Source organism: Thalassophryne amazonica, chromosome 6 (genome assembly GCF_902500255.1).
Source record: "Thalassophryne amazonica chromosome 6, fThaAma1.1, whole genome shotgun sequence".
Lineage (NCBI taxonomy): Eukaryota > Metazoa > Chordata > Actinopteri > Batrachoidiformes > Batrachoididae > Thalassophryne > Thalassophryne amazonica.
Genome location: NC_047108.1, coordinates 66,504,319 through 66,725,658, shown reverse-complemented (window position 1 = coordinate 66,725,658; position 221,340 = coordinate 66,504,319). Strand labels below are relative to the sequence as shown.

The 221,340-nt window shown below is 41.3% G+C and overlaps 1 protein-coding gene across 1 annotated transcript; it reads right to left on the bottom strand.

Moving 5' to 3' along the window:
* Positions 1-17,605: 17,605 nt before the first annotated feature.
* On the bottom strand, positions 17,606-218,868 carry huwe1 (HECT, UBA and WWE domain containing E3 ubiquitin protein ligase 1). Its single transcript, XM_034172372.1, is given in 88 exon segments — positions 17,606-18,473; positions 18,575-18,765; positions 23,905-24,086; positions 27,503-27,620; positions 27,769-27,874; positions 28,060-28,347; positions 28,436-28,576; positions 28,657-28,774; positions 28,865-29,110; positions 29,220-29,369; positions 32,199-32,301; positions 32,667-32,926; positions 33,386-33,588; positions 33,749-33,881; positions 36,066-36,222; positions 44,178-44,269; positions 44,371-45,094; positions 45,180-45,831; positions 52,137-52,531; positions 52,665-52,775; positions 52,778-52,899; positions 52,960-53,084; positions 53,946-54,156; positions 54,352-54,726; positions 59,816-59,858; positions 59,950-60,110; positions 62,115-62,204; positions 62,361-62,539; positions 62,646-62,874; positions 63,258-63,417; positions 63,999-64,126; positions 65,717-65,815; positions 66,017-66,092; positions 66,240-66,379; positions 66,466-66,638; positions 66,739-66,921; positions 67,115-67,326; positions 67,410-67,633; positions 75,962-76,028; positions 76,121-76,269; positions 76,375-76,542; positions 77,566-77,761; positions 77,903-78,454; positions 83,049-83,225; positions 83,660-83,741; positions 83,860-83,987; positions 84,098-84,253; positions 101,670-101,679; positions 106,865-107,121; positions 107,225-107,320; positions 107,416-107,529; positions 112,043-112,280; positions 112,282-112,370; positions 112,372-112,392; positions 126,340-126,577; positions 131,400-131,522; positions 131,629-131,649; positions 131,651-131,700; positions 131,702-131,843; positions 134,574-134,751; positions 134,865-134,977; positions 135,049-135,182; positions 136,393-136,638; positions 140,583-140,759; positions 140,854-140,911; positions 141,054-141,256; positions 142,567-142,658; positions 143,718-143,895; positions 146,817-146,923; positions 157,738-157,818; positions 158,090-158,191; positions 158,374-158,481; positions 166,093-166,198; positions 166,312-166,452; positions 185,172-185,299; positions 185,386-185,536; positions 192,405-192,505; positions 196,775-196,943; positions 197,026-197,076; positions 197,189-197,266; positions 200,817-200,879; positions 200,983-201,135; positions 201,270-201,476; positions 201,885-201,983; positions 209,923-209,991; positions 210,158-210,207; positions 217,788-217,870; positions 218,694-218,868. Coding segments are annotated over 85 exon segments (13,746 nt in total). The 5' UTR covers positions 209,968-209,991; positions 210,158-210,207; positions 217,788-217,870; positions 218,694-218,868; the 3' UTR covers positions 17,606-18,370.
* Between the last annotated feature and the right edge of the window lie 2,472 nt (positions 218,869-221,340).

Sequence of the window (221,340 nt, the reverse complement as noted above, 5' to 3'; positions counted from 1 at the left end):
ACCCTGGATAGTCACGGTTTGGAGGATTTAAGAAAATTGGCCAGATTTCTAGAAATGAGAGCTGCTCCATCCAAAGTGGGATGGATGCCGTCTCTCCTAACAAGACCAGGTTTTCCCCAGAAGCTTTGCCAATTATCTATGAAGCCCACCTCATTTTTTGGACACCACTCAGACAGCCAGCAATTCAAGGAGAACATGCGGCTAAACATGTCACTCCCGGTCTGATTGGGGAGAGGCCCAGAGAAAACTACAGAGTCCGACATTGTTTTTGCAAAGTTACACACCGATTTAATGTTAATTTTAGTGACCTCCGATTGGCGTAACCGGGTGTCATTACTGCCGACGTGAATTACAATCTTACCAAATTTACGCTTAGCCTTAGCCAGCAGTTTCAAATTTACTTCAATGTCGCCTGCTCTGGCCCCCGGAAGACAATTGACTATGGTTGCTGGTGTCGCTAACTTCACATTTCGCAAAACAGAGTCGCCAATAACCAGAGTTTGATCCTCGGCGGGTGTGTCGTCGAGTGGGGAAAAACGGTTAGAGATGTGAACGGGTTGGCGGTGTACACGGGGCTTCTGTTTAGGGCTACGCTTCCTCCTCACAGTCACCCAGTCAGCCTGCTTTCCCGGCTGCTCGGGATCTGCCAGGGGGTAACTAACGGCGGCTAAGCTACCTTGGTCCGCACCGACTACAGGGGCCTGGCTAGCTGTAGAATTTTCCACGGTGCGGAGCCGAGTCTCCAATTCGCCCAGCCTGGCCTCCAAAGCTACGAATAAGCTACACTTATTACAAGTACCGTTACTGCTAAAGGAGGCCGAGGAATAACTAAACATTTCACACCCAGAGCAGAAAAGTGCGGGAGAGACAGGAGAAGCCGCCATGCTAAATCGGCTAAGAGCTAGTAGCTACGCTAAGCTAGCGGATTCCTAAAAACACACAAAGTGAATAATGTGTAAATAATTTAGAGGTGATTCAGCAGAAGGAGTGCTTTAGTTAAGGCATGTAAAGATTACACTGGGAAACAAATCGGTCATAGTTCAGTCATAGTTCCAGCATCTCTGCAGCAATCCACCAATCAGGCCTGTATGGTAGAGTGGCCAGATGGAAGCCTCTCCTTCGTGAAAGGCACACAGCAGCCTGTCTGGAGTTTGACAAAAGCACCTGAAGGACTCTCAGATCATGAGAAACAAAATTCTCTGATCTGATGAGACAAAGATTAAAATCTTTGGCGTGAATGTCCGGCATCATGTTTGGAGGAAATCAGGCACCATCCCTACAGTGAAGCGTGGTGGTGGCAGCATCATGCTGTGGGGATGTTTTTCAGTGGCAGACTTAACTGGGAGACTAGTCAGGATTGAGGGAAAGATGAATGCAGCAATGTACAGAGACATCCTGGAAGAAAACCTGTTCCAGAGTGCTCTTGACCTCAGAATGAGGCAACGGTTCATCTTTCAGCAGGACAATGACCCTAAGCACACAGCCAAGATATCAAAGGAGTGACTTCAGGACAACTCTGTGAATGTCCTTGAGTGGCCCAGCCAGAGCCCAGACCTGAATCCGATTGAACATCTCTGGAGAGATCTGAAAATAACTGTGCATTGACGCTCCCCATTCAACCTGATGGAGCTTGTACTGCAAAGAGGAATGAGCAGAACTGCCCAAAGATAGGTGCACCAAGCTCGTGGCATCATATTCAAGAAGACTTGAGGTTGTAATTGCTGCCAAAGGTGCAGCAACAAAGTATTGAGCAAAGGGTGTGAATACTTTTGAGGGAAAAAATGAATTTACTCCATTTTGGAATAAGGCTGTAAAATAAAATGTGGAAAAGGTGAAGTGCTGTGAATACTTTCTGGATGCACTGTATGTAACAGATTTCTGTGTAGGCTCTCAGTTGTCCAGGTGGTTTCCATAGTAGAGAAGCTTGAATCTTCGCCTGGACTGGGTTGCTTAACACGAGGACGTTTCGCTTCAAATCGCAGAAGCTTCCTCAGCTAAAATTCTTGCTCTAGTGGTCTGACTTCTGTCTTGACTCTTGTCGAGAAGAAGTTTCACTATGTATGTAACAGTTAAAAGTAAAAATAATAATTATAACTTACTAATTTAGTCCACTCAGCACATCCTTTGGGATCAGATCTTGTAATTCCGTTGGAATTACATGACGTAAGGCAGATCGTAAATGCAATGGGCGGTACCTTGTTTGCACTTGTACTGGGCAAATTTGCTTTTTCCACTTTTGAAGCCCATGTATGCAGTTGTGACAACCAACCACTGAACAATAAGGACCACTTTGTTTACAAACATGGTTAACAGTGAAATATGATTGTGTTATTTGACACAGTCACGGTGCATTTGTGTCGATAATGCCGACTTGGTTTATTGCAGAAAATAAAATCCATTGCTAGCTTCCATCTTGGACAAAACTTCCAACTGGCATCAGGCATTTTATCTCCATGAAACGTGTTGAAAATCTGGTAAGCTGAAAAACAATCTAATTGTCTATATATTTTATTCTGAAACACATTTTTTCATATAATAGCAAATGTTTAGTGTGGAGATTTAAGGCGATGTATACACCATGGATCCAGAAAGTATTCACAGCGCGCTTTACTTATTCCACATTTTATTATGTTACAGCCTCATTCCAAAATGGATGAAATTCATTTTTTCCCCTCAACGTTCTACACACAATACCCCATAATGACAATGTGAAAGTTTTGTTTTGTTTAGATTTTTGCAAATTTATTAATAAAAAAAAACTAAGAATTCCTTTGACTTCATTCTTGATTTGTGCTCTGACATGCACCGTCATCTGTGGGACCTTATAAGTAGGCAGTTGTGTGTCTTTCCAAATCATGTACAATCAATTGAATTTACCCCAGGTGGACTCCAATTAAGCTGTAGAAACATCTCAAGGATGATCAGTGGAAACAGGATGCACCTGAGCATCCTGTTTCCACTGATCATCCACTGAGCTTCATGGCAAAGGCTGTGAATACTTGTGTACACGTGATTTCAAATATCAATTTTTTTAAAAAAAGAATCTTTTTTTAATGTTGTCATTATTGGGTGTTGTGAGTAGGATTTTGAGGGGAAAAATGAATTTCCAAAATGATTTTGGAATAACGCTGTAACTAGAGCTGGGCAGCGTTTAAAAATTTTAATCACATGATTTCCATGATTAATCCTGATTCATTGCATTGTTAGACACAAAATCCAAAAATGAATTCAAAAGTAGTGTATAGCACAATTTTATTTTAAATGTTCTGTCATATGAAAGAAAGTGCCATAACATTAGTTCTGCAAACACTTAACAACAGCATTTTGTTTATGCAGTTGCAGTTAAATAAAAATAAATAATGGTTACCCAGTGATGTCCAGTAGTTCCCAGTGAGAGCAACAGCAGGTGCACACTGTAAAGTTGTGGCTTTGCACGTTGTAAAGTTGTGGCTTTGCAGTCCTCTCCTTTATGGTGCGTTGCAAGGGAATTTCATATGTGCCGTCATTTGCTGCGATTCTCAGAATGTCTCTCAGCCCAACGTCCTCCACAACACTAATCGGCCTGCAGTCTGTAGCAATCCATTTCACTGTCGCATTTGTGAGCTTCTCTTTTCTTTGTTTATCAATAGTTCTTCCACACGCTGCATCTAACGTGCTGCAGTGTGTTTCATTGAATGATTTGCTGGTATCAGTTGTGTGTGCTGCATTTAGGTGATGTTTAAGACTCGAAGTACTCTGCTGATAAGAAAATACAGCGTTGCAGTGGCTACAAATAACTTGGTTCTGTCGACTACGCCATTTGGAAGCACTTTAAAATGGCCATGTAAAAATTACGTGCCATTCTCCATGTTTGTTGGTTTATCAGCCAATTCTTTTCTTTTCCGGTGTTAGGGACTCGTCACACCTAGGGATGGGTATTGATAAGATTTTATCGATATTGATGCCATTATCAATTCCGCTTATCGATCCGATTCCTTATCGATACCCCTTGTGAATTTTCTGTGTACTAAAAGTAGGCTTTACAGGTTTTCTATGTCAACAACATTTTAAATTGGTCACTAGGTCCTTGATCTCTGGACATAAATAAAAAATAAAATCTGTAGTTTTTGTCAAAAGCATTTCCTTTCAGACATTTTGGCATGAATGTCTCTCCATACCTCTGAGCTGAGCTCAGCCAGCTGCTGCACATCAGCGCAGGACGTCTCGTTTTGAGAGAAAAAAACATTTTGATTGATTACAGTTTGTTTGTATTACAATGTTTGGAAGGAGGTGTCATTTGATTTAAGCGGCGTTTCGCTTTAAATTTATTAATTCCGACTGGACTCTATCATTCTAACTTGACTTGGCAGCCGCACAGCGTGTGGAGCTGTGTGAACACAACGGAGGAGTGACTCACAATTGACATATTCAGGGATGAAAGTGTTAAAAAAAAAAAAAAAAAAAAAAGTTGAAGCACAAAATTACCCCCAACACCACCCGCACGGAAATATTTGAATTCCAGAAGCTCTGAAGAGCAATCTGGAGCTATTCCAGACAATAAACTGCAGTAAGTGCAGCATCTATTTTGGTGAGAAAAAACCCAACTTTCCTTATTCAGATTCATTCCAGTAGTATTCTGCTCTTACTAGGATGCAGCAGTTTTCTAGCTTGGCAGATAGTTCTGGAGGAAATCACTGAAGAAATTAACAAATTAAAAATATGGTTTGACTGAAACAAACTGTCATTAAACTTAAATAAAACAGGAATGAAGTGGAGGTGTAAGAGTCATTAGGTGTTCACAGGAAACACATTTATTTCTATATGTATTTATTTATTTTCATTGTTGCTGGTGATGGTTTTATCTTTTCTGTTGTGTTTTGTTTCATTAGGTTCTTTTTTTCTCTTTCTCTAAAGATGTATTGTAACATTCCATCCATCCATCCATTTTCTTCCGCTCTCCCCCTCTAGCTGCCACCTTATGGTGGGGGAGTTTGCGTACCCGGATGATCCTAGGAGCTATGTTGTCGGGGGCTTTGTGCTCCCTGTAGGGTCTCCCAAGGCAAACAGGTTCTAGGTGACGGGTCAGACTAAGGGCAGTTCAGAACCTCCATGACCAGTAAAAAATCAAGGACCGAGACGTCGCCCGGTATGGTGGAGCAGGCGCCCCTCCCTGGAGCCAGGCCTGGGGTTGGGGCTCGCGCGTGAGCGCCTGGTGGTCAGACCTTAACCCATGGGGCCCGGCCGGGCTCAGCCCGAAAGAGTGACATGGGCCCGCCCTCCTGTGGGTTCACCACCTGCAGAGGGGGCCATGGGGGTCGGGTGCAGAGAGGATTGGGTAGTGGTCGAGGGCGGGTGGCCTGGCTGCCCGGTCCATGGTCACAGCCCCTGGCTGTTGGGACGTGGAATGTCACCTCGCTGGGGGGGAAGGAGCCTGAGCTTGTGCAGGAGGTTGAGAGATACCGACTAGAGATAGTTGGGCGCACCTCCACGCACAGCTTGGGCTCTGGTACCCAACTCCTGGAGAGGGGCTGGACGCTTCATTTTTCTGGCGTTGCCCACAGGGAGAGGCGGAGAGCTGGGGTCTCCGCCTCATCTATCAACTGTTTCAGAAGACCATAACAGGTCGGTTTAACATAAAAATATTAAATATTACTCCAACATATGCTCTTCGGGGTTTTAGCGGGGGAAAAATTAGGATAAAGCGAAATAAAACAATGAATCCACGAATCGTAGATTGAAGCACTGCTTCAATCTGCGAATCACTGCTTCGATTGGTTCAAGGTTCAAAGCAAAGCCGCGCTGCAGAAAAAAATCGTTAAGCAAAAAGCTTACTGATGTCGGTGGATCGAATCATTTCTTAACGATACCCGAAAGGAACCAGTTCTCGATACCCATCCCTAGTCACATCGGTTCCTGTGAGCACAGCAGCCAGCAACAGACTTGCAAAACAAAAGCCTGTGAGCAACAGACTCTTACAAAAAAAACAAAAAAAAACACACAACTGCGTTAAGGCGCGATAAAAAATGGTTGGCAGCAATAACATGTTAATTTGCCCAGCTCTAGCTGTAAGATAAAAAATGTGGAAAAAGTGAAGCGTTGTGAACACTTTCCGGATGCTCCGTATGGACCCCTTGCAGTCACGTGACCTGGGCACTTCCTGGTCACTCCGCATGGTCATGTTGCTGGTCACATGTAGTGCTTCCAGGATTATTTACATGAGAAACAACGTACATACTGCAAAGTGTGGGACAAGCTTAGAGATAAACTCATATCTGAACCTGATAGCGGAGTAAGTGAACATACCAGGCATCTGTCTGGTGCTGAATTACACCGGTACAAGGAGAAAATTGCCATTTTGCGTGCTTGTGACCCGTACACAGCGCCGGGCATGTTGCTTTCTTTGTTGAGTGCACCTGGAGCAACACTGCCAGTCTTGATTTCAGCGACATCATGGTGTAACTCATGGAGAATCCTTCACCGTACACCTTACAAACAATGAAAACCTACAAGAGAATGGACAGCTACAAGTTCTTCAGAGCAGGCTTGGTGAATGATGCAAAAAATCTGGAACCTTCCAAGAAGCTCCATCTTATCACCATACGTACACTCAGGCTCAGCATGCTATGGATTTAATAAGTTTAGGATTGAAACTGATGTTCCCTCACAATGCAAGTGGTACACCTCAACCAAATATCCCTAAGAAACTTTTCATTAGACAATGTCAAACTCATTCCAGCTGTACTCAAGAATCCTAAGAGACTCAGTACCAAAGACAACATCTTAGGTTACTGGTTAACCAGGTTTCCCAACCAAACAGCAAAGCAGGACACACCAGGACCTGAAAAACTTGGATCTTCATTCTCCTGCAAAGGTATGCATCAGTATCACCAAACACCTCTGTCCAGTGGCATCATGTGTCCATAAGCTCTTCCCATGCATCTCCATTTCAAAAGCTGAGGTTCCAAAAACATGAAAGTCAGTGCAGAGAGAAATTAATCTTTCTACAAGTTTGACAATTTCACCACATGCAGACACACCGCTGATAGCCAAGTATATGCTATCCATTGAAAGCGTGGATCTTTGTCTTGATCAATGAAAATAGCAAACTCAGACATGATTCCTCACTCGCATGTGGGACCGGAGTCATTTCTGTAATTAAAAGTCCAACCATTTATTTTTTTCACACTGTGCTCAGACTCGGACCCGCAGCCTGACGTGCACCTGTTAAATCAGACACAGCAAAATGCTGTGATTTGACACTTTTCTGCTTTTAATCTTTCGTCTGCCGTCATATTATAATAGTTTTTCTAATAGTTTACAAATGGATCAGAAAAGTCTGCACATTTACAGCACAAAGTCGGCAAAAGATGAAATTGTTCATCTTACTGTAGCGGGATGAAAGTCCCGGGTCCCAATTGAAAAGACGTTCCCGCTAGCTTGGCTAACGGGGAGTTCCCCTTTGGCTGACCTGGTAGAGGAACGATCTTTTGGTGCGAGCCGCGTGGGTTCGATCCCCCACCGTCGTCCCGGCCATGAAGGTCCTGCTGCTTCATTACCTTTGATTTGGAGGTGATGATGGCAGAAAGAAAAGCTTTTTGAGGGTCAGATTAGTCCAGAATAAAGCATAATCCAGAGAAAGAGAACTTTAAAACTGTCGCGCACATCGGCATCATGACAAGGAGTTACAGAGCTGCAGCTGCATAAATCAGGCTTTAAATTAATTAAATAAATCATCATAAATTGTAAATTTATGTAAATTTGATAGATTAATTACTTTTATATTTATTTTGATAATACCTGTACCTGGATGTGTTGCTGTATGTGGTTAAATGATTTTTTTTTAAATGCTGAAAACAAAAGGTTCAGCGCAGTTGGGCCCAAAATGGCGCCATGTTCTGAGTTGACTCCACTCTCTTAATTAAGGCACTCTAGACTTCACAGCCCCACCCAACACCCAGCCCATGCAAATATCAAACAGTGCAAAAGCCACAACAGTTCCTGGAATTCAGAGACACTGTACTCACAGTGCCTGTGTACAGACTGCTTATGATATCCAGCAACAAACCAGAGATCCTGCATATTTTCAGATGTCCAACATGGCAGCCTGAACATTTGAATCAAACATTTTACAAGAAACCAGGCTGCAAGTGAATGTCTTTTGGTGTTATTTTCCAACCCAACCTCACGCCAGTTCATGATGGCATCATGAAAAGTGATTTATCTATTAGTTTGTGATACCGTGATGAAATGTGTTACAATTCTGTGATAATGTCACAAAATTTGGGGTGACACAGGAGCTCTTAAAAATAGTGACTGAAACTTGACGCGTTTCATGGAGGTATCACAAAAAAAAAAAATAAATAAAAAAAATATGAGCCTGGGCTGCTATTTTCAGTCTTTTGGAGGGATGCACCATTTAGTCGTTTCATACTTCAGCCTTTTCTGGAGTTGTACTTTTGTTTTCATACACTCGTCTGATCTTTCCTTCTGTGATCGTTTTTCCCCTCTTTTGTGGTACAATGTTTGGGTTTCTCCATGTTTGTGGGCATGCACTCCATCTCATCGTTGGATTGCTTTCCACACCTCCCTTGTGTTTTCTCAGCACTTTAGGAATTCTCAGTTTTCAGTCTGTGTCAGTTTGTCTGCTGTTTGTTCCTGCTTTTTTTTTCTGAATGTTCATCGACCCTCTGTTGCTATTTTTGCAGTCGCTCACATTCATCCTCCTACTGTAATATGCAACCTTTTGTGTTGTTTTAATTTTGGCTTCAAATCCACCATTACATCTAATAATATACCCTATTTTATTTTAATGATAAGATAAAAGTATGCAAGGATGTCCATCTGTCAAAGGTAAAACAAAAACCCTTTAGAGAAATTTTCCAGACAGTTGGAGCAATAAGGATGCAGACAATCTTTACAATCCTAACAGGGTTAAGCAGCTGCACAATACTGCATATTTTCTAATATGATGGCACTGAATAAAAAGCAGCAATGTGCTTCCTCTTAAATGCCACAAGATGCCCACTGCTGTGCCACCGAAGGTAGATATGGCACTTTGCAGGTGATATTTGGTAAACAGACATTAACCACAGATACCCGGAAGCACAGAGAAAATAGACTTTGACCTTTACAATAGACAGACTGTCATTTCAGGTTTATGTCTGTGCCTAAAGGCCCACATATACTCACCTGAGACACACTTTCCCCCGGCAGACTCCTCTGTCTAAAGGACACAGATATACACACAGTAAGTCAAATACTCAAATGGCATTGTGAAACCAAAACATTGGTCATGTGGTGATCAGCACCTCTGCTCAGAATAAACAGTCTGCTCTCCCTTTCAGGCAGAGACGTCATCCTAATCACGAGCTGATGACACAAGACCACATAACACACTCTCCAACATGTCACACTGCCGCCAGAGCTGAGGTCTTCTGTCCACCTTGATTTGTCAACTTGCTCTATTTGCTTCATGTTAGAAGCAGGACGTACAGTGCATCTGGAAAGTATTCATTTTTCCCCCTCAAAATTCTACTCACAACACCCCATAATGACAACATGGAACAAAAATAAAACAAGTATTCATACCTTTTGCTAAGTACTTTGTTGATGGACCTTTGGGAGCAATTACAGCCTCAAGTCTTCTTGAATATGATGCCACAAGCTTGGGGCACCTACAGTTGTATGCAAAATCGTGAGGATAACGTAATGTCATGATGATGAAACTCAGCAAAATTAAATGATTTGTTAACCAGCTTGTAAATGCTTGAATGTACGTTATTAACATGACGATTATCTATCATTCTCTCTCTCTCTCTCTCTCTATATATATAAGCGTGCGTGAGTTGTAAGTACATAATACAATTGTAAATATTTTAAAAGTACATGCATGACAAGGAAGTGAAAATTATTTCCATTGTGGCCCATTTGAAAATCAAATGACAAAATAGAAGTAATAATATAAAAATAATATTGATAATAAAGATAATATTAAAAGTGTGTATATGATAAGATCCTAAACAATTTATAAATACATTAACACAGTAAATTAACATAAAACATTATTTAATTAACTGGGGAAAAGGGTTCAGTTCTTTTAAACCAATATAACTAGTGTATTGCCCATGGATCCCCACGGGCAATACACTAGTTATATTGATTAGCTTAGTGTTATATTTACTCTCCATGCTGGTAATTATGCACAAGTGGCGAGTGCGAGAAGCACTGGTACATGCTGGAATCCAAAGCAAGAGCAGAGATTGCAGCAAACAAGTTCTTCTCAAACAAGTGAGTTCAGGCTTTGGCTGCTGACGTCACTTACTTTGATGTTAATAATTGTATGAATTTTATAGAGTTTAGAATAAAATAGAATGCCCATTATTGTCATTATACAAAATGTACAACGACATTGGAGAGAGCTTCTCCTTTGTCAGTGCAAACAGATAGGTATAACATCCTATAGGACAGTGCAATGAAAATCTATGTACAAATATAAGAATATATATCAATATAAATACATATATGTATTTTAATGTTGTGATGACCATCACAGGCATTACATAAATACATTGGGTGGGAAATGTAAGCTCATTTATGATGAAGTCAACCACAAACATTATCTCTGCACCATCAAGCTGATAGCATTTTATTGAATCACTGTCATTCTACAACCCCTGGCAAAAATGATGGAATCACCGGCCTCGGAGGATGTTCATTCAGTTGTTTAATTTTGTAGAAAAAAAAGCAGATCACAGACATGACACAAAACTAAAGTCATTTCAAATGGCAACTTTCTGGCTTTAAGAAACACTATAAGAAATCAAGAAAAAAAATTGTGGCAGTCAGTAACGGTTACTTTTTTAGACCAAGCAGAGGGAAAAAAAATATGGACTCACTCAATTCTGAGGAATAAATTATGGAATCACCCTGTAAATTTTCATCCCAAAAAAATAACACCTGCATCAAATCAGATCTGCTCCTTAGTCTGCATCTAAAAAAGAGTGATCACACCTTGGAGAGCTGTTGCACCAAGTGGACTGACATGAATCATGGCTCCAACACGAGAGATGTCAATTGAAACAAAGGAGAGGCTTATCAAACTCTTAAAAGAGGATAAATCATCACGCAATGTTGCAAAAGATGTTGGTTGTTCACAGTCAGCTGTGTCTAAACTCTGGACCAAATACAAACAACATGGGAAGGTTGTTAAAGGCAAACATACTGGTAGACCAAGGAAGACATCAAAGCGTCAAGACAGAAAACTTAAAGCAGTATGTCTCAAAAATCGAAAATGCACAACAAAACAAATGAGGAACGAATGGGAGGAAACTGGAGTCAACGTCTGTGACCGAACTGTAAGAAACCACCTAAAGGAAATGGGATTTACATACAGAAAAGCTAAACGAAAGCCATCATTAACACCTAAACAGAAGAAAATAAGGTTACAATGGGCTAAGGAAAAGCACTGTGGATGACTGGATGAAAGTCATATTCAGTGATGAATCTCAAATCTGCATTGGGCAAGGTGATGATGCTGGAACTTTTGTTTGGTGCCTTTCCAATGAGATTTATAAAGATGACTGCCTGAAGAGAACATGTAATGGGGCTGCATGTCAGGTAAAGGCACTGGGGAGATGGCTGTCATTACATCATCAATAAATGCACAAGTTTATGTTGATATTTTGGACACTTTTCTTATCCCATCAATTGAAAGGATGTTTGGGGATGATGAAATCATTTTTCAAGATGATAATGCATCTTGCCATAGAGCAAAAACTGTGAAAACATTCCTTGCAAAAAGACACATAGGGTCAATGTCATGGCCTGCAAATAGTCTGGATCTTAATCCAATTGAAAATCTTTGGTGGAAGTTGAAAAAAATGGTCCATGACAAGGCTCCAACCTGCAAAGCTGATCTGGCAACAGCAATCAGAGAAAGTTGGAGCCAGATTGAAGAAGAATACTGTTTGTCACTCATTAAGTCCATGCCTCAGAGACTGCAAGCTGTTATAAAAGCCAGAGATGGTGCAACAAAATACTAGTGATGTGTTGGAGCATTCTTTTGTTTTTCATGATTCCATAATTTTTTCCTCAGAATTGAGTGATTCCATGTTTTTCCATCTGCTTGGTCTAAAAAAGTAACCGTTACTGACTGCCACAATTTTTATTCCTGATTTCTTACAGTGTTTCTTAAAGCCAGAAAGTTGCCATTTGAAATGACTTTAGTTTTGTGTCATGTCTGTGATCTGCTTTTTTTCTACAAAATTAAACAACAGAATGAACATCCTCCGAGGCCGGTGATTCCATCATTTTTGCCAGGACTTGTACATATGGAGAATATCTCTCCTCCCTCGGTGTCTTTTCTGCCATCGTCTGCTTAAGACACACTTAGCTTTCCTAAAAGTCCTCCACCCTACTCTTAACAGGTGCTTTGTGACCAACTGTCATCTTACCAAATTCTAAGAAATGTCTAAGAATTTGAGGAATTCTAAGATCTTTCTTAGAATAACATCACTGGGAGCAACTTTTAGCCTTAGGCTGCTTCGCGGATATGGGTCCTGACATTCACGGTAAAGTTCAATCTTTGTCTCATCAGACCAGAGAATTTTGTTTCTTATGGTCTTCAGGTGCCTTTTGGCAAACTCCAGGTGGGCTGCCATGTGCCTTTTACTAAGGAGTGGCTTTCATCTGGCCAGTTTACCATACAGGTGTGATTGGAGAATTTCTGCAGATGGTTGTCCTTCTGGAAGGTTCTCTCTCCACAGAGGAATGCTGGAGCTCTGACAGAATGCCCATTGGGTTCTTGGTCACCTCCATGACAAAGGCCCTTCTCCCACAATTGCTCAATTTAGACGTGCACCCAGCTCAAGGAAGAGTCCTGGTGGATCCAAACCTTTCATTTACAGATGATGGAGGCCACTGTGCTCATCATTGGGACCTTCAAAGCAGCAGAAATGTTTCTGTACGGTCCCCAGATTTGTACCTTTAGACAATTCTGTCTCAGAGGTCTACAGACAATTCCTTTGACTTCACGCTTGGTTTGTGCTCTGACATCCACTGTCCACTGTGGGACCTTATATGTAGACAGGTGTATGTATGCCTTTCCAAATCATATCCAATCAACTGAATTTACCCCAGTTGGACACCAATTAAGCTGTAGAAACATCTCAAGGATGCTCAGTGTAAACAGGATGCACCTGAGCTCAATTTTGAGCCTTGCAGCAAAGGCTGTGAATAGTTGTGCACATATGTGAATTATTTTGTTTTAAATAAATTTGCAACAATCTAAAAAAAAAAAAAAAAAATTCACATCATTATGAGGTATTGTGTGTAAAATGTTGAGGGAAAAAAAAAACTGAATTTCATCCATTTTGGAAGAAGGCTGTAACAAAAAATGTGGAAAAAAAAAAACTGAAGCAATGAATACTTTCTTGATGCACTGTACATGGGCAGCAACATGTTTCATTTCGGTATACCTTGTCTGAAAAGTACATGTGAATTTGCTGCCACCTCCTCACTTTGATTTTTTTTTTTAGCACAGAAGACTTTAATCAATAATAATATGCACATATATGCATAAGTGACTTTAACAAATTCAATGTTTCACAAACAAGAAGGCTTGCAGTAACATTTTCTGTTATCATCTGAACAAGAAGTATAGGAGAAACTACAGCACATTTATTATTGTCAATGCTACTTTTTTTTTTATAATAGAGCAGAAATCAGACAGGAAGGATCAGCTACAACCTCATGTTTTTGTTTAATTTTTTCTATCTTGTTCTATTTATAATTGATAATACTGTGAATGTTATTGTGGCTGTTTGATATTGTATTTCCCGAAATAAAGTTATAGGGGAAAAAAGTTGTTAAGAGTCACTGATGCCATTCAAGGGTGATTCTTAGACTACGGGCACTTATGTCCTTTGATCATATTGTATGAAAAACAGGAAAAAAAGGGGAAATTTCACACTTTTATAGTTATATTTACAATGAAAGTGTGTTAAGAAATTTGTTCGAGTAGTCTATGATGACTTTTTCACCTTTTTTTCCAGCATCATTATATGCAAATATTGCCATTTTGTGCTTGTCCCACACCCAGACTTTTGATCTTCAATGATAAAAATGAATGGTAAAGAAACGTTTTTTCTAATGTTTTAAAATATCTCAATAAAATATCAGTAAAATAATCAAAACATAATTGGGGTATTCAATGTCATACAACTGTTGTGATTTTTTTAAACAAAATGTAATTTCCACCACAACACTAATGTCCATTTAAACAGTTTGTATGAAAGATTGTTTGGGTAGTTTCTATGGAGATAAACAGTGACATCAGAGCACATGTATATAGCGCCAAATCACAACAAACAGTTGTCCCAAGGCGCTTTATATTGTAAGGCAATGGTGTGGTGGAAATTACATTTACAAGGCCAATAGTGCCCGTAGTTAAAGAATCACCCACAAACATAAAAACAGTAAAATAATTTAAACTAAAATGCGTCTGAAAAAAATGTCTTTAGTTGCTGTCTAAAAGCATCTACAGAATCCAGTGAGTAAAGGGAACAGGGAAGCTCATTCCAGAGGCGAGGTGCCACAGCTTTAAAGGATCTGTCCCCTCGAGTTTTGAAACAAGTACGGGGAACCATCAGCAGGTTCTGATTGGAAGACCTCAAGCTCCTGCTGGAAACATAAGGCTGGATCAGGTCCTTTATGTATTCCACTGCATGCCCATGTAGAGCTCTCCTCAGCCAATTAGAAACATTAAACCAATTACTCTAATGAACTGATTTAGTGACTTTGCCCATTTGAGCTTCTCTCTAAATGAAGGCTTTTATCATTTTGTTCTGAGGGCTACATTATTGTGATTTATTCCAGAGATGCTGAAGACAGCAGGTAAAATGTATTAGCCTGAAAGCTTTCTGGCTCATAGTCATTAATGGAATCCAACGGCCTTCAGTTCCTCCAAAGCTACACTATCGCTGAACAGGGGAAACTTATTGATACACTTTACTACTGTCGAGCTGAACTTTCCATTTTGAATGCAGACTACGAGTCAGAATATGTGGCTCCTGTTTTTTTATTCCTGCCAGTGGTTATATCGGCCAACTTGATTATATTTTTACCTACATTTGACACGATTACTCACAACGTAATGCAGATTTAAAAATGTGAAGATTGATCCCATGATGGAATGTATACCTAAGTTTTAGATTTGATCCATAAAAAAAAAAAGGAGGGGTGGTGGGGACATCAAAGTACAATGAAACACCAACACATCATCTGAGAACATGCACCAGACTAAGGAACTGCCTGTGGTCCTATGCAGATATTCATTTGTAGCGGCATGGTGGCTTAGTGGTTAACACCGTTGCCTCACAGCAAGGAGGACCTGGGATTGCTTCCCGTCTGAAAAAAAGAAAAAAAAAAAAACCCAAAGTTTTATTTGTGTAGTACAAAGAACAGCACATTTTATTGGAGGTATACATTCATGAAAATGGCTGGGAAAAGCTCATGTTGCTGGACAGATGCATTTGTTCTTTCAGCATCTCCCATTTTTGCAGATTTGATGTGGATCTGCATGTTGATTTGGCACAGGTTTAATGCCAGATGGCCTCCCTGACGGCTCCACATTCAATAGAGTGGGTGCTGGTGGTCTGGAACCAGGAAGGTTTCCGTTTGGAAAGTGCACCAACCACTTACTTGGCCACAGTACCGCCCTGCTGGACAGATGTATTTGGTGACAAGTTATCTTTGCAGGAATGAGAGACTTGGACACTAGTGATTTAAGGCAATAACTGGATGTCTTTGGTACCATTTGTTTCCCTGTGTACCGCTGGAATGACTGACACACAAGGAGATACTCGGGGAAGACTCCGATGAGGAGTGTCATTTGAGTTGTGAGGAAACGCCTACTATATTTTCAAAATGTGGTGCATGCTGCCGTCTGTTTTCCAGCAACCAGGTGCCGGAGTGTTGCGGATCCCAGCAAGTGGAAAAGGCTGACGCATAACCTGGCTGTGGCAGACAGATGGCTACTTTGCAGGACCTGGTGTGGTTCTGTGATGTAGTGATTTGCAGCAACAGTGCATGCTCCCAGACTAGACCTTAGGCACCAAATGCTCTCTTGGCCCGCCCGACATTTCTAAATACTTACAGACTAAAGTCATTCCAAAGAAACCATTTGAACTGTTGAACCAGTAACCCCAGTCTTGAGGCAGCAGTAGTAAATGTGTAACAGTGACTGCTTTGGAATGCATGGTTGAAATTGTGGTTGTAATGCTCACCACCCAGAAGAAAACTTACTGCCAACAGCTCATTTGGTGGCATCACTGATGGCCGTTTCCAACAGCTGCACAAAAAATTGCAACTGAAATTTCGGAGAAAACCAAAAGCCTCTAATGCATAACTATAGTTTTTCGATAAAATATTCAGTAAAAGCTGCTGCCAGGAAAATCCCTGCCTAAATTAATTTTCTTTAAATTGCAAAACAAAATGGTCACACTAACAGATGTTTACATTGTGTGTAAATCAAGCATAGCAAACAAAATTGCATACACAAGGGAAATGGGGGGGTGCAAGTGCCTGGCTGGTTAATGTACTGTAACGTCTGAACTTACTGGGGTGTCTGAAATCCCTGCATGGCAACGCTGTAATTTAATTTATTATGCCTCAGCACACAAATCACAAATAAGTCACTCCTATTCTGCGAACGTGTGGGGGTCAAAGAAACAGTAAAGGGACACTGGCAGGGGTGGGCGAGGATTTGTCAGAGGTTCTCAAGTGGAACAAATTCCACATGCAGGAGCAGGTAAAAGGAGCAGGAGAGAGGGGAGGCCAGAGGAAGAGGTAGCAACATGTGCCACAGCCACACAGGCACCAAAATCCAGAGATTAAACAAAACTATTCCTTACAGGCAGTTTAGCTTGAAATGCTTATTCACCAAGACATTATTCAATATATGTCATTAAAAATCCCTTAAATTGAAGTGTCAGGATACAGTGAGTGGCATTTTTGTTTTTAAAGTCCATGTCTCATTTTTATAATGCAGCACTTGATTCACAGGAGAAACAGAGCAGACTTTTTTCCTCAGTTTAAGTTCAGAAATTGGTTAGTAGAAGTAGTTGAAAAGTAGTAATTCATGATATACTACATGAACATGAGCACATGAAAGTCGTGTTAATAGAAGCCGCTCTGCCCTGTAACACGCAGAAAATCTCCTGCCACAAAGATATGGATGAAAACACCAGACCAAACAATTAGTGCTGAAGACTATTTGAAGCTGCAGTGCATGCTGGGTACAGCTGCAATGAGCTCCTCTGCTGCCCCCCCCCAACCAGTTTTAAGCCTGAGGCCTGTCAGTGCATGAAAAAGGCACAGTAGGACACCCTCAGTCTAATCAGAGACAACACTCAAGGTATCTTCTTGTCAGGGACCGTTTGAACGTGCTACAGCTGAGAAATGTGCGACTGATCACTTGAAAGAGAATAATCATAAATGATTATATCATCATATAAATCTGAATATATTCATAAATGTCCATTAATGACTGGGGTCTTTTTGATCATTCGTTTTGGATGACTTCACTGCAAGTGATTGTTAATAACGCTGGTAAAAGAGACAATGCACGCAATTTTATGCATTTATTCATGTAGTTATTCCACTTTGATTCAAAGGCTCAAGGCTGGTTCAGCGATTTAATAGCCAAAAATACTCTAGATTTTTTTTTTTTTGTTAAATCTCCTTCAAATTCTCTCTTCATTTTTGTACCATTCTTCCTTAAAAATGCCACAAAACCTTGAAAAGTGCATTTTTTGTGAATATCTCAAACTTCTCAAGTTGTTCATACCCCCCCCTCCCCCCAATAAAAACGCTTCCCATCATCAAGGCTTGAGGTCACAAATTCGCAACAAGAAACCACCAACATTTTTCCCCAAAGGTTTTATAACCATCCTATTCAAACATTCTTTTTTTTCTTTTTACACAACCAGAGAACAAAAAAAGATTAAACATAAACTCCCAAAACCTTTTGTACAGAGAAATCAAATTAAATGAAGATAATGTCTCATATTAGTCCATGTTTTTAATCCTCTGAATCCACACTTGCATTTGTCATGAAATTGAGAAACAAGACACAGGTGTGTCAGTGTGAGGCTCTCTGTGGTAAGCAGTGTCTATCAGTTCATTTCACTTGCTGGTTTGAGCTGTTTAATATGGAAAAGAAACCAGTAAGTCTAGGCCATTCAACAAGTAATCCAGTAATGTCAATGTATGTATGTATGTATGTATGTATGTATGTATGTATGTGGTTATGTGGTTGTGTGTGTGTGTGCGCGCGTGCACGCATCAAGTGGAGGCAAATTTAAACCAAGAGAACGCATGAAGAAATCTTAGTTTAAGCCAGTCCAAAGCCCTCTGAGCATTCCTGAATGGCCAGCAGCAGCATGTGTCTCAGCTTTTCATAGCTCTCGTAGGCTGGCAGGTCCAGCTGGTTAAAGCTGAAAGTGGAGTGAAAGAAAGAGAAAAAGAGAGAGAGCATTAACAGGTTTTCACCATCCCATATTCTCCTGTATGTCTGGTATGCTTGCTGCATGTTTACCAAGTGTGAGCAGATGGCAGACGGTCTGTTGAGCGGTCATCACGGTGGATCTGGAACTTCTGGATGCCGTTCATGCCCTCCAGAGCAGCAAAGCCCTGAAGAGGCACTTTGGATGTGCCAGTAACAAACTGCAGGAACTTGGCCCGGTCTGCCTGATCAAAAGAGCGCAATGCTCTCCAGAACCACTGGATCTAAAATTATGGTTAAATGTTAGATCGGGTTTGAGGAGGACAAGCTTTCATTTGCTGCATCTCAGTCTGGATAAGACCTCAATACCATACCAGTCTGCACCCTCATCTGGTTTAGAAATGATTTCATGCTTTTACAGCAACTTGACTGTCAATTCTACCATGTGCTGTTATTGGGAGATGAAAAATAAAGGGTGCGTTTTGATGATGGGAGAAAACGGGAGTGCCCATTGGGTTACACAGAGAAAACATTCCACACAGAAAGGATCTGTTCCCATATCCATGAAGCAGCCTAAGGCTAAAATTAGCTCCTAAATATGTTATTCTAAGAAAAATCTCATTTCTTAGAATCTTTCCTTGGCAAGACAAAAGTTGTTCACAAAGCACCTTAGGCCTTAAGAGAGCTCCTAAGGTGCCAAACTGTTAAGAGTAGAGAGGAGGACTTTTAAGAAACCTAACTGTCTTAAGCAGAGAAGATGGTGGAAAAGACAGAGGAAGGAGAGCTATTCCCTGTATGCTGAATGACAGTGATTAGTAACACGCTACTGGCTTGATTGTGTTAATGTATATATAAATTGTTTAGGTTCTTGTTACCATATACACACACTATTATTTTTATTATTATGATCAGTATTATTAATATTATTTTATTTTTATTATTACTTCTGTTTTGTCATTTGATTTTTAAATGGACCACAATGGAAATAAGCATTTTCACTTTCATGTCATGCATGTATTTTTAATTGTAAAATGAATTAATAGAATTTACAATTATATTATGTACTTACACTGAACTTACTAAAACTCATGCACGCACACTTTTAATATATATGTAACTGGCATGTATGTTCAAACATTTTCAAGCTGTGTACGAATTCATTTAATTTTGCTTATTTTCATCATCATGACAAATTATTTTCACAATTACACGTCTTCTTAATACAGTTCAGGTTATAAGAATGGTTGATTTCACTGTCCATTCATAACTAGGCGCGTAGAGCGCGCATTTGTGTTCTTTAATTTCTCCTTCCCTTTTTGTGACAACCAATCACAGCTCTTAGAGGACTGTGTCATACCTAGCAACGGTGTCCACCAAGCCGGTGTCCACTCCTTGCTCAGAGTTGCTCTCAGACACCTTCTGGCTCACTCTTAGGCCAAGATTCCTTGCCAGGAATTTTTAGGCTGCGTTAGGAGTTCTCTGAGAGGGCATCGAGTTGCTTAATAAATACGAGCCCTGGGCCCATATCCATTTCAAAATAAGCAAATATGTGCACAAAAACAATCAAGTTTATCAGTTTGAACATTAAATATCTTGTCTTTGTGGTGTATTCAATTAAATATAGGTTGACGAGGATTTGCAAATCTTTGTATTCTGTTTTTATTTACATTTTACACAACGTCCCAACTTCACCGGAATTGGGGTTGTAGAATAACATCACTAGGAGCTTTTTTTTTGTTTTGTTTTTTTAAGCCTTAGGATGCTTTGTGGATACCGGTCCTGGGCTTTAGTAGAACAGAATCCACTGTACTACCTATAAACAGCATATATAACAAATGTCACAAGCAATTTTTTTTTCAGTTTTCAAATGTGAAAAATGGATGTCATGGTTAGCAGCCAGAATATGAGTAACAGCACAAAAATAATTTAATGGTGCACCAAACAAATGACATTTCATCAATATCAAATGAAATACATTTCATACAGCTAAAATACATTTTAAGCAGAGCCTGGCTGCACAAACAACTCAAAACCGAGTTGCTTTTAGCAATCATTTGCTAAAAGCAAATGACTGCTAAAAGCTTGTTCTGCTCCTCAGCTGCACTGTATCTTGTATTGCTGGGAAAAAAAAGAGAAAAATTAAGCTTTACCTTCAGTGTTTGTTTTTTTGTTTTAGAGCTTGTAAGACACGGAGCTGGGTGCAAGGCTAAATAAAGAGATGCTGCTGTCATCACAATAACCCAGTGCTATAAATATATATGTATGCATATGTGTGGACAGAGAACACAGAGCAAGGTTCAGTTTGTCACCACTGCTCTTAAAAACAAAACAAATACACACACATATACATATCCATAACTGGCGTATTTCTGCATCTGACAGAAAAACCACAGAGACACTGTGGTATTATGTAAGCGTGTCACAATACATGTATTAACAGTACGGTACACGTGACCGTTCGGGTCACAAAACTGTACACAAAATACATGGTACGACTCTGCACAGTATAACTGTACATGTGCATATTTGTTTCCATAAGTCACCAACATTTTATCTCATATCCATAGACTGTGCGTCACTAGTTTCATGTTCTGTGTAGGAGGCACGATCTGCTGTCTGTGTGTGAGGCGAACAGAGGGAAACAGTGAGCCAGCCACGCAGTAGAAGCAGGCGACTGGATTGTTCCAATCAGAAATTTGGGAAGCATAAATGGAAATGGTTAATTTACCTTTTCTTCCGAATTATGAAACTAAAAGTGAAAGCGTACAAATACGCATTTGTGTTGAATCAATATTCCCAGATGAGATCAGACCTACTAAAATTGTAAGAGCTTATTTCAGAATTCAGGCACCCACTCATGAAACTGACAGTCTAGATTTGTAAATAAAGGGCCGTAACTCTGGTAAATTGGGCCCAACTCGAGCGCTATGATAATATGCCTATTACCAACCTATAACAAGGACTTGTACTTCACAAATTTCCTCCTAAAACTGTGAGATTGGTTGATTTCAGAACGCTTATACCCTTTTTGGGAGGGAGGGAGAGACAGACGGACACTGCCAAGACATAATCCCCCTTCAGGTCTTCGGTACTCCTAGTATAATGTTATTTGGCTGTCAGACTGGAGGCTGTACTGCCAGGTTTTAGAGGACAAATGTCAGAGCCAAAACAAAAATGATTTTCTTTACTCCATGGGCTTATAGTGTAATTGTTAGTGGAACAAATCAAATCAAATCCATTTTATTTATATAGCGCCAAATCACAACAAACAGTTGCTTCAAGGCGCTTTATATTGTAAGGCAAAAGCCATACAATAATTACAGAAAAACCCCAACGGTCAAAAGGACCCCCTATAAGCAAGCACTTGGCGACAGTGGGAAGGAAAAACTCCCTTTTAACAGGAAGAAACCTCCAGCACAACCAGGCTCAGGGAGGGGCAGCCTTCTGATAGGACTGGTTGGGGCTGAGGGGAGAGAATCAGGAAAAAGACATGCTGTGGAAGAGCGCAGAGATCAATCACTAATGATTAAATGCAGAGTGGTGCATAAGAGCAAAAAGAGGTGAATAAAAAGAAACAGTGCATCATGGGAACCCCCCAGCAGTCTAAGTCTATAGCAGCATAACTAAGGGATGGTTCAGGGTCACCTGAACCAGCCCTAACTATAAGCTTTAGCAAAAAGGAAAGTTTTAAGCTTAATCTTAAAAGTAGAGAGGGTGTCTGTCTCCCTGATCCGAATTGGAAGCTGGTTCCACAGGAGAGGAGCCTGAAAGCTGAAGGATGTGCCTCCCATTCTACTCTTACAAACCCTAGGAACTACAAGTAAGCCTGCAGTCAGAGCAAAGCGCTCTATTGGGGTGATATGGTACTATGAGGTCAATAAGATAAGATGGGACCTGATTATTCAAAACCTTATAAGTAAGAAGAATTTTAAATTCTATTCTGGAATTAACAGGGAGCCAATGAAGAGAAGCCGATATGGGTGAAATATGCTCTCTCCTTCTAGTCCCTGTCAGTACTCTAGCTGCAGCATTTTGAATTAGCTGAAGGCTTTTCAGGGAACTTTTAGGACAACCTGATAATAATGAATTACAATATTCCAGCCTAGAAGAAATAAATGCATGAATTAGCTTTTCAGCATCACTCAGACAAGACCTTTATAATTTTAGAGATATTGCGCAAATGCAAAAAAGCAGTCCTACATATTTGCTTAATATGCGCATTGAATGACATATCCTGATCAAAAATGACTCCAAGATTTCTCACAGTATTACTGGAGGTCAGGGTAATGCCATCCAGAGTAAGGATCTGGTTAGAACACCATGTTTCTAAGATTTGTGGGGCCAAGTACAATAACTTCAGTTTTATCTGAATTTAAAAGCAGGAAATTAGAGGTCATCCATGTCTTTATGTCTGAAAGACATTCCTGCAGTTTAACTAATTGGTGTGTGTCCTCTGGCTTCATGGATAGATAAAGCTGGGTATCATCTGCGTAACAATGAAAATTTAAGCAATGCCGTCTAATAATACTGCCTAAGGGAAGTATGTATAAAGTGAATAAAATCGGTCCTAGCACAGAACCTTGTGGAACTCCATAATTAACCTTAGCCCGTGAAGAAGACTCCCCATTTACATGAACAAATTGTAATCTATTCGATAAATATGATTCAAACCACTGCAGCGCAGTGCCTTTAATACCTATGCATGCTCTAATCTCTGTAATAAAATTTTATGGTCAACAGTATCAAAAGCTGCACTGAGGTCTAACAGGACGAGCACAGAGATGAGTCCACTGTCTGAGGCCATAAGAAGATCATTTGTAACCTTCACTAATGCTGTTTCTGTACTATGATGAATTCTGAAACCTGACTGAAACTCTTCAAATAGACCATTCCTCTGCAGATGATCAGTTAGCTGTTTTACAACTACCCTTTCAAGAATTTTTGAGAGAAAAGGAAGGCTGGAGATTGGCCTATAATTAGCTAAGATAGCTGGGTCAAGTGATGGCTTTTAAAGTAATGGTTTAATTACTGCCACCTTAAAAGCCTGTGGTACATAGCCAACTAATAAAGATAGATTGATCATATTTAAGATCGAAGCATTAATTAATGGTAGGGCTTCCTTGAGCAGCCTGGTAGGAATGGGGTCTAATAGACATGTTGATGGTTTGGAGGAAGTGACTACTGAAAATAACTCGGAACAATCGCAGAGAAAAAGTCTAATCAAATACCAGCATTACTGAAAGCAGCCAAACAAAGATATGTCTTTGGGATGGTTATGAATAATTTATGAATAATGAAAATGAATAATAATAAGTGGATATGAAGTAAAACCTGCAAAAACAGTCCTCATGACATAATTCACCATGGCTAATGGTTTAAAATCAGATAACCGCCACACGATGCCTGCACATTGTTACTCATACCTGGATAGAGCTGGACTGATATTTGTGATATTCAGTGTTGGCCTTCAGGTCATCAATATCAATAGTGGGCAGACCAGAGATTAGCAGCTCCAGCTCCTGTTCAGTGAAGATAGAGATCAGCCTCTTGGGGATGATCTCATAGAATCCCTCGAGGAAGGCTGCAAGCTGTTTACGGATGGCACCTAGAAAACCAGTAACAGCATTCAGAACAAGGATATAATATTCTTTCACACCTTTAATATTTTGTTAATTATTCTGATAGTAATTATTATTCATTAAGCACGGGAAAAGTCAGACAAATGAACAAAATATATGACCAGGAGTTCAAGAATGCTGCTGGTAATGAAGTAGACAGACCACTGGCTGCATACTGATCAGCTCAATGTTTAATACAGTGCTGCCACCAAGTGTTTCTGATGCATAGTGTCTCACTGATAACTGTCATTTTCACCAACATTGTGAACATGCACAAGAACAACAACAAAATAAACCAAACAGACACAAAGAAGGTGGGGATACATATTTTTCCAAGTTTACATCCTCTACTGTATTCTGTTGCACTATGATGGCATATCAGGTCTGGGAGCATGCACTAGTATCTCTTGCGTCCTGGAAGGCAACCACCCAGGCAGACAGACATTCCATCTCACATCATGAACGTAACTAACTATCTGCCACAACCAAATAGAACGTGGTGTCCCCTTGGCTTTTTCCCTGTTAGTGGGGTCCTCAACACTACGGCACTTTCATGCTGGAACATGCCCAGAGAAATGCAACACAGGGCCAAAATGGCACAACTGACATTCTCTCATAATGCAAGTCATACCCATCATCTCAGCCTCCCAAAGTAACCTTTCATCTGACAAATTTGTTGCATCAGTACCCAAGGATCCTCCACTTAGTTCTGTCCTTGCATCACTGGTTAGACTCGGTCTCTTAACCATACATTAAAACAAGAAGCAAAGGAAACCTGATGACTTGGACATTTGTTCTCCTGCAAAGATAAGCATCACCAGGCATCTCTGTCTAGCAACCTCATGACTGCAGAAGCTCTTCCCAGGTATCTACTGATCTAAAACGAAAAGGATCTAGAGACATGAATGTCACTTGAGATAAGTCATTGTTTCTACAAATTCAACATTTTGGGCTACTCAGCATTTTGCTTTGTTGGGCTGAAGCCCAGGCAATGAAATTTTACATACGTGGAAATATGACAGAAATCAACAAAAAGCTGTCGTTGACAGATCTGCCATTTTTGTTGCTGCAGGCAATAACTGAAATGCATAAACCTGCTGATGAAGGTTACAACTAAATTTTCATAACAAAATGGTCAAATTTCTTGACTAATTGGAAAAATACAGTGGGGCAAAAAAGTATTTAGTCAGTCCCTGATTGTGCAAGTGTTCCTACTTAGAAAGATAAGAGGTCTGTAATTTTCATCATAGGTACACTTCAACTAAGACAAAATGAGAAAAAAAAAAAATCCAGGAAATCAAATTGTAGGATTTTTGAAGAATGCATTTGTAAATTATGGTGGAAAATAAGTATTTGGTCAATAACAAAAGTTCAACTCAATACTTTGTAACAATCTTTGTTGGCAATGACAGAGGTCAAACGTTTCCTGTAAGTCTTCACCAGGTTTGCACACACTGTAGCTGGTATTTTGGCCCATTTCTCCATGCAGATCTCCTCTAGAGCAGTGATGTTTTGGGGCTGTCGCTGGGCAAAACGGACTTTCAACTCCATCAACAAATTTTCTACGGGGTTGAGGTCTGGAGACTGGCTTGGCCACTCCAGGATCTTGAAATGCTTTTTACGGAGCCACTCCTTCGTTGCCCGAGCGGTGTGCTTGGGATCATTGTCATGCTGGAAGACCCAGCCATATTGCATCTTTAATGCTCTCACTGATGGAAGGAGGTTTTGGCTTAAAATCTCACAATACATGGCCACGTTCATTCTTCCTTCAACACGGATCAATCGTCCTGTCCCCTTTGCAGAAAAACAGCCCCAAAGCATGATGTTTCCACCCCTATTCTTCACAGTAGGTATGGTGTTCTTGGGATGCAACTCAGCATTCTTCTTAGTCCAAACACGAGTTGGACTTCCAAATTGAGTTTTTACCAAAATGTTCTATTTTGGTTTCATCTGACCACATGATATTCTCCCAATCCTCTTCCGGATCATCCATCTGCTCTCTGGCAAACATGTACTGGCTTAAACCAGGGGACACGTCTGGCACTGCAGGATTTGAGTCCCTCCCTGCGTAGTGTGTAGCCTTTGTTACTTTGGTCCCAGCTCTCTGCAGCTCATTCATCAGGTCCCTCCGTGCAGTTCTGGGATTTTTATTCAAGGTTCTCATGATCATTTTGACCCCACAGGATGAGATCTTGCGTAGAGCCCCAGATCACGGAAGATTATCAATGGTCTTGTATGTCTTCCATTTTCTTACAATTGCTCCCACAGTTGATTTATTCACACCAACCTGCTTGACTATTGTAGATTCACTCTTTCCAGCCTGGTGCACATCTACAGTTTTCTTCCTGGTGTCCTTCAGCAGCTCTTTGGTCTTGGCCATGGTTGAGTTTGGAGTATGATTGTTTGAGTCTGCGGACAGGTGTCTTTTATGCAGATAAGTTCAAACAGATGCCATTAATACAGGTAACAGGTGGAGGACAGAAGAGCTTCTTAAAGGAGACGTTACAGGTCTGTGAGAGCCAGAAATCTTGCTTGTTTGTGGGTGACCAAATACTTATTTTCCTCCATAATTTACAAATAAATTCTTTAAAAACCCTACAATGATTTCCTGGATGTTTTTTCTCATTTTGTCTCTCATAATTGAAGTGTATCTATGTTGAAAATTACAGACCTCTCTCATCTTTCTAAGTAGGAGAACTTGCACATTCAGGGGCTGACTAAATACTTTTTTACCCCACTGTATATGTAATTATACATTTTTAGTATTAATACTAGACAAGCAGCGGTAGTCACCAGATCTCTGCTTAAGAAATAAAACATAAACAAGCTCATTTCAAGTGCCATGCATCTTCAACCACGCCAGCTCCTACTTTGTGACATGCATATAATATTTTTATTCTCTGCAGAAGCCCAGACAAAATCCCAAATTTGACAGTGCTCAGCAAGTAGCAGACATCTCTATAGGATGTTAAAATTGATCAAATGCAAGAAAAGTGTACTTTTCTGGGTACAACATATAGTGCTTCACTCTTCAGAGCCAGATGCAACATAAGCGAGTCATGTTTTTCAAGACATGCATCATGTATCATGACTCACTGTAAGACACATGGGGACAGTGAAATGCATTATTGGAAATGTGCTTTGAATATTTTTTTAAACACTCAGGCAGTAGAAAAGTTTGTAAATTTTCACTTCAGACAATGGTGGTTGACCTGAGCGAGGGGAGCAACATTGCAGCAGTGATTTCTTTCATCAAACCTTTGCCATAATGAGAACATCTTTAGAACTTGTCTATGTTGCATCCAGCCCGAAAGCAGTAAGTGCCAATACTTCACATTCCAGCCTAAAAGGGAGAAGTATGTATAAGTTGCATGCAGTCTTAATGGGTAAACCATAATCTTACCAGTCATCTTCATCTGGCAGACCAAGTGTACATATTCTTTTTTGTTTTCCTCTGTGACCAGGATATTGGCTCCATTTGGCTTGAGGTCTCTCACTTCACACACACCAAATTCCTGGACCTTAACACACATTGTAACAGACTTAAGTAATGCTTTAAATCAAGTCATAAGCATTTAAGCCCCAGTGCCTCAAATTCAACTGTAATCAGACAGACAGTGAAAAGATCACACGGCCACCTGATAAACACATTAAACTGCAAAGACAAACCTCTGTGCTGAATGTCAGCTCATAGCCTAGTGTAGACACATCATTCTCCAACAAATAGACCAAGCCCTGGAAGAATGGGTAGTCTTCACTCTCCATATCTGTATACCTGGGAACATTCACATGTTGAAAACTTTTTTTTAAGACACTCATGTTTCTTTTCTAGCACTGATGATCTGTACAAATGATCATCAAAATCTGGAATCTGAACTAACAGCATGACCGCTTTTATCATCAATAAATGGTCTTGGAAAATTTACATTAGTTGGCAGTAAGTGGCTATCACTTTTGTACCTCACACTCTTGCCCAAAATGTGCTTGTAGAAGCTGCGGGTGAAGTAGCACTCCAATAACCGATTATCATAGACTGCCTTGGCCACCACACGTCCCACAAACTTGAAGTAACTAAGGTGGTTGGGGTTGCAGTGGGATGAGGGGTTAATGGTATAGGTGACACGGTCCCCAGGAGATGTGCGGAAAAGGGCGTACATTGGATTGAACATCTCGCGAGAGATGATCATGTACCATTCCCTCAGGAGTCCTCCAGCATCCTGACCCTCCTCCCCTTCAAACACAATGTACCTATAAGGGGAAGAGAGTGGAGTTGCTCAAGTTCTGGGTTTTTGAATGCACAAAACACCTCTTTCCATAGATGGCACTGGAGTCTTACAGTCTGTTCTTCATGTCCTCTGGGCTCTTGCGATGCAGCTCTCTGTAAGAGTCCTCAAATACATGGTCTCGTCTTACATGCACTGCCATGTCTTCCTTCCTCAATCCCTCATCCAACCGCTCAAGCTCTTGTCGGAAGTATCTATAAAGAAGTCCAGATAGACCAAAGGTTCAGCCATTCAAAAAGTTACTAATCATTGATCAAGACAAATGGCTTCTTACTTCCTCTTAACATCAAAGTCCAGAATGCGGATGTAGTCAACCAGCACTGCAAAAGGCCCATCAGCCAAGTGAGTGGTGGACTGGCGAAGGATCTGGTTAAGCACTGTCCGATGAGTTTCTACAAAAAGAGATAAAAACAGCCTTTGTAAGTGCTTAATGACACATGCCAAGTTTTGACAACAGCCTTAAACAAATCTTTCGGACTCACCGGCAAAACGGAGAAACTTCTGAGTGTCTGGTGGTAGATTTGAAGAAATGTGCATAGAAGAAGGCTCTCTAGAGAAGAATGGGTCTAGGGAAGAGGGTGTAGCAGGTGTAAGGGGTGCCGGTGATAGTGGTGGTGGCTCATCTTTAATATGAGAAAGCTGGCTTTCTCTGGTATCCCTCACTGGTGGTTTGCTCTCTCGCTCCGTGGCATGAACCAGGAAGAAAGCCTCCACTGCAGGCTGAAGAACTGGAGTGACAAAGCATATACTAAATGTTACATCTCTCAACTACGCACCTTCAACATACAGCAAACACAAATGCTATAACGCATTAAAAATGCTTTTGCTGATACCCACCCAATACGGCATGCTGATCATGGGACTCTTCCAGCTCTTTCAGGCACTCTCCAAGCATATCCCATAGTTCATCCAACAGCAGCTGCTCACTGAGCAGTGGAAGGTCTGGAAGTCTCTCCTCAGCTTCTGATTGGCCATTTCCTTCCTCATCTAATGAATATATAAATTGTTTCAACTGCAACCTCCATAGTAAAACAGCTTAAGAATCATATTCCAGTCTAACAGTTTTCAAACTCCGTCCTGTGACGCAGACCGAAAGGTCCGCCCCTAAAAATTGGTCTGCCCTCCCTCCACTGTGCATGCGCCATTTCGAAGCTCAGCAGCTTGTGTGAGACAGAGTCTCTTCACCCAAAGCCATCAAATGGATTAATGGGATTATTAACATCAGATGACAAGGTAAAACCTCTTAAATAATTTCTAAAGTCAGTTTTAAGCAGAAATAAGGCTGTTTTGAGCAGAAACGAGGCAATACTCTGTGACGCTTTGAAATGACCGATGCACAGCGAACGCATCAGCTAACAGCTCATGTAGCTGTGGCGCTCTGATTGCTTCCCCGTCTTTTATGATGAAATAATGCTAAATTTATGTGGAAATGATAGTTGTACAAAAGCTTTAGATATTTCTCGCTGAGATATATGACTGGAGTGCATTTTTAAACTGAAACGAGGTGATAATCGGTGAACCGCGGCTAATGACGCATACGCAGTGAAGGTAGGGTGGACCGATTTTTAGGGGGGACCGTTCGGTCTGTGACACCAGGGCTGTGAAATGAAAATTGTAAAATCCGAGGAAAATTCGCAGGGGGTCTGGGGGGCGCAGCTCCAGGAGCCGGGGTCTAGGGCCCTGTGGGGCCCCAGAAACCAATTAAATTTTCATCTACTAATACATTTTCAACATCTCCTGGAAGAACAAATCTCAAATTAGTGCATATTTAAATGATCCTACATTCAACCTTTCATTTGAACCATCAATGATCATGTTGAAATAACAGAATACGACATGGAAGTAGGACCTAGAAAGATTTTCCTTTTAATTGTAAACCAAATTATGCATCAACTCAATAATTAAACTACATGAAATTCATGAAGACTGAAAAGACTGTTAAACCATTTCAAAAACCACAGCTAAAGATTGTAGAATATTTTAAAAATCAGGGTAAAATATCAGTAACATACCTTATAGTAAAAAAGCCACATTCTTGCGTAAATTCCTGTAAATCCACTCAAAGCCAGTGTCTTTGTTCCCATGAAAAAGTCTACATTAATAAAAACTAATTTACATTGTTCTGTAAATTCATGTAGCCTAAATTCATTCAAAGCCACAATGTCTTTTTTTAATGAAAGAAAGTCTAGAATAATGAAAGAAAAAAGGCACAATCTTTTCTGAAATCCTGTTTGAACAGCACAATGTTTATTTTCCAGAGAGAAAAAAATTCTTACCAGTTCGCTTTTCCCGTTTATCTTTCAGGTGTGTTCATGAAGCCAGCAACCATTCCACGGATTCTTGTCCTTATCACACGTTTTCAAACCGTCTTTCTCGCCATCTTCGCTCTATCTGATGTGGCTCCGTGACATAGACATGCTGCAAAATTCTTCTTTTAAAAACTTGAAAGTTCTAAAAGTGTGCGATGTCCACATGCTACATTTAGCTAAGCTTCGCACAGGAGCCACACAGTGTCACCGCAGCAACCAACCAGTCCTGCTTTACGACAACTGTCGTAACAGCCAGGCTTTGAGTGGTATTTTTCCTCCGCGAATCTCCGCGGATCCGAGGAAACTGATATGTATCTCTAACACACAGATCAGTGTCCGCGGACTAAAAACTCAGTAACGATCACAATTAAAGAGTACAACACTAACACCCCCCCACCCCACCCCCCCATGATGAAATCTGCGGAGTTGTCACAGCCCTGTGACACTGGCATGATTCAACAAATATCAAATACATGATCTGTAATACAATCACTAGTTTACACTTGCATTTTAAATTTATTTTAGACTAACCTATGTCTATTTTCTTAAACTTTTTCTACCTCTGGCAGATTGATATTACTGATCCTTTTTTAAGCTCAAGAAAAAAAAAAAAAAAAACTTCAAAACTCCAAAAATTCCAGAGGCTAAAGTCTTCAAACTTCACTGTCAAAAACAGGTGTGTACTCTTTCCTTTTGTCCCACAGACTATATGGGTGTATTCTACAAAATGTAGACAGGCTCACACAGTAAACAAAGGTCCAGATATGGACATTCACCACGAAGCCTGTCACAATAACAAATTTTGCTGGACGATGATTGCCTCAGAAGATACCCTGATAAATGATGCTTTATCAACAATTTAAGCCACTGATGTAATGATACTATCACATAAAAATGCAAGTACATTCTTTCAAAGAACAATGAACTTTTAATTCAAGAATATGCAACATTGGAATTCAAATGTATAAAACAATAAAAAAAATCCTAAATCAGTGATTTATATTTCAAAAGTGTAGTATGGGCTAATGGCCGCTTAGTGCCTGAATAAATGGACTATTTTATCTATATGATTGGTCCTTGAATGGGAAAATGCAAAAGTGGAATAAAATACAATAAATAACTAAATATTTGTCATGTTTTTTAAATCTATTGTTGGAGCCATAACTTGAGCCAGATCCACAGTTGGCCCTGCGAACTGTGAACCATTTTTAAGCCTTGGAGATGCCTATTGATAGTCCTCCAAGCCCACGAGTGACTTCTACCACCATCTCCAGGCTGAAATGCCGTGCATTAAAGATAGGGGATTCTCTCACCCGCAAAGTTAGATTACAGATGCCAGCTGACGTTAAACATATTCCTGGAACCAGAGCACCCAACATTGCCTCTCACCTTAGGGTGCTGACGTTGTACAAGGATAGACAGGCAAATGAACACAACAAAATGATCATCAGTTGACCTTAATTACTCTTAGCAGGTTACAAGTGCTGCATGTCTGTATTAATCATACCCAAAGCAGCAGCATCCTGCTCTTGAGGGGACGGCTGGTCGACATCCATTGGAGAGTCATCTCTTTGGGCTGCTTGGGATTCGGACATTGACTGCACTTCAGACTATAGACGAGGATCCAGGGGAGAACAAGTGCGCGCACACACAGATTGACAGGGACATAAGAAATCAGTGGAGAAAAAGCTCATTACTAATTTCCCCCTGCCTCCCCTTCCAAAATTAACCATTTTAATCAACATTACAATGCTGCTAAGATTGCTTTGTTAGCCTAGCAGCTATGCCCATTAAGCAATACAGCTACCTCATGCTCATCATCCACCATCTGACCATTCACATTTTACATATTTGAGGCGTAACACCAGTGTGTGTGTGTGTGTATATATATATAAAATTTGCATTGATACTTAGAAATACACAATTCTCAACCCTATTCAACTATGAGTAATATGTGAAAAGGATTGCAACTCACGCTGACTGTTGCTGCAGCAGCAGCAGCAACAGAAGCAGCTGTACTAGCAAGTGGAGCAGCACCAGTCGGGGCATGAGGCACAACTGCAGAGGATACTGTAGCTGTGGAGATGGCAGCAGAGGAAGAATTTGCTGGGGGACCCTGTTGGAGCCGACGTGCACGCTGACCCTCTCTCACCATCTGGATGATGGCGTCAGCCTCAGCTTCCAGCTGACGTACCGCAGCTTGGATATTACTGGCTGACCCTAGACTGGTGGATCCTGGACAGAGAAGAATGCATTATTTCTCAATCTATAATCAGGATGCATTTGCATTAGATGCTCATGTGGCACTGTGTCCATTTTGGATGTGCCAACACAGTACAGGGTTAGTAAAAAAACAGAAGGGAAAGTTGTGTTTACCCAGTGATGATGTATTAACTCTCCAAAATTAACACATTTGCAAATGAACAGTTTAATGGTCAGGTTACTGCACTAATATCTGAGATATTATTCCCAGCATTAAGTATACAAAAATAAATAAAAATAAAATTTACAACAAAACTTGCACACTTCCACAATGTCCTGTGCATGTTACTCTTCAATGTCTGTATCACAAGAGAGTACAGCACTTTATCCTTAAAGAGGTTTACTGGAACACAAACAACCTGGGTGTTTATGTGCAATGGTTAGCATGTTCATTTTCCCAGCATTTTAAATATCCCACACATGTATTCCTACCCAATCGTCCTGTCTGTTTGGCTTTCTTGTTGGCACGCCGCGTGTCCTCACGCAGCTGAATAATAACCTGTAGTACTCGCAAGAAAAATTTCTGCGTTGACGTCTTGGAAGTTAAGGAGCTCATACAGGGAAGCTGCAGTTCCCGTCCCCCAAGTGTGCGCTTTTGGGCTGCCACAATCACGACACTCTCTGATCCATCAAACCTTTGCCCAAACAAACAAAAATTAATTAAGGCTACAAGAAAAATTCATAACAAACTCAACCTGTACACAAAAACTGATGTTTCATTATTATTACACCAAACTTTGTGCCATCTCGCTAAACTGCACAAAATCAAACATCCTAATGTAGTCCAAAAATCACCTGCTGGTCATCTTGCCCTTGAGTCTGGCAGAGATGGAGGAATCCTCAGGAGGTGCATCAGGGGAATGAGAATCAGCTTGTGCACGTCTCTGCTGCTCCAGGTTATACTCTCGAAGTTCAGCTAGTAGCGTCCCTGAGAAAATGTTAGTTTCAGTATGAGTGTATGGGGCAACAAAAAACCAAGAGTCATCAGGATATGACATATACCCCTGGTCTCTACACATCAGTGATACATAGTGTATTCACCCAGGTACACCCTTATGCTAAATATGAATGAAATTGGTCAACTGGTACTTGAGATATCTTGATAATTATGGCAATGACAATATCTTGAATATCTCGCTGTGACCTTGAAATTAATCCCAAGGTCACCGTAATCAACTGGGGTCAGGGAACACCCAAGTACACCCTTTTAAATATGAATGAAATTGGTCAACCGTGTCTTGAGATACCGCGCTAATAATGGCGGCAATGATAATATCTTGAATATCTCGATGTGAGCATGAAACTGACACCAAGGTCAGCATAATTGACTAGCATCACGGGATCACCATAGTACACACTTATGCTAAATATGAACGACACTGGTCAACTCGTTCTTGAGATATACAGTGAGGAAAATAAGTATTTGAACACCCTGCGATTTTGCAAGTTCTCCCACTTAGAAATCATGGAGGGGTCTGAAATTTTCATCTTAGGTGCATGTCCCCTGTGAGAAACAATCTAAAAAAAAAAAAAATCCAGAAATCACAATGTATGATTTTTTAAATTTATTTGTATGTTACTGCTGCAAATAAGTATTTGAACCCCTACCAACCAGCAAGAATTCTGGCTCACACAGACCTGTTAATTTTTCTTTAAGAAGCCCTTTTATTCTGCACTCTTTACCTGTATTAATTGCACCTGTTTGAACTTGTTACCTGTATAGAAGACACCTGTTCACACACTCAATCACACTCCAACCTGTCCATCATAGCCAAGACCAAAGAGCTGTCTAAGGACACCAGGGACAAAACTGTAGACCTGCACAAGGCTGGGATGGACTACAGGACAACAGGCAAGCAGCTTGGTAGAAGACAAACAACTTATGATTATTTATTAGAAAGTGGAAGAAACACAAGATGACTGTCTCGGTCTGGGATCCATGCAAGATCTCACTTTGTGGGGTAAGGATGATTCTGAGAAATGCTCAGAACTACACAGGAGGACCTGGTCAATGACCTGAAGAGAGCTGGGACCACAGTCACAAAGATTACACATTAGTAACACATGATGCTATCATGGTTTAAAATCCTGCAGGGCAGCAAGATCCCCCGCTCAAGCCAGCACATGTCCAGGCCTGTCTGAAGTTCACCAGTGACCATCTGAATGATCCAGAGGAGGCACGGGAGAAGGTCATGTGTTCAGATGAGACCAGAATAGAGCTTTTTGGAATCAACTCCACTTACTATGTTTAGAGGATGAGAACAACCCCAAGAAAACCATCCCAACCGTGAAGCATTGGGGTGGAAATATCATACTCTGGGGGTGCTCTTCTGCAAAGGGGACAGGATGACTGCACCGTATTGAAGGGAGGATGGATGGGGTCATGTATAGCGAGATTCTGGCAAACAACCTCCGTCCCTCAGTAAGAGCATTGAAGATGGGTCATGGCTGGGTCTTCCAGCATGACGATGACCTCAAACACACAGCCAGGGCAACTAAGGAGGGGCTCCAAAAGAAGCATTTCAAGGTCCTGGAGTGGCCTGGCCAGTCTCCAGACCTGAACCCAATAGAAAATCTTTGGAGGGAGCTGAAACTCCAAACATGAAAGATCTAGAGAAGATCTGTATGGAGAAGTGGGCCAAAATGCCTGCTGCAGTGTGTGTAAACCTGGTGAAAAACTACAGGAAACGTTTGACCTCTGTAATTGCAAACAAAGGCTACAGTACCAAATATTAACATTGATTTTCACAGGTGCTGAAATACTTATTTGCAGCAGTAACATACAAATAAATTATATATATATATATATATATATATATATATAAAAATCATACATTGTGATTTCCAGATTATTTTTTTTTTTAGATTATCTCTGTCTCAAGATGAAAATTTCAGACCCCTCCATGATTTCTACGTGGGAGAACTTGCAAAATCGCAGGGTGTTCAAATACTTATTTTCCTCACTGTAGCACTAAAAGTGAAAATGGAGAGATGGAAATGCTGATTGCTATATCCCCCCATATTTCAGACCGGGAGATATATAAAAAAAAAAACAACATCACCATGAACAAAAATCTATTCACTTCCAAAGAGATATGAAATTTGTACAAACCAATCTGTTTACACAGAGTGTATCCGAGGTGTCGAGCTCCGCTGAGCAGCAGTCTGAGCACAGTGTCTCTGGTGGCACTGTCTCCTCGAGACAGCTGCAGCAGAATATTGGCTGCATCTTCCAATCCTTCTTCTGAACATGAATGAGATGTCAGCACCTGTAACCAAAGTGTGAAAAGGTATAAACGTTTGAACTCGCAAGTGACTGAAAACAGCTGATCATAGTAAAACTTAAGGGCCTGTCGCACCTTAACAATTTAGCCAGCATATGCTGATTTATGAAAAATTTGGTGAATATGCTGGCTAACTCAAGTTACACAGTTGTCACATCATGACAATTTAGCCAGTATACAACCCCTGGCAATAATTATGGAATCACCGGCCTCGGAGGATGGTCATTCAGTTGTTTAATTTTGTAGAAAAAAGCATATCACCGACATGACACAAAACTAAAGTCATTTCAAATGGCAACTTTCTGGCTTTAAGAAACACTATAAGAAATCAGGAAAAAAAATTGTGTCAGTCGGTTACTTTTTTAGACCAAGCAGAGGGGAAAAAAATATGGAATCACTCAATTCTGAGGAATAAATTATGGAATCACCCTGTAAATTTCCATCCCCAAAACTAACACCTGCATCAAATCAGCTCTGCTCGTTAGTCTGCATCTAAAAAGGAGTGATCACACCTTGGAGAGCTGTTGCACCAAGTGGACTGACATGAATCATGGCTCCAACACGAGAGATGTCAATTGAAACAAAGGAGAGGATTATCAAACTCTTAAAAGAGGGTAAATCATCACGCAATGTTGCAAAAGATGTTGGTTGTTCACTGTCAGCTGTGTCTAAACTCTGGACCAAATACAAACAACATTGGAAGGTTGTTAAAGGCAAACATACTGGTAGACCAAGAAAGACATCAAAGCGTCAGACAGAAACTTAAAGCAATATGTCTCAAAAATCGAAAATGCACAACAAAACAAATGAGGAACGAATGAGAGGAAACTGGAAGTCAACGTCTGTGACCGAACTGTAAGAAACCGCCTAAAGGAAATGGGATTTACATACAGAAAAGCTACACGAAGCCATCATTAAACACCTAAACATAAAAAACAAGGTTACAATGGGCTAATCGTGGACTGTGGATGACTGGATGAAAGTCATATTCAGTGATGAATCTCGAATCTTGCATTGGGCAAGGTCATGATGCTGGAACTTTGTTTGGTGCCGTTCCAATGAGATTTATAAAGATGACTGACTGAAGGAGAAACATGTAAATTTCCACAGTCGATGATATGGGGCTGCCTGTCAGGTAAAGGCACTGGGGGAGATGGCTGTCACTTACATTATCAATAATGCACAAGTTTACGTTGATATTTTGGACACTTTTCTTATCCCATCAATTGAAAGGATGTTTGGGGATGATGAAATCATTTTTCAAGATGATAATGCATCTTGCCATAGAGCAAAAACTGAAAACATTCCTTGCAAAAAGACACATAGGGTCAATGTCATGGCCTGCAAATAGTCCGGATCGTAATCCAATTGAAAATCTTTGGTGGAAGTTGAAGAAAATGTCCATGACAAGGCTCCAACCTGCAAGCTCATCTGGCAACAGCAATCAGAGAAAGTTGGAGCCAGATTGATGAAGATTACTGTTTGTCACTCATTAAGGCCATGCCTCAGAGACTGCAAGCTGTTATAAAAGCCAAGGTGGTGCAACAAAATACTAGTGAGTGTTGGAGCGGTCTTTGTTTTTCATGATTCCATAATTTTTTCCTCAGAATTGAGTGATTCCATATTTTTTTTCCTCTGCTTGGTCTAAAAAGTAACCATTACTGACTGCACAATTTTCTTCCTGATTTCTTAGGGTTTTCTAAAGCCAGAAAGTTGCCATTTGAAATGACTTTAGTTTTGTGTCATGTCTGTGATCTGCTTTTTTTTTCTACAAAATTAAACAACTGAATGAACATCCTCCAAGGCCGGTGATTCCATAATTTTTGCCAGGGGTTGTATGCCAACAATCCCCGTATCCACTGAGGGACCCGGTTGGTACAGCACTATAAGGTACGGGTCGGAAAGGTTAAGTCTGGCTTGGCTTGCGTCTCCGCCAGCAGAGGTTTTTTGTCTGGGAGGTGGAGCATGTAGCTGTTGACATGCACATCAAGAAGACCACGTACACACCGCGCAGCTGCGCCTCTCCAAACGGAGGCCAAAACAGAGAAATTTAACTTTTTATTTATTTTTGGTCTTTGTGATGCGATTCATTTTCATCACGTGCAGAATGCTGAGGAGTCGGCTGATGTCTGTGTTAAATACTGACGTGAATGAATGAGGTGCTGTGACTCTTTCAGCTTTTAAAATAACTTAATTTTCTTGTGGCACAAAGCATTGGCATCCTCTAGTTCAGGATAAAATGCATGGTGAGCAGACAAGCCATAGAGGGACATCTTTTAAAACACTACGTTTCTTCAGCCACGACTAGGAATGAAAAGATTTTCAGATGTCGTTTTCCAAAATCAGGACACTTTAAGTGGATAAGTTTGTCATCAGGCTGTGATGATGAATCCGACTAAAGTGATATAACAGGTAAAATTAAGATTTTATATTTACTCCGTCTGTGAATGATTTTAATATGTGAAACAGTTGTTGGGCCAATCATTGGACATATTAAAGGATTATTAACAGAGAAGTGAGATTAATAATTTATTATATATATAAACATGCAAACTCACGGTATCGCCTGAATATGAAAACTGCTGACGGTTTTGGGCTCAGTCAGACCTGTTCACTTCACCTCCATGAAGAACTTGCTAACAGATAGTGAGATTAGCTGGTAAGCTTTCAATCTGTTTTTTTTCCAATGCTGTTAACACATTAATCGTGTTTTCAGCTTTCTGGTTTGTAATGAATGTGATATGCAATCCGGACCAATTGTCATGGTAACGGTCTGACATGGGAAAATAGACCAGAAATCAACCAATCAGAGCACGCGTAGCCATATAATAACTCAACTTATGAGTAACTCACAGGAGACACGTGTCAACAAGTGCAAAACCTATGGCCCACATATGCGGGACGTATAAGACATACATCAAAAATATTGTGCAGGCCAAAAATTGACAAACTCACCATACGATGAGGTATATCCGCGTGCTTCAACGTGCTCTAAACTTATACAAAACTTACCCATAACTTATTAGATGTACGCCAGTGTATTCTGAATATTTTTCATACGTCTGCATACGCTGGTTAAATTGTCAAGGTGTGACAGGGTGTTTAAATGTTTGGACTACAAATTATATTCTTCTAATTTTCATACATTTACAAGGGACTGACATTCTACAATGATTCATTCATTCATTTCTGGCCGCTTATCGGAGTCCAGATCATGGTGGCAGTAGAGCAAGCAGCTCAGCCTTCCCCATCCTCATCCAAATTTAACAATGATGCGATTAAAACAATAAATAACCTTTTGTGGATGCAACAAAGGGCAACACCAACAGATGCTCCCAAGACATGATTTGACTATGCGATGTACTTCAATGGACATACAATTTCACAAATAAGTATTAAAGAATTACACTCTTGCCGAATTACACCTTTGACCATTTAAGTAATGTTAGCTACAGTAGTGTTCAGAATAATAGTAGTGCTATGTGACTAAAAAGATTAATCCAGGTTGAGTATATTTCCTATTGTTACATGCGAAACAAGGTACCAGTAGATTCAGTAGATTCTCACAAATCCAACAAGACCAAGCATTCATGATATGCACACTCTTAAGGCTATGAAATTGGGCTATTAGTAAAAAAAAAAGTAGAAAAGGGGGTGTTCACAATAAGTTGTGTGGCATTCAGTCAGTGAGTTCATCAATTTTGTGGAACAAACAGGTGTGAATCAGGTGTCCCTATTTAAGGATGAAGCCAGCACCTGTTGAACATGCTTTTCTCTTTGAAAGCCTGAGGAAAATGGGACGTTCGAGACATTGTTCAGAAGAACAGAGTAGTTTGATTAAAAAGTTGATAGGAGAGGGGAAAACTTATACGCAGGTGCAAAAAATTATAGGCTGTTCATCTACAATGATCTCCAATGCTTTACAATGGACAAAAAAAAAAACAGACGCATGGAAGAAAGCGGAAAACAACCATCAAAATGGATAGAATAATAACTAGAATGGCAAAAGCTCACCCATTGATCAGCTCCAGCATGATCAAAGACAGTCTGGAATTACCTGTAAGTGCTGTGACAGTTAGAAGACGCCTGTGTGAAGCTAATTTATTCTCAAGAATCTCACGCAAAGTCCCTCTGTTAAATAAAAGATGTGCAGAAGAGGTTACAATTTGCCAAAGAACACATCAACTGGCCTAAAGAGAAATGGAGAAATATTTTGTGGACTGATGAGAGTAAAATTGTTCTTTTTGGGTCCAAGGGCCGCAGACAGTTTGTGAGACAACCCCAAACTCTGAATTCAAGCCACAGTTCACAGTGAAGACAATGACGCATGGTGGTGCAAGCATCATGATATGGGCATGTTTCTCCTACTATGGTGTTGGGCCTATACAACCCCTGGCAAAAATTATGGAATCACCGGCCTCGGAGGACGTTCATTCAGTTGTTTAATTTTGTAGAAAAAAAAGCAGATCACAGACATGACACAAAACTAAAGTCATTTCAAATGGCAACTTTCTGGCTTTAAGAAACACTATAAGAAATCAAGAAAAAAAGATTGTGGCAGTCATTAACGGTTACTTTTTTAGACCAAGCAGAGGAAAAAAAATATGGAATCACTCAATTCTGAGGAAAAAATTATGGAATCACCCTGTAAATTTTCATCCCTCAAACTAACACCTGCATCATATCAGATCTGCTTGTTAGTCTGCATCTAAAAAGGAGTGAACACACCTTGGAGAGCTGTTGCACCAAGTGGACTGACATGAATCATGGCTCCAACACGAGAGATGTCAATTGAAACAAAGGAGAGGATTATCAAACTCTTAAAAGAGAGTAAATCATCACGCAATGTTGCAAAAGATGTTGGTTGTTCACAGTCAGCTGTGTCTAAACTCTGGACCAAATACAAACAACATGGGAAGGTTGTTAAAGGCAAACATACTGGTAGACCAAGGAAGACATCAAAGCATCAAGACAGAAAACTTAAAGCAATATGTCTCAAAAATCGAAAAATGTACAACAAAACAAATGAGGAACGAATGGGAGGAAACTGGAGTCAACGTCTGTGACCGAACTGTAAGAAACCGCCTAAAGGAAATGGGATTTACATACAGAAAAGCTAAATGAATCTCGAATCTGCATTGGGCAAGGTGATGATGCTGGAACTTTTGTTTGGTGCCTTTCCAATGAGATTTATAAAGATGACTGCCTGAAGAGAACATGTAAATTTCCACAGTCATTGATGATATGGGGCTGCATGTCAGGTAAAGGCACTGGGGAGATGGCTGTCATTACATCATCAATAAATGCACAAGTTTATGTTGATATTTTGGACAATTGAAAGGATGTTTGGGGATGATGAAATCATTTTTCAAGATGATAATGCATCTTGCCATAGAGCAAAAACTGCAAAAACATTCCTTGCAAAAAGACACATAGGGTCAATGACATGGCATAGGGTCAATGTCAATGAGCAGATCTGATTTGATGCAGGTGTTAATTTGGGGGATGAAAATTTACAGGGTGATTCCATAATTTTTTCCTCAGAATTGAGTGATTCCATATTTTTTTCCTCTGCTTGGTCTAAAAAAGTAAGTTACTGACTGCCACAATCTTTTTTTTTTTGTTTCTTATAGTGTTTCTTAAAGCCAGAAAGTTGCCATTTGAAATGACTTTAGTTTTGTGTCATGTCTGTGATCTGCTTTTTTTTCTACAAAATTAAACAACTGAATGAACATCCTCTGAGGCCGGTGATTCCATAATTTTTGCCAGGGGTTGTATATCGCATACCAGGTATCATGGATCAGTTTGGATATGTCAAAATACATGAAGGCCATGTTGCCTTAAGCCCCGTTTACACATAGACGGTAAGGACGTCCCGGAAGAGTTTTTGGCTCCTCCGGGCCATCTTAGGGATCAAACGCTGTTGTTAACGCCGGCACTAGGGGGCAGGGCTTAGTTCCGGCTTCACCGGAAATCGTCGAAAAATTATTCAACATGTCGACTAATTCCGGAAGCGCTCCCGGAGAATTCGTGTGATGACAGACAACGCGAACAACAGCGTTTGATCCTTTTTAATCGCCGTCTCATCCTGTCCCTTCCTGTAGTGCCGCAGTTTACACCGCCGTTATTCAGCGGCCGGCGTTGTATCCCTAATCAACGGCGTAGAAAATGTAGATAGAGCCCACATCGGCGTACACAACAGCATTTTAACAGGAGACAGAGGCAGACAAAACGGCGGCGCTAGCGGACAGTACGCCGTTCTAAACGACCCCTCCGGTTAAAACGGCGTTCCAAACGGCCAATAGGCGGTGGTCAGTATAAAATGCTAGCGCGCCGCATGCAGGCCTCTCACTCACGGCCAGCTCCAGATATTTTTGCAGAGAAGCCTCAGTATGCCTCCTAAAGAAAATTGGCAGCGGCAAGGACCTTAAAGGAGGAGGAAATCAAGAGGTCTGGTTCAGAAGCAGAGGGGGAGGCCTGTGGTGGAGACGGAGCAACACGTTGAGGAGGGGGAAAGGAAGGAGAAGAAAAGGCTGAGGATGATCTCCCTCCCCCTGCAGTGACAGAGGCATGTATTCCTGCTGCTTCAGCCTATTATACTCTGGGGGCGGTGCCTATATGCAAATGATCCTGGAGTAACGCAGGATTTGCCTGGATAAAAACCTGGGTATTAACCAGCGGTACACAGGGCATTATCGGCGGCAGCAGAACACCGCCATTCTCACGCCTCTGTCTTAACCTGCGATTGTAAAGGATAGAACTGGGTATTAACCCCTGTTGCCTGACGTGCCGGATGCTACGGCGTCAAAACGGCGCTTTATTCGGCTGATTTAGCGGCGTTTATCGCCTATTTGCGGATAGTACGCGGTCAAAACGCCGACGAAATGCTCCACCCCTTTCCACCGCGAAAACAGCCGGAACTATCGCGAACTTCAGTCTACGTACTACCCGCCGACAAAACCGTCTATGTGTAAACGGGGCTTTATGCTGAAGAAGACATGCCCTTGAAATGGGTGTTTCAACAAGACAATGACCCCAAGCACACTAGTAAATGAGCAAAATCTTGGTTCCAAACCAACAAAATTAATGCCTCGCAGATGTGAAGAAATCATGAAAAACTGTGGTTATACAACTAAATACTAGTTTAGTGATTCACAGGATTGCTAAAAAAGCAGTTTGAACATAACAGTTTTGAGTTTGTAGCGTCAACAGCAGATGCTACTATTATTGTGAACACCCCCTTTTCTACTTTTTTTTTTTTTTTTTTTTTACTAATAGCCCAATTTCATAGCCTTAAGAGTGTGCATATCATGAATGCTTGGTCTTGTTGGATTTGTGAGAATCTACTGAATCTACTGGTACTTTGTTTCCCATGTAACAATAAGAAATATACTCAAAACCTGGATTAATCTTTTTAGTCACATAGCACTACTACCATTCTGAACACTACTGTATCTTTAGTGCTGCCACTCCCCTAGTGACAAGTTCTTCACTGTACAGCTTATGCTGCTTTGCTGGTGAAATGCTGTTAGTGGGAAGCACATTTAGAAGTGACTCATCAGCAGCTGCTTTACACATTTTTATCTTCTATAACTATGGAAAAAAAAAACAAGCAAATTTGTTCACAGTAGCTCTCATTTTGCTCCAGTTATGTTTCAAGTTTGAAAATGCACTTTGTGTACTTCAGCCCCAGCACCACCTCCCCTTGCATGGTCCTTAATTCCTATGTTGCTCTGGGTGTGCAGCTGAGCACCATGCATAGCAGCATGCTGACTGATGCTGGTGTGCGTGAATGGGAGGCGTCAATGCAAAGTGTTATGAACGCCTGCATTAGATGAATAAGTGCTATAGAAATGTGGTCCATAGATTATTTAATAGGCCTCTACAATCATCTAGGAAACTCTGCACTCCAGAAATAAGAAAATAGCACTGCACCATACCTCCACAGAGAGCTGAAGCTGTTTTTCTGTGAGTCCAGTAGATGCCATCTTGTGATCACTTTCTGTGCTGCTAGGAGTACTTCTTTGTTTTCCTGTTGGGTAGACCACCCCCATAAACTTCTAGCACTTCGGCTTATATAAATCACATGATAAACTAAAATTAGTGCCACTTTGTTTATGCATAATGAACAACCTGTGGTTGTGGTTCCAGTGGATGTAGATAAAGTAGTTGCTGTGGGTAAAGAGGTTGTTGTGGAAGATGTCTGAGATGCTGCCAGACTTGTCGCAGAGGATGTACCCTGGACTGGTGGCCCCACAGACGATCCTGGGCCTGGTGCAATGAGCTGGGTTGTGCCTAGTGATACTGAGCCCTGGGATTGAACGGGGCCTGTGGCTCCTAAACTGGATGCAGTGCCTGGATTGACAGGCTGTGGAGTAGGGTGTCCAGCAGGCACTTCAGTGGCCTTGTTGTCAGGCAGGGCAATTGATATGAGAGAGAGCAAGCGCAGTAACTTTTCTGTAAGTAAAGAGCTCCGCCGGATTACAGGATGGGACAACATGTTCATTAGCTGGCCTAGAGGGGAAGTTTCTAAACTGAACTGGGCCCCCTCAGCCTCTGCACTGCCCCCGAGGGGCACCGTTTTCATAGAAGCTTTGCCTTTGCGGCTGACATTCATGTTGTCCAGCTTGACAAGCAAGTCCCAAAAGTCAGTGGAGATTCCCAGTGACTGGGGAGTAGCTGCAGAAGGGCACAAGTTTTGGCTGCTGGATGTATTGGGGTTGAAATTACTTTGTGGTTGGGACCTGGAGGCTGTACCTCCTCCTCCGGAAGAAGCTGAACACAGACGAGAGTCCAGGTCAGAAGAAGAAGCTGACAGATCTTTACAGCGCTGTTGGGTGAAGTGGCTGGGAAACACCTGCAGTGGTCCACAAGAAAATAAAATATACTTCAATCACAAACATAATTGCAACTTAAACAACATGGACGATAAGAGGTCTTACCTTAGCTAGTTGGATGAGTGTGTCCAATACGTGTCGACAGACAACCGGTGCAGCTTGCGGGTGGATATGGACAGTTGACCCCCCACCTCCGGTGCATGTGACACCTGCTGTAGCTCCACTGGACATTCCTCCTAATGAGCCTGTTGCTCCGCCACCTGAGTGCCGATCAGCATGCTTCCTACCTGATGCTCGCTGGATCTGGAAAATGTTTGTTCGGCAGCCTAAAGCTGCATCCATTGAAACAGAGAGCCAGGAAAGTTGATTAGAGCTGCGTGACTCCACTCTATTCAGTAGCTCCAGGGATGAGGATGAAACACAAGATGAGGATGATGAGGACAGAGAGGAGCCTGCTGTGCCTTTTCCTGCACAGCCTCCCTGGCTGCTCCTTTTGCCACGCGAGTCTTCCAAGCGTGCACTCTCTGTACACACCTCGCTCTCACTGCTGCGTTGGAGGATGGATAACAGGCTACGAATGACCCACCCCCGGGTCTGAGAGTGGTAGCAGAGGTTTCTGAGTACACGGTGCAGGCGACTGGTGTTGAGTTTTGGTTCATCTACAAAAAGCAACACAAGTAGGCAGGACAAGGCCTCGTGATCCAGCAGTAATCGACCACGCAGCCGCAGCAAGGAGTCCACACTGGAACTGGATGGTCTAAGAAAACAATTACAGTTGGTTATATGTTTTTATATATATATATATATATATATATATATATATATATATATATATATATATATATATATATACACACACACACACACACACACACCTTGCAGGATTCACAATACAAAAGTCACAATCTCAATTCATACCTGTATGCAAAACTCATTTCTTAATGACACTGATTTATTTTCATTCATGGTATCAGCAGTAGCAAAACAAGCACTTCAAATCTGCCCTTTAACCAATGACAATGTGCGTTAGACCACATGATGTAGAGCAATAGAAAAGCAAAGTAAATTTAATTAAAGGAAGCAAGACTGCAGTGAAAGTGCTTATTAAAACTAGCTCAATCTGAATTTCAACCATGTAGATACCTCTGCTTTGTACTTTTTTTTTGGTGTACCCTCAGTGGGATATTGTCACAGTTACACAGTTATACAGTACAGCTTCATGGTGGAGTGGCACATGAAAGGATTTTCTTATTAAGAAAATATGAAAATTCAGAGCCAGTTTGCCAGAAGGCACATGGAAACCTTGAGCATACATCTGATTTGTTTCCTTGTATGGAAATCCTTTTGTGTGCTTTTCTGCCATGAAGATGCAACAGCTGGTGAAACAACAAAAGTTACACTGTGCACAGTTACCACAAACAGACACAATTGCCTATAAGTCCGTCAGAGTTATCTGGGTGTCTTCCCTCATGAGTCTCCTCCTTGCACTGTAACTTTGCTTTTGAGAACTACTTACGACAGATTTACCATCAACTACCATACTGTCTGTATACCTTAATGACTGATGTAAATTAAGTCTAAGACATATTCAGTGACTTGGAAATGTTCCTCCGTGGTCAGCTGTATTTTAGAGCATGGTGATAAGAGTGTTCTCAAAGGTGAATGAATGATTTATTGTCATTACAAGTGTAACGAAATTATCTTTTCACCCATTTACCTCAGAATTACAGCAATTAATTCACAATTACTGGTTGAATGTAATAATGGCACACATCAGAATTAAAAGAACCGCACATATACATTTGATTTGTTTACATACGCTAAACTTTGAAGCAGTCCGTCATCCAAATTGAGGCAAAGTGAGTGTGGGCCGCAGCAGAGATCTGCACAGCCAAACCTTTTTTCTTTTTTTTTTCTGGGGGGGTGCTGTGGCTATGGCTATTTTTAGTTTGACCACTTTATGGCAATTTGTGCCCATTTACAGTTGTGCTGTATAAGTACATGATTGTTTTAGCACTGTTGTCGTGCGTTACCTGTGCTGCTCCACAGCCTGTCTAGTGGATTTTTATTTTGTTTTAGCACTGTTGTCGTGCGTTGCCTGTGCTGCTCCACAGCCTGTCCAGTGGATTTTTATTTTTATTTTTTAGCACTGTTGTCGTGCGTTACCTGTGCTGCTCCACAGCCTGTCTAGTGGATTTTTTATTTTATTTTAGCACTGTTGTCGTGCGTTACCTGTGCTGCTCCACAGCCTGTCTAGTGGATTTTTATTTTATTTTAGCACTGTTGTCGTGCGTTGCCTGTGCTGCTCCACAGCCTGTCTAGTGGATTTTTATTTTGTTTTAGCACTGTTGTCGTGCGTTGCCTGTGCTGCTCCACAGCCTGTCCAGTGGATTTTTATTTTTATTTTATTTTTAGCACTGTTGTTGTGCGTACCTGTGCTGCTCCACAGCCTGTCTAGTGGATTTTTATTTTATTTTAGCACTGTTGTCGTGCGTTACCTGTGCTGCTCCACAGCCTGTCTAGTGTCGGATTCCCTGTTTGGGAATCCGCTAGCTTAGCGTAGCTACTAGCTCTTAGCCGTTTTAGCATGGCGGCTTCTCCTGTCTCTCCCGTACTTTTCTGCTCTGGGTGTGAAATGTTTAGTTATTCCTCGGCCTCTTTTAGCAGTAACGGTACATGTAATAAGTGCAGCTTATTCGTAGCTTTGGAGGCCAGGCTGGGCGAATTGGAGGCTCGGCTCCGCACCGTGGAAAATTCTCCAGCTAGCCAGGCCCTGTAGTCGGTGCGGACCAAGGTAGCTTAGCCGCCGTTAGTTCCCCCCTGGCAGACCCCGTGCAGTCGGGAAGGCAGGCTGACTGGGTGACTGTGAGGAGGAAGCGTAGCCCTAAACAGAAGCCCCGTGTACACCGTCAACCCGTTCACATCTCTAACCGTTTTTCCCCACTCGACGATACACTCGCCGAGGATCAAACTCTGGTTATTGGCGACTCTGTTTTGAGAAATGTGAAGTTAGCGACACCAGCAACCATTGTCAATTGTCTTCCGGGGGCCAGAGCAGGCGACATCGAAGGACATTTGAAATTGCTGGCTAAGGCTAAGCGTAAATTTGGTAAGATTGTAATTCACGTCGGCAGTAATGACACTCGGTTACGCCAATCGGAGGTCACTAAAATTAACATTGAATCGGTGTGTAACTTTGCAAAAACAATGTCGGACTCTGTTGTTTTCTCTGGGCCCCTCCCCAATCAGACCGGGAGTGACATGTTTAGCCGCATGTTCTCCTTGAATTGCTGGCTGTCTGAGTGGTGTCCAAAAAATGAGGTGGGCTTCATTGATAATTGGCAAAGCTTCTGGGGAAAACCTGGTCTTGTTAGGAGAGACGGCATCCATCCCACTTTAGAGGGAGCAGCTCTCATTTCTAGAAATCTGGCCAATTTTTTGGGATCCTCCAAACTGTGACTGTCTAGCGTTGGGACCAGGAGGCAGAGCTGTGGTCTTATACACCTCTCTGCAGCTTCTCTCCCCCTGCCATCCCCCTATTACCCCATCCCCGTAGAGACGGTGCCTGCTCCCAGACCACCAATAACTAGCAAAAATCTATTTAAGCATAAAAATTCAAAAAGAAAAAATAATATAGCACCTTCAATTGCACCACAGACTAAAACAGTTAAATGTGGTCTATTAAACATTAGGTCTCTTTCTTCTAAGTCCCTGTTGGTAAATTATATAATAATTGATCAACGTATTGATTTATTCTGCCTAACAGAAACTTGGTTACAGCAGGATGAATATGTTAGTTTAAATGAGTCAACACCCCCGAGTCACACTAACTGTCAGAATGCTCGTAGCACGGGCCGGGGCGGAGGATTAGCAGCAATCTTCCATTCCAGCTTATTAATTAATCAAAAACCTAGACAGAGCTTTAATTCATTTGAAAGCTTGTCTCTTAGTCTTGTCCATCCAAATTGGAAGTCCCAAAAACCAGTTTTATTTGTTATTATCTATCGTCCACCTGGTCGTTACTGTGAGTTTCTCTGTGAATTTTCAGACCTTTTGTCTGACTTAGTGCTTAGCTCAGATAAGATAATTATAGTGGGCGATTTTAACATCCACACAGATGCTGAGAATGACAGCCTCAACACTGCATTTAATCTATTATTAGACTCTATCGGCTTTGCTCAAAAAGTAAATGAGTCCACCCACCACTTTAATCATATTTTAGATCTTGTTCTGACTTATGGTATGGAAATAGAAGACTTAACAGTATTCCCTGAAAACTCCCTTTTGTCTGATCATTTTTAAATAACATTTACATTTACCCTGATGGACTACCCTGCAGTGGGGAATAAGTTTCATTACACTAGAAGTCTTTCAGAAAGCGCTGTAACTAGGTTTAAGGATATGATTCCTTCTTTATGTTCTCTAATGTCATATACCAACACAGAGCAGAGTAGCTACCTAAACTCTGTAAGGGAGTTAGAGTATCTTGTCAATAGTTTTACATCCTCATTGAAGACAACTTTGGATGCTGTAGCTCCTCTGAAAAAGAGAGCTTTAAATCAGAAGTGTCTGACTCCGTGGTATAACTCACAAACTCGTAGCTTAAAGCAGATAACCCGTAAGTTGGAGAGGAAATGGCGTCTCACTAATTTAGAAGATCTTCACTTAGCCTGGAAAAAGAGTTTGTTGCTCTATAAGAAAGCCCTTCGTGAAGCTAGGACATCTTTCTACTCATCACTAATTGAAGAAAATAAGAACAACCCCAGGTTTCTTTTCAGCACTGTAGCCAGGCTGACAAAGAGTCAGAGCTCTATTGAGCTGAGTATTCCATTAACTTTAACTAGTAATGACTTCATGACTTTCTTTGCTAACAAAATTTTGACTATTAGAGAAAAAATTACTCATAACCATCCCAAAGATGTATCGTTATCTTTGGCTGCTTTCAGTGATGCCGGTATTTGGTTAGACTCTTTCTCTCCGATTGTTCTGTCTGAGTTATTTTCATTAGTTACTTCATCCAAACCATCAACATGCTTATTAGACCCCATTCCTGCCAGGCTGCTCAAGGAAGTCCTACCATTATTTAATGCTTCAATCTTAAATATGATCAATCTATCTTGTTAGTTGGTTATGTACCACAGGCCTTTAAGGTGGCAGTAATTAAACCATTACTTAAAAAGCCATCACTTGACCCAGCTATCTTAGCTAATTATAGGCCAATCTCCAACCTTCCTTTTCTCTCAACGATTCTTGAGAGGGTAGTTGTAAAACAGCTAATGATCACCTGCAGAGGAATGGTCTATTTGAAGAGTTTCAGTCAGGTTTTAGAATTCATCATAGTACAGAAACAGCATTAGTGAAGGTTACAAATGATCTTCTTATGGCTTCGGACAGTGGACTTATCTCTGTGCTTGTTCTGTTGGACCTCAGTGCTGCTTTGATACTGTTGACCATAAAATTTTATTACAGAGATTAGAGCATGTCATAGGTATTAAAGGCATTGCGCTGCGGTGGTTTGAATCATATTTGTCTAATAGATTACAGTTTGTTCATGTAAATGGGGAATCTTCTTCACAGACTAAAGTTAATTATGGAGTTCCACAAGGTTCTGTGCTAGGACCAATTTTATTCACTTTATACATGCTTCCCTTGGGCAGTATTATTAGACGGTATTGCTTAAATTTTCATTGTTACGCAGATGATACCCAGCTTTATCTATCCATGAAGCCAGAGGATACGCACCAATTAGCTAAACTGCAGGATTGTCTTACAGACATAAAGACATGGATGACCTCTAACTTCCTGCTTTTAAACTCAGATAAAACTGAAGTTATTGTACTTGGCCCCACAAATCTTAGAAGCATGGTGTCTAACCAGATCGTTACTCTGGATGGCATTTCCCTGATCTCTAGTAATACTGTGAGAAATCTTGGAGTTATTTTTGATCAGGATATGTCATTCAAAGCGCATATTAAACAAATATGTAGGACTGCCTTTTTGCATTTACGCAATATCTCTAAAATCAGAAAGGTCTTGTCTCAGAGTGATGCTGAAAAACTACTTCATGCATTTGTTTCCTCTAGGCTGGACTATTGTAATTCATTATTATCAGGTTGTCCTAAAAGTTCCCTAAAAAGCCTTCAGTTGGTTCAGAATGCTGCAGCTAGAGTACTGACGGGGACTAGCAGGAGAGAGCATATCTCACCCGTGTTGGCCTCCCTTCATTGGCTTCCTGTTAATGCTAGAATAGAATTTAAAATTCTTCTTCTTACTTATAAGGTTTTGAATAATCAGGTCCCATCTTATCTTAGGGACCTCATAGTACCATATTACCCCATTAGAGCGCTTCGCTCTCAGACTGCGGGCTTACTTGTAGTTCCTAGGGTTTGTAAGAGTAGAATGGGAGGCAGAGCCTTCAGCTTTCAGGCTCCTCTCCTGTGGAACCAGCTCCCAATTCAGATCAGGGAGACAGATACCCTCTCTACTTTAAGATTAGGCTTAAAACTTTCCTTTTCGCTAAGGCTTATAGTTAGGGCTGGATCGGGTGACCCTGGACCATCCTTGGTTATGTTGCTTTAGACGTAGACTGTGTTTCATAATTATTGTATGGCCTTGCCTTGCAATGTGGAGCGCCTTGGGGCAACTGTTTGTTGTGATTTGGCGCTATACAAGAAAAAAGTTGATTGATTGATTGTAAAAAACATTTTACAACATCTAATGTGCACCTTCAGAACAGACTGATTCATACCAAAAGCAAAACACTGGCAGAAATTTAAAAATGCGTAAATACGCAACAAAGTGTAATTCTCACATTCCTGAGGTTTTTTTTTTTTTTTGGTCAACCTTATTAACTCGCAGTCCAATTTTGTGGACCCCGACTCTCATGAGTTAATGAGGCTCACCTGTAATAACATTGTGAAACAATATAATAGACATAAATGAGTTGTTGTAAGTTAAATTTCAGACTACATGTTAAAAGGTCAGCCTTCCAAAACAGTACACACACACACATACACACACACTTTGCTGTTTTCAAAAACATACTGCTTTGTCTCCTCTCACCTGTTATGGTTTGTGCCTCCTCCCATTTGAAATGGGCCTCCCCTCTGCACAGCCAGGCGGGTGTACTGCACACCCCGATTGCTCCCGATCCGACTTGTGAAGGCTGGCGAGCGCAAGATGGCTGATAGGGCAGAAGATGAACTATGGCCAAACAGCCTCTCATGCATCAGCTGTCTCTGGCGTGCCTCTTGCTCCCTACGCAAAGCAGCTGCTTCAGCAGCAATATCAGGGGGCATGACAGCCAACACACTGTCCTCCATGTCCTCCAGGACACTACGCCGAAGCTCCGATGGCAATGTCTGTATGAAGGTGACTGGATCCAATGGAGTGTCTCCCTGAGGAGGCTGCTGGGATAATTCCCTACGCTGCTGTTCGGCACGCTGCTGGGCAAGAACCTAAGACACAAGGTGATATGTTGAGCTTATTTATGATTTAATTAGAAAAACAAGTTGCACTCTCTCCTCTCACATTTTGAATGATTAGAAGCCACCATCCTGTTTGCTATTATCCTTGATTTCATTTTCTCACCTCTTCCTGAATGGCAGGTGGTAAGGCTGCTAAAAACTCAGGGCTGACCTCAGTAACCCCTGGTCCTCCCATCACAGGTGCCGTAGAGGCAGGTAGGGTGGTGGCAGCAGGGGTCTGGAGGGTGGTCGGATGCCGAGCTGATTTTGCAGCACCTCTCGCCGGATATCTTCAGGGAGAGCAGCCAGGAAAGAGGGATCTACACCCTCTGGCAGACTGATGCCTGCCAAAACACCGCCTGATAAGATTAAATTTCTTGTATAATTACAACACAAAAAAATAATGGCATTAAATTTACCTGCAAGTGGGTCTTCTTCCTCATTGCTGGTGGAAGGAAGGGGTTCTTCTTGGATGACCTGAGACTGGCTGTCAGCACTATCACTCCTTGGCATTGTTTCTCCAGGGGACGAGATAGAAGTGGAGCTAACAAATAAATGCACAGTCCATTAAGTTTTTTCTGTCACTCAACAAAAAAACAAATAAAAAAAATTCTAAGGATGTCAAACATTTGTTGAACCATGCAGTGATTTTCTTCTGGCATCTATTGGATGGGAAGAGCAAATGCAGCAGCTCTTTAAAACTCATTACAGAGTACGGATAAAAAAAATAAAATAATCAGCTTCATTTTGCCAGAAGGCACATGGAAGTCTAGATTTGACCTGTTTTCTTGTAGTTTCATGGTGGAGTGGAACATCTCAGTTCCACTCCACCATGAAACTGGTGCAATACACAAAAGTTGTACTCTCCCCAGTTTCTCCAGTCACCGCCACCAAAGCTTATAACTCCTTCAGAGAAGAGACGGGCGTCATGTATCACTAGTCTCCTTCTTGCACAGTGAGTATTTGAGAACAGCATATCCCATGACCTGTCTAAAGAAAAGTGGCTGTTAAAGTGATGATTTGTGTAAACCATAATTCTCATTTAGTTTGTCAAATTATTTGTGGGCTCTGAAAATAGAGGGACTGGTGCTCTGGCAAGAAATATTTTGAGAGGTTAACACTATTTTTCGGTTAGATTACTGTGTACAATGGACATGCTAAATGGCTCCTCACCAACAATAAGAAACTACAACATGTTTCTCCAGTTGAAAAGTGCACCAGTAACAAAGAAAAAAGAAAATCCAGTGTTTTTGGTCAACACACCAGACGGTAACACATCAGTTACCAAGGGCGCTACTGGTCTCTGTAAATGTTCATTTTCAAAATACACTTTCTAAAGGATATTTGAAATAAGCAAAAATGTCAATTGAACAAATGGTCAGAGAAGAGACTTAATGTGACTCACCCGGTCTCTCCGTCTGTCTGCCTGTCAGTCAACCCATTCTCCCCACTGCCGGACAGTTCCTGAGATATGTGCACAGCCTGAGTAGGGTTTGAAGCAGCTTCTTCTTGTGTTGCAGAGGCAGGGCTGCTGGTATCCATTGGTGAACCCTCCAGTTGTGACACACCCACTACTGCAGGCTCTGAGATCTCACAATGTCTGGACCTTAGTGATGCTGATCAAAACATAGGGGAAAGGGGTTTTAAACTATTAATACACCACAGGAAAATTGTTTGGTAGTATGATGTGTTTTGCACACAGTTCAGAAAACTGTATAAGCTATAAGCTATGAAAACTGTAAACATCACTAATAATACAAACGTGTCCTTACTGTTTGCCAATCTGTATAGTGTTTTCAAAATTAGTCTACCTTCCCTGCCTTCATCCAATGCTCCTCCTCCAACACCACCACCTCCTCCGACTCTCTCACCAATTGTGGGTGCCGGGGACATTTCCATCTGAGATGCTTCAGCTTCACTGTTTGGCCTGTCAGTTGATGCCAAAGACGGAAGGCCTGCTCCTGCCAGAGCAGCCAGTGAGCTGGCATGTGACTCAGCAAGTAGCAGGTCAGCAATTGGCTGGTGGACCTGCTGACTGATTGCAGTCTCTAGGGAGACTAGAACTTGTTCATGAGGACCGGGGGTGGTTGGAGTAACCTCTCCTGATGGTGGAGCAGTGAGGAAGCCTTCCGATATCCTGGGTGGGTCCAGACACGAAACTGTACCACCCTGAGTCTGCTCACCTTCTGTAACAAACACAGAAGTGACACATAAAAATAAAGTACACAGCATCTGTATGATTGTCATTTATTGTATTTAGTTATTTTGTAGTTTTTCAGTTTGCACAAATGGACCACAAAATACAGGAAGAGCAATATATTAAATATATTACTGCTGTTCGAAATGGCTTGTAATGATAGTTTGACACAAAAGACAATTTGTTTCTAAATAGTTGTTGAACTATTAGCATGTTTAAAAAAAAACAAAACAAATTGCTCGTCTCCAACACACACGAATATATACATACACATTCATAAGTTCTTTCAGCTTCTCCCTTGCTCACTTGGGGGTCACCACAGCAGAGCAAATACGGATCAGCATGTTGATTTGACATGTTTTAAGTCAGGTGCCCTTCCTGATGCAACACTGCATTAGGTGGAGAATGGAGCAGGGTGGCCTTGAACCGGGAAACTTCCACTCTGGAAGCAAGCGCACTAATCGCTTGGCTACCACGGGGAGGAGGGCCAGTCCACGCAAGCACTGAACAATGTAGAAGCCAGAACACACCACTTATAACTGCCAGCATAAACTTGGAAACATTCAGAGATTCTGCCCCCGCAGTTAGTACAGTAGGATAAGGGGTTTTGTCTACTATAATGTTGACCTTGGTTTGCATCCAGGTCATGCTACCAGAAGAGACTTCATCTGCACTGTCCCAGTCCACTCAACTGTAAATGGGCACCATTCTTGGCTAGGTTAGTAACCTGCATAGGACTGGCATGCCACCAGAGGACAGTGTTGACTTTCAAGCTACAGATGTAGGGTATAAAGGACACACAACAACAGGCCTCAGGGCTTATGTAGGACTACTTCATCTGCCCCTGTTCCACATAGTACTCCCAGAACCTGTGTGTATAAGTTGTCAATAATGTTTAGCAAATTCTTTGGGCTCCTGCAAAGTTGCAGGATGCCCCGGAGATCAGGCACAGTCAGTCTAATCACATGCTATCTGGAAAAACTCAAAGGCTGTAATAAAAAGCACTGCTGGTACACACACTTGCATTCAATGGGTAATTGCAAAGCTTGGATGAGGTTGATTTCTTGGCTGTGAATCCAGACTATTCCACACACTGAGCATCAAGTAACTGGAAATGAATCCTGTTAATAGTCCTTGCAAGCACCTTTCTTGCAATAGAGAGCAATGCAAGACCCTTGCAACTACTGCAATCCAAATGACCATGCATTCCTTTACAGAGTGGGGCAATAAATTCCGTCTTACAGTCCACAGGGATGATCCCAGTCTCCCACATTGAAAGAGATTGTTCGCAATGCCAGGAGAACATCTCCACCTACTTAGAGAAGCTCTGCTTAAACACTGCCGATCAATTCAACTCAATTCAATTAATTTCATTTATTTAATGCCAAATCACAACAAAGCTGCCTCAAGGTGCTTTACACGAACGACTAAAGTCTAACCTTACCAAGCCCTAGAACAAGCACACAGGTGACAGTGGTAAGGAAGAACTCCCTCAGATGATGTTGAGGCATAAACCTCAAGCAGATCAGACTCAAGAGGGGTGACCCAGTCCTTAGGCCATTCTAACAGATCCCTCAACTTTGCAAGCTGACCAAGAGTTGATTGTTCACAGTTGGAGAATGAGCCACAAGAAACATGTCATCATCAATATGCAGCTGCTGAAACTAGCTGGCCAAACAAGACAGGACATCAAAAGCACCTGTCCAAACTAGGCTCCAGTGTAGGACTGGAGCAACAAAGTGATCTAATCTTTCAGTAAACAGGCCAAGAGTTACTTGACCACAGATGGTCAGTCACCTGGTCACAAATTCCTCTGACAAATGTCTCCTTGTCTCTTATCAGGGTCATCACAGCCTGCTTTCTCAGCTCCCAATACAGGCTTGATTGTCCTTCAAGCTGTATACTACAAGTCCTCTGGATGATATTCAGAGTGGCATCTGATATAAAATACCTCCTATAAAACTTGGCATTGCCAAGACAATCACCAACAGCTTTTAACATTTGGCCATGTAAGAAATCCTACATTCCTTTTGGTTCAGCAACTGCCTTTACACCCCCTAGCCAGATGGCATGTAAACACCAGCAAAATATTGTAATTTTGAAGTCTTGCCAGATTTACAGGTATAGGGCCACCCAAATTGCACTAACAAAATTCAGTTTCTACTGAAATCCAAGCAATCTAAAGCCAGTTTATTTGAAATGTTACAAAATTACAGCTCATTTTAATAATAATAAAAAATTTCATTTACACTTTATCTTTTATTAATAAAAAATCTCAAAGTGCCACAGGAAGAATAAATAAATAAATCCAATGATAAACAAGAGATTAAAAACAGAAAATCTTAAGAAAAAAAAAAAGCCATCAGAATAGAATAAAACCAAAATAAAATGGAATAAAAAAAAAAGACTAAGACGCAACAGACTGAAATTATTGAGACGTGATATGACTTGAGGCTTTTTTAAAAAGCTTCAACAGTTTGTGGAGCCCTCAGATGGTCTGGGAAGGAGTTCCAAATATGAGGGGCAGGTGAACAGAAGGCCCTGTGAATGGGAGGATGTGTGAGGCAGCCAGTGAGCCCCACATACCTTCTTTAAAGTATGTGGGGACATTGCCATGGATGCACTGGTGGGTGATGAGAGCATTTTAATGAAGAGAACATATTTATCTGGGGGGAATTCCAAAATGAGTATTTTATTTTAAGCGCCGTCTGCAGGAGTAGGAGTAACAAAGTAAAGCTTATTTATATAGCACCTTTCAAGATAAAAGTGATTCACATAAAGAAATTAAAAACAGTAGAAACATAAAACAGATCAAACTAGGTAAAAGGAAGCCTATACAAAGGATGTGTGCACGTATGCATGAGATTTTGAAAAGACCGAATGTTACCTCTGAACTTGGATTATGTGTATGCACGTAGCCTGCACACAGACATCCATAAGATCACTTGTAAATAACTTCAGAGGTGTTATCAGGTTACAAAAGCTGTGTTTTTAGATTCAGAAGTGTTTATTTCTCACTAGCTTTCACATAATATGAGAAAGATATTAGATTTACACAGAAACGCCAATTTTAGAGCATTTTCTACCATGTTGGATTAGGAGCCAGACAGAGACCAGCCAGTAGACATCACTGCAACTCTCTAGTCTGATGGGCTGTCACTGTGTGCTTCCCAGTATTCCTTGTATAAGTCCGGGGAAGCTCCCGTGTTATCTATGATGTCACTGTCAGACGGTGTGGGTAACGATGATTTCTGCCATAAGTAGTTCAAAACAGTCTTCTTTTGAGAATTTACCCTTCTGGGGAATTTTTATTTTTTTCCAATTTTGACCATATTGGCAACTTCATATTATGCATTCCCTATTTAAAGGGTAATATACAAATAATGAATGTTTATGAGTTGGTACGAATGTTCCATGAGGTGAAAGCTGGAACATACTATTCAATGAGACAAAGCCAAGTTGAATGGTATGTTCCAGCTTTCACCAAATTAAATATTCGTTATATTGAAAGAATGTAAAAACATTTGTTTTATATAATGGCTAAATATATCCTTGTCATTTGATATTTTATTAGTATATAAACAACAAAAGGTAATTACATTTTGGTGTTCCACTGCTACTAAAGTCCTACATGAACTTTAAATAGGAGTCCAAATTGTGATGTGTAGTCCAGTGGTGCTGTGTACTAACTTCGTACCCCCCCAAAAAACTTTGTGTAGTTCCTCAGTCCAGCAAAAAAAATCACATCAGCTTTTCATCCAAACAGCTCTTCATGCCTCCAGACGGCTTACAGCGGAGTGGATTTGTGTGTGTGTGTGTTAGAAGAAGTAGCACCACCAATTAGCTTCTTCAAATCATCGTCTGTCAGCAAAACAATCTCCGCATGTTTGGCTAAACACTGGCCGCATCGTGTAGGTACCAAATATATGGAACCAAATTTGCACGCTAAATGCAAAGCAACATAAATGGGATGAATAATCCATGTCACGTGACATACAAAGCACCAATCAAATGACAAGGATCCACTCAGCCGTTATAAAATAAATTATATAGGTGCCAACGAAAATTATTTTTATGCATTAAATCTTAAAAAGCTTAGTGGCCCTATATCTTTAATCTTGGGCACAAACAGATGGCAGTCTACGAGACTTGAACTGAATCCCCAAGAATGTCAGAGCAGGTTTGTGGTCAGAATTCACAAACTGGGCCCTTATAGAAGCTCTGCAGTCGTACAAAAATGTTTTCCAACAAGAACACGGTCAATCTCCTTAACAATACCTTCAATATTAGAATACCACATGAAGCAGTATGGTACATGTAGCCCCTGATTTTGTAAAAATTAAGAAACAGAGCTATTTTTTTGCCAGTTACCAGATGCACGAAGACCAATGCAGTTGTTGTAGCCAACCCAGTAAGTGTCCATGGTTGCACTGCTTAAAAACTACACAAAACCAAACAAACAAAAACCCCCACCCAAAACAAGTTCCAAATAATGGGAGTTGAAAGATTCATGTTGGACTACACATAAACCGTACTGGAGGAGCAAGCTGACTTTCAATCTCTAAAGTTAAGCAGGAATGTTGTTATGGATCTATAATGAGGAAGGCAGTAAGTTGTATGGTTATCTCCTAGATGGGGCGCACACTACTGATCCCCCCCAAAAACGACACAACTTACTACCTCACCACAGTACAGCCAAATGCAGCAGAATGCAGATATTGAAGCCACACAAATAAAAAAAAATCATAGCACGTTGGGTGCAGTGTAAGTAAGAAACAATGTTACTAACCTACATTTTGAATTTGCTTTTCATGCAACCATTTCAAGAGTCAGTACAGATCTCCACTGACCCAGGTGATGATGAGCAGGTGCTTTTGCGTTACCATAAGAAAGACAGTAGACTGTATAGTTATCTCCCAGATCTGGTGTGATCCTAAAACTATACAAACTACTACCTCATCCTAGAGTACGCACTGCTGGCTGATTGCTTCTGGGTGCCCATCACCAAAATGTTTCCCTTCTTGAGAAGTTAGAACAATATTCCAATAGCTGAGAACACACACAAATCAATACATTACCTGCAGTGCTCTCTGTGCCATTGACTGTCCCCAACACTGAACCCTATTAAAAAGAAAAATGTTTTAGTTGACAGTAGAATGCGAAACTTTCAATATGACATTTTCTATATTATATAGCTGGAATATTATCAGACCTGTAGGCTCTGTTCACTGGCCTCCTCTGCCCCAGAAGCCTTCCTTTCATTCTGCTTTGACTCCTCCTCCTCAGCCAACTGCCGCCTTCGCTTCTCCCTACGTTCTTCAAGTTCCTCATCTCGCAGACTTTCCAAGTGCTGCAGAATTGGCACCTTCACCACTATTACCAGGCACCCATTAAAATAAGAGGGAACAAAAAGCAGAGATTAGCATTCTGATTTGGTTGCTAAAGGCTTAAAGATGTATTGAGCAAATGTACCCAATTTAGTTATTTACTGGAAATCAGTAAGACCAGTGAGGATGGTGAAGGCATATTCACTATCAAAGTAAATTATCTCAGGGATCTCCCAAGCTTACACCATGTTGCATATGTAAAATGAATGGATGATGTGGTAGCAGTTTGCCTGTGAATTGCCACAGTGATGTGTTGTAATATATATTATATAAACTATAATATAATATACACACACACATTCAGTTGTATGCAAACGTTTGGACACCCCTGATAATTTTCATGATTTTCCTTTACAAATTATTGGTTGTCTGGATCAGAAATTTCAGATAAACATATCATATAGCAGATGAACACTGATATTTGAGAAGTAAAATGAAGTTTCTAGTATTTACAGAAAGTATGCAATAATTATTTAAAATTGGGCAGCTGCATAAATGTGGGCACCCTTGTCATTTTATTGATTTGAATACATTTAGCACTAATTATTGGAACACAAAATTGGTTTGGTAAGCTCACTGACCCTTAACCTCCTTACACAGGTGAATCCTATCATGAGAAAAGGGTATTTAAGGTGGCCATTTGCAAATGACTCTCCTCTTTGCATCTCTTCTAATGGCAACATGGGATCCTCTAAACACCTCACAAATTACCTGAAAACAAAGATTGTTCAAATCATGGTTTAGGGGAAGGACACAAAAAGCTATCTCAGAGATTTCAGCTGTCAGTTTCCACTGTGAGGAACATAGTGAGGAAATGGAAGACTGCAGTCACAGTACTAGTTAAACCATGAGGTGGCAGGCCAAGAAAAATCTCAGATAAGCTGAAGCGAAAGATGGTGAGAACAGTCATAGTCAACCCACAGACCTGCTGCAAAGACCTACAACATGATCTTGCTTCAGATAGTGTCTGTGCATCATTCAACTATATAGCACACTTTGCACAAAGAGATGCTGTAATGCAGAGGAAGCCTTTTCTGCGTACACGCCACAAACAAAGTCACTTGAGGTATACTAAAGCACATTTGGACAAGCCCGCTTCATTTTGGAATAAGGTGCTGTGGACTGATGAAACTAGATATTATAGCTTTGTCAGTCTGTACCTATGCTCGATAATCAGCTAAACTCAGCAGCCTACAAGGAGCTTTGATTGCTTTTCAAACTGAAGCTTCAGCTCTGAAAGGTATTTCCAAAAATCAAAGATGTGCTTCACGACAAATTATGTGATGTGTGACGTTCACAAAAGTACACAAAAATACATAGATGAAAATAGCTGAAAATTAGATTTAGAACACAAAGACCTTATGTTAATGAGACCCAGACTAAGGACCTCAGTGGAGTTGATAGGACAGTTTGGATTTGGGGATGGTTCCAGAGTAGCATATATAAGATGCCTGGAAGTAGGTTTAGGTTTGAGACATTCCACGCGCGTTGTAGGTAGCAGACACAAAATATCTGATATTGCTGGAACAGCCAATGGGCCATCCACAATTTCAATGTTATCCATTGTAGTAATGGGTATTAAGTTTCCAAAGCATATCCCTCTATGATTTTCATGGGCAGGTCTATAGAAACAGGTCACAGTCTCAACTTGATGAATTTCCCTCTCTGGCACATAAACTGCACTAACACCATAGTGGATTTACTGCACTAATTACCCCGCTAAGCCAATGGATACCACACCCACATTGTCAAACGCCTTGCAGGGACTCTAATCACCTGCTCCGTGGCCTGCTGTAAAATCCCAAGGTTAGCCTCCACAGTTTTCAAAGAATGGTGAACTGTCTCTAGTGAAACAATGGCACAAACTATACATAGCATTTTAACTGCTGCTCAAATCCATTGATTCATTATCTAAATCATGTGCATCAGTATCTCACAGGTACTTTTTTAAAGTTCAAAGATATGCAACCTCTGTTTTGCACCAAATTACCTGCTACACAGTCATGCATACTCTCAGCATCCAGTACTTTACACTCATCTGTCCATCTAGTTAAGGCAGTCGGAATACTGGAGAGGGTGCCTGGCAGTACAGAAAAAAAAAAAAAAAAAGGGGGGGGGGACCAGTTAGTAATTCAAGCTCATACTAATTATATATATATATATATATATATATATATATTTTTTTTTTTTTTTAACAATTGTCCAGTATATTAATGTTAACAAATGTGATTCTCACCTGCTTGCCCTCCAGTGTTACTCTGTTCATGAAAAAAGTCATCCAACAACTCATCATCAGATCGAGCTATAATGTGCACATCTTCATTTCCAACCAATAGGCGAGCTCGACCACGAGATTGGAGAGGCAGTGAGCTGGACAGCTGTAAAATGTCTGCTGCAGCACTGGGCCCCAGCAATCTGAAGAAGAGAGCACACAAGAGCAACATGCATGCCAATAAGATTTATTATAACAGAGTTGTGAGAACAGATGTTTTTAAAGACCCTCCAAGAGGCATGCTTTCACCTCTGCAGTATGAGTGGAGGATTGGGCTGGCGGTTGCCAGGGTAATGGACATGAATGGTGTGTCCACTGTTAGCAGTGAGTTGCCGTAGAGTGCGCTGGCTACGACCCATGCCTTGTGCCAGACGGCTACTAGTGCCTACCACTCCCAAAGTCAGGGAGCCATGGTCAGCATGGCGGACCATCAGTGGGTGGGAGCTAGGGATGTTGCCTGGCGATGGAGGAATGTCAGCTGATGAAAGAATAGAAAAGAGCAGACAGCTATTAATGGAATAATTCAGGTACAGCACAACCTCAAATTTTAAGATTTTGAATCCAATCCTCTTTTCAGGTGTGTGAGTTGCTTTATTTCCATCATTTATCCATGTTGAAAAAGCTCTTCCTGTAATTTTTATAACAGAGGAAACTGACGTATGTACTTTAAATTTTGGCACATTTTGATTAGGATTTTTACAACATTCAAATGTCAGAATTTTGTAATTTATTGCTCTGCACTCAAACCAACTTTCTGCTCAAAAGAAAGCTTTGCTTCTATGTGTGAAAGTGGAAGAAAATGTTGGAACAAATCTGTACTTAAAAATAATTTGGATCTTTAACAACACTGAGGTTGCTCACCATTGTTGGAGAACATGTTGTCAAACTCTATGATGAGGTCATCATCCCTGTCAAATCTTTCAAAGCGAATGTGGGGTGCAGCATTGATGTCAGGAAAGTCCTCATCCAACTCCATCTCTGAGCCTTCATCATCATCATCTTCATCTCCTTCTTCATCATCCTGCAAAGATATTAAGCCAGGCCTTGGTTAGCAGTACTAGTGGGCACAGCTCTTCACAACCACATTTGAGACCCAGAAAACATAGGGAGTAGTTCTCCATCTTTTGCATTCAAAGAAACCAACATTTCTCAACATAGCACCCAGTAAGCCAAAATTTCACACAAGAAATGTTGGTTTCTAAGAATGCAAAAGATGGATCTGGGTTAGACACAAAACCTTTCAATCGCTCTTTGCAGAAATACTCAGTAAAAATGTGGAAAAACAGTATGTTGGATGCTTTTAGTCTTCTGTTCTGCTGTAAAACTGGGGTGCTGCTGGAAACTATTTGAACTGTGAATCTCAAATGGCTCCAGTCGGCAAATGCCAAGGCTATGGAGTGTGTCAGGGGTTCAGTTAATGGTAATGGTGAACTACATTTATATCACACTTTCATGCTCAAAGTACTTGACAATGATGCCTCCACAGTTACACACTGATGCCTGGGTGCCACCATCCAAGGCACACAACTGCCCACTGGGAGCAATCCTACACCAATGATGCTTCAAGATTTTATTTGTTTATTTTTTTTAAATTGTCCAAACCTGGTCCTCCTCCTCCTCCTCTTCTTCCTCCTCCTCTTCATCTTGACTGTCCTCGTCATCATTGCTACCACTTGAATCTTCCTCTTGTGTGTGCTCCTCATCCTCTGGCTCAAGGATATTCATGGAGTCTGATGGCAGAGAGAAACCTACAATCCCTTACAAAAACAGTGTAATACCACAATGAAAAGCACTTAGAATGGCTTAGCTTTTGTTGGGGGAAGTTTTTTGTAAAACTTATGTAAAGTAATAAAGGATATGGTTATTACTGGAAATTACAGGATTTCAAATTCAAAGTGCAAAGTTATAAACAGTAACTGCAGCAAAGATAAATATGAGGTGCTCTTCAAATTACAGATTGATGAAATTTATATTTCAGGAACATATAATACAACCCTAGCCCTAACCTCATTTGCTGGAATCCAGCCGCATATAAAAGAGCACCCCCGAAATCTTTAAAAATATAACAACGCTAAAATACCCTCACCCGTTTGAGCATGTACCTTTTAACAGGAGGGTGTGCGTGTGCGCTTTTGAAAAGACCGGAAGTTACCTTTGACCATGTGATGTGTGTGTACGCTGTCTGTGAGATGTCTTGTAAATCACTCCAGAGGTTATCAGGTTACAAAAACAGTGTTTTCAGTTTTAGAAGTTTTTATTTCTCCCTAGCTTTTACACAATATATAAGAAACACGTTAGATTTACACAGAAATGTAGATGTTTCAGAGCTGATTCCACCACGTTGGATTAGTAGCCAGAGAGAGAGACCAGCTAGTGACATCATGGTGCCTCTCTACTCTGATAGGCTCCCCCCCCCCCCCCCAAAAAAAATCAGTTTTGCATGATTCATACCATAATAGGAAAGAGAATATGACCTTTTGAACCCTTAAAATAGGCCAAGGTTAGCCATCTTTGAACTTGTCCAATGTCTGTGTCCCACGAATGTTACCTGTGAATTTGAAGACCCTGGCAGTAATATGACTGGACTTATGCTGAGCACAGACAGATGGACAGACAGACAGACAGACGAATGGATGGACATAAAACATCCGCAATACCTGATGGTCATTTTGATAGCCTCTGGTAAAAAAAAAAAAGGTTCAATTTCATCATGCAGGAGATGAAATTGCATCATTCTGCATAGTCGTGAAATCTTGGACATTTTGAATATTAATGTTCAAAATGTCCAAGATTTTTTCCCCCATATTTCAACAAATGTATGAATGCTGAAGCAAAGAGCACAATGTTGGAATGCGTGAATAAACTCATCAGATCTTAGTAAAAATGCAAGACACGCATGTCTCCTACATTTTCTTTTGCAGGACTGCATATATTGAATATCTGATAGGGGTGGGACAAGCTTCACAATAAAAATCATCTGAGTGTCAATGGACTCTAGGCTGCACACAGTAAAGGAGCTTTATGACTTTCAATGCCATGGATCAATGCAGGTGGATCGAAAGACTTGAAAATTGCTTTGGTATCTCTGGTCAAGTACTTTTGTGGTTGAGGTTATACTTGTCAAGGAGACTACATTATGTTTATTATAACAACACTATTCTGAATTATCTACAGTTAACTATGGGGTTGCTATAGGGGTGTTTTAATTGTAAAGCACTTTGTTTTCTAAGGCACTTCATAAATAATTTGATTCATTGTATTCTGTGCATCACCTCTGCCTAGTACACCATGAAAAGTAAACTTCTGAAGTGCTGTCTTACCTTCTCGATTGGCCTGAAGAGTGGATGCCTGGCTAATATTGGATGGAGCCTCATCCATCAACACATCCTCTTGTGATTCATCCTCACCACTGCGCCCCACTGGTTGCAAGGACAAAGATTCAACAAAGTACAGGTGAACCCCGTTAACTGGCGTATGCACAACTCGTGTTTAGTCTTTACTCACGGTCAATTTGTGGACCCCAATTTGTGCGAGTTACTGTGGTTTAAATGTATTGACTTTCTGTTACCGTTTACCATCTACGGTTATTGTCCTCAAAGAAACCAAATGTTGTGGTTTACCTATGATGGTGCTGTTAACAGTGCCAGCATCTCTCTCCAGCAACTCATCAATCAGGTCCACCAACTCATTCTCCACCTGCAAAAACAGAAAAATTCAGACCAATGCAAAACTCGTAGTTTTCACTTACAGAAATATAAAGATCTTAGGATAATAATGTAGGTAATTTCTATGAGAATATGATGAGATTCAGTTCGAGTATTCTGAGTAATTAACATCAATCACCTGCATTGCCTGTGTGCTGAGAACCTCTGGTTGACCAGCAATGACCACTGTGTCTCCTTCTGTCTCTCCATCCATCAGGTCGCCGTCTGTACCCTGCACCCTGTGGTTCCCCTCAACTGGCTCTGCCTCACCAGACTCCCCTGGAAAAGACAACCCACATCAGCAACGAACATTCAGAAACACTCGATCTAGAGTGCTTCAGTGAAGATCTGCCTCATTTATTCACCTTGGTCCTGTGTGCTACTGTTGCTGTCCCGAGCAGCTCCCACTGTATCATGTTCAGTCTTGTTCTTGCTAGAACCTCCTTTGCCCCCAAACAGACTACTAGGCTGATTAACAATGCGGGACAGAGTCTCCAGAGGCTTCAATGCAGCATTCACTGTGTTGGCCATGTTGGGACTAAATCATATGTGATAAAAAGAAGAATGTTGGGTCATATGAGGTGTTATTATACTAGTACAAACATGTCAAAGTAAATTATTATGGTTTAAACATGTACCTGGACAAATCCAAACTGTGAGGCACACGGGCCAAATCATTGACAAGACCTTTCTTGAGAAAGAGCCTTATGATGTTATTCATGCCATTGTGCTGTGTCTTGGCTGCAGCTGTGCTATAAAAACTGGAGGTGGAGGGACATGATTCCATGATGGTGCTGATGATACACATCACTGCCTGGAGCCTGTGAGGCAAAGATAATGGATAGAGAGTGAGAATAAGAGTATGATGTGCATAGATATAATAGAAGTGCATTAACTATTGAGGATGTAGGATTAATACAAAGTTCTGCGCAAGAGTTAAAGTTTAAACATGCACAACTGCAGCACATTGGCATACTCATTCTTTAGCATGTCGTGTCTGCCCCAACTGCTTACCTGGCATGCTTTTCTGCACCTTCTGCCATTGCAAGTGCTCGGCTAAGAGCAGCTTTCACCTCATTGACCAAGGCCACCTGGGCATCAGTACCTGTACCAGCAGCTGCTAGGCTGGCCAGAAAGAGCCGTGCCAGAGCTGGGGTGTCCTTGTCCTCTGAATTCTGGGTATGCGGCAGCAAATGGTCAAGCACAAAGGCTAGAACACTGCAATCCTGCAAAGATTCAAAACAGGTGACAACATGTCAGTTTAAGAAGATAGAGTTGAAAAAAGCTTGTATTTTGTTGTACTACCCACCTCCTTAATAAGCTCTGACTGTCCAGCAGTGTAACAATAGGAAGCAATTAATGTGGCGATGCCCACATAAGAGCGGACCAGTTCAGCCAGCAGTCTTAGGATGGTGGAGGTAGGCATTAGAGGCTTGCTGGCCTTTGCCTTCGCTGCTTTACTCTCCTCAGAGCTAGCACCCTTCTCTCCTTCCTGATCATTCTTTTCCTCCCTCATCTCTTCTGGTGTGGAAGCTAAAGAATTTAGGATTGGGGTGGTGGTGAAGAAGGAGAAGTGGATACAGATTATAAGACATACAATGTAGATCAGATGTTTACACACATCACGGACATGACAGCATAGCAATATTGCTGTTTCAGTCATTTTGCTTTGCTATTCTTTTTTGGGGGGAAAGAATGACTGTACAATATGCATCTTCCATAAGACATTACATTACAAGTTTTTATTTTAAGTTTACTGGAACTATATCAAGCTGAACTGTATCAAGCTCAAGATCACAAAATGATACAACCATATTTGTTGCTTGCATTTATTATGTAATTGTGGAAGTGAATCTCTAATTAAATAAACTGGTCATCCTTCATGCATGCATGCTCTTTACACATATGATGCATAAGAGTCCAGTTATCTCTTCAAACACTTTGGATCACATTTGAAAGATTTTCCTTGCGCACATGCTCAGATGGTGTGCAAATCTACCCAGCAAGTTAGAAGGAGTTGCTCTTATGAGGTCAATAACATATGTTGGCTTAATTAAACACAAAAGTCCAATTATTATTATTTCTGTTGACACTGAACTGGAATTATTTTCCTTTTTACACATCTTCATATGGTATGGTACCACTGTGTGACATTTGGTTGAAATCTAATAAAACATTTAGGTGAAGTTGCATTTGTAAATCTCACGGATAGGGAGATGAACAGATGTGATTCCTAGATATCTCACCCACGTTTTTGTCAAGGGGATGTAATAAATATATACACACTCACTGGGATTATTAATTCAATGGTGCTGAAAATGTCTCAAATTGCCAAGGCCTCTTAACTTCCAATTATTGATCATGATTGCCTGCAGCTGGGAGCTTCTCTACACTCACTGAATTGACCAACACACTACAGCAGGAACCTCCAAGGAGCTCAGGGCTGATACGAGAAACTAGAATGCTTTAACTGAGAGAGTGGCGACATGACGAGTGGCCGGGGGAGGTACTGTCACTTGACTCATGGTGCCATCTTGGGTTCAAAATAGCGTTCGCTGTTAATCTTTCTGCATGGAAATCCAGCTATTTTATTTATTTATTCGTTGAAAATGATGGGTTGTGTGTTTGGATGCACAAATAGACACAATAAGAGCTTCAAGATGTACAGATTCCCTTCAGATCCGAACAGAAGAAAAATAAAGTCAGCCGTGTGGGAAGGAAGCCGACATCATTGTCAAAGCTTTGAGAGGTAAATTTATTGTTCAGTCCCCTGTACAGTAAAAGTAGTAAAAGTCACCTAAACCGTCATCGTATAATGCAGATATTCGCAGTCACCAGAAAAAAAAAAGTCCCAAAGTTTATGTATTGTTTTCCATGTAAGAAACACTGTATATAGCGGATTTTGTACAACGGATTTTTCACTCACATCGGATAAAATGTCCTGTCTGATTGCAATGTATTTCCATTAAAACCCCTCGCATGTAGGAGTCATTTCCATGATTAAAAGCCCAACCGTTAATTTTTTTCCACACTGTGCTCAGACTCTGACCCGCAGCTTGACGTGCACCTGATAAATCAGACACACCAAAAGGCTGTGATTTGACACTTTTCTGCTTTCACGTCTTCGTCTGACACATTTCAATAGTTTTTGCAATGCGTACGCTGATTACAATGGATCACAAAAGTCCACACATTTACAGCAAGTTTACAAGCCGGTAAAAGAGGAAATTGTACAGTTTTTTTTTTTTTGAAGTGGAGGTGATGATTGTAGAAAGAAAAAAAGCTTGAGAGTTAAATTAGTCCATAATAAAGCATAATCCAGCTACGGAGAATGTTAAAACTATCACGTAGGTCATTGCATGACAGAGCATACCAGAGTTGCAAAAGCATAAATCAGGGTTTAAATTAATTAAATCATCATAAATTTTAAATTTATGTAAATTTGATAGCTTAATTATTTTTCTATTATTTTGATGGCACCTGTACCTGGATGTGTTGCTGTATGTGGTTAAGTGATCTAAAAAAAAACTGGTTGAAAACATAAAAGGTTCTTCCAGAAGTTCAGTGCAGTTGGAACCAAAATGGTGTGATGTTCTGAGTTGACGCCACTCTCTCAATTAAGGCACTCTCTGAGAAACAGGATCACAGATTTACAGAATGTCTTCTGTAAACATTCACTTAAAAAAAATAATAAAAACCTACAGATTCCAAGATCATCCATTCCAACAACTGCACACAAATACAAGCTATTGGGAAGTGTAGCTACTTTAACAAGGTCTATAAGAAACCCTCAAGCATGCAAGCATCTTAAGTTAGATGGCTGACTGACTTTGTGCATAACAGAGCACATGGGGGCTGTGGACCAAAGCAAAGCACTACTGTTCCGTATCTGAAACTAAAAATATTTTTATGTCTTAACAGATCCAAGATACTCAAAATACTGAGTTAAAAGTTGCATCACTGTAAATAAAGTATAGAAACATCTTACATTTAAAAGGGTTGCAAAATACGCATGCAATTTTGAAACATGATTAAATAGCATAGGAAACCAGGACCAACTCACATAAGAACTCATCATCTCTGTGTTATACCTTATCTATTGATTTAAGTAATTGGTCTCGCATTCCAAATGACATGTTTTGCAGAGCATATGGAAGACACAAAAAATAATCTTGAAAATTGCATTCATGCTATTGTGAAAAGGCTTTTCCGCTTGAATTGTCTAATGTCCTGTCAACAATTTACAGGTTTGTATACAAGGTTTTTCATAACTTTGTGGCTATACAATGCTACAGCAACTTATACCCCTATTCCACAGGGTACCATTCTGATCTCTCATGATCCAGAAAAAGTGAAAAAAAAAGAAAAAGAAAAAGGATTCAAACAGCTTACTCCAGTTTGTGTCCTATTATGCTGGCTTATGATGTGCAAACCAGCCAACTGGCTGGCTTATAAAGCGCATACCTGTCATATACTGTCAACCTGCTCCAAAAAATTAAAGGTGCGCCAGGCTGCATTCTCAGCCAGAACTGCAACAAACACTGCTTTTTCTTCAAATTTTACCCCAATGGAACACAGTCAAACATGTTTCAAGCTGTACTCGGACTACTCCATTTAAAGATGTTTGAACATGACTGAAGCTGTTGAGACTATGAACACCCAGACACGTAATGATCCCGATTTGGTGAATCGGGATGAAACAGCTGGAAAATTTCAGCCAGATTTCAAACCTGGTGTCCATAATTGCTGTAACGGCTATGAAATGAAAATTGTGAAATCCAAGGAAAATTTGCAGGGGGTCTGGGTACAGCTCCCCAGGAATCCCGCCGAGTTTTCACAGCCCTGCTGTAACTACTGCGTATACCATATCCTGTTCCTTTATACAACCCCTGGCAAAAATTATGGAATCACCGGCCTCGGAGGATGTTCATTCAGTTGTTTAATTTTGTAGAAAAAAAGCAGATCACAGACAAGACACAAAACTAACTCAGCCACATGGGGTGTGCAGCCAGTACATTCTGAGTGCCGTCCCAAGCCCGGATAAATGAGGAGGGTTGCGTCAGGAAGGGCATCCGGCGTAAAACAAGCCAACCGAACTATGCAGACTCAGAATCGAATTCCCATACCGGATCGGTCGCGGCCCGGGTTAACAACGTCCGCCACCGGCGCTATTGCCCAACAGGGTGCCGGTGGAAATTGGGCTACTGCTGGGCGAAGATGACGAAGAAGAGGAGGAAAACGTTGCCACGAACAGCGTGAGAAGAAGAAAACTAGAAGGGTGGAAATGAGAGTGGGGACTTTGAATGTTGGTAGTATGACTGGTAAAGGGAGAGAGCTGGCTGATATGATGGAGAGGAGAAAGGTAGACATATTGTGTGTGGAAGGGAAGTAAGAGCAGGAGCATCAGCGGTGGGTACAAGTTGTTGTACCATGGTGAGGACAGGAAGAGAAATGGTGTTGGGGTCATTTTAAAGGAAGAGTAGTAAAAGTGTGTTGGAGGTTAAGCGAGTGTCTGACAGGGTGATGAGTGTGAAGTTGGAAATTGAAGGGGTGATGATGAATATCATCAGTGCATATGCCCCACAGGTAGGTTGTGAAATGAAGGAGAAAGAAGATTTCTGGAGTGTGTTAGATGAGGTGGTGGAGAGTGTGCCCAAGCATGAAAGAGTGGTGATAGGAGCAGACTCCAATGGGCATGTTGGTGAAGGGAACAGAGGTGATGAGGAAGTAATGGGTAGATATGGTATCAAGGATAGGAATGGGGAAGGACAGATGGTAGTTGATTTTGCAAAAAGGATGGAAATGGCTCTGGTGAATACCTACTTTAAGAAAAGGGAGGAGCACAGGGTAACATAAGAGTGGAGGAAGGTGCACACAGGTGGACTACATTCTTTATAGGAGATGCAAGCTAAAAGAAATCACAGACTGTAAGGTGGTAGCAGGAGAGAGTATCACTAGACAGCATAGGATGGTTGTTTGTAGGATGACTTTAGATGTAAAGAAGAAGAAGAGAGTGAGAGCTCAACAAAGGATCAGATGGTGGAAGCTGAAGGAGGAAGACTGTTGTGTGAAATTTAGCGAGCAGTTGAGAGAAGCACTGGTTGGAGGGGAAGCAATTTTGGACAACTGGAAAAGTACTGCAGAAGTGGTGAGGGAGACAGCTAGGACAGTACTGGGTATGACATCTGGACAGTGGAAGGAAGACAAGGAGACTTGGTGGTGGAATGAAGAGGTCCAGGAAAGCATAAGGAGAAAGAGGTTGGGAAAAAGTTTTGGGATAGTCGGAGAGATGAAGAAAGTAGACAGGAGTACAAAGAGAAGCGGCGTAAGGCGAAAAGAGAAGTGGCAAAAGCAAAGGAAAAGGCATATTGCGAGCTGTAAAACAAGTTAAATAGTAAGGAAGGAGAAAAGGACTTGTACCGATTGGCCAGACAAAGGGACAGAGCTGGAAAGGATGTGCAGCAGGTTAGGGTGGTAAAAGATGCACATGGTAATGTGCTAAGTGAGGAATGTGTGCTGAGAAGGTGGAGGGAATATTTTGCAGAGTTGATGAGTAAAGAAAATGAGCGAGAGAAAAGGCTGGATGATGTGGTGAGAGTAAATCAGGAAGTACAAGAGATTAGCAAGGAAGAAGTGAGGGCTGCTATGAAGAGGATGAAGAGTGGAAAGGCAGTCGGTCCAGATGACATTCCAGTGGAGGCATGGAAATGTCTAGGAGAGATAGCAGTAGAGTTTCTAACCAGATTGTTTAATAAAATCTTGGAAAGGGAGAGCATGCCTGAGGAGTGGAGACGAAGTGTGCTGGTTCCTATTTTCAAGAACAAGGGTGATGTGCAGAGCTGCAGTAACTACAGAGGCATAAAGCTGATCAGCCACAGCATGAAGTTATGGGAAAGAGTAGTAGAAGCTAGGCTTAGAAAACAGGTGAAGATCTGTGAGCAGCAATATGGTTTCATGCCAAGAAAGAGCACTACAGATGCAATGTTTGCTCTGAGAATACTGTTGGAAAGGTACAGAGAAGGACAGAAAGCGTTACATTGTGTTTGTGGACTTAGAAAAAGCTTATGATAGGGTGCCAAGAGAAGAGTTGTGGTACTGTATGAGGAAGTCTGGAGTGGCAGAGAAGTATGTTAGGGTAGTGCATGACATGTACAAGAATAGTGTGACAGCGGTGAGATGCGCAGTAGGAATGACAGACTCATTCAAGGTGGAGGTGGGATTACACCAAGGATCAGCTCTGAGTCCTTTCTTGTTTGCAGTGGTGATGGACAGGTTGACGGATGAGATCAGACAGGAGTCCCCATGGACTATGATGTTTGCAGATGACATTGTGATCTGTAGTGAGAGTAGAGAGCAAGTTGAGTCTAGTCTGGAGAAGTGGAGATATGCTTTGGAGAGAAGGGGAATGAAAGTCAGTAGAAGCAAGACTGAGTACATGTGTGTGAATGAGAGGGAGCCCAGTGGAATAGTGCAGTTACAAGGAGTAGAAGTGGTGAAAGTAGATGAGTTTAAATATTTGGGGTCAACTGTTCAAAGTAATGGAGAGTGTGGTAGAGAGGTGAAGAAGAGAGTGCAGGCAGGGTGGAGTGGGTGGAGAAAGGTGGCAGGAGTGATTTGTGACCGAAGAATCAGCAAGGGTGAAGGGGAAAGTTTACAAAACAGTAGTGAGACCAGCTATGTTGTATGGTTTAGAGACAGTGGCACTAACAAAAAGACAGGAGGCAGAGCTGGAGGTGGCAGAACTGAAGATGTTGAGATTCTCTTTGGGAGTGACAAGAATGGACAAGATTAGGAATGAACACATCAGAGGGACAGCTCAGGTGGGACGGTTTGGAGACAAAGTCAGAGAGGCGAGATTGAGATGGTTTGGACATGTGCAGAGGAGGGACCCAGTGTATATAGGGAGAAGGATGCTGAGGATGGAGCCACCAGGCAGGAGGAGAAGAGGGAGACCAAAGAGGAGGTTCATGGATGTGCTGAGAGAGGACATGCAGGTGGTTGGTGTGACAGAGGAAGATACAGAGGACAGAGTGAGATGGAAACGATTGATCTGCTGTGGCGACCCCTAACGGGAACAGCCGAAAGACAAAGAAGAAGAAGAAGAAGACAAGACACAAAACTAAAGTCATTTCAAATGGCAACTTTCTGGCTTTAACACTATAAGAAATCAAGAAAAAAAAATTGTGGCAGTCAGTAACGGTTACTTTTTTAGACCAAGCAGAGGGAAAAAAAATATGGACTCACTCAATTCTGAGGAATAAATTATGGAATCACCCTGTAAATTTTCATCCCCAAAACTAACATCTGCATCAAATTAAATCTGCTTATTAGTCTCCATCTAAAAAGGAGTGATCACACCTTGGAGAGCTGTTGCACCAAGTGGACTGACATGAAACATGGCTCCAACACGAGAGATGTCAATTGAAACAAAGGAGAGGATTATCAAACTCTTAAAAGAGGGTAAATCATCACGCAATGTTGCAAAAGATGTTGATTGTTCACAGTCAGCTGTGTCTAAACTCTGGACCAAATACAAACATGGGAAGGTTGTTAAAGGCAAACATACTGGTAGACCAAGGAAGACATCAAAGCGTCAAGACAAAACTTAAAGCAATATGTCTCAAAAATCAAAAATGCACAACAAAACAAATGAGGAACGAATGGGAGGAAACTGGAGTCAACGTCTGTGACCGAACTGTAAGAAACTGTCTAAAGGAAATGGGATTTACATATAGAAAAGCTAAACGAAAGCCATCATTAAAACCTAAACAGAAAAAAACAAGGTTACAATGGGCTAAGGAAAAGCAATCATGGACTGTGGATGACTGGATGAAAGTCATATTCAGTGATAAATCTCGAATCTGCATTGGGCAAGGTGATGATGCTGGAACTTTTGTTTGGTGCTGTTCCAATGAGATTTATGACGATGACTGCCTGAAGAGAACATGTAAATTTCCACAGTCATTGACGATATGGGGCTGCATGTCAGGTAAAGGCACTGGGGAGATGGCTGTCATTACATCATCAATAAAAGCACAGGTTTACGTTGATATTTTGAACACTTTTCTTATCCCATCAACTAAAAGGATGTTTGGGGATGATGAAATCATTTTTCATAGACCAAAAACTGTGAAAACATTCCTTGCAAAAAGACACATAGGGTCAATGTCATGGCCTGCAAATAGTCCGGATCTTAATCCAGTTGAAAATCTTTGGTGGAAGTTGAAGAAAATGGTCCATGACAAGACTCCAACCTGCAAAGCTGATCTGGCAACAGCAATCAGAGAAAGTTGCAGCCAGATTGATGAGGAGTACTGTTTGTCACTCATTAAGTCCATGCCTCAGGGACGGCAAGCTGTTATAAAAGCCAGAGGTGGTGCAACAAAATACTAGTGATGTGTTGGAGCGTTCTTTTGTTTTTCATGATTCCATAATTTTTTCCTCAGAATTGAGTGATTCCATATTTTTTTCCCTCTGCTTGGTCTAAAAAAGTAACCCTTACTAACGGCCACAATTTTTTTTCCTGATTTCTTATAGTGTTTCTTAAAGCCAGAAAGTTGCCATTTGAAATGACTTTAGTTTTGTGTCATGTCTGTGATCTGCTTTTTTTTCTACAAAATTAAACAACTGAATGAACATCCTCCGAGGCCGGTGATTCCATCATTTTTGCCAGGGGTTGCACATAGTGTTCAAAAGAGAAGTCCCCTCACATTGAATATAATATGTTATGCAAGAGTTATTCTAAATTCAGATCACTTAACCATGTGGTAAATATGAAGTTCATCCAATGCATTGTTGCTATTGTGTTTATAAGAACTGTGTGATGAGTACGTGTATGGCAAACAAAAGACCAATTCTCACCTTCTCCTTGAGGTGTTCCAGACTGAGAATTTTCAGCCACACCTCCATCAGCAGCAAAGACTTGAGTCTAAGAGGATGAGGACCTTAGTTATTTTTAACTGACAATATTGAACATTTCTTTTTACCATCATACACAATATGAACAGGGCTACTTCTCACATTAATATGGAAGGCTGACTGGGAATCAAAGTCACTGCCCTGCCGAGTCAGTCTGTACTGCTGGTAAACGTTGTCACCAACATCTTGCAGTATCTGACACAAATCTTGACCACCAGGCACTACAGCTGCACGGTCTTCTGAACGTTCAGCTGTGGCACATATATAAACATCTTTAACCAAAATCTTTAACTGAAACATTTATCACCAGGTTTGACAACTACAACATCTTAACTATTATAACTAAAAGGTCTTACATTCTTCAGGAGCATGATAGGCAGCCAAAGCATTAAGCATGTCATAGATGACCTCCTTGATTGTGTCAGGGATAGGAGGTAAGGGGGACAGTTTCAGTGGAGTGGTCTTCACCAGCTGTACAGCATTAGGTCCCTTAATCCGAAGGTTCTCAAATTCATCATCTGACGCTACAGGAAGAAAAAAACAAACAAAAAAAAAAACAAAAAGTGCATCGAGGAGATATTCAAAACTCAGGCCAAATAATGAGAGTATATGTAAAGATTCTAATGAGGTAAAGTTTGACAAAAAGTTAGGCCTGGGTAATAAATATATTGCTGTTTTTAAAATTGCTGTTAATCGGCTTCATGAGTCTGCAATATCAAACAACAAGACAGACGTGCAATGTTGATGATCTACAATAAACTTATTTGTATTTAAAGTGAAGCAGTATGTTTGTGTACTTTTAAAAAATACACAGTGCTGTGTTGATCCCCACCAGCAGCACACACTGACTAATTACTCCACCTTGCACAAGAAGCGAGAGAAGTCCTTTGGACAAAGAAAGTGTAATTTTGACCAAATATCAGGAATGTGTCAAGTTTCTGCAGCAAAACAAACTGTGTGGGAAAAAAAAAAAAAATTTTTTTATACCCATTTGGGGGACCCTGAATGATTTAAGGATAATGCATTATTATTTTATTCCTGTCTGTACGGAGCATCCCAAAGAGTCTTCGTGCAAAATTATTCAAAAGGTTTTTTTTGGCAATTTTTTAACTATGAAAATTGACATTTTCTGCCGCCCCCCTTTTCTGGAAGGTCCTGGGGGCCCCAGCGAAATTCAATTAATAAGCCCTCACTTCAATGAGCAGATAGGCTCCCAAGCAATGTCTGCATTAAATGAACAGTTTTGAAGAAATGTCCAGACGGCACGGTGCATTGCGTAATGCATACCTGGGATGAATCGTGATGGCATTAAGCTAGCTGATACTGGGCATTTTACAGTAAATATATATTAGTATTTAGTCATAAATATCAACTGCCTGTGCCAATACAATGATATCAGTATGTATTTTTGCATACCAGAGCAGAATTTGCAAATGTTTAAGAAAATTAATTTTGTGTCACTTGTGCTTGAAATTATTCACTGTGATATCAATACTAGTTTTCAATACGCCATGTCACCTAGCTTTGCTGAAAGCATGCACACGGACCTGTTCCAGCTCCGCGGGGTGCAGGCAGGGCAATGCGGACACAGTTGCTGGCAGTCTCTGCAAAACACTCAGGGTTACGGCAGGCAGCGGGGCCCAGGACACGCAGGATATAGTTTATTTCTCTGGAACCTAGGCTGCCTGACACCACGCCTGAGGTAGTGCTACCTGCACCGCTGGTCACAGCTGACCTTACCACCTATGGAACAAAATGTTAGGGGAAGTTTGTTAATGGCAAGTTAAAACAGCCATTTAAACACCACTAATTCAGTATGCGTGCTGAAAGACAGCATGCTGATAAAAACTTGCTTAAAAACCCAAAAAACATGAAAAGACCAACCTTTTCCATAGTGTGTCGGAGTGTGGCTGGGTCTTCAATGATGTGTCTAAACAGCAATGTAACCAATGGGGTGAAGCCATTGAAGCCAGAGCTCTGTGTGAGGCCCAGGATCATGCGTGTGCTCTTGAGCTCAGCAAACATCATGGCATAATGGTGAGTGCGTGTAAGGCGCAAACAGAGGCGCAGTGTGGCGTGCAGGGTGTCTGGGTCAACAGGAACACTTATCATGCTGACACAGGCTCGGATAAGAATAGTGATCATGTCCTCACTCAAGCCTTGTACAACAATGTCAGAACCCTGAGACTGATCAGAATCCAAGGATGATGGAATGCTGGAGGTGATCTCCTTCAGCTGGCTTGAATCATCCTTCGAAGAACTTATCTCTAATGTTACCACAGAATCTAGTTCAGTCTGCGTCTCTTCCGTCTTGCTTCTGTCTCCCTCTTCCCTGTCAGAGTCCGTCATGATGTTCGTCTTCGCAGATTTTGGCACACGTGGCACTCTCTGGACTGTGAGCATCACTGGCCTCCTATTGCCCGTCTCTTCGTTTACCTTCCAAAGTGAAAAGTTTTAATTAGACAAAGTAGCCAATAAGGCTACTGAACCCAACTACAGTGCATCTGGAAATTTACAATTCCGGCATCCACAGTGCTTCTCTTTTTTTCACATTTTGTTACATTACAGCGTTATTCCAAAATGGATGAAATCCTTTTTTTCCACCCACCAAATTTCTACACACAATGTCCCATAATGACAATTTGAAGAGTTTTTTTTTTTTTTTGCAAATATACGAGGTCTGTTAGAAAAGTAACGGACCGTTTTTATTTTTTGCAAAAACTATATGGATTTGAATCATGTGTGATTGCATCAGCCAAGCTTGAACCTTCGTGTGCATGCGTGAGTTTTTTCACGCCTGTCGGTTGCGTCATTCGCCTGTGAGCACGCCTTGTGGGAGGAGTGGTCCAGCCCCCTCGTCGGATTTTCATTGTCAGGAAATTGGCTGATCGACTGCCGCTTTGCTTCATCAAAATTTTTTCAGAAAGTGTGAGAGACAGCCAAGTGGAAACCATTTGGAAAATTCAGATGGCTTTCGGTGAAGATCTTATGGGGATCACACAGATTAAGGACAATTACAACTGGATTAAAGATGGCCCACAGCGGCGGATGGCGCGCCGTGCACCGAGCGGCGATCGACAGGCTCAAACGACCAGATCATTTCCAAAGTGAACGCTTTGTTGATCCGGGACGTCGTCTGACTACCAGAGAAATGGCAAGACAGCTGGACATAGCACTTTTTCAGCACATTCCACTGTTACCGGTGTTTTTGTAATGGAAAGAGGAGCAGAGAAATTCGCCACGGAGCCGCTCATGGCACCGGACGAAAGCACCTCCGTGTTGGTCTCACAGGACAAGCCCTAACATGCCCAGCTCTTGCACCATTCGAAAGATTCAGACGGCTTTTGGTGGCTTTTCAGTCATGTGACTATCCAAGAAATTGTGGACGAGCTGGACATGCCACAACATGTCCTGTGAGGCTTCATCACGGCGTTGCTTGTTCTGTGCCCTGCGCCTCCTTCCCGACGCGCAAATAACTCCGCATGTCTTTTCATGACATAATATATAATAATACAGTTTGTCACATGGATTACAATACAGTATTATTACCATTTCATAAACTAGAGTGTCTTACTTGAGAGTGGTACCAACTCAGAACATGGCACCATTTTGGTTCCAACTGCACTGAACTACTGAATGAACCTTTTATGTTTTCAACATTTTGTTAAATCATTTAACCACATACAACAACACATCCAGGTACAGGTGCTATCAAAATAATTTTAAAAATAGTTGTCAAATTTACATAAATCTACCATTCATGACAATTTATGTTATTAATTTAAAGCCTGATTTATGCTTCTGCAGCTCTGTAACTCCGTGTCATGCAATGACATGCATGAGAGTTTTAAAGTTCTCCGTAGCTGGATTATGCCAATTCCAACGTAAGCTGAACAATTTCCTCTTTTTCCACTCGGTGTGTTAATGTTGCGGACTTTTATGATCCATTTGTAATCAGCGCGCGTAGTGCAAAAACTATTAAAATAATAAAGAGTGAAAGTATCAAATCAAAGCCTTTTGTGTCTGATTTAACAGGTGCACATCCAGGCTGCAGGTCACAGTCTGAGCACGGTGTGAAAAAAATAAACGGTTGGTCTTTTAATCACAGAAATGACTCCAGTCCCACTTGCCTCAAATCGGCGAGTGTCAGAGCACTGAACTTTAATTTGTACCTCTGTTACTGTGCATATCCAGACTGCTCGAGACTTTTAATAGAAATCCATTGTGATCGGACGCGACATTTTATCCGATGTGAGTGAAAATCTGCTATACAAAATCCGATATATACAGTGTTTATTACATGGAAAACAATACAAAAACATTGGGACTTTTTTGTCTGGTGACTGCAAATATCTGGTTTGTATAATAACGATTTAGGTGAGTTTTACTGTACATGTGACTGAACAATAAATTTACCTCTCAAAACTTTGACGAAGTAGGCTTCCATCAATCACGGCTGACTATTTTCTAAAATTTTTCTTCTGTTCGGATCTGAAGAGAATCTGTACATCTTGAAATTTGTACATCCAAATGCACAGCAACCGATTTTGTTAGTGAATAAATAAATTAAATAGCTGGATTTACATGCAGAAAACAGCGAACGCTATTCTGAACACAAGATGGCACCACGAGTCACATGACTATGTTTCCCCCCGACTCGTCATGTCGCCACTCTCAATTAAGGCAATCTACACTCAACAAAAATATAAACGCAACACTTTTGGATTGGCTCCCATTTTGTATGAGATGAACTCAAAGATCTAAGACTTTTTCCACATACACAATATCACCATTTCCTTCAAATATTGTTCACAAACCAGTCTAAATCTGTGATAGTGAGCACTTCTCCTTTGCTGAGATAATCCATCCCACCTCACAGGTGGGCCATATCAAGATGCTGATTAGACACCATGATTAGTGCACAGGTGTGCCTTAGACTGTCCACAATAAAAGGCCACTCTGAAAGGTGCAGTTTTGTTTAATTGGGGGGGGGGATACCAGTCAGTATCTGGTGTGACCACCATTTGCCTCATGCAGTGCAACACAGCTCCTTCGCATAGAGTTGATCAGGTTGTCAATTGTGGCCTGTGAAATGTTGGTCCACTCCTCTTCAATGGCTGTGCGAAGTTGCTGGATATTGGCAGGAACTGGTACACGCTGTCGTATACGCCGGCCCAGAGCATCCCAAACATGCTCAATGGGTGACATGTCCGGTGAGTATGCCGGCCATGCAAGAACTGGGACATTTTCAGCTTCCAAGAATTGTGTACAGATCCTTGCAACATGGGGCCTTGCATTATCCTGCTGCAACATGAGGTGATGTTCTTGGATGTATAGCACAACAATGGGCCTCAGGATCTCGTCACGGTATCTCTGTGCATTCAAAATGCCATCAATAAAATGCACCTGTGTTCTTCGTCCATAACAGACGCCTGCCCATACCATAACCCCACCATGGGCCACTCGATCCACAACATTGACATCAGAAAACCGCTCACCCACACGACGCCACACACGCTGTCTGCCATCTGCCCTGAACAGTGTGAACCGGGATTCATCCGTGAAGAGAACACCTCTCCAACGTGCCAAACACCAGCGAATGTGAGCATCTGCCCACTCAAGTCGGTTACGATGACGAACTGGAGTCAGGTCGAGACCCCGATGAGGACGACGAGCATGCAGATGAGCTTCCCTGAGACGGTTTCTGACAGTTTGTGCAGAAATTCTTTGGTTATGCAAACCGACTGTTTCAGCAGCTGTCCGAGTGGCTGGTCTCAGACGATCTTGGAGGTGAACATGCTGGATGTGGAGGTCCTGGGCTGGTGTGGTTACATGTGGTCTGCGGTTGTGAGGCTGGTTGGATGTACTGCCAAATTCTCCAAAATGCCTTTGGAGACGGCTTATGGTAGAGAAATGAACATTCAATACACGAGCAACAGCTCTGGTTGACATTCCTGCTGTCAGCATGCCAATTGCACACTCCCACAAATCTTGCGACATCTGTGGCATTATGCTGTGTGATAAAACTGCACCTTTCAGAGTGGCCATTTATTGTGGGCAGTCTAAGGCACACCTGTGCACTAATCATCGTGTCTAATCAGCATCTTGGTATGGCACACCTGTGAGGTGGGATGGATTATCTCAGCAAAGGAGAAGTGCTCACTATCACAGATTTAGACTGGTTTGTGAACAATATTTGAGGGAAATGGTGATATTGTGTATGTGGAAAAAGTTTTAGATCTTTGAGTTCATCTCGTACAAAATGGGAGCACAACCAAAAGTGTTGCGTTTATATTTTTGTTGAGTGTACATAAAACAGCACATTTGCACTGGATTGTTACTGTTCTCTACCTACACTTAATAAAACATTCGACTTCAGCAAGCTGTGTTTTTATAACAACTGACAACTGTGTCATCAAGAATAAAAAATAAAAATTGGCAAGTCAAACTGCACCAACCATTCATTAACAGTCACCAATATCACCTTCAATTCTCAACAATACTGATTTCATCCTGATTCGTTTATGTAAATGGTAATTGATAATGGTAATGGTCAGGGTTCCAGCTACGGTGGGTGGCTCTGGGCGGAAACATTCACCACGGAAGTAAATGCCTGGATTTCTGAGAATTCCCAGAAAACTCCTATCACTGTAGTTTCAACACGAAGAGGTTTGTTTTCAGAAGACAATGGACTTCAAAAAAAATTGAATTTTGCATGACATTTATTTTTCAATCTTAGATGTCTAGAAAGAAGTGAAAACACGAGGCTTCATATCCACTACGGTGTCTCATTTGAGACATTTCTAATCGCTTTTACAAACACTATACAGTTCAGTGTCTGAAATCCCACCCAGACCGCTCCAGAAAAAACAAAAATAACCAGGAAAATGTTGCTAGGGAAAGAAAAACAAGGGACTTCCAGGAATTCCCAGAAGACTCACATCAAGGAAAATAACATGTTTGTTCTTGTACTTTTGAGGTATTCTGTGGTTGTAAAGAAAGGTGGAAACTGTGGAGTGTTGCTGTGTACCTGCACCATGGTATTAAACTGAACAGTGTATCTTCGGCGTCCAGCTGTGAAGCGAACACTGCTCTCTCCTGCCCGCCATGCTGAGTCGATAGTACTATTATTTGATGCACTGTAACTGCACCAACGTCCTGAGCGGTCGTCAAACCATCGCCAGTTATTACCATTAGGCTGCAGATACTGGACACAAACCAAAACACAACAGACAAAAATAACACAAACTAAGTCAACAACACAAGCAAATGGTCACACTAGAATGTATTCAAAGCAACACCAACTCAAAAACCGAACACTGGAAATATCTTTGGTCCCATTTACAGGATTGATGATGTTCAGAATACAACTTGATTAGTGTTTTATATCGATAGACTAGTAGCTCTAATACTCATTATACACTTGCTATTTACAGTTTCACTCAACAGTTTTGCATAAATTATGTAAAGGGTACTATCCATTACCTTTACTTCCTATTGCAAAAACTACGCTGGATTACATTGACTTCCCCCACATACAGACATATCATAAATTGTCTGACTATAACTGGAGAACCTAATGATCCAAAAATCTTATCTTCGATTTGAAGGCAAGCCTTCATGTATTAGATGTTGTTGTACCTTGTTCATTTGCGCCCTGCGCTTTGAAGAGATTGCCATCTTCTCATAGAAGTCAATGATCAAGAGTACTGGTGTGATCCATCTGCAAGGTGCGGAGGAAAGTTAACGTTATCCTTTTCCAACCCCTAAGTGACATGCATGCAAAACTTCTCAATTAACAGCTGCTCATTATGTTCTGTAAAAGAATAAGCCAAACTCACTTTGGTGTCTGGATGTCTTTCTGTTCCTTGGCAGCTTGTAGACAGGGCTGTACAACTTCAAGCAGTTTAATCAGCAAATCAAGAATCCCGCTCTTCTCTACTACTCGGGCACTCACCAACTTCAGCTCCTTCCGAAAACAAAGAAAACACACAAGTTGGCATGTGTAACCCAACAACAAAACAAAGATGCTTTCACTGTCAGGACACTAACATTTTATTCACTTTGGATGCATGTTACCTCAAATAGCAATGTCAGCAGCAAAATTCGAGTTGCCAGTTTGGAAGCCTGTGGCAAAGTAGCCATCTGTTTGGTCCACTCAGACACCGTCTTTGTATCACTAGTAGTCAGGGGCACAGCTGCTTTGATAAGGACGTCTGCTGCTTCCCAAACCTACTCAACACATGCACACAATCAGGTTGATAAAACCACACACTTGTTTCATCAGCATATATGACTTATATTCATGATTACACATAAGACATTAACAAGGCACACTTGATTAGTTAACGCCCCACCGACAGTTTGAATGTAGTAAACCGTAGGGAAGGGACGACTCATAGTAAGTCAACTGCGACTAGATAACATCCGACTAGTCGAAAGCCATTTATTCAGTTCATTTAACCCTTAAAAGAATAGACCCGCTGGAGCTGCTACCACTCTTCACTCAATGAAGTGTGTGAACCTTGGCAAGTGAATCTGCCAGCTCAAATGTGTAATCTATGCCTAGTAAATTAATGCAAGTACTGTCTTCATGCTAATGCTGTTTTTTTAATGATTTTGTGCTTACATTTGTTAAAATGTCACATTTGAGTTTCACCGTGAAGTTCTATTTCATTCCTCCTGACCGCCAGAGGACGGTGCTTTAGCACCTGGATAACTACATGTGCGCAGCAGAGAGGTCGAGAATATATACCAATAAAGTCACGCCATTGAATGTGACCTGGGTGACGTCACTGGTTGTCTTTATATACCAGACGCACCCAGCGCTCGCTTCTTTTCTACATTCTCGCATTCTTAGAGGTTGAGAACACATTTAGCTGCGATTGCCGCTCTCGCTTGTAGCCTCGCAACCCACCTTCGGTTGGAACTACGTGCACTGCACACGTCCTCCAGAGGCTGCAAGACATAGCTTCACCGTTTTTTTGTATTCTTTGACGCCTGTCGTGAGTACACCTTCCTAAACGCTGGGTGCGCGCCTTTGCCACTGCCCTGCTGGGTATTTTCCTCTATGCACATTAACTGTGTTGTTTCGATGAAAGCTGGCTATTTGTTTAGTTGTGTCACTAACCCCGTTAACTACATGGTAGTGTGTGTATCAGAACCAGTATAGTGTACTGTGTTGGGCTTGCCATGAGTGTTTTCCACTCCTTGAAGTACTTCGTCTGCACTGCCGCCATTTGCTAAGTTTAACAGCTCCGCTAGCAGCTAGTGTTGTTGTCGTTGCTCTAAGTGACTTAGCACTTGGGCTGTGAGTGCTTCACGCTCCGCGCCTCGTGTCGAGTCTGCGGCTGGAGTGCTTCACGCTCCGCGCCTCGTGTCGAGTCTGCGGCTGGAGTGCTTCACGCTCCGCGCCTCGTGTCGAGTCTGCGGCTGGAGTGCTTCACGCTCCGCGCCTCGTGTCGAGTCTGCGGCAGGAGTGCTTCACGCTCCGCGCCTCGTGTCGAGTCTGCGGCTGGAGTGCTTCACGCTCCGCGCCTCGTGTCGAGTCTGCGGCTGGAGTGCTTCACGCTCCGTGCCTCGTGTCGAGTCTGCGGCTGGAGTGCTTCACGCTCCGTGCCTCGTGTCGAGTCTGCGGCTGGAGTGCTTCACGCTCCGTGCCTCGTGTCGAGTCTGCGGCTGGAGTGCTTCACGCTCCGTGCCTCGTGTCGAGTCTGCGGCTGGAGTGCTTCACGCTCCGTGCCTCGTGTCGAGTCTGCGGCTGGAGTGCTTCACGCTCCGTGCCTCGTGTCGAGTCTGCGGCTGGAGTGCTTCACGCTCCGTGCCTCGTGTCGAGTCTGCGGCTGGAGTGCTTCACGCTCCGTGCCTCGTGTCGAGTCTGCGGCTGGAGTGCTTCACGCTCCGTGCCTCGTGTCGAGTCTGCGGCTGGAGTGCTTCACGCTCCGTGCCTCGTGTCGAGTCTGCGGCTGGAGTGCTTCACGCTCCGTGCCTCGTGTCGAGTCTGCGGCTGGAGTGCTTCACGCTCCGTGCCTCGTGTCGAGTCTGCGGCTGGAGTGCTTCACGCTCCGTGCCTCGTGTCGAGTCTGCGGCTGGAGTGCTTCACGCTCCGTGCCTCGTGTCGAGTCTGCGGCTGGAGTGCTTCACGCTCCGTGCCTCGTGTCGAGTCTGCGGCTGGAGTGCTTCACGCTCCGTGCCTCGTGTCGAGTCTGCGGCTGGAGTGCTTCACGCTCCGTGCCTCGTGTCGAGTCTGCGGCTGGAGTGCTTCACGCTCCGTGCCTCGTGTCGAGTCTGCGGCTGGAGTGCTTCACGCTCCGTGCCTCGTGTCGACGGCTGTGAGTGCTTCACGCTCCGTGCCTCGTGTCGACGGCTGTGAGTGCTTCACGCTCCGTCCCTCGTGTCGACGGCTGTGAGTGCTTCACGCTCCGTCCCTCGTGTCGACGGCTGTGAGTGCTTCACGCTCCGTCCCTCGTGTCGACGGCTGTGAGTGCTTCACGCTCCGTCCCTCGTGTCGACGGCTGTGAGTGCTTCACGCTTCGTGCCTCGTATTACTATTTACACTGCTTGTGATTCACACTTTGTCTTTCCATTTGTAACCATCAGGGCTTGCGTTAGCCATCTGCACACAGTCCACAATGTTGACAGGGCCTTTGTTGCATGGCTGTTTGGCTCCCTTGAGCCCAGATGATGGACATATGTTTTGCCCCTCGTGTCTTGGGATCGGACACCTGAGGGAAGCCCTGACTGGCAATGCCTGTTAATTGTGCCAGCATGCCACTGGCAGAGAGATCTGCTAGACTTGCGGCGTTGCAAAATGGAATATCTAGTGCGACTTTGGCATCCAGCCCCAGGAATGAACCAAAGCACCGTAAACGCCCACATGCAGGAGCCCCTTCTGTTAAGGTTACTCATGACCATGCTTTGGCTGAAAAGGTCGAAACGTTGACTTCTGAGTTTGCTTAAGTCCTTGATTAAGTCCTTGCTTCTGAATCTACAGCCTAGGGATGCAATGACAGTTCCTGTTGTCCCTAATGAGGCTGATCAGACCAATGTAGTTACTCAGCAGGAGGAAGATGTCGTGTCTATTGCTGCAACTGATTCCTTGTACATGACAAGTGATATAAACTGTGTGGAGGATAAGAGGGATCTTTCTCCAAGCCATTCATTAGTGGGTTCTCATACCTCTGAGGCAGAGTCCATGCCGCAAACTGCACCTGGACTATCCTTTGTCAAGCAAGCTGTTCAGTTGGCTTTATCCAGGCTTGGGGTCGACAATCCCCCTGCGGAAACCACCGCTTCAAGTGCCTTTTTCAAAGTCACTCAGAAGCCTGAGTTCAACGTTCCAGTTTCACAACCATGTATCGAGGAGCTCCACCAATGTTGGGCGGACCCCAAATCATTGACCCATCTATCACAGGACTGCAGAGCCCTTAGCTCTGTGTGTGATTTGGCACAGTATGGTCTGAACCATATGCCCGCCGTTGACAGCATTATTGCGAACCTGGTTGTGGCTCCACCTGATGCTGCTCGGCCGGATGCCCGCTGCCCATGTCCTCAGTGTAGGGTCACTGATGACCTCCTCACCAAAAGCTATGACATAGCTGCTCGCATTGGTCGCCTAGGCAACTCACTGTCCCATTTAGCCCTTGCCCTCTCAAAGTCTTTGAGGGAGGCAGAGGTTGATGATGCTACGCAAAGTCTTAGTGATGCCTCACTCCAAACCTTTGCTTATATATCCAGAGAGCTTGGCAGACTGACCCTTTCCGAATCCTGCAGAGGCACACTCCGTTCGCTGCCGGTTCTTCCAGGCCAAGTATTTGGACCTGCGGCCCAACAAACTTTGGAGCATGCTGTTGAGGTTAGTAAATCTCGGCAACAGTTTGTTGACCTACACCGGTCTTCCAGACCTCAGCCAGTCAGACGTGCTACAGCTTTTCACTCTACATCCAGGCTTCCGCCGACTCCCAGAGCTGCACATGCTTTTGCAGTTGAGGGACAGCTCTTCCAGCAGCCTGCCTTTCGTGAGCCTACGGGCAGACCCCCGAGAACTGAACGATTTCACAGAGCTTCCAGTAATCACGCCCAGAGGTCCTCAGGGATGCGAGGCAGAGGTGGTCGGGTCTGACTGCCAATGTTTGGCCCCCAGCCGTTTTTCACGAAATCAACTCAGCCACTGGGAGGCTCAAGTTCAAGACCCATGGGTCAGTTCAACCTTGTTCGAAGGTTACAGAATTCAGTTCGGATGTCGTCCTCCAAAGTTCAATGGGGTGAGGATGACTGTTGTTTCCAACTCGGTGCAGTCTACTGCCTTACAACGGGAGATTTTGGAACTCCTGGAGAAGGGGGCCATAGAGCCAGTTCACAGTTCAGACCAGCTCAGGGGGTTCTATTCAATTTACTTCCTTGTTCCAAAGAAGGATGGCGGCTTTCGTCCTATCCTCGATCTCCGACGTCTGAATCGTTATATCAAAGTGCCGCAGTTTCACATGCTCTGCACAGTAGACATCCTTCAAACTATCACACCAGGAGACTGGTTCATAAGTGTCGACTTAAGAGATTTCCATGTGCCAGTGGTGCCTCATCACAGGCAGTTTCTCGGCTTTGCTTTCGAAGGTCAGGCATACCAGTTCAGGGTGCTTCCTTTCGGCCTCTCTTTCGCCCCTCGTACATTTACCAGATGTATGGCTGCAGCACTAGCCCCACTGCAAGCTCTTGGATTAAGAATCCTACCCTACTTAGACGATTGGCTTGTCTGCGCTCCGACTCAGGAGCAGGCGCACAACGAGTTCTCTTGTTCCCAGTCAACCTTCATCGGCATTGCCATCAACTCCCTGACTATGACTGCATCGCCATCCCCGCAGAGAGTGGACGATGTAATTCGTCTCGTCTCACACATTCAACGGGCTGTGACGCTGCCTTTTGGTTTGCTGGTCCGGTTGATGGGCAAATTGACTGCAATGTTGCTAGTGGTACCTTTGGGACTTCTGTTCTTACGTCCCCTACAGATTTGGATCAACAACCTAGGTCTCAACTCGAAGTTGCATCAGCACAGGCTTGTACGACTCTCCAACCAGTGCCTTCTGCACCTCAAACCCTGGGGGAACGTGGACTTCATCTGCAAGGGTGTCCCTCTAGGCTGATCCTTCTCGCCGAGAGGTGGTTGTTACAGATGCATCACTCAAAGGTTGGGGGGCCGTGTGGAATCACAGGATGGTGAGGGGTGTCTGGAGTCCCCAGGAGAAACTCCAACACATAAACGTGCTGGAGCTTCGCGCTGTGCGACTGGCTCTCGAGCATTTCCTCCCGGCCCTGAGAGGAAGACATGTTCTTGTCCGGTCGGACAACACGTCAACAGTCTATCACATAAACCATCAGGGGGGCACCAGGTCCAATCACTCATTGGCAGAAACTCGGAAGCTTCTCTTATGGGCGTTGCCTCGCCTTCAGAGTGTCAGAGCAGTTCATATGCCTGGTGTACAGAACAGCGCAGCGGATTTACTCTCCAGACAGAAACCACCACCAGGAGAGTGGAGACTGAACCCGATTGTGGTCCAAATGATCTGGCAGAAATATGGTGCAGCGGAAGTGGACCTTTTCGCTTCAAGCACCTCGACACATTGCCCACGATGGTACTCCCTCTTGGAACCAGACAGCCCGCTGGGGCAGGATGCATTGGCTCACCCGTGGCCGGATTGCCTCCTTTATGCCTTCCCTCCTCTCCCACTGCTGATGTTGACACTGCACAGGATAGATCAGAGCAGCCACAGGGTGCTCCTGGTTGCTTCATTCTGGCCTGGAAGGATTTGGTTTTCCATGATTTACAAACTCCTCGAGGGAGAACCTTGGGCTCTCCCGGAGAGGAAGGATTTGTTGTCACAGCTACAGGGGAGGATTTGGCACCCTCACCCAGAACGCCTTCAACTGTATGTGTGGCCGTTGAGGGGCCAGACTCCTTGTTAAGTTCTTGTGACCAGGCTGTTGTTCAGACTATCCTTAATTCACGTGCTGCTTCTACCATGGCTTTGTATGACAACAGATGGAAGCTGTTTGCGCGGTGGTGTGATAAACAAAAGTTAGACCCGGAGCATTGCCCTGTGCCTATTCTCCTCACATATTTACAAGAACTGCTGGAGAAAGGACTTTCTGTCTCTACCTTGAAGGTTTATGTTGCTGCAATCTCTGCCTGGCACGTCTACGTTGATGGCCGGTCAGTGGGTTCACACCTCTTAGTGTGTCTTTTTTTGAAAGGTGCTTTACGTTTGCAGCCTCCAAGGCTTCCACGCGTACCTTCATGGGACCTTCCTCTAGTCTTGGAGGGTTTAAGCTTATCCCCATTCGAACATCTTTAGCCTCCTAAGGTTACGTGCCATTCCACCAGAGGGATGTCCACCTCCTGGGCTGCACTGAGAGGTGTCCCTTTGAGTGATATTTGTGCTGCTGCGACGTGGGCTTCGTCCTGTACCTTCGCCCACTATTACAGACTGAATGTGGCTGCTCCTCCTGCGGTGACTTCGGCGGTGGTGTCTGCCTCCACTCCCCACTGCTGATGTGAGGTGAGTGTGACTCTTCGTGACCTTGTTGGTATTAAATCATCCAGGTGCTAAAGCACCGCCCTCTGGCAGTCAGGAGGAATGAAATAGAACGAGAGTTACGAATGTAACTACGGTTCTATGAATTCCGGATGACCGCCAGAGTTGCTTGTCACTCAGAGTCTTGCGCGTTCATTCCGAAAAGAAGTGAGCGCTGGGTGCGTCCGGTATATAAAGACAACCAGTGACGTCACCCAGGTCACATTCAATGGCATGACTTTGTTGGTATATATTCTTGACCTCTGTGCTGCGCACATGTAGTTATCCGGGTGCTAAAGCACCGCCCTCTGGCGGTCATCCAGAATTCATAGAACCGTAGTTACATTCGTAACTCTGGATTTGAAATTGGCTTAATTCATTCAATGTCAAATCTAGTCGATGACTAATGTAATGGTACCAAACTAGTCAACTAATGATTTTCATTCGTCGTCCCAACCCTAGTAAACAGAAGCATGTCGGCATAAGTGTGTGGCCAACATGCTCTTTGCTTGCTGTGAAACATCTACATGGATGCTTACGAGAAAAAAAAAAAAAAAAAAAAAGATAGCAATGTGATCATCTATAATATTCAAGACAGTAAAAGTTACCCTGAACGCTGCAGGTGCTTGGAAAACTCAGGGGGAGGCTGGGGGATGCCCCCCCAGGAAATTTTGAGAATGTAAGTGCCCTGTGGTGCATTCTGGTGCATTCTTTGGACTAAATTTGGACCTGAAGCAGCTGTTAAACTTCTCTTGTGATCTCATGCAGTATGGCACAACATGTGGCTTTTGAATGCATGTTGTGCCATCCTGTAGGAGCATGTACAGAATATAACAATAGTTTACAAAACAGTTTAAATTGTTTACAAATCAATTCTAAAATGGAATAACCATATCACCACCTGTTACCACCAGCATGTTAGCTTGTTACTACCACCTGTTAATATATATTACTAAACATTTACCTGGAAAAAAAAAAAAAAAAAAAAAAAAAAAAAAAAAAAAAAAAAAAAAAAAAAAAAAAAAAAAGCTGTAACCCAAAATTACCCCCCAACACCACCCTCACAAAAATGTTTGAATTCTAGAAGTTCTGAAAAGCAATCTGGGACTATTCCAGACAATAAACTGCAGTGATTGCAGCATTCATTTTAGTGAGAAAAAAAAACAACACAACTTTCCTTATTCAAATTCACCCAAGTAATATTCTGCTCTCACTAAGAAGCAGCAGTTTTCTAGCTTGGCAGATAGTTCTGGAGGAAATTACTGAAGTAATTAAATTAAAAATATGGGATGAAGTGGAGGTGTAAGGGTCACTAGGTGTTCACAGAAAACATTTATTTCTATATTTATGTTCATTGTTAGTTGGTTTTATAGTTTCTGTTTATCAGGTTCTTTTTGTCTCTTTCTCTAAAATTGTATTGTAGCATTATTAGTTATTACTATTATTGCTGTTGCTTATTATATATTAATATCTAAACAAAAATAAATAAAAAATTACAATTTGTAATACATTTGACTTCTACAACAACAAACGCTGAGGCATTAATTATTATACAGAAAACAAATGCACACAAATGTGCTGAAATGCGAACAGCTTAATGCTAACTTTAACATTGAAAATGCCATAGACATGCTAATGCGTTAGCATCGGTCCCGTTTTTAAGTTATAAAATACATCTATCAACTGTTTCAGAAGATAACAGGTCGGTGTAACATAAAAAAGGTAAATGTTACTCACAGACCTGCTCTTTGGGGTTTTAGCGGGGAGAAATTAAGATAAAGCGAAATAAAACCAACGAAGCAGCGGGTCAGATCAATGATTCAATACTTCAAGCTTCAAAGAAGAGCCGCGCTGCATAAACGGTTCATTACAGACCCTGCAGGGGTTCTGTAATCAACAAAGAGACATGATCATTTTCCCGACAAAAACAACGGCCACTCTGAAGACAGATAAAGGAACCATTATGCAAAAAGGCTACTGATGTTGATGGATCGAATAATTTCTCAACGATAACATAAGAGAACCGGGTGTTGATACCCAACCTTACGAAGCATTACATTTATCATACAATACCAAAATATCATAGAATTTACTTGTTTAAATGATATCAGCGTTAAATTATTGCCATACCTGTATTTATCTTGTGTAATATTGGAAATAAACGATGATAAACTGACGGGGTAGAAAATTTGTTGAACGATGCTATGAGATTTGGCGCTGGAAGCAGGCAGGAACAGAGACATTGTTGCGCATTTACTACCTTCACAAGAGCGTTCTTTTAGATGGCAAGAATTTACAAAAAGATGGAAAACCATCCAAAGATGGCAAATATGCATCCTTGCATCTACACTCAAACACATGGCTTCCCTCCCCCTGCAAACAGGACACAGAGAAACAGACACACAGACCCGCTGCCAAGCGATAAAACAAAACCAAAACAGAAATAAATAAATAAATACATCGATTTTTGAACGTGGTAAATTTTATATCTTGCGTCCAGTCTTGATCTTGCGTCAGGAGGGCGTTAACGCGAATGCTGCCTTTTGGCAGCCCAACTGATGGAAATTAGTCATAGCAATGGAGAAATGTATTCCCTGTTAATGTGTTATCGGAGCTCCCCATTTGTATGTGTTGTGAAACGTATGTGTACTTTTAACCTTTCATTTAAAGCTGCAGGTTCACTCACAGTGAAAATATATATATTTTTTTTTTTAAGTATTTTTAGGGTTGGCTAGCACTGAATAATACTGAATCAGATACTTGTTAATTCTGCGTCATTTCTAGGGATGGGTATTGATAAGATTTTAATCGATATTGATCCCATTATCGATTCCGCTTATTGATCCGATTCCTTATCGATTCCTCTTGTGAATTTTCTGTGTACTAAAAGTAGGATTTACAGGTTTTCTATATCAGCAACATTTTAAATTGGTCACTGGATCCTTGATCTCTGGACATAAAAAAATAGAATCTGTAATTTTTGTCAAAAGCATTTCCTTTCAGACATTTTGGCATGAATGTCTCTCTGTACCTCTGTACCTCTGAGCTGAGCTCAGCCGGCTGCTGCTTGTCAGCGCAGGACGTCTCATTCTGGGAGGAAAAAAACGTTTTGATCAATTGCAATTTGTATTACAACGTTTGGAAAGAGGTGTTATTTGATTTAAACGGCGTTTTGCTTTGAATTTATTAATTCCGACTGGACTCTATCTTTCTAACCTGACTCGGCAGAGAGCCGCACGGCATTTGGAGCTGTGTGAACAGAACGGAGGATGGTTCTCGTTTCTTTCTTGCAACAAGACAGGAGTCCCAGTTAGTGACTTTAATCCGCACAAAAGTGACTCCCAACTGACATATCCAGGGATGAAAGTGGTGAAAAACAAAAAAAAGCTGAAACCCAAAATTACCCCCAACACCACCTGCACGAAAATTTTTGAATTCTAGAAGCTCTGAAATGCAATCTGGGCTATTCCAGATAATAAACTGCTGTGAGTGCAGCATCCATTTAGGTGGGCGGGGGAGTGGGGGGACAACTTTCCTTATTCAAATTCATTCCAGTAGTATTCTGCTCTTACTAGGATGCAGTAGTTTTCTGGCTTGGCAGATAGTTCTGGAGGAAATCACTGCTGAAATTAAGAAATTGAAAATGTCGTTTGAACAAAGCAAATTGTCATTAAACTTAAATAAAACAGGGATTAAGTGGAGGTGTAAGAGTCACTAGGTGTTAACAGGAAACATTTCTATATGTTTTTATTTATTTTCATTGTTAGTAGGTTTTATCTTTTCTGTTGTGTTTTATTTCATCAGGGTTTTTTATCTCTTTCTCTAAAATTGTATTGTAGCATTATTAGTTATGAGTTATTACTATTATTGTTGTTGCTATTAATATATGAATAAAAATTAAAAAAAACAATTTTACTCTTTTACGCATGCAAACAGCTTAATGCTAACTTTAACATTGGAAACGCCATAGAAATGCTAAAGTGTTAGCATCGGTCCCGTTTTTAAGTTATAAAATACATCAACTGTTTCAGAAGACCATAAAAGGTTGCTTTAACATAAAAAAAAGGTATATATTACTCAGACATATATGCTCTTTAGGGTTTTAGCTGGGAAAAATTAAGATGAAGCCAAATAAAACAATCAACAAAGCACCAGATCAAAGCACTGCTTCGATCTGTGAATCACTGCTTCGATTGGTTCAACGTTCAAAGCAAAGCCGCGCTGCAAAAAAGTTGATTACAGACCCGCTGCAAAGTCTGTAATCAATGTAGAGAAATGATCATTTTCCTGACAAACACGCCCAAAAACAATGGCCACTCCAAAGGACATAAGGGAATCGTTAAGCATAAAGGTTATTGATGTAGGTGGCTCGAATAATTTCTTAACGATACCCGAAAGGAACAGGTTCTCAATACCCACCCCTAGTAATTTCCAAAACAGTAAAATTAAGTCAGATTTCACATAAATCATTTTTTAAATGTCAACTGGAAGTCTTAAAACAACATTTAGAATGTACTAACAGACAAAACATTATGTGCATTAAAAAAAATGCTCTTTCTAAAATGGGAGGAAATAAACTTTTCACAATGGTGACGACCCCCCTGAGAAATTCAAACCCACTTGGGGTCAAATATCACAATACACTGAAAACTATATACATTCATAACATCTTCCCCTTACCTTGTCTTTACAATGGGATCCTTTTTAATCTGTTATTTCAACACTTTCCTGCAACTTTACTTACGCCTTGTCCACACCAAAATGGAACTTTCCCCAAATAATCTATTTCTTTGTTGTTTTCAAAAAGTGTTCTGTAAACAAGTTTCAAAAAAAAAAAAAAAAAAAATCTGTGTACACACGAAATGACTGAAAACGCTACAGTATATATAGCCAGGCCTGTATATGGTTCTGTAATGCTCCCACAAAAACCAGACACTACATGGAGTATACCCTAAAGCTTGCACACTGTATATAAACAGAGGAAGAAGAAGGATACAAACACGAAAGCTGGTGTATAGTGATGACTAAATCTAACTTCTGCTTCAGGATTACACCGGTCAACACAATTTTTTTTTGCATGGAGTTTTTCCAACAGATTTTGAGTAATTTGAGGGCACTAAATTTGAATCTGGTATTAGTTTTTGCTAGTCGCATCCCCTTTTTGAGATATGAAAAAATTTCGTGACAAGCACTGAAGCAGAAGCTGCAGTCTCGCACACCTCTTCGGCAGCATAAACAGTATTACGGCTCTTGTTCACATTTTGCGAACCTGATTTAAAACGATGTTTTTGAAGCTGCTTTTGTTCATGATTGGTGGAATCACACTCGTGAGTGAATGAGCAACTTTTGCGTAATCCATGAATACGGAACATGCAGATTGTAAAAAAAAAAAGCAATGTGATGGAGGAAATCTGAGCTCAGATTTTGATTCAGCACTCAAAAATGACCCTAAATCAGTTCTTAAAGGCCATCCAAGACATTTTTTTTGACCAGTGTTATAAGTCGACTGAACTACAACAGAATGTTGACAATAAGCTCAGTAGCTTCAGTAACATGAGCACAAGTCTGTAGTCTGCCGTTGTAGTTGTTACGTCACATCTTGTGGCAGGGATGAAGGCTGAGGTTAGAGAGGGGGCTATGACATTTCACAAAAGTTGTGTATTTGTTGTACACACAAAAACACAAAGGTGGCATTTTGAGATTTATCCACTTTGGGATGTGTTTTCCAAAAGTAGTGTTTGCAAGCTAACGAAACACTGGTTGTGTGTGGATGAAATGGCAATACAATACAGAACTTTGCAGACAAGCCTAATGGCCCAGTCACACGGCACACGACGATTCCTGAATGAAGGGAAAAAGTAAAAAAAGAAAAAAAAAAAAAGGTCACAATTCGTTGAGAAAAGGTGGACAAAAGAGCTTTATTACCGAATAGCCTGCGAAGCAAGAGTGCAAATGGGACGAAAGAGGAAATTAACAAAACCGAAGCTAACTATCTCAACGCTTTAAATGAAACGCGCCTGGAGCCACAGCTGGAGCAGTGTGTGTCTGCATCTGTGAGTTCCAGGACTCGGCGCTGGGATGGAGCTCATAGCGCCTGAGTCCTGGAGAAACTGCAAACAGAAGCTGTGGAGAGCTGTGCGAACGTCGGTGGGACCACCTGCTCTGGTTCCTCGTCCAGAACAAAAGAGGGATCATCTCCATCATCAGAATCCTCACTGTCTGATGATGCGATGCGCGCTCAGTCTTGCTACAATAAAAAAAAAAAAAAAAAAAAAAAAAAAAAAAGACTCTGGTGTGCCGTGGTCACTGCTGTATCACTGTATTACATTATGAAGCTTATATATATTGATTTATAACATAAAACTGTCAAAACAGGGAATAAATGTAAGTGTAAAGATGATTGAATATATCAGAGCAGTTAACTGATCAGTCCATGTGAACGCGTACTGACTCGCATGTGCAGTTATTCCACCAGCTGCAGCTATTCCACAATGTGAATTCTGCCCTCCAGAACAGCTCTTTATATAATCATTTGAATTATCTACCTGTTGCCACATGTACATAAGGGCTGGATTGTCATTCCGACACTCATATTGTTATATTTAATAAAAAATAAACACACGCAGCAGCTGCTGCTCTCGCTACCGCTGTGTTCAAGTACAGTCGGAAAATACACAACTTTTTTGTTGTTTCAAATTCAGCAGTTGCTTGTGGCAAAATAATTAATTGTATCCACACAAAAGATTAATTCTTCCCTATATAAGGTTCCTGAGCCCACTGAACCTGACTCCTCACCCAGATAAAAAAAAAAAAAAAAAAAATCCCAAGCAAACAGCCTGAGTTTGCCCTGTAATTTCCGACGGTACATGAACGCAGCAGCAGCCTCAGCACTCACAAACTAGCTTCTGCACTGTGTGAAAACATTCAGCTACTCGAACGAAGTCAAATTAAACAATAACTTTACAAAAACAAACGATTAACAAACATCAAGAACGACAGCAAAATGAAACGCGGCTGAATTGAGGTTTTCGTTGCCCTTCATTCAAATTTTTCAACAGTTTAAAAATCCTGACGAAGCGCCAGCTGCAGGAACGAAGCTGTGCGAAGGTTAGACCATGCCAACGAAAGTCCAGATTTCTTGTTTCGTCAGGGCTTCGTTGCCCTTCATTAAGTGCTTTGTGACTGGGACATAAATGAAAAAGTAAAAAAGTCCAAGGGTCGAAATACATTTTTTAAACCTACTTGCACTGGTGCTAGTAACAAAAAAATTACTTGCACCAAAAAAATGTTACTTGCACAACCAAATGTCAGTCTTACATCAACCTTAAAACTCCTCTGATGTGTCAGACTCTTAATTCCTCTCTGGGGAGTTTGCCGCTGCTGCTCGAGTAAAGGAAAGCGTGCACACGTTTTATTAATTTGAGAGCACGTTTTATTAATTCTTGTGCTCAATTAAAGGAAAACGTGCGCACAAATTATCATGGGCAGGAAAAAAAAATATCACTTTAATTGACATCTCCTGAGTTCTGTAAAGGAACCGCAGCGACAACCACTTTTTTTTTTCATGCGCGCGCGCACGAACTATTCGTCCGTGAAGATAATTTTATTAACTACACAGATGAATAATAAAACAAATGGTGACTGGTTTATAACACAATGATGACAGATTTTGGGGGGTGGAGAGAGAGAGAGAGAGAGAGAGGAGAGAGAGAGAGAGAGAGAGAGAGAGAGAGCGAGAGAGCGAGAAACCGCAGCCAGACAGTTTTTTTTTCTTTTCTTTGTTTACATGTGCGCGCGAACACAACAAATGGAGAACAGCAACTCGCTCCGTGTGTCTGAGTCATAAAACGCAGGGAAGACGAAGACAACACACTGGAAATAGTTTTTTCCTTATTTATTCCTTTATTGGTTCATTTTACTGGTGCTTATAGTTGATAAAACTTGGATAAAGTTACTTGCACCAGTGCAAGTGCAGTATAAAATTACGTGCACCGCTCGAATAATACGTGCACAAACTAGCATACGCACGTACTATTTCGAGCCCTGAAGTCCCTTTTGCTACTACCTTGTTTGCACTCGAGGGTGCCACAATTCAAGGTGGATTAATTTAACCTGCCAAAATACTCACCAACTCATCTACCTTATGTACAGTTTAACTTCCATCTGGGGCCCCAGAAACCAAATCAATTTTGTTTCTAATGATATATTTTCAGCATCTCCTGGGGAAAAAAACTCAACCTTTCATTTGAACTGTCAATGATAATGTTGAAATAACAATATGACTTGGAAGTAGGACCTGGAATGATTTTCCTTTTAATTGCAAACCAAATTATGCATCAACTCATAAAAATTAAACTACACGAAATTCATGAAGCCTAGAAAAAACTGTTAAAACAACATAACTTATAGTGAAAAGGTCATTTATATTCTTGTGTAAATTCCTGTAAATCCATTCAAAGCCACAGTGTCTTTTTTCCATTGAAAGTCTACATTAATAAAAAAAAGTCACAATCTTGTCTGAAATCCTGTTTGAACAGCACAATGTTTATTTTCCAGGGAGAGAAAAATTCTTACCGCACTTAACATCCTGATGGCACAAGATGCAGTTCGCTTTTCCCATTTCTTTTAGCTTTCGGGCATGTTCATCAAGACAACTTTAAATTCAAACCAGTGCCAATTCTACGGATTCTTGATTCCTTTTCAAACTTTCACACAGTTTTTCCTCACCATCTTCCCTATGTCTGACGTCGCTCCGTGACACAGACATGCCACAAAATTCTTTTCAAAACTTGATAGCTCTAAAAGCATGCGATGTCCACATACTACTTTTAGCTCAAGAACAGCATCTTGCTGCAGGTATGCCGCGTCGCCGTAGCAACCAGCCAGTCCCGCTTTAAGACAACTGTCATAACAGCCACACTTTGACAGGCATGTTTCTTCGCAGAGTTCCGCAGATCCACAGACGCTGAACTGTATCTATTATACAGATCAGTGTCCACAGATTTATAAAACTTGCACAATGTCGTAAAAAACAACACTCTGTGATAGGCATTTTACAAACTCGGTGACGATCACAATTACAGAGTAAAACACTTACTCTCCCCCCCCCATGATGAAATCTGCGGAATTGCATCAATCCACGGAGTCTTCACTGCCCTGATTTATACATGCCGTACAGAGAGAGTACAGCTCAAACCAAAGTCAAATTCCTTGTATTCTGTGGATACTTGGAGAATAAAAGCTATTCTGATCTGGATCTGCATGTTGAACTGGCACAGGTTTTTAGCCGGATGTCCTTCCTGACACAACTCCACATTACATGGAAAAATATGGCAGGGGTGGGGTTTGAACCGGGAGCCTTCCACATTGAAAACATGCACTAACCACTTAGCCACCACCCTGCAGATAGGCCTAAACTCATCTCCGAATTTAAGTGTATCTTTTGCTACCATCGACATTACCGCTTGTCCGATTGTCAGGGACAACTGTAAAATGTGATCGGACAAGCAATGTGCTCTAAATCGTTGTCCGACAGGACAAGTGGCATTTTTTTGTTTTAAAATGTTCAAGTTCTTTATTTTCCATCGCTCGGAACCAAAGTACCTGACCGCCGCCTTTTTGTTTTCTTATTTACATCACGGCTTGTCTCGCACCTCGCAAGAAAGCGTCTTCGAATTTTCCTGCCACTCTCCACGCAGCGGACAATCGGAAAACATGACATCACAGGGTTCTCCCCAGACAATGGAACAACGGCGCAGCGCGATCAGTGTTATGACAGTGCCGTCATACTCTGCCCTGCTCTCAGGTAGTTTTCTAAAATCCAGCCAGGCTGTTTGTGCTGAACTGTCTGCTTGTCCCTCCCCGCCGGCAGGCTGCAGCTCAGAGAGCACAGTGGGGAAAAACTCTGTTAAAGTCTTCAGATAAAAAGAGCTCCTTCTGGTTGCATAGCTCCAGAAATTCATTTATAGGCTTTATTTTACAGTTGAAAGCAATCATGTTTCCAAAGATTGCTCAAATATGGTGTGAGTGTGAACAGCAGGCGTTACACGCTGTAAAAAAGCAGCAAAGCAATTTTAATAAACGATCTTCACCACACAGCCTCAGTGAAACAGTAAACTGTGAAACACTGATTCAGAAAGTTTTTCATCCATGATTTCATCACTAAAGAGCAAATTTACTCCTTTACTTCTTCTTTCATTTTCTTTTTATTATTGTTGTTTATGCACTAATGACACCTGATCAAATTACTTGTATGCGAGAACTTACTTGGCAATAAATTTGATTCTGATTTGACAATCAAAACAGTCCAGATTTAGCTCTTGTTCAAACAAGACAATTAGGGATTATACTGTTTTTGTTTTTTTTAAATAAGTATGCAATTCCACTCAAAAACATTGGGGGGGGGGATCCTCAATTGTCAACATAACAGAAAAACTCTGCCTGGACTCTTACTGGATTAAAGGTACAGCTTGTCATTTTTTAAGAAGAGAGCAAATGCTATGTCCATCAAATAATATGTTTTTAAACTTTTCAATGTTATTTATTTTCTTGACAGAAAAATACAAAAAAGAACTTTGATATGACAACATAAGTGTAATTTTTTTTCTATAATTATCTATTATTCTTGCTTTCAATGCATCTAAAACCACTGAAATTTGAATTTTACCACCCACACAGGAGAGAAGCAATTTATGAAAAAGTGTAATTTCAGTACTCCACAGTAGCATGCCCCAGGACACCCCTAGGTGACACGCGCATCACGTGCCTTTGGCACACTTCATGAGGCTCATGCCTGCAGTGCTCGCTTGTCCGGAAAACGAGAGTTACGAATGTAACTACGGTTCTATAAGTTCCGGATGACCGCCAGAGGGCGGTGCTTTAGCACCTGGATAACTACATGTGCGCAGCACAGAGGTCGAGAATATATACCAACAAAGTCACACCACTGAATGTGACCTTGGTGACGTCACTGGTTGTCTTTATATACCAGACGCACCCAGCGCGCGCTTCTTTTCGGAATGAACTCGCAAGACTCTGAGTGACAAGCAACTCTGGCGGTCATCCGGAATTCATAGAACCGTAGTTACATTCATAACTCTCGTTCTATTTCATTCCTCCTGACCGCCAGAGGGCGGTGCTTTAGCACCTGGATGACTTAATACCAACAAGGTCACGAAGAGTCACACTCACCTCGCATCAGCAGTGGGGAGTGGAGGCAGACAACACTGCCGAAGTCACCGCAGGAGGAGCGGCCACATTCAGTCTGTAATAGCGGGCGAAGGTACAGGACGAAGCCCACGTAGCAGCAGCACAAATATCACTCAAAGGGACACCTCTCAGTGCAGCCCAGGAGGTGGACACCCCTTTGGTGGAATGGCACGTAACCTTAGGAGGCTGAAGACCTCTGGACCTGTATAATTGTAAAATGGTATCCACGACCCAATGCGAGAGTCGCTGCTTTGAGACAGCACAGCCTCTTTTGTGATCACCGTAACACACAAACAGGGCATCCGTTTTCCGGATCCCAGCAGTTGCACTAATGTACTGCTTCAACATTCGGACAGGACACAGGGAACCTGAAACAGATAATCCTGGATCAGAATGCGGGACATACACAGCCAAGGAAAGTGGCTGGTTAACATGAAAAGTTGAAATTCTCTTGGGTAAAAAGGACGGATTAGGCCACAGCGTAACCCCAGATCCATCAGAATTCCATCGCAAACAGTCCCCAGCGACTGAGAGGGCACGGAGCCCTCCCACCCGCTTAGCCGAAGACAGTGCAAGTAGAAAGGCAGTCTTCACTGACACCCATTTAAGATCAGCACTTTCAACTGGTTCGAAAGGGGATAAGCTTAAACCTTCCAGGACTAGAAGAAGGTCCCATGAAGGTACGCGTGCAAGCCTTGGAGGCCGCAAATGTAGAGCACCTTTCAAAAAACGACACACTAAGAGGTGTGAACCCACTGACCGGCCATCAACGTAGACGTGCCGGACAGAGATTGCAGCAACATAAATCTTCAAGGTAGCGACAGAAAGTCCTTTCTCCAGCAGTTCTTGTAAATATGTGAGGAGAATAGGCACAGGGCAATGCTCCGGGTCTAACTTTTGTTTCTCACACCACCGCGCAAACAGCTTCCATCTGTTGTCATACAAAGCCCTGGTAGAAGCAGCAGAATTAAGGATAGTCTGAACAACAGCCTGGTCACAAGAACTTAACAAGGAGTCTGGCCCCTCAACGGCCACACATACAGTTGAAGGCGTTCTGGGTGAGGGTGCCAAGTCCTCAACTGTAGCTGAGACAACAAATCCTTCCTCTCCGGGAGAGCCCAAGGTTCTCCCTCGAGGAGTTTGTAAATCATGGGAAACCAAATCCTCCCAGGCCAGAATGGAGCAACCAGCAGCACCCTGTGGCTGCTCTGATCTATCCTGTGCAGTGTCAATATCAGCAGCGGGAGAGGAGGGAAGGCATAAAGGAGGCAATCTGGCCACGGGTGAGCCAATGCATCCTGCCCCAGCGGGCTGTCTGGTTCCAAGAGGGAGTACCATCGTGGGCAATGTGTCGAGGTGCTTGAAGTGAAAAGGTCCACTTCCGCTGCACCATATTTCTGCCAGATCATTTGGACCACAATCGGGTTAAGTCTCCACTCTCCCAGTGGTGGTTTCTGTCTGGAGAGTAAATCCGCTGCGCTGTTCTGTACACCGGGCAGATGAACTGCTCTGACACTCTGAAGGCGAGGCAACGCCCATAAGAGAAGCTTCCGAGTTTCTGCCAATGAGTGATTGGACCTGGTGCCCCCCTGATGGTTTATGTGATAGACTGTTGACGTGTTGTCCAACCGGACAAGAACATGTCTTCCTCTCAGGGCTGGGAGGAAATGCTTGAGAGCCAGTCGCACAGCGCGAAGCTCCAGCACGTTTATGTGTTGGAGTCTCTCCTGGGGATTCCAGACACCCCTCACCATCCTGTGATTCCACACGGCCCCCCAACCTTTGAGTGATGCATCTGTAACAACCACCTCTCGGCGAGAAGGAACAGAGCCTAGAGGGACACCCTTGCAGATGACGTCCACGTTCCCCCAGGGTTTGAGGTGCAGAAGGCACTGGTTGGAGAGTCGTACAAGCCTGTGCTGATGCAACTTCGAGTTGAGACCTAGATTGTTGATCCAAATCTGTAGGGGACGTAAGAACAGAAGTCCCAAAGGTACCACTAGCGACATTGCAGTCAATTTGCCCATCAAAAGGAGCAGCAAACCAAAAGGCAGCGTCACAGCCCATTGAATGTGTGAGACGAGACGAATTACATCGTCCACTCTCTGCGGGGATGGCGATGCAGTCATAGTCAGGGAGTTGATGGCAATGCCGATGAAGGTCGTTTGTTGACTGGGAACAAGAGAACTCTTTGCAAAGTTCACTGAGTCCTAAATGAGAGACATGGTTCAGTAGAAGAGCTGTGTCGTTGTGCGCCTGCTCCTGAGTCGGAGCGCAGACAAGCCAATCGTCTAAGTAGGGTAGGATTCTTAATCCAAGAGCTTGCAGTGGGGCTAGTGCTGCAGCCATACATCTGGTAAATGTACGAGGGGCAAGAGAGAGGCCGAAAGTAAGCACCCTGAACTGGTATGCCTGACCTTCGAAAGCAAAGCGGAGAAACTGCCTGTGATGAGGCGCCACTGGCACATGGAAATAGGCGTCTTTTAAGTCGACACTTGTGAACCAGTCTCCTGGTGTGATAGTTTGAAGGACGTCTACTGTGCGGAGCATGTGAAACTGCAGCACTTTGATATAACGATTCAGACGTCGGAGATCGAGGATAGGACGAAAGCCGCCATCCTTCTTTGGAACAAGGAAGTAAATTGAATAGAACCCCCTGAGCTGGTCTGAACTGTGAACTGGCTCTATGGCCCCCTTCTCCAGGAGTTCCAAAATCTCCCGTTGTAGGGCAGCAGACTGCACCGAGTTGGAAACAACAGTCATCCTCACCCCATTGAACTTTGGAGGACGACATCCGAACTGAATTCTGTAACCTTCGAACAAGGTTGAAATGACCCATGGGTCTTGAACTTGAGCCTCCCAGTGGCTGAGTTGATTTCGTTTAAAACGGCTGGGGGCCAAACATTGGCAGTCAGACTCGACCACCTCTGCCTCGCATCCCTGAGGACCTCTGGGTGCGATTACTGGAAGCTCTGCAAAACCGTTCAGTTCTCGGGGGTCTGCCCGTAGGCTCACGAAAGGCAGGCTGCTGGGAGAGCTGGCCCTCAACTGCAAAAGCATGTGCAGCTCTGGGAGTCGGCGGAAGCCTGGATGTAGAGTGAAAAGCTGTAGCACGTCTGACTGGCTGAGGTCTGGAAGACCGGTGTAGGTCAACAAACTGTTGCCGAGATTTACTAGCCTCGACAGCACGCTCTAAAGTTTGTTGGGCCGCAGGTCCAAATACTTGGCCTTGAAGAACCGGCAGCGAACGGAGTGTGCCTCTGCAGGATTCGGAAAGGGGGGACTGCGCAAGCCACACCTGACGTCTAGTGATGGTAAGGGTTGACATCAGTCTGCCAAGTTCTCTGGACATATAAGCAAAGGTTTGGAGTGAGGCATCACTAAGACTTTGCGCAGCATCATCAACCTCTGCCTCCCTCAAAGACTTTGAGAGGGCAAGGGCTAAATGGGACAGTGAGTTGCCTAGGTGACCGATGCGAGCAGCTATGTCATAGCTTTTGTTGAGGAGGTCATCGGTGACCCTACACTGAGGGCGTGGGCAGCGGGCATCCGGCCGAGCAGCATCAACTGGAGCCACAACCAGGTTCGCAATAATGCTGTCAACGGCGGGCATACGGTTCAGACCATACTGCGCTGAATCACACAGAGCTAAGGGCTCTGCAGTCCTGTGATAGATGGGTCAATGATTTGGGGTCCGCCCAACATCGGTGGAGCTCCTCGATATATGGTTGTGAAACTGGAACGTTGAACTCAAGCTTCTGAGTGACTTTGAAAAAGGCAATTGAAGCGGTGGTTTCCGCAGGGGGATTGTCGACCCCAAGCCTGGATAAAGCCAACTGAAAAGCTTGCTTGACAAAGGATAGTCCAGGTTCGGTTTGCGGCATGGACTCTGCCTCGGTGGTATGAGAGCCCACTAATGAATGGCTTGGAGAAAGACTCCTCTCATCCTCATCCTCCACACAGTTTATATCACTTGTCATGTACAAGGAATCAGTTGCAGAGTAACTACATTGGTCTGATCAGCCTCATTAGGGACAGCAGGAACTGTCACTGCATCCTTAGGCTGTAGATTCAGAAGCAAGGACTTAATCTGAGCAAACTCAGAAGTCAACGTTTCGACCTTTTCAGCCAAAGCATGGTCATGAGTAACCTTCTTAGCAGAAGGGGCTCCTGCATGTTGGCGTTTACAGCGCTATTCCACTTTCCAATGCCGCAAGTCTAGGAGATCTCTCTGCCAGTGGCAACAACACAGCTAATGTGCACAGAGGAAAATATCCAGCAGGGCAGTGGCAAAGGCACGCACCCGGCGTTTAGGAAGGTGTACTCACGACAGGCGTCAAAGAATACAAAAAATGGTGAAGTCGTGTCTCGCAGCCTCTGGAGGACGTGTGCAGAGGCACGTAGCTCCAACCAAAGGTGGGTTGCGAGGCTACAAGCGAGAGCGGCAATCGCAGCTAAATGCGTTCTCAACCTCTAAGAATGCGAGAATGTAGAAAAGAAGCGAGCGCTGGGTGCGTCTGGTATATAAAGACAACCAGTGACGTCACCCAGGTCACATTCAATGGTGTGACTTTGTTGGTATATATTCTCGACCTCTGTGCTGCGCACATGTAGTTATCCAGGTGCTAAAGCACCGCCCTCTGGCGGTCAGGAGGAATGAAATAGAACCAGCTTTTCCTATAGGACAAGTAAACTGCCAGGGTTACTTGTCCTATGGACAAGTACACTAAAAGCTTAATATCAATGCCTGTTTTGAGTCAACGCTATAAGGTGTTAACTGTGATTGTAGGCAGTGTGACAGTCTGTGTTCAGGTGAAACAAATATTTGGAGGTCAAAAACATTTGGAGTTGTAAGCCACATGTGCATTACATGTTGGCATTTGAAAACAATGTACAAAACATATTTAAAAAAAAAAAAGCAGAAACAATTTAGACCAGTTTAATAAACTCCAAATTGTTCTTTTCCACCTAACCACTTAATAATAACTTAAGGTTATAATGTCACAGTAAGTGTAAGATTGAGTTTAATTTACTATAATTTAGACATGCAATTGTTCGCTGACCTGTGGACAACCTGCCGAGGATGAGGTCTCTGTACTCTGGACCACTCCTCTTGATGGCTGTCATCAGCAGATCACACAGCCGGTAGACTGTGTCAGGCAGTTCATCCAGAAGATGGAAACAACCAGGAAGCATGGAGTCAGTGAAGGTATGTAGTTCCTGACGATCTAGTGGCTCAGCTTCCAAGAAACGTTCCAAGCAACGAGCCTCCTCCTCCTCTGCTCGCTCTCTTGCTCTCCTGTCTTCCTCCTCACGTCGCCGTGCTGCTTCCTGAAACAAACACAAGACAGTGTTAATAGCTGATATAATCAGTAAAACATGATTCATGGGGCCACTGTTCACCCAACTAATGCGAGCTGTGAGTAGAGCACACCTCAGGAGAGTCAGAGCGCTGGTCCATGCTGACTTCTTGCCCGAGTGACATGGCAATTGCTCTCATCATCTGGTCCTCTTCAGACATTGTTAGGTCCTAGAAGCAGCAAACTGTCAGTTTCTCTCAGAAACAGAAAGGTGGCATGAAAACAAAGTACTGTATATGTGCATGTTAACATCATGTGGCCTTACTCTTACTGCAAGTGGGGGAGGGTGTGTGAGTAGGTACTCTGTGGCTTGCTCCATGGTGCTGGTGTTTAGTAGGGCCTCCATGGCATGTTCTCTTGAAAAACCCATATCAATCAGCTGGAGAATGGTATAAGAAAAGTTATGTTGGAATGTGCAAATGAAGATTCAGTTTTTAACTTCCATATAGATTGTGTTTAATAAATTTGATTGAAAGATGGTCAGCCTCAGGGAGTCTTAATCTTACCCAACATCTTGTACAAGCTGTGAAATAAATCGTAATGTATGGATATGTGATTTTGGTGAAAAAGGCCCTAGGGCTTAAGAGGTTTAAAAAAAAATAAAAAATAAATAAAAAATAAAACTTTAAATGGTTGAATTTTACAAGTTGGGGAAAACAAAAAAACAAAGCCACATCCCTTCACCATTTTAGCAAAATGTCAAGACTTTGGCTGAGCTCCTGAAACCAGGAACATCCTAAACTTGTAAAGATGTGAAAAAAATAATTACCCAGGAAAACAGCAAGGGATACACGAAACTTGACAATCTTCCGAGATGACGCAGCAACATTGTGCCATTGATATGGGAGAGCCCTGGACTGTTGACGTTCTTAAAAAACGCAAAATGTACTTTTTATCCATTACTCGATTAATCGCTAGAATAATCGATAGAATACTTGATTACTAAAATAATTGATAGCTGTAGCCCTAGTATGGGTCATTCTGCGGTAGTAGTGTGTAAAGTTCCATCCAGTACTAAGTAAGTAAGTATTAAGTCTTATTAGTCTGTGAAGCTGGTGTGTATGATATACATTACTGTATGTAGATATACATAAATGAAATGAGAAATGGCCTAGTCAAATGGGTCTAGATTTTCATTCTGCGGTAGTAGTGTGGATAGTCTGTCCAGTACTGTACTGTACTGTAATAAGTATATTGGTAGTTAGGTGTTGTTACATGTTACTTTATATAGTGAACAGCTGGTACAACCCCTGGCAAAAATTATGGAATCACCGGCCTCGAGGGTGTTCATTCAGGTTGTTTAATTTGTAGAAAAAAAAAGCAGATCACAGACATGACAACAAAACTAAAGTCATTTCAAATGGCAACTTCTGGCTTAAGAAACACTATTAGAAATCAGGAAAAAAAATGTGGCAGTCAGTAACGGTTACGTTTTTAGACCAAGCAGAGGGAAAAAAAAAAATATGGAAATCACTCAAATCTGAGGAAAAAATTATGGAATCATGAAAAACAAAAGAATGCTCCAACACATCACTAGTATTTTGTTGCACCACCTCTGGCTTTTATAACAGCTTGCAGTCTCTGAGGCATGGACTTAATGAGTGACAAACAGTACTCTTCATCAATCTGGCTCCAACTTTCTCTGATTGCTGTTGCCAGATCAGCTTTGCAGGTTGGAGCCTTGTCATGGACCATTTCTTCAACTTCCACCAAAGATTTTCAATTGGATTAAGATCCGGACTATTTGCAGGCCATGACATTGACCCTATGTGTCTTTTTGCAAGGAATGTTTTCACAGTTTTCACTCTATGGCAAGATGCATTATCATCTTGAAAAATGATTTCATCATCCCCAACATCCTTTCAATTGATGGGATAAGAAAAGTGTCCAAATATCAATGTAAACTTGTGCATTTATTGATGATGTAATGACAGCCATCTCCCCAGTGCCTTTACCTGACATGCAGCCCCATATCATCATGACTGTGGAAATTTACATGTTCTCTTCAGGCAGTCATCTTTTTATAAATCTCATTGGAACGGCACCAAACAAAAGTTCCAGCATCATCACCTTGCCCAATGCAGATTCGAGATTCATCAATGAATATGACTTTCATCCAGTCATCCACAGTCCACGATTGCTTTTCCTTAGCCCATTGTAACCTTGTTTTTTTCTGTTTAGGTGTTATGATGGTTTTCCGTTTAGCTTTTCTGTATGTAAATCCCATTTCCTGTTAGGTGGTTTCTTACAGTTCAGTCACAGACGTTGACTCCAGTTTCCTCCCATTCATTCCTCATTTGTTTTGTTGTGCATTTTCGATTTTTGAGACATATTGCTTTAAATTTTCTGTCTTGACGCTTTGATGTCTTCCTTGGTCTATCAGTATGTTTGCCTTTAACAACCTTCCCATGTTGTATTTGGTCCAGAGTTTAGACACAGCTGACTGTGAACAACCAACATCTTTTGCAACATTGCGTGATGATTTACCCTCTTTTAAGAGTTTGATAATCCTCTCCTTGTTTCAACTGACATCTCTCGTGTTGGAGCCATGATTCATGTCAGTCCACTTGGTGCTACAGCTCTCCAAGGTGTGATCACTCCTTTTTAGATGCAGACTAACGAGCAGATCTGAATTGATGCAGGTGTTAGTTTTGGGGATGAAAATTTACAGGGTGATTCCATAATTCCTCAGAATTGAGTGATTCCATATTTTCTTCCGTCTGCTTGGTCTAAAAATGTAACCGTTACTGACTACCACAATTATTTTTCCTGATTTCTTATAGTGTTTCTTAAAGCCAGAAAGTTGCCATTTGAAATTACTTTAGTTTTGTGTCATGTCTGTGATCTGCTTTTTTTCTACAAAATTAAACAACTGAATGAACATCCTCCGAGGCCGGTGATTCCATAATTATTGCCAGGGGTTGTAGTTATAATATACAGCATTGTATATCTCATTCAAATTGCTGTTGCATCACTTACTTCAACAAGTTGCCCTGCAAGAAGGCTTGAACAAAAAAGGAAACAGTGAAGAAACTGAAGTACATCCCATTCACGCACTAGCAGCAAGTCTTAGAGATGATGTACTCGGTGTACTTCCAGCATTTCATGACATCACAGGTTGTGACACCACAGAAATCCTGCTTTAAAACATTCAAGGAGTGTTACAACCTATTGTCAAACCTTGGCAAAGGGAATCTCAGTGACCACACCTTGGAGGTGCAGAGGCATTCATCTGCAAAGTCTTTAAAACCGACTATTTCAGACAGAGCACGGGTAACACTCTGCTCAGACACATTTACTGGAAACCTTACCACCAACTCATGACACCCTGTCTTTTCACATACAGAGAGCACATTACCAAGGATCTGTGTGGAACCAAGCAGACCAACAGCAACCTGTGCTGCCTCCGCCACAGACCATGGGACGGAAAATTGAGAGTGGTGCTCTGGTGCCTGTACTGACCTTAATACCTTCTGCACCACAAAGGCTTGTCAGTTTGGTTACATGTCGATGTACAACTCATTGCATATATGGTAACTGTACATGCAAGAAAAACAAGCTTCAATGCACCACCACATGTAGTTGCCATACATATGTATGTAGAAACAAGGCAGAGTAAATGTAACAGTCAAGTGCTACATGAGCTTCAGTTGGATGACCTCTCAAGGTCACCACAGGTAAAATAGGGTTCCAAAATGATATTTAGATTGTGTGTTTAAAATACATGATACTAAAATTGTGTGATATTTAAACATTTTGACTAAAGAATATTTTACTGTCGAAACCACAAAACATACGTATATGACATTTAAAATGATGAATAAAGACAACACAGCTTATAAAGTTTTTCTATACAGTTCAACTATATATACACGAGGTCTGTTAGAAAAGTATCGAACCTTTTTATTTTTAGCAAAAACCTGATGGATTTGAATGACGTGCTTGCATGAGCCAACCTTGAACCTTCGTGTGCATGTGTGAGCTTCTTCACGCCTGTCGATTGCGTCAGTTGCTGGCAAGCAGCCTTTGTGTGAGGACGTGTGCAGTGCTCTCGGCGGATTTTCATTGCAAGGAAAATGGCGGAACGACTGGAGCAGCGCTACAAAACTCTAATCTCAGAACAGCGGGTCAGCAAGGCGCAAGCTTGAAAGAATTGTCTGACTTGTCGACACTTAAATGACTAGACCAACAAGATTTTCAACTAGACATCAGTCTAGCATGGGAAAGTATCTACTAGACAAAGGTCAAAAGTCACTGGTCCGTGTCCTCAGACCACGGGATTTCTCTAATCCTGAAGATGACACTTAACTAAAACTGACTTAACCAATTGAACTACAAAAACACATAAATCAATAACACAAACACACTGTTAAACTAACATGAACCACAATAACACTTTAAACCCCAAACACCTTGAACTCCAATGAGACATTGCAGCACAACATTGTTTATCAGTTAGCTAAAATTGTTCATTTCTTCAAATTGTTTGTCCTATCTACTTTCCGTTTTGCAGTGTTCATTCTTGACCCAAATACATAAGCATACCAAACAACAAATGTTAGCTCTCCCCGGTTTTGGCGTGATCGAACCATACACAAGCACCACACAGAGGCCAATTGGCTATTATAATACAGATGGACTTTGCATTACATGTAAAACAAAGTTTATTATTCAAAGTCAATTATTTGTGAATTTAAGCTTTTACATGTTTGCATTCTGTTGTGAGTTTTAAGGTGGGCTGTGTTTGGGGTTGGCCTTTATAGGCCTGAGCAAGGCCAACAACACAATCCTAGAGAAAGTCAAATACCTAGTGATGACATGAGTGTATGCAAATGAAGAGAAATTAAGTAAAATTTAAAAAGTCACACCTGGACACATATATTCCTTCATACCTGTGTAAGCTGTGCCTGATTAACCTGGGGCTCACGACGGGGTGTGGAACTGGTGGAATCATCTGTTGATCCTGCTGCTGGCACTCCTGCTGCAGGTGCTCCAGCTGTGGTGAGGCACTTCTCCACTTGTTCCAGCTGTTCCAGGAGCCCCACTGTTGAAACAGAACCAGTTGAGGATCCCTCCTCTTCTGATCGCACTGTCCCCTCCCTCTCTTTAGCTAGGCGCTCCTGGATAACGCTCTCCTCTCAGGATGTGGCAGAGGATAGCCAGCATAGACTCAGCCATTCTTCCTCCTATAACCTTCAATGGTTTCCTATTCCAAAGGCTTGCGGATGCAGTTGAATGCAGCCTTAAAGAAGGACCGATAACGTTAAAAATGTGAAGGGGAACACTGAGTGCATTTTCCTGTCAAGAGGTCAGATTTTATCATACATTGGATCTTTGTGATATATCAAAAGCCTTAAACTGATCAAAGAAATAAATATATATATATATATATGTGTGTGTGTGTGTGTGTGTACACGTACTACTAAAATACATTTAAGGAAGCAAAATTCAATTCTTAAGGTACCCCGACACTTGCACGACTTTGATCTGCACACTTGCACGCACATCGTCGTGACGATCCCACCCGCTGTGTTCCAAGCTGGACGCCGCACTTTGTTCCGCCGGCTGCCACGCGTTGTGCGCTGCATATATAAAATAATTATTTTGTGGCAGATTAACAATTTTTTCTTCAAGGTGGCTGTTGAAAATGACTCTAATTGCTTCCGGAATCACAGAGGGCTGTTCCAGCTGCAGCTTTTCTTGTTCACGTGCAGAACGAGGTGGAGAAAGCATTTGAAACAGTCTAAAAAGGTAATTATTTCTCATGTTTATATTGTAATAGCTTGGTAAAACAGTTGCATTTTCTTTCCTTCTTGTGAGCTGCTGTACAAGTATGTTTATGACAGATTTAACAGCTCGTTATAATACTTCAGACAAGCTGCACTGTGATTAGGGATGGGACCAACCCGACCCCGGAGCGGTAATTGGGTTCCCGCCACCGACGTAATTCACCTAACGGAAATACAGATTCCAACCCGCGACATTTTCCGATACCGGACAAGCGCCACTGGAATCTCAAATGTTTGTTCTCTGCTTGTTTACTGCCGAGCAAGAGGAGGGGAGGTTTTCTGAAGCCAAGCTGTTTGAGAGAGTGCTCATCCGCAGTAGTCTACTGCGGTTAGCGGCAAATTTCTGCTCAGCAGTGCGGGCTCAAATTGTATGTTTGTCGAGCACGTGATTTTCTGAAAAATTAACTGAACTGTTGATGAAAATGTGTGCTAAAAAGTTAGCCACTTCACTGTCCCGAGGCCGTAAAACGCCAGCTCAGCATGCAGCCAAGGAGAAAGGGAAAAAGTCTCCATTAAAATCCTGCACGTGAATGTCGATGATATATTTATTTTAACAGTTGAAAGGCTTCGTGTTTCCAAAAAGTTCGCGTTTGTGCAGCACAAAAAACTGCTGTTTTCAAGAGGAGAGAAAGAGAGAGAGACGGGGGAAAGAGAAAGTGAGCAAAAGAGAGAGAGAGCGAGAGAAAGTGAGCGAGTGAGAGGGAGAGACGGGCCCTAAAAGTCTACAAAAAAATAAAAGTTCTTAATTCTTTCACCAAAACATCAAATCTAGGCTTTCATCTTAGATACACCTGGCAAACTGTAGCCCAACTTTCAGGGCTCCTTTAAAGAAATCCTATAAAATAAAAATCAACTATACTGATATAATATTAAAGCAAACAAATCTATGGTATCAGATCGGAAAAGTATCGGTATCGACAGATATCCAAATTGAGGTATTGGGATCGGATGTGAAAAATTGTGGTCGTGCATCCTGACTGTGATGCGGTGCGCTGACGCACTCACTCACAGTCAGTGTTTTTAAAATGTTTGCGTAATGTTCACGTGAAGTTCACGTAATTAATGCATGATGGAGATTTTGAACATTTCAAAATTTTCTTTGTGCACTTGCACAAAGCTGTGCACAGTTTACAATGAGTTTAAGATGAGTTTACTCATGCACGTTAGAGTGCGTGCAAGTGCGTGGATCAAAGTTGTGCAAGTGCCAGGGGGCCTTTAGATTCCTTCAGCTGGGACATCAGCTCTAATGGCGGCACTTGAGTTGTAATCTCTGCACCATTAGAGTGGAATTCTAAAGAGCTCAACCATCTTTCCATCAATATCATGTACTCAGCTTCCCATGCTAAAACAAGAGTCATCAGAGACAACATATCCCCACAAATCAGTAATACAAAGTGTCGGTGTGTATATGTACAACCCAATTCCAACGAAGTTGGGACGTTGTGTAAAATGTCAGAAAATAGAATACAATGATGTGCAAATCCTCTTCAACTTATATTCAATTGAATACACTACAAAGACGAGATATTTAATGTTCAAACTGCTGAACTTTTTGTATGCAAATATTTGCTCATTTTGAAATGGATGCCTGCAATACTTTTCAAAAAAGCTGGGACAGTGGTATGTTTACCACTGTGTTACATCACCTTTCCTTCTAACAACACAATAAGCGTTTGGGAACTGAGGACACTAATTCTTGAAGCTTTGTAGGTGGAATTCTTGTCCATTCTTGGTCGATGTGTGACTTCAGTTGTTCCAACAGTCTGGGGTCTCAGTTGTCATATTTTGCGCTTTATAATGTGCCACACATTTTCAATGAGTGACAGGTCTGGACCACGGGCAGGCCCGTCCAGTAGCCGCACTCTTTTACTACGAAAGCCATGCTGTTGTAACGCATGCAGAATGTGGCTTGCCATTGTCTTGCTGAAATAAGCAGGGACATTCCTGAATAAGATGTTGCTTGGATGGCAGCATGTGTTACTCCAAAACCTGGATGTACCTTTCAGCATTGATGGTGCCATCACAGATTGTAAGTTGCCCATGCCATGGGCACTAACATACCCCGATACATCACAGATGCTGGCTTTTGAACTTGCACTGGTAACAATCTGGATGGTCCTTTTTCCTCTTTTGTCCGGAGGACACAACGTTCAAGATTTCCAAAAACAATTTGAAATGTGGACTCTCAGCACACTTTCCACTTCAAATGAGCACGGGCCCAGAGAAGGCGGCGATGTTTCTAGATGTTGTTGATGTATGGCTTTCGCTTTGCATGGTAGAGTTTTAACTTGCACTTGTAGATGGAGCAACGAACTGTAAATGGTAAATGGACTGCATTTATATAGCACTTTTCCATCTGCATCAGACAGATGCAGAGACAGCTTTACAATTATGCCTCACATTCACCCCAATAACTCAGCCACATGGGGTGTGCAGCCAGTAACATTCCAGCCCGGATAAATCAGGAGGGTTTGCGTCAGGAAAGGGCATCCAGCGTAAAACAAGCCAACCCAACTATGCAGACTAAGAATCGAATTTCCATACCGGATCGTTGCGGCCCGGGTTAACAACGTCCGCCACCGTGCTGTTGCCCAACTGGGTGCCGGTGGAAATTTGGGCTACTGCTGGGCGAAGACGACAAAGAAGAGGAGGAGAACGTTTCCGCAAACAGCGGGAGAAGAAGAAAACTAGAAGGGTGGAAATGAGAGTGGGGACTTTGAATGTTGGTAGTATAACTGGTAAAGGGAGAGAGCTGGCTGATATGATGGAGAGGAGAAAGGTAGACATACTGTGTGTGCAAGAGACCACGTGGAAGGGAAGTAAGAGCAGGAGCATCGGCGGTGGGTACAAGTTGTACCATGGTGAGGACAGGAGAGAAATAGTGTTGGGGTCATTTTAAAGGAAGAGTATGTTAAAAGTGTGTTGGAGGTTAAGCGAGTGTCTGACAGGATGATGAGTGTGAAGTTGGAAACTGAAGGGGTGATGATGAATATCATCAGTGCATATGCCCCACAGGTAGGTTGTGAGATGAAGGGGAAAGAAGATTTCTGGAGTCTGTTAGATGAGGTGGTGGAGAGTGTGCCCAAGCATGAAAGTGGGGTGATAGGAGCGGACTTCAATGGGCATGTTGGTGAAGGGAACAGAGGTGATGAGGAAGTAATGGGTAGATATGGTATCAAGGATAGGAATGGGGAAGGACAGATGGTAGTTGATTTTGCAAAAAGGATGGAAATGGCTCTGGTGAATACCTACTTTAAGAAAAGGGAGGAGCACAGGGTAACATAAGAGTGGAGGAAGGTGGACTACATTCTTTATGAGATGCAAGCTAAAGGAAATCAGAGACTGTAAGGTGGTGGCAGGAGAGAGTGTCGTTAGCATAGGATGGTTGTTTGTAGGATGACTTTAGAGGTAAAGAAGAAGAAGAGAGTGAGAGCTCAACAAAGGATCAGATGGTGGAAGCTGAAGGAAGAAGACTGCTGTGTGAAATTTAGCGAGCAGGTGAGAGAAGCACTGGCTGGAGGGGAGGCAATTTTGGACAACTGGAAAAGTACTGCAGATGTGGTGAGGGAAACGGCTAGGACAGTACTGGGTATGACATCTGGACAGTGGAAGGAAGACAAGGAGACTTGGTGGTGGAATGAAGAGGTCCAGGAAAGCATAAGGAGAAAGAGGCTGGCGAAAAAAGTATTGGGATAGTCAGAGAGATGAAGAAAGTAGACAGGAGTACAAGGAGATGCGGCATAAGGCGAAAAGAGAAGTGGCAAAAGCAAAGGAAAAGGCATATTGCGAGCTGTACAAGAAGTTGAATAGTAAGGAAGGAGAAAAGGACTTGTACCGATTGGCCAGACAAAGGGACAGAGCTGGAAAGGATGTGCAGCAGGTTAGGGTGGTAAAAGATGCACATGGTAATGTGCTGACAAGTGAGGAGTGTGTGCTGAGAAGGTGGAGGGCATATTTTGAAGAGCTGATGAATAAAGAAAATGAGCGGGAGAAAAGGCTGGATGATGTGGTGAGAGTAAATCAGTACAAGAGATTAGTAAGGAAGAAGTGAGGGCTGCTATGAAGAGGATGAAGAGTGGAAAGGCAGTTGGTCCAGATGACATTCCAGTGGAGGCATGGAGATGTCTAGAAGAGATGGCAGTAGAGTTTCTAACCAGATTGTTTAATAAAATCTTGGAAAGTGAGAGGGTGCCTGAGGAGTGGAGACAAAGAGTGCTGGTTCCTATTTTCAAGAACAAGGGTGATGTGCAGAGCTGCAGTAACTACAGAGGCATAAAGCTGATCAGCCACAGCATGAAGTTATGGGAAAGAGTAGTAGCAGGTGAAGATCTGTGAGCAGCAATATGGTTTCAAGCAAAGAAAGAGCACTACAGATGCAATGTTTGCTCTGAGAATACTGATGGAAAACTACAGAGAAGGACAGAAAGAGTTACACTGTGTGTTTGTGGACTTAGAAAAAGCTTATGATAGGGTGCCAAGAGAAGAGCTGTGGTATTGTATGAGGAAGTCTGGAGTGGCAGAGAAGTATGTTAGAGTAGTGCAGGACATGTACAAGAATAGTGTGACAGCGGTGAGATGCGCAGTTGGAATGACAGACTCATTCAAGATGGAGGTGAGATTACACCAAGGATCAGCTCTGAGTCCTTTCTTGTTTGCAGTGGTGATGGACAGGTTGACGGATGAGATCAGACAGGCGTCCCCATGGACTATGATGTTTGCAGGGACCCAGGGTATATAGGGAGAAGGATGCTGAGGATGGAGCCACCAGGCAGGAGGAGAAGAGGGAGGCCAAAGAGAAGGTTTATGGATGTGCTGAGGGAGGACATGCAGGTGGTTGGTGTGACAGAGGAAGATACAGAGGACAGGGTGAGATGGAAACGATTGATCTGCTGTGGCGAACCCTAACAGGAACAGTCGAAAGACGAAGAAGATTCACCCCGATGTCAGGGTGCTGCCATAACAAGGCACTCACTACACACCGTGAGTAATAGGGGATTAGAGGCCTTGCCCAAGGTTGCTTAGTGATTTTCCAGTCAGGCGGGGGATTTGAACCCATGATATTCTGGACTCAAGCCCAACACCTTAACCCCTACAACCATCACCTCCACTGTGTTAACTGACAATGGTTCTGATGTGTTCCTGAGCCCACGCGGTAAGATCCTTTACACAATGTTTGTTTTCAATGCAGTGCTGCCTGAGGGATCGAAGGTCACAGGCATTCAGTGTTGGTTTTCAGCCTTGCCGCTTACATGTACAAAGTTCTCCAGATTCTCTGTTGCTTCTGATTATATTATGGACTGTAGATGATGGAATACCTAAATTCCTTGCAATTAAATGTTGAGAAACATTGTTCTTAAACTGTTGGACTATTTTTTCACGCAGTTGTTCACAAAGTGGTGACCCTCACCCCATATTTGCTTATGAATGGCTGAGCCTTTTGGGGATGCTCCTTTTATACCCAATCATGACACTCACCTGTTTCCAATTAGGTGTTCTTTTAGCATTCATCAACTTTCACATTCTTTTGTTGCCCCGTCCCAACTTTTTTGAAACGTGTTGCAGGCATCCATTTCAAAATGAGCAAATATTTGCACAAAAACAAAGTTTCAGTCTGAACATTTATCTTATCTTTGTGGTGTATTCAGTTGAATATAGGTTGAGGATTCGCAAATCATTGTATTCATTTTTTATTACATTTAACACAGCTTCCCAACTTCATTGGAATTGGGGTTACACACACACATATATACACATATATATATATACACATATATATATATACACATATATATATATATATATATATACATACACACAGTACAGGCCAAAAGTTTGGACATACCTTCTCATTCAATGCGTTTTCTTTATTTTCATGACTATTTAGTACATTGTCGATTCTCACTGAAGGCATCAAAAGTATGAATGAAAGGAGAGTGATGGAGTACTGCGGCAGATGACCTGGCCTCCACAGTCACCGGACGTGAACCCAATCGAGATGGTTTGGGGTGAGCTGGACCGCAGAGTGAAGGCAAAGGTGTCAACAAGTGCTCAACACCTCTGGGAACTCCTTCAAGACTGTTGGAAAACCATTTCAGGTGACTACCTCTTTAAGCTCATCAAGGGAATGCCAAGAGTGTGCAAACCACATAACTCCACGTGTTCATTCATGGTTTTGATGCCTTCAGTGACAATCTACAATGTACTAAATAGACATGGAAATAAAGAAAAGGCATTGTATGAGAAGGTGTGTCCAAACTTTTGGCCTGTACTCTGTGTGTGTGTGTGTGTGTGTGTGTGTGTGTGTGTGTGTGTGTGTGTGTGTACAACCCCTGGCAAAAATTATGGAATCACCGGCCTCGGAGGATGTTCATTCAGTTGTTTAATTTTGTAGAAAAAAAGCAGATCACAGACATGACACAAAACCTAAAGTCATTTCAAAGTTCCAGCATCATCACCTTGCCCAATGCAGATTCGAGATTCATCACTGAATATGCCTTTCATCCAGTCATCCACAGTCCACTGTTGCTTTTCCTTAGCCCATTGTAACCTTGTTTTTTCTGTTTAGGTGTTAATGATGGCTTTCATTTAGCTTTTCTGTATGTAAATCCCATTTCCTTTAGGCGGTTTCTTACAGTTCGGTCACAGATGTTGACTCCAGTTTCCTCCCATTCGTTCCTCATTTGTTTTGTTGTGCATTTTCGATTTTTGAGACATACTGCTTTAAGTTTCCTGTCTTGACGCTTTGATGTCTTCCTTGGTCTACAAGTACGTTTGCCTTTAACAACCTTCCCATGTTGTTTGTATTTGGTCCAGAGTTTAGAGAGGGCTGACTGTGAACAACCAACATCTTTTACAACATTGCGTGATGATTTACCCTCTTTTTTTGTAAATCTTTTTATTGAAGAAAAAAAAAACAAAAAAACTGAAAAACAAATCATCAGTGTGATTACAAAAGATTTTTCATTTTTTCCATTTTTCTTTTCTGTACACGCTCAAAACACCCCCCCTCCCATACCTCCCCCCACCGCGACTGGACCCAACCAATAATGACAGTAATAAGAATAATAAATTGACAGAAACCATACCAGCAATAGACCTTGGTTTTGTATAGGATAGACATGGGTAGATGACAAAATAAACAAATTAAAACAGTAAATAAGTAGCTCAATCTGCCTTCAGGGATCTTTATGGCCAACAAAGTGTGCCTTTGTGTGTGCTCAAGTTGTAAACCCATAGTATCTTTTTAATTTATTGCAATGTCTGTGTCTGTGGGAGCCCTTGGAGGCTACCAAAGTGTAATAGAAAGGGTTCCCAAACAGATTGGAATTTGTCTGAGCACCTTATAGCAAATTTGATCTTTTCCAAGTGCAAAAACAGCATTATATCTTTCAACCACTGAGCGACAGTAGGTGGCGCACTTGACTTCCAATTGAGTAAAATTCGCCTTCGTGCCAGCAGAGAAAAGCTATAATGTTCTGTTGGTTCTTAGATAAATTTGCTTCTTTGTTCGGTACCCCAAATAGTGCTATCATTGCACAGGGCTGCAAAGTAACTCCAAAAACCTTTGACAGTACATTAAATATATCAGACCAATAGCCTGTTAACAGATGGCAAGACCAAAACATGTGAGTCAAATCTGCCACATTAGTATGACATCTGACACAATTGCTGTCAATATTTGGGTAAATGGAAGTGATCCTTGCTCTACTCCAGTACAAGCGATGGACAACTTTAAACTGTATGAGGCTTAGTCTTGCACATGACGTGCTACTGTTCACTCTTTTTAAAACGTCAGTCCAAGTGTCTTCTGAGATTTCAGTTCCAAGTTCATTCTCCCAGTGGTTTTTGATCTTGTCCCGGTTGACAATGACCGTTTTCATGATGATTGCGTAACAGTGCGTAGTGCAACCCCTAAGGAGAAAAGGAGTCTTCAAAATTAAGTCCAAAAGTGATTCATTTGGAAGGATGGGAAATTTTGAGCTGTGGTTTTTGGCAAATTGGTGAGCTTGAAAATAACGAAACAAGTCCTTTTGCTGAAGCTCGTATTTGGCACACAGATCCTCAAAACAGGAAAATGTTCCATTAATATACAGATCACTAAACCTCTTAATTCCTTTCCTATGCCATGTAACAAATGTGTGGTCGAGGTGGGGCTGGTAGGAAATTGTGATTGGTACATAGTAGAGTATAAGTCAGAAGAGTATCCCTCAAGCCGTACTGCTTTCTGAATTGAGCCCATATTTTTAATATAGATATTACCACAGGGTTGGAAGTAAACCTGGAAAACTTCAATGGAAGTTTGGTTGAAACCAGAGCAGGAAGAGATGATGATATGCATGACATGTACTCCATTTCACACCAATCTGTATCTGCGGACTGAATCCAATATGCTATTTTGTGGAAATTTGCTGCCCAATAGTAAACTAAAGTTTGGCAGAGCCAACCATCCTTCCACCCTTGATTGTTGCAAGAACTCCCTCTTAATTGTAGGGTTCTGACCTTTCCATATGAATCTAGATATGAGTTTGTCAAGCTTACTGAAAAAGGACTTTGTCAAGAAAATAGGAATGCATTGAAATAAAAATAAAAAAATTTGGCAAAACATTCATTTTAATGCAGTTTACTCTGCCTGCTATGGTTAAATGTAAAACATCCCATCTTTGCAAATCTGAGTTCAATTTAGACATGAGCGGTGCTAAATTTTCATCAAAGCGGTTATTAAATGAAGGTGTTATGTTGATACCTAAATACTTAAATCCTGACCTAGAAATATGAAATGGTAGAGCATGGTCTGGGATTTGCTGAGCTAGTTCGTTTATGGGCAAGCATTCACTTTTTGTTACGTTTATACCCTGAGATTTGGCCAAAGTTGCGCAACAACGAAATGATTGTATTAATTGAATTCAATGGATCTGATATGTAAAGCTAAATCATCAGCGTACAACGACAACTTTGATTCCCATCCCCATCGTCTGATATCTCTTATTGAGGGTGTTGATTTGAGAGCCAGGGCTAGAGGTTCTATAACAAGTGTGAATAGTAAAGGGCTCAATGGGCAGCCCTGTCTGGTGCCCCTAGACAGAGGAAAATTTTGGGAACGGATGCGATTAGTGATAACTGAGGCTTGGGGGGAGGAGTAAAGCAGTTGGATCCACTTAATGAATGTCTTACCAAAACCAAATTTCTTTACGACATAAAAGAGGAAGTCCATTTCTACGCAATCAAATGCTTTTAAAGCATCTAAAGACACCACAATTTCTGGAACATTGGTTGATGAGGGGCTATATAGCACATTCAAGAGACGTCTTATGTTTGAGAATAAATGTCTATTTTTAATAAAACCTGTTTGGTCAGGTGATATGATATATGGCAATGATTTTTTCAAACGTGTAGCTAGTAATTTGGAGAGGATTTTAATATCTGTGTTTAAAAGAGATATTGGTCGGTATGACCCACACTTAGATGCATCCTTGCCTGGCTTTAACAAAAGAGTTATGATTGCTTCATTAAGAGAGTCAGGTAATTTGCCCTTTGACAGAGCATCATCCAACATATCTAACAGCAGTGGGGCTAGTTGTATAGAGAATCTTTTATAAAAATCGATCGGGAAGCCATCCAGCCCTGGTGACTTGCCGTTTTGCATGGCCGAAATGGCAGAGCTGACTTCCCTCAATACGATTGGTTCATCCAGGCATTCTCTTTGATTAGAAGATAGGGTAGGGATTTCCAGATTTTTGAAAAAGTTATGAAACAATGTTGTGTCCTTTAAAGATTCTGAGCTATACAAATCAGAGTAAAAATCTTTTAAAATATTATTAATTTTTTAAGGGGTCTGTTGTGGTCCTTCCCATTTCATCTTCAATTTCTGAGAATCTGTGCCGCCGCCTTAGACAAGTTGATGTGCCAAAAGACGTCCTGATTTTTCTCCCTGCTCATAATATAACCCTCGCAATCTCATAATAAGTCGTTCGGTTTCAGATGTAGATATTAAGTTATACTGTGTTTGTAATGATATCCTTTCCTTATGAAGTAAAGCGCTTGGGGATGTGGAGTTTATCTTATCTAATTCAAATATGGCTTCAGTCAACTGTTTTTGTTTATTTCTTTCTTTATTAATATAAGAAGAATATGCTATTATTTCTCCTCTAAGGTAAGCTTTAAGGGTTTCCCATAACAGTGATGGGGACACATCATCAATTCTATTAGTTTCCAGAAATCTATTTATGGCTATTTCGATTGAAGTGCAGAATGTGTTATCTGACAGTAGTGTGGTATTAAAACGCCATTGAGGCCGACAACTGTAGTTTTGGCAAAAAGTGAGATTCATTACTATAGGGGCATGGTCTGATTCTACAATGGCTGAATATTCAACTGTCTCTACTGAGTTCAAAAGCCTTCGGTCAATAAAAAAATAATCTATCCTAGAATAGGTATGATGCACATTTGAAAAGAAAGAATGTTTTACTATGTGGACTGAGATGCCGCCATGGATCCACACATGCAGCATGGTTGAAAAATTCCGAAAACCTACCAGCCATTTTAGAGAGGGTCAGCGCTTTGGGGTTAGACCGGTCTAAATTAGGATCAATTACGCAATTAAAAACTCCCCCCAAAATCAACAGGTTAATGTTAAGGTCTGGCAGCTGGGAAACAACTCTTTGTACGAATCCCACATCGTCCCAATTAGGAGCATAAATATTTACCATTAATACAGTAGTCTAATAAAGTGTCCCTGACACTATAACATACCGGCCTTGTGGGTCAGAAATGAAGCTGGAAGCGATGAACTGAATTTTTTTATGCATTATTATTGCCGTACCCCTTGCTTTACTGTTAAAACTAGAATGGAATATTTGGCCCACCCAGTGTTTCTTTAAGCGCAGTTGGTCTGAATTGCTTAAATGCGTTTCCTGAAGAAAAGCAATATCTGTTTTCAGATTTTTAATATGAGAAAATATTCTGCCTCTTTTTACAGGACCATTGAGGCCTTTAACGTTCCAGGATGTAAACCTCACGGCTGAGCCAGCATAATTTGCACTATTACTAGCCACATCCACACATTAGGCACGCTAATGCAAGTAATATTAACCTGTATCCTTTGACAAACAAAACGTCCATCATACCTAACATCTTTGAAGTCAGTGGTACACAGTAAGAAACAAAAAGCTTACAAACAGCCAAAATACAAATATAAAGGGTCCAGTGTACCCACTCATTCCCAAAAAATGCAACCCCTCCTAACTCTGCTAAAATAGCAGCACGCAGGATCCGTCCCTCTTCCAACACTTCCAAAAACTTACTCTCGTTCAATAACCTCGCTCTCGAGAGAACTCCTGAACAGTGACATAAATAAAAGAAAAAAAATAAAGGTAGGAAATCCACCTATAACTCGAAGTATTTGTTCACAATTGAATAAAAGAATGAAAACTTAAGCATGCAGATAAAGAACCAAGAACAGTGTCCACCGAAGCATGACTTAACAGTTCACAGTATATGTTGTTATTATTATTATTTATTTATTTATTTATTTTTTGGTTGTTTTTTGTTTTGTTCCCCCCCCACTTCAAATGCGCTTAGGTTACTTTACCCATTGTTGGATATGCTGCATTATTACTCCTGTTCCACCGACTCAGCTGAATTATCCAAGTTCTCCTCAGTCAGGGTGTCTGGGTTTCCCTCAATCTTTGAGTAGAATGTCTCAGCCTCCGCAGGTGTCTCGAACAGTAGTGTTTCCTTGCCATAATTAACGCGGAGACGGGCAGGGTAAAGTAGGTTGAACTGAATTCCTTTCTTGTAAAGGGCCGCTTTGACGTTCTTGAAAGCTGCGCGCTTCCTTGAGAGATGAACGCTGAGGTCGGGGTCGGATCTCAGGGTGTGTTCCTCATATGTCATTTCGTTCTGCCTTGCTCAGTTCAGAGCTCGCTCGCGGTCTTGAAAGCTGTGGAAAGCGACGATTATGGGTCTCGGACTCGGCTTGCCTTTTTTAGGTCTCCGTAGCGACACCCGGTGGGCTCGTTCCAGTTTGGGTGGTGAAGGAAAAATGTCTCCCATGTAATTCTTCAAGAGAGTTGAGACGAACGTGACCATGTCTGCTTTCTTTTCGCTGCCTTCAGGCACATTAATGATGCGAAGATTCACCCTCCTGGACCGGTTCTCCAGGTCGTCAATGCGATCCATCAAAGTAGCATTTAGCTTTTTCAATTCAGTGATATCTTGCTCAGCCTTGAACAGTGCATCAAAGTTGTCACCTGCTGTGGATTCCACCGCTGCGACCCTCTTTACCAGTTTATCCACCGTCACTTGAAAATTCGCTATGGATGCCTGGATAGGCGCCAGCGATATATTAGAGATGTCATGTCCATTTTCAAATGTTCACGTTTTTCCATTTCCGCAGCCAATATCATACCGAAGTCTTCGGCGTTAGCAGCAGCCACCATGTTAGCCACTTTGCTACTCAGCGTTCGGCTGGACTTCTTCTCAGACTCTTTCTTAGACATGTTTAATAACCTAAAACTAACCGTTTTGATGAGTAATAGCCTTGTAATACTATTACTTCGGCGTAAAGTTGTGTATATAGGTGTTTTCCGGTGTTTATAGTCAAAGTCTCAGGAGACCCTCATTCTCACATCTTGCTCCTACATGTCCCAAACCGGAAGCCATGATTTACCCTCTTAAGAGTTTGATAATCCTCTCCTTTGTTTCAACTGACATCTCTCGTGTTGGAGCCATGATTATGTCAGCCCACTTGGTGCAACAGCTCTCCAAGGTGTGATCACTCCTTTTTTAGATGCAGACTAACGAGCAGACCTGATTTGATGCAGGTGTTAGTTTTGGGGATGAAAATTTACAGGGTGATTCCATAATTTATTCCTCAGAATTGAGTGAGTCCATATTTTTTTCCCCTCTGCTTGGTCTAAAAAAGTAACCGTTACTGACTGCCACAATTTTTTTTCCAGATTTCTTATAGTGTTTCTTGAAGCCAGAAAGTTACCATTTGAAATGACTTTAGTTTTGTGTCATGTCTGTGATCTGCTTTTTTCCACAAAATTAAACAACTGAATGAACATCCTCCGAGGCCGGTGATTCCATAAATTTGCCAGGGGTTGTATGTGTGTGTGTGTGTATATATATATATATAATTGGTGAACGGGCTAGAGATATCACTGTAACAAGGGTGGCAATGACAACCTCCTGAATATCACACTGTGGCACTGAAACTGACCCCAAGGTCATCGTAATCGACTGGTGTCGGGGATCACCCAAATACACTCTTACGCTGAATATGAATGAAATTTGTCAACTGGTTCTTGAGATATCCCCCTGTATTTAATACCGGGGAAATCAAAATAAAGTAATCTAAGCATCATGTCATTTCAATTCTGCAGTTAAGAAGTACCAACCTTCTGCGTCACTATGAGGAACCGAAGAGCACTGAACTGTGGCATGGTGGGTGTGACCCCAGGCATTTTGGCAGGGAGAGAGTGAGGTGAGTCCAGCACAGTGCTGGGGTTCACCATCTTCTCCACCAACATGAGCCAGGCATCCAGGAATTCCCCTGTGCCATCTGGCAGATCAGCATGCTCCAGACCCTCAGACACAGGCACCTTACCACCCATGGACAGTGCCCAGTTAAATGTCCTGTACAAAAGCAACATAACCAACTATAAATAAACTTTGCAGCAGAAATATTGTGCAAAAATGTGATTTTAATGTACGTTTTACATATGGTTAAGCTATTATGAGTTTGGAAAAAAGTGCCTGACCACATCAAAAAATGTAAAGACAATTACAAATACATTGCTCCCATTTTTTCATGAGCAGAACTCAAAAATCTAAAACAAATATATACACAAAATACCTATTTCTCTCAAATGTTCACAAATCTGTCTAAATCTGTGTTCATGAGCACTTCTTGCCGATATAATCCATTCCACTTTACAGGTGTGGCATATCAAAATGCTAATTAGACAGCATGATTATTGCACAGGTGTTTCTTAGGCTGGCCACAATAAAAGCCTCTCTAAAATGTTCGGTTTTGTTGTATTGGAAGGGGTCTGGGAGGGTCAAAATCCAGTGAGTATCTGGTGTGACCACCATTTGCCTCACACAGTGCAACACATCTCCTTCACACAGATCAGCAGCCAGACACCATCGAACGTGAGCATTTGCCCACTCAAGTTGGTTACGACGACGGACTGCAGTCAGGTCGAGACCCTAATGAGGACGACGAGCATGCAGATGAGCTTCCCTGAGAGGGTTTCTGACAGTTTGTGCAGAAATTGTGTGGTTCTGCAAGCCAATTGTTGTAGCAGCTGTCCGGGTGGCTGGTCTCAGATGATCTTGGAGTTGAACGTGGAGGTCCTGGGCTGGTGTGGTTACACGTGGTCTGCGGTTGTGAGGCCAGTTGGATGTCCTGCCAAATTCTCTGAAACGCCTTTGGAGACAGCTCATGGTATAGAAATCAACATTCAATTCACAGGCAACAGCTCTGGTGGACATTCCACCCGTGACATTTTCCGATACCGGAGACAAGCCCATGTGAAACCTCTCAACTGCTGTTTGCTCTCTGCTTTGTTTGCTGCCGAGAGGAGGGGGAGAGGGGGGGTTTCTGGAGCCAGCCTGTTCGAAACTGAGAGCAGCGGCAAATTTAAGCCCAGCTCTCTGGTTCAAACTGTCCGTTTGTCGAGCACGGATTTTCTGAAAAAAAAAAAGAACCGAATTGCTGCTGAAAAGGTAGCCGCTTCACTGTTCCAAGGCTATAAAACGCCAGCTCGGCGTGCAGCCAAGAAGGACAGCAAACAGAGATTCTGTCCACTGAAAGGAAAAAAGGTCTCTATTAAAATCCTGCACGAGCGTTGCAGATGCAACATTTATTTTACAGTTGAAAGGCTGTTTCCAAAAAGTCTGTAGTTTGCGCAGCACAAAAACAGCGAAAGAAAAAGAGCGAGAGCGAAAGCGAGAGAGAAAGAACAGACAGAGCAAATGAGAGACAGACAGATGGAGGCAGAGACAGAGAGGGAGCGAGACAGGCAGAGACAGGGAGAGAGAGCTGTCTTTTCTCTTTAAGTCTATAAAAAAAATAAAATAAAAGGACTTAATTATTTCATCAAAACACCAAATCTAGGCTTTCATCTTTGATACACCTTCTGGCAAACTGTAGCTGAACTTTCAGGTCTCCTTTTTAAGAAAATCCTCATAAAATCAACAATGACAATATTAAAGTAAACAGAGCTCTGGTATCGGATCGGAAAAGTATCAGTATCGGCAGATATCCAAATTCTGGTATCAGGATCAGATGGGAAGTGAAAAATTGTGGATCAGTGCATCCCTACAACGACGTCAGGTTGCTGCCATGCAAGGTGCTCACTACACACCGAGAGCAACTTGGGGATTTTCCAGTCAGGCTGGGGCTTGAAACCAAGGATCCTCTGGTCTCAAGCCCAACACTTAACCCGTTTTTTCCCCACTGGCAATAATTGTTGCTGAAGTGTATCAATGTCATTTTTAATTCACAAAATCTCAAAGGTACTAATGCAACTTTTTCCACTTATAAAAAAAAATCTGGGCATAAACGGGTTAACCACTAGACCATCGCCTCCCCACCTGTGCAATAATCAGCATCTTGACATGCCACACCATTGAGGTGGGATGGCAAAGGAGAAGTGCTCAGTTTGACAGATTTGTGAACAATATTTGAGAGAAATAAGTCTTTCGCATGTATAGAAAATGTTTAGGATCTGTGATTTCAGCACATGAAAAAGGGAGCAAAAACAAAGTGTTGTGTTTATAATTTTAAGTGTATGTGAAATTTTGCTGTATTTTGAGCATTTACCAGGCAACAACAACAAAAAAAAAAAAGAATTTGTACACAGACTGGTTTCTATGTTCTAGGAAATATCTGTTCAACCAAAAAAAAAAGATTAAAAAAGCACAAAAAAATTGAACAGAAATAGAAACAAATATATATATTTTTTTCAATAAACTTGCGTAAACAAAGTCAACACATCAACCTGTGATAATTGTCTCACCTTTCTCATTCAGCTTAAACCCAAAACAACTGCACACCAAAGCTGTGCAGTGTAGTTTTGAAACCAAGTAAACTTGGACTTATTCTTCCAACGATCATAAAGATGACTCAGGGGAGTGTATCCTTATTCACTACCACATGTACACTTAAGAACAAGAAGTGGCAATGACAGACATCAGGAAGCTTTGTGTCAAAGAGATAAATCCAAATGGCATGTTTGAAATAACTGGAGTTAGCTACACCATTAGACAAGTTTCTGGGGGGTTCAAAAAACATGGGCCAGTAGAACTCTCTCACTCTTTCTTGATTCACAGGACAGGAACCAATTGTGCCAAATGCCGTAGGTGACAGCACTGCACCCAAATGCCATTTGCTACCTGCCCTAAAATGAAACTAAAACATCTTCACCTGATTCAGTCACCAACTCACTATTACTTTGTGTATGTCTTGGCTCTACCCAGACAGCAAAACATGATGCATAAAATTTTTCTCCCACCCCATTCGTTCACTTTCATGCTGTGCCCAAGTCTTACAATCTTATGAGAAAATTGCCGTTTCTTCTGGAACCATATAGACATTCTTATTAGGGATTGCCAATACAGCTTTTTTTGCCAGAGCAGACAGCAAAAATTAAAATGTAGGAGACCAATAACAGAATTTGAAACAATTATTTGCCTGCAGTTGAAATAAAAAAATAAAATAAAAAGTCAGAAATAATGAGACTATGATGTGAGCTGCATTGGAATATGAATCACTGGAAAGCAATGACTGCGGCTATACCAGATATTCCTCCATTTATAAATTTTCAGCTCAAGGCCAGCTGGCTCCCTACTTGTAAAACTTAGGGGTCAGACAGAATTTCAAGGATTCTCTAAGAAACTAAGTTTTAACATTATCCTACCCACTACCAACAGCAAGGGTGTAAACAACATATTTGGGTATAAGCCAAACTTAATGTTCATTTACTGTCAGAATCCCTTTAGTCATCAGTGACAGAACTCAGGGTGCATGTGTACCCACTTTTTTCTTCAAAGTTTACATCAGGGACCCCTGGTAAAGCCTGTCCATACAAAACAAGGCTGGACCAAATGTGAGACTTTTGTTAAGTCAGTCAAAACCCGTGTAGATGTTAGATTTTTATGTCTGCAACAGATTCTGGTATCTACACAGATTTTGACTATCGACTTAACAAAAGTCCATAATACAATAACATGCTTTTGGAGGGTGGTAAGCATTTTCAGAGGTCAACATCCATGCCCAGTCGCCCCAAAATGACCAACATTCTCCCGAGTAGACGAGGGCAAATATCTGTCATTTTGGGCAACTGGGCATGGACAGAGGGACTCTGAAAACGCATACCGCATGACAACTGCATGTTATTTGCATTATTATCACTTACTGAGATACACAAAACGTGGAATCACATTAACAATATTTAATGTCATTTCAAAACGCACGACACCCAGCAAACGCATACATAAAAAGTTGGCTCACTTTAACTTTTGTCATGTTGGCTGGTACCGCACTGCTCTCCAAATTCGCCAGGGTGTCCTCATCAAGCTGGCTGCTTTGGCTGCTGTTCATTGTCGGACTATCCATGATAAAATCATCCGGAATATCCATATTGAGACCAACACACACTTCTCGCCTTTTCATGTCATCGTCTGCTGACAGTTCTTGGATTGAGCATGCTACGATGTTATCACTTTATGCACAGCGGACGGGTACTGGGATACCCACCTGTTACTGCAGGCAGGTAGCGTAAATGTAAATCTATGCTACTGACCCAGCAACGCCTCAGTAAGTGATAATAATAGTCAATACCTTTCATTAACAATACCTTCAACTGAAAACTAAATTTGATGTAAACAACAGCGAACGTCTTTAAGACATCAAATGAGTAGAGCTATAGGGTTGTGAATTTTATGGATAGTGTTTTTTTAGGTTGTTTTTAGGCAGGTTTTAATCTCTTATTTTGTGATTTTATCAATGCTGTATCTGTCTTTCTGTGTTGTGATTTCATCAATGCTGTATCTGTTGCTCTGCTGTGTGTAGCACTTATGCTCAAGAGAAATTTCCGGCAGGGACAATAAAGTATATTTGATTAAATACGGTAAAAGGTAATGGACTGCATTTATACAATGCTTTTCCATGTGAATCAAAAGCTCACAGCACTTTACAATGATGTGTCAAATTCACCCATTCACACACAGATGTCAGGGGGCTGCTATGCACAGTGCTCACTACACACCAGGAGCAACTCAGGGATTCAGGACCTTGCCCAAGGGCCCATAATGATTGTCTGGTCTGGCTGGGGTTTGAACTGAAGATCTTCTGGTCTCAAGCCCAACACTTAACCACGAACCTCTCTCACAATATTGCTCATATTATTTGCTATGGTAATTGTGCAGTATTCAGTTAACTGGGACTTACTCAAACAAGGCATCATGCCCACCCGAACAGAAGAACTTTTGAAGCATAAGATGGTATGGGTATTTTCTCTCATCAAAAAAGCATGGGAGACGTAAAGCCACAGAGCAGATGAAGAATGTTAGCCTGCAAGAAATAATTAAAATAATAATAATGAAAAAGAAAATAGACGTCATATTACTTCCATTTCAAAGTTTGGCAAAAAGGTAGTCGAGGGTGGCCTGTTCTTTACCTAAAGCGAGGGTTGGTGTTAGGGTGGGGGCTGCCAACTGAGACCCTTAGTGAGGAGTTTTGTGAGAGCAGCAGGCTGTGGCCCGAGCAGCAGGTGTTGGGTGGTGGCCCGTACTTGTTGCATGATGGGAGCGGCGTTGGCGCACTGGGGAGCCCACACAGAGCTTCACCAGCAGGCCAAAAAGTTCAGCCAGGGCTCTACCTAGTCGGAAGAGGCTACAGAATGATAAAGACACGTGAATACAATCAGACCCATTAAACAATGACCAAATTTAAGAAAAACTAGCTGATTTACCCATTCTACGCATAGGTAATAAGAATTTTAGCCATGTCATTGTATATTTCATGTCACTTTAGTTAAGGTGTACTCATTTGCCCTGCATTGTGTATATGTTGTCATTAATTTTCACAGAACAATTTGTGACATTCATGAGACTCAGTGAATGATGATAAAAAGGTGTAGTATGTCATATCACTGCATGTTGTGGGATATATAATGCTCTTAGTGTCTCGGCAGATGTTTCCCTAGCTCGATTACTGTCATCTGTTTAGCACAAGGAGTTTTACAACCTAACACCCCTCGTTCGTGGAGGCAAATCAACAGTCTACCACTCTGAATGCTGTACACAGCAGGTACATTTAAGTCAAAAAACAGACGCCTTAACTCGCACGTGGCGCGCACTGGGCCGTTCTGATTCTAATTAAAGTCCACCCTAGCCACCACTACTACGCAGTAAGTTATGTGTGATGCTTGCTACCTGACCTGAGTACCATGTGAACTGTGAAAATAAAGGGTCTAGTGAGCGGGTTGTGATTCTAATATATAAGGCTGACCATGTGTGTGTTTGTGGCACGGGAAAGGGAAGTCTGGGGTCCCCTTCTGGAGCTGTTGCCCCCGCGACCCAAACCCAGAAAAGCAGCTGAAGATGAATGAATGAATGAATGAAAGATGCCACACAAATTATTTGTGCCACTCAAAAACAATTTGTATCCAACACAAGACAAAAAGAGCCCTCACAGGCCAGACCAGGTGCATAACAGGAGTGTCACCCCTTCTGTTGTCCACCTGGAGGCACTGTTGGCACCTCATCTGCCTTTGGTGGCTTTTGGCCAGGATCTCGTCTGCAACCAAATACGTGGGTGATGATCATTTGTGATTGATTTAGGCTGTGCATTTTTCCAACAATGATAAAGAATAAGTTATTTTTTACCCCTGCAACTGCTCCAGCAAGAGAGGAGAGAACAAGGAAGTGAAAGTCCTGTTTCTGCAGTAACGTGCAGAAAACAATGACCATAATATTCATGAAAAGCATGACAAATTATTAATCATGATTCAGTTATAGTAGGCCTATCAACAAAATTTAAAGACTGCTACATAGTTTGAAATCTGCACTTTCAATTATTGAATTTCAATTTATTTTCATTTATATAGCACCAAATCACAACAGAGTTGCCTCAAAGCGCTTTCAACCCACATTCAAACGAACACTCAGACTGTGGTCAATTGGACGGTCCGGCCACTTAATTCGGTCATGTGACTGACATACCGCCGTGTCAGACCACTCCAGAGGGCTAATAAGTGGACTTGCATTTCCACACTGGTTTTCCATCTGAATCAGATGCTCAAAGAGCTTGACAATGAAACCTCATATTCACCCACCCAATCCTAAGTCCACCACTCTCTAAGACATGATGTCCAAAGTATTCCATAAATGGCCAAGAGGGTGCAGGTTTTCTTTGCAACCACTGACTCCAGCAGGTGATTTCAGTGATTAACATCACTTAGAGCAGATGCCATGAGTTCATCAGTGAAATTACCTGCTGGAGTCAGTGGCTGCAAAGAAAACCTGCACCCTCTTGGCCCTTTCTGCAATACTTTGGACACCACTGCTCTAAGAACTTCAACCAGCTGTTTTCATGCGAATATACACTGAACAGAAATATCAACGTAACACTTTTGCTTTACTGCCACTGTTCAGGAGCTGAGCTCAAAGACCTAAAACTTTTTCTATATACACAAAAGACCTATTTCTCTCAAATACTGTTCACAAATATGTCTAAATCTGTTAGTGAGTGCTTCTCCTTTGTTAAGATAATTCATCCCACCTCACAGGCATGGCATATCAAGATGCTGATAAGACAATGTGATTACTCTACAGGGGTGCCTTAGGCTGGTCACAATACAAGGCCACTCATATTCCCTTCTTTTGTCACTCACTTTAGATTAATTTAGCTCAAAACTGTCCTCTGACCATCAAAAGTAAGTGCCATGCTATCTTCTTTGTTCGTGTTTGATGTACGTCTCATATGAGCTTTAGGACACTAACAAAATAACATTAAGTTACTTGTGGGAACTGATATTGCTTTTAGCATGGCAAGCAGGTGCTGATGTGTCTCAGACATCAACTCAACTATATTTATAGAGCACATTTAAAACAACTGAGGTTGACCAAAGTGCTGTACAGTGCATCACGCTTAGATTGTTGCAATTCAGCTGCTTTTGGTTTTGTGAGAACAAATAGTGCCAGTGCAGTACATTTGATGAAATAATTGTTTTCAGATCACAATTCAAACATTCATTTTTTTTCAACATAACACATACTATAACAAAATTATGTGAATCACAGACTAAAATAATGTCAGCTGCACTTTTGTATTAACAAATTAAATAAATGGACTGCATTTATATCGTGCTTTTTCCATCTGCATCAGACGCTCAAGGCGCTTTACAAATAATGCCTCACATTCACCCCGATGTGAGGGTACTGCCATACAGGTGCTCACTACAACACCGGGAGTAATAGGGGATTGAAGACCTTGCCCAAGGGGCCTTAGTGATTTTCCAGTCAGGCTGGGATTTGAACTGAGGATCTTCTGGTCTCAAGCCCAACGCCTTAACCACTAGACCATCACCTCCCCTAAAGCCATGACACTGCGACATCTCACCAGAGAGTATGGTTTATCTGTTTGATTCGTGTGGCCATAGCCGGAGTAAGCTTGGACTTTGCTTTGGGATCTGTTGCAGTGGGTTCATCAGTCTCCATAGGGGCCAATGCATCACCATCTAGACCCATACCCTCCAACAGCCCACCAGCAGAGGAATCCACAGGCAATGCTTCAGGCTCTGTGAGAAAGGTAGATAATATGAACCTATCAGATGGAAAACGTGAGATTTATGCAGTGACATAGTTACTCCTGCTTTTCTTGAAGGGTAGGGGTGGATAAATGTGACATTACCAGTTCTCCTAGAGCCAGATGCATTGGTTGCTGTAGTGCTTCCGGAAGGCTTCTCTTCTTTGGGCACCAGTTTCTGCATGTCAACCTGACCAAACTCACAGCCTGGAGGAAGACTACACAAACAACACCACACTACAGCAAAATGCAAAGTGAAAATAATGTGAGTAATGGATAGGAAGATTACCTGTTAGGTGTGCAAAGGGAAAGCAGAACAGTGCTTTCCCATACCAGAGAGCAATAGAGCTGACTCAACTTGTTGAGAACACTCAAGCCCAGCTGAGAACCCCATTGGTTGACAGAGATAGCTCTGATCTCACTCTGTTCACAAAGAGACACAAGAGTGACATTAACAGACACATACTATCTCTGTCTCAGAGTGATGCTGAATAACTAATTCATGCATTTATTTCCTCTAGGCTGGACTATTGTAATTCATTATTATCAGGTTGTCCTAAAAGATCCCTGAAAAGCCTTCAGTTAATTCAAAATGCTGCAGCTAGAGTACTGACGGGGACTAGAAGGAGAGAGCATATCTCACCCATATTGGCCTCTCTTCATTGGCTTCCTGTTAATTCTAGAATAGAATTTAAAATTCTTCTTCTTACTTATAAGGTTTTGAATAATCAGGTCCCTTCTTATCTTAGGGACCTCATAGTACCATATCACCCCAATAGAGCACTTCGCTCTCAGACTGCAGGCTTACTTGTAGTTCCTTGGGTTTGTAAGAGTAGAATGGGAGGCAGAGCCTTCAGCTTTCAGGCTCCTCTCCTGTGGAACCAGCTCCCAATTCGGATCAGGGAGACAGACACCCTCTCTACTTTTAAGATTAGGCTTAAAACTTTCCTTTTTGCTAAAGCTTATAGTTAGGGCTGGATCAGGTGACCCTGAACCATCCCTTAGTTATGCTGCTATAGACAGACTGCTGGGGGGTTCCCATAATGTTTAATGAGTGTTTCTTTCTCTTTTTGCTCTGTATGCACCACTCTGCATTTAATCATTAGTGATTGATCTCTGCTCCCCTCCACAGCATGTCTTTTTCCTGGTTCTCTCCCTCAGCCCCAACCAGTCCCAGCAGAAGACTGCCCCTCCCTGAGCCTGGTTCTGCTGGAAGTTTCTTCCTGTTAAAAGGGAGTTTTTCCTTCCCACTGTCACCAAGTGCTTGCTCACAGGGGGTCGTTTTGACCATTGGGGTTTTTACATAATTATTGTATGGCCTTGCCTTACAATATAAAGCGCCTTGGGGCAACTGTTTGTTGTGATGTGGCGCTATATAAATAAAATTGAATTGAATACTACCCTAAAACATCCACAATCATGCTTCAAGAAATTCATTAAAACTACAGCAGTTTTATATATGGAAGAATACAAAAAAAAAGCACATTAAAATATTTATATATGGATTTTTCTAAATTTTCACACTAAAGCTAATTTGCCCACTGATCTCTGTCAAGATAATGAACATAATTAACTGATTTAATCCTAAAAAGCCAAATCTTAAAACACACAATGAATAAATGACTATATTTACCTGCCCTACTCTGCAAGTATGGACAAACATGAGGATGTAGGCATGTGCAGCAGTAAGTGCATGTAGCAGTGGCGTGGCACGAGCTGACAATGTGGCGTCTGTGACATGGCCAGCATTTGCCAGTTCTCTGAGTAGCACAGACCCTCCAGGAACCTCAATGGGTCTGTGTAGCGGCTCCAGTGATGTCAGGATACTGTCTAGTTGGCACAGGCCTTCCTGAAGTACTTTGGGCTCGTGTGATAGAGTCTAAAAGACAAAAATTCAAATGTAAAATTTTTATACAACTCGGGTGTGTGTGGCTTTGTACCGTCTGTGAGGAGACGGCAAGTGACATGTTCCAGTGGCCCAGTAAAAACCACAATTGCATAACAAGAAATTATTCAATATGCAGGTTACTTCAAATAAGGTCAAAATGATGCGAAACACAGAAAAGGAAATATGACCTCTTATGGTGTACACAATCACAGCCTACTCAACATATGGACATGAGTAGAAAGTGACTCCTAACATGTAGGGAATTACATCCAGGTACAACACATCATTGTATATCCATCATGAAGACATTCCTTCCTGCTGCTCCCTTTTGTTCAAGTTTACTCCATCCAAATATCCATCTATACTGGAAAACTCCAATTTTTATATTGTCAAGATGTTCCCCTTTATCATGCATAATTAGGTTTTACCAAGTCTGAGATTCTATAAAATCTATTGATGTGGAGCTCCTGCCATGAATCAGAAGCACATTCAGTGGCATCAGTCAAAGCAGAAGTAAGAATGTTTCAGGAGGATACTATGTTTCTGCCTCCACCCATGCATAAGTGGCTAGATCAGGTGACCCTGAACCATCCCTTAGTTATGCTGCTATAGATGTAGACTGCTGGGGGGTTCCCATGATGCACTGTTTCTTTCTCTTTTTGCTCTGTATGCACCACTCTGCATTTAATCATTAGTGATCGATCTCTGCTCCCCTCCACAGCATGTCTTTTTCCTGGTTCTCTCCCTCAGCCCCAACCAGTCCCAGCAGAAGACTGCCCCTCCCTGAGCCTGGTTCTGCTGGAGGTTTCTTCCTGTTAAAAGGGAGTTTTTCCTTCCCACTGTCGCCAAGTGCTTGCTCACAGGGGGTCATTTTGACCGTTGGGGTTTTACATAATTATTGTATGGCCTTGCCTTACAATATAAAGCGCCTTGGGGCAACTGTTTGTTGTGATTTGGCGCTATATAAAAAAATTGATTGATTGATAAGTGAGTTCTCACACAATCCCAGAATGCCCCCATCATCCAGGTTCAGGTTATTTTATTAATACCCATAGGTAGATTTGTGTTGCAATCACAGAAAGCATCCAACTTAGAGCATATAAGGACAACACTAACATACTTAAAAACCAGACACATTCATAAAAGTGCTCAAAGCCACATCAAACCACAGCTTAGAAACTACCAAAATTGGTGCAAATTTTCCTACTATTACAGTTTATTACAGGCAGGAATTTTCAGACATGCCAGGACTTGGAAGAAACCTAAGCCACCAGATGTGAACCAGCTCAAGATTCAAGTTTAAACTTCCATCAAAACCAGTGTGAAACAATGACCAGTGCTGCCACAATTACTTTGAAAAAGTAATCAAAATACTGATTACTCAATTTTAAGAGTAACCAAGTTAGATTACTAGTTACTTTATTAGTTACTTTCAGCAGCTGCTGACAACAACCCCTCTGCCACCTCAACATGAAAATTATAACCCATTTTGCTAATATTCTTTAATAGAAGTGCATTTTTAATAGTAACAAACAATGTATGTCCTGACATATGAAGCAGAACTTAAATACTATTTCCTGAAAAAAAGTTTTTGTAAAACATGAAAAATGGTCAGTGTTTCTCGACTTCAATGAACATAAATACTTGTGTTATAAAAAAATAGATATCTTTCTTGACCTCATATTTAACTGTTGACAGCACTGTAACAGTAAAACTTTATAATCTACATTTTTTAGAAATGTAACAAATTCTTTTTAAACCATTTTTCTAAAATTTAAATACTTTCTAAACATTTTAGTTGTTGAAATTATTATTAAGTATAGTAGTATGAAAAAATGTCTTCAAAAGTGGACCTTTAATCTAGGGGTGTTGTGGGAGTGCCTCCCCCCGTCTGGATTTGCCGTCATAGCAGTTAGAATGAATATGTGTATTTACGCAGAAAGCATGACCAGATTGACAGGTAAGAAAGTTTTATCTGCGTTTTTTTTTTTTTTACATTAAGTTGTCCTCAGAGACTTTAGGTACATTTGGGTGGAAAAAGAAAGCTAGTATTTGTTGTGAACATGCAACCCCGAGTGCAAACAAGGGAGTTGCTGAAGGGACTTTTGCGTCATAAAATGCTAATTAATAAATAAACACAAAAGGCAGCTTCTGACCTCTTGCAACACTGATCTTAGCTCAGCAAGAACACATTCACGCCAAACAGTTCAATCTTTGCCTCATCAGATCAGAGAATTTTGTTTCTCGAGAGTCCTTCAGGTGCATTTTGGCAAACTCCAGGCAGACTGCAATGTGCCTTTTACCAAGGAGTGGCTTCAGTCTGGCCAATCTACCATACAGGGCTGATTGGTGAATTGCTGCAGAGATGGCTGTCGTTCTGGAAGGTTCCCCTCTCACCACAGAGGAATGCTTGAGCTCAGACAGCGTGACCATCAGGCATGTAGACAGGCGTGTGCCTTTCCAATTCCTGTCCAATCAACTGAATTTACCCCAGGTGAATTCCAATTAAGCTGTAGAAACATTTCACATTGTCATTATGGAGTATTGTGTGTAGAATTTTGAGGAAAAAAAACAGTTTCATCCATTTTAGAATAAGGCTGTAACAAAAAAATGTGGAAAAAGTGAAGCGCTGTGAATACTTTCCAGGTGAACTGCATTCCTTAGATTTTTCACTGTTATATCGATGACAACACTTACAAGCAACCACAAAGCTGAGCCTCTAGCAGAGACTGCTTTTAACAGGCTCCACTCATGATGGACGTGCATGCGCACTATGTCTTCTCACAGTGGAGAGCGGCTGCTGCTTTTACTGTGACTGCATCATAATTAACAGTTATCACTTAAAAACGAGTCGTCATAACACGATAAACTTATGTAAACTTTGCAAATAATCTGTGGCTCCGTTCTTAACGTTAGCAGCTACATTCCAATCAACAGCATGCTGGGAAGTTTCCTCAAAGCTACATAAACAGTCAGAAACACGAGTGCTCACAAGTACTCTGTTTTCGGTAGTCTCCACAGCTGTTTGTTGCGAATGATATATACTTTGAGACCGGTCACGGAAGTGCACAAAGTAATCCCGGTGTATCATTGGATGGTCACTAACCGCCTAAATCTAAGCTATCATTTCTGTGTCTTATGTCCTTTAATAGCAGCTGTTATTGTGCTGTGCTGTTTTCTAAAACCAGACTGATATGGAGATAAAATACATTTTTTTATCTAAAAAGTCTTTAAGTTGTTCGCTGACAAACCTTTCAAGGACTTTTGCTAAAATGCATAATTTAGATATGGGCCTGTAGTTGTGAATAACTGAGGGGTCCACTCCTTTCCGTTGAGGGACCTGACTTTGATCTTACATGTATTTTTATATAAGTTGTTTCATTTCTTCAACATACTTGAGCAAGAGTACATTTAAAGATGACAAATATCTTCCTACAAAAACAACTGACAGCACCCATGACCAGTATTTAGTCTTTTTCCTAACAGTTCATACTCTGACTAATAGAAAATGGTCACGATTATTTTTTTTTGTACCTTTTACATTATGCATTCTAACAAATGTTTTTGTTTTGTTTTTTCCTGGTAGTTTCTTGGTGTGTCTCAATTATTATTGAGAGTATGTTATACAAAAAGCACTTCAATAACTTTGTAGCCAAATACATCAAGAATGCTCCTTTGACAAAACTATAATGTGCAGCATCTACTCCTTTGATAAACTGCATCAGCTGTAGAAATACATTCAGATTTGTTGCCATGTGAAGATTTATACATATTGGTCACTGCAACAATAAATTTGATCCCAATAGTTCAGTTTAATCCCCATTTCGCATCTTTACGGCACTTCTCTGTACCACAGTAGCCGGAGGTTCGAGTGTGTACCATGTATGCAAAATATGTAACAGGGAGCTCTGCACTAATCGTTATTCTGCTCTTACCAATATGGACTTGCAGACACCAGCCACAGCCTGACAGGCAGCAGATGTTGGGAAGTCTATGGGCAAATTGGGTAGTCCCAGAATAGAAACAAGAGGCAGCAACCCCTTCTGGTTAACAAACTCCTGGCAATGGTCATCTGTAGTGTTGTTGCTTAGTATGGATTCCACAAACTTCATCTGAAAAATAGATGTATTTGCAAACATTAGCTGGTCTGAGAAATATGGTGGCTTTTGCTGTACAGAACTATTTTTCCTATTGTTAAACACCCACCACATTCAGAATATAATCCATAAGAGGAATGGGAATCCGCTCCTCAGTGCCCACCACCCTGAAAGTGACCAACAAAATAACAACTGTCAAATAAAGCTTTTGAAATTGAACAAGGTGACTGCAGCAATCACGTTCTGGAGACACTTGTTCTACTCTATTGTGTTATGAGCTCAGCATCATACAGTTCAAGTGGCACTGACTGTCTGTTGCTCTCTGGTTCCCCCTGCTGTTGACTGAATGTGTGGAGGGCCTCCTCTTCCTCCTCATCCTCACTTGAAGCCTCTTCAGCAGCATGGCTGGAACGAGCTGGTGGCACCGTTACAGTGCTGTCCGCTTTCTGAATAGAGGGCTTCTGGCAAATGTACTCGGGTGCTCGGCCAAGGTTGCAGATTTCCTCCAGTAACTATTACAACAGTTTTATTTTCACTTATACTGCACCTTAGAATTAAACTCTTTTAAAGGAAAAGTTCACAGTTTTACAACCCTAGTCATGCCACAACATTGTCAGCAATTAAGTGTCTGAGTGAGCGCTCTACTCATCTTTGATGACTGATTGGTTTGAGAGAATTTTGTTTTAATTAGTTGAGTAAATTCCTCCATGGGAGTTAAAAGTAACTCTTGAACTATCCCAAGAGCTACTTGGGATAGTTCAGCTGCCATTGGTACCCCTTGGTTACTTGACTGAAGTCTTGAACTGATACACTGTTCCTGTTAAGTCTGATGACCTATTCTATTGTTAGGCCTCTCCATTCCAAAGCAATCACGCTAACAGAAAAAAAAAAATTAAAAATCTGGCTTGCAACATTGATGTACCTTTCCCGTAGGTTTGGTGACACCTAGGCCTCTCGATTCCAGAGCATTCACGCCAACAAGCCAATTGCTGATGCTGCCTAATGCCCGCCCACCCAGCCAGCCTCCAGAGTGATGACAATACCCCTTCAGTCTATAGGCTGAGATGTAATAAAAATCCAACATATACAACAAAATAATGCCTTAACACAAGTACTACAAAATATCTGAATTCAGGCAAACTCGCAACATTACATCTGTGTAAGACGACTGTTTCAGTCATTTTGTTAGACCCCATGACAATGTTCAAAACAGGGTTTCAAAATGTTTTGCAACACTGTTTCTCAAGTTAGCCATTGATAATTTACAATAACGTTTTGCATCATCCACAGTCGCAGGTATCTATTCTTTTGCTCCCGTTTTACTTTCCTTTTCTGTTGTTCATTTCATCTTGAATTTATCTACATAATGGACATCATATTTCTGTGTCACTCCTTTCATTAACTGATGCTAACATGAGGAGCAGAGCAGATGTGATATTACATAGGCAAACAAGATGGTTTTTGACACTAAACTAGTCATCAAAGTTCACCAGAAACTAATCAGTTCATCACCGTTATGCATATCTTTTGAAATTTGGTGTTACAAGAGGATAGCAGTCATTGATTTTGAATTAGTTTATGAAAGCTGGTCTGGGAGGGACCAATTCTCCCACTCATCTCTTTTTTGGCTGCCCAAGCCTAATACGGTTACCAAATCAGGAAATAGTACTCTACTGGTGAGTGCCCTATTGATACCCATAGCAACTTTTTGCCATAAAATGCAACTGTTCAAGTGGAGTAGAGCAGTCAGAGGACTCATTACTAACAATGTTTCATTGTAACTAAGGCTGCAAAAAAAAGGGAATTTGACTTAAGTACCCACCTTAATAATGGCAGTGGTGGCATCAGTTTTTAATGTGGGTTGGTGCCGCATGAGTTCGTCAACAGCACTGCCCAAATTTGATGCAGTGTCTCCTGTTGGTATGTAATAAAGACTGTGCAATTAAGTCGGCTCCACAGGTAACACTGTCCTTCACACATGCACTGTTATCATGAATGAATCTGCAACTGACTGACAATGCTCCAAAAGGATCCACAGTCCACATATCTAATGCAGTTCATCTCCACCCTTGGTCAAACTGACTTTGTAGCAAGAGTGACACTCATTAAAGGTGGATGTGAAACAGCACAAATGCAGTGGCGGCCTGCAATATTGTTTGTCTAGGGGCACAGACCTCCACCCCACTCTCCCTATTTTAAACCTTCAGACAGAAGAATCTGACAATGGTAAAACTTTTGTCCTTAACTGACAACAATGTTCTGCCTTACACAATCAGCAGACATTACCCTTACCAAAAAGTAGTATATGCAAGTATGTTTCAAGTATACTTTTTATATACTTATCAGTACTATTTTTTGGTAAGGGTACTTTTGGACTTAACATCAGATCATTGTTATTGTTAAATTACCTGTAACTGCACAAAATTATGGGGTTACCTATGTTGATGAGAGCAACATTCAGGACATCAGCTATATTGTCCAGTAAGCAATTCTGTTCAAGGTACGACTCCACAATGAAACACTGGCTTAATTTTTCAGCACAGTTTCAACAGTTGTTCAGAACACATGACACAGAACAAGACATATGGGATAAATCAAGAAAATTTAAGACTCATGGAGAGACAGATGAACAAGATATTCCTCCCTCCACACTTCTGTGGGTAGTCACTGCTGTCTCCTGCCAGAGCAGTTGACCTATACTTGGCTTTGATTGTTAACGGGGTCAAACAATGTTGCCACACCAAGCAGTCTTACTTTATATTCATAAATATTTGGATACTGATAAAGCTGACATTCTTGTTGTCTGGTGGAGCTGAAAGCAATTAATGAACACAAGCTCAAAGAAACTTGCTTGGCTGAGCATAAAGCAATAAGTACATCCTCCAATATGACTGCAGACTTAATTTTCAGGTCACCCAAAGAAACTAAACAAGGGATTTGAGATCCATCTAAAGTGCATAAGGGTCAACTCACCCAACGGGTCAGAGCTGCGTCGTCTTCGCATGGCAGGCAGATAGTCAGGAGACAGTAGCACTTTGAAGAGGCGTTCAAAGGGCTGGCACTGAACAAAAGAGTGCAGGCCTCTTGCATTCAGGCACAAGGCACTGAACACATTGGGGAGAGAACCCAAAACCTCACGAGTGGCAGGAACCTGGCAAAAAAAAAAAAACAAAAGAAATGGAGAAGACCCCGGAAAAGGATGTCAGCAGTTCAACTTGACTAGAGCAGGACTCTTACATGTTTCATTTTTACACATACCAGAGTATGAGCCAGAGTATGTAATCACAGTCAACAGTATTCCAGGTGATACTCACACTGTTTTTAAATGTCACAGTCTAAATTTGTCACAGTGACAATGTGTTGAACAAGACGAGGCATTATTACATTACTGGAAAGTACAGATCAAAACAGAGTGATAGGCTAGAGGCTGTGATAAATTAGTAATTGTTCCTTCATTAGGTCACTGGTAAGGATCAGGTCTAGGAGCATGCAACTAATGCCACTTGTACTCGCATCCACAACACTACAGAATCACCAGGCTCAGGATAGTAACCACACAAGGAGTCCATTCTCAACTTTCAAAAGTAACCATCCATCTGTCACATTTTTATACAAGCTCAGAGATCAACACTATTCTAGAGTCACCCAAATAATGTCTGGCAAAGTGTAAATGAAATTTCACATCTTTATTTAAAAAAATAAATAAATAAATAAAGCCATATAACTGGTGATCCAACAGACAAAACTTGCATTAGAACCCATTTTAAAAAAAAAAAAAAAAAAAAACGTTTCTCATCCTTGACATCAGAAGAAAGTGATGAGGGAGGGAGGGAGGGAAACAGAAACGATACAGTAAAATTTTGAGACCGAGAAATTAGACCTCCCCTAGGGGAAATTTCATTTAGAACTATGACAAAAATAGTCTCACAGCTCTGCAATAGTCTGATTAAAATCCACAAAACGTACATAATACCAGAAGAATCCTACATGAAAAAAAAACCTTGTGGGCCAGACCAAGCAGCTGAAACTACTGAGCAGGAGTGCTTTTTGGCACTAATGAGTCGCCACAGAAGATGCGAATGAGGAAAAACTCACCTTGCAACCATTGCAATTAGCATCCAAGCTACCTTCACTGTGCAGCATACCACATACATACTGACTAAATATCGGTCATGGTCACCTCAGGGGTAACACTCACCCCATACCATGGCTTCAGCGGCAATCGTTTTCACGTTTGTGGTTGTCAATAGCAACAAGCAGTAAGTTCCAGGTCCGGCTCGGTAAACTTCAGCAGTCTTTGGCCAAAGCACATTCACTACCTAGTGAACGTGCCAGGTCCTGCACCAGCTGTACCGCCGTCAATAAAATTTGCCAAAATAAGATAGAAAAAATTGATGTGGGTTGATTTCGGCATGTGGACGGGATGATAAATTTTTTTTTTTTTTTTATAAATTGAGCCTCGTGCAGTTTTTGTAGTCACAGAGGCCTACAGCTAACAGAGTTGTCTGGGTGTCTTTGTGGCCAATCACTAGTCTTGTTCTTGCACAATCACTCAGGTTTTGCTAAATGCCTAACCCAAACAGATTGTACTGTTTGTAATAACTGACAAATGAATTCCAAGACATTTTCAGTGACTTGGAAATGTTTGTACATCCATCCCAAAACATGTCTAAAGACAATCTGCTGTAAAAGTGAGGATTTGAATGGAAAAACTTGTATTTAATGTGTCCAATTACTTAAGATCACAACTGCTTACAACTGTGGATAAAATGGCTGCAGCTCAAACAGTTAATGCATTATTTTTGGGAATAATGAATTAAAAGCTTGAATTTGAATTAAAAGCTAAACATTTACACTATAATGAAATCTTGATTGTTTCAACACTGAATTAACATCCAGCACACCTTGATGATTTAGCCAGCGTATGCCAACTGTACTAAAAATGCTGGCATACGTCTAGTAAGTTGGATGATACATCCTACTTACATTTACCACAAGTTGTAGGTAAGCTATGCGATTGTTGACATGTTTCTTGTGAGAAACTCATAAGTCAAAATTTGTCCACTGATGCTGTCCAGTGACTGAACAAATAAAAGCTGCAGTCCTCATGCAAACAGTTCAGACGGTTTCAAATATTAAAAACATTTACACATGGAGTAAATATAAAGTCTCAATCTTACCTGTTCGTATGAAAACATATCCACATAAAGTGTCCTGATTTTGGAAAATGACATCTGAAAATACTTTAGTTCCTTGCTGTGGGTGAAGAAATGTAGCATTTTAAAAGAAGTCCCTCTGTGGTTTGTCTGCTGGATGCCGGCTCTTTGTGCCACAACATTATTAATTAACTTATTTTAAAGGTTGAAAGAATCACAGCGATTCATTCATTCATTTACACCAACATTTATCACAGACATCAGTCGATTCTTCAGCATGATGAAAATAAATCCCATGATCCACCAAGGCAAAAATTTTATAAAAAAAAACAAAAAAAAAAACAAACATAAAATTACTCTGTTTGGCCTCCATGTGGAGGGGAGAGGTCGCACAACAGCGTACAGGTGCTCGATGACGTGCTTGTCAATATTTATATGTTCGCCTGCCAAACAAAAGCATTCGTCCAGCAGTGGAAACACAAACCAAGCCAGACTTAACCATTCTGACCCGCACCATACAGTACCGACCCGGACCACTCGGAAGAAACAAGGGTTGTCAGCATACGCGGCCTAAATCATCATGGTGCGACAGATGTATAGCTTATTTGATGTATCCATCATATTCAACGCATTTCGCATATGTAGGCATACGCTGGCTAAATCGTCAAGCTGTGACAGGGACCTAAAAGCTAAACAATTACAATACAATGAAATCTTGATTGTTTCAACATGTCTGCAACAAAGAGCTCAAGTGTGGTTTACCACATTCGAACTCAGTCACACAACTGAGTACACATGTGAACAGTACATGTGATGAGGCCTTACTTGGATATAATCACAATAAAAACAATGTCAAACAGTCAAAGAGAAAGAAGATGATTAAGACAATGACAGCACAAGTAAAACTGAGACTCACATCTTTAATGAGAAGGGCATGGAGCATAACATCAGTGAGACCATTATCCTGCAGTGACGAAAGCAGGGATGGCTCCTGGAACACAAACACCGTCACAACCTCTGTTGCTACAATTCCAAATGACAAAAACAAGAGAAGAAAAAATTTCAGAAAGAATTAAAGACAAACCCAAACAGTGACAGACTGAATAATAATAGTAACAACAACAAAGTTAAATAATAAGGTTTACGCCTTTTTCACAATCAGGTATTCATCTATTTTGTAAAAAGTACATTTTCTTGCTGTTCTGTCTGCCCATTTATAAATACTTACAAAACGAGACCATGTTTTTTTTCCCCCTCCTTTTTTGGCTATGGATCTTGGAAATTGGGATGTATGTCATTGTCTACAGACACTATGTGGGTGATTCTTAGACTACAGGCACTTATGTCCTTTGATCATATTGTATGAAAAACAGAAAAAAGGGGAAATTTCACACTTTTATAGTTATCTTTACAATGAAAGTGTGTTAAGAAATTTATTCTAGTAGTCTATGATGACTTTTTCACCTTTTTTCAGCATCATTATATGCAAACAGTCATTTTGTGTTTGTCCCACACCCAGACTTTTGATCTTCAATGATAAAAATGAATGGTAAAGAAACGTTTTTTCTAATGTTTTAAAATATCTCTGAATAAAATATCAGTAAAATAATCAAAACATAATTGGGGTATACAATGTCATACAACTGTTGTGATTTTTTTTTTTAAACAAAATGTAGTTGTCCCACACTATTGCCGTAATTTCCACCACAACACTGTAATGTCCCTTTAAACAGTTTGTATGAAAGATTGTTTGGGTAGTTTCTATGGAGATAAACAGTGACATCAGAGCACATGTATATAGCGCCAAATCACAACAAACGGTTGCCCCAAGGCGCTTTATATTGTAAGGCAATGGTGTGGTGGAAATTACATTTACAAGGCCAATAGTGCCCGTAGTTAAAGAATCACCCATGTACGTCCAGTGATTTATATGTCAAAATTAATTTCAGTCATATAATAATAAAAACCTTGTTCAAACATTGTTTTTATAGTAATATAAAAACATTTTGTTGCTGCAAAATATCTCTAGTGTATTTTTAACTTGAGGTAGTTATTTCTGCTAATATTTGTATCCATGAAGTTTGACGGTCATCTAAATTTCATCAATTCCTGGTTTCTATAAAATTTACTCACGCTTAAGCCAACAACTTTATACAAAATAACAGATGTGATGATATACATTCTTCAAAAACTAATGTTACCGTCTACAGACAGTATACGTACATTTCAAAATTATTGCCATCTGTCAACAACATTGTGAGAAGAATCAAAAGGGCCTCTATGTATTCTAAGGTACCATTCAGGACCATCAGTATAATAATTTCCTTTCAAACATACTTGTATAAAACTCAGAAGGCATTGTCTATGAACACAACATAATATTTTGCACAATTTGAGTGTCACAGTGGAGTAGAGAGAAGGATATTGTTTCATCAAAATGCATCAAATCTAGGCTTGCATCTCAGATGTACCTTCTAGCAATTTGTAACTAAACTTTCAGATCATCTTTATAAAGAACCTCCTCCTCTATACCACTTGATCATGAAGCTGTATAACTGGAGACAAAATGAAGACTTAGCACTGTGTACAATTTCTTCAATCACAGCCACATAAATCTATAACTTTTTCTGGGTTATCTGGGTGTCTTGGTGGCTTTCCTCACTCTTCTCCTTGCACAGTCAGTTTAGGAGAACTGTCTACTCTATACAGATTTATCAGAGTGTCATACAGTTTGTATTTCTTCCTAACGGATGTATACAAAATCCAAGACATTCAGTGGCAGCTTTACCATCAGAGAGCCTCGTCCACAACTACCACAAAAGACTCCAAGATGTCACTGATGTTAAAGGGAGGAAATACACGGTATTAAGAACCTGGGTATGTAAAATTTTGATCAGGGTCAATTGGGTATTTTCTGTTGTCATTATGATTTAAAAAGAGACAGTTTTCAATTTCAATTTATTTTCATTTATATAGCGACAAATCACAACAGAGTTGCCTCAAAGCGCTTCACACAGGTAAGGTCTAACCTTAGCAACCCCCAGAGCAACAGTGGTAAGGAAAAACTCCCTCTGAGGAAGAAACCTCAAGCAGACCAGACTCAAAGGGGTGACCCTCTGCTTGGGCCATGCTACAAACATAAATTACAGAACAATTCACAGACGAATATACAAGAAATGCTATTGGCGCACAGGACAGGAGGAACGCCAACACGAATACAACTCCCATCTCTGGATGGCGCTGCACCTTAAACAGAGAAAAAAACAGAATCAGGCATTAGAAAGACAAAAAATACTGTATAATTTGCCAGCATTAAACAACAAGAAAAACAGAAAAATACTAAGGTGATCGCCAACCACTAGCCCTAAACTTCACTAAAAGACCCAGAATTTAGGTAAAGTTGAGGCCGCAGCCCGCTCCAATTACTAATAAATTAATTAAAAGAGTAAAAAGCATAAAACAAAACTGTACCAGTATGCTAGCCATATGAAAGGGAAAATACGTGCGTCTTAAGTCTGGACTTGAAAATCTCCACAGAATCTGACTGTTTTATTGACGCAGGGAGATCATTCCACAGAACGGGCACGATAAGAGAAAGCTCTGTGACCAGCAGACTTCTTATTCACCTTAGGGAGACCAAGTAGTCCTGCACCCTAATGCTGCGTTCACACCGGGCACGACGTGAGGGACAGCAGCGACATGTAATCCCTATGGAACGATGCATTTTGGAGCCAAGTCACGCAGTGCACCGCGATGGACACGAATGAAGCGCCGCAAATGAAGCGCCGCGAGTGAAGCGATTTTGAGCAATTGGCGCGTTTGTGGCATGATATTGCGTCGCATCACGTCGCCCTCTTCCCCAAGTTGAAAAATCTGAACTTTTTCGTCTCGTCGCAATGACCAATCAGGATAAGAATATGTAGTGACGTGGAGATGTCTGGAGTTTGAAGATGTGAACATGTCCTGTATCTGGTAGCAGCCTGTGAGCAGGACTTATGTCTCTTTTGTCCTTTATTTCACAATTATGACAGAGTTTTTGAAGCGATCAGCAGCCCCGCAGCAGCGGGAGCGGAGTTTCTTTTCCTTTAATTTTACGTGCACGCGCGAGCGAATTGTCCATGGAGATTTTACTTATTAACTACACCGATGTATAATAAAACAAATGGTGACTGGTTTCTAAACACAATTATGACAGTTTTTGGGGGAATAGCAAGCTGCAGCCCCACAGCAGGCAGCAGAGTTTCTTTCTTTCTTTTTTTTTATTGTTTACATGTGCGCGTGTGAATGGGACAGGAGGTCCTCAAACTGGGTCCCGCAGAGGCGGAAGGACCGCTGAAAGCGGCCGTCATCCAGACGCAGCTCCTGCAGCAAATAATGATACTCCCTGAACTGGGAACGTCTCATGACGTTTGTCAGCTTTCCACAACAACTCGCTCCGTGTGATCAAGGTCCGTCATGTTACCTTGACTGACAACCGGAGCCGGCGAGCAGAATGGAAGCTCCTCCGCACCGGGGCGAATTTTCACAGCAAAAGCAGAGCGACACACCAGGCGAAGGAGGCGCGTCCGTCGCCATGCGACCCCTGCAAATTTGTAGCGTCTGATCACGCCCGGTGTGAACACAGCATTAGAACGTAAAGCCTGGGCCGGTACGTAATGTTTAATTAGGTCAGCTAGGTAGGGAGGTGCCAGTCCATGAATAATTTTATAGGTTAGTAGCAGAACCTTAAAATCTGATCTCACTGGGACAGGAAGCCAGTGAAGGGATGCCAAAATGGGTGTAATGTGGTTGTACTTTCTGCTTCGTGTCTGACGATAAATGGTTTCACCCAACAGTTGGGTAAAGCCACAGTTGTTTGACAATAAATGGCTTCACCCAACCACTAACCATGAGTGAAAAAAAAAAAAAATTATTTAAAAAGTGTTCTCTGAAAAACACCCAAAAAAGGAAAAAAAAAAAAAAATCTGCTCAGGTATGTAAACTTTTGAGCACAACTGCATGTAACTGAAATAACCCATCCCTCAAATCCAGTGATTTTTACATCACATTATTAAAAGCCCCACCCCAAGACACACATACCCCCCAAGAAAAAAACAGACAAGCAAAATTAATATTGCTGCATTAGACAAAGCAACACCTTATTTGAAGTGATAAAAATTTTCAAAATCTATTTTAAAGTGCAGCAATAAATCATACTCAGTATGTCCATAATCAGTGGTGGGCACAGTTCAGCTAATCCAATAGCAGATAATGATCAAAGCCAATGTTTTTTTTGCTACTGGATTAGCTTTTCAGATAAGTTTTAAAACCATCATCGGACCAATTATCTTCTGATAAATTTAGTTCCGATAACTTTCAGTCCGATAAACTTTACCAGCAAAGAAAATGTTAACGGTCAAAAACATTTGTAAACACTAAAATCAAATATTTTAATCCGTTTATGGTGTGTTTATAGCCACTGAGCAGATTGGCTGCCTGTCGCTTGCTGATGACATCATTAAGCGCAAAACATGACTGGCCGGTAGACGTAGAGAGCATTGTGGGTAGCGTAGTTCAGGTTCACTTTGGATGTTACAGTGACTTGTCCACTCGACACAAAAACAAAACAGACTAATTTTAACATTTTATTTCTTTGCGGCTGTAATTTAATCGCCAAGACTCGGTGGGGGAGAGGAGCTCTCATGGCGCAGGTGTGTGTACAGAGGGAGGGACTTTTCTTCACGTTTCGACACTGTATTGGATTTTTTAAAAAGGATGCTTTATGTGGATTATTTATTCAGATGAATCCCACTGAAACTAACAGGTAAGAATTTATATTTACTATGTATTTTACTCTGCCAATCATTGCATTAGTGGATGTATTTCAGTTGTTTAAGCCGCAGGGTTGAAAGCACGTGAAAAAAGCGGCAGCTTTTAGTTCGTAAATGACGGTGTATCGAATACCGAAATAAACTGACTTCTACTGTGTTTTACTGCTTTTGAAAGATAATGACAGTGTTTGTTTATTTTTTTTTAATTTATTCATTTTTCGTGTATTCTTTGTGTTTGTGATCCTTGAATTTACCCAGTACTCCTGCGGCGCCTAAAACGAAACTGTTTTCTCAGAAGCCGACAGTGTAATCTGATGTGGCCGCGTCCAAATCAATACTAATAGTTAGAAAAGCTGAAGAGTTGGAGTGCTACTTGGAACTAAATCTGTTTTAAGATGGTGCTCTTTGGTAGAGGGCTAGCACAGATAAAGTCTTGACAAGATACCAAGGCACTCATCTAATAAAAAAGTTAAAATGTCTATTTTATGGGCAAATCATAATTAAAAAATGCACTTCTTCAACGCGTTTCGGCTAGAAGCCTTCATCAGGAAGTGAACACTCATTCTGAGACAAGTCTTAATTAAAAATCTCAAATAGGTGGGTCAGCAGGTGTGAACAATTGGATCATCACTTAACCAATGAGAACAAAGTCAGATAAAGGGTATTCAAAGCTGGGGCAAAACAAAAAATAAAAAATAAAGTGTGGCCAACAATGGGCCTAATGTCTGCCCAGCAATACAAAAATCTGTCAAACATATAAATACATTGCATATCACTGGGACAATAAACTCATTTAAAGAAATGGCAATATTCTATATCTTCATTGAGACCCAGGCATATAGTTGCTTTTAATCTAAAAACCCAAAAGGTCTCGCGTTGATTCAGCTGTTTTATCCTATTGCCTCCTCTTATAGTTTGTGGTATGTGATCAATGCCAATAGCCCTTAAAATAGAAGGATCACTATTATGTTTATCCTTAAAATGACGAGCCATAGGATAATTGTCATTTTTAGTTCTTATGGCATACTTATGCTCTGAGACTCTATCCTGTAAACGGCGTTTAGTTCTGCCAATGTAAAACACATTGCAGACTGGACACTAATTTGTAAATCACAAAAGTAGTTTTACAATTAATAAAATGTATTTCATAAGTATTATCTCCATGTGTATCATAAAATGTATTACATTTAACCACATTAGAGCAATGGTTACACTGACCACATTTAAAGCTGCCACACCGTTTGACTGAAAGCCAAGTATTTTTTGAAGGTGATGGCAAGTAGCTATGAACAAGTTTATCACTCAAAGTAGGCGGTAGGCGCACGTTTAAAGCTGAATATAGGGGGTTCCAAAACACATTACCCGGAGAAGCATCACATTGTAGTAAATTCCAGTTTTTCTTGATAATATTTTTAATGTGATGTGATTCTGTACTGAATCTAGTGGAAAAAAAGACCCTTTCAGATCTCTGTCCTGCAGTCTTATTTGTTAAAAGACTGCCGTTCTAGACTTCTTGCTCTATTTTAGCACTTTTAAGGACTCTCTTTTATAACCTCTTTGAATAAATCTATTTTCCATCTCAGCAGCTTTTTGATCAAAATCATTTATTTCATCGCAAACCCTTCTAAGTCGCATAAACTGGCCATAGGGTATGTTATCTTTAAGGTGTCTGGGATGGAAACTCTTAGTATGTAAAATAGTATTACGAGAAGTAGGCTTTCTAAAAATTGTAGTATGTAAAAAGCCAGCATTATCTCTGAAAATTTCCAGATCCAGAAAACTTGATCTTGATGAAGATGTGGACCAGTTTTTCCCTTTACTCCAGAGGAAGGCCGACAGATCATCAGTACCAACTCCCTTTTAGAGGAAATGGATTCTTCAGTCTCCCTGGACATGGATACTGATCTTAAGAATTTAATGATCAAAGACATAAAATTAGATCTACACGGGATTATACTTTCAGACTACTGGAGGAGAGATATAATTCCAAAAGGACTGAGACTAAGAAAATTTCCATCTTATGGGGGAGTAGACAAATCAGACTTTAAGAACAGATGGGAAGCCATTTTGAATAAGTGCTCTTTTGATTTAATGCTGTTACTTATAGAAGAGGCCAATAAAGACAGAGAAGCCTTTAAAAATGAAATAGAGGAACTACAAAAGAGTGTTGCACAGCATAAAGATCATGAAAAGGTCACCCAACTAGAGCTTAAGCTGAAAGAAGATCTAAAGGAATTCACTCAGAAGCTCAAACAGGAGAAGCTTAGAAAATTTAAAGAGATGAAATGGATTATAAAAGGGGCAATGTCTACACATGGAAAAACCAATTCCACAGACGGCGAGAGATTTCTCAATCTCCTAGAAGACCTAGGACAGTTTCTTTTAATCTTACAAGCAGCGATGAGGAAGCACACCAAAGCTCCAATTCAACTACTGAGGAAGGTGACTTTTTTAGACCACAGAGAGATGCAACAAAGAGCAAAGCAACGAAGGACTACCCAGAGACAACAAAGAACACCAAAAAGAAAAGACCAACAAGAAGAGGGAGAAGGAAAAGTCACCAAGCCTGTTCTGAGGAGCCGCATAGGGACACGGTGATTAATATATCAGGAAAGCCTCTACCTGAAAGTTGCATTGACGTCCTATCTAAGGGCCTTTCTTTTGCTCCAACGTACTCATCCAGAGAATTTGATAATCACAGAGGAAAAGTACCCCAACATGAGGAAATGTGCTACCTCCTTGACTGCATTATTCGGCTCCACTTATTTATGCGAGTCAGCCTTTTCCTACATGAAGATCATTAAGTCCAAATACCGTTCCACCATGACTGATGAACATTTGGAAGTGTGCTTGAGGCTGGCTGTCAGTAGCTACTGTCCGGACTACGCATCCCTGGGTTATTCAATTCAGTGCAAGTTATCAAAGTAAACTCAGGTAATTACAAAAAAATGTTAATAGTTTTATGTGTGTTGTGCAATATTGGCTCATTCGGTTATGCAAGGTACATCAACATACACTGTACATACAAAGAATCCTCAATACATCTGAAAATAATTATATGTTTTGCATTTTTGTAGTGGGGTAGATCATTTTGACTTGGTCGTTTTATAAGTAGCTTGCATGCTGAAAAAGTGTGAGCACCCCTGCACTAATAGAAACATCAAACTGTCTCTGGAATTTGACAAGCAAAAGATCTGTTTTCTGGATCTGGAAATTTTCAGAGATAATGCTGGCTTTTTACATACTATCATTTTTAGAAAGCCTACTTCTCGTAATGCTATTTTACATGCTAAGAGTTTCCATCCCAGACACCTTAAAGATAGCATACCCTATGGCCAGTTTATGTGACTTAGAAGGGTTTGCGATGAAATAAATGATTTTGATCAAAAAGCTGCTGAGATGGAAAATAGATTTATTCAAAGAGGTTATAAAAAGAGAGTCCTTAAAAGTGCTAAAAATAGAGCAAGAAGTCTATAACGGCAGTCTCTTAACAAATAAGACTGCAGGACAGAAATCTGAAAGGGTCTTTTTCCACTAGATTCAGTACAGAATCACATCACATTAAAAATATTATCAAGAAAAACTGGAATTTACTACAATGTGATGCTTCTCTGGGTAATGTGTTTTTGGAACCCCCTATATTCAGCTTTAAATGTGCGCCTACTTTGAGCGATAAACTTCTTCATAGCTACTTGCCAGCACCTTCAAAAAAATACTTGGCTATCAGTCAAACGGTGTGGCAGCTTTAAGTGTGGTCAGTATAACCATTGCTCTAATGTGGTTAAATGTAATACATTTTATGATACACATGGAGATAATACTTATGAAATACAACATTTTATTAATTGTAAAACTACTTTTGTGATTTACAAATTAGAGTGTCCAGTCTGCAATGTGTTTTACATTGGCAGAACTAAACGCCGTTTACAGGATAGAGTCTCAGAGCATAAGTATGCCATAAGAACTAAAAATGACAATTATCCTATGGCTCGTCATTTTAAGGATAAACATAATAGTGATCCTTCTATTTTAAGGGCTATTGGCATTGATCACATACCACAAACTATAAGAGGAGGCAATAGGATAAAACAGGTGAATCAACGCAAGACTTTTTGGATTTTCAGATTAAAAGCAACTATATGCCCGGGTCTCAATGAAGATATAGAATATTGCCATTTATTTTAATGAGTTTATTGTCCCAGTGATATGCAATGTATTTATATGTTTGACAGATTTTTGTATTGCTGGGCAGACACTAGGCCCATTGTTGGCCATTCCCCCCCAGCTTTGAATACCCTTTATCTGACTTTGTACTCATTGGTTAAGTGATGATCCAATTGTTCACACCTGCTGACCCACCTATTTTGAGGTTTTTAATTAAGACTTGTCTCAGAATGAGTGTTCACTTCCTGATGAAGGCTTCTAGCCGAAACGCGTTGAAGAAGTGCATTTTTTAATTATAATTTGCCCATAAAATTAAGGCATTTTAACTTTTTTATTAGATGAGTGCCTTGGTATCTTTTCAAGACTTTATCAATACTAATAGTTATCGGTTATTGGTTATCTGTAATAAAGATAAAATTTTTTTTAGCAGTTTATCGGTTTATCGTCATAAAAGATAACTTTTCAGTTATCTGATTAATGGTTATCAAAGCTAACTTTTTGGTTAGCTGTGCCCACCACTGTCCATAATGCACCATTTTAGCAAAGTTTACAGACTGCAAGGTTTATTTTTACACAGTAAAATATTTCTCTAATTGCTTTTAAGAGTAATTTTTTTCTTCTGTGGATTTTGTGTTTGAGAGCCTGTGTATGTGTTTTGCGATTTGAGGAGTGATATTTTCAATTCATTTAATGCAATTAATTTAGATTAATTGAAAACCTAGTAATTAATTAGGTTAATTTGTTTTTACTCGTCTGACAGAACTAGCAATCATCTCTGGAAAATTCACAGTATCTGAAAAAGATGCAACCAATCATTTGTCAATTTCACCAGAAAATATACAAAAAACTGGTTAGACAAAAGATAAATGCAGTTTTCAGGAGCAGTAAGTTTTAGCTACAAGCAAGTGTAGCAAATACTGTCCAGCATCAAAACAGTTTGGGATAACTATGAAAAAAGCTGGCACACATTCTTTCATAAGTTGGTACACCTGACTGTGGAAAAGGCATTAATTTGCTCACACGTTTCACAGTACTTAAGTAATGCTATGTTGCTTAAGACCCCCTGGCGATTGCACTACTTTGATCCACGCCTTTCACGCACTCTGGCGTGCACAAGAGTAAACTCGTCTCAAACCCGTTGTAAACTGTGCATAGCTTCGTGCAAGTGTGCAAAGAATATTTTGAAATGTTCAAAATCTCCATCACGCATTAGTGATGTGAACATTACGCAACCAATTCAAAAACACTTGATGTGAGTGCGAATGATTGCATCAGTGCACCACATCAGAACACGGCTCGGCTGAATGATTACGAGGTCTGTTAAAAAAGTATCCGACCTTTTTATTTTTTTCAAAAACTATATGGATTTGAATCATGTGCACTTGCATCAGACAAGCTTGAACCTTCGTGCGCATGCGTGAGTTTTTTCATGCCTGTCGGTTGCGTCATTGTCCACCCCCCTCGTCGGATTTTTATTGTCAGGGAAATGGCTTGAGAGGCTGCCGCTTTGCTCCATGAAATTTTTTCAGAAACTGTTAGAGACAGCCAGTTGGAAACCATTGGAAAGATTCAGATGGATTTCGGTGAAAAGCTGCTGCTGAAGCAGTCCTCTGTGATTCAGGAAGCGATTAGAACCATTTTCAACAGCCAACTTGAAGAGAAAATGATTAATCCGCTACAAAATAATTATTTTATATAGGGAGCATGGTACAAAGCGCGGCGTCCAGCTCGGAACACAGCAGGTGGGATCGTCACGACGATGTGCGTGCAATTGCGCGGATCAAAGTCGTGCTAGTGTCAGGGCACCTGTAGCATGTTTGAAACCAAGTACACGTCAGTACAGACCGTATATAGGATACTCACCTAACAAGAAGAGTGACGGGCCATAATATTCTGCATTGCTGATGATGTGCTTGAGTGAGGTAGGTAACGACCCATCCATTACTTGTGAGAGAAAGAAGATGACCATACACACACACGTTAAAAATTTGTATAATGAAACAAATAAATGAAGACATGAACACAGCTACAATTGGTTAACAGAGAAATATGTATCCTGTCACGTTTTAGGCACCTAAAGATCTCCCTTTTTGTTACCATTTAAATATATACACCAAACAAAGTGTGATCAGCTCATTTTCTTATTGCCTATACACAAACATTGTGGGGGAGACAGAGACAAATCTGATTTTAAGAATAAATAAAGATGGCTCACCATGGCGGATACCATCAGAGAAAGTGGGGTCTGGGATGGCTTTCTTTAAAAAATTCAGCATCGACTTCAACAGAGCGGCCCTCTGAGGGATACACTGCATACCTAGTCAATGAGAAATTATAATATTCATAAACACAACAAATGCTATTGATGAGCCTTTATAAACTTAAAAACAATGTGCGTGCGTATATATATATATGCGGGAGCTGCTGCCCCCGCGACCCGACTCCGGATAAAGCGGAAGAAAATGGATGGACACACACACACACAGAGAGAGAGAGTACCTGCACGAGGAGTATTAGTAGTACTGCTCTGCACTTGGTGATCCACCTCAGATCTGGAACCAGAAGATGTTGATGGGCCAGGGCTGCTTTCCATGGCAACCTCTGTCACTGAGAATATATAATATTGGCTAAAACACCACAACTGAGAACAGATTTTTTTTCCCCCCCTCTCCTTTAAAAATTGCCAAAGATAAGTGGCGAACAGCATCCTTCTCCCTATATACCCTGGGTCCCTCCTCTGCACATGTCCAAACCATCTCAATCTCACCTGCCTAACGTTGTCTCCCAACAGTCCCACCTGAGATGTTGATTCCTAATCCTGTCCATCCTCTTCACTCCCAAAGACAATCGCAACATCTTCAGCTGTGAGTCCTGTCTCTTTGTTAGTGTCACCATCTCTAAGCTGTACAACACTGCTGGTCTCGCTATTGTCTTGTAAACATTCCCATTCACTCTTGCAGATATTCTGTATCACAAATCACTCTTGCCACCTTTCTCCACCCACTCTACCCTACGTGCACTCTCTTCTTCAACTCTCTACCACACTCTCCATTACACTGGACTAAAAATATGGAGATTAATCAACACAAATCGGCATCTAGATACAAACACAATGCGAGTGCATCAATTCATTCAGTGTGCATTGATTCATTTGACGGGTTTAATCGTGTTGCATGGCTCGCTGCCTGCTTGCATCCATTTTTTTCCTCGATGCACACTGAACGCACCACAGACGGAAGCTAGAAACAATTTTCCACCTCGGTGGACAATAAAGAATTATTCTATTCTATTCGAAAGCACACTTCTACCACAACAAAAATGATGACATCAAAAAGTCTTTTTGCTTAACGATTCCCTTATCGGTCCTTCAGTTCTAGATACCGGAGTGGCTGTTTTTGAGAATGTTGACTGGGAAATGACCATTTATCTACATTGATTGTAGATGGCAGTGGGGCTGCTTGAAGCAACAAAGCAGCGCTTCGACCCACTGTTCGCTGGTTCTCTGCTTCGCTTCCAGCGGCAGGTCCGCAATGTCTTCATTAACCCCTCTCAAAGCCATTTAAAAGGATTCTTGTCTTGTTGGTGACATGAAATGAGAATCGTTCTCTGTTCCACACCAGAGTTTTGCGCAATGATTCTCTGGCATGAGCACAATCCGGTGTGAGGAGCTCAGCCCGAAGCTGTCCATCGGGAAAAGGAAAAAAATAAAATAAATAAAAATAATAATAATATCCTCTGTTTTGTGGGACTAAGTGCACATCTCCAAAGAGCCGTGCAGATTTCAGTCTGAATTAATAACTTCAAAGCAAATCGCCATTTTAACTCAAATGACATCTTTCCAAATGTTATAATACAAACAAACTACACCCGACCAAACCTGTTTTGTTTACCCCAAAATGAGACGTCCTCTATTTCTTATGAATTACATCCTGATGTGCAGCGCAGTCGGCTGTAAGAGCTCAGCTCAGAGTCTATGGAGTTACATTTCTGTCAATAATATCTGAAAGGGAATGCTTTTGACAAAAAAAAAAAAAAAAAAAGATTTTGTTTAGTTCTATTTCTGTCCAGAAATCTAGCATCTATTACGTACAGATTTTATGTCCAGAGATCAAGGATCCAGTGACCATGAACAGATTCTATTGATTTTTATTTATGTCCAGAAATCAAGGATCCGGTGACCAATTTCATATTTATTTCCTTTAAGACTCAATAAAATAGAAAGCCTGTAAAGCCTACTTTTAGTACACAGAAAATTCACAAGAGTTATTGATAAGCAAATCGAGAAAAAAAAAAAAAATCGGGTTGATAAGTAGAATCAAAAAATAAAATCTTATCAATACCCATCACTAAGCGTATCACATCAAATTGCATTGTATCGCATTGTGAGGAAGTGAATTGGCATCAAATCGTATCGAATCAGGACCCGGGGTGAATCATATCACATCATCAGTTTCACTATTGTATCGCTGGTAGCGTATTGAGGTGTATAACGAATTGTTGTCAGTGATGAGATTCACATGCCTACTTTGGACAGTTGACCCCAAGTATTTAAACTCGTACTTTCACCACTCCTTGTAACCATACTATTTTACTGACTGGGTTTCCACTCATTCACACGTCTTGCTCCTACTGACTTTCATTCCCCTGCTCTCCAGAGCATATATCCATCTTTCCAGGCTAGACTCAACCTGCTCTCTACTCTCACTACAGATCACAATATTGTCTGCAAACATCATAGTCCATGGAGACTCTTATCTGATCTCAGTCAACCTGTCCATGACCATTGCAAACAGGAAAGGATTCAGAGCTGATCCTGGGGATAATCCCACGTCCACATTGAGGCTGTCATTCCTACTGTGCATCTCACAGTTGTCACACTATCCTTGTACTTGTCCTGCATTACCCTCACACACTTCTCTGCCACTCCAGACTTCCTCAAAAAATACCACAACTCTTCTCTTGGTACCCTGGCATAAGCTTTCTCTAAAACACACAATGCAACTCCTTCTGGCCTCCTCTATACATCATCAGTATTCTCAGAGCAAAAAGTGCATCCGCAGTGCTCTCTCGGCATGAAACCATGTTGCTGCTCACAGACCTTCAACTGTTTTCTCAGCCTAGCTTCTACTACGCTTTTCCATTAACTTCATGCTTTGGTTGATCAACATTATGCCTCTGTAGTTACTGCAGCTCTGCACACCGTTTTCCTTGAAAATAGGAACCACTACACTTTGTCTCCACTCTTCAGGCATCGTCTCACTTTCCAAGATTTTATGTAGCAATGTGGTTAAAAAGTCCACTGCAATCTCTCTCAAGACATTTCTATGACTACACTGGAATGTCACCTGGACCAACTGCCTTTCCACTCTTCATAGCTGTCCTCACTTCATCCTTACTAATCCCTTGCACTTCCTGATTTACTCTCATTTTCTTCATTCATCAGTTCTTCAAAATATTCCATCCACCTAGTCAAAAGTCTCCCTGTTTGTCAGCACATTACCATCTGCATCTTTTACCACCCTTCCCTGCTGCACATCCTTTCCAACTCTGTCCCTTTGTCTGAACAACTGGTACAAGTCCTTTTCTCCTTCCTTACAATTCAACTTCTTGCACAGCTCGTGAAATGCCTTTTCCTTAGCTTTCCCACATCTCTCTTCGCCTTATGCCGCATCTCCTTGTGCTCCTGTCTACTCTCCAACTATCCCAATTCTTTTTTGCCAACGTTTCTCCTTGTGTTTTCCTGGACATCTTCATTCCACCACCAACTCTCCTCGTCTTCCTTCCGCTGTCCAGATGTTAGACTCAGTACCTTCCTAGCTGTCTCCCTCACCATATCGGCAGTACTTTTCTAGTTGTCCAAAATTGCCTCCCCTCCATCCAGTGTGCCTGCTCACTGAATTTCATACAGCAGTCTCCCTCCTTCAGCTTCCACTGTCTGATCGTTTGTTGACCTCTCACTCTCTTCTTCACCTCTAAAGTCATCTGACAAACCACCATGGTAGACTGTCTAGCTACACTATCTTCTGCCACCACCTTAGTCTCAAATTTATTTTAGCTTGCATCTTGTACAAATAATGTAGTCCACCTGTGAGGACTTTCCTCCACTCTTATGGGCTTTTCACACTGAATCCGTCAAGCCAATCCGTCAACGCATCGGAATTCGTCGGATCCGTCAGACGCATCGCTTTGGAAGCAGCAAAAAAAAAAAAAAAAGGTGGGGGGCGGAGATTGCCACGTCACACACTCTGGCTGTTTCCACAATCTGAAAAAAAGGTCAGTGATCGCCATCTTGAATTTGGGTCACATGAACCACAAAAAAAAAAAGCTTTAAAAAACAGCAGTAGAACAATTCTCCCATCACCCTGCTGGGAGAAGCTTTTTTTTTTCAGCTACTTTTCGGAGTGACGCCGACTGAGGGAGGACCGATGACTTGGTGGGATATCGATCGAACCGCGACAGCGGGCCGACCCGCACGGAGAAGCCGGCCTTCAGGCATCATCACTGGGCAGACCGAGGCAGGCAGCCGGGGTGATGGAGCAAACCCACTCAGTCCGAAATCTCCCACTTTTTGGATATATGCGAAGTCCCAGTTTGCCCAACGGAGATTAGTTCTGCAGCTTTATCGAGGTGAGAATAATGTAAAAATAAAACATAACGTTTACTGAACTGCTGTGAAGGTTTAATGATCGGCTAACGTTACCGTAGCCTTTTAGCACAGTTGATCTGAGTGAACACTTTAATTTCTAAATGGTTCAGTCTTTTTATTTTTACCAAATAAAGCTACAGCTTTTTTCAGACACCACAAAAGCTCAACTTTAAATAACTTATTTTTTCGGGCGTTTTTTCCATAGTTTTTTTTCCCCGCCTTTATATATATATATATATATATATATATATATATATTGTTTAGTGTTTCTTTATATTTAAAGAAATATTATTTGTTCCAATCAGGAACATTTGCTGTGCAGACAACCAAACTTCCATTGATGAGCTGAACACCACACGAAGTCCAGTCGAAAGAAAACATCTCTGCTTTTCAGCAACAGCACCAGAGCTCAAAGCTGCAGAAGAGACCTTCATCTGGTCCCGAGAATCCAGCAGAACATCACCTGCTTCTAAATAAAAGGCTCTTTGAACAGCAACTATTTTATTATTTTTTAAAAAGCTGTTTCATTTTATATTTTAACAACAAATGAACAGATTATGTCACAGAAATCCTACTTTACAATCACACTGCAGTCATTGTTTCTGTGTAGGCTCTCAGTTGTCCAGGTGGTTTCCATAGTAGAGAAGCTTGAATCTTCGACTGGACTTGGTTGCTTGACGCGAGGACGTTTCGCTTCAAATCGCAGAAGCTTCCTCAGCTAAAATTCTTGCTCTGGTGGTCTGACTTCTGTCTTGACTCTTGTACAGAAGAACAATCAAGAAGTCACAAAAGCTGGAGTTTTAAACCTAACCAGACCCCTCCTACCGAGAGGCAGACTGCTATAGGCTAGTGACTAAACAATAGCTCTAATTAGCACCTATTGTGCTCTAGTTAGCACCCTCCTAATGACAGGGCAGCTGTCCCTCTCCTGATGGCTCCCTTGATGACTCTGCTGATGACGTGAATGACTCATTACCATGAACAAAAGACTGAAACTGCTTTGACCTGAGTATCCCATTGTAAACAGGGGATAAAGCGTGTCTCAGACCCCCTCCCCGGTTAAGGATGGATTTCAAACATTTCACAAAGAATGCCTCCTTGACCCCTCTCTCAAACCATTTCTTCTCTCTGGCAAATATTTTAACTTCCTTGTCCTCAAACGTGTAGTTAGTGTCTTTAAGGTGGAGATGAACTGCAGACTGAGGTCCACTGGCGCCCTCTCTGCGGTGCTGGTATAGCCTTTTGTGTAAAGGTTGCTTAGTCTCACCTATGTAGTGTTTGTTACAGTTTTCCTGACATCTGATAGAATACACTACATTGCTCTGTTTGTAACTAGGGATCCTGTCCTTAGGGTGAACTAATTTCTGTCTCAAGGTGTTAACCGGTTTAAAGTAAACTGGGATTTTGTGCTGTCTGAAGATCCTCTGTAGTTTTTCCCCTACTCCTGCTAAATAAGGGAGAGACACTCTTCTTCTTGTCTCCGTCTCCTGTCTATCTGGTCTCTTTGTTCTCTGGGACTTCTGCACTTTGTCCAGGGACCATCGTGGGTACCCACATACTGTGAGTGCTTTCCGGACAAGTTGTTGTTCTTTAGCCCTTCCCTCTGCAGTTGTGGGCACCTGTAGGGCTCTGTGTTGAAGCATCCTGATCACCCCGAGCTCGTGTTCAAGGGGGTGGTTTGAGCCAAAGAGCAGATATTGGTCAGTGTGAGTTGGTTTTCTGTAAACCCCTGTCTGGAGCTGCCTGTTCTCTCCAATCGTAACATCACAGTCCAAGAAGGCTAAATGGTTGTTTCTGGCATCCTCACGTGTGAGCTTGATATTGGCGTCCACCGAGTTGATGTGTTCTGTAAAGTCCTCAACTTCCTGTTGCTTGATTTTAACCCATGTGTCATCAACATATCTGAACCAGTGACTGGGAGAGATGCCCGTGAAAGACGTCAAGGCTGTCTTCTCCACTCGCGCCATGTACAGATTGGCCACAATGGGGGATACCGGAGACCCCATCGCACAACCATGAATCTGCCTGTACTAATTCCCCCTAAACAGGAAATACGTGGTGTTATGACAGATCTTCAAGAGTTGGCAGATGTGGTCTGGTGTGAGTTTGGTCCTTTCAAGTAGAGACACACCAGCAGTCTCTGCCTCACAGCTGAGACAGCCTCAGCAGTGGGGATGCAGGTGAACAATGAAGTCACATCAAATGACACGATTGTTTCATCTGCCTCCAGCAGCTTACAATGGGGTACTCAGGTCAAAGCAGTTTCAGTCTTTTGTTCATGGTAATGAGTCATTCATGTCATCAGCAGAGTCATCAAGGGAGTCATCAGGAGAGAGACAGCTGCCCTGTCATTAGGACGGTGCTAACTAGAGCACAATAGGTGCTAATTAGAGCTATTGTTTAGTCACTAGCCTATAGCAGTCTGCCTCTCGGTAGGAGGGGTCTGGTTAGGTTTAAAACTTCAGCTTTTGTGACTTCTTGATTATTCTTCTCTACAAGAGTCAAGACAGAAGTCAGACCACCAGAGCAAGAATTTTAGCTGAGGAAGCTTCTGCGATTTGAAGCAAAACGTCCGCGTGTCAAGCAACCCAGTCCAGTCGAAGATTCAAGCTTCTCTACTGCAGTCAGTTAAATTATTTCCTGTTGCATTTATAATAAACGTTAGTATTTATTTACAGTGTCTGTTTTTCTGGTTAAAATGAGATATAATCTACCAGACTTAAAAAAAAAAAAAAAAAAAAAAAAAAAAGTACAAATTTCCATGTTATTTTGTCTAAAAATAAATGTCCGAGGTTCCTTATGTAAACAAGAAATGAAATAATCTGAAATAACAGGTGGTTTTAATTTACAGACGAAAGGTTTCTAAAGAACCATTTATTGATTTAGCTATTTTAATTACAAGTGTTCTAAACTTTTTTTTTTTTTTTACAGTAATCAGAAATAATGAGGTAACAACAACAAAAAACATTTCGAAGGATTTTTCTTCAGAAAACTGCTCCATAAATGAGGAGTCCTGTGACACGTATGTTTTGCACATATCAGTGGTTGCTGCACCGTCCATTTTGTAGAGATCAGTGGTTTCTGCCACCTGTCTTCCGTGTTTTGGCCCGACGCGTTGTTCCTATTGGACAACGCAAAGGTACGTCACAGCTCAGCAAGTCAGAAGTTGGATTGGATTAAACTTTGACTCCGTCAGCCTGCTGACAAGCGGCAATGCGCGCTCGCATCAGATGCGTCAGTTTAGCTCGGCTTTTGACGTGACGCATCTGAAGCATCTAAAACACAACGCGTCTAATTGAAAATAATGCTTTTTAGACCGATTTTTGACGCATCTGACGGATTCAGTGTGAAAGGCCTGTTATACGTGCATCACGATGCAGCTAAGAATCTATCACCCCTCCCCCCACCCCTGCAACTCGTGCACCAAGCTTTACGATCCATTTCAAACACTGTAGGTTTTCTGACAATCAAAACTGGTGACCACTAGTCAAGAATTTAAATAATTTCCATGTGTAGCCATGGATTTGTTAATGTGGAAAATTTCAATAAGAAGTCTTGCAATAATGACTCACTCTCCATATCAGTGTCCATGTCCTCAGACTCCACAGCTGCGCTGGTCCTCTGGATCTTTGGCTTGATGACAAAAGGGCACTCTTTTCTTGATAGGTCAACCTCATGCTGTATATTTAAAATGATGGAGAAAGGGCCGAGTGACGTTGGCACAATATTGATAAAAATTGATTCCTGATGTTTTGTGAGAAATTGAGATACCCAACCACTGCTTAGCTAACCTCTAGCCTGCAGATGAAAATGGAAAGGCCACCATGGGACTGAAAGGCAGCCATGTCCAGGTTTGTAATGAGGTCCACCACCCGCACTGCCCGTGTCACAAAGGTTATCTGGTCTTGCTCATCACCCAGGAATTTGATCACCTATAAAAGGATAAGATTAAATTAAATAGCACAGATTCCTGAAATGCTTTAAAAGTACTGGTGAAGAACTCCGACTGCATATATCAACCAAGGTCAAGTCTCAGAACTTCAACATACTAATTTCCTTAAGTCATTGGGGGTAGGGGATAGAAAAGAAAGGAGGGGGTAAAAAAAAAAACAGAAATTTAATACTCAGAATGAAATACCAAAAGCAATTCATGCTTCCTGCATTAACAGTAAAACATATTTGGGGGACGGGGGGAAGTATTAAAGTCCTCACTATAAACAGAAAATGTGAAAATCTGACAAAATTCCTTTACTTATTTATAAATAAATCATTCCCATGCTTCACACATCTCAGACTTCTCATCCATACGCACACAAAATGAAGAGCTCCAGTCAAATTTAAAATCAAGTGTTTAAGCAAGTTTAAGTAAGTCATGCTGCAGCCAACAGAGATGAGATTTTAACCATCACCACATTTTGAATGCCACTGGATTATACAGGCATAGCACTGTGACACAAGTGACCAAACTAACAGTAATGAAACTTGTAGCCTTAGTCTTAATAGTCAGCAATTTTAGTGGATAGCTGTTTAAAGCTCAAATCTTTGTTAAACCAACTGGTAAAATACAATACCCAAAGATTTTCAGGCAGCAGGAGGTTTTAATGCTGCGCTGCAGTCAGCTGACTGTCAGTAAGACCAAAAAAAAAAAAAAGACAACTAGCATGGTGTCAAATCACTAACTACAACATTTACACCACAGAAGATTGTTTGTGTGAGGGAATACCAGAATCAAAGGGCTTTGGTGCCCCGAAATGATTATTCACATCCAAATTAATGGTAATTTGGCCATAAACTTCGTTGGCATTAAAATATTTCTGGTCGGGTGGGAGTTCTCATTAGCCTGACCACCCACCAGCCTTGGGGAAGGGGAAACACCAACTACGGTAAGAAAAAAGACAAGACTGTCTGCTGTCAAGTGCTTGGAAGGTGCCTTGCCCCTGCCCAGGTAACAGCATTAAGCCCTTGGACAAAAATGCTATCAGAATAGAGCTGTATTTAGGGCTGGGTACCGAACTTCGGTTCTTTTGGAGCACCGGCCGAAATGCTTCGGTAGTACCGAGTATTGACACATGCCTCGTCTTTCGGTGCCAAGTTTCAATACCCAGAAGTTAATCACGTGCAAGAAGAGTGGTCCACAGCCATCCTCCTCTCAGCATTCAAGTCCACCTGTGGACGTTACAGAACACGAGCAGCCTCATTCAAAATCTCCACCACCGGACTCCGTTTCAACTGCAACTTAATACATGCATCGTTTTTAAGCTTGAAGAAATGAAGCACTGTTCCGACCCGCTGCTTTCGCGCTTTGCTCCGCTGCCTTTCAGAAGCAGCAAATCTGCTTCTTAACCCCTCTTAGAGTCATTAAAATATCAATCGTGAGTCACTTTTGTGTGGAATAAAGTCACTAACTGGGACTCCTGTCTTGTTGCGATAAAGAAACCTTCCATTCAAACAGCTCCAAACGCTGCATGGCTCTCTGCCAAGCGAGTTATGTTAGAAAGATAGAGTCCGGTCGGAATTAATAACTTCAAAGAGAATCACGGTTTAAATCAAATGACACCTCTGTCCAAACGTTGTAATACTTGATGTTATTGTAAAAGTGCAATCAAAAGATTTTTTTCCTCCCAAAATGAAACGTTCTGCGCTGACGTGCAGCAGCCAGCTGAGCTCAGCTCAGATTAGATTCTATGGAGAGACATTCATGCCAAAATGTCAAAGGAAATGCTTTTGACAAAAACTACAGAGTGTTTTCAAGTGTTCTTTTGCACTGGAAATTATTTGTTGGTTATTTTTTTTGTAAGAAAATTGCTTGGAGTGGAAAATTACCAAAGCTGAAAAATAAAACTCAAGATTGGTTCTATGTGTAATGTTAATTTTCTTTTTGTTAGAATTGATTGTATAAAATTGGTATTGAAAAAAGTATCATTCAGGAACTGGTATCGAAGTAAAGGTATCGAAATTGGTACCGGTATCGGAAATTATTGATTGATACCCAACCCTAGCTGTGATAGACTAATAAGTGCCTGTGCCCTGGATGCTGCATTGGACATCTGTACTTCAGATTGTAAAATCAGTGTGATGTACTGCCAGTCTCTAATGGTGCTGTTTTTCCACAATATTTACAGTGTAAATTAATACTTTTTTCTAGCCAGACTGTAAATAACCAAAGTAAGCAGGGGTGGTGGCCAAGTGGTTAATGCGCTTGGTTTCAGTGCAGAATGTTCCGGGTTCAAACCCCACCTCTGCCACGTTTCTCCATGTAATGTGGAGTTGCGTCAGGAAGGGCATCCGGCGTAAAACCTATGCCAATTCAACATGCAGACCCACCTTGGATTTGCTGTGGCGACCCCGAGTGCAAACAAGGGAGCAGCCAAAGGTACTTACTACTTACTGTAAATAACCAAAGTACTACCACCAAACGAACATCTTTTGAACTTCCTTCTTCAAAAAATTTCTTTGGTCTCGTTATGGCTCTTTATACACTGCATTCTTGACCATTTTACTAAATCTGTGAACATTCACTCCTTTCTACATTTGGGTTCGGCAGCTCGCTGCTAATGATGACAGCACAATAGTAGAGCAGATAAACAATCCTGCAAATAGTGATAGAAGCAACAAATTGAGGACAAATACTCCTTAGACATTACTCTTTTGAAAAAACTGATAAGCCATTTGAATTTTCAACAGACAGCCAGGTAAGAGTTAATTGAAGAATTACACAGGGTAAAAATTAAAAGATGATCCAATCAAATTGGAAACTACACCACATTTGTCTGAGCATAAAGATTCCAAAAAGGTATAGTTTGGACTATCTACAACTGTTATGTGGTAACTGAGTTATGTGGTAAAAACTGCAAAAATGGTGACAAAGGTCAATTATCAATTTGTACAGGGGTCAATTTCTCCCGGTTCTTTTTGTAATATACTGCCCCTTATAAAGATCCTCTGCTTCAAAAAACAAAACAAAAAAAAAACCCACTTCTCGGCATCGGCCGGACAAATGAACCACGGCCGGACTTTTCCCCCAACTAATAAAATTACCATAAATATCAGAAAACAAGGAAAGAGAGAAAAAAGTTTTCCACAGTGACTTTCAAGAACTTTCTAAGTTAACGGGAATCTCAGATGCAGACCATCACTTTAATACAACAAAAATCAATTTTACAGTAGTCAATATTGCAGAAATTCGATTATAACAGGTTTCCTGCTTATCCGATCAAAGCCCCTTTTGTTTTGCTGGTTGTAAAAAAAAAAAATCATGGCCCGTCATCATAACCAAGCGGTTCAAATAAACCTCACCAGCAACAGTTTTATATCCGGGTCACCGGCACCAATTGTGTAATTCCTCTCAGTTATTTTTGTAATATAATGCCCTTTACAAAGAACAAAATTGCTATATTCCTCAGCTGAAGAATACAGCAATAAGAAATCAGGCCCGGGTCCCCAGAGACACAGCCTACACGGACTCCAGCTTCTGAAGGACCTCGAACATGGCCAACAAAATGCTTTTATACAAGACAATGTCAGCAGTACAGTGGGTGGGTTTTCGTCTCACAAACCTAATCTTACTGGCTCCCCACAGAGAGGGAAACCCCCCTTTATCTGAAACTTGCACATGCGTGATAGAAGTGAAACCTAACTCTTCTGTTGAGACCTTGAACCAGTTAGAACCAGGTTCCAGACACTTCTAAACATATAACAAAAGCAAATACTTGATAACTAACATAAAATAAGGAATTAGCACAGATGTTATTTAACAAAAGTTAAAGTTGCTCCAATTTTGGTAAAACGTGGTGCAAATTATTGGTTGAGCTAATAGGATAGGTTTGCATGGCAGGCTGTGGCGCAGCATCGTGCCACAGCCTCTCACGGCAGTCTACCACCTGCCATTCCTGCCCTGATTTTAATGCAACATTTTATCCATGCTCACTTAGGTGGTTGCACACATCAAGGGAAATTAATCAAAATAACTATGGTGGGTTTGTTAGGTAGGGTGAGTGTGGCATATGGGGTTGGCCCCTGGAGGCTGGGGATGACTGGAGCGCTGGGATGGGGGGTGGTCTGTATGTCCAGTTCTGACGTGGTCTCGGGGCCCTACTCTGGGGCTTGTGGGGCCCAGGGTGCAGTGGCCTGTTGGGGGGGATGGGGGCCATGGTCTCCATGAGGTGATGTATTGTCCCGCTTGGGTGGTCTCATGATCTTGGGCTTTGGTATGTGTGGTGGGGTCTTGAGGGGGTCCTGCTGGTTGTGCTGGGGGAGTCTCGTGCGCTAGTTGGCTGGGGGGTTTGGTCCCGCCCCTTGTCTGGGGGCCGGATCCCGCGCTCGTTGTGCTTGGTGGTCCCTGCCCGGGCTTTGGGTTTTGTCATCCTGGCTCCTTTAACCCTAGCCTCCGCTCGCTCCTCCCTTTGCAGGCTGTGGCCCGGGTGGTGTGGTTCAGGGGCGGCCCCTTTTGTGGGCCTATGCTGGCGCCCTGTGTGCATCCCCTGGTGCATGAGGTTGCTTCCTATGCCTCTGGGGGGGAATGTGTGGGTGTGCTCTGACGCCGCCTGGGCCATTCCCCTGGTGGTTCATTGGACTGCCCAGGTGGCTCTGGTGGGTGCCCTTCCTGGCCCCTACCCCCCTCGACTGTCCTTTTTCTCCTTGTTTTCCTGGGGCCCTGCATCCAAAACCCATTTCCATCTGTTGTATGCAATCAGCCGTATGGCTCCTGACATGCCAGAGTGATCCACATCATATCTTAAGGTTCTGTACTTTTGTCTTGGCCCAACACACAAGCCACAGTAGTGTTTGGATATTTCGCTGTGATCTGGATCCATATGTGAGGATGGTTAGGTGTTTGGGGCTGTCACCACAATTCGGTTTTGGGTGTTCTCAAGGGGACTCTCAAGACTGGTGTTCTAGAATAGGGTATGGATGCTCACTAACGAGACAGATTGTTGCTGTAGATGCATGTCAATGTGTGGTTGTTTGCCCTGGTATGTTGAATGATTGGGACGCATCTCCTTGGTGTCTCAGTTTTCATCACTTTACAGTTATTGATGTCGCCACTTGTTTTTCGTTTTTATCTGTCTTCATGTTTTGATGGTTGGCCCTTCCTGATAAATGCCTGTTGGCTTTGAGTCGGATGGTGAAGGCTGATCGGGAAGGGCGGATGGGGGTCACACACGCACATCACGTTCACTCATGCACTACATACTATCTGTCTTACAGGAACAAATTGCATATACGAGGTCTGATAGAAAAGTATCCGACCTTTTTATTTTTTTTTTCAAAAACCTGATGGATTTTAATCACATGTGCTTGCATGAGCCAACCTTGAACCTTTGTGCGCATGCATGAGTTTTTTCACGCCTGTCGATTGCGTCATTTGCTTGTAAGCAGCCTTTGTGTGAGGATGGGTGTAGTCTCTCATCGTTTTTTCTTTGCAAGGAAATGGCGGAACAACTGGAGCAGCGCAACTGCCTCAAATTTTGCCAGAAACTGGGCGACAGCCAAGTGGAAACCATTCAAATTATTCAGACAGCTTCCGATCCTATGGGCATCACACAAATTAAGGAGCGGTACAACTGGTTTAAAGATGGCCGCATAACGGTGGAGAGCGTGCCGCGCTCCGGGCGGCCATCAACATGCTGAAATGACCGGATCATTTCCAAAGTGAACGCTGTGGTGATGCGGGACCGTCGTGTGACTATCCGAGAAATTGTGGAAGAGGAGGGCATCAGCACTTTTTCAGCACATTTTTTTTCTTGGCACGAAGCTGATGGCGCAGCAAACGCGCCTCCGTGTTGAAGCCTCACAGGGCATGCTGTGACATGCCATTCGGAAGATTCAGACAGCTTTCGGTGGCTTTTCAGTCGTGTGACTATCCGAGAAATTGTAGAAGAGGCGAGCATGTCCAGGTCCGCATTATCACGGGTACACCTCATCAAAAGTCTATAACTGTTTTAATATATGGTAAACAAGAAAATTGGGAGTTTGTCAAACATACTAATACTGAATAATCAATCTCAAGTTTCAGCTCTTTATTATTACTGTCATACTGCACCAACAGGTCCAAAATACTTCATGAGCACAATCTCTAAAGCCCCTTTCACACTGGGGCTGCCTCAAGCTTCCTGTGGTGCCATGACGACGCAGGAATGTTTGCGTCAGGTGCGCGCAGCAGGGGGCAGAGAGAAGGTGAGAACGCAGCCTGCAGGTTCTCTGCACAGAGGAATCAGAGTGCAGTTTGGCTGCAGACAGACTGTGCACTCTGATTTAACTTCTAGTTTATATTTGCGCTGAGCTGCAGGTCTGCGCTCTGAGTTCTGTTATAATTTATCTTTCCTACTTTGACCGCGAGATGCGCATGCGAACGAAACGTCTGTGAGTGGAGATGTCTGGAGTTATACTTGATGTGGACATGTCCTGTCAATCAGTCTGTGAGCAGGACTTTTATGGACTGTATTTAAACACATTTGTGAGAGAAGACCGAGGAGTTGCTGCAGTCAGCAGCGTTTTTTTTTTTTTTCTGTGCCCTTAGTTTTTACTGCATTGTGTACACGATGCAACTCGAAGCGGGCCAAAGTAGGCATTGTATCGCGTTGTCTGATTGATCGTTATCGATAGAAGGCGTCGCTCAATTGGCTAGCGCTACGCTGCAAGCGAGATGTACTCGGCTCTACCAGCGGTCAACTCGGCATGTGGTACAGCTCAGAAAGTGGCGAATGGGCCAATCAGAAGTTGGCAAAATCACATACCATATAATAATAGGATTAATAAATGGAATAGTTTTGACTGTGTTGAATGTTTGGTCTGCAATGTAAAGGTCAAACAATGTCAGCAACCATTGGATTCTATGACACGATACATCTTAACCCGTAAAATGATGACTAAGCATTACCCACGGTGCAAACTATTCCTTTTTAAAACCCTATTAACTCAACCAATAATTTGTATCACTTTTTTACCCCTGTACAAACTGAAAGTGACCTTTATCGCCATTCTTGCTGTTTTTACCCCATAACTCCAAAACATTCAGTCACAGATAGTCCAAACTACACCTTTTTGGAATCTTTGTAATCAGACACATGGTATGGTAAAGTTTTCAATATGACTGGAGCATCTTTTAATTTTGACCCCTGTGTAATTCTTCAATTGACCCCTACCTGGCTGCCTACTGATGATTCAAATGGCAAATCATTTCTTTCAAAGAGTAATGTCTAAGGTGTATTTGTGCCAAATTTGGTGCTTCCATCACCATTTGCACGATTACTGTATTCGGTTATCTGGTGCACTACAAGGTTCTCTAACACAACTCTAATCAAAAAATGAGCAAGACATTCTGAAAACTGCCATGTGAATTGGAAACAGCGGCGGGTACAGCTAACCAAAAAGTTAGCTTCGATAACTGGTAACTGAAAAGTTATCTTTTTTAACGCTAAACCAATAAACTGCCTAAAAACGTATCGGAAGCTACAGATAAACAATAACTTTAAATTTTGCCTCCCATACACTCTCAGCTACTAAGAAGCTGATTTGGAGTTTAAAAGCAGCCAAAGCTTCTGATAGAACCAATGGCGATCAGAAACCCAAACAGCCAATGAGCCAGCACTCGTCTTTGTGCGCTCTGCCCCCTGCTGTAGGAAAAGGTCATTTACCCTGACAGGATACAGTGGTCCCGTGATGAGTGAGAGGTCAAGAAATAGAAAGCAAGTTTGAATTATGGTTTTGCTTTAAAAATAAAATTATTCCGGATAGATAACTACATTAATGTAACACCTTAAAATGTACAAAGTGATATATAACACGTCTGTTAATTTTAAAATAATGTACTAACTCTGAAGATTTGAACATTAAAACAATTAAAAAATTTTAAAATTAAAAAAAAAAACATTAAAAATTAAAAAAAAAAACATTAAAAGCTACTTACAAAACAAAGCAGTTTGTTAAACTCGGGGAATACTGTTCTTCATATCTGGACATCATTTGTGGGCTACCACAGGGTTCTGTGTTGGGCCCAAAATGATTTATTTTATACATTAATGATTTATGTAAAGTCTCAGATCTGGTTAAAACTGTGCTCTTTGCAGATGACACAAACCTGTTTTGCTCAGGGGAAAATCTGCAACAATAATTATCTGATTTAGGACCAGAAATGATAAAGTTAAAGAGATGGTTTGATATTAAATTATCATTAAAATTGTCTAAAACTAAATTGATGTTATTTGGAAATTATAAAAAAAGACATACAAATTCAGTTAAATGTACATGGGGTAAACAGAGCGTGTCAAAGAGAATAAGTTTTTAGGTGTCATTAATGATGAAAAAAATTAATCGGAAAGCTCATATTCAGCATATTCAAATGAAGGTATCAAAAAGTATTGCAGTATTAAAGTAAAGCATGTTCTTGATTGCAGAGCACTACATACTCTATTGTTCATTGGTTGCACCCTACTTGACTTATTGCGCTGACGTTTGGGGCAACAATTACAAAACTACACTGCAACCATCATTCTTTAAAAAAAAGAGAATTAAGGACAATTCACAATGCAGGTTATAGAGACCACACCAACCCACTGTTCATTACATCTCAAATATTAAAACTTAATGATATGATTTCATTCAAGACTGTTAAATTAATGCACAAAGTGAAAAATAAACAAGTGCCATTTAGAATTAAAGAATATTTTACTGAGAGAGAAGGAAAATATAATTTACGGGGCTTGAATCATTTTAAAATTGCTGGCGCTCGGACGACCAAGAAAGGTTTCTGTGTCTCCATGTGCGGCCCTAGATTATGCAATAACCTGACGGATGAACTCAAACGATGTCCAAATATCAATCAGTTTAAAAATCAATATTAAAAAAATGATGTTTTCAAGATATGTATCTAATGAAGTACGATGAGTTTTGTGTTGTCAGTTGTAATTGTGAACTTGTTCAGTAACATTCATTTGTGTATGCATGTATGTATATATATATATATATATATATATATATATATATATATATATATATATATATATATATATATGTGTGTGTGTGTGTAATGATGTATGTATATGTAGGTGTATTGTGTGTGTATACATGTATACTGTATATGTATGTAGACGAAGACATGGTGTCACCCCTTAGAGTCTGGTCTGCTTGAGGTTTCTTCCTCAATACAACAGAGGGTGTTTTTCCTTACCACTGTCGCCTGTGTGCTTGCTCTGGGGGTTGGTAATGTGTGTGTGTGTGTGTGTGTGTGTGTATGGGGTGGGCGTTCAAAAGCTTTGCTTCTGCTCACCCCCTTATGGTCACATGTCACTGTGGAATTGTCTATCAGTTTTTGTTATTGACGAGTTGTGTGCCAAATAAATAAGTTCAAATAAGTTCTGTCAAAAAAACTTTCTCGTGTGTTGGAATTGTGTGGCGATTGGAATCGCCGTTTGAATGCTTGAATAACAATGTCAGTCGCACAAAGAAATCAAATAGTGAAAAAATGTTTGGTGCAGTGTTATAACATATCAATCAGTCGCTCTGTGAGGTGTCATAACATCAAGCCTGGTTCACATGGCAAGATAATTAGGCCGACATCGGACCGGATCTTCCCCTTCCGACAATCTTAAGGATGACCCGACAATCGTGATGACGCTAAATATAATCTTTTCACATATTCCTGCCGTGTGTGGTTTGTAAAAGCACTCTGATCTGCTCAGAAGGACGTGAGGAGCTAAACGTGATATGCAGCCAATCAGAAAGCGAGGTGTCTGACCTGGGAATGTTCGTGTGTGAAATCTGTGTGTGTTTTTACCATGTGGCTGATACTACACACTGTACAACTAAACCTGTCAGATCTATGATTTGTATTTAGCTCCATGTGTGGGGTCTCAGGTTTTGGAAACCTACAGATAATTTTAAAATCCTGCAATCGACAACACTGTGATATAACTGGTCACCAGTAGATGGCAGTGTTCTATACATTTTGACGGCGATTATATCACACAGCCTGAATCACAATTTCAGCTTTTGGAAAAGCAACCTGGGCTTCTTCTGGCATTTTTACATAAAACAAACAATAACAACGTCTATAAACCCAGAGAATATATTCACGAGCGTTTTAGGCACAATATACAAAGAGTTTAATGCTCCGTGTAGACCGTAATCAGAGCGTCTCAAATGCATTTCTCCTGTCGTGAACCTTTACCCATAATGCACTGCACACACACCATGTCCACACTAAAACCTTTAAAATTAGTCCATTACTTTAAAACTAAAACATATATCTGATATTTTCACTTTATAAAACTTCAGACGTGATGTTATTTTAAATAACCTGTCTGAAATTAGTTTGGTTAAAATTCTAACCATAAGTTAAAACTCTGCCTCTGGATGACTTGGGTGCTATTGCCAACGTATTAGTATGGGGTCAAAAGAAATGAGTTTTTTTCTTTTCTATGACCAGTTCTCCTTTGCCTGCAGAGGATAGAGCAGTTTATTCTGGAACCAGCTCTTCTCTGTATGTAGAGGATAGAACTGCGCATCTACTACAAAAACTACGTCTGCAAAAATGTTAGCGGTCTAAAACTTATCGGACCAAAACGTATCCGAAGATAATTGGTCCGATGATGGTTTTCAAAGTTATCTGAAAAGCGAATCCGATAATGAAAACATTATCTTCAATAATTAGTGGTTAGCGGAACTGTGCCCACCACTGATTGTAAAAATTTATACAGCTCTGTGATACTGTTGGCTTAATGGTCAACAAATTTATATTAAAGTTCTTAATTTTATACAGATTGTTGTTTCTATCCTGTTTAATGCTAGGCCCGTGAGAATAGTAGTGCACTAGTATGTTTTGGCCTCTCATTTTGCTTCAAGTGACCACATATTGGATACACTGTGGTGAAAGTCAGTCTCAAGTTGGAGGGGAACAGAGAAGGATTTTAAAACCACAAATCATTAAATATCGGCGCGAGTTTCCTGTGTGCCTTCTAACCAACTGAAGCAGAGGTTTTGTCTTTTGGATGTCTTGAAACCAATTCACCATGAATCTGATTTACTGGTGATACAATAAACAAAAGTTGCATCATTCCAACTTTCTCCAATCACATCCACAAAAGCCTCCAACTTCTTTAGAGTTGTTTGAGTGACTTGGTGGCATTCCTCTCGTCTCCTTGCATGACTACTCTGTTTGAGATCTGCCTACTCCAGCCAGATTTGCCAAAAAAGTGCTATATATATTACTAGTAAAGCTAACCTTTTACTTATTTTGTTTAAATACACACACACACACACACACACACACACACACACACTAGGGGTGTCGGAAAAAAAAAAAATCGATTCACATCCGAATCGCGATTCTTATTTATTACGATTCTGAATCGATCCAAAATGTCCAAGAATCGATTTTTAAAAAGCATTTTTTTAAACATTTTCTTGCTTACTCGCTGCGTGTACAGGCAACGACTTCCGTACTACAGCGTCCCTGCGAGGGAGGTGGTCCGGCGTGCTTCAAACACTCGTGAGCTGCAGAGTTCAGTGGCTGTAGCTTAGCATGGCGGACGAAGAGCTAATTCAGCCAGCACCGTCTTTGCTGAAGGCAAATGTTTGGGCGCATTATGGATTTTATTAGTTGCTGCGAAAGAAGGAGCTTGATATGACTTATGCAGTGTGCAAAATCTGCAAAAAACTCCACAAGCCCACATGCTATGCTATGACCCGGAGCTAAAAAGAGCGGAGCAGCGTTATCTGCCGACTACTGACCAGCGCTTCGCTAAATTGCCAGCCAACTCCGAACGCGCAAAGCAGATAAGTAAATTTGCATCCAGAATCACTTGATTAACCTTGTAAAGCTGCATTTTCCTAAACATAAACATTTTTAAGTAATATATATAAAATTATTTCTCAGAGCTCTTTGAATCGAAAATCGATTCTGAATCGAATTGTCACCCCAAGAATCGGAATCGAATTGAATCGTGAGTTGTTGAACTATTCACATCCCTAATATACACACACACACAGCGAGGAAAATAAGTATTTGAACACCCAGCGATTTTACAAGTTCTCCCACTTAGAAATGATGGAGGGGTCTGAAATTTTCATCTTAGGTGCATGTCCACTGTGAGAGACAATCAAAAACAAATCCGGAAATCACAATGTATGATTTTTGAATAATTTATTTGTATGTTACTGATGCAAGTAAGTATTTGAACAACTGTGAAAATCAATGTTAATATTTGGTACAGTACCCTTTGTTTGCAATTAAAGAGGTCAAACGTTTCCTGTAGTTTTTCACTCCTATTAATTCTCTGAGCCAAGATTCAAACTGAGGCGGTGTGTCAGATTTCCATAATTTTAAAATACATCTTTTAGCTATCACCATGCCATAGGTGACCACTGATGTCACATTGTGACCCAATGACTGGAGAGTGTCAGAGAAACCAAGAAGAGCGGTTTCGGGGTCAGGAGCAATTTTTTTTTTTGAGTGCACAGGAGTACCAATTAAATATTGAGTACGAGAAACCTTGGATCTTTGGACAAAGCCAAAATTGGTGTGCCAATGTACCATCAGTGGTCTTACATCTGTCACATTGAGGAGAAGTTTGTGGGAAGATTTTATTCAACTTAACTTTTGAATAGTATAACCTGTGAACTACTTTATACTGTATTACCTGAAGTCTAGAATTGATAGAGCAGTGATGGATTTCCCTCAAGGCCTTTTTCCAATTGTCATCCTTGATTCCAATATTGAGATCTTCCCATTTTTGTTTAATTAACATGGTAGGGCAAACAAAATTACTCTGCAGAAATTTTATCAGTAATGAAATTAAACTCTTGGACTCAGGGGGCCCCAGTAGAATCTTGAATAGATGCCTTTTCCGCATCCAAATATAAAATTGCTTGTTTTGATTTAGGTGGGTACTTATAATATGTAATATTTAAAACCCTTCTAGTGTTAAAAAATAAATATCTATTAGGGATGAACCCGGTTTGGTCCTTGTGTACAAGAGATTCTATACATAAATTTAATCTACTAGCAAGTATTTTAGTGAAAATCTTACAGTCCAGGTTGAGCACTGATATCGGACGGTAAGAGGCTAGGTTAGTCTCATCTCTATCAGGCTTGAGTATAAGGGCTATGTTTGCATTATATAAAGTAGGAGGAAGTGCCCTTGTCTCCACAGAGTGAGAGAACATTCTAAGCAGGAGTGGTGATATCTGTCCAGTAAATTTTTTATAAAATTCTGCCCCAAACCCATCGGGTCCAGGTGCCTTTGCTGTAGAGAATGATTTTATGGAGCCAGAAACCTCCCTTACGGACAGTGGTTGGTTTAAAGCCTCACGCGAAGCGTCGTGCAGTTTTGGAATGGGAACATCCTTAAGCCAGGATTCCACATTCCCCCGTGATTTTGATCTATACAGCTCCTTGTAAAAATCTGCAAAACATTTATTTATTGACTTTGGAAGTGTAATATTATCTCCCTTAGTCAATTTAATCCTATGTATTGCTCTACTATTTTGTTGGCCTCGAAGTTGACGAGCTAATAGAGTGTGAGGCTTGTCACCAAGCTCAAAATAGCACACCCATAAACGAGACATCTGGTCACTTACTTGTCTTGTTAAAATTGTGTTATATTCATATTTAACATTAAGGATTTCTTGTAAGGTAAGATTGTTATTTTGTCTATAAAGTATTTCCAATGCTGATATTTTTTCATCAATTTCCCTCAATCATGAGTTTCTCATTTTCCTTTGCGAGCCCTCATATGAAATTATATATCCCCTCAAAACCACCTTAAAGGTCCCCCATAGAATAGAATCTGATGTGTCCAGAGTATCATTAGTGAGCAAAAATTCATCAATTTTACCTGACAGATATTAACAAAAATTTGCATCATTGAGTAAATATGGTTGTAACATCCATGTTAAGCCTCGTTCCGGTATATTAAAATCAAAAGCAATGCTAGTAGGTGCGTGGTCTGAGATCATAATGTTTTGATATTTGCTGTCAATGACATTAAGGTAAGAGTTTAGAATCAAGTAAAAACAGGTCGATGCGGGAGTAAGAATTATGTAATTTAGAAAAAAAGGAGTAGTCCCGGTCTGTAAGCGCCAGATGTCCACTAAGTTAGTTGAAGAGATCAGACTAAGGCTATTGAAGCATTTGATGGTGTGGATTGTTTTCTAGAGGATCGGTTTAAGTGCCAATCAAGAACCACATTGTAATCCCCTGCCATTATCAGATTAGTATTTGCAAAATCAGGAATTCTGTTAAAGATTCTCCAAAAAAAACCCTGCATCATCCATATTTGGGCCGTAAATGTTCACTAAAGTAACATGCATGGAATAAAGTCTACCGATTACAATCAAAAATCTACCATTATCATCACTAATTGTACTAATATGTTCAAAAGGAATGTTTTTCTTTATTATAATAGCTACTCCTCGTGCCTTACTTGAAAAAGTTGACTGAAATATTTGTCCTGCCGAGCTGCATCTTAAACATGCCTGATCACATGGTCTAATATGGGTTTCCTGTAGAAAGGAAACATCAGAACGCAGAGATTTTAAGTGTGCAAAAACCTTAGCCCTCTTAATATGATTACCCAAGCCTCTCACATTTCAGCTGACCATATTGACCCCTCTATCCTTCTTATTAACCGTTGTCATCAAATACTGTGGTAATTATTCTCTGATAAGTGAACAAGTTTAGTGCTCCATACAAGAAATAAACAATAAACAGACAGAAAAACAGAAAACACATAGACCCCTTCCCTTCCGACTGCCCCACTGCCCCAAACAAAACAGGGCAAAAAAACCCCAACCTAACATCTGTCTAAGGGGGTACTTCTAACAGTACTCTAATGGAACCTACTAAGCTGATAAAACACAAAAACGACTTCCTTAAGTGTACCCCTCCCAAAAACGTATCATTTAAATTAAAACACCTTATTTAACTTAAACTTATTTTAAGGCACTACAACATAAATTAAAACTGAAAAAGAGGTTCATCCTGTCATACTTAAATTCAAAACATACCTTGTATAAATGAAATATTAAATTACCTCAAATGTCCATTCAGTTTAGCCATAAAAGTGCTAAGTGTGCGAGGACCAGATGGGGGCTGAACCAGAGCAACAGTGTCCCATACCAAAGTTCTCTTCAATGTTGTTCACGAGTCACCAGGCCGTCCACGAAACTCTTCGCCTCCTCCGGTGTGTTGAACGTGGATGTTACGTTGCCATGGGAAACCCACAAGCGAGCTGGGTAGATGAAACCTGTGCGATGGCCCGCAGCTTTCAGCTTCTTCCTTGAATCTTCAAACAACTGACGGTGCCTCACAATCTCCGCAGGAAAGTCCGGAAAAATGTGGATATGTCATCCTTGGTACATCAGGGGAGAGTGCTCGATTGCCAGTCTCATAATTAACTCTTTGACGGGGTAGTTATGGATCCTCGCTATCATTATACGGGGCCTGTTAGCATCCTTAGCCGGCTGACCACCTAGCCTGTGCGCTCTGTCCACTTCAACAGGTCGTGGAAAGTGATCACGCCCAAATAGAGTGGGCAGCAGGTCGGACACAAAATCAGCTGGCCTCCCAGACTCCACACCCTCCGGCAGATTCACAAATTTTATATTTTGACACCTGGAACGGGCTTCTAAGTCGACCACTTTCTCTAGCAAAGTCTTGTTAGCCTCCTCTAGCCGCCTATCTTGTTGCTCCAGCGTGGCTAACCTGCAATCATGATCGCTAGTTGCCTCTTCCACAGCACACAGACGCTCATCGTGCTCTTTGAGAGTGGCCTGGCTTTCTTTCAAATCCGACTGCAAAGAGTTGAATCTCTCGTCCATTTTTCGGCTCATTTCTCGTATGGCTTTGAGGACAACCACGGTATCCGCCGAGGTGCTAACAGCTAGCTCACCTAGCATGTCGCTCTCGCTCATTTCCTCCGCGGTCTCTTCGGTTGTTTTCTTCGTTAAACATTGTTTCTTCTGAGACATTTTCAATGACAGTCACCAGCTAGACTCAAACAGTATTTTACAGTGACTCCCTTTATCATAAAGGTGTTTTAGAAAGAAAAGCTCGATTTGTCAGAGGAGCACCAGAGAAACGCGTCTAGTTACTCATGTGCGTACCCCCGAAAAAGGGGGTGTTAATATATATGCATACATATATGACCACCACTAACTGTTAGGCTACAGAGCAAAACACTTGGGCTGCTGTAGCTTAAAGAGAAGACATTAAGTGTTATAAATGTTTTACAATCATGAAAAACAAGAAAATAACTTAAGACTGCTTCTTTTGCAACTCTGTTATCTTTTCCAAAGCTTAAGGTAGGGACATACCATTACACATTTAACACCCCTATGCATTCATTACAGTTAGTTCAGTCCAATCAAGCCCTGTGCGCTCAGATGGGACTTGCACTACTAGCAAGTATAGGAAGAGTGGCCCATGAGTGAAAAGATGGACAGAAAAAAGCCAGGTGGAACTGAAAAAGCTAGATTAAGAAAAAGAAAAGCTTTGGAGGAAGATGCTGCCAAGTGTGCAAAGCTCACAGATATATTTTCAAAAAGACAGAGCAAAGAGGGCCGAGCATAACAGGCTACGTGCCTGTTGATGCCAGGATGTCAGCCGTATCAACATTTGTAGTACAGTACCACCTCTTCCAGCTACTTACAGACTTCACTGACTTAAGCTGGGCATACACTGTACGATATTTTCAATCGTTGTACTTGGCTCCAGCTCAAACTGTGCGACAAAACTGCAGGTTTAAAAGTTCAGAGCGCACGATTCATGGTCTCACGCTGTACGGCCCGATGCTCTGATGCAATCTGACTGCTCACACTGTATGTTCAAAAACCACACATCGGACTGGTGTTTCCAAAAGCAAAACGTAACAGAAGCTGCTTTTTCTTTTTTTTTTTTTTATTTATTTGATGCCTATCAGCGCGCACAGTGAGTGAAATCAGGTGGAGAGACTGAACGCATATGCGCGCGCACACAGCAGACAGCAACATGATTCACGAGAGGATGGTTAAAAAAGAAAAACATTCATAACAGGTGTTGCTACTTACACTGCTGTATAAATAAACTATATTTCATACGGAGTCTTACAGCTGTGCTCATCTGTCGTAAATCCTGTTGTCTGCTGTGTGCGCGCGCGCATATACGTTCAGTCTCCCCCCACCTGATTCCACTCACTGTGCGCGCTGATAGGCATGAACTTTAATATATTAGGTTATTGCAAGGGAACGCAAAAAAAAAAAACAACAAAAAAAAAACAAGACTTTACATGAGATCACTGTTTCCTCTCTCCGGTGTTTGCATATGCACAGTGACGGCCAGCCAAAATATTAAACAGGTTTGATTTTCATCCGACCATATGATTCCCCATTGGGAGGTGGTCATGAGATGTTAAACGCAGCTTGTTACTCCATGTAGACTGCACGATGCAGGACGCACGATTAAACTGAAACTCGGCGCGATCCAAAAAATTCTTGCACGAGTGAAAAATCGGCTGAAAAAGGGCCAAAAATCGCACAGTGTAAACCCAGGTGGTGCACTGGTGAGTTAACAATACCGTTCTTGTTTTAATTAACTAACTTTTACTTTCTATTATAAGCCACCCAATTTTCACAGTCAGTCAGCACATAAATGTCACAGCAGAACTCTTATTATCTCTGTGCGCTGGCGGTTTGTGGGCCAGTTGGATATGAAACTCCCGGGCTGAAAAATGTTCCCAGCACGCCCTTGTCTACTGCTACGAGTACTATACCACTAATAAATTTAGAGCAAATACCTAAATGATCGTCTCACTTTTAGCCATGAAGCATCTGCCCCGTGGGAAACATGACTTGCTTAGGGAGAAACGTGGCTGGAATAATGTCCGGAACTCCAGATGCTCAATACTTGGCCCAGCTTCACCAAGAATGTGCTTGGAATAGATGTATTTGTCCTTCTTGACATGTTTGTGGGAGAAATTTGGTCGACCACAAGCACGACTCGAGTCCACCGCTTGTACTTTGTGGTTTCAAAGATGGGATAAAGTTTACTCCTTCCATTTAATCCTTTGTGGGTATGTTGAATCGCTCCGTGTCCAACACAGACCATAGCTACGGTGCATTGTTGCCACCGCTTTTGGTTTAAAGGGCAATTCCGCAGAACATAAAAAGAAAAAGCCGACTTGGTCTTTGTAGACAGAGGGAAAAGTTCAGCGCAGGCTTCGCCTCCTTCAGCCATGATGCAGAGCTAGCTAACATTGGCTGCCTGTTTGTAAACAGAAACAGAGGTGCGCGCCAGGGGGAAGGGCGGCTCATAACCTGCTCATACCATAGTGACGGTATAACGGAAAATTTTGGTCGTTTTAATACCGTGGTATACCGTGAAATCCATTATCGGCCCATGTCTAATACACACACACACACACAGACAGTCCCTTTGGCTTCTCCCCACCGCCCACTCTGGGTCACAACAGCAAATCAAACATGGATCTGGATGCTGATTTGGCACAAATTTTGTGCAGGATGACCTTCCTGACACAACTCTACATTACATGGAGAATAGACAGGGGTAGCCTCAAACTGGGAACCTTCCATTCTGGAAACAAGTGCACTTAACTGGCCACCTCTGCACAAACATAAAAGTACTAAAAATCTAACAGTTTAACGGGAGAAAGCATACCTTCAAAAGAGCTTCCATCATGCCACAGGAAACCAGGGCTTCCCCTCCAGCATCATAGCTGGCCAAATGGTATAGGAAAGAAAACAAAGCAGTGGCAAACTGGTGCGGGTAAGGCTCCATCAGAGGATCTAGACAGTCAAAGACCAAAATTAACAATGTGTTATTTCTGGTATCGCATACCAATTTTTTTTTTTACATGCAATGGATTTCTCACCAATCATTGCTTGTATGCAGTTGCGCACCAACACTGGTAAGAAGCCATGGTAGGAAGCAGTGCCTGTGCAGTCAATAATGTTGGAAAGCTTTGGCGTTCTCTCCAGATGGACAATTGATGTTAAAGTGCGTAAGGATGCTGCCTTAATATCCTGAGGACAAAATATTACATTTTAAGCAAAGGCTTGACTTGATATAGATTCACTGAGACACTAGAGAATGCACTAGCTTGATATAGAGTTTTGACAGCCATTTTGAGCTTACAACCAGTGCATCTGGAAAATGTTCACAGTGCTTCACTTTTTCCCGCATTTTGTTACGTTACAGCCTTATTCCAAAATGGATGAAATTTATTTTTTCCGCTCAAAATTCTACACACAATACCCCATAATGATAATGTGAAAAGGTTTTGCAATTTTTGCAAATTTATTTAAAAAAGTAGAAAGAAATCACACGTACAGTAAGCATTCACAGACTTTGCCATGAAGTTAAAAAATTGAGCTAAGGTGTATCCTGTTTCCAGGGATCACTCTTAAGATGTTTCTACAGCTTAAATGAAGTCCATCGGGGGTAAATTCAGATGACTGGACATGATTTGGAAAGGCACACACTTGTCATACATACATTACATACAAGGTCCAACAGTTGACATGTGCATGTCAGAGAACAAACCAAGCATGAAGTCAAAGGAATTTTCTGTAGACCTCCAACACAGGAATGACTCGAGGCACAAATGTGGGGAAGGGTTTAGATCCACCAGGACTCTTCCTAGAGCTGGCCATCCGTTTAAAATGAGTGATCGATGGAGAAGGGCCTTAGTCAGGGAGGTGATCAAGAATCCGATGGTCACTCTGTCAGAGCTCCAGCATTCCTCTGTGGAGAGAAGAACCTTCCAGAAGATCAACCATCTCTGCAGAAATTCACCAATCAAGCCTGTATGGCAGAGTGTCCAGACTCTGGAGAGATGTGAAAATGACACTCCCCATCCAACTTTCTGGAGTAAGAGAGGTGCTGCAAAGAGGAATGGGCAAAACTGCCCAAAGATAAGTGTGCCAAACTTGTAGTATCATGTTGATGAAGGCTTGAGGCTGTAATTGCTGCCAAAGGTGCATCAACAAAGTATTGAGCAAAGGCTGTGAATACTTATATACAAGTGATTTCTTCAGATTTTTTTTTTCATTTTTTAATTAATTTGCAAAAACATTTTTCGCATTGTCATTATGGGGTATTGTGTGTAGAATTTTGAGGAAAAAATTAATTTCACCCATTTTAGAATAAGGCTGTAACATAAACGGTACTTTGTACTTTCCAGATGCACAGTAACCGCAAAAGCATAACAATGGTGCCAACACGAGGCCACTTAAAACTCCATAACACATGTATACAAGCACTGTCAGGCAATTTAAAAAATTAATTACAGGCGTTTACTTAATCTAAATTAATCACATGTATAATTTTTTTTTTTGGGGGGGGGGGGGGAGTAATCACCCCTCAAATTGCAAAATGCATACACAGGCTCACAGAAACACAAACAATTACAGAAAATTCACTTAATTACAGAAATATTTTAATGTATAAAAAAAAACTGCTGCCTATCCATTCACCCAATTTCTATACTTGCTTACTCTAATTAAGGGTCACAGGGGGCTGGAGCTTATCCCAGCAGTCAGAGCCTGAGAAACGGTACATCCTGTCTTAGGGCACCAGTAAATGCAGTCTATGAAATTTGAAAAAATGGTGCATCATAAACATCCTGAGAATGATTTATTGCTGCACTAAAAAATGTATTTTGTAAATTTGTTTCATCACTTAACCTGGTGGTGTGTAATACAGCAATTTTCACTTTGCATTTTTAGTGATTTTAGAATACAACCCCAATTCCAATAAAGTTGAGACATTGTGTGAAATGTAAATAAAAACAGAATACAATGATTTGCAAATCCTCTTCAACCAATATTTCATTCCACACCACAAAGACAAGATATTTAATGTTCAAACTGATAGACTTTTTTGTTTTTGTGCAAATATTTGCTCATTTTGAAATGGATGCCTGCAACACATTTCAAAAAAGTTGGGACAAAAGACTGGGAAAGTTGATGAATATTCAAAGAACACCTCTTTGGAAGATTCCACAGGTGAACAGGTTAATTGGAAACAGGTGAGTGTCATGAATGGATATAAAAGGAGCAACCCCAAAAGTATCAGACGTTCACAAGCAAAGATGGGGCGAGGATCACCACTTTATGAACAACTGCATGAAAAAAAAAAAAAAAGTCCAACAGTTGAAGAACAATGTTTCTCAACATTCAATTGCAAGGAATTTAGGGATTCAATCATCTACAGTCCATAATATAATCAGAAGATTCAGAGAATCTGGAGAACTTTCTACACGTAAGCAGCAAGGCCGAAAACCAACATTGAATGAGATCACAGACATGACACAAAACTAAAGTTATTTCAAATGGCAACTTTCTGGCTTTAAGAAACACTATAAGAAATCAAGAAAAAAACATTGTGGCAGTCAGTAACGGTTATTTTTTTAGACCAAGCAGAGGGAAAAAATATGGACTCACTCAATTCTGAGGAATAAATTATGGAATAACCCTGTAAATTTTCATCCCCAAAACTAACACCTGCATCAAATCATATCTGCTCGTTAGTCTGCATCTAAAAAGGAGTGATCACACCTTGGAGAGCTGTTGCACCAAGTGGACTAACATGAATCATAGCTTCAACACGATAGATGTCAAGTGAAACAAAGGAGAGGATTATCAAACTCTTAAAAGAGGGTAAATCATCACGCAATGTTGCAAAAGATGTTGGTTGTTCACAGTCAGCTGTGTCTAAACTCTGGACCAAATACAAACAACATGGGAAGGTTGTTAAAGGCAAACATACTGGTAGACCAAGGAAGACATCAAAGCGTCAAGACAGAAAACTTAAAGCAATATGTCTCAAAAATCGAAAATGCACAACAAAACAAATGAGGAACGAATGGGAGGAAACTGGAGTCAACGTCTGTGACCGAACTGTAAGAAACCGCCTAAAGGAAATGGGATTTACATACAGAAAAGCTAAACGAAAGCCATCATTAACACCTAAACAAAAAAAACAAGGTTACAATGGGCTAAGAAAAAGCAATCCTGGAATCTGCATTGGGCAAGGTGATGATGCTGGAACTTTTGTTTGGTGCCATTCCAGTGAGATTTATAAAGATGACTGCCTGAAGAGAACATGTAAATTTCCACAGTCATTGATGATATGGGGCTGCATGTCAGGTAAAGGCACTGGGGAGATGGCTGTCATTACATCATCAATAAATGCACAAGTTTACATTGATATTTTGGACACTTTTCTTATCCCATCAATTGAAAGGATGTTTGGGGATGATGAAATCATTTTTCAAGATGATAATGCATCTTGCCATAGAGCGAAAACTGTGAAAACATTCCTTGCAAAAAGACACATAGGGTCAATGTCATGGCCTGCAAATAGTCCAGATCTTAATCCAATTGAAAATCTTTGGTGGAAGTTGAAGAAAATGGTCCATGACAAGGCTCCAACCTGCAAAGCTCATCTGGCAACAGCAATCAGAGAAAGTTGGAGCCAGATTGATGAAGAGTACTGTTTGTCACTCATGAAGTCCATGCCTCAGAGACTGTAAGTTGTTATAAAAGCCAGAGGTGGTGCAACAAAAATACTAGTGATGTGTTGGAGCATTCTTTTGTTTTTCATGATTCCATAATTTTTTCCTCAGAATTGAGTGATTCCATATTTTTTTCACTCTGCTTGGTCTAAAAAAGTAACCGTTACTGACTGCCACAATTTTTTTCCTGATTTCTTATAGTGTTTCTTAAAGCCAGAAAGTTGCCATTTGAAATGACTTTAGTTTTGTGTCATGTCTGTGATCTGCTTTTTTTCTACAAAATTAAACAACTGAATGAACATCCTCCGAGGCCGGTGATTCCATAATTTTTGCCAGGGGTTGTAGTAAAAGAGTGCAGCTACTAGACTGGACTTCCTGCAGTCCAGACCTGTCGCCCACTAGAAAATGTGTGGCGCATTATGAAGTGGAAAATACGACAACGGAGACCCTGGACTGTTGAATAACTGATGTCGTACATCAAGCAAGAATGGGAAAGAATTCCACCTACAAAGCTTCAACAATTAGTGTCCTCAGTTCCCAAACGCTTATTGAGTGATTTTAGAAGGAAAGGTGATGTAACACAGTGGTAAAAATACCACTGTCCCAGCTTTTTTGAAACGTGTTTCAGGCTTCCATTTCAAAATGAGCAAACATTTGCACAAAAACAAAAAAAAGGCTGTCAGTTTGAACATTAAATATCTTGTCTTTGTGGTGTATTCAATTGAATATACACAACAAAAATATAAATGCAACGCTTTTGGTTTTGCTCCCATTTTGTATGAGATGAACTCAAAGATCTAAAACTTTTTCCACATACACAATATCACCATTTCCCTCAAATATGGTTTACAAACCAGTCTAAATCTGTGATAGTGAGCACTTCTCCTTTGCTGAGATAATCCATCCCACCTCACAGGTGTGCCATATCAAGATACTGATTAGACACCATGATTAGTGCACAGGTGTGCCTTAGACTGTCCACAATAAAAGGCCACTCTGAAAGGTGCAGTTTTGTTTTATTGGGGGGAGATACCACTCAGTATCTGGTGACCACAATTTGCCTCATGCAGTGCAACACATCTCCTTCGCATAGAGTTGATCAGGTTGTCAATTGTGGCCTGTGGAATGTTGGTCCACTCTTCAATGGCTGTGCGAAGTTGCTGGATATTGGCAGGAACTGGTACACGCTGTCGTATACGCCGGTCCAGAGCATCCCAAACATGCTCAATGGGTGACATGTCCGGTGAGTATGCCGGCCATGCAAGAACTGGGACATTTTCAGCTTCCAAGAATTGTGTACAGATCCTTGCAACATGGGGCCGTGCATTATCCTGCTGCAACATGAGGTGATGTTCTTGGATGTATGGCACAACAATGGGCCTCAGGATCTCGTCACGGTATCTCTGTGCATTCAAAATGCCATCAATAAAATGCACCTGTGTTCTTCGTCCATAACAGATGCCTGCCCATACCATAACCCCACCGCCACCATGGGCCACTCGATCCACAACATTGACATCAGAAAACCGCTCACCCACACGACGCCACACACGCTGTCTGCCATCTGCCCTGGACAGTGTGAACCGGGATTCATCCGTGAAGAGAAGACCTCTCCAACGTGCCAAACTCCAGCGAATGTGAGCATTTGCCCACTCAAGTCGGTTACAACGACGAACCGGAGTCAGGTCGAGACCCCGATGAGGACGACGAGCATGCAGATGAGCTTCCCTGAGACGGTTTCTGACAGTTTGTGCAGAAATTCTTTGGTTATAAAAACCGATTGTTTCAGCAGCTGTCCGAGTGGCTGGTCTCAGACGATCTTGGAGGTGAACATGCTGGATGTGGAGATCCTGGGCTGGTGTGGTTACACGTGGTCTGCGGTTGTGAGGCTGATTGGATGTACTGCCAAATTCTCTGAAAAGCCTTTGGAGACGGCTTATGGTAGAGAAATGAACATTCAAAACACGAGCAACAGCTCTGGTTGACATTCAGCATGCCAATTGCACGCTCCCTCAAATCTTGCAACATCTGTGGCATTGTGCTGTGTGATAAAACTGCACCTTTCAGAGTGGCCTTTTATTGTGGGCAGTCTAAGGCACACCTGTGCACTAATCATGGTGTCTAATCAGCATCTTGATATGGCACACCTGTGAGGTGGGATGGATTATCTCAGCAAAGGAGAAGTGCTCACTATCACAGATTTAGACTGGTTTGTGAACAATATTTGAGGGAAATGGTGATATTGTGTATGTGGAAAACGTTTTAGATCTTTGAGTTCATCTCATACAAAATGGGAGCAAAACCAAAAGCGTTGCGTTTATATTTTTGTTGAGTGTAGGTTGAAGAGAATTTGTAAATCATTGTATTCTGTTTTTATTTACATTTTACCCAACATCCCCACTTCAATGGAATTGGAGTTATATATCTATAATCCTGGGCTATGGAGAAAGCGCGCACACGTGTGTGTATAGAGGCATCTAATAAACTGAGGGAAAATGAGAGGATCTGAGGGGGTGGAGTTATTTCTGTTACATATGTCACAGAGGTCTTATGGTGTTGCATCAATTCACTTTAAATCAGGAGAATGTCTGTGAAAACACAGAATGGTGGGACTTTGGAGATGTTGACTGAATATCACTCACACATGGCCACATAGACAAGCACATTTACACTCACACCTACAATTTAAAGTTTCCAATCCACCTAACCTCCATGTCTTTGGATGTGGGAGGAAACCCACGCAAACACGAGGAGAACATGCAAACTCCACGCAGAAAGGCCACAGGTGGGAATCAATCCCATGACCTTCTTGCTGTGAGGCAACAATGCTAACCACTGAGCCCCTGTGCTGCCCACTGAAGATCATACACATGAAAATGTAGATGATGGATAAAAAGCGATTTGGCAAAGTAGGACCCGTTTCATAGTTATCTTATGGGATCCAAGACCATTAAATCTATCTTTTGAACATTCAAATCTGGAAGAAAAACATCATGAATCAAACACCTTGTAAACATTTTAAACCAGCAAGTTTTAATTAATCATTAAAGCCTAGTCTGTGCTTTGTGTGTGACTGTCACTTCTAACAAGAAAGATTTTTTTTTCCCTCTTTTTTTTTTAAGCCTCCAGTCTCTCACACACATGTGCAGCCTGTAACTTGGGTTGTCTCTTGCAAGTAAAATGAAGGCAGAAGACCATGCTCAAGAAACCTTCCAGGATCCAAAAGAGGACCAAGACTGAAGTGTGAGCACATTTTTGATTTTTACAAGAATGCTCAGGGAAAACAGTGTCATCTTTAATACCCCCCCCCCCAAACCACCACCACCACCACACACACACAATAAAATAATTGTTTGGCAGGAGCATTGTCTTACCACAAGTTGTTTGTCTGTAATCTGGAGAACATCCACCAGCTCCTCTATCAAACCGTTATACAAAATACTGTTGGCTGATTCTTGGAGTGCATTTGAGTACACTGCAAGGACAAAGAAAAATGGTCACTTTTAAACTTGACAAAACTCTTCACGCTGTAGAATTAATTTACATCAACTGTACGGCAGCATTTTTACTGTCAATTAACTTGATGCTGGCCAATCAAATGCAGCAACACCATGGTTAGCATGAGAAATGCCACATGAAATGATGCAATACAGCCTGTATCCATAGGTTTGTTTTTTTGTCTCGCAGACAAGAATGTTCTTTTTTGTCCAGTTTGGTGACCTCAGACTTGAATTGCTGCTTTTTGCAGATTATGTGGTTCTGTTGGCTTTATCAGGCACCGACCTCCAATGTGCACTGAGCAGGTTTGAGGCTGAGTGTGAAACAACTGGATTGAGAATCAGCACCTCCAAATCTGAGACCATGGTCCTCTATTGGAAAACAGTGGATTGTCCCTTCTGAGTCAGGGGAGAGTTACTGCCCCAAGTGGAGAAGTTTAAATATCTCGCTGTCTTGTTCACAAATGGGAGTGAGATCAATAGACTGGTTGGAGCAATGTCTGAAATCTTACAAACAGGATCAGAAGCTCAATTATCCGGGAGGGACTCAAAGTAGAGCCGCAGCTTCTTCACATCCAAAGGAGCCACTTGAGGTGGTTTGGGTACATGGTGAGGATACCCCCCGGTCGTCTCCCTAGGGAGGTCTTTTCCAGGCATGCCCAACTGGGAGGAGGCCCCGGGGACGACCTAGGACACACCAGAGAGATTCTATTTCCCAGGTGGCTTGGGAACGCCTTGGGATCCCGCAGGAAGAGTTAAAGGACTTGGCTGAGGAGTGGGAAGTGTGAGACAACCTGCTTGTTCTGCTGCCACCGCAACCCTGAGCCGGATAAGCGATTGAAAATGAATGAATGGCAGAAAAGGCGGGGGCAAGGTGCAGAGCAGAAGTGCTTCATTCTAGTTCTTTTACTAAGTAAATAAAATAAACAGTTCCCACAGAATTTGTTTCTGAACAGCTGATAAAAGCAATCAGCCTCACCAGAAACAACTAATCTGTCTTAACCTATTATCATAAATGAGCCTTGTCATCTCTATTGTGACAGATTTTGTGTGACACTTCAGCAAATACAATCCTCCTCCTTCAGACGTCTTTGTTGTCAGGGTGACATGCTGACGCCTCATTCTGAGCATTTCCCACAAATCTGCAGGGAACCCTACCGTGTACTACAATCCACACACATCAAATACGGAGTCTTACCAAAGTTAAATAACTAATAGGTATAAGTAAATCTCTTTATTTTTTTATGTGGGTGGAAGCCAGAGAGCACAGAGGAAACCCACAGACATGAGGAAAACATGCAAACTCCACACTGAAAGGAACTGGGGAAGGGTGGAATCCAACCCCAGGCCTTCTTGCGGTGAGGCAAGAGTGCTAACCACTGAGGCACCGTGCTGCCAAAACACATCTCCATGTCCCTACTTGTCAGTGAATACAACTATAGTGTTCTGCCTGATGAGCAGAAATAATGCCACACTCACAGGCAGCAGTGGTAGACTTTTCCATTGCCCAGTCACTGAAAACAATGGAACATCTACCATACATCAACAACATATGAAAGATATTCATAGAGAACATGACTACTAGAACGAGATACTGAATTGTAATTATGACAAAGAATGGCTGAATTGGAACCAGAAGATAGGCTGCCATGAAAAAAAAAAAAAAAGAAAAAAAAAAAAAAAGCAAGATGTCTATATGTCGCCATTTTTTTTTTTTTTAAATAAACCTTCATTTGAACCCACGCAGAAGAGCCCGAACGTGCATGCACTATCAATAACTTTAGCATAAAAGTTATTGATAGTGCATGAGTTGCTGAATGACACCTTAATAATCAAATTATGTATTTTTACTGAAGAATTCTGTACCAGAGGCAGTTTCTCTAAGACTGCAAGGGAAGCTCAGCTTCCCCTAAAATGTCAAAAAATTAAAATGGTCAAATATGTACAGTTTATCATTTCATTGACTACAAATAGTGCAGCGGATAGCTGAAAAAAATGCTTCAAATGGTGATGCAAGCACCAAATTTGGTACACATACTCCTTAGACATTACTCTTAAAAATGCCGGATACCCACGTGAACTTTCAATAGGCGGCCAAGAAAGGGTCAAAATTTTAAAATGCTCCAATCATATTTAAAGGTATTCCATATTATTTGTCTGATCATAAAGATTCCAAAAAGGTGGTGCAAATTACTGGTTAAGCTAATAGGATTAATAAATGGAATAGTTCTGACTGTGTTGCGTGCTTGGTTTGCAAAGTAAAGGTTAAACAATATCAGCATCCATTGGATTCTATGACATGTGACATATGCTACCCTGTAACATGAAAACTAAGCATGATACATGATGCAAACTATTCCTTTTTAAAACTGTATTCACCCAACTAATAATTTGCATCACTTTTTACCAAAATTGGAGCAACTTTAACTTTTGACCCCTGTACAAATTGCAATTGACCTTTGTCACTGTTCTTGCCGTTTTTACCCTATAACTCCGGAACATTCATTCACAGATAGTCCAAACTATACCTTTTTGGAATCTTTATGATCAGACAAATAATATGGAATACCTTTAAATATGATTGGAGCATTTTAAAATTTTGACCCCTGTGTAATACTTCAATTGACCCCTTCTTGGCTGCCTATTGAAAGTTCATGTGGGTATCCAGCATTTTTAAAAGAGTAATGTCTAAGGAGTATGTGTGCCAAATTTGGTGCTTGCATCACCATTTGAAGGATCCCTCAGTAAATATTCACTTATCTGCTGCACTAAAATGTGTTAGAACACATTCATCTTGAAGACGAGTTCGTCCAGAATCAGCTACTTTTTACAAATTGACTATTTTGTTAACTTCTCATAAAATCTTTTCTCTCATACGGTCTGTGGTCAATGCATTTTCCTGGAGAAGCAGAGTGTCCATTCACTTCAATGGGACTGCCTGGAAAGGTTTTTTCATTGCCACGAAACACGATGGTCATTGGATAAATTCATTCATTCATTCATTTCATTTATTATACAGTAAAAAGGTTAAAAGCACAATTGCACATTACCCCAGGCCTGACTCAGTTAAAACTGTTTTACAGCAGATTCCTGTTTTACACATAAACCTACACACAAACAAGCCATGTTTTTGTCTTGCCCCCGGACACTAAGCTTCTCTGGGCGAATGGAGCTGTGGGCGGGCCTGGATGCTGGAGTTCTGCACAATAATTGGATGATCAGTCAAAAGGCTGAATCCCATTTTGATTGACAGCTATAGAAATGTGAGAATTAGTTTGTCCATTTTTGCTATTACTGCATTTTTAAATTTATGCCAAAGTGTTTTGCGTACGCTATAAATCAGTGTTTTAAAGGCGTAGAGAGAAGCACACTGGATTAGACATTATGTGAGAAGATCCGGGTAAGTTACTCTCTGCTTTGTTCTTCAGTAAGTGTTTAAAAGTCGTCATCCGTTAATTAACGTCCCGGTTTACAGCACAACATCAAAGTATTCAAAAAATAAAAAAGCCTGCACACTTACTCCTTTGTCTATCCGGGCATATGTGGTAATAATTAGTGGTTGCTGATGTATTTTATTCATGAAAATTAGTGATGGAGAATCCGAAGCAATGGTTTAGTGTTTTGAAGCTTTGATACAATTACATATGGCGACATCTAGTGGTCAATCTTTAAAATAACATTTGCATTGAACAATGTCAGGAAACAGGCTCTGTTATGTATGTTTAATAATGAAAGTTCTATGTACTTCTTGAAATTTTTGATATTCTAGTAAAAGCAAGTCCCTTTGGCTGCTCCCTTGTTTTCCACTCGGGGTCACCACAGAAGATTGTTGATTCTGGCACAAGTTTTATGCCGGATGCCCATTCTTGATGCAACTCCACGACATGGAGAAATTTGGCAGGGGTGGGGTTTGAACCGGGAACCTTCCGCATTGAAACCAAGCACACTAACCACTTTGTAATTGCGCCATCATAAAATACTGTATGTAACAGAGATATAAATTGTGAAATGCTTGTGCAACTAGGGACTCATATAACCATTTTACATATTTGAATTTACATACAAATAATTTGACAAATTTTATGTAAGCCGACAATGAGCTTCCCCTCTTTGACAGACCAGCAACCCGCCACTGTTCTGTACATGATAGCACTGCCAATAATAAAATAAGAGTACAAGTGTGCAGAAAGGTGTATTTAAGTACAAGTATACTTGACTCCAACCATGTTAGTATGACTTCAACATACCCAGTATGGAGATAGCATGCAGACGGGCCTGAACAGCCTGCAACCTCTTCTTGTGATTTGAGAACCCATGAGCTAGTCGAATGTGTGTGAACAGCAGGGTCTGTTTGTCTTTTGGGATGTTGTACATCACAGTCAGTGACTCCATGATTTCAGATGGACTTTCTGAAATCTGACAGAAGTGAAGCAAGTTTAAGTACAGAAATGGGTTATTATGCATTTAGGAACTGCATAACACCTGAAAGAATTTCTACCTTGTCAAGCTGCTCGATGTGAATATAATGTAGTGTGTTACTGCTTGGCTGCTGTAAAAATAAGATCAGAACGCATAAACTTTAAACAACAATCTAACAGTTCATACATCAGCAATTATTTCCATTTCCACAATGACCAGCTAAATTAACATTTAATCTTTACCTTCCTTTCCACTTTGACTTCAGGGCTTGGTTCAGCATAAAACTCAAAGTGCAGTGTGGTAGCACTGGGAGGGTATTTCTGTTTATAAAGGGCAAAATAGCAAGAAGTACTTCCTGAATAGTGCAAAACTGTCTTAACTGACTATAATTTCTGAAATTAAAACTAGCCATTCCAAAGCAGGATGTGTTGCCAGTCCCTCCAGGATTTCATGGGCAAGTGGAGGGGATCATAACTAATCTAAATATGCTTGATATATGTTGCAATGGTTTTAGATACCCACCCCCATCCCAATTAAATTGCAGAAACAGGGTGGTCCTTAGCTTGCAACGTTTTGAAATTTAATACTCTGACCCCCTGAATAGATTCCAATTGATGAGAAAATATGCAGTGATAAATTATGAATTCTTTGATGAATTTGGTGAGTTCATCTCTAACTTATCAACTAGTGCAGATAACATTCTGATTATTGGTGACTTCATTCATATAAGTAAGCCTTCTGATCCCCTCTGCAAATTATTTATGGAAATTATGGATGTATTAGGATTCCATCAGGGTAGATATACACACATCACCAGGTACAAGGCTACTGCAGTGAACATACAACAAAAAATATCTTGTGGACAGTTTAAACTCAGCACTCAAAACTACACTTGACATGATTGGTCCACCTATATTAAATTGATCAACAAAAACAAGCATAACTCAAAGTTCTTGCTCAACGTGGTGGCAACACTTATTCATGGACAACCACCTCTAAGTCGCTCTCATTTTACAGCACAAGATTTCTTAGATTACTCAGAAGAAAATAGACGACATTAGGTTAAACATATTCCAGCACGCCTTAACCCAGCCATTACACCCTGCTATTGAGGTGGGTGCCATGACTGAGGTATTACAAAATTTGGTAGTACCTCACTAGGTGTGCTGACGAAACTTGTAATGTCTACAAAAAAATACAACCTGCTTATTTGATCCTATACCAACAAAACTGTCTACTTTTTTGCTGTTTTTAGCGCCTAACATTCAGTCATAGATAGTCCAAACTATACCTTTTAATCTGATATAGTTTTCAACATGATTGGAGCATTTTTAAATTTTGACCCCTGGGTAATTATTTATTGACTCCTGTAGCTCATTAGAGGTCAGCTCCAGGATGGCTCCATATCTGAAAATAAACAATTTAGAATATGTGTGCCAAATTCCATGCTTTTTTCACAAAATAAACAATTGTTTTGCTATGCCACCCCACTACACTTTCCCAACAAACATACACCATGTTAAACTGACAATACAAAAAACCCAAATAAATAGCTACTCTTCACTTATAGCACTCCAGGTACAGGCCTACATGGTGAGAAACAGCTGCTTTGAAGGGATGTTGTGGATCTGTTTTTATTTTTCCCTTAAATGTGTCCATATTCTTTCCTTTCAAGGGCCATAAATTATTCTGACTGAAAGGTCCTGGGGCCAAAAACAAATATTGATCTTGTGTGAATTACATCCAAGTTTATAAAAATTTAATATTCAAAGTATAAAGTTTCTACAAAATAAAAAGAGGGCTGTGAATTGAAAATTGTGAAATCCGAGGAAAATTTGCAGGGGGTCGGGGACGACAGCTCCCCAGGAGCCGGGGTCTAGGGCCCTGTGGGGCCCGACAATTACATTTTTATCTAATGATACTTTTTCAGCATCTCCTGGAAGAACAAATCTCAAAATTAGTGGATATTTAAATGATCCTATATTCAACCTTTTATTTGACCTGTCAGTGATGATGCTGAAATAACAGAATATGACATGGAAGTAGGATCTGGAATGATTTTCCTTTTAATTGTAAACCAAATTATGCATTAACTCAGAACAATTCAACTACATGAAATTTATGAAGACTGGAAAGACTGTTACAGCATTTCAAAAACCACAGCTAAAGCTTGTAGAATATTTGGAAAATCATGGTAAAATATCAATAACATACCTTATAGTAAAAAAAAAAAAAAAAAAAAAATCACATTCTTGTGTAAATTCATGGAGCCTAAATCCATCCAAAGCCACGTCTTTTTTACAATCAAAGAAAGTCTAAATTAGTGAGGGGAGGTGATGGTCTAGTGGCTAAGGTGTTGGGCTTGAGTCCAGAAGATCATGGGTTCAAATCCCCACCTGACTGGAAAATCACTAAGGGCCCTTGGGCAAGGCCTTTAATCCCCTATTGCTCCCGGTGTGTAGTGAGCGCCTTGTACGGCAGCACCCTGACATCGGGGTGAATGTGAGGCATAATTGTAAAACGCTTTGAGCGTCTGATTCAGATGGAAAAGCGCTATATAAATGCAATCCATTTACCATTTAGTGAAAAAAAGTCACGATCTTGTCTAAAATACTGTTTGAACAGCAGAATGTTTATTTTCCAGGGAGAGAAAAATTCTTACCGTGTTTTCCTGGGACAGCACAGTTCACTTTTCCCGTGTCTTATCTTTCAGGTGTGTTCATGAAGCCAGCGACAATTCCACAGATTTTTGTCCTTATGAGACTTTTTCAAACAGTCTGTCTCGCCATCTTCTCTCTGTGCGACGTCGGTCAGTGACAGACATGCTGTACAAATCTTCTTTTAAAAACTTGAAAGCTCTAAAAGTTTGGCATGTCCACATGCTAAGTTTAGCTTAAGCGTCGCACAGGAGCCACACAGCGTCGCCGCAGCAACCAACCAGTCCTGCTTTACGACAACTGTCGTAACAGCTACGCTTTGAGTGGCATTTTTCCTCCGCGAAACTCCGCGGATCCGAGGAAACTGATTTGTATCTGTAACGCACAGATCAGTGTCCGCGGACTTATAAAACTTGATGTTGTAAAAAAAGAGAACGCTTTGCGATAAGCATTTTAAAAACTCAGTGATGTTCACGATTAAAGAGTACATCACTAACACCCCACCCCCCCTCTCCATGATGAAATCCGCGGAGTTTTCACAGCCCTGTAAAAAAACTCCTCTTTCGTTTAACAGTAATTTGTTAGTTCCAGAGAGCCTGTCAATTACCACTGTGCACAAAAACAAAAGCAAGATGGGCCAAATGAGCCCCCAGTCCCCACACTGTGCACCTCTATAAACACACACTTGCGCTGCAGCAGTAAGACAGGAGGATGAAGCTTGTGGTGTAGTGCTTGAGTTTTACAACGCAACTTCTGTGAAACAATCACGAGATGTTTTGTCAGATTCACAGCTCTTTTTTAGCAGATGGTCAGTCTCTGTTCCCACTCTAGCTCACTCAACCACTGCGCATGCTCTCTCACGCGTACATTCTCACTGTTCACGTCAAGAGGCAGACAGCAAATCCCCCCAAATGATGGACCGCTCACAAACTTGAAGACAGGCTTAAAGCACCGCAAGCTGGTCACTCACCTTCCAGAAGATTCAGTCATGCAGGCTGAAGGCAGGTGACAAACTGTTCTACTAGTTAGCACCATTATCGAAATCCATACCATAGGACAAATTTATACCACTGGACTTTATATCCCATTTATACAACCCATTTCTATTTCGCAGTATTCTTTGTTGGTAAATATGAGACATTTGTGTTGCGCATCAAAAAAGTGGCATTGCAGTGATCCAACTTCCTGGAGAGACTGGCTTGCCACTTCTTACCACTATAGGTAGGTCCCTGCAGCACTCAGCTAGACCAAACCCATTTTCCTTTCCACCCCAGCTCTAAAGAAAGGGAAAGAAATATTGAGAAACAGCGCTTTCACCTGACTGGTAACTGGTTTCATGGCCACAGATGAGGAGAGAAAAAAAAATGTATTCATGAGACCTCAGCCAGATGTTGCAGTCGGGCCAGTAGTGGTGTCCGTTTGTCAGATCCCAGTCTTGTGATGTAGTTGGAACGTTTACTGAATACATAGAGTAGATTGAGTACAGACAAGACCACCTGCATGTCACATGATGCCAACAAGGTGGTTAAGTGCTGTGGAGGAGAATATACAAAAAAGAAAAAAGTGGGGGTGACAGATAAGAGGTTGGAAATGAGTAAATTGGTTTATGACTTCCTCAGTGACATATGTGTAGTCCAGAAGATCAGATTTCAGAGTTCCATCTTACCTCAATAGAGCTGTACAGGTGCCTTGAAAAGCTATACTCTATGAGTAAAGCTGTGAAGTTCAGCACTGCTAAAAGCAGGGCTTTGAGATGTCCATTGTCAGGACGGTCACACACCAGCAGCCAAGACATATTCTCCACTGTCTGGCCTGCATCACAGAGGATGCCATCAAAGCGGTCCAGTAGGTCCACCCAGTGATACAGTTCACACTGAAAAAAAAAAAAATTTCAGTGACCATCAAATAACTGAAGTATGGCAAACCTTTGTTTCTTAAAGACAAGTACACTGCTGAATGCTTTCAAATTACACCAAAACAGCCCCCGCCCCACCAACACTCTACTCTCAATGTAACACAGCCTGTTGTGACTGTCCAATTACTGCCTCTCAACAGAGCACCTAAACAAGCTGTTGAGGACAGCTGAAATGTGGAACAAAAGTAGACAAAACGCAGAGCGGATCAGGGCATGACAAAAAAAAAAAAAAATACCGACTGTTCAAAAAAAAAAAAAAAAAAAACGGAATTGATTTCAATACTAGGATCACTATTGGGACATCCCTAGTAGGAACTCTTCCATATTATATTGGGCCCTTAGCCCAAACTTTGATTTCTGACTTACCTTTCCGATATTCCAAGTCTTAATGTACTGTAGTTCAACCAGGAGTTGTTCATTGGTGCATGCCTTGAGCTTCTCAATCAGTATTCTGCAATCTGCAGGCTGTAACAGAGCATCAAACAATTAAAGACAGATAACCAGAGTACATAATCCATTCATACCAATTCCTCCAATACCTTCCTGTACCACAAATAACCTATACGGTAGCATGTTGAGCCATGAATGCATTTTCCCCACTGGAGTCTTAAGGAATTAGCCCAGTTGTCTACCTGGATGGCTGCCATCCAGGACCCAAAGCAGTTCCGTGGCATCGTGGATGCGGCCAAGCGCAGCACCGATGCATACTCCCAGACTTGACTTATCAAAATGGTAACAGCGCTGATGCATATTATTTGTAGATATTTGGACAGGTTTACCATGTCAGCATATACTTTAAACAAAGGTGCACCCACACAAATGTGAGGCAAGATAGACAAGCCTGCCTGCTATCTGTAGTTTAAGAGTTAAGGCACCTTGACACTTGCATAAATTTGATCTGCGCACCAGCAAGCAATCTTGTGTGACAATGAGCTGCTAGCTGCTGCGTTCACTGCACAGCCGTCATTTCAAAGTGCCACAAGTATCACCTCATTTCTGCTTAAAACAACCTTGTTTCTGCTTAAAACTGACTTGAGAATGATTTAAGAGGTTTTACCTTCTAATGTGATGGTTAATAATCCCATTAATCCATTTGAACGCTTTGGGTGAAGAGACTCTCTCCATCTCAGACGAGCTGCTGAGCTCCGAAATGACGCATGCGCACTGGAGGCAGGGCGGACCAATCTGGGTCCGGTCTGCGACACCGGGGTTACAGTTTATTTATTAGGGGTGTCATAATACATTTATTTGTACTGAACCGTACAGTACACATGCAACAGTTCAGGGCACAGAACTATACGCAGACTACACAGTATGACTCTGCATCTGCATAGTAGGATTATACACACATGCGTATTTGTTTCCACAAGTAACCGACATTTCATCTCATGTCCACAGACTGTCTCACTCTACTTTCATGATCTGTGCAGGAGTCGGGGTCATCTGCCACAGTACCAGAGGCATGGTCAGGCCCCTCTGTGAGGGAGGCAAACAACGAAAACGGTGAACCAGGCAGTTTAAGCAAGCGACTGGATTACGAGTATTTAACCCAGAAATTTAAGATTCATTAACTGAATTGGTTAATTTACCTTTTTCTTCCAAAATATGAACCTAAAAGCAAGCCAATACGGATTTGTTGCTGAATCACTGGATGAGATCAGTCCACATTTGAGTTTAGAAGCCACCAACTTATGACAAAAGTTGATGTTTATATGAATACATGAAAAATTTCATGGATGAGATGGCTGCCGAATAATGCGCAAAATTATTTCACGTCTGTACAGAATGACGTTTTATGAGATGCCGTCATTTGAAAAAACATTCTAACTTAAAATGGACAAAATATTGAAGGTAGCCTGGATGACACACTGCAAAAGAAAACACTTAACACAGTAAATTCATCCCAAGGCGAATGACGAGTAATGTTATTCAGACGCTTAATGAAAAAAAGTTTACATCTACACTTTGTCTCACAGTGCTAAAGTGCCTGACAGCAGCTCTCTGTTGCTCACAGATTAAAGCTACTGTATGCAAAAACCAAACCATGATGTCTAAACACAAATCTCAACATTCGTGGCTTCAATCTACTGTGACACATCTAATTAATATGTCAGCGCTGTGAAATGAAAATTGTGAAATCTGAGGAAAATTTGCAGGGGGTCTGGAGGGCGCAGCTCCCCTGGAGCTGGGGTCTATGGACATCAGGGCCCCAAAAACCAAACTAACTTTGTATCTAATGATACATTTTAGGCATCTCCTGGAAGAAAAAAAAAAAAAAAATGCATATGATCCTAGATTCAACTTTTCATTTGAACTGTCAATGTGAAATAACAGAATACGAGGTCTGTTAGAAAAGTATCCAACCTTATTATTTTTTTCAAAAACCATATGGATTTGAATCACGTGTGATTACATCAGCCTTCGTGGGCATGCAAGAGTTTTTTCACGCCTGTCGGTTATGTCATTCGCCTGTGGGCAGTCTTTGAGTGAGGAGTGGCCCACCCTCTCGTCAATTTTTTCATTGTGTAGGAATGGTTCAGAGACTGCTGCTTTGTTTGATCAAAATTTTTTCAAAACTGTAAGGCACAACTGAGTGGACACCATTTGATAAATTCAGCTGGTTTTCGGTAAAAATTTTAACGGCTGATGAGAGATTTTGGTCTGGTAGTGTCGCTTTAAGGACGGCCCACGGTGCCTGACGGCGATCTGCACTTCGAGGCGGCAGCGTCTCACCGTTTCAAGTTGAAAACTTGCACATTTCAGGCTCTGTTGACCCAGTAAGTCATCAGAGAACTTTCAGAAGAAGACGGCATGAGGAGTTTATTCAGACATTCCATTGTTAACGGACATTTTGTAATGAAAGAACGTGCGGGCAGAGTCGCATTTCAAAAACCACAGCTGAAGCTTGTAGAATATTTTGAAAATGATGGTAAAATACATACCTTATAGTAAAAAAAAAAAAAAGTCAACATTCTTGTCTAAATTACTGTAAATCCATTCAAAGCCACATCTTTTGTCCAATAAAAGAAACTCTAGATATTAAAAAAGTCACAATCTTGTCTAAAATCCTGTTTGATCAGCACGTTTATTTTCCAGAGACAAAAAATTCTTACCATGTTTCCTGAGGACACTAGATACAGTTTGCTTTTCCCATTTCTTTTAGCTTTGCATGTGTTAAATTAAACCCAACGCTAATTCCACAGATTCTTGTCCTTATCAAACTGTCTTTCTTGCCATCTTCCCTCTGTCCAACATCACTCCATGACACAGACATACCACAAAATTCTTCTTTTAAAAACTTGATGGCTCTAAAGTATGTAATGTCTACATGCTACTTTTAGCTTCAGCATCTTGGAGCAGGCACACAGCGTCGCTGTCGTAATAGCCACGCTTTGAGTGAGCCATTTTTCTCTGCGGATACCGATCTGTATCCGTTATACAGATCAGTGTCCACGGACTTATAAAACTTGTATGACATTTAAAAAAAAAAAAATTCTTTGCGATAGGCATTTTAAAAACTCAGTGATGATCACGATTACAGAGTACAATACTAACACCCGCCCATTATGAAATCCACGGAATTCCTCGGATCCATGAAGTTTTTACAGCCCTGATATATACACTGAACAAAAATACAAACCCAACACTTTTGTTTTCACTCCCATTTTTCATGAGCTGAACTCAAAGAGCTAAAGCATTTTCTATATACACAAAAGACCTATTTCTCTCAAATATTCCTCACAAATTTGTCTAAATCTGTGTTTGTGAGCACTTCTTTGCTGAGATAATCCAGCCCACCTCACGGGTGTGGCATATCAAGATGCTGATTAGACAGCATGATTATTGTACAGGGGTGCCTTAGGCTACCCACAAAAAAAGCCTCTCCAAAATGTTCACTTTTATCACACAGCACAACGCCACAGATGCCGCCAAGTTTTTAGGGAGCGTGCAATCAGCATGCTCACTGCAGAAATGTCCACCACAGCTGTTACCTGTGAATTGAAACTTCATTTCTCTACCATAAACCATCTCCAAAGTTTCAGAGAATTTGGCAGTACATCCAACCAGCCTCACAACCACAGACCATGTGTGTAACCACATCAGCCCAGGACCTCCACATCCAGCATGTTCACCTCCAAGATCATCTGAGACCAGCCACCGGACATCAGCAACAATCAGCTTGCAGAACCAAAGAATATCTGCACAAACTCTCAGAAACTGTCTCAGGGAAGCTCATGTGCATGCTTATCATCCCCATCGGGGTCTCAACCTGACTGCAGTTCATTGATGTAACCGACTTGAGTGGGCAAATGCTCACATTTGATGGCGTCTGGCACGTTGGAGAGGTGTTCTCTTCATGGATGAATTTCGGTTGTCACTGTTCAGAGCAGATGGCAGAGTGTGTGGCATCTTGTGGGTCAGCGGTTTGCTGTTGTCAATGTTTTGAAGTGGCCCAATGTGGCGGTGGGGTTATGGTATGGGCAGGCGTATGATATGGACAATGAACAAAAGTGCATTTTATTGGACTGCATTGATATAGTACTTTTCTATCTGCATCAGATGCTCAAAGCACTTTACAATAATGTCTCACATTCACACCAATGTGAGGGTGCTGCCATACAAGGCGTTCACTACACACCGGGAGCAACTAGAGGATTAAGGACCTTGCCCAAGGGTCCTTAGTGATTTTCTGGTCAGACTGGGATTTGAACCGAGGATCGTCTGGTCTCAAACCCAACGCTTAACCAATAGCCCATCACCTCCCCTTGATGGCATTCTGAATGCACAACGATACCGTGGCGATATCCTGAAGCCCACTGTTGTGCCATTCATCCACAATCATTATCTCATGTTGCAGGATGATAAAGTACTGCCCCACATTGCAAGGATCTGTACACAATTCCTGAAAGCATCCCAGTTCTTACATGCCCGGCATACTCACCGGACATGTCACTCATTGAGCATGTTTGCTCTGGATTGGTGTATTATTGGTAAATTATTTTTTTATTTAAAAAAAAAAAAAAAATTATATAGGAGATAATGTGGAAAAGAAAGAAATTAACAAGGAGGTTAAGAACGAAATCCGTAAAGCTAAAAGAGCTTACAAAGACAAGGTAGAACATATGTACAGTAGTGGTGATCTGCGGGCAGCCTGGATAGGCATTAAATCTATGGCTTCAGTTACTAATGTCCAACAGGATAATAATAGAGCGCCAATTAAAGTAGAGGGGAGCTACGATGAGGATCTGCCGAATGCATTTAACTGTTTCTATTCTAGGTTTGAGAACTATGAGGTTGCAGATAAACTCCCCCTTGAGAGCACTTCCTCTGCTACTGACGATGGTATAATCATTAGCGAGGATAGTGTGAAAAGACTTCTGGAGAAGGTTAATGTAAGGAAGTCTTGTGGTCCAGATGGAATTTGTGGACGTACACTGAGGTATTGTGGTGAGCAACTCAGTAGTGTCCTCCTCTATATCTTTCAGAGGTCACTTAGTTGCGGCCGAGTGCCAGATTTATGGAAATCATCACTTATAATTCCTGTCCCAAAAAAGTCATTTCCTAAACAGTTTAATGATTTTAGACCTGTGGCACTTACATCACTGTGTATGAAGGTCTTTGAGAAAATTATGAAGAATATGATAATGTCAAATATGAAAGGGAATATTGATCCACTTCAATTTGCATATCAGGCGGGTAAAGGAGTAGAAGATGCTAAGCTTTTTATTCTCGACTGTCTTTACAGACATTTGGAAAAGCCTCAAGCTCATGCTCTGCTTTTATTTGCTGATTTCTCTTCAGCTTTTAACTTGATGCAGCCTTGCCTTTTAATTAAGAGGTTAAGGTGTGATTTTAAATTGCCTCACCAAATGGTTGAATGGTTGGCGGACTTTTTAACGAATAGGAGACAGAGAGTTTTGGTAAATGGATGCGTTTCAGACTCCTTAGTTTTGTCCACAGGCTCACCACAGGGCTGTGTTCTTTCCCCCTTGCTTTTCATCTTATATACAGATGAATGCAGAAGTGTCAGGCAACGCAGCTATTTAGTTAAGTTCTCTGATGATACTGCTTTGCTGTCCCTTCTTCAGGGAGAGGAGTCAGGACACGGGGAGGCCCTTGCTGATTTTGTTTCATGGTGCGATACAAATCACTTGGAGTTAAATGTATCTAAAACAAAGGAGCTTATAATTGATTTTAGACGTAACAAAGGGTTTGCTATAGACAGCATTATTCATGGGAAAGCTGTAGAAAAAGTTCCTGCATATAAATATCTGGGCACTTTTTTTGATGAGAAGTTGAGATTCGACGTAAATACGGCAGACATTGTGAAGCGAGGGCAACAGAGAGTGTACCTCCTTCGCAAATTGAAGTCCTTCTCTGTCAGTTCTGTTATTATGGGTCGTTTTTAATCAGTCCTTTATTGAAAGTCTTTTATGTTTTTCTTTCATCTGCTGGTTTTCTAGCCTGGCACTGAAAGATAAAAGTAGCTTGCATAGTATCACAAAGACATGTTCAAAGATCATTGGAGTGGAAACCAGAGACCTAGCTAGTTTTTGTTAACAGCAAATGGTGAGGAAGGCAAATTGTATTTTGTCTTCTAGCGGACATGTGCTGGCAGGTGAATTTTCTTTGTTGCCTTCGGGCCGTCGTTATGTTTCACCTGTCTGCAGGACGAATCGGTTGTTAAAATCTTTTATTCCTTCTGCTATCCGTCTTTTAAATTCCTTGTAAGGTGTAGATGTATGGGTATGTGGATGCAGTATGTTGCACATTTTATGTGGATGTAGTATGTTTTTTTTTGTTTTTTTTTTTGTGATGTGCCGGTATGCAGGCTGCTGAAATTAATTGCCCCTGGTGGGATGAATAAAGTTGTCTAAGTCTAAGTCTATTCGGTGTTTCACAGTTTCCCATAATGCCCCTGGTGGCCACCTACACTTCCCATGCACCGCGGTGCCAGCAGAGTTCCGCTCTCACAGCGCATATAAACAATGGCAAAGCGAGGATGTGAATGGCGCAGATTCAGTGAGTTCACGAGAGATTATGATGACACATTCTTTCAAGTTGAGAGGGTTATCTAGAGGAGGTGTAGCACCTGTGATAAACCTCTGCTGCGCCCCGATGTCTTGTTGTCCACGCTTCACGAGGTGTATTTACATTGTGCTCTAAACCGGAACTCTACAAAACAAAACTGCGAAATACCAAATACGACAGCGTGTTCCAGTCCCTGACAATACCCAGCAACTGCTCAGCCATTGCAGAGGAGTGGACCAACATTCCACAGGCCACAATCAACAACCTGATCAACTCCATGCAAAGGAGATGTGCTGCAATGCGTGAGGCCAACGGTGGTCACACCAGATACCGACTGGCTTTCTAACACCCCCCGCCCCCAATAAAGCAAAACTGCACCATTTCAGAGTGGTCTTTTATTGTGGCCAGCCTAAGGCACACCTGTGCAATAATCATGCTGTCTAATTAGCACCTTTATATGCCACACCTGTGAGGTGGAATGGATTATGTCAGCAAAGGAGAAGTGCTCACGAACACAGATTTATGAACAATATTTGAGAGAAGTAGGTTTACTGTGTATATAGAAAATGTTTAAGATCTTTCAGTTCAACTCATTAAAAATTGGAGCAAAAACAAAAGTGTTGCATTTATATTTTTGTTCAGTGTACATGCACAGTTACAGTGGTTCCCAAAGTGTGACTGACTGTAAATCTCTCTAATAATGCACCACCTACTGTAGATGGATGCGAATATATGTGGTCAGGAGAATTGTAAAATGAGAATCAACTTTAGTGATGGTTATTACAGCTCTACATTAAACACTATTGTAGAGAAATTGTAAAACAAAGTGAAGTGGATAGATGAAGTGCATGAGAGATGCACCCATTGTTATCTAAACACATGAAATGCAAGGAATTGTCAAGGAAAACCAGACAGTTTGCACCTTTTTTTCTGCCTTGCCATGGACCATTTCAGAAACGTTGGCTTCTAAGTGCCATGCAAGAGTACACCAAGAATTCTGAGGACAAATGTTCCAAAACTTTGCAAGAGGCCAAAGGCATGAAGATTGTTTTTTTTTTAGCAGACAAACATTGCAACTACAACTGCACAATCACTGTAACATCAGCTAAGGCAGTACATCTGTGCAAAACTATCCTTGTCAAACTCCAGATACACAGTAACTGGATTTGGACAAAAGCTAGACCGCAACAGACTGTGCAGCACCTGCCAAACATTACTGATATGGCCAATGTCGCATGGATTTCTACTGCATTAACACTTAACAAATCTGATCACATTCACTGGAAGGATAGATCAACACTGGTATCACATCTACAAGGAAGCACTGTGATTCAATGACTAATTAGGAAGGACGTACTGTCTGAATACTCACAGCTTCTGTAGGCGTTTTCTTTAATTTGCTTCTGTCGACTTTCATTGTTGATAATCTGTATTGTTGCTCCTGTTGAGAGGTTTCATTACACATATGTGAATTAGTTAATTAAAAAAAAATCACTGTTAAAAAAAATTTTAATTAAAAAAATTCTATAAAATTTACACACAAAGAAACTTCATGCACGGAATTAATGTTTGACAATTACTGAACATGATTTATAAATCATACTTACACAACATAATCTGGCAATACCCACTTAACAGCATGTTCTGTTCACGTCACCTACAAAATAAGATATTTGACTTGTTTTAGTTGTCAGCACAATAAGTCTCAAGTCTCAGTCACAGCAAAACATCATCCCAAAAGCAGGATTAAAACATCATGTGGTACAGCATGAGCTCATATCCAACAAAACACCTTTTTTTTTTTTAAAGGAGCTAGAGAGAATTATTTTCTCAGATAATCCAGTGTAAATGCCCAAAGGGTCACGGAATAGGTGATCTCAAGTTATCCATTTAGCTAGCAACATATCAAAAAGTTTAAATTACAGTGGGTCCAGGCTGGTGGTCTTAACATTTTATTAGCACTTCAATATGTAGTATTAGAAATGTTAACACAGGCAGGTCAGTGTATGGTGAGCTACCACCAACTCTACCGATAGCTTTCATTTACATCTTACAAGCTAACCAGCCAAAAGCCCAGGACATTATTTGACTAAAGATCACAAGCCATTAACCTAGATTTAAACTAGCAAAGTTTAGACTTGCCTAGCTTTTTGGCAATTGGCTTGAAGCCTGTCTGACAAAACAAGAGACGTTTTAAAACTCAACAACCTGAAGAAATCATCCCTTTAGTTTGCTGCGGAGCTGGTGTTAGCTATTGACAGGCTAACAGTAAGCCACCGTAGCAAACCTTCTTAAAACACGGAGGGAAAGGGGGAGGGAAAAAAGAAACCACTACATTAACATTATAACCAGATCTGACAGAAACAGATCGAGCAACACGCTACCATAGAAGCCAATATTTGTTATAAGCGGCACCAAGTTTAAGCGTTAACTGCACAAACTGTTTTAGCCATCGGTATTACAGCTGTCAATCCGGACAGTCTCAGTCTGCCACGCTGCTGTCCTGACCTGACTCCTGATTAATTTAGGTCGAGGCTCCGCAGGCCGCACGAGAAGCCCACAGTCTCCATTCCTACAGTCTCTTCTCACAGTTATGCAGAAACTAGAAACACACGTCGGCGACCAGCGACAGTATGACGGCCTCTCGTCAAACACCTAAAGGCGGTTAACACGTTACTTCACCACATTCTCAGACAGTGTTACGCCTTCATAGCACGCGCTAGCTAGCAGGCTAGCTCCCGCCCGTGAAGTAGCAGAAAGGCGTAATAAGTCGCTGAATCATCGCCGGACGGTCCAACGTGACACTGCCACTTTGTGTTTTCAGGTTTTCGTTGGGACTGCCGGCTTTGGAAAATAAGTATTACGGCCGTTGTGAGATTTTTGTGATCCAGGTAGTATTTGTAGCAGTAAAGCACTAGCGTCCAGACGGCTGTAAATGATCAGCCCGTGTTTATCGATGAGGCACGTATTGATACAGAGCGACTGCTTTTCTGGGAGAATGCATCACTTCGGCGTCTCACGCGATCACTAACATTTAGCAATCACAACCTACTAACATCTACCAAGTGCTCAACTGCACCCTCACCACAAGAAAGAATGTTATTCACGCAAATCACAAGTAACATGCTGCCACATTAAACAAAAATAATTCACACAACGCAGGCACACAAAGCATGTCTCTATAAAACGAGACTTCTCGCACATCAGAAACCAAAATTTCTCCCAGGATATCAAACAAAGCCCCGCTGAATAAATAATATCCGTTGCATGTCACTTATTTTAGGCCAATGGATTGTTACCAATATTCAATATGCAGGTATTTTCAAACTCATTTTGGCCAGTAAGTATGTCAATACTGATGTGGTTTTTCTCCTTTAATTTCAGTGAACAAAACCAAGGCTCTCCTCTACTAGAATTGACCAGTATTTTATTAAATGCTAGTTTAACTGAAAAACTTATTGAGGTTCCAGCAGCATTGTATAGCAGCACACTGGCTAAGAAGCACACAGAGTATCGAAAGTGAAAAACAATTTGGAAAAATATAAATACAGTGGTCCCTCGCTATAACGCGGTTCACCTTTCGCGGCCTGGAGGTTGTGGCTTTCAACCAACAGCACAACCATGAGGTCAGAGGGTGTATACCAACACAATCCATCACAGTGATAACTCAGTGATGGTGGGCTGTTCACAATCCATGACATGCTGAATGTGGATCCCAACCGCAAACTTGTCAGGCATCAGCAATCAGCAGTTAACGTACGGCTATGGAAAGCATTGCTTTACGGCTTTCCGTAGCCGTACATTGATTGCTGGCTACAGAGAGCATTGCTTTATGGGTTTCTGTAGCTGTACATTGGTTGCCAGCTACAGAGAGCAATGAAGAGATCGCGGGCCTGCTGTTTCTGAAAAGCAGTGAAGCAGAGAACCAGCAAAGCAGCGGGTCGCAGAACTGCTTCAAGCTACAAGCAGTGGGTCTGCAATCAAAGTAGGGAAATGATCATTGGAACATTGGATCATTTTTGGTCATGATCCAATGTTCATGACCATAGGTGAGGATATGAGTGTAAAGTGACTGATAAATCAAGTGTGTAGCCTTCTGGCTCAGTTCTACCTTCACCACAGCAATCCGGTACAGCGTCCACAGAATATCAAATGCAGCTCCAATCTGGACTATCAATTTCCCCCTCCAATTTACTCTCATTCGTGAAGAAGACCCCAAAATATTTGAAATCCTCAACTTGTGGCAATAACTCTCCCCTGACCCAGAGGGGACAATCCACCCATTTCCAACAGAGGACCATGGTCTCAGAGTTGGAGGTGCTGATCCTCAACCCAGCTGCTTTGCACTCAGCCTCAAACCTGCCCACCTGAGTTCATAGACTGATTAAGCAAACAGAACCACATCATCTGCAAAAAGCACAAATGCAGTCCAGAGGTCACCAAACTGAACACCCTACTGCACCTTGAAATCCTGTCTATGAACATCACAAACAGGACTGGTGACAAGAGGCAGCCCTGGCAGAGTCCAACACCCACCAGGAACAAGCCTGATGCAATGCCTACAATGTGGCCATACCTTCTACTTTGGACATATACAGACTGGATGAGGTGTTGCGGTGCTTCCGGAGCCCCATACTACCATAGCACCCACCAGACACACAGAGGGACCCGGAGAAGCTGAAGCCTCTGGATGTTGTTGGGATGCCATGCCTGACACACTAATACAACGTTGCATCAATGCCAGGGATAACATCTCTGGATTGGCGAACGGGGTGGAAGGTCCCATCTTTAAGAAAAGGGGGACCAGAGAGTGTGCTCCAGTTATAGAGAAAACACACAGCTCAGCCTCTCTTCGAAAGCCTATGCCAGGATACAACAGAGGACACTTAGTCGAACTTCAGATTGAGGATGAGCAATGCGGGTTCTGTCCTGGTCATAGAACAGTTCTTTACCTTGAGCATGCACACTGTGCACTAAACTGAGATCGACATTGAGTAAGAGATGTTTGTGTTAATGTGGACAAACAGAAAAATATACTCATTGGGTACAAAATAGATTTTACTCAGGCAGCATCTGCATGCAGACGAAGGAATATCTAAGCTGTTGGCTCTGGTAAATTTATTTAATCTTAAATTAATCAAATCAAACCATGGGAAAGGATTGTATACCGAGCACATAATAGGATGTCAAGCACTACAATGTTTAGGAGGGGTCATTGTTTGCTCAAATACAACAAACATTAACAAATATCCTAAAGCCCCCAAAAAAGCTTGTTTTAAATAGTATCTACATGTCATTAAGAACTTATCAGTTACAAAAATTATCACAAACACTCATCGTTTCATAGCACAAAAGTAAAAATTATGTCATTATTTTGTTATTTGAAATTTGATGCACCATTCTGTACAGTGATCTAAATTTTCCTTTCAAATGTTCATAATGCCAAATAAAGCATACTGTGGGATGTAGTTGTGACAAGAATATGGGGAAAATGACATTAAATTGTCATTTAATTTATATTTCCTTTTATATGTCATCTGCATAAAAGAATATCACTGTAAAAAGGAGTGTTACTTTGCAATAACTGCACTAATTGTTAACTTTGCCAGCAAGTATATTTATTTTGTAAAATCTTTGCAGATCTTATCACTCACTGATCTTTCCAAAACATACTGCTAAGGCAACAACCAAACCTAGCAGCGTAGCCTATTAGGTATGATCAAACGATCCTTTTCATATATTGATCAAGAATCTTAGTACTGTACACAAGCTATGTTAGACTACAACCTGAGTATTGTGTACAGGGTTGGGCTCCCTTTCTAGAAAAAGACAAGAATGTATTAGAAAAGTTCAAAGAAGGGCAACTAAAATTGCACCTGATTTACAGCACTTGTTATCAGAACAGACTGAAGGCTCTAGGTCTTACTGCATAAGACAGAAGAATTACATGTGACCTAAATAAAATGTATAAAATTACCAATGGATTACAGTCAGTTTAACCCAGTTCATTTTTCACTTCTAGGAGGTCTCGAATGTATACATTCGAGACCTATGTATACTGTATACCTAAGTATATGAGAATGTATACTGTTGAACATAATAGAAGTAGACTTAATATCAGGCAGCAGTTTTTCAAACTAGTCAATGCATATACGGCAGCTAACCAAGTCATGCAATTCTGTCCCCAGATGTTTCATTTAAAATGAATTAGCCTATGAACTAGTTTTATAATTCTGGCAAGTTGCAATATGTTAAGTGTATGGCCTCATAGTTGTAGTTCCCTAGATATCAAAGCTTTATGAGCAAATTTTAATATTTATTTTCCTCTCTCTCTATACACACACAGTATAAAACATTGTTCGTATTGCTGCATCATGTAGCAATTTTCACTCTGCATGTTTTGTTTGTTTTTTTAGTAGTAGTATTCTAGATCCTGAGCAATTGAGTGGGGTTGTCTTAATAATATGACATCAAATTAAAGCATTTTGGGGGGTACTTCTTTATGCCACAAGTCTAAAATGAGCTATGTTAAGATGAAATTGTGTTTATCACAGGAGAATTTCTGTGAGCACAGTCATAGAATTGTGGGACTTTGGGGATGTGTAAAAATGAACCCTCAAACATATGAAACTGCAAAAGGTGGATAGGAAAATATTCATTTTCACAATATGCGCCCTTTAATATTCATATTTAATAAAAAGTTTATTATAACCTATAGAGGTGCACCGATCGATCGGCCACCGATCATTATCGGCCGATCACGCCTTGATCGGTGATCGGCATCAAAAGAACCGATCACAACAGTGCAGGCAGTAGCGCAGGGAGCGCTTGGTGTGTTTGTCAGGAAAATGATAATTTCTCTACATTGATTACAGACCCTGCAGCGGTCCGTGATCAACTTTTCTGCAGCGCGGCTTTGCTCTGAACCTTGAACCAATCGAACCAGTGGTTCACAGATTTAAGCAATGCTTCGAGCCTGTTGCTTCGTATATACTACCTTTCTTTCGCTTAATTTCCCCCCGCTAAAACCCTAAAGAGCATACATCTGTGAGTATTATTTACCTTTTCTATGTTAAACCGACCTGTTATGGTCTTCTGAAACAGTTGATAGATGTATTTTATAACTTAAAAACGGGAGCGATGCTAACGCATTAGCATGTCTATGGCATTTTCAATGTTAAAAGTTAGCATTACGCATTTGCAGCTGCCATCACATTCGGGTGCATTTGTTTTCAAATTGTAATATTTCTTAAATTTATTTTTGTTTATATATTAATTTATTATTATTCTGGGCATGATCCAAATATGTACTTGATCGGTATCGGCCTTGATCGGTATCGGCCGATCAAAATTTCAGTGATCGGCCTAAAAAAATCCTGATCGGTGCACCTCTAATAACCTATTTTCATTTTGAAATTTGCTGTTTTTAAGTAAAAAATTCCAGAATTCAATTCAAGTCTAAGAGCATGCAATGGTGCCCCATGTCGCCGCATCCACACCAGGAAACCGGACCTGGATGGCAACAGATCCGTCCCCACCTCTTGAAACCAACCATCAATCTGCTGTAGCCAGGTGAAACGTGCGTCCCCCTGGCCTTCTCCAGGCTCTGGGTTCTTCCATACTGAGGCACCTCCGTGTTAGATAATGTACAGAGAAGTGCATCACATGTCCAAAATGTCGCAGCCAACATTTTTTTCACAATGCAAGTGGTACTCATCAGCCAAGTCTTGCCAAGTAACTGCTCATTTGACACAAAGCCATTCCAGCAGTGTCCAACATCCAGTCATCGCCTTAGATCACTAGTTAGTGTCCAGACTTTGTAAAATAAGATACTGATCAATTAAAAAAAAAAAAAACATTCTCAGCACCTACACTAGTCTCAAACATCCCTACTTAGAGATAACTCAGGACTATGAAACTCTTCCTAACTAAAAAAAAAAAAGACCATTGAATGCCACTTAAGAGAGGTACAGCTGAGTATCACAGGCAAAACTCAATCTACCAGAGTTCCCAATGAGGCTCTGATTGGCCAGGTGGACAAAAATATTGGCCAATACGAGCCTCTCTCAAATACAATGGAATCAGCATTATTTTTGTAGATAAGCACCCCTTGGTCACATTAGCTCCAAGAGACAGACGCAAAGCAACCAGCTCCCAATCATTTTCAATCAATGCGAACATTTTACAGCTAAAAAAGTGGTTGGTATGCTGCCAGCTAGGCAGGGCCAAATAGACAAGAAGTCTATTTTATGCAAATACTAAGTAATGTGACAGGGAGATTGCCAATCTGCCAAAGAAGGCAATGTGACGGAAGTGTGACATACACCGAGTTAGTTGCATGGACACAATAATCCAAGACAGCAGAAAATACTCTCAGACAGCCGTACTTCTATATAAATCTATTTGCCTTTTTTTCTATTATATATTGTAAAATTAAGTGAGAAGGTTAGGTTAGGGAAAAAGGGGTGGACTATCAGCCCAGCAGAGCATAGACCACAAAAGGGCCCACTGCTGCCCCCAAAATAAAGTTACTTACTTAAACCTTTGGGTACCCTTGACAAAGGATACCAGGTTTCTTAACTTTAGTTTCCTAATCTGGTCAGGTTCCAAAATAAAGGACCCCAAAAACCTCTGCTTCAGTCTACCCCATGCTGGACACTGGCCCAAAAAGTGGAGTGACATCTCAGGTGCCTCCCCACAGGCTGTACATGTACTGACCTGTTGGGAGTCTTATTACCATTCTATGTCTGTTCAATAGGTTGTGACCTGTGAGAGTCCCAACCACTGTACTTATTATACTTCTAGGCAGGCCAACTAGCTCCCTGGAAAACCTTAGGTTTGGTCCTTCCACCAGCTGTCTTACCTGCCTGGTGCTGCTTTCTGATCCAGTTCTGGAGGGCGGTCTTCTGCAGAGCAGTTGACTGCCCTACAACAGGCTCTGGATCCACAAATTTAGTTGAGCTCCCGGATTTTGAGAGCGGATCCCCTCTCATTACCTGGAATGTGTGTATGGCCAGGTACCCACACTACAACTGCATTTGTATCCCCCAGTGTGTTAAGTGCCTGGGCACACTCCCACACCAAAACTGATGAGTAGAGTGGCCCTTTAATGGCTCTTATACACGTCTAAGTAAATAAAACCTCTTTTACCCCTAAAATTGAAGCTAATCAAGTGCTCCACACACTGAATGGCAGCAAACACCTCAGCCTGAAAAACAGCGGTGTATGTGTATCTGCCCATAGCAAAGCTCTTTTCCTGTCAGGCCGTCGTGTTGTTCTCAACACTCCAGCTCCGGCTTTCTCCCTGATCAATGATCCGTCTGTAAAACAAGTGATTACAGGTGAGGTTATGTAAGTAAGTGAGAAAAAAAACACCTTTTTTTATATTGGCAGATGTATCGCCATCATTAATTTGTTACTCCCCAATAATGGTATAATACCTGCCCACCCACCCACCCAAAAAAAAAACCCTATGTAAAAATAAGGAACCAGCCCCCGACTGAATACTTAATTAAAAAATAAAACAAATCCCAAAATTGCCTCTTTCCACAAAGGGAAATACCTGCTTTCAAAACTTCTTAGTTGAAGACGTGTCAGTAATTTGTGTGGCTGTGTTTTAATTGGCAATGGACTTCACTCTGCTGACTATGCATCTCCAGAGAGCACCCAAAACAGTAACTACATTAACTGGTTCTATTAGCATCTGCAAACACAGTAAAGGCCGCACATTAAGTTACCTGTTAGCTTACCCACAGTATTAGCTGCTATTTCAACATATAAAATCAGCTTACACTGTTGGCATAACATAGTCATGTTGCTATCTACGCACACGAGTTTAAGTCGATGGTAGTGTTCATGTCAGCAAAGTTAGAAAATAGTTAGGCTCGCTAGCTATGCTGACTAGCACTTCAAGCTAGGCGATAGTTCAATTTTCTCTTGTCGCTGACGAAAATTAATGGGTTAGGAAACGCCAAGACGTAAGTATAACCAAGTATACTTTCCCTCTTCGTTTCACAAGAAATCATATACAATTTATGTTGTTATTTATGTTACGAAAGAAACAGCTAACTAGCTAGCGGAGAGAGCGGCGCAAAACGCTGTTGCTAAATTAAAAAAATGGCGGTTTACACAGCAATACTTTACCAGAACAGCGACAATCGTTTTCTGAGCTTAATACCAAATGATGGATGCGAATCACCAGCAGTTGGTTTTAAATGTAAATTCGCTGTAAATCCGCCTGCTAAAACCCACGTTGATACTTTAGTGATGTTACATCTGGTACCGCAGCTTCGAAGCGCGTGCCGAATATAGAACAGCTTCCGCTGAAGCTCGGTATCGACACCTGTATCGTTTTGCGGCGATGGCGTCTTATGTGATTCAAGAAGGTGGAACAGAGACACAAAGCGTACAACCAAATTTTTTTTTTTTTTTTTTTTTTTTGTGAAATAATGGTTCAGATCAATATGCACTGCGCAAATATTTAGGCGTCCCAGAGCGGTGATTTTCCAACACTTGGTCACACTTGGTCATGTCTACACTGGTATTATCCTATTAAAAATCAGACTTGTTTTTTTTTTTCTATTTCATTAAGGAAATTAAGGACCATTATTACTTGTGATGAGCTGAACAACCATAATAAGCACAATGGAATGAGTAGGCCTGCTAAATTTTCTTCAGTAACAGCTGTGAATATGACATTGAGCTCTGAAATTATGACATTTCCAGAGATACACAGGAGGACCAGTGAACCTCCTATTTTGGACCACAATGGCATTTTTTAATACTAGTTTCCTTTGGCTTCTCACTTTTTGCACAGCTAGATCCGATATGCATGTTAATTTGGCACAATTTTGCATTAGTCCATGGGCCAAGCAGGTTTTCGGTACCACTTAAGGTGACTAAACAACACTTAGAATCCAGCCTCAGTGTACCATGGCCTATACAAAAATGTATGATAGCCATCCCTGGGTGGTAGCTGTAGCCAGGTAGGGGTCATTGAAGAATTACACAGGTTAAAATTTAAAAGTGCTACAATCACATTGAAAACTATATCAGATTATTTGTCTGATCATAACAATTCCAAAAAAGTATAGTTTGTACTATCTATGATGGAATGTTCTGGAGTTATGGGGGTAAAAACAGCAAAGATGGTGACAAAGGTCAATTTCAGTTTGTACAGGGGTCAAAAGTTAAAATTGCTCCAATTTCATTAAAAAATATGCATATTATTGTTTGGGTTAATAGGGTTCTAATAAGGAATAGTTTGCACCATCTGTCATGCTTAGTTATCATGTTACATGGTAACATATGTCACCTGTCATAGAATCCAATGAACGTCAACCTTGTTTGACCTTTACATTGGAGACCAAACAGTCAACACAGTCAAAACTATTCCATTTATTAATCCTTTTATTTCAACCAATAATTTGCATAATTTTTTTACTGAAATTGGAGCAACTTTAATTTGTAAAAGTAGTTCATGACCAAATATCGCCGCACAATATTTTAGTGATTATGATCAGATGCAGCACAGAAATGTTACTGGTGTAATTTTTGGTGACTTAATCAAAGTGTTTTGTTTTTGCTTCAAAGCTATTTCATTTGATCGTACTCAGAATGTCACTTTGGGTGAGGCTGTATCTGGCACACTCCCTGTAGAATGTAGCATCCCTCAGGGATCAATCTTTGGTCCCCTTCTTTTCATGCTTTAGATAAATGATCTCCCTAGTGTTGCCAAATTCAGTAAGGTTGTCCTGTATGCTGATTACACTGCTTTATTGGTTCCTGAATAATGTACAATAGATATTCAAACCAAGCTAACAGCTGACCTTAAAGCTGTTAATCACTGGTTTAAGATGAGCGGACTAACCCTAAATGTAGAAAAGCCCAAATGCATGGTGTTTGGGACCAAGCAAAGGATAGCCAAAGAAAAATAACCACTGGGGGTTAAAATTTATGATGAAACATTGGAAGGAGTCAATCATTTTTACACGTTCCCGGATTGTTCCTGGATCCATTGATGGATTGGAAGTATAACACGGAATACCTTTGTAAAAACATCTCACAAAGGATAAGTATTCAATTTTCTATCCATCCTTTTGTGTCAGAGTCTACTGCTAATCTTCTTTATAAACTGATGATTGCACCAACAATAGCATATGGAGATATTCTGTGGTCAAAGGGACCTCAAATATTGATAGAATACAAAAGTTACAAAATAGGGCTGACTGAATAAACATTAGACGTCAAATCCCAGCCTGACCGGAAAATCACTAAGGGCCCTAGGGCAAGGTCCTTAATCCCCTAGTTGCTCCAGGTGTGTAGTGTGTACCTTGTATGGCAGCACCCTCACATTGGGGTGAATGTGAGGCATTAGTGTGTAAAGCACTTTGAGCGTCTGATGCAGATGGAAGAGCGCTATATAAATGCAGTCCATTTACCATTTATTTGATCTCATTTTAGTTTCTTTTAAAATTGTATCGGTTCATTTTAATGCAGTATGATTTGGTAATGATTGACTGTGTATTTCTGTTGGGACCCTGTTGGAAAGATGCTCACAGTGACAACTTGAGATATTATATTGTGCATTGTTCACATAATTGGGATATCCTGAATAAATGCATTCATTCATCAATACTGGCATATTTTCTGACAAGTTGTGCATTACAATCTCATGTTTTATAATTTCAGATGTAACAGCATATTACATCTACCAATCAGGAAAACATCTGCACTGCTGCTGAAAACCTCTATACTGTAAGCCTTAATGTTTTGACACAGAAAGGTGACA